Source organism: Cricetulus griseus, chromosome 2 (genome assembly GCF_003668045.3).
Source record: "Cricetulus griseus strain 17A/GY chromosome 2, alternate assembly CriGri-PICRH-1.0, whole genome shotgun sequence".
Lineage (NCBI taxonomy): Eukaryota > Metazoa > Chordata > Mammalia > Rodentia > Cricetidae > Cricetulus > Cricetulus griseus.
Window position 1 is genome coordinate 219,631,422 of NC_048595.1, and position 288,358 is coordinate 219,919,779.

The following is a 288,358-nucleotide window of genomic DNA, read 5'->3' on the forward strand; positions in this document are numbered from 1 at the left end:
AATGTCAGACCAAATGTCTAGATTGAGAAGTAAGTGACCCTGTGAGCCCTAGGTTGCTGTTACAACAGGGATTGTACCTTTACTCCAGAACCACTCCTCACCAAATTCATAGTTATTATTTGTCCAGTTTTCATCTTTTTTATTAAAATTCAACAATCATATTGAATAACCAGTGATACTTTCTTTATCCATTGAGGTTTTTATTCCCTTTTCCTTGACACTCTGAAAACATTTTTAATGGCATTTGTAGAATCAATGTTTTCTCTAGTTTTTGCAGTATAACTATTCTGATATGACTCAGGATGTGTTCCAGTTGTCAGAATTTCACAGGGCTGGAAGAATGAGCCCTTTTAAAGAATTTATTCCAACACCTTGGATTCAATTAAATAGTCATATCTAAACTTAGAGTAACTATTCATTCATACAGTTGTATAATGTAATATTTGTCTAAAAAGATTTTCATTAAATGTGATCTATGAGGCTGTGATGACAGTTCTTATTTTCATTTTAATCTTCTAGATTTCAGATTTCACTGCAACATGAAATTCTGTAATGAGGTGGAAAAGCAATAATAATGCTTAAAAATTCCAATTTTCTGACTTCCACGGGGCTGGGTGCACTTTCTGAGAAGAAATCATTTCCACCTGTTGCACAGGTGTCATTGCTGTGCTGTGCCACCCCTCAATACACTTCTGTTGGGGAATTGTACAGGACAGTGGTGTTTCATGCCTTCTTTGATGTTCCCTGAACTCCTGCTGAAACTCTCTTTTTCTTACTCCCTCTCCGTCCTGGCAGCCTTTCAGTTTGGAGAAAGATCCACTTGTTCAAAATTACCCATATAGCCATGCGTTGAATTAGTTATAGAGAAAGGATGACTGTTAAAAGCAAAGGACTCCATGATAACCATGCACGGGCCTCTCAGAGATACTCATGGGAAGGAAAGGCAAGAACTAGCTAACACTCTCTTACAATATAAGTGATGAAATGAGAGTCAACTACTCTCATGCTAATTTTGACAATGGTGGTTTAAAAAATCTGAAATAGGATTATTTGATTGTCTAAACTTTACACTGTTTTTACAACTCTGATGTAATGTCACAGTGTAACCGTTTTTGAGAGTACATGTAGCTTCTCATCTACATTCAGTAAGTATGAAAAAGAATAAAGTTATATTTAAGGTATGTAAAAGATATTCTCTAGGGAAAAGTCAACATGAGTCCATTTTTAATTGGTAATGACCTTTCCATCCAAATGATGGGCATTTGGGTAACAGAACTGTTACAGTTAGCTCAGTTGTCAATGAAGGTAAATCTTCTCAGGTGTGTGTCCACAGTGTGTAGGTCTAACTGTCCAAGATTTCTGTCATCATTGTGGCAACAATGGAAAAGAATACCTGCCTATACCTGAATCTTTATGCTAATCCTCTATTTAGGAAACTATGAATAATACCTTCTCTGATATATCTTAAGGCTATAACAGTATATAATCAGTATTGTGACAAGAACTATTGAAGTAATTTGTTCTTTTTGTTTGCAAAAACGAAACGCATAATTACAATTCTTTTATGTCACTAGAAACCATTTCGTTAGCTACAATTGCTGTCTGCAGTGAGAGTGGCCTTCTGACCCCAGAGCGTTGGTACTTATTTAATATTTCAGCTGCAAGGATAAAGCAAAGATGCTAATACAGAACTCGCTAAAATTGAAAAGTAGCAACCAACAGGCAGTAGATTCATCCATTCCAGAAAAATAATGTCTAATGATATTAATTATAATTCCATTTTATATACAAGTATACTTAGTAGATCCTAGACTATGGGCTGACTCTTGAATGATTTTCTCTATAATGTTAATGTTGTTCCCATTCCTTAAGAATAACGTTATTGCATGTAAGTTATTCACAGGCTTTAAAAATAGGGATGATATATTAACAGTAAATGGGAATAGAAAAGCACAAAAATAGACTTTGTGAAAGACTACAGCATTTTATATTAAAACTACTTGAACCTCTGAATTGTCAATAGAAGCAAACAGACAGCATACCTGGCTGAGGCAAAGCTCTCCTCATCCTCTGTGGCTAGAAAAAGCCAGAGTGTTTTTACCCTGATTTGCTTACATGGATATTGATTTAGCCTAGGGTAGGAATGAGAACTGCAGTAGGGGCATGTGCTGAAGGTATAATAAGGGTTTCAACATATAGCTTGTATCCCTGACACTCAAGACTCCCTCTGCACCACTGCCACCCTTCAACACTGGCCAGGGTTTCTGGGGGAGCAAGACTGGCTGACTCTTAAACCAGGCATGTCCTGTGAAGGATGAATTTACCAGGACACAGAAGAACAGGAGAGTGAGCCTTCCAGAGAAGGAAGATAAGGGGTGTTAATGTGGCAATTCCATGAGCTTTTAATTGGGACATTAGCATGCAATTCCGGCATCAAAAATAAATCCTTGCAGGCCCTCTAAAAGAGCAACTCCGTTAAGTATATGCAAGGATATCTCATTTCACCCCAAATGTTTAGCATCCTGTGAAAAGCTGTTGATCAAAGGTCTAGCATTATTTTTAAATCAGAAAAGAGCAAAGCATTTGAGTTCAGTGTGTTCCTGAAAAAAAAAAATGTGTGGCTAAAAATCATGTCACCTACTCCCATCCCTACATCTTTTCCCTTTCCAATGAGGCACACAAATATCAGACAAAACAATGGTGAAAATAATTAGTCTGGTGATCACTTCTGTTTCTATATTCTTAAAAGGCACATCAAATATGTTTATCATATTAGAGTCCAAAATTTATTATTCTTTTTCTAGCTAAATTCAAGGGTCACGGTTCCCTGTTTAATCTATTAAAGTCATGCTTATCACCATGAAGCTTCCTTTACTGCAAAGAGATTTTATGAGCAAAGACTGCATGGGGAGACTAATATTATTCCCTAAAGACCCCCAGCAGCTTTGCCATAGCGATTTCTGTTTCTTTATGAAGTATTTGTCCTCTGGGCAGCATAGCTACACAGCACAACATCCCAGATGTCAGACAGCAGAGTAAAATCCTTTGTGGAAAATTTTTACTCATTTGCAAACTGTTTATTTCTGGAAGGGACTTGAGCTGACATCAACTGGTACATATTTGTGGCTTTGACCACCAGGGACATGAAAAGCCAGGTGGTCAAGGAGTTTGGTGCAGAGTTGTCTCCTGGCTGTCCTAAAATTTCTTGGTACCTCATTCCACATGGATTATCTGATTTTTGTGCATTTTATCCAGTTTATCCGCCATTACTCATGGGTTCCCTTTGAGCTCGATACTGCCCAGGGCTGTAAGCAACCCATCAATGAGGGTGGGGTGGAGGCTGAAGAGGTTGTGCTGATGGAAGGTTAGTCAAACACTAACAGAATAGACAGCAGGTTGCTGGCCAGAGACCATAAGCACCAGAACATATTAGGTCTGATAGGCCTGGTGGCTATAATAAGAGAGAGGAGACAAAAGAGGTGGTAGGAAGACAAAGTCCATCTGAACCCATACGCTGCAGAAAGTCTGTAAGCAACCAGAAGAGGCAATATCCATTAACCAAGGTCTCTTTCTGGCTTTGAGCCCTAGTTCATACCTGAGAGTGCTACCAACTTAATGCCGGAACTCAAGACCCAGAACTGTGAGGAAAAGTGGTTTTGGTGCCAGGTCCAGTGGCACAGGGCTGTAATTCCGGCTAAGTAGAAGACTGAGGCACAGGGCTTGAGAGTTTACATTCTGACTAGGAAATTTAGAGTGATATGGTCTCAAGAGGAAAAGTAAAAGTGAAACTTGAGATCTTCAGGGTCTCGGTGCTTACCTAAGTGTGTGTAAAGCTTTGGACTGAAAAGTCCCTAGCACTAAATATAAACAAGGAAAAAAACTTGAATCTAAAAATAAAAAAAAAAAATCTGTCCTACCAAGCCTGTCACATGTTATTTGGGCAATCAGAGTATGTTTTGGTTATTTTAAAAATTGGTGGTTCTCGGGCTGGAGAGATGGCTCAGCAGTTAAGAGCACGGGCTGGTCTTCCAGAAGACCCAGGTTCAATTCCCAGCACCCACATGGCAGCTCACAACTGTCTGTAACTCCTGTTCCAGGAGATCTAATACCCTCACACAGACATACATTTGGGCAAAACACCAATGTAAATAAAATACAAATAAATAAATATTTTTTTAAAAAAATGGTGGTTCTCAACCTTCCTAATGCTGTGGCACTTTAATACAGTTCCTCAAGTTTTGGTGAGCCCCCACCATAAAATTATTTTCATTGCTACTTTATAACTGTAATTTTGCTACTGTTATGAATCATAATGTAAATAACTGTGTTTTCTGATGGTCTTAGATGACCCCTGTGAAAGTGTCATCTAACCGCCCCCTCAAAGTGGTCACAACCCACAAGTTAAGAATCATCATACTAGAATACATAGATTTTAGCCAATAGTGAGGGTGATTGGTATCAGAGATGTGAGCAAGGAAGAAAGGGTACAGAGGCGAGCAAGACGTCACCGCAGCAGGCGCTTCCAGTAGACGGTGAAGAGACGCTTATCTCCAGGGCTTCTGAACCACGTCATAAATGTCAGCATCAACAGAGGACACCATCACTTTTTGGAGTAGCAGTTTCTCATCAGCCGTCAGCCCATAAAGAATGACATGGAGACTTGCTATTAACTAAGAAAGCTCATCCTTAGCTTAGGCTTGCTCCTAACTAGTTCTTATAACTTAACCCACATTTTTAAATCTACATTCTTTTACATGGCTCAGTTACCTTTACTCTGTTACTGCCCACCCTCCTGTACACTGACTGGCTACTCTGCCTTTCTTTTTCCCAGCATTCTGTCTCTGTTTGGAAATCCCACCTCCCTCTCCTGCCTAGCTATTGGCCGTTCAACTTTTTATTACACCAATCAGAGCAGTACATCTTCACAGTGTACACATAGCCCACAGCAATCCTCCCTCCATCTTCCAGTATTCTGCTGACAGGCACAGAAGAGTCAATGCCATTCTCTTGAGCCAAGTGCGCAAATCCCGCACAAATCCAGTTCACTCCCATTTTAGTTTCAATGTACAAGAAAATGGAGCAACTTAGGAACATTTTTCTCCTCTTATGATTTTACCTGTGATAGCAGTATTCCACCATCCTTTGCAAAATATGACTATGAAGCCAGTAGTGGCAATGCATGCCTTCCATCCTGGTACCTGAGAGGCAAAGATAGGGGAGGTGTTGCCAAGTTCAACGCCATCCCAGTTACTTAGCAAGATGGTGACAAGTCTTGGCTACAAAGTGAGACCTGTAGTGATATTTAGGATTTATTAAAGCTTTCTCGAGGATTCAGAAAGCAAAATCAGCCAGAAGCCATACAAGCCAGGCACTCACCTTTAATTCCAGCAGCCAAAAGCTAGGAGGCAGAGGTACATACCTTTAATCGTAGGACTCAGAATTAAGAGATAGACAGATCTCTGTGAGTTCAAGATCACCCAGATCTACACAAGAGTGAATCAGTCTAAAAGAAAATTATAGCTCACACCTTTAATCCCAGTATTCATGAAAGGTATATAAGACAAGAGCAAGGAAGGTCTCAGTATAGAGCATTCATTACCCTGCCACACTGATGATGGGGCATTCATTCTCCAGCCACTTTGAGAACAGGAATACCCCAGTCCTGTTAGAGGTATGAGCTCTCTGGTAGCTTGGCTGCTTTGCTTCTCTGATCTTCAGGTTGAACCTCAATATCCATCTCTGGGTCTTTGTGTGTGTGTGTGTGTGTGTGTGTGTGTGTGTGTGTGTGTGTGTGTGTGTTACAGAGACCCTTTCTACACCACCATTAAATTAACCCAAGTACAAAAATCTTAAAAATACTAATTTCTTGAAAAAGTATGTCGAGATACACAAGTTTTAAGTGTATATAAATTATTAAAGATTGAGAAGGAGGAAGAGAGGGGAAGGGAAGCAAAATTAATACACAAGAGCCACTGTTGCTAATTTAATAACTGCGACTCTAAATAAATTGTTTTGAATGCATTTTTAAAATTGTGAGAAACTATTAACAAAAATTAAGCAGTATGCATACTTTCTAGAACAATAATAATACAATAGTAAATTAAACAGCTACAAAAGAGGCCAAAAGGAGAGTTAAGACAAGGAAAATACTCAAGTTCAAACACCTATGGATGGAAAGAAATATAATCCCATGATCTATTGTGTGTGTGTGTGTGTGTGTGTCTGTGTGTGGAGAGAAAGAGAGAGAGAGAGAGAGAGAGAGAGAGAGAGAGAGAGAGAGGTGTATAAATGTCTTTGATGGAATGTGAAGGCCCAAGAGTGAAGCCCAGTGTCTTCCTGGATCATTCTCCACCTTATTCATCTACACAAGAACTGTCTGCTGATCCCAGAGATCACTGATGTGTCCAGTGTAGCTTGCTCTGCTTGCTCTGGTGATCCCTTCTTGCCATTTCCGCAGTGATGGACCTGAAGCCAGGCCACACAGTGTTTAGCCAGCATTTGCATGGAATCTGTGGCCCTGAGCTTAGGTCTTCCTGCATATGAAGAAAACACCAGCCCATAGTATGTTTAAGAGAACTCTAAATAACGACAACAAGAGTTGTGGCAACTTATACAAATGAAAGGGGTTATTATATACTGACAAAAATCATAAATTGTAAAAGTATTAATGATACCAACTATATAATGAAAATTAAGTTCTTAAAACTTTTATTGAATCATAAAATAGCATTTAAAACAGCTTTTATGTTTTATATATCCACTCTCCATCTATTATCCACCTATTTTAAATGCACTGAAAGAAATATCTAATGAAATATCAATTATGAAATAAAATTTCAAGTGGCAAACACAGTATAATAATGCTTTTAGGCATATGCCAAGTAGAAAGTTTGTCAAGGATATCAATTAAAAGAAAATTTGTCAATATCCTCAAGTTAATATGAGTTTTTAATATAAGGTAACTATTTAGATATAGAATTTATCATTTCACAAGAAAGCATAGAATTGGTGTTATTTCAAAAATCCAGAAGGACACAGTATTATATAATTTATAAAGATACAAAATTATTAAGTCAATAAAATCATGATCATTGAAACTTTTGGAATGCAAATTGAATAAAATTCACACCACAGCTCTTGAAATCAGCACAGACTATGTTATCTCTTGAAATCAGCACAGACTATGTTATCAACATGATTAACAGTTACAAAAGAGAAAAAGAGAGGGGGAGAGGAGAGGTAACATAGAGAGAGAAGGGGAGAGAGGGAGAGGAGAAGGGAGAGAAGGGAAGAGAGCCAGGGGAGAAGGAAAGAGAGAAGGGGAGAGAAGGGGAGAGAAGGAGATTACTGAGAAACAGCATGTATACATAACGTGAGTGAATAGAGAAGGGCGGGAGGACATGACGTGGGGGAGGGACATGAACAGGACTAAGGTACTGAATGAAATTCTCAAAAATGAAAACGTTTCGTGAAAACTGTCATAGTTATATTCATCTAACCAAAATGAAAAACTTTATGGGAAACATATGACAATATTCTACTTATTACAAGTGCTAAAACATGAAAAACAATGGTATGCCTATACACAGATAGCCTCAAATGTGAAAACATAGTCATATAAATAATTCTTTCCATACAAACATCCCTGATGTATTTTGATTTACCAATGAAATCACCAATATGGTTGAGATATCCAAAGCAATTACAGGTCAAATAATATTTTATACATATACATTGTAATTTTTACCAAATTAAAATTTTTGTTTAATGGTTATCCAAGCAAGAACCCAGCGTAATATGAGTTGCCTAACAAAGTAATATTAAACAACTTTTTGGAAAAAGAATCAGGTGAGAATAACAGAGAACTATTGAATAATAAACATAATGTAGATGTTTCGCATCTAACAAGTGCATTGCAAAACTATAACAAACAAATGGCAAATTAAAAAACAAAACAGCAAAAAAAAAAACAAAACTCTTATTCAATGAACCAGAAAGACATCCTAAAATAGACCCTAAGATATGTGACACTCCAAATTGCTGGGTAAGATTAGACTTATTTGCACCACACTACTAATACATGATGGTGCTATATAATTGACATAATTTTCACTTTCTCATCTCTCCCTCTAGTATCTGCAACTAATAGTGGCCCTGCAAGAGTGCAATGTAGGGGAAGCTGTAGCCACGCCTTCTTAGGGGCTGGCTACAGCTTCCCCTACAGTGCAACCTTCCTTTCTTTAAGACACTCACAGAAATATGTTTAAAAATAACACACACTTCTGAACTGATGGGCTTGTGCCAAAACGATTTTTTCAGTAAGCTTCAATGATAACCTATTAGCATAGGTTTGAAATACCTTTATTTTAGATAAGTTATGGGAGTTTCAGTGCCTTATGGATCTAGGACTCGATTTCCCAGGTTACCAGTAGGTGTCACCCTCTCCACTATTCAGTACAGGTTTAATACCACATTTTGTCCAGGCCTAGGACTTCAGGTTTACTGTGAGTTGGGTGCGAAAGATGTCGAAGTCAGATAAATGTTTACATACTTTAGGAACGTACCTTGAGAAATAACAATTAAAAAATGTACCTCCCTATTTTTCTCAGTTGTGCAATATTAAAATGTTATGTATAAGTTTCTTTAAGTATAAAATAAAACTCATTTTTTACTGCCAGTCTTTGTCACATTGAACTTGACAGTTGACACAATGTTATTGAAGAGATCATTATGTCAGTTAACAAGTTAAAATGCAGTGGTTCATAATAGTAGCATTCATATGAAATCCATAACCTTTAATTTCTCATATACATAAGCAGCCTAAAATCCTCTATTTACCCCGAATGTGGCTTTAGGAACCAATAGACACCATCAAGGATAGGGTCTACTATCCTTCAGTTGCCTTTCTTCCCTATGTATTTACATGGAGGCAAACATCCATTTTTCGTTTGGGTCTTGTTATACAGATCAAAATATGGTGGGAACACACTGAATAATTACCAGTCTGAATATGTCTATAACACATAGTTGTGAACCCACAAGGTGAAAGATGACTATACCCTGTAGGCATATTCAAAACATAAATGAGTCCTTCTATTTAACAAGATTAGATGTGTCCCTGAGGCACTACTCTCTGAAGACCCCTGATTCACACCAGTTAATGGCAACTCTCTGTCTTTAGCGTAGAATATCCGAGAAGCTTTTCCTTCCTGAATACATGTTTTTCTCTTAACCTGATATGTTTTTCAGAGGGCCTTTTGGTATACTGTGATGATAGATACCACGGAAACATTTGGGTGTTTTTGGACTAATTGGATAGCTTGGCTTCCCAGAGCTGTCAGCTTCTCAATTTTTACAAGTGGTAAATTCAAGTGAAATGAAATTTCTAAAATTAAAAATAAACCCTCACAAGATATAAAAGCTAGACCACAAGGAGCCTTGACGGTTTGGAGAGTTTGTCCTAAACTGTGAGCACCTCCTGATGGCTGCTTCCAAGAGCAGCACTCCACCCTCCCACCACGAGGCTGACGGTGAGGTGATGCTTTCTCAGAGGAGTCAGCAGAACTATTTTTCTGTTCCTTGCTGCCACGCATCGCTTTGTACAGTTCTCTTGTTTGTTTTTTAAAATAGCGAAATGTGACTCAGCATGAATAGAAATTTTCTTTATTACTTCCAGCATGAATATTATCTTAGCTCTGCTTAAGAGACAGGAAAATATCTATTGGTGCAGAATGGTGCCAAATCCTGGTATTTCAAAATCAAAGACGAAAACTAGTAACTAGATATGACACGTCATTTTCATCAAGAATTTGGCAGGGCCTGGCAGTACTGGTCTGCAGTCTGGTGGAAGCAGGATCCTAATTTCAAAACCAGCCCATTCTGTGGTGGGAGCTCTAGGCCAGCCTGGTAAGTGAGACATTGTATCAATATAATAGGATGAACCAGGTCTGGAGATGTGACTCAGTGGTAGAGCGGCAGTCTAGCATGTGCACAACCTTAGGCAGAATCTCTCTAGCACCACAGAGTCCAGAATTCATGTGTGAAAAAATAATAACTATACTATCAGTTATTAAAACATTTAGGGTGACCAGCATTTTTTAAATTTACAATGAAGATTATTAAAATCTGATTTGTTTACATGTTTACCTTGAAAACCTATAAAACGGGAAAGATAGAACGTTTCCTGTGTTGATAATCCAGTTCAAGTGTATTGACTACAGCTAGGTCAGGAGAATGCACACCTCAGGGTACTGAGAGAGCTCCTACAGGCTTGCAATGCATAGGGGACCCGCATGATTTTGAAACAAATACACCGAGTTCCACAGAGGAGTTCCTTTAAGATTTTTGTCTAAGGCTTGGGTTAGTTATCTTAGGTTTGGCTAACCAGCCTGGGAGGTTTCTTCCTTAATCAATGTGAAGATGCTTTTTCTTCCAAGCAGAGGCCATCAGAACTCAATATCTTCACTACTTTCAGGCACATCAAGTTTATAAATCCTACTGAAGCCACCAGGTATCTCTGCTCTTGTTCTCTTGGAGCTTCCCTCCCCACAATCCCGACAGCTGTGCCAAAGCCTGCCTGTCCTCTAGCTAGCCAAGGGGGAAAAGAAACAAACGTGTGATATGGATCACACAGCTGGTTCTCAATCTCAGTTTAGGATTTCACTTTGGACATAAACATTGAAAAGCAAACATACAAACAAAATAAAACAAATAAAAGCCAGAAGAATCTCTTCTCAAGAAAAATTTTTTATAGAATTTAAAATTGCATTTTCTCTCCTATAAGCTGGATACTTACTAGTAGCTTATGTGTCCATGAGACATATCTTAAACTGTTTGGAATCCAGTGTCAAGTGAAATGTTGACTGATTTATCTTTGTTTATAAAATCGGTCTGAATAGCACAGTCGCAACATCTTAATTCCAAGTGTGGAATCATCATGTGATAGTAGCTGAAGTGACGCCATGAGGAAAACAAGATGACAAAATTCAACTTTGTAAGGCTTCGAATGAATAATAGAAGGTTACAGTTACAGTATTAAAATAAAGAACAAATAATTACTTATTCATGATTCTTAATATCAAGGGTGTTAACAGGGGTAAGGGATATTTGGGACAATGTATAGTAAAAACACCCACTGATCGATATTATCCATAAAGATCCCCGTGGTGTTGTAGTTTCTTCTCAACTGAAACATTCCCAGTGGAGGAGACAAACTTACTGGGATCATGGTCTCACAAGCTTTAGTAGAACCTTTCTTGCTCTCCCATTAATAAAAAGGTCAACACCTCCCCAGAAACAAGTTACCTGCAAGATGCACAAGCAATTGCAATGATGCTGCTTTTGGGAGACATCTTATAGGTAACCTGGGGCCATTTTTGAGATGCAGTTTCCCAAATCACCCTGTTCTTTAAGTTAGCGCTCACTCACGGTCCTCCTGTAAGCAATCCCAGTAAACTCACTGGACAGATGAATGCTGGGTTTTGCCTGCCATTGTCTTCGATGGCTTGAATAGCATCCTCTGAATAAGACACACAATAGGTCCCCCAGTAAATAATTCCTAGGACATATAAACATTCACAGTCTAACACAACAACAGAAATCTGAAGATCATCATGCCCAATATTTAGTCACTAAGTATTTCTTTCCCTTGTACCATGGACTTCAGGTTTGGACTACAAACATTCTAAGTTTTCATTTCTTGCTGTCTTCTGGAAACACAAATCTCTTTATGTTATGCAGACAAGTACTTTATTCAGGGCTGATTTAGTCAGAACAAGCTCAAGTGGAACTCATTAAGGTGAATGTACCTCCTTGGATTTCTTCAATATATCTAATATTTTGAAAATAGTTTCCATAAGTATTATGATAAAGAAAACACATTAAGAATCCTCTTTCAAAAGATGAAAACTGGAGGGACTAAAACGATGATCTGGGGAAAAGGTAATCTGTGGTGATGACACTATCCATTTTATATCAAGTGGGGCTTGAGCCTAACCTGAGAAGTTTCTTCCTGTACTTTGCAGTGCAGAACTAGCCCCACACAGAGAGAGCCAGGGAGCATGAAGTGCAGACCAATAGCTTTTCCACCATGAGAATGTGGTGAAAGGCCAAGAAAAGTTGGGGAGCAGGAAACTTGAGAAATCTCAAGTTGAAGCTCTGGATTCATTATTCCAATAAACCTAGGCAGATGGCATCTTACTGAAAGCTGAGGTACTAAGTGAAATCCTGCCAACCACTCACCAGAAATGTCTTTACTTTTAAAGACATACTTATTTTTATTTTATGTGTTTGGGTGTTTGCCTCTGTGGATGTCTGTTCACCATGTGATGCCTAGTACCCACCTAAGTCAGAAGTGGGCATCAGATGCCATGGAACTGAAATTACACATCGTTATGTGCTGCCGTGTGGGTGCTGGGAATTGAGCACAGGTCCTCTGGAAGAACACCCAGGGTGCTAAATTGCTGAGCCATCTTTCCAGCCCTACGAATAACTTGAACATAAAATACTACAGTGTGAGAAGAGTATCATAGAATGTGCTAAGGTAAAGCAGGAGGCAGACAAACGAAAAGAACAAAAACTCCTGTGAGTAATATAAAGACTCAAGACATTCTTGCATTAATAATGTAAGAGCAGTTACTATAAAGGAAATCATGAGTGAGCCATCAAAGATTCTTGGAAATGAAGACCATTCACATGTCTACAATAAAAAGCCTGGAAGACCGGGGAGGAAGGGATCTCCAGAAAAGTATCTTCAAAGAGAAGGCAAAATGTGGGAATGAGAGATAAGAAAATTAAACATCAATAATCTAGAAATATCTATAGAAGAATAGGGAACTCAAAAGAGAGAGAAGTATTAGGAATTCAACATATATCTGCTTTTATTAATGCATGTATTTGTGTTCACTTTTGAATGACAAAACAAGATGTAACCCCATCCTTATGGAAGGTCAGTGGTAGAGTGCTGGAAGCTTGAGTAGGTAGCTATGACTTGCTTAAGTCATAGTTTTGGATCAGAGAAGAGCACAGTGAATGCATAACAGCAGGAATCTGGTGAGAAACTTCTTTTCTGTTTGTGTCTTGCCCTTATCAAGCAACATGCAAATTCTGGGAAAGGACAGACCGAAATACCCTGGATTGCATATCAGCGGCCCTGTACTGTAGACCTTTTATCAGTTCTGAAAGGCAGCCCCATGCTGCTGTCCAAATCCCACGTCCTAGTTTCCTTTGTGACTCACTCTGAAAACTGGGCAAATATTTTTTGAGCAGTCTCTAAGATAAGGAGTTCATCAGCATTCTGGGGTTTGGCCTGGGAGTCCTGAGCCCCTTCTGCTTTGGAGAGCAAGCCTCAAGGACTTTTGTCCTTGTTGGGCAGTTGTACCTACATGCCCTTGACTCTGCCCCTCTCTTTCATTCACTGTCTGAATTGAATAGATGACCTGATACTTCAAAAGCCTCTTTCTATAAGCTGAGTCCTTACATGTTTTCAAGATTCTCTAAAAAGATTTATATTTATCAAGCATTAATAAATTAACTTTCAATGCAAACATATTTATTATTGGCTGTCAAAACAAGTTTAAAAATGAGAATATTCTCATTTCTTGCAAACATGTTTGTGAAGAAAAAAAAAAAACAATAACACAACTCCCAAAGATGCTGCTTCTCTGTGGTAATCACTCAACACTTTTGAGCTGCTAAATAAAGAATGGATCACGTGGCATACATTCTATTCTGTGATTAAGGGGAATGTTGCTGAGAGAGAGACAGAGACAAAGACAGACAGATCCTGAGAAAGACAGAGACAGAGAGAGACAGACAGACCCAGCGAGACAGAGACAAAGAGAGGCAGAGAGGCAGACAGACACCGAGAGACAGAGTCATATATAGACAGACAGACCCGGAGAGAGGTTGAGTCTTTTCTCCCTTGGTTCTCCCTCCACACCTATTCAGTCTCTTTCACGTCCTTTTGCACCATCTCCATGCACCTTATTTTTTTTTTTTTTTTAATACAGGGTGTCTCACTTAATCCGAAGCTCACTGATTTGGGCTAGACAGAGTGTCCACCCAGCCCTCTTTCCCCAGGATCTGCCTGTTTCTGTTTCCTAGTACTGGGGTTACAGCTGTGAGTCACCAAGACTGCCTTTTACCTGGTGCTGGATGGGAACACAGTCCTCTTGCTTAGTTAGTGAGTACTTTATGCCCGCTGAACCACTTCACCAGTCCCCCCTTTCCTTTTTCCTTTCTTACAGCTATCATTTTAAAGGAAAACTCAGGCTATCCCTACCAAGGTTGTGCTAGAATATAAGGAAGAAGAAACATAATCTGTGGATGAATGCAGTACAATTAATGATAGATTTGCTCAACTATCAGTGAATGCTGCTTTTAGAGTTGGAAAGGCAAATATGTTATTTTAAACATTTGTGGATAAGAGAATGATTTAACAAGCACTCCTTGGCTTGATGATACCCCATCATTAAAGTGTGACTTAAATTTAGATGTGAGAGAATTACTCCTCTTACAGTTAAATCCACAGCCTTAAAGAATACCACAGCCTTATCTAGTCCTAGCCCTTCCCTCTAAAGAACTAAATGGGTTTTACTGACATTTTTTTTTACTGCTTTCAGTGTTCCCTAAGGGAAGATAGCATTGTTTCCATGGGGTAGATAAGAAAAATGCAGAGAAATTAAATGGAATGCTTAAGATTATTCAACCAGCTATAGCTTTGGGAGGGCAATACTGGTCTCCAGAGCTCACACCAATACTTCAACCAACTATGTCACTCTTCACTGGAGGAAAGGGCATAATGAGTGTTAAGCCCAGAAACTAAATACGTTTTACTATCCTCTACCCAATGACAATTGTAGTTCAGAACTCCCCTGAAGGTCAGTCTTTGCCTTTAAAAGGATACAAGGGCAAAAGTTTGGTACAACTAACCCTTACCAAAAGGTTCCAAGTGATTCATTTCCTCCAGTTCTATTTGTCTTGAGAAATAGGCTCTCTGCCTGTCAAGTAACCTGCATGCTGGTGCCACCCCATAAATAAATACTCACCCTTGCAGTACAACAGGTAAGATTTGGTGATATCACAGGGATCCCATTTCCTTAAATGTAGCTCATCTTTAAGTGAACTCTAGGGATTATTTTTGCAATTTGTCCTTGAAGTACATAGGAAAGAAATGGTTCAGGAAAAAATAAGATAAAAATAAGGTTCACAAAAGAAAGGGTCTAAGCAAAACAAGCCTTGGTGCAGGCCTGATACTTATCAATTCTTGCAATAATTTTTAAATGAATTAATTTTTAAACAAATAAATCAATACATAGACAATAAATATGTTGTTTCAAATGAATATTTTGATATGGCCAGACTAGTGTTTCTGCATGTCTACATAAAGTCACCAAAGTTTCTATTTTCCCTTGGTCTATAGATTATTTACTCAGCATTGCCTTTTACAATACAAATTTTGTTGTTCACTAAAGCTTGGACAAACTAAATAAAACTATTGGGTGTGTGCACTAATGAGTGGAGTGTATGTGTGTGTGTTGGGGGACAAATGTCTGTAGAGGTCAGAAGATAATCTACTTTCCACCTTTTGAGACATGGTGTTGCTAAAATTCCTTCCCTGGAAGGAGACATTAAGAATGTCTACCTTTCCTCCTAAGGTGCCAGTGACAAAGTTCTCCCCAGAGAACCAGTGGGTTTGTTTAGGCTTGTTGACAGAACAATAGGTATGGGTTTATGGTCGAGAGCCTTAAAGCAGCCACATTGGAAAGACTACACCCTGATATGGATGAGAAGTGCCCCATGGATGCTCACATGTCTACATAGATGTCCATGTGAATGAAGCTCACTGCCTTTGCAAGCTTAGACACCTCTAGCCCTTCCCTGGCATCTCATGCAGTTAGATCGCCGATGCACACAACTGGTTGGGGCCTGTAGCAAGCTATCTGAGCACGATATCCTCTGACCCTCCTGCTCTTTCTTCAGTGCAGACAGTGAACAGGAAGTCCTGCTGTGGCAATCTTCTGCAAGTAGCCCAGATGAAGGCCAACACATCCGTATTTCTGTCTTCTGTCTCTCCACAGCTGGATGACCGTTTCCTCACAGCTTACATGGAACCTGGGGATGCAACTCTAGTCCCTATGATTTGGGGGAACACATTTTACCAGCTGAGCTCTCTCTTCGGTGCTAGTTTTCTGTATAAATCTTGAAAAGAAACAAATAGAGAAGCGCTGAAGACAGAACTGCGGACATGGGAAGAAAATGACCTGAGATCCTGAGTAACTGTCCTAGGGATCCCCATGGAAGTCGTCATATTTAATATACATATATTAAATGCTGAAGCCCAGCTGTGGTCCTCCGTCTTCATATACTTCTCAAGCAATACTGGAATTCTTCTCATGTTCGAAATAAGGAAATAAAAGAGCCTTTAGGCTGGTAGGAAAAATACTCAAAGTCAGGTGTGCTTGAATGTAAAGTCCCATCTGTGTGCTATGTCTCCTACTTTCCAGAAGGAAGCTCACTGTAATTCAGGGGCTGCTTATAAGTTACTCTGCTCTACCCAACTACTGCTCATCAAACTTTTGTAACTCACATGACCATGCATACTTCAAATTAGTTTGTTGTATTTTCCACGTGGATAATTGAGTTTCATTTGCAAATACTGAAAGGGGTAAATCATATACTTTAACAAGACTGTTTCATAGGTTTCAAATCACTTGTCTGGTCTGGTGTCAGAACAGATCACAACTTCTCTGTCTGAACCACTGTATGTTCTTGGGAGCCAGGCTCTATGGGAGAGTTGGATCCTCAAATGCTAAAATCACACTAAATAAGGCAAGGGTATCATGCCAGAGAGCTGATATGGGAGCAAGGGACAGGATGCAGAGTTCTAGTCCAAACTTCATACATATTTTGAAAAGCAAAAATGATTACAGTGGAACTTTCTAAAGGGGCTCCCTAGAATAATACAGAAGGGAGGTTAAAATGGTAGCAAGATAATATGCTGGCACTGAGTTCTCCACCTGCTCCTGGTAGTCTCCTACACCGTGGATACCCCTGTCTCTGAAATGAGGCGCAGTACAAACTGAGTCTGAAGTATCACATATAAAAACATTCAGTGACTCCATGAAAGGAATACTGCCCAAGGAAGGTCAGCTTTACTGCAGACTGAAGCTAACTGAGGAGAAAAGGATAATCTGAGGATACTCTGGAAGGAAGGAAGGTTAACCTAGTTTCCCTTGGGGCCTGGGAGGAGAGGAAAAGATTCTATTCAATGTTTGGGAAGAGCTGGGCTGGGCAGCACTGAGCCCTGTCCTAAAGGCATGTCTGCAGAGGATGTGTGGAGGACAGGAAGCTACAGACTAGACGACTACAGTTTGACATTTGTTTTCAAAGTGAGAACCCTTTACAAAAAAAAAAGGCATTTGTACATTTAGTGTCTCCTGTCTGAGAAAACACAAAGCAAGATTTATTGTGATTGTGCTTTGAAATGTGTTTGCAAATGAATCATGCGGATATCTACATCCTCTGAAGACCAAGTCCTCACTGATTCAGACAGCCAACAATGCTAAGCGTACATACACATTTGACATCCTCTTGTATTAAAAACGGTATAGGCCATTGCATAGAAGTTAAGATTGATTTGGTCTACAAGCCCACTCTTCATTTATATAATTCTTCTAATCTTCCTCCATCTCATCTAAACTAATATTGCTCAATCATTTCTCTGGGTTCCAAGAAAGCCCCTTGCATGCTTGAAGTTCAATAACATAAATGAAGGAAAGCCAGACTTTACAACTTTAGACAGGCAATATTCTGAGCAAGGAATAGCTGTCTGGGGGTGGTGCTGTCACTGGTTTAGAGAAAGAAACTCACCTGTTAGATGATGCTGAGTACAATGTTATGGAGGAAATGCTGTGTGAATATAACAGTCAATACTAGATTGACTTTATTAGCATCATAAGGATGTACTCAATTTTCAACAACATGATATTAGATCAGACTAGTCCTTCTTGCAATCAGAGACTGATTAAAATGGTTTAGTTTGTTAGGTGATCAAATTAAAGTCAGGCAAGAATCCAACCCAATTCACAACTACTGACAATTGACAATCATGCAAATTAGATTTTGGAGTGTTCACTTGAGTAATAAAAAAAATGAAATAAAACAAAACTGTTGTACCCAGAGAAAGAGACCAACAAGACAGTTAGTTACTCACAAGTAGATTTGGGGAATCTGAAAAAAAAAAAAAAAAAACTTATGGGGACTACAATGTTTAAAGCTTTACTCAAATGATACCACAAGCAAAAGTTATTCAAGTTAAAGTCTGTCGTAACTTTAATCGTGGCAATCGTGGCAATAAACATCAAGAGGCACTGACAAGGGAGAATGCGCCAAAGATCTCACAGCCAGTGTCCAGTTTAATCATGAGGGTGGAGATGGGAGCTATTCTCCCAGACTGATGTCTTCTGAAAATGGAATTTATAAACATGCTATTGTGAAGGTAACTCTACTGCTATTAGCAGTCCTATGGCAATAACATTTAGAAGGAAAAAAAGGGGGCGGGAGAACAAGCTGGCCTGATTACTATATTAGCCCAAGACCTTCATCTCATCTTTGAAAATTAATTAACATGACCTTTCTTATCTTTTGCGAAGAAAGCCACGAAAATTTTAGTGTAATAAAACGTGGATTGCAATATTATGTTTTAATTAAAATTGAATAAGCTTTCCAATTAATATTAAAAATTTAAAAGCCTAACTAGCAATCGTACATTATTAAAAGCTGCATCAGTTATGTCAAAGAAATTAGTATTTGATTTTTTCCAGGTTCATCATCAAATTCTTAAATGATCAGTGTCTTGAAACTCAGATTCAAATGTTAATATTTCAGTTGCCCAAAGCTGAAGAGACTGCAATAGAGACTGAATATATTCGTTTACTTCAAATAAGCTAATTGACCTCAAATGTGTTGAAATGCTTATATAAGAGACTGTTTAATTCACCTCTAAAGCAAACACCCCCCATTATCTCCACAAAATCAAGGTTCTAGGGGGGCAAAAAAGCTGTTTGATTACCTTGCAAGAATCAAGCGCTCCGCTCTGGCCCCCTACCATTCCACAAAATGCTTGTGACCATACTTGTAAAGTTTCACACTTTCTAGTTCCTGTCTCAAAGGAAACAAAAATCTTTAATCTGGTGTGAATTCTGCAGCAGTCATTTTATCTTTCCAATCCTATTTTCATTATGCTTCTCTGTTTATTTCATTTTTAATTGCTGCGCAGTGCTGCAGGAGGGAGTCCCTGTAAATGTTTGCCTAGAAACGTGACTACCGCCAGGAACCGGTAAAAATATGAAAGCAGAGATTTCAAATAAAATTGCACGCACTCTCAAATTCCCACCTTTGTGTGTGTGGGTTGGGAGGGAGATGGGGGAAGCCAAACAAGAACACAGAAACTTGAGTCATTCCAGTACATCCGCAATGACTGGGGGCTGGAGAGGTGCAAACACCAAAGAGGAGCCTGGCCTGGGCTCCCCTGCTGGCAGGATGCTCAAGACAACAATGGCTAGGATGGGCTCTGCTTGCGTTGCTACTTTGCTGTGTCTGGCAGTGCCAGGAAAAAAAATAACCTATCTGGAAAGAATGACAAAACAGAAAACCCATGCTTTAGGCTACCAAAGATATCATTCCCTTCCACCCTCGATTCACAGTCACCACGGATTCCTCTCAGCAGAACTAACCCAGGGCCACCGCTAAGCAAGTTCCTGCGCAAGTAGTTTTATTTCCCTCAGCCCTCCACCTGCTGGGCGGCGCTCCTCATACTCCAGCCACCCCTCCGGCGACCCCCGCGGGCTGCAGCAGAAGGAAAACCGAGCGCTGGGCAGGGCGGGGGCGGGCGGCTGCCGTGGATCCGGCCCGCTACCGCCGCAGCTCGGTGGCCTCCCATTGGCCGCGACGCGGGCGGGAGGCTCGGGAGGAGGGAGGCGGGAGGCGGGGGCGGGCGGCGGCGGCGGCGGCGGCGGCGGGAGGGGACCGGGAGGCCCGGGCGGCGCGTGCGGCCAGGCGGGAGAGCGGCTGCAGCTCGCCCGGGTCGCGCCGGCGGAGACCCTTCGCGGTGCGCGCGAGTGGCGAGGACCAGGCGGCCGGTGCCGACGCGCGCGAGCGGCAAGGGGCACGGCCAACGCCACAGCGGCCGCGCATCCCCCTCCCACCCCGTGACAACCCCCCCACCCCACCCCCCGCACGCGGCCGCAGCAGTAGAACAGTCTCCAAGTGGCCGCGGAGCAGGGAAGGGGACGCCGCGGAGGCCTGGCCAGTGGGACCGTCGCCCTTTGTGGGCGCAACGCGCACGGCCGCGAGCGCCCTTCCCCCGAAGCGCTCTACCCCCGGAAGCTTTGTCGCACCGCTCGGCCCCGGAGAGGACGCCCAGAGAAGGGAAAAGCAGGGGTTCTAAAGCTCGCGCGGAGGAGCTCCTGAGAGCGCCACCCGCCGGGCTTCCACCTCCGTCTCCTCCATCCGCCAAGGTCCCCGGGCCGCTGCATCTCGGGGGGCTGCTGCTGCACTCCGGCCGGAGCCCAAGCCGCCTGCGCTGCGGCCCGCACACACGCACACGCGTGCACACACACACACGCACACACACACACACAACGCACACACACACACTTCTCGGCGCGCACGCACGCCCGCTCGCCCGCCAGCCCGCCCTTCTCCCCGCCCCCTCCCCAGCTCCTTGATCTCCCGTCTGTTTTATTACTCCTGGTGCGAGTCCGGCTTGGACTCCGAGGCCCGCTATTTGTTACCAGCTCGCTCTCATTGGCGGGGAGCGCAGAGCAGCGGAGAAGGGGGTGGGGAGGGGAGGGGAAGGGAAGGGGTGGCCACTGCCCGGAGCCGTCTCCGCGCTGCTGTTGGTGCTCCGCTGCTGCTGCTGCTGCTGTTGCTGCTGCTGCTGCTGCTACCGCCGCCGCCGCCTCCGGCTCTTCGCTCGGCCCCTCTCCGCCTCCATGTGCCGGATAGCGGGAGCGCCGCGGACCCTGCTGCCGCTGCTGGCGGCCCTGCTTCAGGTACGCAGAGGTCCCGGGTGGGTCGGGATGCAAGCGGGGTGGGGCGTGCGGCGCCGGGTCCCTTTGTTCCCCGCGCCGCTGCGGGGCCCGGCTGAGCACCCGGGAAGGGAGGTGCCACACCGCTCGGCCAAGAAACTGCACAGGCATGAAGCTCCCGGGCCAGGTTCCCTGACTAGCTGGTCTACCGCAGCTTCTTCGGCGAGCCTTGGTCACAGGGTCTCCTTGGCTTCGCCTTTGGGCCAAGGCGAGCTCGAAATGTCCCCAGGCAGAAGAAGGGTGAGGTAGGATAACTCCTAGGTTTTGTAGTTTTCTGTGCCTTTCGTCCCCTCACACTGTACTTTAATCCGATTTTTTTTGTTTGTTTTGTTTATTTCTTCAGGGAGGGGTCGCGAGTTTGCACTAGGAATTCTCACTCCGGTGTCTTAGTTACGGGACTTGCCTCACCCCACCCCGCTCCAGCACCCGCGCGCCTCCTGGTGCGCAGGGGCTCCTATGTCCTATTGTCTTCATCCCAGCTCAGAGTTGCCTTCTGGCCTTTGGTTCTCTTGCCCTGGCAATATTCTATGTCGGCCCCACTTGGAACGCGAATCTGGTCCCTTGCCACAGAGAGTGTCTGCCGGCAGGCGCTTCAACACGCTTCTGGCCCGGCATCTTTGGTACAAGACCAGGAGAGAAGTCTCTATTACTTGGGCATTTTTTATATACGTTCCTTTCTCTGTACCGCTACCTCTGCCCTGAGTGGGTACTGGGGACATAGTTGCCTGGAGCCACCCTCACTTTTCCCACTCTCGGGAGAGCGCCAGAGAGCCTTTTCATTGACTGTACTTTGAGACTTGGCGGCAGCTGGAAGCACCTGCTCTAGGCAGGTCCAGAGTTCTCTCGCCACTCAGCGACACAGGCCCCCAGCCCAACTTTTCCGAGGCATCCTGGCTGAGGATGTCCCTACCCCAGTCCCGGTCTCCAGCAGGTCCTGTTGGCCATGCCATACAGCCTTGGATGCGACCCTCGCGCTGGGCGGGGTCTAGCTGGGGGTCCTAAGTCTGTACTCATGTGCTCTGGGGTCCCATAGAGGCAGGGGGAGAGGGGTGTGTCCACCCTCGCTTCATGGCAGCGAAACTCACTCGGAGCCCCATGCATACCCCCATCCGGAGGAGAGGATGGCCCACAGGATGGTAGCCCCAAGTGCGGGCGAGGCTCGGAAGTGCCACCCCGCGGGCGTTAGGATCGGGCACAGATGGTGTTGTTAGCTCCCCTCCCGGGTCAGGGCCTGGTGCACTGGGGCCGCAGGGCCGGAGAGTGCTGCGGTCACCTAAGCGGGACAGGACCAGCGCCCAGTGGCTCGCTCTTTCTCCCGCCGCCCTCTAGAGGGGTGTGGGCCGCGCCCGCCCGGAGCCTCAGAGCCCTGTCCATGGTGCGCTGCGCTGCATAGTGTGGCCCTGCCCTGCTTGCCCAGAGCCCACTCCTAGGCCTTCTTGGTCCTCTGGTTCCCTTCCCCTTTCTTGGATTTCTCCTTTTGTTCTTTCTTCTCCTGCTGGTCTTTCTCTCCCCCTTCCCCCATTCACTCATTCCCCACCCTCCCCCAATGCTTTCCCTGACTCTGGGATTTCAGAACTATTAGACTAGACATTTTTTGGCCTCTGCAGTTTTGGAGAGCGGATGGAATTCTTTGTAACTTGGAGGAGACCTGCCAGTCACTTGCTAACAAAATACCTCCTGTTATAAAACCGCCCTTTATTCTCCTTGCTTACATTCCTCATTCCTTAACCTCCTGTCACTTCATTTATTGTTTCTTCTTTTTAAAACGGTTTCTTTTTTTCTTTCTTTCTTTCTTTCTTTCTTTTTTTGAAAGAGGTTAGATAGCAGGGGAAGAAGGAAAAGAGTTTTGTGCTTCCAGCGTTTGAAGTTGAGGGGAAGACAAGACAAACTTAAGAAACCCTATGTGCATTTTATTTTCTTTCTCTTTATTAACAAAGGAGAAGCCCTAAAGCAAAAGAACTCACTTTTCAAAGCGGGATTTTTTTACATCACTGATTGCCCTTGCTTCCATACCAGCTATAGATGAATATTTTGTTAGTAACTTTTTAAGAAAACGTGATTTCTAATCAAATATTGATCAGTGAAGTTAGGGCATGTGTTGAGCATTAATGCGTGGAGAGTCTCCCTTTCTCCTTTACCCATTTATCTTGAAGTCCAGTGTGAATTTGAATTTTGGATGCCCTGTTTTACTTGGGCATTAAAATGCTTTTTATAAACATTCAGTATAGGTTTAATATTCCCTTCGCATGTCTTCCCATTGTCTCTTTCCTGACTTGGATGAACTGTTGTGAAAGGGGTGTTATAACTTTGCCGTGGAGTATGCAGCAGCCTTCCCCTTCATGACTGCAGACACACTGAGGGATTTTGAAAGGTCATAGGAGCAGACATTCCAGTTTTGCCTCATGGGTTTTAGGGTTAAGTGCACCATGTGGATTGTACAACTGAGATTAGCAGTGACTTTGAGCTAAAGGTCTGTTTTCCACTCCAGAACAACAAAGATCTATCTGCAAGGTGAGCGTGGCTGGCTTCTCTGCAGTCATCTGCTATTAAAAGTCTCTGGTTGCTTTTTATTTTTTTTTTCCTTTCCAGTGCAGACTAAGCAGCAAGGGATTTAGAGCAGAGAATGGACAGACTATTAGTGCAAATACAGAGCAACCTTATCTTTTCAGACCAGTTACATAGCAATGACTGTTGAGAGCATACTATACCTTTGATTCCTAAGAGAACAGTCCATGTGCCTTGCTTTGCATGCTTGGGTTTTACTTAGTTATGCTTCTACTTAGATTTATGTAATCCTGATTAATTTTACATAACAAGATAGTCACCTTCCAAGATTTTCTTTTCTCCTTTATTAAATTGAAGGTGTTAGCATTGTCTTTTACATGAAATGAAATAGAATTTGAACATGAAACTTGACTGGCTGAGGGTTAAAGCATTATGCCACAAAGTTATGATTAGCATCCTTTGTAAAGTATGTAAGTAGCTTTTAAGCCGTTACATAGACTTATTGTTAGGAAAAAAATCAATTTTACTGTTATTACCAACCCAGTAATTAATAGATTAGAAACCTGTTTTGCTTTTCTAGTTCACAATTTAATTGCACAGCCTGTTGTTCTAATTTAAATACACTTGATTACATTATATAGAATCAAGGCCAATACCTTAATGTTGGGGGAAAAAAATCTAGAATCTGTTTGGTCCCATGTGGTTTCAGCCCTGGATGAGGATTTTTAAAGAAATGCATACACTGTGGATATTTCTCATCTACCTATTAGCCATTGATTTGCAAAGGTTAATATTCAGTAGTTAAAGCACACAACACCTAAGCTTTGCTTCAGGAAGTGGGAAGTCTAGGATTCAGTGATCATTTTATGTATAGAAAGGATTTCTTCTCAGTGTTTGATTTTTATGTGCCCTTATAGGCCAAGTTCCTTTGAAAGCAAAACTGCTTAGTTGGTATTCACATTAGACTTTGTTCATTGAGCATAACTGTATCTTTCTTTGCCTTTTACTTGGGGGCATCAGATTCTTAACAAGAGATAGTCCATTCAAAATTTACTGGGTGTGATTTGAAGAATGGCAATGTCTTTCCCCTAAAGTACTTATGGCTGTAATTTTAAAAAGACACAATCACACATTTAGGCCCCCGTTACAATCTCAAATTTTGATTATAGAGTGCGAGGTTTGACTCTCATATCTTTATAGAAGTCTGCTCTGTGAAGCTCTTTCATTAGCTGTTTTTTTTTTTTTTTTTTTTTTTTTTTTTTTTTTTCCCAAGTAGAGACAAAACCTTCCTGGAGAAGATTATATTAGTGACAGCATATTGTACTAAACTTCTTTGATTTTTTTCATTAAAAATTGCAATTCACAAATCTGTTTTGCCTCATTAAGGATTGGGCTTTATTAATCGGGAAATGTTGAGACTTAAAGCAGCATTAAATCTTGTTTTAAAATACTGCTGTTGCTTTTTGCTAATCCCCAGTGCCTCAGACCCCACCCTCTTTTCAAGGGGAGCTTCTCAAGTTAGAAGAGTGATTTTTTAGGGGAAATCAGGGCTGTTATTTAAGAAGTGGAGTGTTTATGTATACACTTCACAATTTTGCCCAAGTTAACATTATTCAAATTTGTTCTTTTGGCTCAAATACAAAAAGTAATCAAGTTTAAGAACTTCTCAGACTTGGCAGTGAATTTTTTCAACCATTTAAAAATATGATAGATTTGGGATTTGGATTTGTTTGAATAAGTATTTTATATCTGCCATCAGAACATATAGAACCCAAGTACTTTCCAAGTTGAGTAAAGAATTATGAGTTGAAATATAATTTGTACCAAGTTATTATCTGTACCTTGTATCTCTCTGTTTTTTCTGCTAGAACTTTATTTTTGTTTTAAGTGTTTGCAAAATTATATCAGTTAATTTGAACAAAAGCTGGGCTTTATATTCAACTAAATGTTATCTTGCATTTTAACTAACACTGTTCATACTGGGGAAGAGGTATGCATAGATTAATATTCTGAAGAGAGTTCTATCTTATAACATAAAACGATGACTTTAAAGTAGGCAGAAAAGGGGGAATTTGAAAGCTAAATGAGATATTTTGAAAGATATGGGTTTAAAAATTATGATTTCTATTGTAATGGAGTTTTTTAAGGAGCAATTCAGGTTAGACATAAGTACTGTTCAGTTCCTTAGTCCTTGTTAGTCATTCTTTACTACTCAGTATATTTTCTTGTGTCAGCTTTCAAATGCAGTTACAACATTCTAAGTCCTTGGGTTGTGCATGTGCATATATACACAGAGAGATACAGATATGTAACACGTCTATCTCTACACGCATGAATACCACATGTAGAGATCTAATGTCTAGAAAGGTATTTCCTTCTGTATTCAATACAGTTTGACTTCAAGTGACTATTTGATTTATTGCTTCATATAGGTACTAACTTGTAGCATCATGAGAATAGTTCAGCATAGACACCAGCTGTTCTTGTGTAGTGTCACAGGCAGGAGCTCCTGCTGAGGTCAGGAAGCCTGGGGGCCTAATCTGCTCCAGATGGAGTCTATTCTCTGTAAGCTCAGTGATCCCATTTGCCTCAACACTACTGCCCTGCTTCTTGTTGGGTTAATTGGTTGCTAAGGACTTTTCCAGTTCTGTGATTCTTAGGATTGCTTAAAAATACTTCAAGCATGTTTCATTTTTAATTGTTTTGGAATAACTTGGATGTATACCTAAAATGTGAAACTTTTTAGATACTCAGAGAGACAGATATAATTTGGAGGACTAACCACCAACAGCAGCTTATCCTCCCCAGTAGCATAACAGGCATCCATATTTTATACTCCTGCCTTTTAAACTTGAATATCTTATACTGACTAAGCTACTTTAACCAGTAGAAGTGAACCATTTATGAGAGGAAATTAAATTTAAAGAAAAAATATAACTAATGTTACAAAGATTACTTTTATAGCCCCATTTCCTGGATAGAACACAGTGTCCATGAAAACCATTGGATTGGGTGATAACCCCAGCATTAAAAATGCGGCCTTTGACTAGAAAGTCCTTGTTATTTTCCTGCAGGTTATTCCTGTATCCATGACATATTCATCCTGTATATAATGTTTGAAGATAGTTATTATAGCATTGTTTGTTAGAAATCGTTCTATTATATAACTTAGTCTCTCAATAGCCCCCAGTGAGTAATGCTTTAATAATTTGTGGTATAATATGCAGATGGAAATGAGAATTCCTGCTGTATGGGGAAAATATTTTAGTTTTACATCTTTGGGCTTGTTAAAGTAGTCCATGGACCTAGAATAACTACAGAAGATATTACTGAAATAGTCAATGGGGTAACAGTTTTCTGGGGATAAGGGCATAATAAGGTGGAATGCAAGACTAAGCAGAGTAAATAAATTGAAGTTGAATTAAACTAATGCTGGGGAATTCAAACAGGATAAAACAACATCTAAGATGTCCAAAGGATGGTTGATGAGGATGATGAAGAGCTGGTGATGGTTAGTTTTTGTCAATTTGTCACAAATGAGTCACCTGGGAACAGAGCATCTCAGTCATACAGCTGCCTCCATCAGATTGGCCTGAAGTCATGCCTGTGGGGGCATTTCTTGGTTAGTGATTGACATGGAGAAGCCAGTCCACTGTGTGTAGTACTTTGTCTGGTCAGGTTGTCCTGAGAGTTGTCTTAAGAAAGCAAACTGAACAAGCTAGGAGGAGCAAGCTTTCTCCACAGCCTGCTTCCACGTTCCTGCATTGAAATTCTGCCCTGATTTCCTTTGTGACATGGAAGTATAAGCCAGATAAACCTTTTCTTCCCCAGGTTGGCTTTGCTCAGTATTTTATTGGAGCAGCAGGGAACAATTGACACAGAGCTAAATTGAAGTTAAACATCCATGTTGACCCCATTGTAGGACCATATTGTGCCAAGTTATCTGTGTCTGAGAGGTCATGCGTGTAGTGACCACTAGGATATTTCTCACATTCTCCTGACTACTTGAATATTGAAGTATTCATCCATTTTCTTGGTGGATGTGTAGTCTAAAATGAGTTGTAATTCTGGCAAACTGACTGCCTCAGTTAGATAAGTGATTCACCTTGGGTTTTTGCAAGTCCAGTTGGGAAAGTTTTTTATATGATTAAAAAAAAAAAAACATCTTGGCCTACTTAAAAGAAGGCACTACTGTAAATATGAAATGCTAGGACAGACAGTTCAGATTCCCAATGCTCTATCCCTAAAGGCTTTTTGTCTGCTTTTAATTATATGTGTGGATGCATGCTCTCACCTGCATGTATGTCTGTGTAGACTGTGTGTCTGGTGCTTGAGGAAGCCAGAAGAGGGCATCAGATCCTAGAGAACAGGGATTACAGACAATTGTAAGCCATGCTGTGGGTGCTGGGAGTCAAATCAAAGTACTCTGGAAGAGCAGCATGGGCCATGAAACACTGAGCCATCTCTCCAGCTCCAGCCCTGACATCCTCCCCTACCCCCCAACCAAATATGCCTATATGTACTATTAAATAAGAAAGAAAGGAAGGAAGTTTGAAGGAATGGAGTGGGAAAGGGGGCCACTTAATGTTACCTGCTACTGTATACTGCAATTAGAATTTTAACTTGGTCTTGTGTGAATTTTTATTTATTTGTTTTTACCTTTTGATTTTTCAAGAGAGGATTTCTCTGTGTAACTCATGCGGTCCTAGAAGTCAGTCTGTACACCACTCTGGCCTAGAACTCAGAGATTGACCTGCCTCTGCCTCCCAAGTCCTGGGATTAAGGGTGTGTGCCACCACTGCCAGGCTTCTTATGTGAATTTTTAAAATAATGGCCGGACTATTGTAATTTAAACAGTGCATTCCTTCATATTCCCCATTCTGATATTCCTCCTATTCCCATATGCTCTCCTGATAAATTCTTTAGTGTTTTGATGAATTAAGGAATTGTTTCTAAGAGATAGTAAATGGAAAGATTTATAGTTTGAAATATTTACTATTCCTGAAATTCTGGAACTGGAATTGTCAGCCAATGATTTTTTCATAATTAAAGCTAATTTTTTCCAGCTTCCTTCTGTTGCACGGAGTTTTATACATTCTTAATTTTTCTGCTTATGGTGGGAATCCATACAATTGCCGTTTAGTTTTCTCCCACACTCAGAGCTTTTGGTGTTTCTTAGTGTGTTTTAGGCTTTAGAATGTACAGTAAGTCATTCTAATAGGCCAGAAGAGCTCATATGCCATAGAAAATGAGTGACACGAAGATGTTGGCAGCCACTTTACAAATACTTTTATTTTTCTAACTTTCATATAATATCCAATAGTGTATTTAAAAGTCTTAAAACTTAGGGCTTTTTGTTTCAGCGGCTGAGTCAGCCGTGTGAAATATTTATGCAGTCCTGTGGGATAGGTGATATTGTTCTCATTTTAGAGGTAAACTCAGACAAGCTGAGTAGCTTTCAGAACCCAAATTAAAATCATGTCTGTCATAGAAAGTTGAACTTGACTCAGGCTGGACCTCTTTTTACATAGTAAAATCATATCACAGTATTTCAGTTCTAATATACAGGGTTCATTTTTTCCCCTATATTTAACCCGTGTCTCTGTCTCACTGTCTCTCTGTGTCTCTGTCTCTGTCTGTCTCTGTCTCTCTCTCTCTCTCCCTCTCTCTCTCTCTCTCTCTCTCTCTCTCTCTCTCTGTCTGTCTCTCTCTCCCATTCTCTCCCCCCCCCACACACACACAGAAGGCGGGAGAACATGCTTACAACCACTCGTGTGCATGTGTGCTGAAGCATGCATGGTATCTGAAGGACCCTATCAGCTATCTTCTTCAGTATTCTCCACCTTAGTTTCTGAGATAGGGACTTGCTGATTTGGCTTGTCTGCCGGTTCAGTAAGCCCCAATGTCACCTCGGCTCCCTCTACAACACTAGAACTACAGGGACACGTCACATGGATGTCTTCTGTGGGTTCTGGGAAGATCCGGCACAGCTCTGCATGTTTGAATGGCAAGCACTCTATTGACTGAGTCACCCTCCCATCTCTAGAGTTAACTCCCATATTACACCCTCTATTTAATCTTCGCCTTAAATATTTTGCTCTTCTTTGGCATTTGAAGCCAAAATGTGATGCTTAATTAAGATTTTCATTCTTTTTATATACAGTTTCCTGTAGTAAGAAGAAATCTTAGCCAAGTTTCTCATCATTTACAAAAAGTCTTTCAGATTGTTGCTCTTCAACAAATAAGATGTTAACAAATACACAAAGAATGTTTTTGAGTCAACCATGAAACTCAACATATATTCTAAATGCCTCTAAATATACATTTCTTGGGAGCTACTTTGCCCCCTACATTTCTTCATTGTGACTGTAAATCCAAAAGGTCCCATCTCCTAAATTTTGAGGGTGCTTAATTTCTTATGTCTCTCTTTCCATGTTTGAATATTTTTGACTACTTTCCCTCTCACAAATGAAGTGATTTGGATACTTGTAAAATATATAAGCACAAGTCTCAACAGTGTGACTCAAACAAGTTCCTGTGAACAGTTTGTATGGAATATGTTGTTTGCTATTGAGAATGCCTATAAATATTTTACTTGTAACATGACTCTTTGCGGGTGAGTGAATATACCTGACTTGTCTAATTTTGTTTTTGTTTTTGTTTTACAAAATTTGTGTTTCCTAGCTGGAAACTATTAACAGAGACCTGAGCTAAATGACACTAGGCCGTTAGCCTTATAAAGTACAAAAGGGAATTCAGCCACTCCTACTTAACATGGATCTTTAATAGTTAGAATATGGCCTATCTATCTATCTATCTATCTATCTATCTATCTATCTATCTATCTATCTAGTTAGTCAGTTTTGCCTTGTGTTGGCTTAAGTGGTTGACATAAAAGTCTTATGTTCATTCTTGGTTGTTTCTGGCCTAGGAGATAAGCAAATGTGCATTTCTTGCAGCAGAATCTGGCTTGTAGTTGTCCCTGTGGCTCTGCTCTAGGACAGGGCACATGATACCAACCCTTCCAAGATTAACTTTGATGCCTTGCTTCTTTATGTGAATTGGAATTTGAAATTCAGATCACTTTCTTACACACACTCTGTCTTGCCTGTGCTCACAGACTTTTAGTGTAGGGAAGCATTAAGTGCATGCACGTGATTGTTTATTTACGTGTACATTCTGTTAAGTCTTCCTACATGATGATGCTGGTTAGAGAGTACTGGATGCAGACACAGCTTGAGGCCCCAGTAGCAGCCCCTCCAAATCTGATCATCCCCCAGTGGTAGCCATTTTCTTGATGGGTAATGACATAGATGCCATCTACTTTTTTTCTGTATCTTTTTGGATCATGGTGTCATGGTCCCTTTTATGTCTGCCACCTTGGACTCAGTGTGTACAAGCTGTCTATGTATTTTTGTTATCTACATTTATAATCACAGAAATATGGACGACTCAGAGAAATAGCTGTTGAAATAGCTTAAGGATGATACAAATAGAGAATGAGCAACATTGTCTCATTGCAGCTAAAAGCCATCTGAACCACTGTGGTGTCAGTCCCCTGAACACCTTTTGTGGATTTTCCGGTTTGGATCCCTTGGTGCCTGTAGTCCTGGTCATCAGGCAGTGCTGCTGCAATGGAGTGGGAGAGATGTTTGCAATACTGTACTTCCCGTGTCACTCCTTTTCCTTCTTAAAGGGGGGTATAGAACCAAAGAATGATCTGCCTGGCCATAAAGTTTCCTGCAGAAACAGATTCTAATCTTTGTAGTGGTGATTCTTAATATCTTCTCTGAGCTTACCACTGAACCACTTCTCAACAAGGCCCTCTGCCCAGTTTTCATGTTCCTTTTGCATTTGAAAAGGCTTACATCGATTGCTTGCTCACGCCCTACACCATTCATTTTCAGCTGTCCAGTGTGTATTTGGGTGGACACTCCAATGTTTACACAACTTTCTTAAGGAGTTGAGTTGGATATTAGAATTGCAGTACTCACTTATACTCATCTTTCTGTTTCTTTCTCTCTCTGTGTCTGTCTGTCTCTCTCTCTCTCTCTCTCTCTCTCTCTCTCTCTCTCTCTCAGTTCATGATGGCTGTATAGTCTCTAGTTTGTCAGAGACCTCAAGTTCCATAGGTGACTTCACAATTTTTTTTTATTTATTTTTGTTAGGGAAACTCTTATTTTGATCTCACTGATGGAGACTTGAAGTAAGAGTGTGTGTGTGTGTGTGTGTGTGTGTGTGTGTGTGTGTGTGTGTGTGTTCAGGTGTGCCTATGTGTGGAGGTCAGAGAATGATGTTGGTGTCACTACTCAGGCACTGTGGTGTTTTTTGAGACAGGGTCTCTCTTAGGCCTTCAACTCACAAAGTGCTCAGAGGCTGCTCAGTGAGTTTGGGGATCTGCCTGTCTCATCTCCCTTGCACTGGAGTACAAGTGCTTTCTAGTTCCCAATATATATATATATATATATATATATATATATATATATATATATAAATTCTGGTAGCATATATATATATATATATATATATAATATATATATATATATATATATTCTGGGTAGCAAGCTTAGGCCCCTGAGCTTACTCAGCAAACACTTTACTGATTGAAATCTAACCAGCTCTGGAATTCATTTTAGTGCATTAAAAAGATTGTGCTCTTTGTGCTACCTGAGTTTATTGGTTTAATTTTTACTTAACTTTTTTGTTGTTGATATACAATTTTTAACCATAAAAGTGATTATTTATACATAGCATTTGTGTTTTTCATCTTAAATTTTATTTATAGTTCTGTCTTCTCTGATAGGTGAGTAAGAATTTTGGGAAAAGGATAGCATAACCATGGATTTAATTTACATGCCAGTTTAGAATTAATCTCCTGTACATGAAGCCATGAATGAGTTTATGAATTATTTTGTTTAGAAGCCTTCTTCATGAATCTGTATTTTAAAGGGAGACAGCGCCATATTTAAATGTGAAAACAATAGATCACTCAAGAGATTGCTTGTAACATTTTAGGGTGGGAAATGACATCATTTTGGAAATGGTGAGTTTGTCTTTAGTGGATTATTTGCATTCATCATGAATATTTTCAAGATTTTAATTCCTTAGCTTCTTAAATCTTGGCACTTCATAGTTAAAATATATACACAAACAAATGATGTCTATCTCTTTGGTTGTTGAGCCAAGATATACACCAACTTTCTCAAAATCACACAACACCAGAGTTTATGTTCATATGGAGTGTGAAGTAATGTGTCTTGTGTTATTTCCCCCAAATTATCTGTGTGTGTTTGTGTGTGTATAAAGCATACATGCACATACAAATTCATTTTTCTTCATTTGTTGAACCTTTTGGATTGAAATGCTTGCTTTGTTAAATATTTCCTTCCTACAGATTTTCGGCCTGTCTTTGTCTTTTACTAAGGCTACACTGAGTTAGTAGCCTTGAATGACATTGTGGAATAGTGGTTAAGAATGGTCAGTCTCCATAAGCAACTGGATCAGGGGCAATTTATGGCAAAACTGCTGAAGGGGGTGACACCACTTCCCCCAGGGACCTCTGTCTTTAGCTCATGGTGGGGTAGCTCATGAGCCCTTCCCACTTCCACAAAGGAGTGTTGAAAATGCAAGTAGCGTGCAGGTGACTACTGTTAGAGAGACTGTGCAAGTATATAGGCAGTGTCACATCCAGAAGACACATTCTCAGCATTCTCCCTCAGCCTCTGTCTTGTATACTCTTCCCTCACTTCTGCCCCTTTGGTAATGTCCCCTAAGCCTTGGTGGGGAGATACAGATGTCACCTTTTAGGTCTAGCACTCCAAAGTCACTTGTTTTCTGAAGTTTGGCCAGTTTTGAGTCTTCATTAAGTGTCATCCCTGACCAAAATAAGCTTCTCTGGTGGGGATTGAGTACTGAACTAATCTGTGGATATAGGTAAGTATTTAGAAGGAAGTTTGCTGTCATGCCCATTTAGCAGAACAATAGTAGTAGGTTATGTCCTAAGGAGGTCTCCCTTGCCATGGGTTTCTGGCCAGGTTTACAGTATTGGGCATGAGTTCCCTTCTAGAAAGCAGGCCTTAAGTCCAACAAGAAGGCTGGTGGTTTCCCCCACTACTGTTGTGCCAGTGGTTGTCACATCATGCCAGGCTGGTCATCATTTTAACTGGAGGACTCTGCAGTTGGATAAGACTGTTGGTGAGTTGTGGTCTTCTTCCTCCAGCAGCCTATGTAGTTCCTTGAAGTAGTATGAAAGCTAGTCAGCAAAGAAAAAGCCTTTGGGTCATATGTAGCTTGACTAATCCATGTTCTGCAACCACAGTATGCCATGTCCCCAGAATTAGGCTGGAACTTACCATTAAATTAAAGTGGACAATGAAGACCAGTTAATGGACCATATTAGGGGCACATTGTGGGGGAATTCTAGGACTTCCCTTACCAACAGCTTGTATGGCAGTATCTCTTGCCTGGTACTTTGATTACTATTTAGTAATCTCTGCCCTTCCTTTCCATTGCCTTCTCCAGCTATACTTTTCTCCCACCATTATTCTCTTTCTACCTTCCTATCTGTGTTCTACCATCTTCTCTCCCATAAAATCCTCTTCCCCTTTCCATGGCTCCTTTCTAGTTTCTTGGCTTCTACAGCTATTTCAGGTTAAACATACAAGTCTAAAGATTTGAGGCTGTAATCTACATATGAGAGGAGACATACAACCATAATTAAACTCAGTTACACACAGAGAGGGGGGGGGAGGGAGGGAGGGAGGGACAATATATATATACATATACATAATTATATATATATGTATATATATAATTCAGTCGATGCATTAGATGTATTATGTACATGTATACATAATGCATTTTTCTATGATTTGGTTTTCTGTTTATTATGTCAGCAAGATTCATTCAGTTGAGTTTTGTAGCTATAATTTGTTCATTTTCACTAATATAGATCATTACATGCTATGAATGTGGTACAATTTACGTATTTGGTTTGTGGTTGATGGATCAGAGAGTGTAGCTCCTGATTTTTTTCTTTTACCTTTGTCAACACTCTTATTCATGACACCTGGGCATGAATGCTATCGATACCCTAGGACTGTGTTTTTCAAACTTTGGCTTACGTTATGAGTCATTGGAAAGTTTGCTAAAAGAAACCCAAACCCAAGCTTCTGATTCTGCAAGTCCTCAGGGACCCTGAGAATTTGTATGCCTAGGAAGCTTGTGGGTGTTAGGTTGATGTTCTGCTCTGGGATTTGCATCTTGGAGTAGGATTACTGGATTCCAAATGGCATACATTCTCATTTCACCTACTACTTCAAGAGTGTTTTCCAGATGGGTTCACAACGCAATACATCTGCATTTCTCCCATCCTTTGTTTTAGCCCAACATTAACGTTTTAAGATCTGATGGCTTGGGTAATAGTAACTCCTTTTGGTTTAAATTTGAGTGTTCCTAGCTACAGTTGAGTTTGAGACTGTTCCACAGAGGGATGAAGTTCAAAATGTCCCTGTCATTTGTCTGGCCTTGCTACTTGTTACCTAGGGCTTGTAAGAAAATGTGCTTGAGACTTTACTGAAAATGGTGCCATGTGATTAAATATAATATTTGCACAGTACTTATTTGACCATGTGTCAGGTAAAGCACTTTACCTGTGCTGTTTCAAGTAATCCTTGCATCAATTCTCCTACAACCAGTAGGCATTACCATCCTTATCCATCTTACAAAGTTCATACAGAGCCTGGCTTAACCTATGTACCTGAAAGCTCACTGCTATGAGGTGGTGGGTAGGGCGTGAATGGAACTGTGGATCCTTGGTAGCCACTTCATGAATCCCAAGGACATAGGCAATGCAGTGGACACAGTGGGATCAAGGTAAGTCTCTTGTGGACTTTGAAGACTTACTGCCTGTAGAGGGATTTGAACTTCAGAATGAAGATTTAAGGGATTTTGTTTTCAAGGAGCAAATTTTGGCCTTTTAAATGATCTAAAAGACTGAGACAGAGATGGGGTAGGTGACTTTTGAAATAGATATTTGTCACTGGCCAAGCCTTTCTTGGTGATACCTTAAATAGAGGTTAGTATTGGATAAGGGGCTGGCTTTTCTTTCTGTAAATTGTTAGTTTTTCTTTTCTCCTGACATCATTCTAGCTCAGCCTCAAACTGAACTCACACAGTAACCTGGGGGCATTGCAGCTTTCTGTTCCTAGTACTTGATTCCCCCAATAAATTGGTCAGTTCTGACTGCCTGCACTCCAGTCTTCAGTATCACACCATCTAGTGAGCATGTGGCTCTGGTCTTCATGATGACATAGTGATTTTGTTTGGTCGGATTCTACCCATCCCCTCTTTACAGTGCTGCTCCCTCTACACTGAGTTACCTTTTCAGCCAAAAAAAACAAACAAACAAAAAAAACAAAAAAAACACACCTTTGGATGTTTACCTTTGGTCTTTGAGCATTTGGCAAGATTTATGGGTAATTCTGTTGTCCTTGGAGGACCTAAAAATGCTTCTCATCCACCTAAAGCCAAATAAGACAAAGGAATCAGTAGTTGAAGATAAGAGATGCAACTTTTAATACTAATAAACTCTAGGTTGGGGAATGTGGATTAAATATATTAGATTAGTTATCCACACCCTCCCATATGTGACAGTATAGAATGTGTTGACCTGCACATTGGGTGATTTGCCCTGTAAGTCCAGGAGGATAATGGTATTGGCTCTTGATGTGGAATAATGCTCTTGTACACTGTAAAGATTTATCACTCGTATAGGTTTAATAAAATGCCAAGTAGACAGGCAGAAAGTATAGGCAGGGCAACCAGACTATGAGAATTCTGGGAAGAGGAAAGGCAGAGATGCAGTGGCCAGCCAGACTCAGAGGAAGCAAGACGAGAATGCCTTGCTGAGAAAAGGTACCAAGATATGTGGCTAAATATAGATAAGAATTATGGGTTAATTTAAGTTATAAGAGTTTGTTACTAATAAGCTTGAGCAATAGGCCAGATAGTTTATAATTAATATAAGCTTCTGTGTGTTTATGTGGGACTGAATGGCTACAGGATGAGACGGAACAGAAACCTCTGTCTACATGCTTTGACTAACTATAGTCTGCCTCTCACAGAAAAGAGCTGACAAAGGGACTGGAAGCTGGGATTTGTGTGTTCAGCTGATTAGCCCACAGAGAACCCACAAATGTTATTACTGGCAACCCCCCCCCCATGCAAGTAGAGAGGACAGGTTCTACAAAAATGATTTGGGAGTGCATTTTGACCACTGAGCCCGTGTCCTTAACTATCGAGTGTGTGTTCATGCAGAAATATGGTGAGCCCCTGGACAAAGTGGGCATCAGTCAGTAGGCTCTTGCCCCAGCTCCATTATTTCTTAGCAGGTCTACAGTTTCACTTTTTAGAGTCCCAAGTGGGGCATGCAAGATGATTAATGCAATCATCTGAGCAGCCTACAGTGGTAGAAAGTAAACGAGGCCCCGATATTGGAAGAGTTATGCCAGGGAGAACTGTTCCCCAGAGCCCGTCTTTACAAAGGCCACAGCAGTGAAATTGTGCTATGTGGGGATGCCTGTGAGTGGGCTGAGGAGGCTCAGGTTAGGTTTTCTTTATGGATGTGAGGCTCTCTGAGCCTCTGATCTGCAACTCCACAACCCTTGAACTAAACAGTGCAGATGTGGAAAGGTGGACTCCCTGGCCTCGAACATAATAGAGGAGAAAGAAAAACTAGTGTAAAGTGGGGCCACTGGGCAATTCAGAACCTAAGGTGAAGACTGAAGCCTGCTGAATGTCAAATGCCAGTGTTCTTCAGTAAAAGCAGTATGCATAAGCAAGTACCCACCCCCATGGCCAGTTGCTAATCTTAACTCCCCAGGGGAACCTCTCCCAGTGAAGTTTCATTTTATAGCCAGTACAGCCAGCGGTCCATTCCCTTTGGGTTCCTGGATTTTGCCCACTAGGCCTGGCACCAGTCTGGGCTCAGTCTGGTGATGAACAAGCTACCCAGGGATCAGGTGTTCTCAGCTTCCTGCCACAAAGTGCCCCCGCCTCCCACACATACACTATGGCACTCATGGTGTTGCTTTGGCTAAAAATGGCCACCTGCATGGATAGATTTCCCTTTCATTTGTAAAGGTCATTCAGATCACATGGTTGGGGCTGACCCTTGAGCTCTTGGTCAGACCTTTAGAATCCAGGATGTGCCCTCTGTGCCCCTGACTGCAAAGAGGATTTGAGGCAAAGGTGGCCAATCCTTTGCAGCTTTCATTGGTCTGTCATGAATAATTTAAGGTGAGATACTTGCTAGGGCTCTCGAGGTCACCGTCATTTAAAATTAGCAAATATTGTACTGCTTGGTAGATTTCAGGCAGAAGATATTGAAATGATCCCAGTTTTGGTCCCTCTGTGGCTCCTACTTGCTCAGGCTGAGGCTCATGGGAACCTCTGGAAATCCCACACTGTCTCGTATCATTGCCAAAGCCAAACTGTAGCAGTTTTTCCCCTAAGTGTGCCACACTGGCTAAGGTCAGTGTGCATCCTGGTTTCTGTCTGCGTCCCTTGGCCTGCTGCCATCTCCTGAGGTCAACTGCTTCTTTTCTGTAGGCCTTCCATTCCTCAAAGCCACTTTGATAGACCAAGTTGTGGTCACATATCAAGATCAAAACATCGTGTGGTTTATGAATTAAAGCTTCCTATGTTGAAAGCCACCTACCCAAGTACAAAAACCAGTCACTGCATAATCAAACCTGCACATCACCAAGTTTAAATGAGTGCAGGGCTTAAAAAAAAATGAACCTTTTACAGAAAGCGATGTCCCTCATGGGGATTTTATTCCCTAAGAACATTTGACATTATTTATTTATTTTTGTTAATGTCCCAGTGTAGTTTATCAAATGCTGACGTCTTTGAAGTTGCCCAATAAATAGGACCTCTACTCTCTGCTGGAGTCTGAACCATGTGAAATGTAAGCCTGAGGAATCAGTTGGCAAGATTGGAAAACAGCAGCAAGGGTCCCCTCAGTGCAGAGTCAGAGGGCATGACCCTGACCGCTGGGCATGTCTTCCTTGCTAGAACTGCACCCACATTCCCTCAATTGCAGCATACTCCTCCCCTAAATCCTGCAGGGCATCTGTGAGCTCCCAGCATGGAAAATGAGATCACTGCACTTGTTTTCTGAGGGCTAGTGACTCCCAGGTGGGAGGGATAGAGGACAGGTTGGGCACCAGCTGCTCAGATTGCTCACGCATGTGCAGCCTTCAGGCAACTTCAGCTCATCCCTCTCTTCCCTGGAGCATCAGTATACATACTGCTTTAGTGCAGGACTCTGTGACACTTAGAGATCACTGTATAATGAGGGTCATGTATAGCAGTATTTACTTTTGAGAACTTAACCCCAGAAAATTGGATGCTATTTATTGATACATTAAAAATAGTCAACTCATTGTCTATGTGACATAAGCAATAATACATATGAAAAGATGCCTCTGTTTTTCAAATTAGAAAAAAGAAAAATACTTTAAACATCATGCCTCTATGTTTTTCTTTCATCACTTTAATGTATGGCTTGGTGACAAGATGGTGATGTTCTTTGTCTATTTGAATGCACCTGCATTTATGGTGATACACAGCCTCTGAGAAAAACCATCTGACTCTCATATGAAGTTGGGAGGGATAATGACAAGTGAGTTGTAACATGAAGATAGTACTTTGGCTTCTCTACATCCCTGGAAAGGATCTCAGAGAATCCTCAATGTCGCTACTGTCTTGTCCAGGACTGTCCTTTAATATGGTCACTCAGGTCAAACTGATTTGTGGAGTGGGCAGAGTTGGGGGCAATAGACAGCACTCCCCCTCTAGAACCCTCACACTGAAACTGCCCAAATGCCAGGCTCAGGTCCTTTGGAAGCTCACACTGGGCTATTGAGTTGAAACTAGAGTGGAGAATTTATCTAGGCAACATTTCCCCCTGCACACCCACGCATTCACCCCTTTCTAGCATTATAGGTTAGAACTCTGGGCAGCACTCTGCTTCCAGAGCAAGTCAGAAAGGGCTTTGTACTCTGTGGTTCCTCATGCTCCCCTTCTTTGGCTGCTACTTGTTTCTGGAACCTGTGCATGAATGCTATTTTCATGCAAGCATAATGTTATAAGTGGGTTGTGTTTATCTTATCAAGCCTATAGAATTAGGTAAATCACCACTATGGTCAGCTATTCAAATTCAGTCAGCATTATGGGGATTGTAAATCTCTGTAACCCATCTTCAAAAGTACAAGTGTGGTGCAGATTTTGTGAACTGTACCTGATGAGAAGGGGCTCTGGAAGGCAGAGAGAGCAGGGATTAGTGTAGTCTGTCATTCCTTCTCATCAGCATCACCACTGGAAATCACAGAAGCCGTGGGAGGACTATATTAATAACTTTCTGTGTGCACTTTTTTTCCAGAAATGTTTGGAAGTAAGTAGAGCTTTGATTTTGAAAGATAATTTATAAAAGTTTGGGATCCTCTTTTTCTCTGCATTTTTTCATAGTGAATAGATGCATGAAAGCAATTTACTATTGCGTATCTTGTATCATGTATCCCATGTGAGCATTGCATCTTTTATTTCACATATAGTATATGAATAACATACTTTATTATCACGTGCCCTATAATGTATCACATATCATAAGTGACTGTTGTATTTTGGGAACTGTTAATTATGGGAGTAGGCATATTTCGCAGTCTCAATTGATAAGGGTTTTAAATGGCTTTATTTAAATATTTATTTATTTTATGTGTATGGAGGTACAACACATGCCTGCCTGGTACTGCTGGATGTCAGAAGATGCCATAAGATCCCCTGGAACTACAGTTCAGATAGTTGTGAGCTGTCATGTGAGTTCTGGGAATTAAATCCAGGTCTTCTGGAAGAGCAGTAAAAACTTTTAACTGCTGAGCTATTTCTAGCCCCCAGTCAGTTCAATTTGTGTGTCACTATATATCACCACTGCCTAGTGGATGCTTTGAGGGCCTGGGAAATGGTGAAAAGTGGTCCCCAAATCGTTCAGTGTTGCTGTGATTAACATCCCTAAGCTAATGGAGTAAACTACAGAGGAAGCCTCTTCTCAGTTTTCTTGCCTGAAAAATGCCCTACTACCAATACCTACCCCATGGAATTGTTTTGTGGTCTTAGTTAAGGTCTCAGGCTTGTAAGACATATTAGCCCACTTCCTGCCCCTTGGTAAGCACAGAGTAGATACTGGCCTTCATTGATATTCAGTGTATTTAGTTGAATAAATTCCCAAGTTGATTATAAATTCAGTCTGATGCCAAGTACTATGCTGTTTGACATTTTAAATATTATATATAAGCATGTTGCTGTCTCTGGCAAGTGTAATGAGTTGATAGGGCAGAATCAATCTAAGCTGGAACTGACCATCTCTTCTAGAATTGCCTTGGGCACTTCTGAAACTCTTAACAGCAGCTTAATTCAACAGCAGTCTGATGATTGTGTTAAACTTTTACAGAAGCCAGCTAAATCTATAGGTGCATTGTTGTTGCCCGTTCTATTAACCATGCAGTACACTTAATGTTAAGCTCCAGCCTGGAGGCCTGTATAGCCTTTTTCTGGGATTGCACAGATCCACCCGAACAATACCTGAGGTATAATGTCTGTATCTTGTCCCAAGCCATGAAAATCTCTGCTCCTGGCATGGTGACATCGTAAAAGCACGTTTTGGTACCATGGACCCAAACTTCCCTGGATGCTATTGTGCTATTATAGGGTAATGCTGACTTTTGGTTGATAGTTCATTTTCTGTAGGGCTTGAAGCTTCCTGTGCCAATGCCAAAGTTACTGTTTCATTCTACACCATTCTTTTGTGATTAAAAGAAAGACATCAGAAGAAGAAAAGCCACAATACTAGAGGTTTTCAAAGATACGCCACTATAATACCACTATAATAATACCACTATAGCCATGTAGAAAGTCGGGAAATGGGCAAAGGAGGCCATGGAGGATGCTCCTTGCACCTGAGCTGCTCGGGAACTCGATGAAGGAAAAGAAAGAATAAACAATCATACGTTAAGATGGCCAGGGAGGTAACTCAGTCCCTAAGGTACTTGGTGTATAAACATGAGGCTTAAATTTGATCCTTGGAACACTCATAAAAGCCTCAGCGTGGTTGTGCACACTTGTATTCCCAGGGCTGGGAGGTAGAGACAGGAGGAGCCTTGAGCTTACTGGCCAGCCTGCCTAGCCTAATATGCAAGTCTCACAGAAGAGACTATCTGAAAAAGCAAGGTGGAATATTTGTTTACATTGTAAAGATCTGTCTTTGCTAAGGTGTCTTCTGATTGGTTTAATAAAGAGCTGACTGGTCAATAGCTAGGCAGGAGGAATAGGTGGGACTTCCAGGTGGGGAATTAAGGTGTGCAGGAGATGCCAGGAGACACAGAGAGGAAACAGAAGGTGCAAGATGTGGAACTGAGCTAATGCCCTTGATGGAGCATAGATTAATATAAATGGGTTAATTTAACTTATAAGAGCTAGTTAGGGACAAGCGTAAGCTACAGGCTGAGATTTCATAATTAACAAGACATCTTAGTGTCATTATTTGTGAGCTATGGTCCAGAGAAAAATCTGACTCTAGACAGTGTGCTGAGGAACATCACTTGAAGTTGACCTCTGATCTACACATGCATGCATACTCTTATACACACAAGTGCATCAGCACATACATGAACATGTGCACATACACAAAGGGAGCCTATGTAAAATACTGGATGTTTCCTTAAGAATACTACACCACAAAACAAAAGCATTGACATTGTTCAGGGTTCAGCTACACATTTTCAACATGGTTCTAGAGATAAGACATTCAAAGTGGCATCATCAGCATTGCTGACGCTCAGCATTGCTGAGTACAAAGAGCGGCAGGCACCCTTGCTTTCGAATAGTCTTCTTAACACAGCTCCCAACACCATGGATGAAATCCCATGAAATGTAAGGAATTTGGCAAATCATTTGTGTTCTTAAAAATTGGATTAGCAAATAACAAAAATTCACTCATCCAGAATTTGTCTTTTAACAATTCCATTATTCTATTATGCATCTATCTAACCACCTTAACACAGTCTTCATTAATTGCTTATATTTGTTTACATAATTTGAAAGTTGCATAAAAAATATTATCATAGTCATATCCCCACTCTCTGGTACCTGTCCGCACCTTTTAACCCACAGAGTACATACTACAAAAGGAATGCCACTCTGTACTTTTTGTGAATTAATTCTTTGTTTTAGTTCCCTTGATTTGTTTATAGTCTTTCTATTTAACTTTTTAAAATTTTTGTTTTGCTGCTGGGCATGGAACCCTCAGAATTGTTTATATTAAGCCTGTGCTGTATCTACTGAACCTACCCCAGACTCTGTAGTATTTGTTTTTAAAGTATTTGTCAAAGTCTCAATTGGCCATCTTTTATTGCCAGGTGACACTTCCAGTGGCAGGACTGACTTACTTTTAATTGAGTTGTTGTCCAAGGGGGTCCCATGGAAATTCCCCAAGCAAATCCCCAAGGCTGTTGCTAAGACAAGGATTGCTCTCCAAAAACTGACAGTGGAGCCCTGTTGGTGATGACTATACCACACAATACATTGAACATGAAGTCAAGTGGTGCCTACATGTATCCTTCACCACTATATTCTAATGTCTTCAGTGCAGAAATGTACTCTGCAGGCTACCAAAAGATAAACATGGACACCAACCCAGCCACAAAACCTTTGACCCATAATCTGTCCTGCCCGCAAGGTGTTCTAGTACAATGGTGGCACAGAACTTATAGGAGTAGAAAATCAATGTCTGATTTGACTTAAGGTTCACTCCACAAGAAGGAACCCATTCCCAATACTGCATAAGTAATCAAGAACCAGCGTCTAGATAGCTTAGAGACCTAGGCTAACTGGCTTAAATTGGTTCAAACACTACTGGTTTTAAAAAAAAATCAATGATATTCTGCCACACTCATAGATAGTGCCATATACAGTTGTGGTGGTTTGAATAGATGTGGCCTTCCATAGACTCATGTGTTTGATTGAATGCTCGTCCCATAAGGAGCCACACTATTTGGAAGTGTGGCCTTGTTACAATAGGTGTGGCCTTGTTGGAGGAAGTGTGTCACTGTGGGGTGGGCTTTGAGGTCTTATATACTCAAGCTATGCCCAGTGTGGTTCAGTTGCTTCTGCTGCCTGTAGATCAAGATGCAGAACAATCAGTCCTTCTTCAAGACTATGAAGATAATGGCCCGGATAATGGACTAAACCTCTGAAACTGTAAGCCAGCTTCCATTAAATGTTTTCCTTTATAAGAGTTGCCATGGTTATGATATATTTTAACAGTAATAAAAACCCCAACTAAGACACCAGTCATGATCAGAGAGGCTTCCTCAATAGCAGATGGGAACAGATGCAGAGATCCATAGACAGACATTATGGGGAGAGAGAGAGAGAGAGAGAGAGAGAGAGAGAGAGAGAGAGAGAGAGAGAGAGAGAGAGAGGTCTCCATCACCTCTCCTCAGAGCTCAGTGAATCCTGAGGAAGAGGAGGCAGAAAGATTGTGAAAGTCAGAGGGAATGGCGGATACAAGTAGAGCAAGGCACTATGAATCACCTAGGCAAGGAACATATGAACTCACTGAGACCAAAGCAGCAAGCACAGGGCCTATGTGACATCCTCTATGTATATATTACACCTATTACTTAATATTTTTATGAAACTCCTGATTGTGAGAATGAGTGGGTCTCTGACTCTTGTGCCTGCTCTTGGGACTCTTTTCCTCTGTGGCATTGCTGTATGACAACTTTGCTTTACTTATAATATTTTATTTGATCATGTTTGGTTGTTACCTCTTAGAAGCCCTTTGTCTTGTAATGAGACGGGAGGAGGGGAGGAAATGGGATGAGTAGAGGAAGGGAAACTATAATGAGGACATATTGTGTGAGAAAAGAATCTATTTTCAATAAAAGAAAAAGGCAAATATTTCTCAAGTTATAGACGTATCTTATAGGATATATTTCATAGAACAAAGAGATCAAGTCTTCATAACTTAAAAAATAGTAACATCAGTTAACCTTAACATTATAGTGAATATACAATTATTTGTTCGTTGCTTTTGACTACAATCTCATAAAGGCCAAAAGTTTAACTATTATTACTATTACTATTGGGGGGGGAGCTGAATCATAGATGACCCTAAGTAGCTGAACAACATCAGGAAATAGGAGGGTAGGGACCGAATTTGAGCTTTTGTAGGTTCCATACAGCCCTTTGGTCAACAAGTGACTGCTGCTCATTCCGTAAAGAATAGGGCAACACATGTATTTTAAGGAAGTGTCAACTCATCTGCATATGATAATCTCCACAGTTTTCCCAATGGATTATAATCACAGCAATCTGATGGGTTCCAAAGGAAAACTGAAAAAAGTATCCAGTTGATAACGACTTATGATAGCACGGACTAACTAGCTATCTTCTTAGTTAGAAAGAAAATGTAATGATTCTTCAAGGTATGGGCTTGCATTCAGATGTGAAACTTTTAGACAATCATGATAATTGATTGAGAAAAAGACAGAGAGACACGGTGACTGGAGAGTCGGTTCACTGTGCCTGCGAGGAATATTTAAAAGCTTAGATTCAAGAATGACGTGGAGAAAATTGGAAAGCAGATCCAGTGACCCAGTAGAGAGTAAAAACTGATCAGAAAAGAAACTTCGAGAAGTAGATTCGGGCTTTAAAGCTGGTGGTATGGAGACGGTGGAGAAATTTAACAAGGTCGAAAAGCCACGGTGCTGCGAGTGCAGAATCAGAAGGGAGAGACTAATGGTAATAGGCAAGCTGAACTCCTCAACTCTTATTACACTTCTGCCATTATAGACAAGGAGGTCGATCTTCGGCCCAGGAAGAGCGGAGCTAAGACTTGTAAGAGGAAATTGAAACTCCAGATAGGTGAGCTGATTGTGTGAGAGTGCAGCGCCACACTAAATGAGTTCAGATCCTCTGACCAGCATGAATGTTGCCCTGGTAGTTTGAGAGGACTGGCCAACTGCTTGTCATTTTTGAGCAGTGGTGCGGAAGAAAGTTATAAGGCAGAGGATGAGATGATGTCTCTATTAATATCAAAACAACAGAATCAAGAAGGTGTCATTTTCAGACCAATTAATAGAGATGCTCGCATTTGTGTCCCCCCTCAGAGGACACCTGAGGAGAATCAGGTGAAGCAATAGTGTTTTATAAAACTTAGTCTGCTCTTAGTAGGGCAACAGTAGCATCTATGGACACTGCCCTAGGAAAGACAATTGACTCTTAATTTGGTGTTGCAGTCAATCAAGGCTGTTTGTACCCCAAGGGGGAATTACTTATTCTATCCTGTTCTTGCAGAATGTTCTTCAGGCCAGGCATGGTGGTATATGCCTTTAATCCCAAATTTGGGAGGCAGTGTCAGGCAGATGTCTGTGAGCTCAAGGCCAGCCTGGTCTACATAGTGAGTTTGAGGTCAGTTGTGGCTATATAGTGAGAATCTGTCTCAAAACAAAACAAAGAATGCTTTTCACAATTATGTACTAAAGAATATAAATAGGAGTTGTGGTGGTTTGATTAAGACAGGTCCCCATAAACTCATATATTTGAATATTTGGTCACCATGGAACAGGAACTGTTTGAAAGGGTTATAAGGATTAGGAGGTGTGGCCCTGTTAGTGAAAATGTGTCACTAGGGTTGGGCTTTGAAGTTTCAAAAGCCCAAGTCAGACCCAGGTGTTTTCTCTCTCTCTCTCTCTCTCTCTCTCTCTCTCTCTCTCTCTCTCTCTCTGTCTCTGTCTCTCTGTCTCTCTGTCTCTCTGTCTCTCTCTCCCTCCCCCCCTCTCTCTCTGCCCTCTCTTTCTGCCTGTGGATCAGGATGTAGCTCTCAACCTCTCAACTACTTCTCCAACACCAAGTCTGCTGCCATGCTCCCCACTATGATGATAATGGACTAAACGTCTGGAACTGTAAGCAAGCCCTCAGCTAAATGCTTTCCTATATTAGAGTTGCAGTGGTCATGGTATTTCTTCACAGCAATAGAACAGTGCTGTGAATATTTTATGGTGAACAGAGAGCGTACAGGAGAGAGAGTTGTGCAGATAAAAATTTTTGCTTTTAAAACATGAGGACCTGAGTTCAAATTCCCAGCACCCATGTGAAAAGTCTGGTATGGCTGCATTCATGTCTATAACCCCATGACTGTTGGGGCCAGAGACAGGAGGATGAATGGGACTTGCTGGCTGCCAGCCTAGCTCTGGGTTCATTGAGAGACCATGTTTCAAAGAAATAAGGAGAGTGATAGAACAAGACAGTCCGCATCTTTCTGTGGCTTTCAGAAGCATTCATGTATTACACGCATATACATGTGTGTACACAATTTTAAAAGGAATATAAGTGAGAACACAAATAATTGTTTCGTCATTCCTCTTTCTTGTTGCTAAGCTATTAATCTTGAAACCATAATGAAGAGACAGCGGGTTGAGGGATGACTCTGGAAGCAGCCGCTTGTTAAATACCTACTCACATTCTTTGAGATTCTGTGGTACTGAGTCTTGGGTTACAAGAATCTGTACTTAAACACAGGTGCCAGATGGTGTGCCAAGCTGAACCAGCTTGGGAACTGCTGGGCTGTGTCAGAGATAAATCATGAGTCAGTGGCCTGGTGTCTTAGTAGTGTTAATACCGCTCTAACTGATAGCTAATCCTCACACCTGCCTTCTGAGTGGGTCCTATCTTTAGTACTCTCATTCTTCACAGGAGGGTTTCTGATGTTTTGGGAGGCTCATAGGCTGTAGCTATTGGTGGGGACACAAAGTCAGGCAGTCTGGTATATTGAAATTCCATGCTTCAAACATTCAGTGTTTAAACATGTTTACCCTTCTCTAGAGCTTAGCTCACAACCCTGAATCAACAAGGAAGAGCCATACCTGGACATCTGGCATGGGCTGTCTCCAACATCTAAGTAGCATCATTTATCAAGACATTGCAAAGTCTCCTGATCGTTTCTTGATGTGTAAACCTGGGGGTGTGTAGAAGCCAGCTGGAATGATTAATTCCTTGAGATCTAATTTTGGGATGTTAAATGTAAAAACAAACTGCTCCTCATGGTCGAAAATCAACCTCAGAGACACTAGGAAAGGAAGCCATGACTTATTTTGGTGTGATGGGCTACAAGCTCAGCACAAATTCCTGGGGACTTTGTTCTCCTGTCTTTTGTCTTGGCTGTTCTTTTCCACTTCCTCCTGGCAAATGTTTAATCATCTTTAAAGTCAAGGCCTAAATGTCACCTGAGCTGTGGAATCCTCTTTGACTTCCATGGGTAGATTTATCATCCTGTTCTTTCTGCTTCTTTATAGCACTTTCTTCTGGCATTATAATTTTGTGATTATACTTTCCAGTTTGTGGCAAAGTCACTCAGTTGGAAATAGGAGGAAAGTCATCCACCCTTCCCTCTGTGGGCCCTGTTCTCACTAAGCCTAGTTGATTTTAATTGACTGCATGTTGATAAGAATCGCCCATTCTGTATGCCCAGCCTGATTTAAGTCTGTGTGCTAAGGTATCTCCCAGCTGTCACTCCTCACCTACCCCCATTTCCCATGAAGCAATTTGGAAAATTCTTTATCAAATACAGTTCGCTGATGTACTCCTGGTCCCCAACACCCCTTCCTTGGCCCAGCCAGTGGAATAACCCCAGGCTCAAAGCCATCTATGATTTGACCCTGTGTAACTCTGCAACTTCAACTTTTGACTTCCTGCCTTGCTTCTTGGGCAGCACAACAGGGAGCTCATTGTCATTCCCTAGGCATGTGCTGTTTCTTGCTGTCTCATTTTAGCTCAGACAGTGAGCTCCTGCCACAGCTCCCTTGCCAGGCCCCTCTGCCATGCTACTACAAACCCTTTTGGGGGAGACCTCAGGACCCCAGGAGCCTTCATATGCCCTGGGGCTCAGCACTTCTACACTTCCTCCTTGAAGCTTTGAGCTCCTAAGCCTGAACCTCCTTCTGTTTCCAGTGGCAAATGAACACTCTGAACAAGCTTTTCCAAAGCTGTAATTGTTTTTGGTAATTGGAAGAGCAGCAGCATTAGAACTCTGCCTCTTATTCTGTGTGCAAGTGTGATCTTGGGTATTTCACTTCCTGTGAGAACTCATTTGCTCATCTGTAAAATGCTGGTATTCTTCCCTCTGCCCCAGAGAAGCTGAAGGAGAATCAAGTGAGATTCCAATACTGTCAAAAACTTAACAGTGTCCCCAGGGTCTTCAGCAGATAATTCTGTGTGTTTGCTTGGTCAAGAATGAGTCCTATATTTTTCAGTGTGTTTATGCTGAAAGTTAAGGTTTTGTGTCCACAGATAGGTTTCATTGGAATTAATGTAATGTCTGGCTGCTTTTGAGTTTCAACAGTAAAGTTGAGGTCTTGCAACAGAGCCTGCAGAGCCTAGAGTGCTTGCTGTTTGACCCATATGGAAAAGAAGCCTACTTACCCAAGCACCACCCACATATGGTCAGTTCACAGGAAAATGTGCACTTCCCAGTTCCTTTCAGGTGTGAAAGCAAGCTTGAGGGAGAATTCATTGCCCTGCATCTGATTTCCAGAGTTTCATCTCAGACCTAGTAGAGTGGTCAGTTAGGGATGGGGTGAGGAAGGTGTGTCCCAACAAGGTTTTATTTGGCTATTTGAGATGGCCTTCACACAGGGAAATATGAAGGGTAGGTAGATACTTCTTTTTTTGTGGGTTGACATGTAACATACAACTCTGGTGGCTTTTTGTTTGTTTGTTGGTGTTTGGGTTAAATACTTCATTATGCTTCCTGTCTTGGGTATGACACTGTTCTTGGCATCATCGTTAGTCTCCTTCCTTCTAGAAACTAGCATCCCCCTCCAAGCTGTGACAACCTAAAATATGATGAGACATTATTGAATGTCCATATGTCCAACGGAGTCAAAGCATTTCTGGTTGAGAAAACACTAATGTAGAATATTCCACCATTAAGTATGGGTTATACTAGGAAACCTTCCACATCCTAAAGTTTTTTTTCTGTTAATGCAAGAAACTTCAGAAGTAGAATCACCTTGCCTGGGTAGTTCCTGCTTGACAACAAGTTACTCCCCACAAGTTTCAGAGCCGATAACAGCCCAGCCCTAGCCTGGGAGAATGTTAGTTAAACGGGGGTGAGGGGTGTGTGTCTAGTACTTGAAACAAAGAAAGGCCAAATTTCTCTAGAAGATTATATTTACTTGAGTGCTGCCTGTTTGTTTAACAGATTGATTTTGATAGTTTGAACAGGAAAAGAATGATGTATCATACACACACACACACACACACACACACACACACACACACGGAGGGAGGAGAGAGAGAGAGAGAGAGAGAGAGAGAGAGAGAGAGAGAGAGAGAGAGAGAGAGAGAGAGAGGTATTATTTGGCCAGGCTGGCCTCAAACTTGTGATGTATTTGAAAATTATCTTTAACTCCTGATCCTTCTGCCTGTGCCCCCCCCCCAGTGCTAAAATTATGGTCATGTACCACCATGCCCAACTTGAAATAGATATATTAATAGAAATATTAACATGGATTAGTAGCATTCCTTGGATCCATTAAAACCTCAAGGTCATCCAGGGCTCCCACAGATGTTTATTATGAACAGTCAGGGATTGGGGAAGATGCACTTTATTACTGTTTTGTCATTCTCATGGTCAGTTTAGTCAGGCAGGTGTCCTTGCATAGCTGAAGAAGACGTACGCAGAGAGACTAGGTAAAGGGTAACAGAGTAGAATTCTTGTATTTGATGCAAAGGAGACTTAAACCACCAGAAGGAAACATCTGCTTTATTCCTGATGGCTTGAGGTAGCCTTGTGATCCTGTTCCTGTAAGTTTCAACCAGGGCATTACTGGTGCTGGTTCTTCTGCTTAGGCAAACACATTAATCTTGAAGTTGAAGCAAAACTGCCCCTTTGTCCACAATCTTTAGGCATCACGTATCATGGAGAGCTTCTGCACGCGGCTGCACACTGCCCCTCCCAGTGTCCACCTGAAATGGACTGCTCTTTCCTGCATGTCTTTGGTTTGTTTCTGTCTCATCATCCTCCCAGGTCTGCCCTGATCCACATGCTATGACAAGAATCTGCCTCAGCTGTACTATGATTTATCACAGGTTTATATCACATCTGTCCCCTTAATGTGTCAGATGGGGGAGTTCTCACTATCTGTTTTGGTGAGCTAACAGTTAAAGCTTTCCTTTTACCAAATGCCTTCCTTGTATCAGGGTGCATGTAACCGGGACCTACTGGCGGCTTGTATTGTAACTCATTCTTGTGTGATACTCCACAAGTATGGGCAGACTCTCTTCTTGCTTCTTATTGGTTTTGAGTTATGTATCCTTTATTATGAAATCAGTAGTGTGGACATACTGGAAATAATGCGATGTGTACCCACTTGTGTTTCCAGTCTTCCCATCTTACTCAGCTGCTTCACCTGCTTTGCAGAAGAAATGATTCATACATTCAAAGCCATCTGTAAAACACCAATCTTTCCTGTTGCATGCACTTCCTTCCCTTACTTCCCTGTCCATTTTAAAATTGTTCTTCTGTTCATTTGTATGTGTCCGTAGCATTGACTATCTTTGTGATTAAATTTGATGAAAATGGAATCATCACTCACATCTTTTATTTATTTATTTTTAAGAGTGACTCATACTGCCATGTGCTTAGTCTTCACTTTTAATCTGGAATACCACATAAATATATTTTTTGATTTACTAATGCTTACCCTGAGCTTGATTTATAATTATATTTCTCTTTCCACATAGTGTATAACTCTGAGTTCCTAACTTTTCTTTCATGTTGTGGTGTTGTCTGTTTGACAAATTGCCTGTGTGAATACATGTAGACCAGTTCTTCAGTTTTAATGTTGCTGGATGCTTCTCTTTTTGAGACTAGGTCCATTTTCCTCTTGGTGGACATGTAGGGGCTCCATAGTTCGTGGGAAAACAGCCACGCTTCAGTAAATATCTCTCAATACATCTACTAGGGCACCCAGGAGAGAGCTTCTCTAGGAATGTATTACAGTGTAGGAGCTAGCCATAGCCATCCTCATCAGACTTTTCCATATTGTAGCCCCTTTTGTAAGTTTGTATCCCCACTCTTGGTAAGGAGCTTGTCTCTCTGTGTCCCTGATTTTATATCATCTTTTCTCAGATATAATTGACTTGAAACCTGTCATGAATTTGGTGGGTCTTCTATTGGTTCACTTTTTGTCTGTATGATTAAAACATCTGACAGAAGCAGCTTGGTGAGGCAATGTTATTTAGGCTTCTGGTTTCCCAAGTGTCTGTCCATTTGGTCCCCATACACTCGGACAGAGTTTCATGTGGGTGTCATCTGTGGCTGAAGCTGGTCTTTACAGCCCAAAGGAAGCAGAGAGAAGGGAAGGCCTGTTCTTTGCTGTCTGTTTGCTCTTTCCCCTTTTACTTTTTAAGGGATGCTAACTCATGGAATGGTACCACCTACACTCAGCACGGTGCTTCCCACTCAGTTGATTCTCTTTGTAAATGCCTTCTCAGATTCATCCAAAAGTGTGCATCCCCTAGCCAATTCCAGTTTTGTCAGGATGACACTGAAAATCTATGTCCATAAGGCTAAACTACAATCTCTCTTGCGGTTCCTAATATTTTGATATTAAACATTGTGAAATATTTAATACACTATAATTTTATTTCCTTAGACATGAAAATCACAGATTAACCATTAGATGAGTGGCTTTTTGCAAAGTCATTATTTCTAAACTTCATTTGTGTAATTCAGGGATTCCTTTAATTAAGAAGTGTCATTGTATTGTTCATATAGACACCACCTTTTCTGAGTTCTATCACTTTGGGGGTGGGGATACAGGTGACAGTGATCATTTCTTTCTGGTTTGTTGTGTTATTGATTACTGTTCCTGACATTCTGTCTACTGAAATTCCCTTTGGTGAATTATGTATTCTTCCTCCCTCTGTGTTTGAACTTCCATCAGTGTAGGTAGAGATCCCTATAGTTAATAGAGAATACTCTAAGGTCTAACCATCTTGATATTGGACCAATGAAGCCAGAAGTATTGGTGTAAATATTGATGGTTAGTTCAGCAAACTTTGGTAAGACTGAGTTTTAAGCACCTGTGAGTAACTAAGTATGTAGACACAGAGGAAGATGCAGAGGACTCACAGCTACTTTTTAAGTATATAAAAAAAATCTTAATTCAATTGATCATTTTAAGATAGTTTTTAAAAAAACATATACTTTGGATTTAAAGACTATATATATCCTTTATTGTTTGGTTTGACTGGGCATGTATTCTTTATTCTGCAGTAAGTTTATCATAACTTTTTCCACCAACACAGCATGTTCAAGTAAACTTCATGAAGAGCTAGATGACACTGTAAAACTTATCTATACACCTGAATGTATACTTTTTTTTTCCATAGCCTTCTTGTTACTATGGGTGATATGTGGGCCTCTGGGACTATTTGGCTGACTCCTATCCATGCCTACTTGGTCCTCTTCATTCACAATGGCCATTTTAATGGAAATGGTTAGTCCTTAGAGAAACCTGGAATGTGTATTATGTAGATTTTTCAGGACTGGACAAGTGGGATTTGTTTCTTTAACTCCAATTATCAAAAAGATTAACCCTTTGCCCTCTACATTCTAATTGTAACCCTTCAGAAACAGAGGTTGTTTGTACAAGATAGTTGAAAAAAATGGGGCTGGATGCCAAGTGGACTGTGTCTCAGTAGAAAGAGGCAGCAATCATCGTCTGCATTTTTCTCTTGTGTTCCAGGCGTCTGTGGAGGCTTCTGGTGAAATTGCATTATGCAAGACTGGATTTCCTGAAGATGTTTACAGTGCAGTCTTACCGAAGGATGTGCACGAAGGACAGCCTCTTCTCAATGGTAGTATCTTAAAACAATTCTTGTCTATATATTGTCCATGCTCTTCAGGTCTCTGACTCCTCTCTCTGCCATAGCAAGTGTGGGTTTTTCATCGTCTCCATAATGAGATCATAGAGACTTTACCTACAGAGAAACTTATGCATTTCCTATGTACATTGTTGGATGGCTCTTAGCCTTGTGAAATTTTCAAGTTTTTTCCTTGTTCAATTTATATTAAGAAACTTCATACAACTGCATTTTCTGCACATATTTTACTTAGTAAGAAGAATGATTACTTACCAGACATCTGATTCTAAGGATCAAAAATTATTTCCTTGAATTTCAGAAAGGAACTCATAAATATTAACCCTGATTAAGACATGCTCAATTTTAATATTTGGCAAAATTATAGTAAACAGATTTAACAAACTGAGTCTCAGGTGAGAGCATGAAATCTGCTTTTTTGTTATGACCTAGTTTATGCAAATTACTAGAAAGCTTGTGTATGTGGAACATAAGTGAACCTGAAATATAGACTAATTTTCCACATAAATGTGATTAAGTTCATTATGCTTACTATGTGAGAACCTTGCCAACAAATCTAGTTCAAAATCAGAAATAAAGCATATCTAAAGCAAAATTTAAACCACCTTCCTTTAGTTCCAGCGAGAAACAAATAAAATTTTGGTTAGTAGCCTTGTAATATTGTCACGAGCACATTTATCATTACACAATATGTTATTGAAATATGAAAGCAAGAATTGATCAGTGAGTCATTTAAATTTTAATTCCTTACAAATCTTGCACATCTCTAAGGCTGTCTGAGAGAGCTGCATTTAGAAAATCTGTTAACCTCAGCTAATTAATTTGCACAGAGCTCTACCACATAGCCTTAATTGAAGTGTCTCCATAGCGCTGACAAACCCTACTGCTCTAATACCTAAGAATACTGGAGGCAGAGGACTTTGAAATGTAAATGGCCTCTTAGCTAGGGAAGCTCTTTGGTACAACTTAGGTTTTATTTTAATTTCTATTTAAATTGTGATTTGCTCCCACCTATGTGGTCTTTCTGAAGCTGATTTCCAATTTTCTCCCAAGCCCCCTCCTGCCCCTGCCTCATTACATGCTCTTTTAATGAGTGCATATCAGTTAGTCTTCCTCAGCACTAAATACTGGGTAATGGCTGACTTGATGGTTGTTTGATTCAAATCATAGTGCGTCAACTTTATCTCAGAGAGAACCTTAAAGACCTGCAAACTTTCCTTGTTCTTTGTATATGTAAATTATTGCATAGTATCCTAGAACATGGATAGTGGGGAAGCACTCCATAAGTGTGCAAAATATATTCACATGATTCTAAGGAATAGTTCTGCCAGGCCAAAAAAAAAAAAAAAATCTTAGGGTAATCGGTTGTGATTTTTTTAAATTGCATTTTTTGTGATTCATTGTTTTAAATGACTAATGCCTTTTTCTAAGAGCCTTTAATTTGTCTTTACAAATAAGCACATAGTCTGTCACCAGAAACCATTGATTAAAGATTAATTACTCGGACATTTTGAATAGTTTTAAAACTAATAGCTCATTTTCCAATTATTCAATAATGCTGTTAACACAAGAAATAGGGTTTAGCATTTCCCTCATATCTTTTTATTATTACCTAGATATTTATGATTTCTCCTGAAGTTGTCATTATGAAAGATTCAAAATACTTCAGGCTTTGTTCTCCAGCCATCCTTCTTGGGAGAAAAAATAACTGATAGTGTGTGGTTTTGCACATGACATACTATTACTGGCTTTCTTTATCCATCTTAGAAGATGTTAAAGGACAAAGCAACACATGAAAGTTCAAGATACCATGTTTAAAACACCCACTAGAGGAAATAAGTAACTTTGGGAAAAGAAGAAAATTCACTCAAATTTCCAGGAGCATTAGTCTTAATGTCACCAGTTAATGTTTCTGTCAGAGACCTGACTTAAATGATTGCAGCATTTATCTGTTATATATTTTTGGAATCTTTAGTAGGATAATGATCCAAAGCTAGCTATTCCATTCATGGAAATGAAATGCCATGCCATAATTATATGCATGAATTTGGATACTGCAGTAATTTATTTCACCTTATACATGCAACATTACTCAGCCACTGAGGGTGATTGCTTCTGGTATGTGCTATTGGCCTGTAGGGTTCAAGGACATAATTGTACATGAGAGGCTTTGACACTTTCCCAAGCCATTGGAGTGTTCTACCATATGGAGGTTAATGTGAAGAGTTCCCACCACTGAGGTTCATCATGTTTTCTCATTTGCTGTCTACCTCTGTTGCAAACCATTCCTTTCCCAATCCTGTAGCATTTATGTGTCTTTTATAGTTAGAATCAGTTTTCATATCCTAGCCAATCATTTTAATTCTGTATTTCACTCTATCTGAAAAGACAAAACATTATTCTTGCTATTTCCTTTAATTAATTTCCTATTGGTGACATTTTAAAAGAGGAAAGTGGCTCACCTGTTATATGCTGGTGTCACAGGATACATGTGGCATACCATGCCCTCACCTGTTGCAAGCTTTGGTGTCATGGGATACATGTGGCATACCAAGCATTGTGAAAGAGTTGAACGTTTTGGCATTTAGAACCAGGTCTGTAGATCATTTTTTAACAGTTCAGTGGTAATCTCCATGAAGGTGCTTGGAAAATATTAAGCTCTCATTAAAGATGTACGATGACATTAGAAAGCCACAGGGAAGCATCCTATGTGGCCTGTACAGTCATTAGAGAACAACAGCCTGTCCCCAACGTCCCTTTCATTTTCTGTATTTGTCATGAATTTCATGAGATAACAAACCTTAAGAACTAGGTAAGCCCTCCTGTGTCTCTTGTAGATTTCATCAGTCTTGTGTTTTTGTAAAAATCATAGAGTGATGTGCCTTATATTGAACTTTTGCCTCTCGTGTTGTATTATATGGATACTTTGACTGAACAGAATCCATTATTGTCTAAAATGGCTATAGAGCCCTCAGTTCTGTTTTTTAGCAAAACCAGATTTTTCTTAGCTGTATGTCTATTTTTGAACATTCAGGTTGTTCCCAATTTTCTTCTCTGATGTGTAGTGCTGCTATGAAGATTCTAGAGAAAGTTGATGTTTCTTTAGGGACAGCTTCTTCTGGAATTGGTTCAAAAGCAGAATTTTTAGGTCAAAGGAAAATATAGCTTGACAGGTGGATGTTTGGTGTGTGTGGGGAGGGGGGATGTATGCCTGCCACATTATGTGTGTGTAGGCCAGATGATAGCTCCATGTGTTGCTTTTACCTTGCTTGAGACTGTTTCTGTTGTAACTGCTAGGTAAGTTGGGCTAGCTGACCTTCTAGTGTCCAGGAATTCTGCTTCTTCTCCTCCTATCTCTCTGCAGAAACACTGAGTTTACAGATGCTACTTCTTTGTTTCTTCTCTGAAATCCAAACACAGGTCTTCACCTTGTGTGTCAAGCCCTCTGCCAACTGAACTATGTCTTTAGCCCTATAGCAGCCCTGTAGAAATGTTCTTTGTAAAATAGTCTTCTTCTTCTTCTTCTTCTTCTTCTTCTTCTTCTTCTTCTTCTTCTTCTTCTTCTTCTTCTTCTTCTTCTTCTTCTTCTTCTTCTTCTTCTTCTTCTTCTTCTTCTTCTTCTTCTTCTTCTTCTTCTTCTTCTTCTTCTTCTTCTTCTTCTTCTTCTTCTTCTTTCTTCTTCTCTCTCTCTCTCTCTCTCTCTCTCAGCTTAAATGTATGTTACTTCATTTTAGAATCCTTATCCCCATGTAATTTTTTAATGTTTTCTAGGTTTGTTCTTTCCTTTCTGAGGAAGAGCAGCTTTTAATCCTTTGAGATATATGTTTGCCTTTGTGAATTAGGATCAGATCTGTCATGTTTAGGCAGTCAATTTTACCTTACATTTTCCCATTCCAGTTTCAAAGCACTTATTACCAACTCTCTCATTTTCCAGACAAGCAAATTAGAGCTCTGAGAGATTATAGGCTTGCCCATGATTACATAGCTTCTTAGTCTGCTAACTGCAGACCTGGAATTAGAACTCAGTGTTGGTTTTTTTCCCTCCTAACCTAGTTCTGATGATGCTGATAACTAAAAAAAAAAAGCCCACCACAGAGATGGGGGAGGTTTTAGTCCACATATCCAGAGGTCTCGTGCAAAGCTTATAGAAGGTCCACTTTCTCTTTGCACATTGATTGACATGCTGCTGGGAAGATTTGGAAACCATCACATAAACAACACCTCTTCCAACAAAAAAATAGATACACCTTTTATTTATTTTCACTCTTCATCATTGTACATGCCTATTTACTGGCAGAAGAATGTCAGGTTTTAGAAGATAATATTTAACTTATACTCCACTAAGCTGGGAATAAAAAGAAAAAAAAAAAAAACCTCGTGGAAGTACATTTCTGGAAAATAAAATAATTACCACCTTACATTTCTGTCCTGTGTCCACAGTATCTGACACGACAACGGAAGCCACCCTGACACTGCAGTGTGGTTGCCAAGAGGGATGTTCTTGTGTGTTTTGAATTGGCTGTCTTCATGCTGTTTCACCAAGTCAACTCTTCAGATCTGGTTAACATAAATAGCAACTGGCAATTACCATGAATATTTTCAGTAATCCATTCTGATGCACAACCTCTGGGCAGCTCATGATGATTATGTTCAACTCCATGGGATTTAATTTAGATTAGTTTGCTTGCTGATTGAGCCTGTTCTGCATTAATGTGGGGCCTGAAGGATAGTAACTGTAGACAACATGACTGAAGTAGTTTTTATTAGTTTAGAAGTCATATAGGGCTCAAATGCTGTCCTGTTTGTGTATTTATGTGTGTTCTTGTCTGGGAGGGGCATGTATGTGTGAGTGTGTGTGTGTGTGTGTGTGTGTGTGTGTGTGTATAGAGACCATCCTTGGGTATTTTCCTCCATTGCTTTCTGATGGGGGAGGTCCTTCTCTATGATGTGAATATATGTTTCTCTTATTGGTTGATGAATAAAGCTGTTTCAGCCAATGGACAGAGAGGATGTAGCCAGGTAGGAAGTACAGGAGGGACTTCCAAATTAGGAGAATTGTGGAAAGATGAACTCAGGGAGTGAGCCTAGAGCGAGACACCATGTAGCTAATACACAAATTAATAGAAATGTTTAATAATTAAGAGAGAACTAGCCAATAAGGTGCCTAAGCCATCAGCCAAACCTTTTATAATTGATAGAGGCTTCTGTGTGTTTATTTGTAACTAAATGGCTGTAGGACCAGGCAGGACAGAAACCATTGGCTACAGCTTTCCACATTGGTCAATGTAGCATAGTGAACTGAGGCCAGAGGATTGAGCTAGACTAGCTGGCTAGTGCATCCTAGGAATCTACCTGTCTCCACCAGCTGTTATGTAATTGCTTTTTCCAGGATCCAACTTTGTTGTTGTTGCTGTTGTTTTGGTTTTGGTTTTTTGTTTTCCAGGCAAGGTTTCTCAGTGTAGCCCTGGCTTTCCTGGAACTCATGCTATAGACCAGGCTGACCTTGAACTCATAGTGATCCACCTGCCTCTGTCTCTCAAGTGCTTGGATTAAAGGCAAACACACCATTATTACCTTCACTATGCCCACCTTTTAAGAAGAGGTCTTGAAATTGAAAATTGGGTCCTAAACTTATGTGGCAAGCACTTTTACTGAATGGGCCACTTTCCCCAGCATTTACTCTATTGTTTTTTTAAAATAAGTGCCTTTGAATGATATGTCACACTGAATTTTAATAGACTTGTTCATGAAAAACTATTGTAATTGTTGTGGTAAATTTTGTTTGTATTTCATATATAAAATGTTTTAAAATATTTAAACTGTAGGTTTACAATGGTCTTGTTGATAAAGCCAGGCAGGCCATTACAGTTCACTGTCTTCTGATGGATTATGGGAAATGGCATACACACACACACAAAGAAAGAAAGAAACCAAAAACACAGGGGTTGTTCTCTGTATTGTTGATAAGCAGTGGGTGCATCTTATGGTGATCATTTTTCAAAATGTTCTCATGAGTAGTAGTTCTTTTGTTGTGTTTTTAAAGTTAGAATCTTTCTAAAAGATGTAGTTTTAACACCATTTATTTTCTATGTTCATAGTCCCTCGTGTGTGTGGTCACTTACACCATAGGCCATGCTTGGAGGTCAGAGGACAACTTGCTGTAGTTGGTTCTGTCTTTCCAACCTGTTGAAGTAGTGTCTGTCTCATCTCTGTCATACTGTGTACTCTAGGCTAACTGGCCCCTGAGCCTTTGGCTAATTCTCCTGTCTCTAGGCACATGCAGGCTGACATTGTTAATACTTTGACCTGCAGAGCCAGATTACAGGCCTGGAAAGTTTCTTTCTTTCTTTCTTTCTTTCTTTCTTTCTTTCTTTCTTTCTTTCTTTCTTTCTTTCTTTCTTTCACAATACAATTAGCTCTACAATAAATAAAAGAACTGAGGTCTTTTGTCTTGTTTATATTTGCTTAGGCATTATTTCCCACTTGTAAATTTTTCAAACCCCCGGATGTATTTTTCACCCTGTTTTCTTAGTAGAGAGTTACAAAGGAAGGCATACCTGTCCCAGTGTGCACTTCCTGTCTTAGCTTCTTTTACAGGTATTTCTAGCCTTGAGAAATTTGGAGGAGTTGAGGTTGGCTTCTTCACAAATGTGTAACGAGAAGACATTGTTAAAGACAGCCAGGCATGTTTTGCCTGTCACTTGCAAACACTAATGGCCAGCTTCTCAAATATTTTTACAGATCACCATCCCTCATAAGATCAAAGAAACCTTTTCTGTCTGTCCTTGTGGTCAACATCTGGCAGGGACTATGGGTTTTGGCAGAAATAAGTGCCATGAGACAAATGCAGCGGGTAAGGGAAATGGAGAATGTGTGCTTTGGCAGTTTAAAAAGGGTTGTCAGGACATAAGAGAAAAGTAAGTTAAAATTTGATATTGTATTGGTCCAACAGCAATAGATACTTGAGGGGAATAATGTGAAAAACAGTTAACAGTAGGTGTTAGGTCCCCAAGGGAGAGGGCCTGGCTGACCCGGGTGTAGACAGGAAGAGGCTGAGGTGAAATGAGGTCAGTGTAGTAAGTAAGGGGCCACTTTGTGTGAGGCTTTGTAGACTCCTGTAAGGACTCTGGCTTTGACTAAGAAGAGGTAGAGGGTTTTTGGAGGGCTTTCAGCACAGGGAGGACATGATCTGACTTCAAAACAGGATCCCACTGGCTGTGACACTGAGAAAAGACAGGAGGAGAGGCCAGATGGGAGGCTAGTGTGAGATGAGAGGGTGCGGGGACCACGGTGATGGCGAGGAGGGTAAGAGCAGCGCTTGAACTTAGAATTTTGGAGGAAACATAGGCGAAGTAAAAGTCGTGTAACATGGAATTAACCCTTTTAAAGTGATTGGCGTGATGGCATTTAGTCTATTCAGAGTGGAACAAACACCAGCTCTTTCCACTTGCAAACATTTCTACCACATCAAGGAAGGGGTTCTACCCAAGAAGTACCGCCCCCACTTTCATCTCCCATCCAGCCACTACTTTCACATAGAATAAAACTCGGGAAATTCTGTGAAGCTTTAGTTTGTGTCATCAGAACCACATTCCTTCTTATAGGTGAATGCCATGCATTGTATGGACTGGTCACACATACAGTGGCACATCAGTTAGTACACACACCCAAAATGTATTCATCCATTCTGTTAGTGATTGATCTGTTGATAGACAAAATAGATGTTTTCACTTACGGGTCATTAAGAAAGCTGCTGGTATGAATGTGCATAGACAACACAAACGTTCTTTTGGAGAACCTGTTTTTAATTCCCCAAATGTATACCTGATTGTGAAGAGTCTGTGTACTGTTTCTATGTTAGCATCATTGCAGACCCATGAAACGCATCCCACAGAAGCAGTATTCTCCCAGACCAGCACGTGTTATTTTACATTTGTTTTAATTGTGGCCGTCCTTGTGGGTATGAAGATACCCACTATGGTTTTGATTTGCATTTTCCTGATGACTAATGATGTTGGACATCCTTTTTGAATATTTCATTTGTATGTAATTTTGAAGAAATATCTATTCAAATCCTTGGCTCACTTTTAGAAACTTAGCTCTGTCTTTGTTTTAGAGTCATGGGAATAGACATACACAGTTAGCTAGATTAAGAGAGAGAGGGAGAGGGATAGGGAGAGAGAGAGAGAAGGAGAGGGAGAGTGATCTCCTAGAAAACAGGCTTTTATTTGTGGTTTGTAGGCATGTCTTGTTCTTTAGGCTGCTTGCTGCCTTAGTCTTTTTGGGTTGCTGTAACAAAATATTATAGATTGGGTGGTTTCTCCTTCCTTTGAAGCTTGAGACATCCAGGTTCAGAGTTTGTGCAGCTGTGTTTTCAGGTGGTGATCTGCCTTATCATATGAAGCCCTCTTTGTACTACTGTGGCCCCCATGAAAGAAGTTTAAGTGTATGGCAGTGTAAATCAGGGCTCTCTAGAACAGCAGAGCTCATAGAATGAAACTCTCTCTCTCTCTCTCTCTCTCTCTCTCTCTCTCTCTCTCTCTCTCTCTCTCTCGGAAAGAATTTATTAGAATGGCTTACAGGCTGTGGTTCGGCTAGTCTAACAATGGCTGTCTACCGACAGGAAGTTGCTTAGTCCAAGAGGCTGGATGTCTCAGTTGGTCTTCAGTATACATCTTTGAGAATCCAGGAGAGAAGGTTTTAATGCCTGTGAAGGAATAGACTTGCTATCAAGAGCAATAGCAAGTAAGCAAAGAAAGCAAGCTTCCTTCTTCCATGTCCTTTATGTAGGCTGCCAGCAGAAGGTGTGGCCCAGGTTAAAGGTGAATCTTCCCACTTCAAAGGTCTGGATAGGAAATGGGACTTCCCCTTTCAAATGATATAATTAAGAAAAAACTGGTATGCCTCGACTTTTGGTTTTTTTTATTTTTTTCTTTTCTTTTTTTTTTTGTTTTGTTTTGTTTTGTTTGTTTGTTTGGTTGGTTGGTTTTTCGAGACAGGGTTTCCCTGTATAGCTTTGGAGCCTGTCCTGGCACTCGCTCTGGAGACCAGGCTGGCCTCGAACTCACAGAGATCCTCCTGCCTCTGCCTCTTGAGTGCTGGGATTAAAGGCATGTGCCACCAACGCCCGGTGCCTTATTTAATTCCAGATATAGTCAAATTGATAACCAAGAAGAGTTATCACAGGGACCTTTTTTTTTTTTAATGAGTCTAACTTTTTTATTTGGATATCCTGTAAGATTATAAACAGACTGTTACTGTGATTCGATACAGAACTGAGAACACTACATTGTGATGGCAGAGTCTTCATACCAGGTTCAGTGGTGCCGGCTCCTTTATTACATGTTCTTAACTTGACAGTGTCTACCTGCATATATATGACCTACAATATCTTCCCACCACCGCTTGATCTCTCATCAGAAGACATGAAATTTTTTTTATCATTTTTTAATTTGAATTAGAAACAAGATTGATTTACATGACAATCCCAGTTCCCTTCTCCCTCCATTTCTCCCCTACTACCCCCCCAACTAAAACCCTACCTATCACATATCCTTTCTTCTAATCTACACCTGACTCAACCTTTCTCCCTCATGACCTCTGCATCCTTCCTCTTCTTCCCTTCTCATTCTTGTAGATCCCTCCCCCCTCTTCCCATGCTCTCAATTTGCTCAGGGGATGGTGACCCTTTCCCCTTCTCCAAGGGACAATGTTTGTCTCTTTTAGGGTCCTCCTTGTTTACTAGTTTCTCTGGCAGTGTGGATTGTAGGCTGGTAATCCTTTATGTCTAAAATCCACATAGGAGTGAGTACATATCATATTTGTCCTTTTTTGGCATTGGGTTACTTCACTCAGAATGGTTTCTTCTAGTTCCATCCATTTTCCTACAAATTTCAAGATTCCATTGTTTTTTTCTGCTGAGTAGTACTCCATTGTGTAAATGTACCACAATGTCTCTATCCATTCTTCAGTTGAGGGGCATCTAGGCTGCTTCCAGTTTCTGGCTATTACAAATAGTGCTGCTATGAACATCGTTGAACAGATGTCCTTGTTGTATGAATGTGCTTTTTGGGGGTATATGCCTAAGAGTGGAATTGCTGGATCTTGTGGTAGACTGATTCCCATTTTTTTGCAGAGTCGCCATACTGATTTGCAAAGTTGTTATACGAGCTGGCACTCCCACCAGCAATGGAGAAGTGTTCCCCTTTCTCCACATCTTCTCCAGCATAAACTATCATTGGTGTTTTTGATTTTGATCATTCTAACAGGAGTAAGATGGTATCTCAGAGTTGTTTTGATTTGCATTTCCCTGATGACTAAGGATGTTGGACACTTTCTTATGTGTCTTTCAGGCATTTTAGATTCCTCTATTGAGAATTGTCTATTTAGTTCTGTAATCCACTTTTTAATTGGGTTGTTTGGTGTTTGGGGGACTAGCTTCTTGAATTCTTTATATATTTTGGAAATCAGCCCTCTGTCAGATATGGGGTTGGTGAATATCTTTTCCCATTCTGTGGGCTGTGTCCTTTGCCTTACAGAAGCTTCTCAGTTTCATGAGGTCACAGGGACCTTTTTGTAAAAGCACTGACCAAAATCATAATGACAGAGTCCTTGTGATCACATCCCATTTCCAAAGCTTGCCTCCTGATACCATCATATTGGCTGTTAGCATTTCAACATGGGAATTTTGAGGTAGGTGGAGGGACACAGAAGTTGAGACCACAGTAGTGGTCTTCTCACTTTCTGGAATATGTCTTTTGTTCCATAGACATTTTGGTGTGTGTGTGTGTAAACTGGGAGCCTTCAATGTTAAGTATTTTACCACTGAGCTATGTCTCCAGCCGAGGGTCTTGTTATTAGGAACAACTATACTTGTTCTTTACATAAAAGCTAGCCTGGCCTGGAACTAATGATGCCTGTGCTCTTGATTATAGGTATGTCCACCCACCTGATCACATTTTTAGTTCTGATGTAAGTCAGCTTATCTACTTTTTCTGACCTTCTCTTACTTTTTGGTGCTCTAAGAATTCAGTGAAGAATCAAAGACTAGGAAGACTCGCCACTGTGTGTCTAAGAGTTTTGTGGTATAAACACCTTTAATATTCAACCAGACCTCGGCTTTATTTTTTTCTGTGTGGAATTTTCTAAGTGCATTTCCATAGAAAGCTAGTGGGATGTGATGGGTTGAGAGTATTATCATGAGAGAAAAAATAGTTGACAGAGGCTCTCCATGATGTCTGAGCACTGGGTAGGACATTCCTCACTGTGTTGGAGGATCAAGAGGTTGGCTTGATCTTTTGAGATGATCTGAGAAACCAGGAGACATTCACATGGAATTCTAGGGCTTGGTGGAGAGGCCAAGGCTGCAGAATGGAAAGTATTCCATGTTCTTGCAACATGGAAAGACATGCACAGAACAGGTCACTAAGGAGTTGATGGAAGGAGGAGAGGCCAAAGAAAAGAGAGAAACACTTGAAGAGTCGAGTGTTAAGGAGACCAGTGAGGAAGGAGAAGCACTAGGAGGATGTGATGACTTGTTGGTGATGAGTGTTTCACAGTGGTGGCATTCATATACACTGTCTGTTCACGGGAGGACTGAGAAGCCTCCACTGCGATCCACAATGTGGAGTTGCTCTTGTCTTTAATGAAAACTCAGATACAGTTCTCAAAAAATTGACTTGCCTGTATGTTCTGTAGTCAGGTAGAAGAGGGATGTTGCATAAGGATTAAATTTTCCATGAGAAGAAAGGAGAATTTGAATGGAAGTTGGGGGGCGGTGGCTACACATGAGGGACTGATTTTTAAATGGTTTCTTAGATGTTTTTATGGTTAGAAAACAAGTTAAGTGGGAAGTACAATACTGTAGACAGTAGTCAGTTAGTTGCTCAGACAACATAGACCTGGCTTGAGAAATGAGATGAGGTGGAAGTCAGAAACCTGTATTGCCACCAGCTCTGCATGTGTTTTAAACACCTGCATTTGAACCCACTGCAAGGCCTTTTATTACTGAGCCTCAGATGGTCACAAGTCCTCATTCCAGCCGTCTGATTTATCTCAGAAGGTTTCCTCTACAGAAATGGCAAAGAGGATAAAAATAAAACTTTTGTGGTGTTCCATGATGCAAACAGTATTTTCATGGCTTCAGTATTCTTAACAGATGGTTATCCAGTTTCTACCAGAGTACTGCCACCACTCTCTCCTCTGAAGTGGGAAGGAGATCATTCCAATGCAATGTCTGATCCATCTTTGGAGCATTCTGCTAAAAAAGTTATTTCTCAACAAGTTTGGCAGAATCATGTTTCTGAAGTTTTCACCCAGTGTGCCATTGATCCACACATTGTATTAGCATAGTCCCTTATCCTCTGAGGTCATTGCTTTTTATTACTTTTTTTTTTTCATTATGCAAGGTGTTCTTGAATATTTAGCACAAAATAGCTCCATTTTAAGAAACCAGAGGTTGTTGATCAACACAGAAACAAAATATTTGTTGGAGTTACTTCGATTCCAGATTCTCAGCATACATGGTCATGATTGCCTGGGCTCCCTCAATCTCCTCGGTCCCTGGCTGAACATCAAACAGTTTCTTCTGTAGTGTTTCAACACTTTAGATCACTTTCTTCTTTAAAAGAGAGGAAACTGAGGTTTTCCTCTCACCTGAGTTGAATACCATGTGCCCTGATGCATATGACAGGGGCATTTCTCTTGCCTTTGATGCAGGTTTGGCTCTTCTAGCCAGCTCTGGGTAGGAATAGGATTATTTACAGTGACATTATCGTTTTGGCTCCAGCTAGAGGTGAAATTAACTCAAGTCCCTCAGTGACTATCAAACAAGCTGCTTTCCAAGACTGGTAAAATTTATGTTTTATACGAGTGTTATGCTTGGTTTTTCAATAAAGATCCTAGTTTCACCAATATCTAGAGACTCATGTGACTTGCCAGATACTCAGGGGCTCTAGGAAAAGATGCCTGTATTTTCTCAAAGATCATTTGAATAGTGGAACAAACAATAACGTAAACAAGTTTTAGGTGATGTTAATCAACTTGAAGAAATGAACGCTTTCTTGTTCTCTCTTCATTTTCTCCCTCTTTCTCTAAGCCATGAAATGCTTACAGCAACCTCAAACTGATAGCTAAGACTATATTTTAATTCTTGGGCCATGATTTCCTTAAAATAGAACTTTGTAATGTCAGGCAATGGAGAAAGTATGTGACTACAGTATGCAGGCAGAAGCAGCAGAGTCAGGGTGTCTTAGTTTTTATCATTTCAGACCCTGTTTGAAATCCCTTGTTTTCTTTTCCTTTTTCTTTTTCTTTTGACACAGAAAATGGCCTGTTTTCAGGAATCACCCATGTTATCAAAACAAATGTGGCTTCAGGATTTTATGTAGATACATAAAGTCGTGTATGGATATGTGAAATGGAATTAGAATCAAAACCCAAACTGTAAAAAGGAGCAAAGGGGACCAACAGGAGCAGCGGCAAGGGGGTAATATGTTCAACACACAATAGGTACTTGGATGCAGACATAATACCAATGAATATTCATGATGCAACTGGTTTTTAAAAGTACATGCATTAGTATTATACAGACCACTGAGAGGACATTCATAACAACAGATATTTGCCCCCCAAAATGACAGACTATAAAACAAAGATGGATTCAAACACATTTCTTTTTCTTTGTAATCATCAGTACCTGATGATGACAGCAGTCTGAGCTTTCTTTTTTACTTTTTTTCTCCCTGGCCTTTTGGGCTTTGTCTTCTTGGGACAGCCAGTGGAAGGAACATCTCATTGTTTTTTGTTTGTTTGTTTACTTTTCATTAAAATTTTTGAAGCTTTTCAGCTTTTCTTGATTGTTTAATTTTATTTTTATGTATACATGAGTTTAGTTGTATGAGCTTATGGGTCCTACACACATTCAGGATCCTGTGTAGCAGCAAAGGGCATCAGATTCCCCAGATCTGGAATTACAGGCAGTGGGTTCTGAAAATTGAACCCTGGGCTTCTTGAAGAACAGTCAGTGATTTAATCTCTGAGCTATCTCTCCAACCCCTAAATTTTATTCATATAATATATTTTGATAATTTGTTCCTACCCCAGCTGTTCCCAGATTCTCCCCAACATCCAAACTTTAATGTGTGTGTTCACACTTGACCCTCTCATGCTGTCTCTAACTTATTTTGGGAGTGTAGCTTTTTAATGACTAAGCCTTCTCTCCAGCCCGGAAGCTTTTTTTCTTTTCAGTTGCTGGTTGTTAAGTCTTTGCAGGTAGGTCATCCTTCCTCACATGGAAGGGAAAAGTCATTCATGATGTCCTCTGTAGTGTTTCCTTCTTTAGGTCATAAGGTTCCTCTTATGGATACCAAACCATGTTGTTTTGTGTGTAGGGTGCTTTTCAGGTGCCTTCCCAAATTGTGTTACCATTAATGTATTGTCCACTCTCTGTGTTGGACTGAGAGTGAAGTTGTGACTTTTAAAAACTTGTGCTTTTAGTACCTGCTTGGCCCCTCCCCCTGCACTCTGGGGGAGTTCTGTGTGCCAATTTGTATTCCTCCTGAATGGAAGGTTTCCATCACAGTAAGGAGCCTCCCCTCAGGTGATCCACTCATCATGATTTGGTTGTGGTATCTTTCTATTGATTGCTCCTTCACTTTGCCTGTTCACTTGCTCATCTTTGGTTCAAGTTTTGTTTCCAAAATCTGTATTAAAAAGTACAGGAAGTAACTCTCCCAAAGTTCCATTCTTTTAGCTTCTTAAATTCCAGTACTGTTGATGTTCAGATTTTGGAGCATGTGAGTTACTGCTGGAGCATACTGAAGGGCTAGTTCTCATGGTACCACAGTAGACTTGAGGTTTGGGTGCTAGTGACATGTCCTCAGGTGAATTCCAAGGGTGATGCTGGCAAAGGTGGTGGCACTGACACTTGCACAGTTGGCCTCAGGGTGCATGCCAATAACAGGAAATAATCAGATCCTATTCAGTTATTTGTGTTTCCATGTTTAGGAGTCAAGCCATGTTCGCCCACATGTGTATGCTGAGGTGTTGGATGCAGTAGATGTAGCTCCTTGTATGTAGTAACCTCTATCTATCTTTAGATAAATGGGTTCTCCCAACATCTGGATCAAATGTTATCCTGTGTAACTTAATAAATTTTGTTGATTTTAGGCATCCAAGCCTTTTAAAATAAATTTTTTTAAATAACATTTTTAAATAAAAATAAAAAAGTCCTTAAAAAATCGTGGGCAGTACTAATGCAAACGCTAAGTAAATAAACACTGGTTCTTCACTTACCTGTGACAATAATAACAAAAGGATGAAAATGGCTGGTAAGTTTTATTTCTCAGTCTTTTTAAAAGGAATGTTTTCTTTTATTTATGTGTTGGTGTCTGAATGAATGTGGGTGCCCACAGAGGCTAGGAAGAGTGCATGGGATTAACTGGAGCTTGAGTTGAGTAATTGTGAGTCTCCTGATGTAGGTGCCGGGAACCAATGCAGGTCCTTCCAAAGGGCAAGTGCTCTTAACCATGGAGAAATCTCTGCAGCCCCAGTGTCAGTTAATTCCTGCCATTGAGCCTTGCTCTATCCTGGCTGCTTTGCTTACCTGCAGAAGTTGTAGTCTGAGCAAGGGCATGCTTGGCCGGGAGGCACCTGGATGGCCATCAGCTGGTCATGCTGAGGCTCTTTCTCCTCAGTACTTGCCCTTAATGATCACTTTGTCACATTATATTCTCAGATCCTACACACCAGGACCCATTGATTATCATTTCGTCTTTGATGTCAAAAGTAACCTCAAAATGAATTAGTCTCAAATTTAGCATGAATTATGTATTTAAGAAAGGGATGAAGATAAGGCATTCTCAGGGTCTAGGAAATATTTGTGTTAGGTAGATTCATTCCACAAATTTCTTGGCATGAAAAAAATTGCTTGGAAAATGCCATTGCCCAGACAAGGCTGATGCATTGCAGGAGCAAGGAAAACACTAATAATTTGTGATGGCCATTTACATTAAATGTTTTTCTATGTGATTTTAAAGGAAAAAAATAATGGAATACCTTAATGAAATATCAAAGAATCTCCACAGAACCTAATATTTGTCATCTTAATTCCTTTGTAAAATTAAATCCTCCAGATTTTCAAATTATGCATTTATATAATTATTCCATCAATTGAGTCACATTGATCTGCCCTGGCATCTTTTGTTGACTTGTCTTTCATTCACTGAAACAGATAAATTTATTGAAGCATCTTATTGCATGTACATTGTAGGGAAATGGTCTGTTATGAGATAATTGCTACTCAACTGAAAAAGCCCAGCATGGCAAACATAATCACTTACTAATTAGTAGATACCATGATTTCTCAACTCATTGTAGTACCCGATTCTCTCAGTTTTAGTAGTTTTAAATTTAAACATCTTGAATACTTTTTTATTTGAATAACATTATAGCAGTGTTTTCCAAACAACCGCATAAGAAAACAGCTTAAAAGGGGGTGCTTGTTGGTAGATGGCTTTTGTGGTCACATGTAGATATGTCAGCAATTCTGTGTAATAGTTTATAGGGAACGCTTTGCCTTTGACATTCAGAACAGTTCCTGTGAGTGTGTTCCAGCTTCACAGTGCCTCACACTTCCTGACAATTTCATGCATCGTATTTTAGTTCCAGATCTCTGCATGTTGGCCACATCAGGACGTGGGTGTTTCCAGACCATGCTGAGTCCACAGAGTTTGCTTCTGAGAACGCATTTTGGGGACCTTTACTTTGCTTGTTCCTCACACCCAGTCCACACAGTTATGTTTTCAAATCCACATAGACAGGCAAGGTGAAAAGTCACTTTCCCATGCCTTTTCCTGTGATCGCAGGGGCTCTCATAATTTCCTGGAGAAGCTGTTGAGGGTGCTCAAGTTCACGTATCGTTATCACTGCTGCATTTCCACCGTTTAGAACACTGGGGGGTTTTATTTTACATTACTTTTTAATCCTATTTCTTCTTAGGGTAAAGGTCATGGAAAAGGCCAAGTAGCTGACATCACGGACTGTCTCCCCACCTTTATTTAAGGAACATAAATTAACTTCTCTGCAGGGTCAAGAAAGACATTGCTCCATGGCCTTCATGGAGCAATAATGTGTTGTGCAGTACATGGGGGGCAGCAGGTAATTCGTCATAGATACAGATGAAAATCACTTGTTTGCCATAAAATACTGAAATTATAGCCTATGAGAGTAGTAGAAAGCAACAAAAATGCATTTCATAGATTAATAATGATAATATCTTATTCATCAGTAATTTATATTGTCCAAATTCCCACTATTGATCCATCCTTGACCTTTAAAATGCCCTTACAAAAGTGCTTATGTAGATAAGGGCATTCAGACACAGTGAATTTTATTTATTTAAAGGGGTAGCATTCAGGAATCAAGGTATCAGAATTTGAACTGAGAACTCTGGTGTCTATACTCCTATACTGTTACTGATATACTGTTCAATTTCCACAAGATGTGCCCGTGACAACTCTTTGCATAAGTGAAGGATCTCTATAAGAAAAGATGAACGTTAAAGAGATGACCATAGAAGTTGCCTCTGAAGAACAGTGATTTCAGAAGATATGAGTTCAGACTGTGTTTTTTATGTTTACTTTTTAAATTTGTGTATATGCATGTGTATGCCATGTGTGTGACGGTGTTCACAGAGGCCAGAAAGCAGTGTCAGGCCCTCTAGAGCTAGAATTACAGGAGGTTAGGAACTATCCTATGTGGGTGCTGGGAGCAGAACTTGAGTCCTCTTCTAGAGCAGCAAGGCAGAGCCATCACTACCAGCTCTCTCCCTCAAGTTGCATTTGGTTGTTATTGTTGGAAAAGACTTCCCCAAAACATAGACCAAGTCCTGAATATGCTTGAACGATCGAGAGTAAGGTATGCATTGCCTTGGGTGGGGAGATGAAGTTCTCTCTGGATTTGTGGAGAGGGCAGTTTGGGTGATGTTTATGTCTAAAGTTGTGAACCATTATGAGTATCTTTCTTGAAATTGCATGCATTGTGGGCATTGTGGTGGTTCCCCTGAGAGATTTTCCTCCAGTAAGTATTTGAGAAGCTGTGTTCTGTGGCTTGCTTGACTCAGCTCAGGAGAGGCTAAGTCCACCTCTGCTTCCAGAGATGAGGCACCAGAGTCTCCCTTTCACTTTGTCTTTATCTCCTCCTTTGGTTGGGGACAAGGAAGCAACCTCAGGAGTCCTCATCAGCTATACACTTCCTAGTAGAGTGGAAAGAAATCTTTCCCTAAGCGAAATTACTGAACTGCTGAATTAATATGATCCAGGAGCTCTTTCTACCCCTGGGCTTCTAGTCGTGTTAGCTGATAAGCTCCATCGATTGTGTAAGGCAGCGTGAGATGAGTTTTCTGTCACATGCAGTGAGTTGCATCCTAACTGATACTAGGTCCCCCAGAAGGTCTCAAGGAGGTTGTGAGCACAGACTCTGAGCCTTCAGGGGAATTAGAGGCTTACATGAGATGTAGTTGGAAAGGGAAAGTGTTATGATAGAAATACAGAAAGTACCCAGGCAGGAGATCAAATTGCTGTGATAGTCTGCTCAGCTGTCTAAGGTAGGGGCTATCCCAGTTTCTTGGTCACTACTTCAACTATCTATCATGATGGCCAGAAAAACCTTGGCTTCTTGGTATTGCTGAATGGAGGAAAAAATCAAGTATGAATAAAAATGGATTCATTCAGACACAGACAATTACATCAAAGAGTATTAGTTACTCCAGCACTAGTGTTAATTACTTTTTTAATGTGAAGAATAGAAATATAGAAAGATGGAAGACAGAAGCATGACACTAGTTTGCAAGTGGGCAGAAGGCATTTGTGTAAAAGGGATGTTAGTGGCGCTGTAAGCACTCTTTTTCAGGTCCTAAAAAGGCTTTGGGAACTTTTTTTTTTTTTTTTTTTTTTTTTTTTTTTTTTTTTTGTCTGCTGGGGTCTTTGTTTTGTCACCCTCTCCAAATGGATTTTTCTCCCCAAATGTCTTCCAAAATATTTTGGTTTTATTGTAAAATATATTATAAGATTGAGTATAAAGGCTAAAGATTCAGGCCTTTTTCTAGGTCATATTTAATATAAACTCCACACAGCAGTGAGTGAAGTGCCATGTTGAAGATGCTATCAAGGGTCCCTGGCACTGGTTCAGATAGAAGGCAGGCGATGTCCTTAAAGAGCAGCAGTGTGCCAATAAGGGATAGCACTCCTGAGGCCCAGGTTTTCATAAGTCACTATGAAGTCTTTTGGTGCGGTAGACTAACAGCCTAGCAGAAAACTCACTACTCAAGAAAAAATATTCCCTTTCCCAGCAGAAGATATTATTTCAGTAGTTTTTCTTAAGTCAAGACATTGGGTCACCTGAGTTTGGCTTAACAACAACAAGGAATGGCCAGAAAACTTGCCTGTGTTAAAGGCTTTACCTTAAAGATACTCATTTGAGCTTTGAGATGTAGGCCATTTGGCCAACAAGTTACAAGGCATTTTTCAGCCTTGAATAGCATCTGCTTTCTCAACGTATTCTTTGCATGTCTGGCCAGCTAAGGAAATGGTACGAAGAACTGTTTCTGAAAATTAAGACTCAGCTGAGCGGAGGAGTGTGTGAGAGCAGCTATCTATGTGTCTGATTATAAATTTTTAATTAACTCAATCTTTCAAAAGCAGCTAGCTCATCAGAACATGGGATTGATTGTGGCCTGGGATCTTTACGCATTTAATGCTTATGGCTCAATATCCTACACACGTTTAATGCTTATGGCTTGGGGTGCTTTTTTCTTCTAGACCATGTTAAAGAAGGGCAATGACTCCCTCAGTCTCACTCTGCTTTTGAAGTCTTGGCAGGATTATAGTTTTCTGTACCCCTGAGGAAGCAGCATATTTTTTGACTGGATATTGGGATGTTTTGTGTGGATTGGCTTCTGGCTGCCTTACAATTACCTGAAAGGCATACACGCTGTGATCATCTATTTTATTAAAGAAAACTAAAGCTATGGGACAAGAGCAGTTCATCACTATTCATGTGAAGTAACTGAGCTTAACTGCTCATTATTTTAGCAAATCTGTTTCATTGTTTAGAAAACTTTTTGGATGGCTCTGGATCCCCTAAAATGACCCAGTTATGATTACTAAGGTACATTTCACTCAGGTTGTACAATATTGATTTCTATTTTCCCACTCATGGACTAGAATGTAACTTAAGCTGGATTCTTCTTAAGTAAAACACAATTTTACTGTTAGCTTTGTTCTGTGTACTAACTACATGCCAAGACAGACCAGGAAAATTATCACAATAAAAATATAATTGTTTAAGGTGTACGTAGGTAGAGTTTTATATACAAGTGTTTGTGTTTTATTTGCAAGCTTGAAAATCTCACAGCTAAGAATACTAAACTCATGCTATTCAAATGTTGGAGAGAAAAGAAACTCAGCTTAGCAGAACATCAGCTTTTGTCTCAATGCTATTTTAGAATGCAAGTAATAATTTTCATTTGGGTGGCTACTCATCAGAAATGACATTCTATTTTCAGTTTTCAGGACAAGGGCTTACCTATTAAAATTTGCTTGATTCCTTTTGAGTAGTCCAGGATAGATATGAAACTACATATGAAGGGCTGCTGTCATTGGATATTAGGGGTGGAGCCTGCTATTGTTTGCATCGAAAATAATTTTTCAAGTTGGTTTTTGAATTTAAGCAAAACAGAAATTCAAATTAGTTTCTGAATTGTACCACAGTGAGAGTTCAATAAATCCTGTGGCCATTGTAGGTCCAGCTGAGTTTATGATGTGTTTCCTGTTGTGTTTAACTGATTCAGTGACTGACTTGAAATGTGGCAGTCACTGAGCTTTGTAATTTTTTTGAAGTTGAGTAAAACTTTCAGTTTTGTAGCCAAATAGCTAAGCCTCTTTGGAGGGTAGGCATTCAATGCCAACTGCAAGAAATAAACACTGGGAACTTCAGGTACATTATATGCTCCACACAGTTCTTTATGCATGCTAACAATTTATGTAAATTGTATGATTACATGACTTGGTTATAAGTTTTTCAGACCCCAATGACATCTCCTGGTGTGGTCTGTACTCACTTTTCTTCCTCATTTAAATGTAGGAAAATCAAATGAATGACTGGAATTCTACAACATCAAATTAATGGATAAAAGTTTAAAGATTATTAGAATATTACAATTTAAAATATATGAAATTGTCAGTATAAAGCTTCTATAGAGTAGTGGAAAATCCATAATCTATCAGGTGAGCTGCCATCAAGGACATTTAAAGTGTCCTGGTGTGCTGACCTTGTAGAGTAGTCCTGCTGCTGAGTCTTCTGGGCCTCTGGCCTGAGCACATTGGTGATATCCTAGGATGGCAGCCAGTCTGTCATTGATTATTCCTTTATCCTTTTATCTGTTACCTCAAATCTTTGTCCTCAGCATTCTTTGATGATTGTAAGAAGTATTTGATGGCTTAGCTTGGCACCAATATTTGTGAAGCTTTGACCTTGGCTGGTATCAGCTTGATGCCTATGTGTAAATGGCTTCACAATGGGCTAATCACGCAATTTGTAGATTGTAGTTATCTATAGACAACGGGAAGAGAAATGTGACACATTTCTGTTCCTTGATAAAGGAGTTTTCAAATTCTGTTGTGCTGAAGTAGTCTTGAGGGACTTATGTATATGTCAAGACACCTCTACTTCCACCATGATGAATCTATACTAGATCTAGCTGCTATTCATATATGTTTGCTTTCTTTTGTTTGTTTGTTTCTAATTTGGCTCAAGTCCTTGTTGTTTTGTAACTAGAGATATGTCTTTGTTATTTTAATATTGTTAAGCAAATTCTTCAGGATGGCTTTAAGCAAGTAAGTGGATTTGACCACTGCTCACTATAAAGAGAGGCTTTTCCCTTTGCCTCAGGACATCAAGATGCTGCTATTTCCTAAACCTCAGATGAGACAAGTATATATGGCTACCAGAGTTGGAGTTGGCTGTTATTAGTGGGAATCTTGTAAATTTGGAGTTGGCTATTATTATGAGGGAGCTTATAAATTTCTAAGGCACCTACAGGATGGCTCCATTGATGAAAACCACAGCTGTTCCTTTGGGAGTTTAGGAGGAAAGCTCTGTAGATCTTAGTATTATTTTTTTTCTTCTACATCACATTAGTAAGATGACACGACATATTTTTCCTGTGTTCTACAAAAAACTGATTTTATTACTGCTGTTATAATCCAGACAACCTGGCCCTGCCCCTTGGGGACTTGGCAGAGTGTGTAACCTGATTCTGTGTGCAGGTCCAAGGTCTCTTTAAGAGACAAACTGCCTACTCTCTCCCTCTCTCTCTCTCTCTCTCTCTCTCTCTCTCTCTCTCTTTCTCTCTCTCTTCTCTGAGGAGGCAGGTGTCTGCCTCTCTGTGACTCTGTCTCTTTTCTTTCTCTCTCCATCACCCCCTCTCCCTTCCCTTTCCCACTCCCTTCCCTTTCCCCAATAAAGCTTTCCAAATAACCTTTGTCTGCATGGTGTGCTTGTCCTGCCACCTGCCAAGATTCCACCCTGGGCCATATAACAACTGCTACATTGCTTACCTTAAGTGTGTGTGTGTGTGTGTGTGTGTGTGTGTGTGTGTGTGTGTGTGTACACTCCATCCTGTCTTCTGTCAAGCCTCCTCAACCAGACTACACAATTTGGATATTGTCATCCAAGGATAGTGTAGACTGATCACATAGGATCCTCACTGATGGGATCCTCAACCATGTGACCAGGTTGACTAGAAGGACTCCCACATACATTAGGGAACCTCCACTTTACATCATAATAAATCTCTCACACTGAACTGTCTCTCTAGAGTTTAGTTGCTATCTCTTCCCTCTGTCATTTCTAGGAAGCCACCTTTCCCCATCATTTTGCAAGTCTTTTTCAGGTGGCCTGAGTTTTATCTGTCTTCTGTGCCATGTACAGTTATCTCAACAAGTGTCTATAATAAATAATGTGTAATACTCAACTACACTGCACGTTTAAGACATTATAAAATGAGATTTACCCCAAATTGTGAAGTTTGAAAAGGATGTTGATAAGAAATTAGAGATCTGTTGACTATATAAGTCTGTCAAATAGCTAAGACACATACTGAGTTAAGATCTTTGTATACCTATTACAGTCACAGAACCCCAATATTTATGAAAACAACCAGTGTGTAACATCATGTCATTGTGGTATCTGTTTTAAAGGATTCACTAAGTAGAACAAGAAAATCCAGGGATTGTGCAAACACCCAGCTAGTCAATGGGAACTTCCATGTTTTCCAAGGTTGTGGTGCCATCCTTCTTAATCTAGGGTATATGTGATATGGTTAAAATAAATCATTTTAAAAGGTGTATTAACAATCCCCATTAGTCTACGTAAGTGTTATTTTATATACATGTTTTTCTCAGGGTTGCAGCAGTCTTCAAAATAAATATATTTGAAAAATTTTAAAGCATATATGACTTCTAATGGACCAATTGTTTAATTAAATATTTACCTGTTTTTCTTTAAATGTAAACCACTGTCCTGTCAGACAGAGCAGGTCAGAATACTAGACAATGCCCTCCACGATTGACTTTCTTTTTTCTATAAATATACTATCCTTGAGGTAAGCTCTTACGATTTTTAACTGTTGTACTATTTTCAATACAAAAATTTTGGAAAATGAAAAAATAAACCACATATTTTCTAGATTCCAAACTATTCCTTAGAAGGTAAACTTACCATATTTTTTGTAAGGCAGGAGCTGCAGTCACTGGGTTATGAGTAGAGTAATTGAGAGTTCATCCTTCCCACTGGTTTTAACACATGATAAATCAGCATGCCAGTTCAGGTGAGCACTGGAGTTAACATGTATAAAGCACTCAGAACAAACTTAGTCCATACTAAATCCTAAACCTATACCTTATTATGATGACTTTCATGTTTTCCTTCCATAATCATTGAACATGAAATATTCCCAAAAGTTTACATAGACTTTTTGCATGTTTACGTGTTTATATGAATAGATGGAAGACAAGGTAGATGAACCCGTTCCTGTAAAAGGAAATTTCAGATTTAGTGTGTCTCTACTCTTCTAATATATTTCCATTGACTTCTGGGCCCTGTTTTAAGACTGGCTTTTAAAGGTGTCTTTTGGAGGTCTTCCTCCTTTCCTCCCAACATCTTCTGGTCAGTACTGTCTGCTCTGTTTATCCTGGTCACTCTGTAAATATTGGCTAATTGATCAATGATGGGGTGGTAACATGCTAGATTTCTGGCTCTATGACCTTCAGGGAAGACACTCAAAGAGCTTTCCCAGACCTCAAAGGTTGCAAGATAAATTGTGAAGTGAAATCTTTTCTCTCCCACCTTATTTGAAAAGTCCTTAGCATATGAATGATATGTTATTCTAATAAAGTGGCTGTAAAAACAATTAGAATCGAAATCAGAAAATGTTAGAAATGGTTCATTGTATGTTTGCATTTGTGTGTGTTATACTTGTATATATGTGCACATGCATTGACACACACTTGTGTTTGTGTAGGTGTGCAAGTGTGTATGGCAGCCAGTATTATTTCTTCTCAGATTGCTCTCCCCTTTGTTAATTGAGGCAGGATCTCTTGCTCTCTTACTCTCCATTCAGTCAGGGCAGCTAGCCAGCTTGCCCTTGAGAATCCTGTCTCTGCATCTGAGTGCTGGGATTATAAAATAACCTCCATGTCCTCCCCAACTCTTGGCTTTTCTGTGGGTATTGAGGATCTCAACCCCTTATCCACTGAACCATCCCCCAGCCCTCAGACTTTTTGCTCAGTGTGAATTTTGAGTCCCATTTCATTATTCAAATGAGCTGACCCCTCGAATGAGAATCTTGTCCTTGTAGTTCTGAAGCTGAAACACATCCTGCTTGCTGAGGGTGCTGTGTTCTTCAGCTGTTAGCGGCCCAGCCAGTTTGCAGATTATACTCAAATTTGAGGACAATCCCTGCGCTCCAGATTTCCTCCTCTGAATTGGAAACAAATCCTTTATTTATTTATTTTTCAGATTGTAAAGAATTAAAAAATATTAGAGAGATTAATTGGTGATTTAATATGAAATAATTGCCTTCTCTTTTAAGTACCCAAATATTGTAAAGGCCAGAGTACTTAACCCCTGAGTGTGGAAGATGAGATGGAAGGCTTTTGGGAAATGTTCCTTTGACTGATGTTTACAGAGATATGTAATCTTTCCAGTTTGTTTTAGATTCAGAACTCTTTGATAGTGTAAGATGAACACTAACAAAATTTGGAAAACACGGTTGGCTTGCATTCTGAAAACTCAAGCAATGGGTGTGGCTCTTATTTTGTGTGGATGTAAGCCCCTGTGAGTTTTGGCAGCAATTTTTTTCTTTTCCTTTCTTCTTTCATTTTTTCTTTCTGTCTTTCTCTCTTTCTTTCTTTCTTTCTTTCTTTGTGTGTGTGAGAGACAGAGAGAGAGAGTGTGTGTGTGTTAATCAATTCACAGCATCATCAGATTTCTTTTGAATGAGAATTGAGTTTGACTGAAGAAAATCATGCCATTTCCAATGGAAATGAAAATGAGCAGATGTAGAAAATGAACCTTCAAATTAATCTCCTGTTTACCCCTCCCTGCCAGAATCAATGACAGGAGAGTAGGAAGAATCTGCTGCAGGGAATATTTTTAAATGACTTTAAAGATATATTTTGGGGTTCAAAGGGGCAACTTCAAGGAGATAAAATTGTCATTTTGTTTTGAAATATGCAGAGAAAATATCCTTCTTTTTTAAGTCACTTTACCTTGAACTTATTACTGTATCACTTTTAAAAGTGGGAGAGCTCTGAGTCTAACAAGGGTTTTGTTTCCCTCCCTGTGCTCTGACTGAATGCTGTCTATTATTTTAATCTTGTTAATGTACTGCTTGCTTTATCTGGGGCTGCCAGAGAACAAGCGCTTTCTGTTCTTCCTCCATGATTTGAGCTGCACACCAAGCACGGGTTTGCAAACAGTTCGAGCTTTACTCTGAGCTGATCAATAAATGCAAAACCTTTTATTTAGTGAGATCAATAAAGTATAATGAAGTCTGTGCTCCAGTCCCCCTTCAGGAATCACTGTTAGGGTAGGAAGGTGTCTGTATTTCTGTTGAAAAACAAAAACCAAAATTGTTTGTGGCTGTTTTTTTTTTTTTTCCTTCTGATTTCTTAAGACAGAGTAACACTTTTGAGCCCCCTCCACACAGCTTAACAAATATCACAAGAATAGCAAACAGAACTGTATAACCGAAAAAGGAAAGTAGGAAGGTTAGCAAAAGCTGTGGAAGACAACATAGCTGCTGAGTGGTTTTTAGTAAACTCTCACAGGTTAACAGCAACCTTAGGGAAAGCCCATGAATGAGGGTGGTATCTACATGTTGATCTGTCCAGTGTAATTTTAATATAGATACAGTTGTATTCAGAATGAGTAAAACAATGTACAGTATGTTTATACTTTGCTTCTGGTCCCAGTATTTTGTTCAGGATTTGCATTCAAGTAATTTTAAGTTTTCATTCTAACTTTAAAATATTTATGTATTTAAGAAGTAAGAGAGTATTTGGGATATAAATTTTCCACTCTTACATCCAGACAGGCTGAATAGAGGCCCAGAGATTGACCCTTATGTAAAAAAATATTAAAATAAGATGTCACCTTGCTAGCCCCTGTAATGTAATACATTCTTTTACATATTTTCATTTTTCCCTCAAGAAGACTCACATTTAGTCTTGGAAAAAATCTATCTTCATAATGGTTATAGTTATTAAAAATTATTTGGTTTACATATGAAACTATTGAATAATTCATAGGAGGTTCCCTTGAAGAATTTTATTTTCTCTACTCTCTGTTTCACCGAGAGAAGATGTTTATGTTTATATGAATTAAATGTTTATACTCTGGGGCATTAAGAATGAAGTGCATCTAGCCTTCTAAAAATGTGTTTAAGAAAGTTTGGAGGAATTGCCTTATAAGGTATTGGTCCAAGAGTTTACTTCAGTTTTATAATTAGAAATCTCAGTATTAACATTTTCTTTAATGTGTTTTATGGCATTGAAAGCTAGTGGAATTCTATATTTAGAAGGAATTTTTTTAGATTACATAGCCCTTCTACCATGGAATCCAGTAGTTAATAAATAAATAAATAAATAAAAAATAAAGGTTACATGATAGGATCACTGCACTCATGATCTAATGGGACCTTTGGTTATCTGCATAAGACATGTGCAAGATCAAGCCAGTCAACATTCTAGAATGGAGTGGGGAGAGACTCACAAGTGCCACCCCTAACTGATGAGCTATGGACAACTGATAACATCTGGAGAGAGAGAGAGAGTCAGTTTTCTTTAAAGGTGTGGCCCCTGTTAGATGGGCCATGTTTCTGTGGTGCTCAACTGGATTGGATGGGTTGTTAGAAAACAATAGGGTATGAATTGGGTGGATAATGAGGAATGGCAGATATGGGAGCTCTTGTGGGAGGAGCTGGATAAATAGGTTCAGAGTACAATCTATGCAAGTATCAAAAATAGTAATTAAAAGTTAGCTAACTTACATTGACTTTGTTAACTAAATAAAATTAGGTTGTTGAGACATCATCCAGTGTAAGCCAGTGACATTGGGTCATTGAAAGACAGTGTGAGTGGTAAGGAGAGGTACAGGCTGAGCCCTTAGGGACTTCAGATTCTCTTTCTGGTGAAGCTGGGACTGGGGGTGCTAGGAAGCACAGAATCTTTCTTAACCACCCCAGCCTTGTCTGGACCCTTATTGATTACAGCTGGCAGTGCAGCTCTCTTCTCATCATTTGTATTTAACACTTTGACATTTCTAGGCTCCTTTCTCTTTGTGGTACCCCCACCGAAGAAGCACAATGAAAAAAAAATCCAGTGGGTTTCATCTAATTTTTACCTCAATTTGAAGACTTTGTTCAAAAACTACATTTTCTGAAGGTCTTGTCCGTCACCACCACACAAACTGTAGTCATTGCTGAAGACCTCTTAGGATAACAGACTGTTTGTACTTATATCAAAAAGCTCCATTATTTGATAGAACTCAAGAAAAGAAAAAAACAACTTCTATTTACATACATGCCTTAGTGTTTACACACAGTCCATACTCACATATTCAGTCTTTTCCATAGTCACTTCTTTTTTTTATTAAGCACATTTAGTCTTAGTATGGTTTTATTTTATGTAACTAAGGTGATTTGCTCTTCTTTCCCTGCTACTTTATCAATACTCATGTTGTTGTTGAGTGAATGAGGGTAAAGATTAGTATCTGTCAGAGAGCTAAATAGGTCAGATATTGATGAACTGTTTCTGTCTCAGCCTGGTCCCTCAGCCACCTTGCCCCAAGTGAACACACAGAGACTTATATTAATTTTGAACTGTTGGCTGATGACTAGGGCTTCTTATTAGCTAGCTCTGTCTTAATTGCTAACCCGTTTCTATTAATGTAAGTATTTCCACATGGTCTTATCTTAAACGGAGAAGGGTCCAGACCTTTTACTGCTTTGGTGGCCTACATGGTTCCAGTTCTGGCAGACCGTCTCTGCCCACCTTTACCAGAATTCTCCTCATCCTCGTCCCACCTGTCTCCCTGCCTGATTGGCCAGACAGTGTTTCATTCATCAACCCAATAAGAGAAACATGTACACAGAAGGACTTCCGCCATCAGTCAGAACCATCCAACAGCTGGAATTTGGACGTAGAATTGAGGAAACAGTTTGAGAATTTAATGCTTGAAGTTGGTTAAGTTAAGGATTCCGGCTCTGGGGAAAAGAGAAGAATACTGAGGACTGGAGTGTGGGATCCAGAGTGGGGCTGAAGGAGGTCAGTGAAGAGGTCAGGAGTTATAAATTGGGTACAAAGAAAATTTCAAACATTAAGCCATTGCCAACAACTTGGGAAACTGGGAGAAGGCCAAGAAAAATGAGGCATAATGACAAGCTCACCAGTGTTGAGTGGGAGGGCTTTGAGGCCCTGTGAGGATAGTTTAGAGAGTGGTTAAGATGAAGATCTGTGCTTCTTCATGAAAACATTCCCATGTTTTCCCATGTCATTTGTAATGATACGTTTGACATTTTGGTTTATTTAGGTGCTCTCCATTGGCCCTTCACCCCTGGGTAACGGGAAGGCTGAGGGTTTCTTGTGGACATGTTAGTTTATTGAAAGCTACTTATAGTAAAACATATTTTAAGTGTTGGATAATTATATGAAAGAAACTATGAAACCACAGATAAACATTAGTGTTTCCCTGTGATTCCCATGGATTTTTCAGGCTGTCCTTGTGCTAGAATAAGCCTTTGAGCTATAAGCTGTCAACAGTTCCTGTGAATAAAGTCACATTCTATAAGGAAAATATGACACCTGCAACACAAGGGGCTCTGTCAGCAGAAGGAAGGAAACACTCACTGAGTTTTAAGTTACAAAATGAAAATTCAAGCCAGCATGTTCTTGATAATAGCTGTGCTTCTTTTTGTGTGTGTGTGTGTGTGTGTGTGTGTGTGTGTGTGTGTGTGTGTGTGTGAGAGAGAGAGAGAGAGAGAGAGAGAGAGAAAGAGAGAGAGAGAGAGAGAGAGAGAGAGAGAGAGAGAGAGAGAGAATACTATTTCTTTAGCATTATACATGCCCTCAGGTTCACAATTTATTACTGGATAACAGGATCAATGCAGTGTCATATATTTTCTGCCTGACTTAGGCATAAATATGTCTTCCATTTATATCTATCTCTTCTGTATTGTGGCTCATATGTCTTCTTTATTGTGGTCATGTTGTTTCTTCTAAATAAAAACAGGTTTTCAGTGCAGGTACTATTGGGTAAAATATCAATTTGTACCATAGATAGCCATTTTTGCTTCTATGACCAGTAGTAACAGTTTTATACAAAAATTAAGATATTTGTAACTATATCTATAACTTACATATTTATATGTTTTATTTCTTTTTGACACATAATATTTCTTGTTATTGACTATTTTGTAACTTCTTTATGCAAGATTTCAAATAACCGTATTTTCCAGCATCCATTCCAGGATGACAAAGAACGGAATGGGAATTTAAGAATTTTTTGGCCTGTATACATAGCCCATCATTTGTAAATGACTGAGACCTATATATGCATCATACATGTGACACACATATAGAATGCACACAACTTATGAATGTATACTTCCGATCAAGGTATTTGTATATATTTGTGACATAATTTGACCAAAGCACTTAGAAATAATTTAAAACACAGTAAGTATTGTTGAGTTTATAAATTAAGTAAGCTATAGATTTAGCTGTATAAAACACGAATTAGGAAAAAATAGTTGCGTAAACACTAAAATAGCCAATTTCTTTTTCCTGTAATAGTGAGGAGACCATCGTCACAAAGGAGATGGGATGGATTTACTACTCCATGCTGTTATCCAGCCATCAACAATTTCTCATTGTTTTGCCTTCCTAGAGTATCAGTCTCTTTTGCACAGTTTAAGAGAGCCAACAGTCAAGGTCATTGCTTCAGCAGTTGGCAGGCAGAAACAGTCCCTTCTTTTCAAAGCCAACATCTGAGAGTTAACAACCTACACTTGCATCCCATTGGCCAGCAGTTTCATACAAGGATATAACCTGGCAGAGGCAAGGAAATGCTCTTTCCATCTTCGACTATGGAAGACGATGAGAGTGGATATTGGATTGCAGTCGCTGGTCTGCTTGTAGTAGAGTTGGTGCAAACTAGAAGAAAACATCTCAGTATCCACATTATTACTGGTCACCAAGTCAATGACCACTTGATAGGATTCAATATTAAGACACTATGCTTTACAAAGTATTCCCACGATATCTTTAACTTTGAAAATCCACTACTCTCAAGTTCTGGAACTTACTATCCAGGGAATCTGTGTAGTTGGTGGCTTTTAATTACTGTTGAAGATTCATTTGTGTTCTACCAGGTTGGATTTAGGGTTAGCTAAGTTCTCAGACATTGTAGGTACTCATTATTTCAACCCTTTCCGGCACAGCATAGGACACATCTTGAAGGAGTGAGCATCAAGGCTCATAGGGCAGGCCTGATAGTGGTGGCAAACCTCCTCAAATTCAAAGGAAGCATTGGTTAGGACATTCTTCCTCCCTCAGGCAAAATCAGATTGGGTTCACATTACCTGAACACATGTGGCGTTGGTCCAGATGGCTATTTTGTAGACTTTTTTGCAAATTCAATTTTTGTAATGTTCTCTGCATTTTTTTCTGGTTTTTAAGGTTCTATTAGAGGAGAAAAATAACTTCACTTAGGTGCTTTTCAAGATTTACAAGAATTTTTAGTGTAACAAATAAAATAATTGGTGATTAAATATTTTCTCTTTAAGCAGCTCAAAGTTGGCTTTCCCATTGAATCAAACTATAACATCTGGTTTTTGTAGAATGAGCAATCTTACAGAGTAAAAGACTGGCTTTTATAGAAACCTTATGAAGTATATGTGTAAATATTCAGATATGCTGGCTCAGCCTTTCTTAAGTGCATTGTTGGATCTTTATTCTTAAAATCCCAAACACAACAAAAGCTGTTAATGACCATCAGGGTGTTCCTCCTAACATAAGTGCATGTTTGTGGGGTCACTCAGTCCCCATCTGTGCTCTGTCTCTCCTCTCTCCCTCTCCCCACCCCTCTGCTAAAGACAAAACAAAACACAAACTAATTAAACCTTATGTATAAATGGGTAAATTATGCACACACACTAACCAGGAGCTATTGGCTATCTCACCTTGACTTTGTAGTGTGTTGTTCTATTTAAGAATTTTGGAATTGGTCCTTAAATAGCATTTTTTGCAGAGCAGTAGATTGTTTTTTCTTTGATTATCCTATGGCTTTAGAACAATAAGATCAATATTGGATGTCACTAAGTTTCATACATAATAGATTGAGCACTTTGACTGGCTCTAAATAGTGTATATTTATGGCAAAATCAGCATTTGTTCGTAATTTAATTTTCCCTTTTGCTTATTCCCTTCATTTCTTCCTCTCAATCTTTAATATACAAATAAAATTAACATTCTAGAGGTCTAGAGTTAGGAAGCTTGTTTTTCATTTTGTTGTTGTTGTTTTGTTTTGTTTTTTTGCTTTTGAGACAGTTTCATGTCACCAAGCATGACCTTGAACTTCTGAGCCTCCTACCTCCACCTCAGAGTTCTCGGATCACAGGTGTGTGCCACCACTACTAGTTTATATAGCACTGGGGAAGAAATCCAGCCTTTGAGTATGCTAGAGGAGCGCTCTAAGCAAGCACTCCAGGGCAGAAGCTACAGGCCCAGCCCCATTCTTGGATTTTAGGCTGGGCTGAGCTTCTAACCTCAGTGTAACTTTAGCATGGCAAGGAGCATCTCTGGATGCCCTTTCCCCCTACTGTAAAGTGCCGAGTTTGCACTACGTGGCTGCCAAGATTCCTTTCAGGTCTGCCGTGGTCATTTTCTGGCCACTTTCATCTTAAAAGCAACATAAGATCAAACAAAAAAGATCAGCAGTTCTTAAAGCCATGTTCTCTGCGGGAGGGTTTGTATGCACATCTGTGTAATCCATGTTACCTGAAGCCTGCATACTTTCCCTGGTAGTTAAAACTCTGTGAGTAAATTTTTTAACCTAGGCATGTTTGGCTTAGGACCCTAAATTACAGCCTGGAGCCTTCTTCCTTTTGATACCAAGCACACGTAAATAAGATCTCTGAAGCTGAGGACAAACAGAGTTGTGGGTGAGCAGCCCGCCTGATTGACAAGTGTCTTTGAGGGGAGCAGGGCCAGGTGACCAACCTGAGAGGGAGAGCAGTGTCCTGCTGCCTGTGGATATTTGTCCCAGCCCCATGTTGTTTTCCCCTCAGACCCTAGGTCTGTCCATATGGATTAGTTTATTTAATCTGAGGCTGCTGACTCCAGTCTCATTTAGTAAGTACTGTTTGGAAGGTTGTGGTATTTGGAAATAGGCAAAAGGATCTTGCCCCACAGGTCATTGCATGCTTTCTTGGTAGTTGCAATCAAGTTTCACTTGAAGGACATATTAAATACTACCCTAAAAGTTGAGTATGAAAAGCAAGTCACTTCTCAGCTTTCAAAAGTTCACAGATTCATTTCAAATATATTGTGATTTGTGAAGGAGAGAGAGAGAGGATGAAACCAGACTGGAGGCACATTTGTGAAAGATTGGGCTTCTTGATGAACTCTAGCCCATCCTACGAAGCTTGGGTAATCTAGGTTTTGAAAAGATTTGGAATAGCAATTTTTCACTCTTCATTCAGACAGGAACTTATTACAGGAAACAAGCAGCTTGGGCTGTAGAATGTAGACCAGATAGGTGTTAACTGCTTCAGGTGGCTCCATCACTTTTAGAAGACTTGGTTCCATTCTCTCAGTAAAGAGTTCTTACTTAGAGGTACCCAGGCACTGGGTGTTCAAACATTGTCGCACACTAATTTTGTGCTTGGGATCAAAGAGAAGGCAGAGAATGGCAGGTATTGATTGGGTTCATGTAATACCCTTGAATGTCAACGACCTTTGGTGTCCTCTGGCTGACTCTAGCCTTTTGGGATTTGTCTGAAAAATAAGCACGTAGCTAGCTGTTCTTTATGCACTTAAAATTTCACACTGATAAACAATAGTCTCTTTATTGAGTTGTTTCATTTCAAAACTTTGCTTTGTGCTAAGCTAAATTTCTTAGAGCTCAAATCCAGTGTGCTCATCAAAAGTCCTTCAAATTAACATGTTCTGAGAAGATGAATATAAGAATTTTAGCAAAGATCAAAAAATGATTCCAGTGTTATTTGCTATTATTATAGATGCTTCAGCTAGCTCTTCCACAAACTTCTGGATGGCTAAACTCGTTATCACCTGTAGTTGCCCTCTCACCCCATAAACTATCCTTTTTAGCCTCATGCTAAATTTCAAGCCACCATTAAAAAAAAAGTAAAATTTCACACATACCCAAAATGTTCCTGATGAAGACATCATTTACCCAAAGTTTCTTAGCTTTGGCACTACTGGCATTTTGAACCAAGTAATTATTTACCTCATGGGGCTGTCCCTTGCAGGATATTTAAAAACATTCCTGGCCTATGTCCTTCAGATGGCCTATTTGTGACAGCCAAAGATAACTCCAGAGCCTGCCCTGTGCTGCCTGGAGGGCAGAGTCATCTCTGGGTGAGTGCAATTCACTAAACACAGAAAGAAGAACTTTTGATCACTGTTTAAAACCAATGTTATAGGTGGTATAATGATGCAAACTTAGACTGCCCTAATGAAATGCATTATTAAAATTTAATGAGACTTATTGACTCTACTTGTTTTCTTGATGTATGCTGACAGATCTAGACCAGATAATGCAAAGTCAAGTACAATTCCCTTGTCTCACTTAAAAAACAAACAAACAAACAAAAACTTATGAAAATTCTAATTTATCTTAAGCATGTTTGTATAAGTGGGGTTAGTCATTTTATCATCATTTCCTGGGCAGAAGAATGTTCTGGATGCATTTTAAACAGATCTATCTTTAATCGTCTGTGGTGGTTCTAGTGTTGGTCTTACGAAGGCTACAGGCATTTCTTGTTAACCTCAGTTCTGGGCTGCTAGACGGCTGCTATCAGGAATTTCTCTGAGAAGATGCCAGGCATCAGGGAAAGTTTCATCACCAGCCAGGAGAAAGCAGCTGCCTCCCTTGTGTCTGAAAATGTCTGCATTGACAAGATGGATTTCTTCTAAGTCACTAGTGGGCAGTGAAACAGCAAAGCCCCAGAAGAGCTTGTTGCTTTGTGCTGGGGACATTTCTACTTCTCTGTTCAGTGGCTCTCAAGACTATGGCAGGGATTAAAAGGATATGACTCATGTCTCCACCCGAATGGCATTTCTTTTGGAAGCCGTTGCTGTGGTACCTTGTGGGAAAGGGAGTCATTGTCAGTAATCTGTTTCAGAACATTCCTCAGCCATCACAGGGTCCATTCCAGGAGACAGGTTCTGACTAAGTCTTCACAGAACAGCACTTTGGTTCCCTGGACTCAAATGAAGCACCCTAAATAGTGCGTTCTCTCTCCCTCCCTCTCCCTCTCTCTCTCCCTCTCCCTCTCCCTCTCCCTCTCCCTCTCCCTCTCCCTCCCTCTCCCTCTCCTCTCTCCCTCCCTCTCCCTCTCTCCCTCCCCGTCCCCCCCCATCCCCCTCCCTCCCTCCCTCCCTCCCTCTCTCTCTCTCTCTCTCTCTCTCTCTCTCTCTCTCTCTCTCTCTCTCTCTCTCTCATTTGAAATGACCCGACGGTGTTACTCGTGCACAGGATAGATTCTTTACTGAACTATGTCTCAACAGTAAGGTTCCTTACACCAGGCTATGGTCTTGTCCCCCACAGAGGTCAGAGAACTCACCTTTAAGGCTCTCTATTTCTTAGGAATTTGTTTGACTCCCTCAGTAGATTGGCCAGGGAGGAGATTGATCATCATTACTCAGTGCCCACACAGTTTTGAAAGATGAATGATAAACTGTACTAATGTTTATGGTAGCCTTCAAATACTGGTTTTCCATTCTGTGGGGAACCTACCATTTAGATGAAGAGTGATAGTTTTTTAAATTTTATTTTCATAATTATGAGGTTTAGTGACACATAGTTTAATTTTTTAAATTCTATGTATGTGGGTGTTTTAGCTGTGTGTCTGTGTATACATCATCACACTGTGCCTAGTGCCTACAGAAGCCATAATAGAGCATCTGATCCCCAAGAACTGGTGTTGCAGACATTTGCTGGGAATTGAACCTGAGTCCTCTTGAAGAGCATCCAGTGTGCTCTTACTTGCTGAGCCACTTATCCAGCCCCTATTTTTATTATTATGTTTTGAGGGGATGAGCAGATTGAACTAGGGGTTTCAATGTGTATGTTAATAACAGCAACATCGTCAAAATCTGTAGGCATGACAACTGAAATCTCTGATGAAGCCATAACCTTAGTATTTTTACTGACACCAGATCTCTGTGACACTGGCATAGGTGAGTCATTATTTTAAAAACTGTATCTGACAGACTCATAACATATACTTGGAAGGATAAGCCCATAATTTAAATAAATACTGATTCAAATAAACAGCCTAAGTATCCCATGTGTAAAATATGTTAATCACACATTTTTCACACTTAATATTTGTTTCCATTGGTGTAGAGTGATTGACACCCAATTTGTACTTTGCATAGGAGCTTGAAATAAAAGGGAATATACCAGGGTGTGGTCTTCCTGAACATCACACTTATAAGATGCTAATGCTGAAACTGATGTTGACTTCTTTCTATATCACTTTTTCTTTTGTTTTCCTTTTTCTTTGGTGATGCTCTACTGAGTTTTAGATGTAAAGTATATGTCTTCATTATGTTTATGTAAAAGTCCCTCATCTCTGTGGGCTAGCATTGTATATATACATTGGGGGTTGTCATTAAAATTTTATGAGAGCATCTAACAGTCGTTTTGCATTTTCTCTTTTTTTTGAGGGGTGATTCTGCATGAATTGTTAGGTTGTAAGATTGTGTGTATAAAGCTTTCCAGAGGATTCTGCATGCTCTCCTAGAGTAGAAATGCTTTGATCTTATCGGTTATAAAATTCTACCTAATGCTTGAATCTCATCCACAGTTATTTCCTTCATGCCTAATCCTTCTCAAGCAACAGAGAATACTCACATTGAGTCTTTGGGGAATGTGTGTGTGTGTGTGTGTGTGTGTGTGTGTGTGTGTGTGTGTGTGTGTGTGTATGTCTTACTCCCCTGAATTCTTAAGGTTTAGCAAAAAGATTTGTTTTAGCTGTTATTGTTACTATTACTATTATTATTTTCAGATCACAAATTTGATCTCTGAGTCCCTGATTGTCTCTGGTTGACTTTCTTCTGTGAGAGAATTAGCACATGCCCTTCCAAAGGCTTATGTGTTCATCAGCCTGTGGAGTGAGGACCCTTTGAGTTGGTGCTTTGAACTATGGGCTTGGCTGTGTACATCTTCCATGGGTATCCTCAGGAAGTGTTTGTTTGTTTTCTTTTAAAATAAGCTTTGCCAATTCTGAGCTATCTATAAAAGTCTATATATACTGTACTCTTTGGAGCAAAGATTGTTGGCATGAGATTACCAATGGACACTTCAGGGTAATTTTAAGAAATTGCTTTTATAAAATTTTTCCTTTATTTTTAAGAGTTTGAACTCTTAAGTGAAATTTCTCTTAGACTTCACAGCCTTCTGCTGAATTCATCACCTCATTGCCTCCTTCAAAGGGATTCCTGCCTGGCCTCTTGACCAGCCATTTGGTCTCCTCTCTGCTGGGGCTGCCTAGGATCCCTTTCTGCTTATTAAGATTAGTGTGTGGAATTCCTCAGGCTGAGACATCCAAACCATTTTGGGATAGTGAATGTGGAGAATCAGAAGGTTTTATTTTGGTTCAGTGAAATTGTCTGTGGCCATGGAGCTGAAATGTGAAACAACACAGAGCTAGAGTCACAGGGTCCTTACAGTTATACTGAGAGTGATTAGATAAGCGGCCTGTGGTGACATGGGCATGATTCATTCTCTATCTGCTGAGAGCTAAACTTTCCAAATGCTTCAGTGTACTGATAGCTCAACATATCTAGCCTTTCACAGCTAATTGTCTGGTAGGCTCATTGTCTGCTGCCCTTAAAGGCTAAGGTCAAACTGCCCTTCTGGTTTTGAAGTTATGAAAAGTGTGGAGGAAGCAAGGGAGGAGTCTGTGAAAATGTAAGTTTGCACTTGTGAAAGCAGGTAAACATTACAGCTGCTCTTGCACATTTCTTTTCTGTTCAGTTTGGGGCAGTCATTGAATTTTCACTGGGAGAGAAGAGAAAGAGTCACTGAGAAATGATCCACCTCAAGTGCTGCTTCAAGCCAGGTTGTGGTCACCTACAGACTCTTGAGCTAGCTCGCTGATAGCATGGGTTAGCCCAATGCTTGACTCTCTAACTCCTGGCTTAATGCTATTTCTGTCACTATTTGAGTCTTCATTTTAAAAACGTCTCAAGATTCCCCAAAATTCTGCTTTTATTTTCAGGAAGGCAGACATCACCTGCCTCTCTGACCCCATTACTTCATTTATGAGATGACAAGCCTTCCTCTGTGTCTCACATTTTTTTCTGCTCACACAAAAACAGCATATAGCATAGAGTGTGTTCCTTTTCATTTTAAAAGTTGGGCAGCATTATTACTTCAAGTACATATGTTTTCAACTGTTTGAAAGGCTATTTCTATTTCTAGGTTATGTTAAGTGCTGTTTAAAATCCACATGAAATTCTGCTACTTGAGGGGGGGATTTGGGTGGGGAGACTCTCCCCTGTGTGCCACTGCCCTCAGGCTCCATGCTGTCTCCATGGAAGCCAGCAGAAGGGCCATAGGAGGTGAGACTAGGCCCCAGTTGTCAAGATTTGGGTTTTGATAATAAAAGTCTTGCTTTGCCCTTGTCCTGTCTGTAAGTAGGCCAGGGAGCCTCTGCAGGTCAGCCTTGGGAGTTGATAAGAGCCCTTCTCCCCTGGGCAGCTGAGCAGGGAGGGCCCACATTCTGGGACTTTGCATGCTCTAGTTTCTGGATGGGCCTGTGCTTTCTTTTTCATCTGCTTTCATTTCTCTTGTTTATTAACCTCGTTCAGCTTGATTTACCCTAACTCATGCTGGGTCTGTGAAGTATACCACAGAGAGAATGTGATTTGAGAACAACCTACGATGGAGAGAATAGTACTCTAGGCTCTCCTGAAGTACCCTGTGCTCTAGAGTCAGCTTCACTCCAGCAGGGAGCATGCTGTTGGACAAGAATTGCCTCCTTGTCTGGCCTCAGTTGTTGCATATGGTCACGAACATACCCTTGTCCTGGCAGTTTTTGTTGTAGTGGATAAGAAAGCCACTTCAGCCCCTATGTGACACATCGGGTTTAATGCTTACTACCAACACCTGCCTTCTTTGCATACCAGAAGAGTGTCCACATTCATGACCCATGTCCCAACTCTTGTGAAGGTGAATGGCCCCACTAACTTCCAGTACAAATTGGATATTTCAGGCTGCAGGGACAAAGGCCAAGGCTTTTGGAATGTAACAGTACCCTGTGACCTTTTTGGCTAAAAGCCTTTGGCTGAGGGCAGCTGCTCCTCTTGCTTCTGTTCCCATTATCCTTCCTTTCCCTGCATTCGATTCTGATTGACTTCCCCCTCAGGTGGCTGGCTACACAGGCCTCTCCCTCTTCAGGACCTCACTCTGCATCTCACACTGGGTCCAGGTTCATTCTCAGGAAATAATCTATGCAGTGGAAGAATGACGCTGACAGAAGGGTCCATGTTGGGAAACCCTGCTTTGTTGTGTCAGTCTCTGGCTGTAAATAAAACACAGCAGAATTAAGGCTAGGACAATGCCTAGCAGCAGAGATAACAGCAAAGCCCCTCCTGTGTAATTAGAACACTAAAAACATGTTTTCATTTCCTGTGTTAACGTGGATAACACCAAGTTCTTAATTCAGAAAGGGAATACACTCCTTAGTGTGTCAGGCTATTGCTTGCTATCTCATAAAAGGGCACCATATGGCACTGTGTTTTCATGCACTTGCCATGACAATTCTTCCTGTCATGAGTGATTTTTCGCAGAAATAGGCTATGTAAATTCTTGGTCATTCTTCCCAAAAAATGAAGGGGCTAGCATTTATTGACACTACAATGCATTTTGAAACTACAATTTGGGCATAGGGAATAAAAAGTAACAGCCCCTGTGTGTATTGACGTGCCTTTCATTTTAATAAGGATACATAATTTTGTAAGCTGCATGAAAAACATTCTTCTTGATCTTCAGATTATCTGGGCATGAAAGCTATGTATTTTTTAGCATTTCCTATCCTTAAGTGTCAAAGAGATTTTTGACACTAGTTATTTGTGAAATCACCTTGAAGCTATCTTGGTTGAGACTAACAATTGCAAAAATAATAATTCCTACTTCTTGATATTAACATTCTCAAAATTACTATGTGGATTATTTTACCAAATTGGGTTCCTTATATTGTCTGTTTATACTTATGGTTATCATAATTAAAAGGAAATGTGTGACCAGAAGATAGCTCAGGAGATAAAGGCACCATGTCTGAGGACCTGAGCTCCATCTTGGGATCTATGGCATCCAAATTGTCTTCTGATTACCATAACTGCATATATGCATATGGGTCTACTTACACATGAGTACCTCTACACATATATGACAAGTATGGGAAAGGTAAATACAGAAAGACCATGTAACCAAAATATTCAGTTTTAAGTTTTCAGTTTTCATTGTGTGTTATGAGTCTTCTCCTTCAAATCACTAGTGCAGGAGGCAACCATTATTCATTAATTCTAAATATGTCAGGGTACAGAGATTCACAGACCTTAAATTGGACATTTCTTTTTGTCAGAGTTTTATACATACATACATACATTCATACATTCATACATTCATACATACATACTTTCTGCTATCACAGTGCTTAAGTTTTTTTTAAATAGAAAAAAATGTTATTTAGTAAAACAGACTAGATTACCAAAGTACTTCTTTGAAAAGTATTGTGTTTTTAATTTGCATTGGACATACAAAGAATGAGTTTTCTATTTTGATTTTTATCAGCACCTTGCAGAGGACTTTGTAGATAAGTAGTAGTATGTTATTAGCAGTCTGAGTATTTTTCCATGTCATGGTGGCCATGGCTCACATGCTGGCTTAGTGAGATTAAGCATACTTTTTTAGTATTGAATAAAGTGCTGTGGTCAAAGTGGTATTCAAGGTTCAAGCCAAGCCCATTGAGAAACAACTAGAGATGGTTTCATTCTTCTGCTATTGTTGACTGGCCAGATAAGTAGAATTCTAAAGCATAGAAGGGGAGAGAATAAAGCTTTTTATTTGTTTAGACAATACTTCTGCTTCTTCTAGGTCAGGTTAAGAAGATTTGGGAAATGCAATTGTGTTCTAATGCAAGAACCTCTCTTTTAAAATGTGTTCTCCCTTTCTCTTTCTTTCTCTTCACCCCTCCCCCTCTCTCTTTTATCAGCTTATTGCTACAGTCCCTTTGAGCTAGAAGTTGTACATCTGTCATTGAAATGTGTATATATACACACATATATTGGAGACTTAGAACAATCTTTGTTTTCTGAAGTTCCTCATTGAGTGGGTACTTTGACAGTTCCTTGTTTTAGGTGCTGTTTGACCCTTCATGTGGATGGGTGCTGTGTTTGACTCATTGGATGGGTGCTGTGTTTGAGTGTCCAGGGACAATGCTGAATCCTAGCCTGCTAGATTCCATTTGGCCTCATTGCTATCTTAAGAGATAGATATGTTTCTCTAAGGGCTTGTAGTCTGTCCTGCAGGAATGCTGAAATCTACCAATGACTAAAGAATCCTCTGACCTGAAAGAGTTAATGATGCTTTTCGTTAGAATTTTATGTCTCTTGTCATAGGTTCTAAATTTATGGATCAAATAAGCAACCTGGAATTTTCAGCACCTTTTCAGCTCTTTGGAAGTTGTCTCCAAAGCCCTATCCAAAATAAATGAGGTCATTCATCTTTCCAGGGGTCTTCTTGCCCTCTCAACATCTATGTGTTAATGGGATAAATAAGAGTGGTTTTCACCTCTTGAAACCTGAAGGCTATCAAATGGGAGCTGGGGGGATCTAAAGGTGACTGCTTCTTCTGTCCACCAGGTTTTATTATGGAAGCTGCTTGGTCAGTTAATTGGGTTTAATTTGTAACAGAGGGAAAGGTTTACATTGTAAACAAGAAAGTCCTTTGAAGATAAATCTTGTCAATAGCTGTTGGAAAGATGGTGGAGGAAGCCTTGAATGGTTATTTATTTATTTTTAATGGCCTGGACTTGAGTGTGTGCTTGTCTTTCTTTCTTACCTTTTTAATTATTTCAGCCTTTTTTGCCCTAACACAAATTATTAGTGGGGGCTAGAAGGTGATAATTAGTCCTCTTTGCTGGCTTCACCTGATTCCTTCCCCCTTGTTGGCTAATTAAGATGCAGAAAAACCTTCTGCCTTTTTCCTCCTTGAAAGGAAATGGACTTCTTTGGACATCCGACTTGTTAGAACCTTATATCCTTCCCAGATTCCTTTGTTACTTGTTTTTTAACTTCGTCAACAGCTTCTTTATGTGGCAAAGAGAAACTCTAATAAACATTAAATTCTTAGAGGGTCAGGCCAAGTTTTAGTTGCAAATGCAAGACTCACAGGATTATTTACCACCTACCAAGTGCAGCTCTTGTGCATTCAGCATTGGTCTTTTTATTTTAGACTTGTGCCATCGTGAAGGTACCTTCTTTTGGTAAGGGTGTCTCTTGAGTCTTATATCCCAATGTGTTTCCAGTGGATAGTTTCCATTTTAGTATGCAGACCCTCTTTTGCCCCATATAGTAGTATTGTGGGGGAGAATCCACTTTTCAGACATTGTCAGTAGGTATTGGGCACGGATATTGCTGATCCAAACCTGCTTTTTAATTCATGACTTCAGATAACAAACGAATATTCTTCTGTAAAGAAAGGTAACACTTTTGGTTCAGGAAAAATAGACTTTGATTTGTAGTCTTAAATGGTGCTAGAGTTTTTTAAATGTTACTCCACAAATAACCTATAGTTCCACACATCAGCCTGTTGTGAATTGAATTGTCTATTTCGTACGGGTTTTTAGGTTTATTCTTTTCAAGGTTTTCATCTTCTCACAAAGTATCTGCTATGGAGTTGGCGATAAGTGCCTCATTGGTTTAACAAATGGCAAATTGAGTTGAGATTCTGTACATGATTTTCATTTTTGTTTGCATTCCAAGTAATTAAAATTTTATTTTATTATTTTACTTTACATATATGGGTGTTTGCCTTCATATATATCTGTGTACCACATGTGACTGGTGTTGGAAGAGGTCAGAAAAGGGTTTTGGATGTCCTAGAACTGGAGTTAACAGGCAGTTATGAGCTGACATATTGGTGCAGGAATCACACCCAGGTTCTTTGGAAGAGCAGCCAGTTCTCTTAGCCACTGAGCCATCTCCCCATCCCAGGTAACATTAACTAAACACTGCATAACTAGATCACTGTAAATATCTGGTGTTATTTGTGATATACATAAGAAAATTAAAGTTATTGATTCCAGCACTTTAATCACTTTAAAGACTCAGTTTTTAAGCTTTTAAAATGTTTGCATGCATTTGCTGTTATGTGGTAAGAGATTTCGATGTAGTTTTTAAGCATGGAACAAAGGTCTGTTAAATGAAACACATGATCCTAAACTCAGAAAAAAAAAATGTCACTTGTTTTGTGGGTTTCCTGGTGTTATGCAGTTGCATGCTGTGTGAGTTACTTAAATCACTTCTAGGATTTCATAACGGCCATTAGTATTCTGGCAATTGTTTTATTCTCTGATGAAAACGTGAGCTCAACTAGTTCATCTGGGAGGAAAAGAAAAACACCTGTTAATCGATGCCCATAGATGTAACACTTTCCGGTCCCACATTTGCTAATGGAGACTGACTGCTGGCAGGAAATTAAAATTTTCCAAGAATCTCACATTCACCATCGCAGAGCAGAGGAGCTGTGAATCATCTGGGTGAGTATATTACCGAAAGGAAGGCACTCTGCTCATTTCCTAACAATTACTTTATTACTTTACAGTGAATCTTCAGTTAACCAGCCCTCCCTGTAGTGGGGTTTCTGTTGAATCATACTAGGGGTTAACCAGGAATGCATTTTAGAGGCAGGATTTATTTTCAAGTGTCTTTATACTACTTATTGGGACATCACAACTATTGTGACAATCAATGAATGTGATTGTTTTTTAATTAAGGACCATTCATGGATACTGTCGAATAGTTTTCTGAATTTAAATTTTTATTTTGGAGTTTAATGGTACAGGACAAGACCTAGAAGTTAGAATAGAGTGAAAAGCAAGTTTACTGAGTGAATGAAAAGGTTACTTCTGTCATCATATTAAACTTGTCTTTAAAGGCTTTAGCAAAGATAATTTTTAAATTTTCATATAGGTAGTGGATTCCATTTAGTTGAGATTTTTTTTCCCACTGTAAGATTATTTTGAAATGACAGCGGGAACTTGGAAATGTTCCAGAATTTGCTAACATTCATTTTTAGTAATTTGCTTCATTCAGACTTATTTTGATTGGCATGCGATCCCTGTGTTGTGTTCTGAAATCCCTGAAATCACAACATCTTGATAGAGTCTGCTCTATTTTTGAATTGTTTTAAATAGTAACTTTAAAATTTGCATTAATTGAAAGGTACCTTGTCATAACATTTGCTTTGTGTCATGAAAGGTTATCTATATTTGGAAGTAACATTTTGGTAAAAGGGGGATTATGGAATATTTATGAACTTTCTCTCAGACTCTCAGGTTATTAGAACAGGATGGAACTTTAGGGCTTTGCAACCACAGGCTTCTCAATTTGCAGCTAAAGGAAATGAGTCCCAGAAAGATCAAATGACACATCCAAAGACACAGGCTAAATGCAGGAGCAACTGTCACGAGGCTCCCATCCTCCACAAGTGATTTTCCCTGGGGAGTGCACTTCAATGGGTACAGTATTTCTAGGAAACCCTTCCGTGAAGGCTAGAAGGAGGTGCATTTGCATATACTTATTAATGGTGATATATACACACATGTTCATAGACATGTGCACATTTTTTGATGTCTGTGTCTTCATAACCAAAAGTTTTATCCTTTTGCCCATTGAAGTGCATTTGTTTGTGAATTAATAATGGGCCTGAAGATACTATATTTTGGTATTTTGGAAAGGGATAATTTTCTTTATGCTCAGGACCCAACTCTAGGACTGTTCTCTGTGATAACACCTGTTAGATAAGAACTGGAATCAGAAACCACTGTAAAATTGTATGTTTACTTTACTACATTATTTATTTCATGTTTTATGCTACATTTAGTGTGTGTGTGTGTGTGTGTGTGTGTGAGAGAGAGAGAGAGAGAGAGAGAGAGAGAGAGAGAGAGAGAGAGACATGGTCATAAGCCACAGCACACATGTAGATGTCAGATCACTACATTCCCCACATTCAGGAGTTGGCTCTCTTCTCCTACCATGTGGCTTTTGGGGACTTGTGCCAAGTGCCTTTCCTCAATGAGTCATCTCACCAGCCCCTAATTCATGTTTACATTATAAAGATTTGAGGAAATGTAAAAATTAAATCTTGTTTATTCATGATCCTCCATTTCAAGAATACAGATTATATTTTAATATTCATGTAATTACATTTTCTAATAGAGGACAAACACCTGTGCATTTTAATCCTAACCCTAATCAACTTATTTAATTTTTCAGCAAAGGCTTCAGTGATCTTTCATGAGTAGAGATGGTCATTACTTTCATGGTCATCGTACTTCAAAGAAAACCAACAGTGTCTTTGGACATATGTTGTTCGTAGTACTTTAAGAACCCAATGTTACCAACTGGAATTAATACTATATTGTCTTGGAGAGGCGACCAGGAGTCAGACAGGGCCAGTCACTATGAGGAAGGGATGCAAGAGCCAGTGTTACTGGCCACAGTGATAGTTTGCCAGAAGTGCATGCAAATTTTCCGGGGTCATTAGTGATCTCAGTGTGAGCCTGTCTTCACAGGATTCAATCCCAGATTTCTGTGCAGCATTTTAAAATCCTGTTGGCATTGTTTTGTACATAGAAATGTGTGATAAATAAGAATTGATTGTTTCGGCTTACAATTCTTGCTTGATTTTATTTCTCCCCTGGCTTTCATCTGGATACGTGCCTATGAGGAGTAACTTCTATTAAGTAACTAATGCAAACACGGAGCTTCATTAGGGGATCATATGCTTTGATGCATATAATCAGCTCTGATGTACGTGGGCATGCAGAAAGTATTTTACCTTATTTTCAAGTGTATACTCTAAATTTATTTAAATAGGAAAACTCAATTGCAGTGTTAAGGATTCCCAATAATAAAGCATTGCTCACTCTACACTCTAACCCACTTTTAGTCTTGGAAACTACATTGTTATGTGTGGATAGGCTGCTTGCATGTGTAGAGGTCAGAGGACAGCTTTGTGTTGTTCTCTTAACACCTTCACATAGTTTATGAGGATCATACTCGGGTTATCAAGTTTGTTCAGCATACTCCTGGACCATCTCCCAGGCCCATGACCTATTTTTTACATTTCATATGCTTTTTTTAAATTTCCATTTCATTTTCTCTGATGAGCAAGTATAGTCTACCTCCCCATACCCTTTGATGCTTAGCTCACAAGTAAGACAGATGAGAAAGGTCTATGGGTGACAATAATTCTCCAAACTCCAAGAAGACCTTTTGGAGTTTCAATATTTAATTTCCAATAAGTAACTAAACTTGACTTTAAAAGGCAAATGGATAATTTGCATATTCCTCACAAAATAAGTAAACTGCCTTGCACTCTTAGGTTTTGAATGCTGTCACTCAGTTTGGAACTCACTGAGGAATCCCAGTCTCAGGTCCTGTATGCCCTACCGACAGCCGTAGCTGCATGGCTGTGTTCTTCAGGAAAAAAAATATATTAAGAAATGACTCTTACAGGATGGATCACGATATCCCAAATGTGTTTTAAATTTTCGTTTAAGTCTTTAGGCATTTGTCAGTCAGTCAGTTTTAAATACTGGGCATTTCATTTCTTCATTAAATAACAATTATGATTTATTTTTCCTACTGAAATTGACCTCTAAACCCATGGTTCATGGGAAACACAGGCAGAGAGAATTGGAGCAGCCAATTCTCTGGTTGGAAGATGACACGGCTAGGACGCAGGCCTGCTTCATAGCCAGCTCCTTTTCCACACTGTGGTGAGGAATCGTGATGGCAAAGAAGAATGTAGCCATTGCTTTATAGACGGTTACTAGGAGCAGAAGAGCATGTTTAGTTCCCTCATGAGTATTGAGAAATGGAAGACAGAGCCAGAGATGAAGGGGCAGAAGAAAACAGAACAGGGGCACAAGAGGTAGTTTTTGCTTTGATGGGGGTCCTGACTAAAGCAGGACACCCTGAAAGATGGAGTGCTTTTCCCTTTCTTATGTTTTAAATCTGTGAGTAATCATCTAAACTCCAAACCTTTCTCAGCCAGGACATGCTATTGGAATCCATAGGGTGCTCCGAGCTATGCGCTGTAGTTTACTGGGTTATGTGGCAAAGTTTATTTTTGTACTTCACTCAAATCATCCTTTTTTGAAAAGCTCAGGATCCCTAAGAGCTGTTATTTCAGGTAAATAGCATTTTGCTTAGAATAAATTGCAAATGGCTATTAAATAAGCTTGGTGAGATTAAATTCCCAAGTGTGTTAGGGTGTGTTTGTTTATAAATCACAGGTGTGGTTAGAGTCAAGTCCCCAGGTGGCTCTTAGAGAAAATAGGGTGCTGGTAAAGAAATGCACACAGGTGCAGATGGCCTTGAAAGACAGGGACATTTACCACTCACTTCATTATGGTGCAGGAAAATTGAGCTGTGCTCAGCCATGAGAGTCACATAAATAGTTACTGGGGTCTTTTGACGAGAAAAGGAGAGCCTGGTGTGTGTGTTCATCCCTGCAATCTCAGAATTTAGGAGGTGGATGCCTGGAGGATCAGAGGTTCAAGGCTAGCCTTTACTACATAATGAATGAGCCTAAGACCTTGCACACTCCACAAAAAGGTGTGGCAAGGAAGCACTCACTGACACAACCCTGGAAAATAGATTGGATGTGTAAAATATTAAGTAGGAAGCAAACAGCTTAAAGTATTTTAAATGCAAAGGATCTATGCAATAATTTAAGCCATTGACATTAATTTTCGTGATTCACAGTAGCTGTGTTAGAGGTTAAACTTCATGCCCAAATTTCAAGTCCCTACACTTGATATTACATTCTCTACTAGACGGTTCTAGAAAGGATGAGAGCAACTATGAATTGTTACAATGCAATGACACTCAAGTTATTTGGGAAAAAACATCATTATATGAAAGAATGCTTGAGTGCATTCTTGTTAATCCTGGTTAATCCTAAATTCAGGCCTACTTACTCTGTGGGTTACAAAGATTTAAGGTTTCAATTGCCAGGGTGGAACTGCTGTTTGGATATGGCTTGAGGGTATCTACAAGGACACATGTGCCACAGAAGTGGTCCTTGGTTTGGCAATCTGAATGGTGACAGGCTGCTTAAGAGGTGGGGCCTGGTAAGGGAAGTAAGGAAATTGCTGGCAATGTCCCTGGAAGGGACTAATGCTGCTGTCATAGAGTGAGTTGGCTCTTCCCAGGGCAGGTCTCTGTGCAGTGATGCCACTTCATGTGCTTGGCCCCTTCTACACACAGATGACAAGTCTGCTTGTCCATCACGTGACCCTGCAAAAGAAACTCTTCCTAGAGTCTGATAAGATGCAGCTGCCCAGCCTTGAACTTCCAGTTTCTAAATCTAAGAGATAAAAAAACCAACCCTCTTTTATAAAATCAAACATCCATCTGCAGAAAAGAAAATAGACGACTTCACATGTGTAGTCTACCTATGGTGGGCCACAATGCTGTAATCCAGATCTTCATCCATACAGCAGGAACTGCCAGGATGCCAATGGCTATAACTTAGTTTGTAATTATTTCTCTCTGTGTGTGATGTGTGTAAGGTGTAAGAGGACAACTTTTGAAAGTCATTCTGTCCTTCCACATGGTATCTGGGAATGGAGCTCAGGTCATCAGGTTTAGTGCCTTAACCCATTGAGCCATCTCACTAGGCCAATAGAGTTTGAAGTTTTATCTGAAGTTTCACAAAACTTTTGGGAATGATGAATGTCACACATCACCTTTTGTTTGAAAGCTTCAGCAGGCTAGATTGAAGATTGTGCACGTGTTTGCATCTATCAGGTATGTGACATTCCGGAACCTCTGACTTCTTCATGTATGTGCTAACTGTCTAACATGGTAACAATTTCAGTATCTCCAGCAAAACCTAATTGTAGACTTATGAATGTGTTTCTGTATCAGTCTGTCTACAAATGAAGAGGTACTTTGAGAGGAAGTGGTTCATGGAATCTGACAGGTTTCAAGACCTGTCGGGTGAGTCAGCAAACTGGATATGACAGAGTTCATGTGTACAACCCTAGTCTCAGAACTTGCATTTCAAACCCCAGGAAGATAAGTTCAAGGCTGAAGGCAGGAAAAAGCAGATGGTTCAGATCAAAGGCAGAGAGAAGTCTCTCTCACTCCAGGGAAGACTAAACTATGTCTTACTAAAGAATGCTTTAGCTGAATAAATGATATTCACCCACCCTGGGGAAGACAATCTCTCCTCCATCTCAGTTTTAAATGGAAATGGTGTACTCAAAGTCATACTCAAAATAACGTTTGTGTCAACATCTGGCAATTCTGGGTTTTTCTTCAGATCATATAAATCTTTCACCATTTACTAGTATATGGACAAGGCATGGACTGTTTAAAATGACACATTACATATTACATGTGGTATCTACCTGGCACTCAGAACAATAATTTACAAACATCAATGTGGAGTAAATATTCAAATGGACAGTAAGGGGATAAATGGAAGGGTAGGTAGGTGGTTTGATTACAGTGAGGGAAGGAAGAAATGAGAGTGGGATGAATGGATGAAGGAATGGATGTATGGGTGTATGGATGGACAGATAAACAGATGAACAAATTAACATATGTTTACCACAGAAGTTAAAGAATCAGGAGTTTCCATGTTGTATATCTAGAAATACCCTTGACTTTAAAAACCAACAATTTCACAAATGTTGGTTTAACATATAGTGTCATTTGATGCTTTTATACATGTGGATCATGCTAAAAGTTCTACATATTATTGAATGTACTCAAAGATATTCAAGAGAGCTATAAACATTTTTTTCTGAAATTACACATGCCATTTCCTTCAGTTAGATTCACACATGACTCATCTTAAACTTCTATGCTCTTTATTTCATATTGAGGCATATTTAGCATTTATATTAAATTTTTGTTTTTTATTTTCAGATTAATATTAATCTCACTAACAATTCTACTTTGGTTGTTTTTTACCTTATTAAATCTACTTTTCATTGGCTTATTGCCAATTATCTTATTTTTAATGTGGATAGATAACTTTCTAGGTTTTGGTAGATAGGAAAGTCTTCAATTAACTACTATAGTGGGTAAAATCATATTAATAAAACTGACTATTTTAAAACTGAAGCACATCCTATATGTTTTGAAGAGGAATTATGAATTGTATAATGCGAATTTATTTTCCTTTCTCTATGTTCATCATAAAGTCTTAACCACTGTCCACCTTGGCTCATAAAGAATAGATACTATCAATATTTAGTGGACATGGTTAATTCAAATACAATGAAAAACATTGTAAGATATTCTATACATTTATTATTATTGTGGTGGGTATTATTATTATTATTATTATTATTATTATTATTATTATCATTATCACCTTTTATATGGGTTCTAAGATTCAAATTGAAATTTTCAGGCTTGAGTACCAAGCACTTTGTCTGCTGGCCATTTCATTGACTCTATTTTTGATGATTTTCTAGGTAACAATTTTTTTTTTTACAATAATCAAGTTATCAGAAAAAAGGAAGTTACCTGATACTTTCTATAATTGTAATTATAAAATTATAATAATTGTATGCTTTTTAAAAAGAAGCTGGGTAGATTTACTTCCAAATAGAAGATCAGTGAAAAAATAAGTAAACAAAGCTTCTAAGAGACCTTTATAATGCCTAGAGTTTCTGGATGAATGGTGTCCATGCAGTTTGTTCCTTGGCTTATGAATATCCACTGTGAACCTTTCACATGCTGTGGATGCTGAATTTGTGAATCCACTTACTCTGTAAGATTTGTGACCCTAGACTACCATTCATGGCATTTTGCTGGTAGATGCTGGCTGAGAACATATTTGATATGCTTGACACACTTTCCAAGCTGTCCAAAAAGATGGCATTGTCCCATCTTGCTTCATTTCTTGGTGTGTAAAGAATTATACTGGCTAAGATGAATATAATACCATATCTTAGTCCTTTTGTTGAAATTTTGTGGTTTTGTTATTGTTATAAAATGGCCCTCAGATGTACTACTGAATAGTGTTCCCGAGTGCAAGAAGACATTAATTTTTCTTAGAAACACACTTAGAAAAGATGTGTTGTAGGATAATTCTGTGTGTTGTGGAGCTGATGGCATTTGTTCAGTGTTATGGACTAACAATAGACATTAAATCATGGCTTTCAAATAGAAATACATGTGAAACACTTGTTAAAAATTGACAACAGATATATTGACCAGAGGTTCACAGTACCTCTACTCTGCACTGTTTCTAAAGTGAGTTTCCTTGCATCTTTCAGATCATGCCAAGTCAGAATATCAAAAAACACTGTTGGTTTTGATTTTCTTCTAAAGCTGAGTTTCACTATGCTTACTTTACACTCTCTTATTAATGGTATATTCTGAATATTTTCCTATGTTATTAAATCTTTAATCTCATTTTAATGTCTAATTAACAATACAGTCTACAGATGTGCTATTAGTTTATCTAATAAAAGTATTTCTATAAATCATTTACTAGTCCCAGCTCTTCCATATCATAGGAAGTTCTGGAATAAACATCCTGTGACTTAATCTTTATCACGTTCCTGATTATTTATTTCCTTGGGACGCACTTTTGCCAATGAAATTTTATTGGAACATAGAGTTTACAATTCCAAACTTCAACTATTTGTAAATTTTTGTGAGTTTTTAATTAAGAACAAAGAAATAATCAAATAACTATTGTATCAACTTTTGAAAACTTTGGAGGAATATGAAATAATATAAAAAATATTTTTATCTCATATTTCAGTGGCCTCCAAAGTGAATTTGTTCTAATGTATTTAAGTCTTTTAAATGTGGAGATTGTTATTGGTTAGATTTGTCTGCTCCTTCTGACATTGTTGGGGGCATTTGTCCATCTCCCTCTTTTTGGAAAATATGGTTCAGCCTGGTTTGTTTAATCGCATGATCAGGTGATCATTGTCTTCTTGCCTACATACAAAGTTCAAGTCCAGCTTTAGCTGCACAGACCCTGCCCCCACTCCTCAAAAAAGGAACAAACCTATGTAGTCTTATTCACTTTGGAACATGTCAGCCATCAATGTATAAAAGAACTCAGACAGCTCATTGTAAGTCCATCGTACCTCCGTGGTCTTTTTTTAAGTTCTGTTTGAGATAACTAAGCTCAAGAAATGAAAATTCATGTAAATTTTTATGGGCACAGGGGGAGAAGTGAAGAATTAATATCCTTCTTCCCATCCAACTGGTCAGACCAGGCATGGCCTCACCTACTAATGTGGGGCCTCCTGACTAATGTCTCAGGGGCACTCTACACAGAACACACTGGCTGTGGAGAGGTTGGATAGTACTCTTCACTGAGAATGAGGTGACTGAGCAATGTTGTCTGCCTTAGACATTGAAAGATGTGTTTGAAAATTATCACCAGGAAGGTTATCTAATGCTTGCAGATTGGCATACTTCTACTCCATTGGCAGATTTGTAATTTATCATGAGCATTTTCTCAAGGAGAGAGTGTGCCTAGCATGCCATTATTTTAAGTGTGCCGCTAAAAGTAAATGTTGATCTTTGCTATTTAATTCTTATATACGAAGCATGTGTCATAATCCATAGCTTTTACATATGTTTTGGTTTGCTTTGCAGTGCCTTTGGAATCATCAAACAAGGCTATATGATTTTGGATTGTGCTGATACATTCTGATTAGTCATTCTTCTCTAATTTGATAATTTTCATCTGTTCTGAATTGATTGGCTGGGTTTTTGGTGTATTTGTGTGTCAGAGTTCATTGTGTGAGAATGTGTATGTGAAAGTCAGAAGTTTATGTTGATATCTTCCTCTATTGCTCTCCATCTTATTGAGACAGGAGCCTCCACTAAACGTGAAGCTCACTAATTGTCAAGAGAGTTCAGGGGATCCTCCTGTGTCAGCTGCCCCACCCTCGCACTAGATTACAGAACTCACTGTCACACCCAGTTTTCACATTCATACTGGGAATTTGAACTCAGGGCCATCTCCTTGGCCTCTCTGCTTTTTAATTACTAATACCAGGTGAATAAATTTAGTGCTTATGTCATTTTTATTTGTTGTGGAATGGCTCCCTCTTTTTGGGGGGGGAAGGGAAGTAATTCCTCAAGAGCAAAATCACATAAAACTACCTCAGAGCTTTTGCTGGATGTTTTGATATTCCTTTCCATATAGGTTTTGCTAATTAACAATATTCTGACATCATTGTATGTTATAAATATTATGTTTATTAAAGTCCTTTCAAAACAGACATAAAACTGTACCTTAACATTTATAAAGTTTAATTAACAAGGATCAGTATTTTTCCTAATATTTATTATTAGAAAAAATTATATTACAAAATTGTTCTATGCATTTTTATCAAAATATATATGCCCTCAGGTATATTTTTCCTGACTTTAGGTCATTCCACTCTTTATGAAGTTACTCAATGTAAATATTTGTATGCAAGTAAAATTTAAAGCCTGTGGTTTGTGCTTTATATGTCCAGTGATGTGGAGGGAATATCAGTTCATGTTACCGGGCTCTCACTTGGGGACAGACATTTCATGGAAGAAAAACATGGATGAACCACACTCACAATGACCTATTAAAGAAGTGAGGCTAATATAACATATGTAATTCTCACATAGTTTATTTTGTGTTTCTGAAACGCAACCATGACTTTCAGGAACGGCAACATTCCCTTGCTGATTCCTTCATCTGTCTTCATGTTGATGTTTCATATTCCCCACACATACTCTCATTGTGGACCTCTGTCACAGTGCCTTACCATTAATTCTCTTTTGTATGCATGTCCCTGTTTTGGACTTTTCCTGACAAGCAGACACTTAGAGTCAGAGTGTTTTTTTTTTTAATTCCTCATACTTAACACAGAGAGGTATATTGTGACCTTTGTTTTCCACTCATTGAACATAGCATTTAACAGATGTTTGAGTTCCCCCTAGCCTCACTGGCATGGAGTTTATAAAGATGAAAAGGCCCTGGTTTCTAAGGTTGGCCACTGAGGAAACCCTTGAGTCCCTAGATAATTGACAGAGTGTGAAATCTGATTTCAGAGTTTAGAGTGGATTTCAAGCACTACAAAATGTGAGTTGAGACTCTCTATACGGCAGAAATGATCAGAAGTTACTGGAAAATATGTTATATCATGTGTTTTAAAATTACCCAAAGTCTGTTTCTGCAAACTTTATAGATTTGTAACCAAATCAACCTGGCCTGCTCTGAGTCTCTCACTCACTTCAAATTTTAAGTCACAGTAATGTACTATTTAGAGTGGGCAGAAACCTGAGCAAGCAACTTACTTAAACCATCCTTTTACAATTTTTGTTTATGGTGTGTGTGTGTGTGTGTGTGTGTGTGTGTGTGTGTGTGTGTATGTGTGTATGTGTGTGTGTGTGTGTATTTATGAGGACATGTGTTCTGGTTTCCAGAGATGCCAAAAGAGGGCATCAGATCACCTGGCAGGAGTTGGTTTTGAGCCGTCTGAAGTGGGTGCTGGGTCCTGTAGAAGAGAAGCCAAGGGCTTCCAGTGAGGGAGCCATTTCCCCAGCCCACCAAACTTTCCCTTGTACAGTTTAGGAAAGTCAGCTCTAAAACTGTTACACCTTTCCTCAACCTGGCAGAGAGTATAGAATCACAGAGGCTGTACTCCCTTATAAGAGCAGGGAGTAGTCTCTGTATTACCTCACCCTCTGTCTGAGTTCTTAATCGGATCCAGGAACCACTGGGACTCCTGCATATGTGGGCCATCTCCAGGTGACTGCTGCCCACTAACTGCATGGCACTTGTCTTTCTTTTGTAAAACTCCTAAAATGCCTCAAGGAACTGGTGATGTGAGATTTCTGAGACTCTGCTTTTCAAAAAGTGAAATTGAAATCTGCTTTGGGGATTGAGTTGTGCTTCTTTTTGTGAAGAGAGCATGCACACGTTTGTAGTATGTTTTGCAGTTTAGATTATCAGTATGAATAAGGAAGGAATCAGCAAGGAAAAGATGGAGATGCAGTAAGCTGAGGAAGCCATGAAATGAACCTGGCAGGCAGTAACAGACATTTGCACAAAGTTGCATCTGAACCTTGCATCCAAGTTATTTTTACTATTGTTTTTGGAAACAACTCAAGAGTTTATATTTCTTTTTACTTTGCTTAGACTTGAGAAGATAAAGCCATATCTATCTTAATCTCCCCAAACAAAGCTGACACTGTAGCCACTATATGGAATTAAAGTGGTAAAAAGGACAGAAAGGACCTTTGAAACACTATATTCCAAGCTCAGTAAATTAGAAGATCTTGGATAAGGACCAACACTCAAACTTTTCATTATATGAGAACATTTCTTTAGGTATGGCTAAGGAGCCAGAGAACATTTAGCATCTCCTGACTTTGACTTAAAAGGGAAAAAATGAGTAAGAAGTTTTACTTTTACAATACCTTATAGGGCCATTTCCAAGCTCCCTGAAATGCCAACATTCAGGATGTGTGTTCATGTAAACACACACTCACATACCCACTCACACACAGATGGTGTATAGCATCAGTACTTGTTTCTCCAAACATACAGTTGAACAAAACATATGAAGTGACACTGCTTACACTTTGTGATTAGCCATTTGGTGGTGGTAACTTAGAGAATGACAATTCCTTTGGGTCATGATCCCTTTTTACAGGGCCTTCAGAGTGACAAAAATAATAGTTCAGTGTTACCCTCACCTGTGATTTCTCAAAGAGCATGAAAAATATCCCAATTCATTAGTTACTTTGGAATTACCTTAACTACTGATGTCTTAGGCTTGACTATCGTCTTATTCCATCTGACGTTAAGAAAATCATTTCCTCTTGGTTGAACCTTGCCCATCTATATTGGAAGTAAAGGATGGTGGTAGAGATTTCTGTTATTCCATTTTCATTTCATTCATTCTCTGCAAAGTAAGTAAAACACAGTAGAAACCCTGAAGGATCAATTGATACCACTCCTCAATTCTCAATTGCTGACTTCCTTTCTTGCTATGATTTCTTCTGAGATTTTGTCCTTTACAAAATAATACTATGCATTTATATTTTTTAACTTCTTAGCTTTTGTGAGTCTTTTAAATTTTGGATACTTTGCACACATTTATTTTGTTTTTCTGGTTTTTGTAAATGACAAATTTAATTTTCTAATTTGTGGAGAAAAGTTTGCTGAGGGAATTTTACCCATTAGATGGAGTACCATTTAATAACTTGAGCCTCTCTGGGTTTAACCCCAGACAACTAAAGTTTATGAGATGTACTGTTTCTCTGATTTGTTTCACTTTCTAAGAAAGAACCTCAGAGTTATTGAGGGAAATCACTCTTTCAGTGAAAATAGCTCAGGTTAGACCAGTGCTATTAGAGGCCTGTTGGTTTAGTGTCCCAAGTCAGCATTTTCTCCCACTGTACTCTTTCTTCCTTGGACTCAATTATTAGAAGAAGAAGAAAAAAAAAGATGCAGGTAAATGTTAGTCTGTGGAACTTGGACCCATAGCCATTCAACAGTGAGGGACTCGGGATTGCTGAAATACAAACCTACAAAAGCACAGAAGTGGACTGCATTTGAAGATAGGTTCTACACTGGGTTTAAGTGACAATATTAGGTTGGGCCCTGTGCCAGTGACTGGAACATTCATAGGAAAAAAGGTAAGGAAGGGGGGTTAAGGTAAAGCCATATGAAAAAGCGGGTCGACAGAGACCATCTTTTTTTTTTTTTTTTTTTTTTTTCCTATGCAAAAGCGAAGAGTCTTTTTAATTTCAAGTTAGAATTCTAGTCTCTCATTTGTCTGACATGGGGGTGGAGCAGAAGAGACCTCCAGCTGCAGTGGGGCAGGGCATTTATTGAGGGTAGAGCAAGGGGGGTCGGGGGTCTTCAAGTTGCTTAGTAACAGTCTCAGGATTGGCGCCCTCTGGATTGGGAGTACCTAGACAGAGACTATCTTGAAACTAAGGAAAGCAGCATCAAAGGAGATGGCAACCCTAACATCCCCACCTCAGACTTTTGGTCTCCATGAATGTAAGAGCATCCATTTCTTGTTGTTAAGCTCTCCAGTCTGTGACACTTTGTTATGAGAACATGAGTAAGATAATGTGGGGTGAGGGACAGGAGCTTGTTACAGTCATTGGATGGCTAGATTAATTGAAAAGGTGTGTCTATTCCTTGGACAGAGATAATTTGTAAATATTATTTTTAAATTTTAATATTAAATCACAGATCTCTTTCCTTAACATCATTTCCAGCATGACCCCTGGGAAGGTATCCTAAAGTCATTAGTATTCAATGATTTTTAGGACCAAGTATAATAGGAACTGAACTAAAGGGAATCAAGCTGAGTAAGATCCAGAGTAGGTGAAAAATTCTTTTGTTCCAGGGGTGGAGAAGGAGACTGTTACCTTTCCTTCTTTTTTTCCTTAAAGGAACTAGAGGACCAAGGGTGGGACTGGGGGTGTGTGTGGAATAACATAGAGAATGTAAGGTAAACCACTGCTCTCAATTTAGTTTACTATTCCCAGTGTTGATGTCAACCAGAAAAACAAAACAAAACAAAAAACACTATTTGTAGTCATGTAGGTATGGAAACCAGAACTCTGGAGTATACTGCTGTTGGCTTTCTATCAGAGTATATCTAGATTTTTTTTCACTTTGACAGTTTTTTCCTAGAAAATATGTGAACTTTACCCTATGCAGTTAAATGTAAACTCCACATAAACTTCCCAGAGGGCCAACATACTGAATATTAGCTCATAAACATCTTTTCAGTCCTCTTGTGTCACACCCACGTTTGGATAAAGAAATTAAAGGCTTAATCTCTACTATCAGAGTGAGAGGAACAAAAAAGAATTTCTATTCCTCTCCCAGACCAGAAAGATGCATGTTATATATTTGATATATTACTGTGGCTTCTGGATAATTTTTTAGGCCACAATGGATACAGGGCTCTACTGTATGGTATTAGAAACTGTGTCTCTTGTTCTGAAGTTGTGTCTTAGCATCTACTGCATTCTTGTCTATTATGAGTTTGGAAGGGAATGTGCATGTACAGCATGACCAAGAGTTTATTAGGATACAGCATAAAGCACCCTGGGAGAATGTGGATATCATTTGTGATTTTGTAGCTGAGGAATAGTGCTCTGTGGGAGGATTGTGGGGAGCACCAATGTAAACGTGTGTGGGCACCACATCAGTGAAAGCTCTGGTCCTCTGTGGTTCCCCAGACCAATGTTTCTCAACCTGTGTCCCACAATCCCCTTGGCAAACCTCTGTCTCCAGAAGTATTTACATTATGATTCATAACTCTTGCAAAATTACAGCTATGAAGTAGCAATAAAAATAATGTAATGGTTGGGGGTCACCACAACATGAGGAGCTGTATTAAATGGTTGTAGCATTAGAAGGTTGAGAATCACTGACATAGAAAATATTCAGCCTCTGGTTATAGTCAAGGATGAAATGATGGCGATGGGATTTTTTTTCTTCCTTTAGGAGGTCTCAGAATCACTGTTCAATGCACAGATCTTCTGCTTATTGGTACCCCATGTCTCAGTTTTTTTTTTTTTTTTAAATTAATGTAGTTGCTATTGAGGCACATGCATCCAAAAGCACATTACATTAAAAGCAATTATTTCTGTATGTACTGTCTTGGTCAGTAGATCTCAATAAATGTTAATAAAATGTGGGTCACTTTAATAATTCTGTACATTTTTTTTGTTTATAAAGTAAAAACTGGTGCTTGTATTGAGTGAAAGATACAGCCTAACGCATTGACTTACAAGGGCCTAGCAACCTAGGAAGCCAGTACTCTTTCATTTCTCACATTGTTACCCCAAAGTTTGGTTAGTGGGACACAAAGAGTTCCACAAAAGCTCAGCTTTTACAATTACTGAAGGTTATTAGTTGCTGACTTGGATCTGAAATGTAGAGAGTTTCACTTTATCAGGAATCTGGTCCTGTCTCACCCCAACTCTGTTCCTGGACCTATTGATGTAACTATTAAAGGTATTGAGCGCCTATAGTAAATGCTGAATTGGAAGAAGAAATGTATTAATCATGAATTTGGCTGGTTTTATTTTTAGTTGAGAAGCTCCAAGGAAACAAGTTAGATATGACTACTTAGGTGATCAACAATTAGATAATAACCCATTTTTGTATAGGATAATTAGACTTAAAGAAAATTACAAATTGTAATGCTTAATCTTGATTGTCAACTTGTTTGGGTTGAGAGATACCTAGATTAGTAAGGGACAACCCTGGGCATGCCTTTGAGGGTGCTTCTAAAAACAGTAACTAAGAGGACAGACACAGGTCTCCGATGGATTAAATGTTTGAATACACTACTGGCAAGCAGTATAGCAGGACAAGGTGGAGGCTTGTCATGGGAAGAACGTCTCTGAGAAAACAGTGTCCTTATAGGTCTGTGTTCTTGCCCTAGTCCCTTCTTAATCCTACATAACTAGCTCTGCTTCTTCTCTGATTGGCTAAGCCTTCCCTGCAATGATGGCCTGGAAGCATGAGTTTAAATTCTCTTGTGTTCAAGTCACGTGCCTATGCCATTTCCAAGTTGTGTGTGTTGGCAATATGGTTCTGGGTTCTCAGGTTACCCATCCTGACAGCTCTAGTAGGCACCATCTTAGTGGAGGTTAACTGGAATGACACTACTTCTGTGACACTCTCTTACAGGGGCCAGTATGCCTGCAATATCCTATGAAATCTAGGTAGCAAAAACCATGATTCCACAGCCCTTGAATTCTGCATATCTGTAGAATTCGAACTATGCATACATTGCCAGTGGCTGACGGCTTGTGCTTGGGAGTGGGTCAGGCTGTACTTTGATTGATGTCATGGCTGGGGTGTCTGAGCAGCACCATCCAGATTTCAGAAGAAGAGATGCAGAAGCTCTGTGTGCTGGCACAGTGTGTCTTAGCACTCTTTCCCATCCTCCAACTCTCAGCATGCCTTCTGTTCTCTCTTCTGCTATGTTCCCTGAGCCTTGGAAGATGTAAATTACACATTTATATGTGAAGAAATGTATGCACCTGACCTGATTGTCCTTTTTGAGCGGTGACAATATTACTGTACTCCCCGCAGTTATTATTTGAAGGACCTTGTTTGCGTCTGTGACTCTTATTTAGGGGTCCTAAAGTCTTTCCCCTAAAGTTGTCAGTTGATGGTCTCCTAATGTGTCCTCTAGTCAGAACAACTGGGGATGTGCTTTATGTTAATCCTCTTGTAGCATGGATGGTTGGAGGTATCAGGGAAGGGAGCTGCTGCACTTCTCTGGTGACCTCTGCCTTTCTCTTCTTTTTTTTTTTCTTCTGAGTGTTTAAGCCTTGGGTGGAGATGAGACAGGGTACCCTTGATTGGCGTGGTACTCAATATGCAGTCCAGGATATTCTAGAACTTACAATAATCCTCATGCTTTAGCCCTTTGAGGGTGGGGATCACCCATCTGTACTACTATGGCAGGCTCACTTCTATTCTTAATATTCAGTTATGAAGAGGAACAAATGAACAACCTTAGCTCTGTCAAGTATAGATTTATTTTCGTAGCTCTTTTACAGGGGTTGGTTATTTTGTAATTATACTTGAGGATGAACCTAGGTGTTAATCTTTTAAATCCTCTGACTTCTATGTCGTTTGCACAGTAGTTTTCACATGACAGCATCTGTTTCCCCTTACTTTGCACTCGAGCTGTTTCCTCTCATGGCTATCTTTTGCTGTGTACAGATGGGCCCCAGTTAGAAACACTTGACTTGCTCGGAATGTGGCAGCCACAGAGTGTCCCACCCCTGTAGGAGCCTTTTCACACCCTGTAGGAGCTGCGGAAGCTAAACAGCCTTAATCCTACCCACCTCTCTGGAAGAGACACAGTTCTCTAGGCCAGACTCACACAAACTTACAACCCAGGTCACCTTCCCCCATTATACCGAGAATCTGCCTGGCTTCAGGTACATGGGGCTGAAGGGCAGCATCGTGAGGACCAGAGGCTAACATTCTCCAGGTTCCAGTTTTGGAAGCTGTCAGAAGTATCATGGACAAGTCCTCATGACTTCCAGTTAAGCTTGAGTGTAAAGAATTGTTTTTGAATTAAATGGATTTGCATGCCTGGGGATTTTTATGCATATTTTCTTTCTTGCATTAGATTATCAGTCTCTAAAAGCAAAAACAGTTGCTTCAAAGTGCTCCTAATAACTTTAGTTAATGTACTCATAATGCAGTTGGCTGACTATGCATATTAATATATTCCTCCCTCAATCCCCCCACTAGGAAACAGGTTACCCTTCACTCTGATGTGAAACATCGGGTAATCACCTATTACTTTAACCTATTTTTGTCAATTTAATGTAATAAATGAGTTGCTTCTCATCCATTAAGTCTAATTAATCAAGGTAATATTTAATTTTCTCTGGCTTGCTGTCTGGTTTAATATGTCCATCAAGCAGCCTAGTTAGTGAAGGGTCATCTTTCCATCTGATACATCAAGTGCATCCGCAGAGGGATTTTCGGTTTATGTCCTATACTCTTAGAGGAGGAGGTTCAAACACAGCCTAAAAGACAAACAGAACTTTTGACTGCCTGGTCATGTCTGCTCATCCTTCTGTAGAGAATAGCTATAATTTTCCTGTCCCAGGACTCCCATGGTAGAAGTTTGGTCAGCCTTGCATTTGGGGTATTGTGTTTTGTTCTTGTTTTGAGTATCTGAGTCTATAGAGATTAGATTGGGGTAACTGCATGCTTTAGTAAGACATGAGGTTCATTTCCAGGTCTTTCCATGTTTTCTTTTTTCTTTATTATTACTTTTTTTTAATAGTTTTCTATCAAAGGAACCCATTTGGTTTTTAGAGGCATTTGACATGTAAAGAGGAAGATTTGTTTTTCCCTCTAAACCAACATAATGAAGAGCTTGGATGAAAACCATCCCAAGAGGAAACCCCATGTGGCTCACTAGTGTTTCCAGCAGGGCACAATGCCAGAGAGCCCAGACACGGTGGTCTGTTTGTGTTGGCATGTGATGTGTGTAGAGGTCATTTTAAAACACTGTGGCATGTGAGAGAGCCAGAAGATGCCCTTAGTCACTCAGTAATGGTGTGCACATGGGCCTTGGCTTTCTTTCTGCTGGCCTCCTGATTTGGCATTCTTACATGTCCATGCTGTGGTGCTAGGGGCAATCTTGCTCTTGTCTTTACCATTTTCTTCATGCAGATATACAGTTCTCGGCATGCCTTTGTGTCAAACTCTTTCTTCTGTCTTTTACAAGGAAATTGGTCTCAGACAAAAATGACATCAGTTTCATCAACACTTCAAGTCTAAGTTGGCGACATAGGAAGGGTTCAATGATAGGCTTGACTATTCTAGTACTTGTTCTTAGCTGAAAATATTAAACTGCCCACTTGCTGTTAAATCAGCATAACTGACCAAAGAATTTCACAATGTGGATAACCTCCAGCCCTCTGACTGTATGCAAAGCAGGGGGCATGAATGAGAGCATTGTGTTCTAAAACCTTAGGCTGGAGCAAGACTCAAAAGCCCAATCTCTCTGGTTATTTTGGACATTCAATTGCTGTCTAACAGAAAAGCTCTCATTATGACTCAGTTCCGTTAATTAGAAGTAAATTACCATCTTTTGTCAGATACAAAAGAAGGTGAAGGGAACTCTCAGAGACCAGAGGATCCAGAAATTCTAATGAGATGAGAACATAGGCTGGGAAAGGGAGCAAATACAAGAAGCCATTCAAGGAAGGAGGCCTCCCTAGCTTGGCCTGGCCATGAGCAAAAGGCAAAAACCATACATTAGCTGTCTAATGTCTTATGCTATTTAGAGCCATGATCAGTGTCTCCCAGATATCAGAGGCACCTGGTTTTGACATGATGTGAGAACATCCTGGAAAAAATCTTATTTTTCACCCTGATTACACTAAAGAATTTTGTTACATGTGCAGTCTTCCTTCATGAGAGCTGCAAGGCCTCTGATACAACTGAAGGATGAGCAAGTGGACTTTCTTCATAAAGTCAAGGAAGCTTTTATAATTTAAGGAAATTTGAAGATATATAATATATAATATATATAATCAGAATAGCAGAATATAGTATGTATAATATAATAAGATAATATAGTAGAACCAATTCGGTGTGAGAATTTTAACACTGGTGTGGGTGATATGGTGTCTCTGGAACTGAGAAACTGCCTCACAGGGACAAGAAACTAGTTAACCCTATTAACATCTCCTCTGGAATTGTATACATACATTTTCTTATGGTGTCAACTTCTCAGGCACAAACTAAGTTTTTCCAGAGTAAATAAATGTGTCACACCCTTTTTACCTGACAAAACTGTAGTTCTCCTTTGTAAAAGGAAGACATTAATGTGGTCTCTAAGGTCACATATTCTGGTCATAAATGTCATTGGTTTTTAAAACACACTTATAATTCAGTGGTGAGTATGAGTCCTAACAGGAGATATTTTAATTAATTTTTCAAGAAGCTGTATATCCTGGGAGTGTGTTACTTGCACCCTAAACTGTTAATCATCACTCTATGACTCTAAAGAATCTAAGGGTTCATTTCATGAGATGTTATAATTACCGTGTTACAGGTAATTAATCAGTTAATTCATTTATCATGTGATGTGCTTAGAAACCATATACATTACCTTATTTCCAGTATTCAAAGATTCCTATGACTTCTGTGGTAGAAAAATGGATTGGTGCTGTTTTTGACACAAGGTCACATGTATCCCAGACTAGCCTCAAACTCATTTCTGAGCTGAGGATGACTTGGAATTCTGATCCTACTACATCCACCTCCCAATAGAACTGGTATTTCAAACAGCACCACTATGTCCAGTTTATATGGTGCTAATAATTTAATTCAGGGCCTCAGCCATGTTAGGTGTGTTCTCTACCAACTGTGTGTAGTAATGTCATAAAATCTCACCTTCATGACTGTCTAAACATGTGCTGAATGACGACAACAACAATAGTGATGCTGAAATGGACAGAAGAAGCCCATGAGATTTTAGCCCTGCACAAAGAACTATAAGCAACTAAGGAATGCTGAGATCAAGAGAAAGAGGCTCCCCCGAGGGAACAGCACACCAATTGGTTATCCAAACCAAATGGTGAGCTCTGAAAACATATATACAAGTAATATTATACAGACTAAGCAGGCTGTATGCATGTATTTAGGAATATATATAATTTAACAGTAATTAATTAAAAATAAAGACCATGAATTTATGAAAGAGAAAAGATGAATACAATGGGAAGGTTTGGAGGGAGGAATGGAAAGGGAGAAGTGATGTATGTGTAATCTCAACAGAAAAGAAAATAAGTAATTAAAAAATATTTGAGGAGCATGTGGGAGATTAGAAGTCCCAGGTTTAAAAAGAGGGGGCATGGGGATGTCAGTTGAGATAAAGACAAAACGGAGAAACAGAAATACAGAGATTAGAGAGACAGACTGCCAAGTAGGACAGAGGAGCTGAGTACTATAGTGGTGAAGTTATGAAGAAGAAGAAGATAACAAGGAAGAAGAAACTGGGTAAACATCTGTAGTTGCAGCTGGAGTGAAGGGCCCTGCTCTAGAGACTGTCTGCCCTCAACAGTAAGACAGACTTCCTCAAGCATAGTGCTAGTGTTGGTGGTTACTGGATATGGATACCTTTCCTAGAAATTCTGGGCATTGAATCTGGACCTTGGTGGTTAGCCTTTGTCTTCCCAGGAGAACAAGAAATAAATTCACTTGTAGATGGGACCAGAATATGAGTAGCCCCATTGAGGAGACTAAAGAAAGGGACAAGGACAATTTTCTGAGCTCTGATGACATAGATAGAACTGATGGCCCTCAGGAGGAAGTACTGAGTGCCAAGATTTTTGTTTCCTGAAGCTTCAGCTTCCTGTGTCTCTCTCAGACATGGTCCTTGCTATGTTGACCTTAGCTTGGCTTTCATCTGAGTGGACCAAGTTAAAGGAACAGGCCAGAATGAAACAGGCCTTTAGGGGGCCAGTATGCTAATAAGGATGGATCACTGAATATAAATGTGTTACGTTGTTCAAACTCCAGTGTGTGTGTGTGTGTGTGTGTGTGTGTGTGTGTGTGTGTGTGTGTGTGGTGTATGTGTTTCCTTATTTTTCATGTCCATGCTGCTTCCTTCTTTACCCCTCTATGAAGTAAATGTTAGCATTGGTTTTCTCCTCATAGGGCCTGGAGAAAATATGGTGAAGAGACAAATTTCCTGTCCACTTCTCAGATGGTTGGCCAAAGATGCTGACACAAAGAGCTGGTCTGAAAATGTTGACAATTCTGACTACTTCTATTATCTTGCCATCCTGAGTCTTCTCATAAAAATAAAATATCAAAAGAATAATTGCAAAAAAAAAAAACCTAAAACATTCCATCCTCTCCCTCCTGCATTACACCCTCATTGTGTTAGACCTTGTGATTTCTACACTCAGCCATTCTTAATTCTGTCTCTAGTATGATTACTTGCTAGTTCTTAGACAACACACGAATGGTAGGTATTGCCTTTGAGTGCTATTTGCACAACCTCAGAAGCTAATAGATACACAGAGAACTAAATACATAGAACTCATGGGGTCTAGCTGCTAGTCCTGAGTCCTCTTTTGTTGGTATTCCATTATTCAAATTTGTCAGACAAAAGTCATCATGGCTAATTGGCTCACTAGTGACCCAGGCAGGCTTCAGAGTGAGTGAAGCCTAGTAAAACTGCTCTCTGCTGAACTCAGCCAGACAGAGGCAGAATTCATGGAGCCAACATGCATCCTATGCCATCAGTCTCATGAGTGTGAGGGACTGCTCAGAGCCATTGGACAGTGGTTTCTCATTAGTGACTTCAAGCACACTGCCTGTTTCTATTTTCCTTCTCAAATCTGCTTTATTTCATTTGACTACAGTGTGTGTTTATTAGCAAACAACTTTAGTATCTGTCATTCCTTCTGTAGTGATACACCATATTCACATCAACCCAGCAAAGAATGGGGACTTGGCATCACCTTCCAATAAGAAATATCTGGCCGGGCATTGGTGGCACATGCCTTTAATCCCAGCACTCGGGAGGCAGAGGCAGGCAGATCTCTGTGAGTTCCAGGCCAGCCTGGCTTCCAGAGAGAGTGCCAGAATAGGTTCCAAGGCTACACAGAGAAACCCTGTCTCGGAAAAACCAAGAAAAAAAAAAAAAAGAAAGAAAGAAATATCTGAGTGCTTTTCTTTCTTCCTTCAGCATTGTGACCTTGGGGATTGTCTTTCAAGGTCCCAGTTTCCCTGAGCTGTAAAAGGACCAAGAAGCCCCCTCCCAGCACTTACTAAGCCATGCCTTTTCAGGTTGTGCCTTGAGTAACTCTGGACTTTCTTGTTGTATTCTATCCAGCTGTGTGGCCTCCCTCTTTTCTTTTCCTGCTACCACAGTGCTGTGATCCAGCTGTAGATCTCCACACTGGCAGCATCAAAGGGCTTCTTGTTTTCCTGGCCTTTTATTTACCCAGTGACTTTATTTGTCTTTTCATTAGTACCTCCAGCATGGGGTAGACTGGGACAATAAAATGTGAAGTTCAGGAACAATACTGCAGCCACCTTGGCCCTGATGCTGGGAATGAGTTTCTTGGGGGGTGTTATCTTTAGTTACTTAATTATACTATCCAAGTCTCCAGTAGCTAATTGATGGACCAGCTCTGCAATGCTCTGCAAACAGTTCAACAGCAACACACACATTTCACCAGGTCTTCTCCCCTAGGAAGTCCCAGGCAGAAAATTTAATATCAGCATTCTTCTCTGCTCTATCGGCACGAATTCCTTTTTGCTTCTAGACTGCACATAGCTATTTTTAGTTGCCATTAGATTAGTTTACTGTGAGGATCAACTAATCCTTGCCCTGTGGTCATAAACTGGAGAGGGGGGGGAAACCTTTTAGTTGGTGCAGTCCAGACTTACAAGGTTTCTGAAATATTTGCCATAAGAGGTGAGATGAATGCTTAGCTCTGGATGTTAATACTAATTTATTGCCTTTCTTTTTTGGAGCTTAAGTAATCCTTTGTTTGTTACTGAGGATTGGGCCCAGGGCTTCAAGTAAGCTATGCATGGTCCAGCACTTCCATCCTCCAACCCCTCTACCACCACCCCTCAAAAAGAGAAAAAGGTATATGCAAGAAACTGAGGCTTTGAGTACAGTTAAAACAACAACCATTAAAAGAACAGCTGTGTGGTCATAAAGCAACACGCACAATGCACTGTTTTACCAGCTAATATAAAAGAGGATTAATGAGATAATGAGAATGGTTCTGTGAATCTCCCAGCAATTCCTGAAAAAAAAAAAAAAAAAAAAAAGCAGGAGGGGGGACACAAAGTAAGTTTCCAGTGGAGGTGCTCGGATGACATACTCTTTCAGCCCACAGCATAACTTTTACAGGTGTCTCCTGTGAAGAGCTAGCATAGTGTCTCTAATATCATGTTACCTTCTTAGGACCAGAATCCCCTCCTTGGTTCTGGTCCTCACACTATAGAGGATGTTTGCATTGGCCAAGTATTAACAGCACAGCACGGCTGTGAACCTCATCAGACTTGATGAGCTGATTTTGAGAAATAACAGAAGTGGGGGAAAAAAGAGGGAAATGACAGACCCTAGTTTCCTTATCTGCTTGTGCTATCCAGTGTGAGTGTGTGTGTGTGTGTGTGTGTGTGTGTGTGTGTGTGTGTGTGTGTGTACGTGCACATTAGTTCTGGCATCCATACATGTGTATAAGTGTGGACACCCATGCATGAATGTGGAGGTCAGAGCAGGACTCAGATGTTTTCCTTTCCTGCTGCCCATTTTATTGCCTTGAGCAGGGTTACTGTCTGAACTGACAACATGCCTGGTCATTTGACTCACTGGCCAGCAAGCTCTTTAGGGTCTCTGCCTCCTTCCTCATGCAGAGACTACAGGTGCTAACAGGCATACCCTACTTTGATTTTTATATATATTTTTACATGATTCTTGGTGGATTGAATTCAGGTCCTAATAGTTCACAAGCAAGTGTTTTTTTTTTTTGTTTTTTGTTTTTTTAACCCATCGAATCATCTCCCAAGCCCCTGTGATACGTATTTTAAGCACAGTATGGTGTTGACAACTATTTTACCTTTGGAAAGCATTATTTAGTCTTATATCATTACCTTCATGCCAAGTTATATATGAGGTTCAGCAGCCACGTGGCCATTATCAACCAATGATAACTTTTGTAGCATAGCAAATAGTACATCTTATGAATGTGGTGTAGTCCTTGTTCAGCAGCTTGAGAAGAGAGCTGTGTAAGACCACAAGTGTGTTTTCTATGAGGCATCCCTATATATCACGCGATATATAATGTAGTTAATATAATTCATATAATGGATGGAATCTACTTCTGTAGAAGATCTACAAACTCACACGCTTAGCTAAACAGCTAAACATTAGCTAGTCTGTGGAAAACAACAAATAACATATTTATATGGGGATTCCTTGTCCTTCCTTACAAAACATCTTTTTAAGGTTTTATTGATGCCAAGATTGTTTGTAAGCTGCTGGAGACTTTGGAGAGATGGCTCAGCAGATTAAATGCTTGCCCTATAGGCATTAGAATCTGAGTTTGGGTTCCCATTACCCATGTGAAACCCAGGCAAATGTGGTAGCTACCTGTAATCCCAGCACACAGAAGGTAGCAATGGGAACCCTGAAGTAAGACAGCTAGCAGGACTAGTCAAATTGAAGAGTCCTGGCTTGTCATAAGACCCTGCCTTGATAAGTAAAGTGTAAACTAATCATGGGAAAAAATCATGGTCTTTGGGCCTCCATATATACACGCACACACATGAACACACACTCACACATGCAAAGACTTTTTAAAGTTTACAAAAATAACAAGCCATTTTGCAGGCCTTCAGCAATCAATAAGTCAATGCATAATTGCTTTGACAAGTATTTTGCATGTATAAGAGGGAGTCTGTTATACAACCCAGAGATATGAAATTGTGCTAAGGAGAATTACTGTCATAAGCCAATAACTGAAAAGTAATTATTAAACTGTAGGAAGCCAGGGATGGAGAGCTTACCCCAACTGTGGTGCTTACCTCATATCCTTTAGTCATTGCTTCTTTTCCTTTTGGAAACAGGGTCTCACTGTGTAGCCCTGGCTGTCCTGGAACTCATGGTATACACCAGGATGGCTTAGAATTCATGGAAATGTGCCTGGACAATGATTAAAGGACAATGATTAAAGCCACCATGCCCAATTTGCCTAACATCTTGTGTTGGATTTTGAATGATGAATTCACCCTGTGTAACTGATCTCTATGGTGTTCCAGGACAGTGTTAGCCCCTCTGTGCATGCTGGAATTTACATCAAGTGTGTGTGTGTGTGTGTGTGTGTGTGTGTGTGTGTGTGTGTGTAGGACTTTACTCTTAAAAGCAGCATGGTTGTGGGGGTGGAGAGTACACTTGTTTCTCTATAAACTAAATTTTCAAAGCAGAGGCAGTACTTGAGAAGAAGGCTCAGACACAGGTCTAACTGCCCTCTTCAGTGGGCAGGAGAAGTGAGGACCAGAAGGAGCACAGCTGGTACTTTCTAAGATACCTGGTAAAGAAGAAGCATGACCCCTTCTTAAAAGACTCACTAAAACTTTTAAATTATGCATATGCACATTTTTTTCTGTGCTCATGAGTGTAGTTACCTGCAAACAGAAGAGTATGTTGGCTCCTTTGGAGCTGAAGTTACCTTCATTTGTGACCCGGATGCTAGCAACTGAGCTTGGATCCTCTGCAGTCTCAATCTTAACTGCAGGGCCACTTTAATAGCCCTGGAACTTTTGAGTATTGAGAAATACATTCCTTGTGTTAACTGAATTTGTGTTTACCTGAGTGGACCAATTAATGAGGCAGACTAGCATCTCAAGCCACAGCCAACTTTATTCAGAGCATTAGACAGTTTATACTCTGAGGGTTAAGAGGTGTCATGTAAGTGAAGTTTGCAATCACAGAGTAAGCCTCACATGGTGAAAACATGTTTTTTTTTTTTTATAAGCTAAAAAGCAACTAATGAATAATCTGAAGTAAGCTCATGCCTATCCACCACAACGGGGAGAGGCACAAAAATGTAACTGAGAAACAATTCTGTGCTTTTGAAGATACTGAGGTCACAAGACCCTTGTCTTGGTTTCTTGGAGTTTTCTTACAAGCACTCAAAATTCTCTGCACAGGACTACATTCTGTATTCTGAATACAGGTTCTGTATTCTGAATGTATTCTGACAGGTTCGAAATATCCTAGATACTTGGATATTTTGTTTGACTAAGTGAAGCTAACCACACTTTTCCAAGTTCCTGTGTGGTACTTAAATCAGGCTGGACCATTAATTAGATTTTAACATGATCAAGAATTTTCCAAATAAGCTATAAGCATGGAACAAAGTAGGTGTAAACTTTGAGACAACCATATGATCCTTTTTCAACATTCTTTTCATAACCAAAATTGTCACATTCTTTTTAAGTTTTGGGAGTTTCCCTTTTTGCCTCATGCTTCATTAATTTTTGAGATTTAGTTAAATGTTTACAGTTTAGCTTATATTAGTTTTATAATAATAATGGGTTTCATTATGATAGTTTCATATATATATATATATATATATATAATTTATTTTGATAATATTCACCCATTGAGCATAGATAAGGGGTTCTTTACAGAGTGTGAACACTTTACCACTGGAGACTATACGACAGGAGAAAATTGGAAAAGCCCAGCTATTAAATAGTGGTTACCATATGGTATCTTCAGAATTTAGATGGTAAGTCATGTTCACAGCAAATAACAGAGCTGAAAATATGTTTTAATCTAATTCTTGTGGAATTTTAATTTCTTGAGAAGGATAAGGAATATTTTGAGTTACCTAATTAAATAAGAAATTAAAACACAGATTTCCATGTTTGGATGTCTTTGTCTGCTTTTAGGGCTGTCCCTGTGAAGTCTCGGGACTTGTACTGGAGTTTTAGGTAGTGACCTACACGAGGCATTGCTAGTTTTCCTTTTCTCTAGGCATCAGTGTTTGGGACTGTACTGTCTCCTCAGGGTCTTGTCTCTCCTCCACCTTCAGGTAAATGGGTTGCTAGAAGGAGCTTTCTCTGTGTGTCAGCCTTGTCTTCTTGAGAAGTCACTGAAAGCTTCCAGGGCCCCAGATCATATCCCTCTAACACCATTCTAGGGAATTATAATGTTGGTGTTAGATACAAGATGATTGTTTTTTGGCCTCTTGTTTCCCTTCCTAAAATTTGGATTGGATGCTTTTTTTTTTTTTAATTGCTTATACAAGCATGGGCCATTTTTAAAAGAATCACTATGGCCACAGAGATAGAAAGTGTCCCCCACAGCCCCATTTTGCTTGCTTTGTCTCCAGATGGTAGTAGTATTTTGGGAGTTAGTAGAATCTTTAGGGGGAGGGCAGCAATTGGAAAAAGTAGGTCACTAGAGATGTGCCTCTCAGTGTACCTTGCCCCTGGTCCTTTCTCTTCTCTCTGCCTCCCAGTGCTACTGAGGTGAGATAGCTGTGCTCCCTTGAGCTCTGTTCACCATGTTGCTCTTCCTTGTCTCAGACATAGAGCAATGAAATCACCAGCTGTGGGCTGAAACACTGAACCCAGGAACCACACTACAACTTTTCTCCACTGAGTTGTCCTCTCCAGTGTTTGTCATGGCAACAACAGTCTGACTAACACAAAGTGCTAGAATAAAGTGGTTTGGCCACTCTGGGACAGTGAAGTTCTGTGAAGAACATAATGCCTGTTCTTTCCTTTTTCCTTGTTTTATTTAAAAGAAAATTTATCTCACAAGGGAAAAATACTTAATGGAATTATTAATTTAGCTATAATCTCTTTAAAAACTGAATAATTTGTATCAAGGAAAAATAAACTACAGAAAATTAATAGACATTTATATACATTCATATATGCATTATAATTGAAGACAGACAAGACTCAAGATGAAATCATGAAAAGCTCATTTAAATCCATTTTGTGAATTTCTACCTTTTTCTAATAGTGCTGTTCTTTTAAGGATTAGTGAAAAGATTAAAGTAAGGAGTAGGAAAAAGTGACCAGACAGAAAGGGTGTGTGTGTGTGTGTGTGTGTGTGTGTGTGTGTGTGTGTGTGTGTGTGTGTCTGTGTGTGTGTGTGTGTGTGTGTGTGTGTGTGTGTCTGTGTGTGTGTGTGTGTGTGTCTGTGTGTGTGTGTGTGTGTGTGTGTGTGTGTGTGTGTGTGTGTGTCTGTGTGTGTGTGTGTCTGTGTGTGTGTGTGTGTGTGTGTGTGTGTGTGTGTGTGTCTGTGTGTGTGTGTGTGTGTCTGTGTGTGTGTGTGTGTGTGTGTGTGTGTGTGTGTGTGTGTGTGTGTGTGTGTGTGTGTGTGTGTGTGTGTGTGTGTGTGTGTGTGTGTGTGTAACTCAGAGGAGGGTGAGAAATCCTGACCATCCATCCCCACCTATTGATGAAAATAGACAGCTTCATTTTGAATACTAAGACAAACATAGGAAGGAATTACAGACAATTCAGAGAGATAAATATTAGCCTACTTTACCTATATTCGTTGAGCATTTACTAATTTTTACTAGATGCAGAGATAAATTAAAAAAATTCTGAAGGCTTGTGGGACTGAATCCATTTCTAAGTAGCAGGGTAAGCATGTAATCATAATTTAAGGTAGGGTGTCCTGATTAGGAATGATGTCATTAACACCCAGAGAAAAAAACGCTTTCTACTTTATCAGGAATGCAATGGTTAACTCATTGTGAAATGAGCAGCTCACAGTGGAGAGTGAGGGGCGTGACTTGGATGCAGAAAAGGCCTGGGATTAAATGCTTTGGGGGAAGGGTAGAGCAAGTTTTCCATCTGTACACATGATTTCCTAGGGCCTTGACAGATAAAGTACGTCTCTCTCAGCCTGAAAGAGGCTTTCCAGGTAGAAAAATTGAATGTGTCAAAGCTCAGGTGCTTGAAAGAACAATGTATTGGATGGAAAAATGTAGGGTGGACAGAATATCCAGTGAGAGGAAGGGGAGGAGGCAGGTAGGCTGGGGAAGGGAGTCCCTGCTGTGCCACTGAGCTGACACTTGTCCTGAAGCCAGACTATGTCTTTCATTTCCAGAATCTTAGTTATTCTCTAAGATCTCTTCTTCTTCTTCTACCCCTGTCTTAGGAGCAGCCCCTCACTGTACCTCACCCAAGCTGAAGTTTAGATTTCCTCTTTGGTTCCCATTGTAGAGACTTTTTTTTTTTTTTTTTTTTTTTTTTTTTTTTTTTTAAGAACTCTCCTTGAGTGATTTCAGCGATTGTATTGTATAGTGCTTAAGTCAGACTAAGTCAGACTGACTGTTTAACTGGTCTGGGAAGTTCTTTTGGTTCTGGAGAATCTATTCAGTTAGTCTAGAAAGTTCTGGAGCACAGAATGTTCTTAAGCAAGCACACTGGTTTTTAACTTTTTTGCCTTCTGCAAAAGCAAAGGGAATGTTGAGGTGAGAGAATGTTGCATGCTCTCAGAATTTACACTAACGGTTGCCTGTCTCCTGCTACAGCCTATGAGCACTCTGATGCACCCCAGCAGGGGTTAATCAGTATTGAATTTGATCAAACACTGCCTTTCTTGAAGTAGCCCCCAATTTGTTTTGGCATCGAGAATTCTGCAAAGTTTTCACTTTACAGAAGGAAAATAGATGTTATTGGTACACATTGTTGTCTTTCATTTGGATCAGTATAAATTTTTCTGTTGAGTTTTGGAGGGCATCTAGAGTTTAAAAATGATGATATTTCCAGATTTTTCATATATCCCTGGTCTGATGAAAACAAGAATGTTAGGTTACTCTGCTGGTAGTGATTTCACTAGTAAAGGATTTCTTTTAGTATTGTTTTAGGTTCTGGTATGATAATCTTCCCACGTAAACTTTCAGCATTTCCATTTTGGAGAGTATAAATTTCTGATGCAGTCCACTCATTTATTACCCCAAAGATTATAAATAGTGTGTGTTCTTACTCACTGCTTGGTTCTTCCCAGCTTAAAGAGAAGCCAGCATACCCAACAAACCAGAAAGATAAAGTTAACATCTATGACCACTTTTCCATTTACTGCAAATTATGGCACTTGTGTATCTTATTCTTATATCCATGGTGATAACTGAGTATGAGGCTGATGATGAAGTGGTATGACAGACAGTCCATACAAAATTTGCTTTAATTGGGTGTCTTCTTTAATTTTCTCCATTTTTGCTTTTTCATCAGTCAGAGAAAGAGTGAGTTATTTGTGTGTAGCTTAATGAAAAAGTTATGATCCACTCATCAGCATATTTCCATAAGGAAATATTTCTTAAAGTTGGGCCATGAAAGGGCCTTTTCCAATTAGGATTTACATTAGGGACATTAGCATAAAACTAGTGAACCCCAATGTTTGCTTTATATAATTGTAAAAGCAAAGTCAAGTTAATCACACATTTAAAAAAGAAGACAGCATATCTGGAATTAGAGAATGAGTGTAATGCTATGAACGATTTGCTAAGACTTAACACCGTAGACTAAGCTAGTGTTGTAATGTTCTCATGTATGCGTCTACTTTGTACCTGTGAACTGTGTCCATTAAATATTCTTATTGCATTGAAGAATAGGCATATGAATAAACTCGACAAAGCAATTTTATAAATTCCAATAGAGAATTTAAAGTCTCCCAGAATCCCCTTCTTCATCCTGTGCCCAGCCCCACATGCTAATCAAGTTGACCCAATGGAAACAAGGAGATAATGAATGACTAGCCTGGGTGCAATGCTAACTTCCCATTATCTCATTGAATCTAGCTGCAACTCCAAAGCTCAGCAGTCCTATTTGTTAGGCCTCCTGTGCAGATAAGGGCACTGAGCCTAGGACATACTAAGTAAATGGCTCCCTGGGACAGTTGGCTGGCAGAAACCAAGCTGATTTTGATCCTAGGTCCTCTTGCTCCAGGGGCTGTGATGGGGCCCGATTTCCTCAAGTATCTCTTGTTACCATGTGTAACATGCCCTCCCATGTACCTGGCATAACAGACACAAAATATAGTGATTTTTACAACAGTCTTAGCAGAAGAGAGGCTCTTGCCTACTTTAGCGAAGAGAGCACAACCAAGGTCACCCTTAATCTCACAGTCTCCTCCCTATGTTAAAAAAAATAAATAAATAAAGGTAAAAGTGGGATTTAAAATGCTATCTTCATTTTCCTACAACTTGATTTCTATTTTTCAAAGAAAAACACTCTACTAAGAGATCTTGTATTTAAATTTATACCTTTTATAAATAGAAACTTCAAAGCATGCCTTTAGAAAAGGGGGCATCTTAAAGGCCTCCATGCTTCATGAACCCTGACAAAGGCTATGAAGTAAATGCCTGTGAAATGAGCATTTCTACATTAAAAACAGTTTTGGTCAGCAAATTCTGTGGCAATTTTATTGATGTAGTAAATATTTCATTTACTAATAGGGCTGTTTGGGGAAGACTTGTTTACACTAGAGATCTGAAGGAAATGTAATCCAAATTAGAGGCGTAATAAAGCTCGTTGATATTCTTATAGTGCCCTTGGCTCATAAGCATCTCGAAAATCATGAGGGTTTTTGGTTTTTTAATTACTCTGTCACCATCTAAATAATTTATATGACATTATTGACAGTGTATTTAGACCGCCAGAACATCAGTGAGGGATACTTGCTGACAAGGACTAACTAGCAAGAGTTTGTCAGTGTATACCTGTATGTCCTATAGGTTTCCTGTGGGCATCCTCTGTCCAAAGTAAACAGGAACCAAAAGGCTTAGCGTTCTTCCAGTGCTTCCAAGTGCTTGGCTAGTTAATGTGAAGAATCTAATCTAAAATATTTTTTACAAAAAGTCACAGCCTGGTGGTGGTGACACAAGACTTTAAACCAAGTACTCAGGAGGCAGAGTCAGGTGGATCTCTGAGTTAGAGACCAACCTGGTCTACATAGTGAGTTCCAGGACAGCCATTGCTGCACAGAGAAACCCTGTCTCAGAAAACAAACAAAGCAGCAAAACAAATAAATAAACAGAATTCACTAAGGATCTATTACATCTCTGCTCAAAAAGGTTTGGATTTTGGATCACATCAGAGTTTGTATTTTTGGATTAGGAAATTTCAACTTTACATGCATACACGGTCAATTTTGTATGCATACAAGTGGTCTCTGTGACTGCAGCTAGAGCTCATGTGCTTTTGGATAAGATAAATATTATTTTGGATACATGATATCACTCATCTTTAAATATTACATGGCATGAAACAGAAATTATTTCCTTGAATATAGGCAACTACTTAGGATAGTTTTTATTGATTGTTGCCATTGGAAGTACAGATCATACTTTTAAATAGAACATAGAGCTTGAAAAATCTTCCTGTTTCTCCTCTGTGAAAATTTCAGGGAATATTGTTATTTATGTTGTTTTGTTTTTAAATCTCTGTCATTTAGTAGTTTATACTCTAGGCTGTTTTATTATTTGGCCTCATTGTTGTTTGCTTGATAGATTTTAGTGTAAAACAGTAGTAAACAAGAAGGACAGAGCCTCTGACCTAATGGAACTCTGAGCCAAAGAACCTCTGAAGAAAATAAAACAAATAGAGGATGGAGAAGGACCATGCCAGTTGCAATTTCAAGATTAAGAAAGGAAAATAGGTTTTGAAGAGAACAAAGCAGTACATGCAGCCAGTGTAAGGCAGAAGCCACAACACCCCTTCACACTGAAGACATATGGTACCTTGGTTGATGTTGGGATTGGTGGGTGGTTATGCTGGACAGAAAATAGCTCTTTGTCTTAAATGGACAAGATTCAACCAGATAGCTTTAGAACACATCTGTACCCAAGAAAAAATAGAGAGGGGGTAAGGAGAGTGGCAAAAATGGACATGGAGCATGTTCTTAGCACCTTTAGCGTTAACAGTGTAATCCCCAGTATAAAAGAAGCTCCATTAAGTTAGAGGGAAGTGTGAAGGAGCAGAAACTGTTGCTCAGATAACTTCAAGGAAATGGCACAGTGGGCATGGACTAGTCTACAGTATTTAAGGGCCAAGGTTTATCTTCAGTGGCTTGAAAAATAAAATCACCCAGACTGCTGGTTAAGAATGCCTATCAACTTGTCAGAATTCCAGTGGTTTCTTAACTATTCACAATAAATTTGGTTTAAGTCTTTTCCTGCTTTCTGGCTAATGGGAAAACAAGACATGGTTAGGGGAGACGAGAGTCATGTGGCCCCAGGAAGGAGGATGTCTGCTGCCTGGCCTTAGCTATAAGGATGGTGACAGTGATAGACAGAATGTCCCTCCCACCTGCCTTCTCTGTTCTCTTTCCTCCTTGCATTCCCTCACACATTTCCTTCTTGACTTCCTGCTTCATCTCCAAGGAACATAGTGGCCTTCAGATGAATGTGCACCTGAACTTTTCCTTAGTAGCATTTTTATTCTTTTCTCTCTCTCTCTCTCTTTTTTTTTTTTTTTTTTTGCTTGTGTCTTTAGGAACAAGCACATATTTCCATCCCTTTTACTTACTTAGAGGAAGGCAGGGATGAGGGGAGAAAGTGGAGAAGGAACACAGTTTGGCAGAAATCCTGAGAGAGAATGAATTCCACAGATTTATTCAGTTCCAGATTCCTGTCCTCCTGCTTCCTAAATCTGTCAGAAAAATGAAGGCCCTGCCCCCATGGTGTGTAGAATCCCCAAGGCCTCTGTGGGAAAACGGGAGACACACATTATTTTCTCTGTAAATTATCAGAGGAAAATCCATGCAGGCAGAACTGAAACACAAATCATTATCTCCAAATTATTGGCGGGAAATCAAATTAATGCTTGGGGCTTTAAAAATGAGTGGGCTAATGTGGAGGAAAAAATAATTGAAAAACAGAATGTCTCCTGAATAATAAATCAAGAAAGTAGCATCATAATTTGATCCGAGTTTGCTCATTGCCAGGGTTGCTCAGGGTGGAACTGGTGAGGCGGCCAGTGTGCTTCGTCCTGTTCCCTGGTACATTCTCCTCTCCTACCTTCCCCCGTCACACAGCCAAGCTTCTGATTTGAGGTAAAGTCTCACACAGCCCAAGACAGACTTACTATGCAGTTAGGGGATCCTGTCTCCACCTCCCAAGGGTTAGCATTACATGTGTGTGTGTCATCAGACTTCATTTATTCAGAGCTGAGAGGGAAACCCAGGGATTCACAAATGCTAGGCAAGCATTCCACTAAAGGAGCTACACCACCAGCCCTTCTTCTTGTGATTTGCTGTGTCCAGTGAGGCCAGGACCTCAGTGGCTTAAACTAGGTCCCTTGGCTTCACAGTTCCCAACTTTTCCAGAGGCTTCTACTTGCAACTGGATGGTGTGCAAATCCTGCCTGATGCTTGGCAAATTCCTTGGCTTCTGTGAGCCTCCCTAGTTAACATAAGGATTGTCAAACTTACTTCATAAGACTGTAAGCTGGCTCAGATGAGTTTACTGAAAAGAAACATTTTATAAATTGTTAATAAATAGACACATTCTCTATAGCTTCTATTCTTGGCGAGGTGTCTTGTGTAGAAAGAGTGGGGTGTCAGTTTAGTGTAAATGTGCTTGGCCTACAGTTTCAATAGACTCTAGAGATATTGTCACACCATACCTCAGGTGCTACCCTATCCATGATTCTATGAAAATGCGTTAACCATCTGGTTTGTTACTGAGTTCCTTATTCTTTTGGTGCATGTCTGCCAGCTCCACGGGAGTCTGGTGGACACTGACATGGTAGATACCTTAAAGGGGACGTCTATAATTTTAGAGAACTTCTCGTGTCATATTGTGTCTGGAGTTCTCTGAGAGATGGTGCCCTTGACCATTCAAGGTTATTGCAGTTAAGCAACCAGTTCCTAAGATAAAACCAGACAGGTTGGAGTGCCTACTGTAAATCCAGCTCACAGTCATTCAGTGTGGCTACATCTGCCCCATGTAATATATCTTGTGTCTTCCTGATATCCTGTTGGTTCAGCTAATTATGTGTGCTAATCATATGAGTATATAAGTCTGAAGGAACCACAGGCCATGGCCAGGAAACCTACCAAGGATATATGGAATATTCTCTTCAGTTTTTTAGGATTCCAGAGCAGAAGAGTCCATGGTAATATACTCCAGGAAGCAATGTGGAGATGAGTTGGTTTTGACTATGTCTGTTACTTTGGGTTACTTGAAACTTGAAATTTTTAAAAATGTAGTTACTATTTTAAAATAATCAGAACAAGGAGAGTAGTTCATTTGGAAAAAAAAAAGAACTCTGGTTTCTTTAGGGATGATAATGGAGTTCAAATTAAACAACAAGCAATTCTTCTTAAAAAATAATGCTAGGATTTTGAAAGGATTGCCTCAGAGATATTTTTAAGAAGCATTCCAAGGTCTCCAAAAACAAGGCAAGGAAAGGCTAGCACTATAGTACAGTCAAATTTCAAAAATCGAAAACATTCCCTTATGAAGGAATGTATAAAATTCTGTACAGAAGCTTAAAATAATAAATCTCTTCAAATAAAAACTCTATCAGAATTAATACACTTAAAAGTAGATGAAATAAGTTAATTCTGACAATGTTTCTATTTTATGCATTAAATAGAAATATGTTTAATCCAATATCAGGACACTGGGCTTGAATTAGGGTAGAACTCCAGGATAGGCCTTCCTATTCTCTATAAATAATGAAAGAAAGAAAAGAATGAGGATGGTTTACTATAAGATAGGAAATGGTTTGTCCTTTATGTACTTAATATATGGTTTTCAAGTCACCAAGTAGATCTGAGATGAAATACATAAGCTTTGCTGGCCAGGTACCTATCAAGTTGTGCCAAATTAGTTACTAGCTAATGAAACAGCACAGAATCTAGTTCACCAAAATGTGTTAATAGCAGAGTCTCTAGCTCTATAGCTAGAAAGCATTCCTCCTCAGCCTTCTGAAGGAACAAGCTTCTTCTTAAATCTACTGGCATTAACTGACAGGAGCTAACATTATTATCTTCATATATGAACCTCAGTGTTGGGATCACACATGAGGCTCAATGAAACTATTTAGGTCATCTAAGCAGATGACCAAAACAGGTCCACTTCTTAAAATGGAGCAGATGCTTACCTACTGTGTAAGGAGACTTGACTGATTTTTACCTGTTATTAAGTTGTGTACCAGTTAGGACCCTAAATCTGCATTTCATCTCAATAGTCAAAGTTGTTCTGACAGTATATTTTGAATGGACATGTGTGTGTGTGGTATACGTTCATACAGGTGTGTATGTGCACATCTGTCTATGTTTCTGTGTTTGCTGATTTAGTCTTCATTGAGCCTCAGAAATGCAGACATACTGCCTGGCTGCTCAAGTGTGTGGAACATTCTTTGTATTTGTAATTAACCTTATGTATGCTGATAACATTGAGATGTGCAGCACTGATAGGTTTTGCGTTCTCTCTTTGACTCTCAGCTTTCCAAGTTTGAAATGCTGTTTGGTAGAGTCAAGGGTCATAGATTCGCCCTAGAAGGATGTTCTGTGTAGAATCATCACTTGAGTCCTCTGTCATCGAGTTCTGGATGGAATTTTTGGCAGAGATCCAAGTGGGGGCAGAGGAAAGATGTCCTTTTCTCTAAGTTTTCTTCCTTGTAGGGTGACTTGAATGTTACTATGCTACATCTGCTGTTGTACTCAGTGTTATTTCGGTAATTCTTCCCTCTTTTGAGCCTCAATTTCTAAATTTTTAAAACCATAAACTCAAATAATCTGATATCTTAGCATGAATAGCCGATCTGTCATTTTGTAAAGGAGAAAACTAAGTGTCACATAAAACGACAGATGTTTCTCATGAATGTTGAAATTTGACTTCCAGGGATATTTAGAACTTTTGACCATAGTCATGAAGCAGAGAGTGAGTTATTTTACCTTGGAGGCAGAGTGTTTTATATTGCTTAATAGAGTTTGAAATGTCTTTAGATATCAAAGAATGTAAGAAAGCATGTTTTTTTTTTAAAAAAATGATCAATTGGAAATAATCCAAATGGTCATCAAATAATGAATGGATATGCAAAGTGTGGTATATCCATTGAACAGAATATTATTTATCCATAAATGAAATTCATCACTGCTGTTCACAATCACCAATACCATAATAAAAATAAATAAAAACTCCCTTAAGTCTCAAATCCCAGAGATTTAGTCTAAAATCCTAACATCTATACTCTAAAGACTTGTGATCCCAAAAGACTGAATTCATAGATGTTGAAAGTCCAGTGCTAAAAATGAAAATTCCTAAGGGGTTGAGGCAGGATGGGAAAGGCCATATAAAATGGATAGACAAATTCTAGAATAAACAAAATCTGAATTTGAATATGTTTCACTTGTCTGCTTTGACATTCCTTCCATTCCTGATAAACTTCAGGAGCTTTAACGACTTAGTCTCATTTGTTTGAGGAAGTGGGTGTTGTGTCCAGAGGAGAGAAGGGTGCACACCAGTGCTGAGGTTCAGTCGGCACTGTTCTGTCCACATTTGTGGTCCAGATACAAGTGTGCACAGGTAGGTTTCCCCATACCCAACCCAACAGACAGGCTAAGTGCAGATGACTGGGAATCTAATGAGTTTTCGTATGGTTATACATCAAGACAGAAGGATTTCAAAAATAATATAAACAAAAAATGTAAACAAAAATCAACTCATAAGACTTTCAAAATATAGTTTATTATTCCAAATGTTTGCACCTCTTCGTAATAACTTCTAATATACTTATCATATGTCAAATTTTCCTTTTAATCTCTTTTCTGATTTTAAACTATCAACTTTTTTTTTTAAATTTACTCTATCATTTCATTTGGCATCATGTACAGTACTGGGAATATAAATTGTATAAAGACTCTTAGAGTCCTGTTTTTTTTATGATTTTTTTGCAGATATAAGTATTTGATTCCCAATGTGTACTGTCACAACACTGTGTAAACATCATACATATATTCAAAATGATCACCATTATTAACAAAATGTCCCATTTGAACTGCTGAATTTGCGTCGGATAGCAAAACCTGTGGTCTCAGCATGTGCAGTGGCAGCATCTTGGGCTTTCATTCTTGTTAAAAGGTTGAGCTAGTCCATTGAGGCATTTGGTGTGATGAAATTATAAATCTGGATGGAAATAATTACCAATCACAGTGATGTAGGTCCATACATCTTTGTCACCTGTTTCCTTTCCTGTATAGTGTCTATGCCCAGATGTCATTATCTCACCTGAGTTTATGCTTGTAGCAATACCTGTTATTCATTCACTTGTGGGCATTTTATGTTGTAAACAATGAAGCATTGTATTAGGCTTTTATGTTTCTCAAATAAGGCTACTTTAAGATTGTCATAAATTTCTTTTAAGTTAAGTAATCTAAAATTATTTTTCTAGGATTGTACTTTGGGATTTTTTTATAACCTGTTTATGATTTTAGACTTTTCAGATTTTGCTCATTTCTATGATATGTCCAGAATAGATAAACCTCCAGATACTTTTTCAGTGGGTTCCTAGGCCTAGTTGGTGTGTGTCAGGGGGTGGGGGTGGGGCATAGGGAGCAAGGGGAGAACAAACAAGTGTGTTTCTCCAGGTAAAAGAGATATTCTGAAATTATGTTTGGTAGTGGATGCGAATGTGCTAAAATTGACTGAATTGTACAATATAAACGAATGAATTTTATGATAAGTGAATTATATCTCCATAAAACTATTAAAATTTGGCAGTGGTGATAGAGACCTAACAAGACCAAGGAACCTCAAAAATACATATTCTATACTGATCCAGGGTGTGCAGACATTTGCTTTCAGTCCTTAAGGGTTTTTATGGCGAGCTGATTATCAGCACTCTCTGGGAGTACATGAATCCCTGCAATCTGTTTGTTAGTACATTTCTACAGTGTGTTTTCCTCCATTCTATGAAGTTTTATCTTTGAGACTCACTGTTTATGAGAGAAACAATCCAAGAAGAAAATTAAATTTTAGCATGTGCTTATTTTAAGGTTTTTATTTTGAGTTTTACTTAAAATTGAGCTGGGTTTGTATATTGTGTGAGTTTTGCATGCATTCTCAGTCCACATTGGAGAAGGAGATAGATACCTAAATGACATAAGGGCGTATTAAATGTGCTAAGATTGTGGATTTGAAATTCTGACAATAAAACATTGTTGTCCAATTCACTGGTAAAACTTACCCTCCTGTAATTTGGATTCAGCTTGACTAGAATAGAAATCACTATTCAAACAGGGAAGTACTCAGTGGCATCTAAACTCAGCAAAGAATTAGGAAAAAGGCTTTAATTACATGCTTGTCTGTTTGACAGGCAGTAAGAAAAGGAGAGTTTTGCCTTTGAAAAGTGAAAAGGGGTCTATTTAGAGGAGGGGACTGTCAATACAATTCCATGCATTCCTATCGAGAATTATTCACAAATTCTTGATGCATGAAACAGGAAAGTCTTTGTTAGATAGATACAGCTATTGCACTGAAGGTTGTCAACTTAAAAAAAAATCTTAAAATACTCTGATTAGAAACTGGTTTCTAGCATTTTAATAAGATTAAGTCAGTCTTCTCTTCATGAAATACCCATGTGTTACTGTTATCTGTAATTAATAAATCATTTTATATTGAGTACACTGCTATGCTTGGCTTGGCGCTGTCCCTTGTGTACAGGGAGTACACACCAGCTCAGATGGTTGAGTTATAATTATTCATAAAAACATCTAAATTTATTAAGAACAGTTTTTGTGTGGGACTATACACAATTATATTAAGCTAATTAAGTCAGTCATAATAAAAAATATGACTTTGTGGAGCATATACATATATATATATATAAATTAAGCACACACATTTAATTGTTTAGGACTAGATGAAATGTAGAGCACATACATATATACATACATTTACTAGACACATGCATATAATCATGTAGGAATAGATGATGTGTGGCACATATATATGTATATAAATATACATATACTAAACACACACATACAATTGTGTAGGAGTAGATGATATGAAAGTAGACAACTGCCTAGGGGAAGGGGGGCTTATGGGAGTGGAGGAGAAAAGGGCAGTGCAGCTGAAAATGGGGTAAATGTGTGCAAATTACATTGATTCCTTACATTACAATGACCTTACATAATTCTGCATAATAATTTTTTAAAAGATGAACAACTTTTTTTAAACCCAGTGCTTTTCAAATGGTGGCTATGGAAGACCACTGTATGTAAACTGACAAGCAATTCCTAAAACAAAGCAAGCTCTAGATGTGCCCTGAACAGAAAGAAGGCTGTCATGATCAGAAAGCCCCAGGATGCTTTCTTCACCAAAGCTGATGCTTATCGTTGGGATAATGATGAGTGTTATCTAATCTCGGATCTACTCTGAACCTCCAGTACTTAACTCTGATTTGCTTGTAAATAATGAAAGCTGGTGATTGTCCTGGGCCTCTGAGTCACTGCTCACTTGGCAACTGGAAATGGTTGGGGTTTCTGGACCTCCAAGACATCCTCAGTCATGATCTTCAGAAGAATTTAATGTGGGGAATTGGACAGTGAGAAGTAGACGATGTAATATGTCTGATAATGCCAGTACTATGGGCAAACAAGAAGCCCATTCTATCGCTGGTGACCCTGGATGTCCTTAGAGGTTGACAATGACCAGCACATCTGTGTAGCCTGAATTCTTGGTCTTTGAGATAGCATCTAGAAAATGTAGAACAGCAATTCCTCTTCCATATTAGGAGATATGTTGGAATTCCCACACATATATAGTTCAAGATAGCTGATCTTTTGGAAAGTTGTTTATTACATTGCCCTACAGTGTTCTTAACATGAGATAAGATAGTGCCTGTGGGGTTTCTTTCTTTTTTTTTTTTTGTAATTAAAATTCTGTTTTGAACACACATTCTTGTTACCCCACCTACCCCTGAGCCTTGATAGTTGGGTGTTATCAGCTGTGGAGCCTGATAGAGTTGGGACCCTGCCTTAGATCTTGTCTGCCTGCTGAACAATGAAGTGTCAGCAGCAGATAAAGTGCCTTGATGGCTGAACGCTGGCATAGCTCCTAAGAGATGTTCTTTTTGACTGGGACACAAGAGTGTTAAAGCAAGCAGCCTGCTGGATTGCTGGCACTGAGAATTTATAGTCTTTTAGTAGCCACCAAGCATGCCACCTGAATTTGAGACATACTTAGGTGTGAGAAATCTTACCATGGCAACATGGATACTGGAAGGTAGTTGGAAACTCTTAGTGATTGAGAAGAGGCCAAGATGGCATGGATGACAGGCAGGTTTATCATGAAGCAGGGAGTTCAACTTGAGGGTCCCTCACTTGCAGACCAGAATAGTGAGTTTGCTGGAGTTGTTTTAGTGGGTTCTCAGGGGCAGAAGGAGGAGAAACCAGGTGGTAACTAAAATTACCTGACACCTAAAACAAGGGGGACTTAAATATCTCAAGTCCCTATATCATGTGTGCTCATTTTAAGAGAAATACTTAGTTATTTTTTATTTTGTACTATTTTGAAATGCACTTTAGATTTCTGAATCCTTTTTGTTTTCCCCCAACCTTTTCTTAAACCATCTCAAAACTGATGCAGATGAGCATAGCCAGCTTCTTGCATAATTAATTATCTTTTATTCTGCTTTAGTTTCCCCTCTCCCTCTCTCTCCCTCTCCTTCTCCCTTCTCCATCCCTCTCCCCCACCCCACCCCCACCCCAGCTCTCTGTGTCTAAGATTTGAACCTAGGACCCACAGCTTTGCATATTCTAATCTAGGTCAGTACCACACCACTAAGCCTAGCATCCCCATCTTTAATTTGTGTCAAGGTCTCACTGTTGAACTTACCTGGTATCCCAGGTAGGACTTGAGCTTGCCATGCTCCTGTCTGAGCTTCTTCAGTAGCTGTGATTGAATGCCTATTGGTCAGGCATACCTTCTGCCTTAGCTCCAATTTCCTCTTCCTTCCTTCTTTCTTTCTTTCCTTCCTTCCTCCTTATTGTTCCATCCCACTCAGTGCATCTCCATATGCTCTGTTTGATTGCCTTTGGAAAATAAAACTTTCAGGGCCAGGGCAAAGAAAGAGAATAAGAAATCTGGCTAATTGACAGATTTTTTTCTATCGAAAAGCTGTATTCAGATATGGGGTTCCTTCTTGAGATAAGGAAAAATGAAACCTATCGTCACTGACTCAGTCTCCTTTGAAGAATTCATAGTTTTAAGAGATTTCCAGATGTTTTTCATCAGATGTGACTGGAGAAATAAATGAGAGACAGCATATGTTTTAACATGTTTTAGTTGTTAACTCCTTTCAAGCAAGTAATAAATGCTGTATTACCTTTTCCTGTGCCTGAGCAGGATAAAACTGTGTACAGTGCTCTGGGCTGCTGGTGGGTTTTCAAAACTGTACAATGTAGATAGCTAAGCACCCTTAAATCAAACTCTTTTAGGAATCACAAAGGAATAGAACAGCCATTGGTTCTTACTGAAGCATGACAGAGGGTGCTTTTGTAGGGCTGTGTAGCTTGGACATGTTAGTACACGTGTGAAGGCTCAGTGATGCCTTTAGGATCTGTCCCAGTCAAGAGGCCTCCTCTCTGTAGAAGACACCCTGCTGCTGTTCATTCCTAGATTGGAACTTTATGACTTCCTGAAGCTATAGGCCTCCTGCTGACATTTAGTTTTGCACATAGGTTACAAAGGGGTCCCAGTGGAGAGGTTTTATTAGGACTTGTCAGCACCCCTTTGGGCATTCTATGTGCTGGAAGAGAGAGAGCTGACGGAGTGGTGGCCTGGGGCACTGTGAGTCCATCAACAGAGTCTTCCATCCCACTTCACAAAAGTCCTGACAGGAGGCTTCTTCTGCTGTCCTCCAGTCAAAGTACTGTTGGGCTGTTTGCCCACTATCTCCTGTAAAACAACAACCACCAATGAATGGATTTTAGTCATAAGGATATACTCCTTAAAATAATTAACAGTCAAGATGTCAAAAAAGGACTACAAACATTGCTAGGCCTCCATATTAACTTTAGGTATGTTTATTTGCCTCTTAAAAGTTTTCCATGAAATAAATGGAATTTTGCAAGAGTATATATACATTTTTAAAAAGGAAATCAACATAGGAATGACTTGAGAGCATGTTCTGCTTCAAAAGCTCTCGTAACTTTTTATGTGGTTGTAATATAATTTTAAAAAATCTGGGAACCTATTAAGCTTTTGTGAAATGTGATTTTCCCAAATTGTATTGTTTTTATGGTTCCATTCCTCATAATGTTGTGTCTTTAGGAACTGGAAAGTTTTCACACCTGTAGAGCCCTCTCTACATGAATATGGTTAATATTCCGATCATAAGCACAGTTGCACAATATCGATTATGTGACTTATAATATTAGAGACTGCAAAAAAAAGGACTGGGAATAAGTTTTCTTCTGTAGTGTGCTATGAAAATAATGGAGATAGGCAAAACTGATCTTCTATTAATTGACTCAAGATGAATGTATTTGATTATAGATAATTAGTTAAATTAGTTAAACAAGTCATATTTTCAGTTGTAAAAGTTGAAAAAGCTTCTCATTTTGTGTACAAATAGCAAATACTATTGAATTATATCCTTTTCTTGTGAAATAACTCTAGCTACATTTTTTCTTTCATTATGAAAACTGTCCTATTTTACATATCAATTCCCCCATTCCATAGCCCTCCACCCACCCATGCCCCCCACTGATCCCTCCAACCCTCCCCCTACCCACTCCCCCAAGGATAGTGAGGCCTTCCACAGGGCATCATCAAAGTCTGTCACATCATTTGGGGGAGGGCCTAGTCCCTCTTTTGTGTATCTGGGCTGCAGTAGTATCCCTCCATAGGAATGGGCTCCCAAAGTCCATTTGTGCGCTATGGATAAACACTGGCTCCACTGTTAGAAGTCCTATAGATGCCCAGGCCTCCTAGCTGCCACCCACATTCAGAGAGCTTGCTTTAATCCAATGCTGGTTCCACATTTTTAACACTAGGGTCTCCATGCTCTCACTAGGGCAGGTCAACTATTTCTGTGGGTTTCTCCATCACCATCTTGGCTCCTTTGCTTATCCCTCCTCCCACTCTACAACTGGATTCCAGGAGTATGGCTCAGTGCTTAGCTGTGGGTGCCTGCTTCTGCTTCCATCAGCTACTGAGTGACAGCTCTAGGATGGCAACCAAGGTAGTCATCAATCTCACAGGGGAAGGACATCAAAGGCAGCCTTTCACCACTGCCTAGATTCTTAGTTGGAGTCATCCCTATGGATCCCTGAACATTTTCCTAGTGGCAGACCTCTCTTTAAACCTATACTGGCTCCCTTTATCAACTTATCCCCTTTCTAGCTTTCCTCGATTCCTCCCTTGTCTATCTTCCTGATCCCTCTGTTCTCCTCCCCCCATCTTCACCCCTTCTCTTTTTCCTGCCTCCCTGCTCTCCCTCGCCCCTGTGCTCCCAATTTGTTCAGGGGTTCTTGTCCCTTTTCCCTTCTTCAGGGGACCATGTATTTTTCTCTTGGAGTCCTCCTTATTTCCTAGTTTCTCTGGTGGTGTGGATTGTTCCAGCCAAGTTTTAATTTTTAATGAGAAGATATGAATGGATAGGAAAGTGTTAAATGTGCCACAAGATTATTGCAGAAATAAAAGGCTATTCATTGTGGCTGTTAGTAAAATGTAATGATCAAGACAAACCGAGTGACTGTACTAGGGGTTGGTTGAGTGACTTGTGTTACATTCACCTAAGGAGATACAATGCAGCTGTCAAAAAGGAAGGGAGATAGCCATATACTGCTGTGCTAAGGTAAAACACTCAATGAAAAATGGAGCAGCAGAAGTTTTTGTTTAATAAACTGCTACAGCGTTGTCGAGGGATGAGGCGTTAGTTAACTGTTGCTGTGATAGAACACCATGTCCAAGGCAGCAATAGAAACATTTTATTTTGGCTTTCAAGTCCTGAGGTTTGAATCCACAACGGTGAGGACAATATGGCAGCCAAGAGGCTACGTGATCACATCTTTAACTGCAGACAGTAAGCAGAGAGAGAAGACTGGAAGTACAATGGGGCTGTGAACTCTCAGTGTTCATCCAGTACCACAAACCGGAAACCAAGTGTTTGAATTCCTGAGTTTATGGGGGACATTTCTCCTGAACTCACCACAGTAGGTCTTCATTAGATTTAACTTTGGAATCGTGCATATGTTTACATCAGTTAAAAAGCAGTTCATGCAAATAATGTAATCCTGTTGAATATCTAGCTGCTATTACTCCCAACCACATAGAGAATATTAAATACTATTAATATACAGAATTTTGACTTTGTGTCCTTAGTGAGATGCACTCTAATGCGTTTTAAATAAAAGATGAAATGTTAGTGCTTCCAACAGGCATAGTTCCTGGTAATCCTAGCTTTGAAAGTGTGCATGTCTATCCATCTGTGTATTATGTGTCTGTCAGTCTGTGTGTTTGTCTCTGTGTATGTATGTGTGTGCATCTGTGTGTATATATTTGTGTGTGTATCTGTCTGTATGTGTGTGTGTCTGTATGTGTATCTGTGTGCATGTGTGTGTGTGTGTGTGTGTATCTGTGTGTGTGTGTGTGTGCCCACACATTCTGTTGTATAAATCAAGTGAATGTTTTTGGTTGGTAGAAAGAAGTGTCAGATTCGTGTGATAAAGTAAACTTACTGAAATTCATAATTCGTGTGGAAAATATCAAAATGAATTTATTTTCAAAACACCAATCACACAGAGTCATTCATCTTTATAAAAATGACTGAAAGCAATGTCCATGTAGGAATACTCTCACATTCTGTTCTGAGTTTCCCAGAAGGTGCTGGGACTCCAAGAAATGGCTGACGTTGTGCATAGGGTCAGAATTCTATGAGGTCATCTTGTCCTGACAGAAAAAGGGACTGTCAGCGATTGCCAGCTTAGTCAGGCGTTGGAAATCCCAGACAGGGTGTCCAGGGCCAGCAATTTCACATGGTCAGCAACTGCAGTGAAGGATAAAAGGTCAGTAGTTTGAGAATTATTTAAAAAGGGAAAGAGCTAAGTGCTTGTTTTATTTTTAATAGTGACAATATTTCTGGATAACGGATAGATAAAAACAAGCAGGAGATTATATATAATATAAGTTTCGCTAATGAGTGGAGAGTTGCAGAATTTCTCACTGTGTTCTATCTCTTGTTGCAGTAGTGGATCTAGACTGTGAGAGGAAGAAACCCTGAGATAAAACTAAACAGTATGAGTGTGAAGTGTCAGTCCCCTAGGTCCCCCAGGTAGGAAAGATGTTCAGTTAAGAGCACATCCAACTCTTTCAGAGGATTGGAATTCAGGTCTCAGCACCCAAGTCAGGTAGCTTATAACCACCTATAAGATGAGCTCCAGGGCACCTGTCACCCTCCTCTGCCTTTGTGGCACACACACACACACACACACACACACACACACACAGAGAGAGAGAGAGAGAGGAGAGAGAGAGAGAGAGAGAGAGAGAGAGAGAGAGAGAGAGAGAGAGAGAGAAAGAGAGAGAGAGAGATCAACCTTTCAGAAATGAATAGAAAATGAACAAGCTTTTAGGTCTCTTGATGCATAAGAAATACAAAAACCATGCTATATGACATTATGGAATTGCAATCAGCAAAACCCTGATATGAGCAAATGTTGTAGAACCAGTGGCCCACTTTCTCCAACAACAGAAATGAGGAGAAAACAGTGATGGGAATTTCTTGGGTCAGAGAAAGTCCTCAGTTGTTATCACCAGATTAACAGAGGTCTGAGATGATGACAACATAAAGAGGAACATCTTAGCTCACAGTTTGGGAGGTTTGCATTCTTTCATGGTCAATGACCATGTTTGGGGTCTGTGCTTCCAGTCTATCATAGTGGAGTAGCCTGCAGAAAAGAACTGCTCATTTTGTGGTCAGAAGACAAGCTAGAGGAAGGGGGGGGAGGGAGGGAGGGAGGGGAGAAAGGATGGATGGATGAGGGAGAGAGAAGGAGGGAGAGGAGGGAGGGAGGGAGAGAGGGAGGGAGGGAGGGAGGGATCTAGAATCCTTCACAAGGTTACAAGCTAAGATTCTCCCACTAGGTATCACCATTAAAAGTTTCCATGCCTATGATTCGGCCTGGTATCATTTACCATGGGTCACTGCAGTTGAGAGACAAAGGCAGGAGGATCTCTGAGTCCAAGGTCAGCTTGGTCTACATAGTGAGTTCCAGGCCAGCCAAGGCTATAGAGTGAGACCCCATCTCTAAAACACAAAATAAAAATAAAAAACTTTTACATTGCCTGCCAAAAGAACCCCATAGGAACAAGCATTTAACACATATGCCTTTGGAGGACAGTTTTGAGATCAAAATGCAAATAAAGACAGACTAGTCAACTAATCTCTCTGAAATTTGATCAAGTATTTGAATATAGTTTAAAACTTAGAACATACATATGCACAGATATAATTTTTGCATGAAACATACACACACACACACACACACACACACACACACACACACACGCGCGCGCGCGTGTGTAAGGGAAATTACCAGCTTCCTATTTGTTTTAATGAATTGTAATTACTTTTTCAGGAGAAGAGTCATAACTTTAAAAATATTTGATACAAAAGGACTTTGGGAGCCCACTCCACATAGAAGGTTACTCTCTCGGCCTAGACACATGTGGGAGGGTCTAGGTTCTGCTCCAAAAGATATTACAGCCTTTTAAGATCCCCATGGAAGTCCTCACCCCTCTCTTGGGAGCAGAAAGGGGATAGGAGAGGGGGTTGGTGGGGGGCAGGGGAGGAGAGGAGCGAGAGGGAACTGGGATTGACATGTAAAACAAGCTTGTTTCTAATTTAAATAAAAAAGGAAAAATATTCGATACTTAAAATTACTATGGTTATGCTGACTTGCCTAGCTATAAGTAAAGTCAGTAATGATTTTGTAGAAGTTGGGAAATTTTCAGCTTTTTATTTCCCCTGGTGAGCTTAGGTTGCCTCAACTGTATCTCAGGCTGGGTGCTTGGATGACAGAAATGTATCATAGTTCTAGAGGTGCAAAGTCACATCTAGGCTCAGCTAGGTTAGTTTCTTGTGAGGCTTCCTTCTGAAGCCTCCTTTCAGCTGTAGCATGACATGGTCCTCCTTCTGTGACCATGCATGTCCCTGTCCACATTTCCTTTCCATATTAAGGGCATCAGTGCACATTGGGTCATTTCTTCCTTGTACCTTAATTACCTCTTGAAAGCCATCAATTCCACATAACAGTTCCAATCTGAAGTACTCAAATGTGTAAATTTTAGGGGATCACAATTCACCCCATGATACATGGAACATAATTGGAGTAAAATAGGGCAGATTTATTTATCTTTTTGGTCACCGAAGAGAAGTGAATGAGTCTCCACAAAGGTCTTGCCTGATGCTGAGCAATTAGCTTGCAGCCAGAGACTGTCTGGCCTCTTTGTCAGGACATAAATGTTCATCTTCTACCCTGAAGGAATGTGATTCTCACCCGCCACCCCCATGGAATACTTTCCTTCCCTTTTCCAAAATATTGATAGTTTTGATGAATTTGCCACCCTAAGCTAGCATCGTAAAGTGACCTTGAAGCACTTCTGTGGTCTTTGACAGCTCTCTACCTTCCCAAATAGGGGGAAGACCCTGGAGACCAGCACCACACCTTGAGACTTTTGGTTTAGCAGAAGCTCTTCTGCACAAGTCTGTGGACTTTCTAAATGACTAAGCAGATGGAAAACTTCAAATTTAGTTCTCATTTGCACTTAACTCGAGTTCATAAACTAAAATCTAGTAATGATTTCTCTTCTTTCATATGCTTAATTTTAAATTTGATATAGTGCTGCTCCCAAACCTTCATTCAGCTACACCTCCCATACACAAATTACTTCCCATGTGCAATAAAATGAAAATGAAAATTATAACTCTTCTAATTATTTTTCATTTCTTTATTTTTCCTTTTGGAAAAGTACTGCAGAGCTGGGAAGTGTGAATAATTTTCTTTGTTCAATATATGACAAGAGAAACTTACTGTGCTTTCATAGACAGTTATCCCATGGCACCACATCATCCCCAGTGTGTTTGGTCTCTAATGATGATGCCTCTCAGAAAGTGTTGTATGGTTAGAGGCACATACTGATGGGACATTGGATTTGCCTTAAAAAATCTTAATCATAGGGTAGGGCCATGGCTTAACTGGTAAAGGCACTTGCTTCTAAGCCTAAATACCTGAATTAAGCCTCCAAAACTGACATGGGGAAAGGAGAAGAGAAAGGATTCCTGAAAGTGGGTGACTGGCCTCTACACACATGTGGTGGCATGTAAATGCATACATATACATATACATATACATATACATATACATATACACATAATAAATAAATAGCATGTAATATGTTAAAAATACTTAAGCAGATAAAGCCAAGGGTGTAAGTAAAAAATAAATGGCAACATTCTGGTAATTGTCCAGTGAATGACTGGTATTAGGTGCCTCTTCCTGTGTATTTTCCAGTCACTGTTAGTAGCATTAATGCAGACAATAATTAGTATTGCATAGAGTTATTTATTGGATGCAATGTAATATGAAATATTTAGTGACTTTAGGAAGTTGATTCCTGTGTAGTCTAACTTTCTAATTGAGATATCTCTAGCCATTCTCTAACCACCATCAATAAGGGAGAGCTAGGAAATTCATTCATAAGTAAATCTTGCTATCCAAGGCAGGCCAGCTCTGTACTTGGCAAGGGGCTACTTATTTATTTATTTTAGTTTGGTCCATTTGTGAAAACGGTTTTTATTTTTTTCTTATTTCAACTGATCATCTCTCAATACCTTAGTTTAAAGGTCAAATGCTCTTGACATGGAATTATGACCGTGAGTGACATGGAGCCCATCATGTTTCATAAGAACCTCTTATACTGTATACTGTATTTCTCAGGGTGAATGGGCATTTTGTTATTATTGTTTCGTGTCTCATAGAACTGACTACAATGATAATTTCATCTTATTAATTATGCAGCAGTTTCTCATGAGTGCCTTTGTTATTTTCCCAAGGTCATTGTTGCTTCTAATCATTATTTCTACTTTGTGATCCTGCCATATCTCAAAATCTTGATTTTTGCCTAGTATAATTTAAGTTCTGTTTTATATTCCTGCAGAGAAAACCCACAAAAAGAAAAAAAAAAAAACAGAGATACCACTCTTACCTTAGCTACCTGAAAATATTGGGAAATGCCTTTGATAACAGCTTGTGGGAGCTACAGAAACTTAAATGTCATTTAATGGCATGTTTGGAGAGAATTCCTGCGTCTGTGTCTTCCATAAGCTACATGACCTCAGAAGCGCTCAGAGGGCAGTTACCTTTTTTAATAATGTACATATGGGTTAGAACTGTCATAGGAAGTTATTTCAGACAATTAAGTCTGTCAGTTTTTAGTCTTGGATACTTTGGGAATGGATGGGCGGCTTTTCCCGTGTCAGCCTTGTTGGGACTGAATCAGGGTAGTGACCACGCATGGAAAGCGATAAACTTTAAAGTAACATCAAGAGAAGAATCTCCTGAGCTAAAACTTACAGCTGTCCTAGGAATTTTCTCGATGGTACTTCTCCTCTGCGAGGAGACAGCATTTAGGTTTCCCCAGAGGCCTCTCTTTATCAAGTGGACCATCTGGGGCTGAGAATGGAGAGCTATTTCAGTGTTGGATGAGTCCCTGCAGAACAACAAAAGTGAAGCAGACATGATATCGCTTCTGTGGAGCCTGCTTGTTCCCTCTTTAAACATTTTTAAATAGAAAAAAAAATGTCCTGAAATATTGGAAGTGTTAAGGAAGCCCCTTTCTGGAACCTGCGGCTGCTCTCTTAGCTCTGGGTTGCTGAGTTGCTAAGGAAAGGGAGTCTGGTGGTTTCAGTATGAGAACTGTTTTAAGAGCCAAGTGAACAGAGATTGCTTTCAGGACTGACACACCAGTTAATAAATAGAAGCAATGGATTATAATGTGGTAGAAAAGTTCGACGTGATAAAATTGACAAGGTCCAGTGATCGCAACAGGTATTTAGAAGAGAACCGTATTGCCATCAATACTCAAATGTCTATTTCAGTTTACTCTGCACTCCTTATTTGATACATAGGCATAAATTATGAAGATAACGGGACCATGTCATTATTACTGTTGTTATCTCATGTGTTACCATGGTGATGCTACCTATGGACCACTCCCAAGCTGTAAGCAGCAGTGGCTTGCCCTCGCTCTTGAGCATATGGGTGGGGTTGGTGTTGGGCTGACTCCAGCTGTGCCATCTGCAGACAGTGTAGACCCACTTCTCGGGACTTCCTCTTTCTTCACTCAGTGGAAAGGAAAGCATGTGCCTTTCCTTGTGATACCATCTTCCAAGAAGACAATTTCTGCAGTGAAGAGTGGAGCATTTACTCAGTCACACGCCCGCCTCTGTGTTTGGCTCCCACAAAAGCTTTCAAGCTCATGGGAGATCCTTTGGAGTTACTAAGAATCCAGTCTGCTCATGGGGTTTGTATCTGTTTTATCAAGGTGCTTCATTAGATCTCAGTATCTCCTGGGTACTATCACAGTGTATATTTGTGCTGGCGCTTCCATCTCTGTGTGAGACCTTCACCTCTTGCCTGAGGGTAAAGAGTTTCAGGCTTGTGCTTAGCATCTCCAGTAGGTGAACTAGAAGTAGCTGAGTAGCACCCTGTGGCAGCCGTTTGGGTGGGCACACTCCACCTCCACAGTGTGTTTTCTTTCCTGTTGATACTCTCTACTGGCTTTATATTCTCATTGTCCCCAAATTTCCCTTTTATTTCCTTGTGAGCCCAAACAAATCAGTCAGAGACCTTCAGGTTGAAGTTTTCCAACATGACCTCACACTGTAGCATCTTTTTTCTAAAAGCTCTCTGTGTATTTCTCTGGATGTAGAGCAACAGGTATGTTCTGAGAATGAATGAGAGTCCACACAGGAGTCTGGGTGCTGTGGTTTTCATGCTGGAGGGAGAAAAGCAGACCAATAAACCTTGTCTTCCTACTTGCAGATGGCATTGTCTGCTTCATGCTACATTTCTCCCCCAGTGAAGTGGGAGGCAAGGGCTGTTTGAGCTGCCATTGATGAAAATCAAACTCCCAATGTCTGATGGCAGGCTGCTATTTCACACTCTGCCGTTTTTGTTTCAACAGAAATTTAGTTGCTTGTTTTCGCTGGCAGAGTTTCCCTGTTGCACAGTAGAGAGGCGGATGCATGTAGTTAGGGGCTCAGCAGTGTTCCCTCCCATTCACGTTCATCTCGCGGTTAGAATGCTTCCAATTTCTTAAATGGAAACACCTTCACATAGGCTGGGAAGCAACACCATGAATAACATTGAGGTCCTGAAAAAAAAAGTCAACAAACTTGAATGCTGCTTTCCACACAACTGCTTTCTTTACTTTGGCAGCATTTGACCTATGTCACATAGTGATTCTGTATAAAAGCCAGCTAGGGTTTACCACTCATGAGAGTAACGTGTGTGTGTGTGTGTGTGTGTGTGTGTGTGTGTGTGTGTGTGTGTGTGTGTGTGTACACATTCAGTAGGTCAGATGACAACCTCTTGTATCCCTCCTCAGATGACATGAACAATGTTTTGTGATACAGCATCTCTTGTTGGCCAGGGGCTTGCCAAGTAGGCTGGGCTGGTTGGCCAGCCAGTGAGCCCCAAGCATCTCACTTCTCTGTTTCTCTAGAACCAGGGTCCTTAGTACGTACCACCATGTCTGGTTTTTCATGTTGGTTTTCCATGATCCAAATTCAGGTCCTTGTGCTGGAGTAGCAAGCACTTTATTAACTGAGTTCAGTCCCCAGGTATTAGGAAAACTCTTAATGCAGTAAAATCTCTGCCATAGTTTTCAGTATAATGCAGATAGGTGACAAACAAAAATGTCTGGGAAAAGTTTGCCTTGATATCTCTCCCATTTACTTATTTAGTTATTATTACTACAAGTGCTAAATAGAGAGGTTTTGTTTTTGTTTTTAATGTGTCAAAATCAAACTTTAGAAGTCTCTGTTCTCCCTAGGGAAATCATCTGTGTTAATGTCTTATTTCATAATACAATCCAAACTTGAAGACTAGGAAGGTGTCTTCATAAGTAAGGTGCTGAAGAATGTCTAGGAGCCTATGGGCCTGCTAGTCTGCCATATAGAGACACAGGAAGCAGGAACACAGGAGATCCTTCTCAACAAGGTGGAAGGCACAGTCAAACACTTGAGCTTGCCCATCTTTGGCCTCTATGTGTATTCTGTGGCATGCAAACCTGCGTGCGTGCGTGCGTGCGTGTGTGTGTGTGTGTGTGTGTGTGTGTGTGTGTGTGTGTGTGTGTGTGTGTATGTGTGTGTGTGCGCACACATGAACACAAAACCATAATTCAATGATTTAAAAAAAAAACAAAGCTTAATAATCAGTTGAGAATAGCATTTTCTGACAGCTAGTGAACCAAGTAAACTCTAGAATATCTTTAAAAGACAAATTGTTTCATTTATTTTAAGAAAGTAAAATTTTAAGCGTAGCAATATTTTAGGTAAGAAGATTTGAAATTATTGTAGACCAATATTACCCTCTGGTCTTAAAACATCTTAGGTTAGAAAATGAAGAGGTTTTTGATAAGTTGTCTTTCTCAGACATGAATATAGAGGGCCAGGGTTTTCGGTGATAGATATCAGACTTTTATCGCCATCTCATTTCTTCTTGGCTTCTAGCAAGCTTGAAGGTATTTAAATCTCTTTCCTCTCTTTGGTAATGTAGTAGCTTCTCCCACAGCTAAGAACGCAGTTCCTGTGGAAGTGATAGTAATTTGTTTATGAACTGCCTGGAGCCCAACAGAGTGCAAGGCCACAGATAATGTGAAGTATAAAAGTAGCCCCCTGGGAATCATGAAAATGCAATCATTTGGCTTCCAGCACCTTTCAGAAATGCTTGATTCTTGAAATTCATAGTCCGTTCTCCACTAGATTCCACAAAGGTAACGTGCATGTGTAATCATTCATGGCTCCTGTCACTTCTAACCAATTCTCCAGTTCAACAGCAGTGAAATTTCAAATGCAGAGTTACACTTTTTACTGAGTGGAGTTAGTTGGAATGTCTGCCATGTTTGTAAGAGCCAGGATGAAAGAACACAATTTGAAGAACACATATGTAAGTATCAGTATGTCCATCCCTTCCCCTCTGTAACTATTGGGGCTGAGGTCTTGATCAAGCTGCATCTGCTCTCCTCCGGGCACAATTTCATAGTTTTATTATTTAACACATGTCCTGTTGATGGGGGAAGTCCTTCTGTGTATATGTTTGTCTTATTGGTTGATAAATAAAGCACTGTTGGCCAATAGGAAAACAAGATAGGTGGGGCTATGAGTCGAGGAGGATTCTGGGAAATGTAAAGACAGGAGTCACCATGTGATCCCCGGGAAGAGAGGACCCATACTGCATCCTCGATAAGATAAGTCTTTATAAAATATATAGATTAATGGTTATGGTTGATACTAAGACAGAGCTAACATAAGAAATCCTAGTCATTGGCCAGCAGCATTGTAATTAATATAAGACTCTGTGTGTGTTAAATTGGGGCCCTAACGTGACGGTGGAAACCAGGTGGCTGGTGGGAAAAAGTTATCGTTACATCCTGTAAATGTGTAGAACACTTTATTAGCATAGTCTCCTATTCACACCATCTCTGCAATTGTCACTTAAGAGGCGACAGCCACTTCATGAAAAGGAAGGCTTGTCTAGGCTCCCTTGGGAGCACTGTGTCGGCTTCATCAAAATTTTGCTTGTCAAAATAAGACATCCCATGGAATTGTGTTTGCTTGATAGGTGGGAATGATAATGATGAATGTATAATATTTGCTATTATTGTAGGCCCTGTGATAAGCAAAAGGCTCTAAAACGTACTTTCATTTTTGCTTCTAATTATGGGATTTTCTTGATTACCTACCTACATGTATTTCTTAGTGGTGAGGGGACAAAGGCACAGCTCCACACTGTCACACTCAACAGCCTGCAGAACTCCCTTCATGGTTTAGGGACCTTGACCTACCAAAATGAAGCAGAGTTAGTGCTTTATTAAAAACTGAAAAGTACTCAAAAAGACAAAAGCAAATGTGAGAGTGTGCATGCTTCTCAAAGAAGTATCACAATTTATTGAAGGACATTTTTAACATAGAGTCTAAGCACAGGAAACCATAAGGCATCCCTGGATGTGGATATAGGGTTCCTAATGGGTGAGTCAACATTAAGCACCTTAGCATCACTATATATGACATTCTGGTTGCTCTCAAAAGGTTGCTGAGAACAAAAATATTTTCCATTTTCTCTCGTGATAAGTTAGACTGCAGGGTGGCTTCTGAGCAGCCTTGGATGGAACCCCAATCTGATGAGGTAAAAACCTGAAGCCCTGGAGTTGCACAGGGTGAGAGTCCTAGAGAACTGCAGGTTTTCAGCTAGGAAGGAGAAAGCTTTCAACAGTTAATTGTGCTGGATTTCTGGCTTCTCAGTTGGGAAGAGGCTTCCACCAGACTCCACTGTGAGGTGCTCCTCTCCTTCCCACATCCCTTACCTTATCCCCATCTTACTGTCTGACCCCAGACTCGGCAGATATTAAGGGCCATTTTGCACCATCCTTGTGCTAAATCCCAGCACAGCACAGTCATTTTAAGTTTGAGTCATTGACTCAGATGGATCAGCATGAATAGGCCCACCAAAACCTGAGACAATCACATGAGATAGCAATACCCTATGATCAGGATGGAGCTTACTAACAAGACATGATGAGAGGGCTCCTCTAGGCCAAGGCCATGGTGCTGAAGGGCATGCGTAACAGTCAGCAGAGCAGATTTCTCTCTCTGATCAATATAGTGCTATTCTTAGAAGCAAACTTGATCAGCTTTGGAGCTATAGCAAAAGCTTATGCAGAGGTTGTTAAGAGGGTGAAATTGGGAACTATAACACAGCTAAATTGTGTCAGTTAGAAGCCTGGTGAGAGTTTAGAGGATCCATGGATGAGGCAGTCGTGGGGGTAAAGGGAAATAGAGCCAAGAGATGGCCACAAGGCTATCCAAACCTGGACAAGAGATGGACACAGAGGGACTCTAAGATGAGCATATAATTGGAGTTGAGCGGGCTGGTGAATAGGGTAGTGTTATTATTCAAGATAAAGGAAAGAAACCTGGAGGTTGATTGCCTTGTTTCAGTTTGGAATCCGAGGTCTATCCACATGAAGAAGTAATGGAGGCATTTAGAGAAATAGATTCAGCCCTGTAGTGTTTTAGAATGTAGTTACAGTTTTATGTCATAATTAAATTATCATGATTCCTTTATCAAAAACTTTACCTGTGCCAGGCCTTACTGTTATATATTGCATTATCTATTATGTGTTATGAGACTATTTTTGTATGTCTGTAAACACACACACACACACACACACACACACACACGCGCGCGCGCGCAAGCACGCATGTACACACATGAAGATTTGGAGTAGTGTGTGGAATTTCACCCCTAGAAGAGAACTGTCTGTGGGTTCCCATTTGTCTCTGTTCAGAAGCCCAAGAGCCTGAGGAAGAAGGCTGAGATTAGTGGTCTAGCTCCTCCAAACTGCTCTCAGCTGTGCTGTGTTCCAGTTTAGCAGAACAATAGTACCTGGTTTTCCTCTATTCAGTGGCCTATGCAGTCTGTGGCCTATGCAGTCTGTTGGCCACCCTAGCATTGTGAGGCAAGTGTTCTATCTCATGGAGTGGTCCTTAAATCCAATCAGAGAGTGGCTGGTTACTCCTACATTTGTGCCACTATGAGACCAGTGTATCATGCAGATACTGCAAGTCACTGTTGCAGGTTGGAGAGTTTGATGATTATCTTTCTCCTGTGGTAAAGCATACAGAGTTCCCTCCAGTACCATAAACTCTAGTTGGTAGGGCTGAAGCCACTTTAGGCACCAGTTCAACCTCTCTGTGTTTGGTGAGATATGTAAGTGTTGTCTTCAGCAATAGGGCCTTATTGCCAGTTTATAGATAGCAAGTTTCTTATCTCAAGCTGATAGTTTGAGCTTTGCTTTAATGGCATGTGGTAAAATCCCTTCCTGTCGTAGACTTTGAAGGAAAGAAAGCTGACACTGCATTTGAAGCCTTGATTCTTGATAACTTACTCTGTCATTGCCAAATACTGCCCTAAATTTTCTTCAACATCTAATGTGTGTGCTTGAATTGTTGTTGTTGTGCACTGCTGTATCCCTGCAGTTTGTAATGCCAGGGAAATAGTGAGTTTATAAACATGTTAACATAATATATTTTCAGCATGAAAACGAAACAAAATTTATCAACATTTAAGATCTGTAAATATTCTCAGAGCAGAATGTCAGACTCCCCCCCCCCATATAGATGGACCAGTTGCAAAATCATCAACCAAGAATGGATATGAGCATCAAACAACATCTTAAATGTCATTTGATGCAGGTTAATCATGGAATTTCCAAGGCGCCTCTAACCTAGAATGCTTTTAAAGTAAAATAATGGAGCATTATTCCAGTAGTTCCTATTCTTGTTATTGGGTACTATAACAGCAGAAAGGCTTATCTGTGAATAAACAGAAAACAATAAATAAACAGAAAACAGAGTGACTTTGTCTTTGTCTTCTATTCATATTGTCAAAAGAACTTTAAAAATGAAATGTAATAAGATGCAAAATGCATACACTTAATGAAAAGTGCTTATTAGCAGTTTGATGTTTCAAATATTTCAATTACAGTGACACTATTTGCTGTTTTTATAGAGGCGACCGCCCTTCTAGATTTCATCAGTTACTCAATCGTAACTACAGATGACATAATAGCAATTAGGACAGCTATTTAGAGAGAAAATTATTCCCTGGTGTTAATTTATTTCTTGTATAAGGAAATTGTATTTAAGTGATATCAAAGTAAAATTCTTCAGGTAATTGGAAACATTCCACTGGCATGGCACTCTTCTACATGCTCATTTTTAGAAGATGAATAGGTTTCTTTATTTTTATATTTATGTACTTATAATAATTATTGGGAACTTGAGAATCTGTTTCTCAAGTTAAGGAGGGTAGCTTAAGGGTCAGATTGTTCCATCTGCTAGCACTTAGACACAAGTCCTCCGTCAGCTCAGGAGCAGAGCTGAAATACTATGTAGGGCAGATTCAAGCGTCCTGTGATGGTTCTCTCTTCCGCTCAGGATGATTCGTCTGGGAGAAAAATGGAAAAGGGGTAGATTGATGGCAAGGCTAATTCTGTCCCTAATCTGTGAGTCTTCTAACAGTGTTACTCACACTGCCGTGGTGTTTTCTGCTGTTGTCATGGACACTCGTCTGCTGAAAGCACACAGATGCTTGCTGATGATCCATCCTTGAGTGCTGCCTGGTGGGACTTGAGTCTGATCTCACTCTTTGATTAAAGTACAAAGTATTCAGGAGAAACCCATTCTCCTTATTGCATATAAAACTTGATGTGTGGGTCCAGTAAGGAATTAAATGATTAATATGTTTATAAAGTCCAGGTGCTTAAGGATGTATTATTTTAAATGAGCCTTTTTTTTTACTTCTGAAAATTAATTTTATAAGCTTGTTAATTAGGAGAGATTGTTTAAAGTTTATATCAACTAAATCTCATAATTTTATGAATTTGTAATCCAGTGCTATTCTAAGGAAAATATTTGGTGTGTATAGTATACACATGTGCGTATATGTACATGTGTAGAATACATATGAGTGTGTGGGTTTTTATGAGTGCCCATAAGTTTGGAGGCCATGGCTGTAATTAAGAGTATTTGGCACTCGTTCTCCACCTTATCTGTTGAGACAAGGTCTATCAATGAACTTAGAGTTCACTAATTGGCTAGACTGGCTCGCTAAAGAGCTCCAAAGGTCCACCTGTCTCTGCCCACCTTTTCCATATCTAGGTTTCCAGATGTGCATGACCACACTCTGCTTTTACATGGGAGCTGGGATCTGAATCCAGGTCCTCCTCATGTTTGTATGGCAGGCACCTTACCCACTAAGCCATCTCTCCAGCCCCAGGAAAAAAGACTTTTACTACTAGTTAACCACTCATGTCTTGTTTCTTTACTCACCTCTGTATTTCTCTCTCAGTAACTAAAAGGCAACATAGACATTTGAAAATCACACAGCATTATGCAAATATCAGTTCTTACTGCTGTGTTACCTTAGGCCAGACAGTCATCTCCCTGTGACTTAGGTATTTTTCATCTCTATCTTCAACTACCTTAGCTGTAGTTCTAGGCTCATGTACAGATTGTATCTGACATAATCATTGAGGCAGGGGCCAGTGATCTTTCTTGTGAGAATTAGAACTCAAATCCTTGAAGGTGCATTGAGACTGTCTAAAGGGCTAATCCTAGCACTCCTCATCTTTATATCCTGTATTCATTATGTGTTTCAGGCACTATGCCGATACTCAGTAGGGGATGGTGCTTCCTAGGGTTCTTCATCAATATTTGGCTAGACTCTGTTTGTTCAACTTCTACTTTGTGTTATTTTCTCGAATCTTTTCATCTGACACTTTTCAGGCAGCTGCCACTTTTACTACTGAAGATGGCTTTCTCAACTTTTCTGTTAACAGAAGGTGATGCTAAGGGGTTTCATGTTGAGTGCATATCGTAAGAACATGATTTTTACCAGGACACTGACCTGAGAAAATTAATGCTGTCTGTTCATAGTGGAGCTTTCTCTGTTTGGGAGTGAGTTAATTATTTTTCTGGTGCAGTGGACCTCGCTCTGGGGACTCCTAGTTTTTGGCATATTGCCATGGCAAGATTCGTAATTCTCCTTCTGCTTGGCTGAAGACAGTTTTTAACTGTTGAAGTGCTATGTAGCGTGAGATACGGGTACTGTTCCTTTCTTGCAGAGAGGAAAGCTGGGATAGCTTTCTTCTATTCTACTACAGAGTAGAATGGAAAGCAATGTAAGCAGTAAGGACCAGAAGCTGAGTCACAGTTGTTAGATAATTAACCTGAGGCCCTGTGAACAATTACTCTGTCTGCTTTCACTTATATGTTGGGTTCTAGATTTTTAAAAAATGTTTTTCACTAGCACCATAATAAGATAATATCATAATAACAAGTGCTTGAAATTATATTTGCATTCAGTTAGCCAGGAAGACATTTGTCTCTAGTTTGGGCATTTCTGGTCAGTTATTGCAAGTATTATCAGCTTTGTTTTGTTTGTTTCTTGTCAGTATGTGGTTCAGAATATACAGAACATTGAGTGTCCAGTGTGCTTGTTATGAGCCATGATTGTCGCATGAGCCTCATTTGCCATTTGTATTTAGAGTGCCCGTTAAAAGAGCAGGATGCGTTGCACAGCCAGGCAGAGCTCTCCTCTTGTGGCATCACCTACTGATTACTCTTTGCATCACTGTGACAAAAATTCCTGACAGAATCAACTTGAAGGAGGAAAGACTTTTCTCAGTTGACAGCTTTGTAGGATTCAGTCATGGTCACTTGGGTCAAGGTTTCTGGGTCTGATGTGACACAGAGCATCATCACCGTGGGGAACATGTGGGGAAAGCTAACTATATCACATGGTGAGCAGAAAGCAGGTAACCCAGTAGCAGGGCTTTTCCTCCAGTGACATACTGTATCCAGGTAAAACCCCCAAAGATAAAGAATCTTCTAAATAATGTCACTAGTTGGCAACACCTTTTAATACATGAGACTTTGAGATGGGTAAAGGACGTGGCACACTTCATTCCCAAACCATAATACCCTACAACAGATAAAACCGGAAAATAACTCTTCTTACTTGTTAGTGATGAGATAAAGTTGACAATAAAACATGTGATGCAGATCATGAATCCTGATTTGGGGTAGGGTAGAAAATGGGTGATGATAACAAGCCAGTAACTAATTATGAGAGAAAACAAAAATGATCATATATTCATTTGGTGCCTCATGGTGATGGCTTACTCTGTTTGGCAGTTGTGGGACCTAGGGAAAATTAGTCCATCTCCCCAAGCCATAATTAATTCCTTTGTAAAGTAGAAATAAGAGTTGCTGCCTGTTCTGACTAGAACTGCAAGGATCAGAAATGGTCATGGGAAATCCCTGCTGTATCCATCCAGCCCCTGCAGACTGCCACCAAGCATGTAGCTGTGGGAAGAATCCATGTGCCACAGCACTTTGACCCCAGGCATCCAACATCCCATGCATCATATAGCGCAAGCCTACCTCATGTGGATTCATACAAGATTCAAGGAAACATAAGCTCTGAGCTTATAGGAAAATGACTGAATGGCTGTGGAAAAGAAAGTAATGAAGAGCCCCTGCCAGTCTGTCTGTGAGACCCTGTAGAATAAAGACTAAGGAACCAGAATCTAAGTCACTCATGCAGAGGCTTCTGTCCTAAATTCAATCCCAGAGATAGTATGGATTGCAGTTATTGTCAACTACTTCCAAAGTGTTTAAGCTCTCACAAGAAATCACCAAGCCTTCACAGGAGTTATGAGCGCTGAAAATTATTCTCCAATCAGTGCTCAAATGTCGATTATATTACCTTATACCAACAACAATACTTACAAAGAAAAATATAGTATACTGTTAGAATATAATAAAGAAGAGAGAAACTAAGTATTCAAGAGGAAAAATAAATTCCATAAAGATAGAAGAGAATATGAAGGCCGACATCAATACATTTTTTAATATTTTGAAGAGAAAGCTGCATATGATGTGGCTATTGGTGGTTTTCTGCCAATAAGACGAATAACTAGATAGTCTCTGCAGGAAAATGTTAGACTAAACATGACTTTCTCCCTGAGAAATTTCGCCTTATTTCTGGGACTTCAACTACACAAATAATTTCTGTCTGTCTCTCTATCTGTGTTGCTAGAAGCTCCTGCAGGGCAAGGCATGTTTGATAATTTATGAGCCCTCTCTACCTAGCCTAATATCAAGCTCGGAGAATACACATTTCATATATATTTTAATTAAATCAACTCTCTGAAAAGCAATTCTTCATGGAATGGCCCCATCCTTCCAATTCTACCTAATTGCAGTCTCCTACCAATGGTCTGGTATCCTTTTAGACTCTTTACTTTCCTTCCATCTGCCCAGTTATCCAATTACTTACTAATTCCCACAGATTCTTCCTGTACCAGCCCTTTGTATAGGTTTCTTCTTTAGGGATTCTTGTTCCCATCATTCTGGCTCAGATCCTTCATTCATCTTCAAACAGTAACCTTTTTAGTGCTCTGCGAGTCTTGGGTTTTCATTCATAAGTCCAGCCTGCATATTTAAGCTGTCATTTGTCCTAAAACACTGCTTCCATTTGCACTAAGTACCCACCTCCCATATTTTTGCAAACTTCCCAATTTGTGGATGAGTCTTACACTGTTTGGCTATGTGAACTCTGTACCATAAGCAATGCTGGCTTTACATTTCCTTGGATATACCACTGCTCCCACTGTTATGCTCTATTATTTATGATATTAAAAGGAACTGCCTTTCTTCAGAATCACACCGTAAGGTTCAGCATTGCCCCAATGTATTTCTTTAAGCTTTCACACTGCTTCCCGAAGTCTTCTTGCATTATATAAAACAATTCAGTTATGGTTTGAACCAGATAGGAGACTGTTTGATAGGAGGAAATGATTAAAAACAAGAAATCCAATAAAGTGTTTTACCTTTAGGCTGGCAGCTAAATAAAACTTCACAGAGTTTTACTTTGTTTAACATCTGTAATTGCTTAGAAATTAAAAAAAAAAAGTACTCTTCACACATTTTGTGGTTAAGAACACTTGCTGCTCTTCCAGAGGACTGGAGTTTGGAGTTTGATTCTCAGTACCTACTTGAGGCATCCTGCAACTGTCTGTTAATTGCAGCTTTCAGGGCTCCATTGTCCTTCGTTGGCTCCTGCATGCTTACATGTGCAAGCACACACACACACACACACACACACACACACACACACACACACACACAGAGAGAGAGAGAGAGAGAGAGAGAGAGAGAGAGAGAGGGAGAGGAGAGGAGGGAGGGAGGGAGGGAGGGAGGGAGAGAGAGAGAGAGAGAGAGAGAGAGAGAGAGAGAGAGAGAGAGAGAGAGAGAGAAAGAGAAAGAGAAAGAGAAAGAGAGAGAGACAGTCTTTGTTTATATGAACCTTGCGCCTATCAGGTAACATGGTCATTGTATTAGCATGGTTTGCATGTTTCTTTGAATGTTTGGTGCACATCATTAGATATGAACTTTTGTGTTTAGTATACAAACTCCGACTCAGATCTATTTCTTTGACATTACCCTTGAATTTATACCTGAATGAATCCATACAAGAATTAAACAACAGGTTCTACTAAATCACAATTATTTCCTAAGTACTTTCAGTACTGACTGATACGCAAAGCACATTTTGTGCATTTTTTATTAACTTTGATCAAGTTGTTACAAAGCTAGGGTAACTGCAGATGCTTTTGCTGAGATTGCTAAATGACATTCAATGACTGTTCCTTGTGAAGAGAAGTAGAAAGAATATGTACCTAAGACAAATAGAAGGCAGAGCTCTGTCCTGGTGTAAACGTTATTTTTCCCCTCAGAAGTTTATTCTTTGGGTTGTGTTTTGTTTTGCAAATAGACAAAAGAGCCAGCTGGGCTCAGTAAGGTTTTGTATTGTGCCCAAGGTTGGGGGCAAGACTTTGAAAGGGATCAGTGAGTCAGATGTAATATGGGCTGTTTGAGCCACCAAATCTCTGATTTGCTGACGGTCAGTATTCCAATTAGAAAGAGCTGTGCAGGCATTTCCGTCTGCTCTGAAGAACTTTATCCCTGTTTTCATTGTGACATACCTATTGTGACTTTGTTCCCCAACCAGGAGGAAGTATGAGAAATGGAAATTCGATGGCATGTTTTCACTAAGGAGAGAGTAGATTCTCACAGAGACATTAAAGAATCAGGCAGAGTTGTGTTTTCCTTTCAAGTGTTTTTTTACTGCCTTGCTCATTCCCTTTAATGGAATGATTTGGGTTAACTTAGAAGACAAAGTAGCATGAAATGAGAAGGCTTATGCACAAAGTGTGCTTTATATTTTAACCATGAAATCCACCGGGCCAAGCAATTTCTGCTACTCTAAAAGGATAATCACGCACACAGAAAAAAAAAAAAAAATCTCCGGAAATGTGTTCTCTGAAGGCAGCACCTGGGGGGTAGGAGGGAGCTTAGGGAAGGAACGTTCAGAGACTGTATTTCTCTTCTGCATTCTGCACATCTATAGGTTTCAACTAAGTGTCCTTTGTATTCCCAATCAAGGTACAACCTTTGCAAATCTAGCTGGTAAAATTTTGTGACAAGCTAATTACTTTTGTTGCTTTTTCTGTGAAAGACATTGTCCTGCAATCTGAAGCCCCACTAATATTTCAGAAACTAAATATTTTGGGGGAAAATTTCAAACTTTGGCAGTGAAACTTTTATGTTGGAAAATGTCAATGTTGGCTTTTAAATTTCTTAGACTAATATCCTTCCACTGCCATGAAGTAGATCTTGACTCTGATTGAAAAAATATACATCGAAGACCAAGATATTTAAATGGGGTCACATTCCTGTTACTGTGCCACACATGAAAACAAGAAGATTGTCTGCTGTCATGCACGTAGCAAAAGAAAATTTATCAAAAGGAGAGGCAACCTCCAATCTCTCCAAATTCTAGTTCAGAGGTCTTTAATTTTCTAAATCTGATTTATTTGGAGTGGAATGACCCTCTATTTACCTGCCCTGTAAATGTGCTTAAAGGTAAGGAAGTGTTACATCCTTTTTTGCCTTTTAAAATTTCTACTTTGAGCTTGGCCATACTTTGGATGTCAAACATAAAAGCCTTAGGATATGAGCAAGTGATCTTTAAACGAGAGGCCTATGACAACATAAAGAACTTTGAAAGACCAAAAATGAAGGTTAGCCTCATTAATTTTGTAACAATTTGCTAAATATCAAGGGGTTTGAAACTGCCCAGAAAAAACAGTAATATATTCAGCAAAGTTGCTTGCTGTAGAGTCTCAACTGTAAACCAGGACAGAATTATCAAAAGGTAATGTGGGCATTTAAAAGAGACAATTAAAGCAAATGGCTTTGAACCTGAGGGAAAGAAATGCTACTTATTAGAAATAATTTATAGTAGAATGTATATAGATAGATGAATATATGATTGGTAGGTAAGTAGGTAGATAGGTGATAGATAGATAGATAGATAGATAGATAGATAGATAGATAGATAGAGTCAATATGATAAGAAAACAACATAGAAAGAACAGTTCCACTATAGCAAGTACTGAATTCATATAGTGTTAGAATCTCATTCATTTCCTCCCTCTCTCCCTCCTTCCCTTCCTTCCTCCCTCCAGTTTGCTGAGACAAGCCTCCCCCTATGTAACCCAGGCTATTTTCAAACTCAAAGCACTCCATTGCTCTGCCCTTTGAGCATAAGCCAGGTCACGGAGCTAATTAGAAAGAAAGACAATACTGTGTAACAGTGACTTTACCCCCTAATGGTGGCTTAGACCCAACATACTGTCTAAATGGTGTTTTATTCAGTGCCTTTAAAAACTTCCATGTTCTTTAGTTTATCCTGCCTGAATAGCATGTATCTATCATGTGAACTTCCCAGACACTCTAAGTTGTGTACCAAACTGTCTCCAGCATGGCTTCATTTCCCACCTGCTTCGTATTCCTTACTAAGTAGGTCTAAGGCACCCTTTTAGAGAAGTATATTCCAAAAAGTTTGATTTTTCTCCTTTTCCTTTTAACATCCCCTGCTTTTAAAAGACATGAGACACAGAATTTGGAACACAAGGTAGGTGTGGCATCATTTGATCTTCAACGATGTAAACTCATTGTGACACTCTGATGTTGAAATGACTGATGTGTATCTCACTCACAAAAGGTGACTGATCTGATCTATTCTAGGAGCGTTTGAGTTTCAACCAGCACTTGAATTTCTTTTTCTTCTGTGATGACATGTGAATTTTAGCAAAAGAAAAGCACCTACATTATAAATTACAACTCATTAATATGTGCATAATTGCAAATCAGACTGACAATTGAATAACTGCCATTTTTTCTCTGTAGCTATTGTAGCCCCCTTTTTTCTATAATTTTCTGGAATGTTATATTTGGATTTAACTTTAGGCATTTATTGTCTTTTAAAATCAAGAAACAGATTTAAAATAATTTTACTTCCTAAGTTTTCTTAAATGCTTGTGGGTGAGTGTGTATGTGTGAGGTGGTGTGCTCCTGTGTGTGTGTGTGTGGGGGGTGTACATGCTCTGGCTTGGGCATTCATGTGGAGGCAAGATGTCATCCTCAAGTGTCATGCCCCAGGTAACTTGGCTTTGAGACAGTTTCTCTCACTGGGACCCCGGACTCATCCAAAAGGCTGTGCTGGCTAGCCAGTTTGTTCCTTGAAATCCTTCTGTCTCCCCTCCCTGAAGCACTGGCATTATGGGCATTAGACTTGTGCCCAGCTTTTTACATGGGTTCTAGTGATCAAAGCCAGGGCCTCATGTGTGCATAGCATATCGAGCTCTCTACTGAATGAGTTCTCTCTTTAGCCATATTGCTTTTTCTCCCAGAGAAGCTGCTGTGTACTTTATAGGGTCTGATCAACTGTAATAAAGCAAGCAGAATTTGAGTTGAACCTGCAGTGGCTCTATTTGCTTACGAACTCCTGAAAACATAGACTTCCAGTAGGTATATAGATGCTTAGTGTTGTGCAGGGTATCAGCAGAATCATGGTCCACCGAGACTCACTCCAATTGCATGTCAAGTGATGAATACCCAAAGGGATGGCTTATTTTCTCTTTATTATTGATATTATTATTATTATTATTATTATTATTATTATTATTATGTTTATGTGTGTGTGTGTGTGTGTGTGTGTGAGAGAGAGAGAGAGAGAGAGAGAGAGAGAGTATGAAGGTTTCTGTATGAGGTAAGAAGACAACTTCTAAGAGTTAGTTCTCTCCTTCTTCTGTGTGGGTCCTACAGATCGAGCTCAGGTCATCTGTCTTGGTGGCAAGCACCCTGACCTGCTGAACATCTTGCAGGCTCTAATCACTTTCTTAAAGCATACTGCTTTTTACGCTTTTTCCACACAACCAGAATAAAATGGCAAAAATTTCATTACTGATCCAAGCTGTTTCTTTTGTTTCTTCTGTGGTCCTAGGGTCGGAATTCAGGGCCTTCTGGATATACATAAGCACTGCTAAATTATGACCCCAACTTTCTTTGTACCTCTTCACTTTTGACATACCACCTCACTAAGTTGCCCAGGCTGGCCTTGAACTTGCTCTGTATCCCAGGGAAACATGGAACTTGCAATCCTTGTGCCTCAGTCTCTCAAATAGCTGAGATTCCAGGCCTGTACCACCAGCCTTGATACAACTTCTAACTTACAAAAAGTGTCCTACTTGAGGGTGTGGTTTAATTGAGAATAAAATGATAATGGCTTATTGAAGATTACTTGTAAAATACATGAGATTAGAGTTGGCCTTTATTCAAGCAGGGCTTTTAAAAAGTATCTTTTAGCATTGATTAATAATTCATCTAATTAGATAGTGAAGTTACTTTTGTACTGTAATCCAAATTAAAGTGCATATTTAGTGTCCCTGTTGGCTGAACTATAATTTATACATGGTATGATTGTTATATAATGAATCTTATTTTTCTCTGTGACTGAAGAAATCAATCTCATGTCTTCATAATCACATCTTGCATATTATATTGTGTATTTTTGAATAATTCTTGGGTTTAAAAGGTATCACTAATGATGTTCCTCATATTAATAGTTCAAACCCATAGGACATAGGAGAGGCACATTGCTAAGCCTTTTGGACAAATTGCAGTAGCATTTGAGCATTATCTCTTAATCCTCCTGTCAGATGAGTGTACTGTAGGCTTACATGCTCATGTACACACACACACACACACACACACACACACACACACACACACACACCCAGTGCTGTAGTTTTCACCTCTGTTGACATTTTTCCTTTTAGTCTAATGGGTTTCAGCCCACCTGGAAGTGAGGTTGCTTTTCTCAGTAAGAGACTTTAGTCTATAAAACCCCATCCCCATAAAGATAATGTATCTTTAAAACACCATTCTAAACAAATTTCCCCAAGGGGGAAAAATACGTTCCCAGTTCCCATCTTTCACAAAAGCAATAAATGAAGAACAGGGGTGAAAGTCCAGCACTGCCATTTCTATCAAGACATTATGGATGGACTGGCCCTGCCTCCTTACCAAGCCCTTCTTGCAGAAGTAGTCCCCTAACTTGTCCCCTTCTGCGATCACATCCAAAGCCACCTCAAGATCTTTCCATCCTCAGTGGTCTCTCTTTTAAATATGTTTCAAGTACTTTGGTTAAACTTTATTAAAGATCTTCCAACCTTAAATTGAAACTCCTGATGACTGGGGACCATGGCAGATAAATATTTATTTGGTTCTTTTTACCTTGTTTATCATCATACCTAGATGCAGTAGGTGTTTCCCAGGATGCCCCCAAAATCTTGAGCACATGCGAGTTTCAATATTGTATCTGCCACACGCTTGCCTATGTGAAATGGTTGGAAAATTGTGTGAATACACAAGTACACACATACCTGAAACAATGGGAAGAACTTGTCTAGAGGAGATGCTGTATTACAAACATCCTAACTCCCAACTCCTACTCAGAGGCATAACTGATGGGAGTGACATTCGATGACTTCATTTGTTAAATGCTTTAGATTTGCACAGAGATGGATAAGTGAAGTTCTGTATATGAAAAAATGAATTATCATACTACATTCATAACCACTGTTTAACCTGAGACAGTAAGGACAATCTCTACTCTTGCCCTCTGTCTCCTTTTGTTGGGTCTCACACATGTTCCATGGAGACATGGTGACTAATGACAGATAAAACAAGGGGTTCACCTGGGCTTATCCAAAACAGCTTGTCACTTGTATCCATGAACATCAGTCCAGCGCCAGACCATTGTTGTTGACTTTGTAAGGTACCATAGAAGGGCAACTTCAGAGTGCTCAGAAACCAGTGTAGCCTGAGAAGGGATGTGACAACAATCAGCCTCAGTGGACTGCAGCATCAGAGCTAATTGCAGCAGTATTCATTCCATTCTGCTGAAAGCAGCTGGTAAGTCTGTTTGTCCTCTGCTTGGACCAGAAACTCAACTCTAATCCTCTAGTAAATAGCCATGTTGCTAAACAAAAGAAACAATTCCTTAAATGTCTTTCAGCCATTTGAGATTCTTCTCTTAAGAATTCTCTGTTTAGATCTGTTCCCCATTTTTAATTGGATTGTTTGGTATTTTGATGTCTAGTTTCTTGAGTTCTTTATGCATTTTGGAGATCAGCCCTCTGTGGAGATCAGATGTGGGGTTGGTGAAGATCTTTCCCCATTCTGTAGGCTGTCATTTTGTCTTATTTACCATATCCTCTGTCTTACAGTAGCTTCTCAGTTTCAGGAGGTTCCATTTATTGATTATTGCTTTCAGCATCTTTTCTATTGGTACTAAATTTGGGAAGTGGTATCCTGTGCCAATGCTACTACTTCCCTCTGATCCTCTATCAGGTTCAGTGTAACTGTATTTATGTTGAGGTCCTTCATCCGCTTGAACTTTGAGTTTTACACATGGGGATAGATATGGATCTATTTGCAATCTTCTATGTGTTGACATTCAGTTATGCTAGCACCATTGAAAATGCTTTTGCTTTTCCGTTGTATAGTTTTGGCTTCTTTGTCAGTTGTGTAGCTTGGTCTATCTGAGGGACCCCAGGCGGAGGGACCAGGATCTTTCCCTAGTGCTTGTGCTAGCTTTTTGGAGCCCATTCCCTATGGTGGGATGCTATGCTCAGCCTTAATGCAGGGGGGAGGGGCTTGATTCTGCTTTAATTTAATGTGCTAGGCTTTGTTGACGCCCCAAGGGAGGCCTTATCCTATGGGCGGGGGTGGGGAAGAGGGGGGAGAACTTCGGTTGGAATGCAAAATGAAATGAAAAGAAGACAAAGGAAAGGAATGGAAAAGAAAAGAAGGTAGAGGGAAGTTAATTTTAGCCATCCAGCTTTGGAGAATGAACTGAGGATTCTTCTTATCCACACAGTTTATTACACCCCCTGCTTGGTTTCTCCAGTTTCCTTGCCTTCTGTTCTTTCCTCTCCACTCTTACTGTTACGCATATTTGAAATATGCATAAAATGTCCAAGGCAGGAACCCGCTTGGTTTGGAACATATCCTTGAATTTTTTACTGACCAGTGAGAGACCTAGTGAGCTAGAAGGAGTCAGGATGAGGTGACTGGTAGGACCAGAGGCTTTGTCAAGGATTTTGCTCTAGGTGAAATGGGAACCATTGGAACAGCTAACAGGTTTTAAAAGGCAACTGTGGGCATTTTGATGAGTGAAATGGGCTTGGATGAAAGTAGCTTGGAGGGCATAACAAGTGGCCATATAGGGAATATATTTTGAAAGTGGAGCTCATGTGACTTGGAAAGAGAACAAGCTCAGAATGTGGCCCAAACATTTGAGTGAAAGGGTGTGAGGCTACATTTGTTTTTTGCTTTTGTTCAATTTCAGTTGCCTGTTACACACCTATGAGGAGATTTTTAGGACAAAGTTGGGTGTATAGTAGATCCAACAAAAGTTGGATCATAAAGTTTCAAGATTCATCTTGTTACTTGAAATGGTGGCTTTTCAACCCCAAGGACTGATTAAATTCATCTAGGATGAGTATGTGTGGAAGGAAGGTCTTTGGATAAATTCCAAGGCCCAGAAGGAGATGGACAAACACCAGAGTGCTCCCCAGAGTCAGGCTTACCTGGAGAGTTTTAGAGGCTGTGTTGATTTGCCAGCTGTCCTCTGTGCCTAGTGATGGGAGAGTTGGGGCTCAGTGCACTGAGAGTTTTGTACTCTTATATTTTTGGTTGTGAGCCTAGCCTTTGACAGCTGAGCCATCTCTCCAGCCCAAGAGTTTTGTTCTCATCACTTACTCTGTCCTTGCACCAAGCCAAGCTCAGCCTCTGCCCCATTCATTGTATTCAGATATCATGCTAGCTTCCCTACCCTGCCTCTACCTCTACTCTCTTCACCTGACATGTCTCTTTACAAAGCCCATTGAGGCTGAACCTTCAGTTGCCCTTGCTGGCTTTCTACCCAGGTGACAATTCATACTGCTCCATTATTTCTGGTCCACAAAGATTCGTATACACACACACACACACACACACACACACACACACACACACACACACACATATATATATTCTTCTCATCTGATTAGCCATTGCAGCTGCCTCCTCCCCACCCCTCTTCTCCATTTCTTCTTTTGTTTTTTAAAATATCTTCTGCACTGTTGTTTTTCATTGTGTTTTTGGACTCCATATTCACATCACTTATTTACTTCCCTTTATTACATGCTTCTAGAAATTAACATCACAGTGCTGATTTGAAAAAAAGATTTGGAGTCAAAAAGGTAGCTTAGCAGATAAAAGCAGCTAATGCATACAGAGTGGGAAATGGTACATTAGAAGCACGTTAGCTGTGTGTGGGATGCCTTGACATCATTTTAGGTAACAGAATGTATGCTTGTGTATTTAAGTGCAGTTATTAAATATAGAAAATTCTTATCACCTTCTTATCACTGTAGTACTTAAAAATGTTTAGATCCTTGATTCATACACCTAAAAGCCAGGCTCACTGCCACAACAACATGTGGGGTTGAGTGGGAATACTCTAGCAGCGGAGTACCTCTAAGACAGCCACATTCAACACAGGGTACAGAGTGGGAGGATGTGGAGATGGCCATAATGCTATAGGGTATGACACATAATCCCATTCACATTGATGTAATTAATGAGAATGGTACAGTCATAGCTCCAAGAGGAAATGTCACATTAGCAATGAAGAGAGGACTTGTCATCGCCAATAGAAACACCAGACTTTTGAAGTAACAGCTTTTGAAATCGCTGAGTTAGTGTGTTGGAAGGTGTATGTGTCTACTTTGAGAAGCATCGAGACCAGCCTGGTTTGCAAGAGCTAGTTTCAGGACAGCCTCTAAAGCCACAGAGAAACCCTGTCTCGAAAAACCAAAAAAAAAAAAAAAAAAAAAAAAAAAAAAAAAAAAAAAAAAAAAAAAAAAGTAGGAGACATACTAGTTCTTTTGTGCTCTCTTTCTCTCTTTTTCTCTCAACAATGACATAAATAGTATTACAGGATACAATATTAAAAAGTAGTAAACATCTAATAATTTCTAAATGTTCCTAACTGGCATTAAATAGAACACAACTTATGCATTTGTGCATGTATATAAAATCACTTAATTTAAAATAAGCTTTTATGATGATGATAGTAATATATTAAACATTTATGCCTGTTCTTAGTATGTACTATAGATGACAAGCCCTTATTTTCTTTGTGTTTATGTTATGCTGGAATGACTCAAGCTAGCTATGAGCAATATTTTTCCATTAGGTGTCAGGAACAACAATGCATTCTGTTGTCACAGACACTTCCTAGAAATTATGCAATAATTCTAAAGAAAACTAGAATGAGGCAAACACAGTTGTAAAAATGTACCACAAGACTATATTTTCCAAGTTATTTGATATTTTTACTTAATAATTATTATTAATGCACTAATAAATTTATATTCAGCTTTTGATGTTTCATTTATGCTTGTACATTTCTTTTACTACTTGTTCTGTTAGCAGTTTAAGAGTTTAACCTCATTGCCTTAAAGAAGTAAAGAGTAGTATTTCTGACTGGGTTGTGGAATTTATTTACTAAATGCTTAATACACACACACACACACACATCATCATCATCATCTTGATAATGTTCAGAAAGCAGAGGCAACTTTAAGTACACTGACTGTGGTGTTACTTTGTTAAATGTTTATAACTGCCTTCCTATGACTAGTCCAACTTCTAGCACCTACTGAGTCTCTATGGCTTTTTGGTAGATTAGCAGTAGACATTGGGAATTTGGCTTTTAAAATAAATTTTATATCATGACAAATTTTCAAGAGCTCTAAATTGGTATTTCTCTATGCATGATCATAAATACCCATCCCCCCCCACACACACACCCCGCTTATGAGCAAGTAAAGGAACAGACATTTGTTTTCTAACTTTACTGTCTGGGATGTAATGACATTTTTCAGTGTTTTTTGCTGTCAGTTGGTACAATGTTCTTTTTCAAAGTTTCCTAATGAGCAATTTGTTCTTTGTGTCTCCTCCTTTTATCTAAGTTTCATGGAAAACTTAACAGTTTTTTTACCCTTGCTGTACCTGTGAGTGCTGTGCTCTGGGGATACATTTACTCTTAACTGTTCCCAGGCCATGTGGAGGCCACATTGTTGAAACTGATTGAGATTTAGGTTTTGTCTCTGTGCTATCTTCTTGTGGTGCACTTAAAGACAATGAATTTAATGCTGGACATTCTTTCTTTCTCTTTTGATAAAAACCTATTATAAAAATTAACATTCTTTGTCAACCTAAATAGGCTGAAATATGGAGTGAGCTGAACTGCATCAAGTTTCAGAGGCTAAGAACCACATTTTTTGCACATGACTTAATTAGAGGAAGTGATATTTTGATGTTCTTTCTTAATGTGCATGTTGAGGAAAAGTGACGATAAAGGAAGAAAACAGAGAAGAAACTGGAGAGACCCAGTTGAGCGCTGAAGCGTTCACATTTTTGGAGCTTGAGTTGTCAGAAAACAGGCTTCATACAATTTCATGGCAAGAAGAAAAAACGTCAATGAAGCCAAGAGTTGTGCTTAGCATCTTTTGAGTCCTTAAGATGCATAGAAGGGAGAGGGCAGGAATCCTGTTGCCTTTCCAGTTGCTTAACCCATGAAGATGTATGCATAACATCATTAAACCATCAGAAACCTAAATTTCATATTTTAATTGCATAATTATTTCTGTAGCATCCATGCTGCAGTTTAGTTTTTTTTTTTTTCAGTTTCCTTTCCCAGAATGCCATAGAGCTTCACTTTCTTCTTTTATACTGTTGACTTACATATAGACATTATTTAGTATTACATGACTCGCCTTAGCTGAGAAAAGAAAAACTTTTGCTAACAGATTTTGTGACATTATAGGACACCACCATAAAACTTTCTTTTGGTGGGGAAATATCAAGATGTTTAGAAACTTTCAAATATCTTAATTCTTTGAGCTCTACCTCCCAGGGGGTTGATTCTGGTTTATTTCATTCTTGTGGCATGGTGGGTAGCCTGGATTACAACAACATTCATACAGGTTTGCTGAGCTCCCTCACCCATGCAGACTTCTCATCCCTGCCCAGTTGATTGTGTGTGGTCTGACTCCCAGCCTGGACCCTGGCTCCCTCATTCCTGCTTTCATTCTGTCTTATCTCTTTCTGACATGTTCTTTCATAATTGTACCAGCCAGGGATTAGGGCAGCATTTTCCAGACAAGCCCACTGGAAAAAGATATGTGTCACTCCAACTCTGAGATTGTATGATATCAAAGGAGGCATGTGTTAGCATTCTGGATGTCTTCAAGGGTGAATGCATGGAAATCACTGAGCATCGTGTCACCGTACCCTATGCGGAATGCCATCTGTGGACACTGAGGCTACCGCTTATTGTTTCACTCTTTTAAACTTCCCCCCTCCTAAGATACATTTCGTTTTTTAACTGTGTATATGTGTGTAGCTCTGTACACATGAGTGCAGTTCCTGAAGAGGCCAGAGAGGGGGATTTAGTCTCTGGAAGCTGGTGTTAAACAGCAGTCCTGAGTAACCCAATATGGATGCTTAGAATGAAAAGCAGGTCCTCTTCGAGAGCAGTCATACTCTTGACCACTTGAACTGTTGTCTCCAGGCCCTTAGAGTGTGTTTATGACATATCTGTAGGCAGACAACAGAAATGGCTCATGTTGTATCTCTACTGAACATCATTGCCTCTTCCCCCACTGTGTCCAGCATGGAACACTATGTGCTGAGAGGGCAACTCTCATGTGCCTGAAGGATGATCATTTTTAAACTTTTAATTGTATTTTTTATGTAGTGATTGTGTGCATGTGTATGTGAGTGTAGCTACTGAGGCAGATGTGTGGAGATTGGTGATAAGGCCTGATGCCAAGAGACTGTATCCATTGAATCAGGATGATCTCTAGGTGGGAAGGAGTGTCTCTCAGGCTGTGGATGTCCTAAGGAGGACACTGTACACTTGTCCTTGTCACCTCTGCCATCCATTTCTTAGAAGGCTCTCTGTAATAGCACTCGCTGCCATTTTCCAAATATGGTACCACAATTTCTCAGTTGGTTCAGTCCACAGTTGCTTTTTGATCCAAATCACCTCTGCCCTCAATGGACTAGAGAGAAGTAAATGAACAGTAGAAGACAAAAATATATTTCACTAGTGTTGCTTTCTGAGCACATTAGAGCCTTGGGTTTCTTCCTTGGCTTCCCAGGGGAGGTAGATGAGTTAGAGCATGGATTGACTTTGTTGCATGTGCAGCTTGACTCAAATGCAACATGTCTGAACCCTAGATTGGGTTATCAGCCTATGACTGAGCCTCTACAATTTAAATTTTCACTCAAGCCAGGTTTCTAGCTTTTTGATAAAGCTGTTTATTGTCCAACAGTATTATACGATAAGTGAAGTTTAATGACTTTAATCATTAGAATCCTATCCCCCAGTGAATATAAGACTGGCTAGGCAATAGAATAATGATCTCAAATTGGTTTTCAGCTGCCCTTAGACATTCTGGAAACATTAACCATTTTATGATAAAAGCTGAATTTCTATTTGAATGTTCCTTTAGGGCTGTCTTCTAAACCTTCATGAAGTTTAAAAGTTATACTTTTATTATGTGAGCACATATGTACATTTATCTAGATCTTGCTTGGGGGTCAGAGGTTCATGTCAAATGTCTTCCTACATTTCTCCCCACCCTATTTTTAAAGTCAGGCTTCTCACTGGAATTCAGGATTTGACTAGACACACTGGTCACTGAACTATGGAATTTTGTTGCTGTCTCATTAGCAGTAGAGTTACAGGCTCCTGCTGTCACATCTGACTTTTAGGTGGTTTTTAGGGACTCAAATTCAGGCCTTCATGATTGCAGAGCAAGCCTTTACTGACGGTGCTCTCTATCCAGCCCACTCAGCTGTGTTTTAAAGAAGATCTGTATGGGCCAATTTCAGGGCATGTCTCTCATATAACATCTACTACGCTCCCACTACAAAATGTCCCACTTAATTCTTTAAGTTAACCTGATTATTACTTTAGAATTGATGTCTTTCTGTTAATATTTCAGCTTAATTTACTTTGAGTTTAAGTATGCTCATATAGTCCACTCTAGCTCTAAAGCAAGATGTGAATGAGTTTCATTGTCTGGTGATTGTTTGGGTTTTCAGAAGCATTCATTTGCTTCATTTCAATTCCTTATCCCTCCCACTCCCCTCTCTATCCATTTGGTTTTGTTCCTTCTTATTGTATTCTAAGATTAACAATTAGTCCCATTAAAATCTCTTGTGCATGAAGTTTGATCATTGATTTTATTTCCTCATAAATTTATAAGAAAATGGGAAACTAAGTGGTTGCACTTTATGCAAAGCTAAGGGCTTGGGGGTACCCTGAAACTGGTAATACATTTCTGGAGGTGTGTTGAAGGAGAGTCATTCACTTGAAAATGTAGCTAAGTTTCCTGGCGTTCAGAGCACCTAAATGAACTTAATTGAAAATGGCTAAGGCCTATAAAAAACATTACACAGAGAGAGCACATAGTTTTGAGCAAAGATCCAGCTTTCAGAAGGGGATCAAGTTGACTTGTGGTTCTTAGGAGGTGTTATGCCTTAAATCCCGGGGAGAAATTATTAAACCCAGGAGAACGATCGCTGTGAGTGCCCAAGGTAATGCTTCACTCGGTGTTTAGAAGTCCTCGGGGAAAGTCTTCAAAAATCATAAGCAATACTGGTGTTGCATTTGCCAGGCAGGGTGAGGAAAAAGAAGAAATGTGAAGTTGAGTAAACTCATCCCTGGTGGCCTATGGCAAGACAGGGCTGTGCGACATTTGGAGAAAAAAAATAAAACACTGTACTGTCCTTTGTCAATAGCAGCTTTTGTAGATGAGGTTTTCCTTGGCGTCAAGGAATATACTTGTTATTTCAGTCACAAAACTTGTTATAAAATAGGGTATTTCATGAACACAAGCTCCAAGTATCATTTTGTTTTGTTTTGCTTGTTTTGAGCTTTTTTGTTTTGTTTTGTTTTTTTAATTCTGGCTGGGTGGTAGTGACACACACCTTTAATCACAACACTTAGGAGTCAGAGGCAGGCAGATCTCTGTGAGTTTGAGGTCAGCTTGGTCTACAAAACAAGTTCCAGGACAGCCAAGGGCTAGTACACAGAGAAACCTATCTTCAGAAAAAAAAAAAATCCATTGGATGATTCATGTGTATTAAATGAATCTTAAAGTATTGCTGAATTCCATGTTTTATTTTTCTTTACATAGTTTTATTTATAAAGAAAATACAATGGGCTTTTCCCAGCAAACTATCCATGGTCTTCCTAAAACATATCCCTGTTTATCCCACCATGAATGTATCCATGCAGAGGACTGATAGATTCTGGAAGTGCTGCTGTACTGTTAAGGAAAAAAAAATCTCAAATTAACCTCTAGAAGTGACCTAGAGTGGCAAGAAGTTGTTGAAACAAAGTCTTCAGATTTACAAGGAGACCTGTATCTTGGGAAGCTTTCTGCCTTGCAAGCTATGTATACAAATGCTGCAAAATGGAGACAGATGTGCCTCTTACACCCACTCTTCCTCGTTCTCAGGTCTCCATTCACAGATGCGTAGTTCATTAATAGATTGTATTCTCCACCCATGCATGGGAACTTCAGTACATTTCTGACTTTGTCTGAGCACTTCATTGAAATTAACACTTTAAGACATAGGTGGTGGAGATGTCAGGAAAAGTCTTCAAGTCAGATTCTTGACTATTCATAAAATAATGGGGTTTGAATTTTATTGCATTTGTTTGTGGAAATATTATAGCTTTCACTGAGAATCAATGTCTTGTTTTCCTAACAAGCCTTCAAAAGTGACAATTAAAGTAGAAAAAAACTAACAAAAATTCAAGAAGCATATTTAAACATGAAAATATTTTAGAATATTTTCTTATAATTGCTTCTAAATATGATGTGATATTTTTCTTGAACAGAAACTGTAAACGGCATGTGAATATTCATACATTTGTATTTGCATTTATGTGGGACGATTAACTGCTAATACATTTAATAGGTACAATCTGTGGTTTCCTTTACACACTTCATAAGGATATTATGGCTTTATGGTTACCATTAAAGTGAAGTATGGCTTGAAGGGAAAAAAGAACATACTTTAAAATAATTATTTCCCCAGTGTTTAATTTTATATTAATCATGCTTACAAAGTTTTATGTAGGCTAGAATGCAGTGACTCGCTTTTATGTATGAAAAGAATACAGTGGTCTAATCACATATTCCTACTTAGTGTTATGATGTATATAGCTACACACATGCAACAGTGTGCAGACTTTTTAAGTTTGATGAATCCTGGCTGCCAAACTTATACTTTCATTTACCTGCATTAACTTTCCTCTCATGCTTCAATGCCACAGTTTCTAGTTTTGTCTGAGCAATTAAGTAACATTCATATTTTAATATATGGGGACAGAGTGATCAGAAAAAGTTTTTACGTTAAATCTTTGATTATTAATATGTCTAACGAATTGTTATGACTTACATCAAACAGCATCTTGGTATTATTTAAATTACTGATGAGTTACATTTTCCAGCTTTTAGTGATGCCAGTCCAACACACCTCACTGGAATGCTGGGAAGGTTCTGGGGACTCTCACAACTGTCCCTGCCTGGCCTGTATCTTATAATGTGGCAGGTTAGGCCATCATCTATAAGGAAGCTTTTGTTAAAATTTAAAAAGCTGGGGGTACAAGCAAGGTGGCTCAGCAGTGATGAGCACTTCCTGCTGTTGCAGAAGACCTCATTGAGTTCACAGAAGCCATAGTGTTTAGCTTACAACCACCTGTAACTACAGTTCTGGGGCGTCTTGATGCCTCTGACCTCCATGGGCACTTCCACTCCAGTGCACATATACCCCTACCCCATAGAAATGCATGCATATAATTTTAAAAATAATACAAATAAAACTTTTGGAAGTAAAAATGACTCTAGCAACTTCATGCTGACAGAAAAGCAGGGACTACAGAGGTACATACTTATGCCTACTAGCATCCCCTACTAGTAATATCCCACGTCAGTGTCATGCTTTCTTTATCATTGATAAATGAATAGTGACATACTAGTATTAACTGGACTCTGTAGCTCACAATAAGGTTCATTGTATGTTGTGAACTTCAGTAGATTTTGACAAAATCATAATGTTTTCCATTCACCCCAACATGTATGAATGTTTCACTACTAAAGATTAAGATAAATTTTGTGCCAATTTTTCTGAAAGTTGCATAGTGAAATATGGTAAAACTAGTTCATGTTTTGGAAAGATCAGTTAAAATTCTCATGCATTATTTTATCTACCTACTGTTCATAAGAAAAAAATGTTTTACAACAAGAGCAAGGAAGCTCCAGAGGAATGGATACACACACACACACACACACGCACACATACACACACACACGTTTTGACCAAGTCAAGGTTTGATGATGGGGTCCTTATTCCTTTCATCCTCAAAGGTAAATTTTAATAATCAAACCATATCTCTAGACAATTTATATTCTTTGAAATGATTTTGTGGCTCCTATTTCTGTCTTAATCTCCCCCAAATAGTTGATTATCTATAATTACAATTATAAACAACAAAGTTGTGGTTTCCTACTTTTCTACTTTTTTGTTTCTTTTATCTTTTGACAAGTTGTCTGTGTATGGCTGACTTTCTAGGAACTTCCTATATCGACCAAGCTGGCCTCTAACTCACAGGAATTAGAGATCTGCTTGCCTCTGCCTCCTGAGTGCTGAGATTAAAAGCATATGTCACCAAGCCTGGCACTTTTCTATCTTTGATGATACAATTTCTGCACAAATTTAGCCATCTTGTGTAAATGTCACTTCTTGGTCATAGCACGTTGTCAAGCTGAAGAAAATCTCCCTAGCTGCATCTAGGCCCAAGGCAAAGATAACAACAACAGGCAGTGAATACTGATTAGGTGACAACAAATGAAAATCACACATTTCTCCTAGAAATGAGGAGGCACTTTAATGTGTATGACTTAAAAAAAAAATACAAGGTGGCTAACAGTGCTGAACATGGAGAGTCAGAGGTTGAACTGATGTTTATTGGACAGAATCTTTGTCCATTGAAACCCTTGTTCATGATTTTTTATTAAAGTGTTAAATTTTGTTACTGATTGATGCACAAAATCAGTGGCACAACGCATGTTTTAAACAAATTGTGCTTGAACCATCATATATGTGGTATATAGATTTGTTGGTATGGGTGTATTCATGTATTTATATGTATGTACTTGGCAAACTCATCCGTGTAAGTATGCCAGAATTCAACATGAGATATTTCTCTGTCTCTCTGTCTCTCTGTCTCTCTCTCGCGCGCTCTCTCGCTCTCTCTCTCTCCCCTCCATTGTACTAGGATTGCAGACATGAAACTCTGTTCCCAGCACTTTATGTTGGCACCCAGAATCCAAACTCAGGCCTTTCTGCTGACCTAATATGCTCTTGAGCCATCTTCCCCTTTAGCCTAAGTTTAACTCTACTTTGCAGTTCTTCACCATCAGCAAATAATTAGTTCAAACTATTCCTGCCGGCAATTTACATATGAATACTTACTGCAGCTTCTGTGAAGGACTTGGGTTTATGCATAGACCATTGATTGACTTTGTGGTGGATGTTTGATATAACCAGCTGGGAATACTTTAGAGATTCTCTACATCTCCAGTCTATTTTCTTCCTTCCTTCCTTCCTTCCTTCCCTCCTTCCTTCCTTCCTTTCTTTCTTTCTTTCTTTCTTTCTTCTCTTCAATTTTTTTTAAATTGGTGGGCTATTGGTAGATATTTGTCATTACTTATTTGTACTATCCGTAGCACTGTTAGGTGTCACAGAAAATAAAAAATCCAAGGGCCTTTATCCAGAAAGTAAAAAATTGCTGTCTTCTTAAAGAGAGAAGACACAGTCACAGGACATGATTAAGAAATAAAGAGTATGGGCTGGAGAGATAGTTCAGAGGTTAAAAGCACTGGCTGCTCTTCCAGAGGTCCCGAGTTCAATTCCCAGCACCCACATGGTGACTCTCACCTATCTGTAATGAGACCTGGTTCCCTCTTCTGGCCTGCAAGCATATGTGCAGACAGAATACTGTATACACAATTTTAAAAAGTCTTTAAAAAAATAAGAAAGAGTACTTATTAAAATGATTGTTATAATTGGCACAGTGCTCATGCATCTTTGTCTAAAATTTGTATTAAAAATTCAGAGTGAACACATAGATATATACATACAACTTAAAAATTAAAGGCAAATATTAAAGTGGAAGTTAGAAGAGTGTTATAAACCGGCATGATAAATGCATATATGACTAAAAACCCAGGTTACCTGTGTAGGTATGATAAACACTGTATTACTAGTGACACAGGTTAGCTATAAAAGCATGATATGTATATGACTAGGCCCCAGATTATTTATGAAGGCATAATAAACTCTGTATGATTAGTGTCACAGGTTATGTGTGAAGGCATGATAAAGTCAGCCTGCACTAGTGTTGGGTGAGCTGCATCTTGGAGAAAACCACACAGGGCACAGGTGCAACAATCCAGATGTGGCCTGGCAGGGTGCATGCTGCAGTGCTGACAAAATGCAGAGGAGACTAGATAGGAACTCTGAGCAGCTGAAGCATCATGATTCCTTTCTGTAATATCAAAAAAGTTAATTCTGTTAGTAAAAATGGTATAAGCCTGCCATTCTGACTTTTCAGCAAGGTTCCAAAAACAATTTTAGATTTTCTTTGGTTGTTTTTAACTTACAAAGAAAGTAAATGTCATTGTTATTTAGAAAAATATTTTTAAGTCAAATGGGAGAGTGTGGCAACGAAGAATCTTTGGGGATATTTATAGTCCAAAAACCAGTGTTGTATTTTTGACATAATATGGCTGCAGATACAACTTTTATTTTCACTTTTAATGACTGAAATTTGAAGAACGATTTACATGGCATTATGTGAAACATTATATGTCCAGTAGTTAAAGTATTTTATTACTTCTATCACATATTTTGTGGTTAGTAAGGAGAATGAGCAAGTGCAAACTTGGCTGTAGTCTTTGCGTGTCTCGGTGATTGATATGAATGGAACTTCTTAAACTGGAGTCCCAGCATTCAGGAAGGAAAGGCTAGATGTCACCTAATGTGACACCTAGATGTTGTGTATAGCCTGAGCTATAGGAGACCCTGTGTCTACAAACCAAATATGAATAAAACAACAACAAAGCTTTTACTTGAGTCCTTGCATGGAAGTTGCCTTTGCATGCACTTTGTACTATGGAAATATTTACCAATTGCTAAACTGTGTCTTTTATAATCATGACAAGACTGCAGCATCAATTATATGGGAAATGAAAACTGTTTTGTATGTGGTGACTTCACTTGCCATTCTTATGGAATATTTCTTCAGGGAGATGGAAGGTGGACTGCAAAGGGAATGATCTTCCTTAGAGGCTGTTTCACTTTGTCTGGAACATGCATAGTTCTCTTTGTAAATGTGGACTCTAACTTTCCTTTTCGGTTGAAATGCAGGCTGATTGGTGCTGTGTGTATGAAATGCTGATTTTACCCCTCACTTTTAGGCCAACACAATTATGACTGGCATGAATAACACATTGAAATCGTTTTGATCCCCATCCTAAGACATTGATATTTTTATTTAAAAATACATTTCATTTAAAAGATACATGTTTATTTTCATTTGAAAGATACATGTTTATTTTCATTTGGTAAGAATTTATAATAAGAAAACAAGTACATAAGCATCCTGAGGAATAGAAATTATTAGTTTTCACCTTTCACTAACTATGACTTCCTAGGATTCTAGGACATATTATGAGTATTGATGAAGATGCACAGAATTTCCTTCCTTTGAGTATTTGTTCAAAAGTAATAACACACTAAGGTACCATACAGGAAGTAAGCAGCGTATCAGACAGCTATGAAGCCTAGGCTTGGGATGTCTCTCTAGTTGAGTGTGAGACTCAGCTGGGAAACTGGTGATAGAATTCTGGTCGGCATGTGAACATAAAGACCAGAAACAACTGGGAATGAGGTATGATGGGTAGGAAGCAGCATCGACACAAAGCAGGTGTACCTCATGGCTCAGTGTCTAAGAGATGGTGATGGGGAGGGGAAGCTGAAACAAGGAGATGCTGGGCAACAACTTAACCATACATGGTTCAGCCATGCCTTCTTATCTCCAAGGATACCCACATTTCTGACATATAAGTTGCCTAGAATTTTCTTTGCATGAAGCCTAAGGCATACACTCCTGAATACTTTATATTATCTCTAGATTATGAAATACTTGCCAGAACATGCATGCTCTCTGTCCATGGATGCACTGATGTGTTTACAAAAGACAAGGAAAATCATCTGTAGACATTCAGGACTTCAATATAAATGAACTGTTTTTCTTTTGGACTATATTCACCCTGCTGTTGCTTGTGGTTGATGTAGTCCTCATTTGCATATCCTGAAGTTAGAGAGAACTAACCTTGGTCTGTGGTATGAAGAGAAACTTCCTAATGTTTTGGAGATGGCTCAGCTAGTGAAGTGCATACCGTGAAAGCATGATCACCCAACTGTGACCTCCAGAACACATGTAGAAATGCTGGGGGTGATAATGTCTGTTAATCATCCCATGCCCAAGGAGACAGAGGCAGGCAGATCCCTGGGGCGCACTGGCCTTCCAGCCTAGACAAATTGGCAAATAAGTGATGATATCTCAGAAACCAAGCTGGCTCCTGAAGAACGGCGCTGGAGCTTGAACTCAGATCTTCATTTCTTATGCACATTTGTGCGAGTCCCATGCACATGCCTGGGAACTCCTGTGCACACACAGTGTGTAAACAGCCTCTGTGTTTTCACCTGCTGCATTGTATCATTTAGGCAAACCCCTACATGTAATGGCATTAGCTGTGCTTGCCTTGGTGGAGTAACTAAGCGTGTGTACTCTTTTACAGTGAAATTCAGCAACTGCAATCGGAAAAGGAAAGTTCAGTATGAAAGCAGTGAACCAGCAGATTTCAAGGTGGATGAGGATGGCACAGTGTATGCTGTGAGAAGCATCCCTCTCACTGCAGAGCAGGCGAAGTTCCTGATATATGCCCAAGACAAAGAGACCCAGGAAAAGTGGCAGGTAGCCGTAAACCTGAGCCTGGAGCCAGCCCTAACTGAAGAGCCTGCAAAGGTATGGTACCAGACACAGCTTTGCAGCTGATGCTTAGCAACTAGATTTATGATTCTGACTGAATATAGGTTTCATTCTTACCATATAAATGGATGACCAGTATTTCAATTCTTATCAATTTCAGTCTCTTTAGCAGTGCTTTGTTGTGTTTCTAATGTGATAGCCTAAGTATCTTCCAAGCAACCAGAAATTGCCTTGGAGAGGCTTGTTTATATTTTGAGATTTATAATTGAATCCAAATTAGAAGTAGCTTCTGCTACATTTCTGAAATGCTTTACAAGCTGTAAATATAACCACAAAATAAACACGTCTTTGGGAGATGTCATCAGTCAGATCTATGAGGTGGGAGGTGCAGATGTACGGTGGGGACAGGAAAGTGTTTCTGGCGACGAGAGTTGAGTTTTGTCCTGCTTCATGAGCAAATTGGGGAGCATGAAATATTCATCCTGCCACGGTGCTTCTGAGGAGTGATACACTCCCCCTCATGGAATCGGCTGTGAGCCAAGGTGAAATAAATGAAGTGTGTTTCCAACAGAGACCTGTTCAGCTCCGTAAAAGTTATTGAGCACTTACTCTGTGAAAATACCTACGTAAGAATTTTAAATGAGATGGAGTAATGACTTCAAAAATCCTATGTATTTTATAAATACCAGGTTCTTTGAGTATATTCAAACAGAGATTCAGGGACACACCCGTGTACTTTGAAGGCCAGGACTTTGAATTCTAACCATTATGTTTTGTTCACTACAGTCACAAATAAGAACACAAGCCATCCTGTTATTTATTTGTAAAGGCAGAGTGCTTACACATTCTTTCAAATGTGAATACACTTAGCAAAAATACTTTGCTTTTCTCTGATACTAGAGTTCAGGTTTCAAATCATGTAAAATACAATGTATTAAGCCATTAACTGTTGAAAGGACTCAAGCCACTTTAGTGATCTATAAAGTGGGAGGCTGGTACCTAATGGGGTGAAAAGATGCATCTGTTGTTGGTTCTCTGTGTCCCAGCAACCCGTCTTGGATGTTTGCACAGAGACAGCAAGGGCTAATGGCTAAAATGTCCACAGACATCTAGAGAAATAGAAGAAAATGTTGACACATAGCAGAGATTAATGTCTAGTGTGCAAAGTGGGTCATTTACTGCATCCATCACAGCTGACATAGGTTTAGAATAATTACAGCATTAATTCTGTGGGATTTAATAGGGTCATAAATATTTGAGACATTCTTTAGCGGTATGTATTAAACTTCTCTTGGAATTCAAATTATATCTCAGCACATCAAGATCCGAATTTAACGTACAGTAGGCACATTACCTGAACTGTGGTCAAAACTAATGAGAAGTATATAAAAGAGTGCTATTAAACTTTGTTTAATATTAACTACTCTCTAAGATGGTTTATAGAAGTGGCAAGTAGTTTACTCAACTGGACCATATAATAAATTGTTTCTAATTCAATTTTCAGTGAAGAGTGAAACCCAAATACTTCATGGCATTTTTCTATTATTGAACAGGAGCAAGGAAAGGGCCTCCTTTTATTCTTTTTGTTCATAATACACTGTGGTTCCTCCACAGATAGGTATCCATTAATATTGATATGATTGTAGAGAATGCTCTTGCTAGTTCTCAGGAATGCCCTCTTGTATTTTAATGCAAAGGACCCACATGCAATTGAAGAAATAGTATTCCCCAGACAACTCGCCAAGCACAGTGGTTCCCTGCAAAGACAGAAGAGAGACTGGGTCATCCCGCCAATCAACTTGCCAGAAAACTCCAGAGGACCCTTTCCTCAAGAGCTTGTCAGGGTAAGGTGCTGTCATTTGAATAATTTCTGTGGCTGAGAGACATTAGGAATGGTTTTGCCTTTTTTTGTTGTTTGTTTAAACAAAGTCTCTAGCAAGTATACATGCAGTTGAATCTGTGTGGGAGGGGAATTCTTAGAAGCTGCCTTTGCTTTCCTTGTTATGTCTTGGATTATTTATACACTCTGCTCTCCTAGGTCCTGGGCACTGAATGACAGGGTTTCTGAGAATTCATAAATCCAAACGCCGTCCCATCCCTCCCCTACCAACTCTCACTGTTCAAACTGTAGTCTTATCCAGGACTTTCCGTGTTGATCTCTGCCCTCTAAAGATAGTTTGGGACAGAGGGGGAAAAATAAAGGGCAATCATTGCTAAAACTGCCAGCACCAAGTGCACTTGAGAGTTTTTTTTAAGGGAAAAAATGATCTCTGATACCATTAACAGAATCCCTGGGGTGGTGCAAAACCAGAGCCTTTCAAATATGAGAAGGAAAGTTCAGCAGCTACATCACATACCATCAGACATGGGAAAAAAATAAGTGAAATCAACAGGGTATTATTTATTTAAAAGTACAATAATATGGAATCATCATATTCCCATTTATTAAAATGCAAATGTTTCTATGATTATTTTAGCACTGCAACTCATACATATAAAGCTGTGAGCTTTCTAAATAAGTCACTTATTTGTATTGTATATTCTATCCTAATGTGTATTGTAATTCAATTTGACAATGAAGGTAACTCCAAATAGAGGTGCTTTTTATCAACACTCATATAATATGGCTGAGAAACAGAATTTTGCCCTAAGTTAAGAAGTATCTCTAAATCAGATGGATGGATTAGTTTCACTACCTAATACATAAAGGTATTGCTGCCCAGCCTGCCCTTTCTCTGTCGCTGCCTCTCTTCCATTTTCCATTGCTCTAACCTGCTCTGCTCTGACAGGATTTCCTCTTGTTAGGAGTATCACATATACCTAAAGAGCCTCTCTGAGATGCTTTGTTAGAAAAGACAATTGCAGCATTCATTACCACCTGAAAACAATGTAGGAAGCTTTGGTTGCACTGAGTGGAACCAAAGAAATCTGATGTGCAGGCTGTCCCCAATAACAGTCCCATATAAGGTTATTTCAAGCTGTGGCTAGATAATTATTATTTCTTACCATTTCTGATGTGTAAAGACACTATGAGTTTTATTAGACACTTATTACTATGTTGTAAATATTTTGCCCTGGCAGTTTTGTCTGCAAGTGGGCACTGCTAAGTTATGACATTTTTTCATAACTCCTAGCTAGTATTCTTTTAGATGTAAAGGTTACCCCAAGTCTTTCTGGGGATAAGCAATGCCTTTCGTAAGCCCATTGTCAAGAATCAAAGAATGGAGTTGGAAGATGGCACAGTCACAGAGTGCTTCCCATATAGAGTGAGGACCTGAGTTCAGATCCCCATCTGTACCTTCAGTGCTGGGGAGTCAGAAACAAGAACCACTGGGGCTTACTGCCTCGACCATCTACATGAATCATGAACTCCAGATTCACAGAGAGACCATGCCTCAAAAAACAATGTGGAGTTCAATAAGAAGACACACACACAAGTGTGTGCTTGCATGACACACATACAACAGATAGGGGATGGGGAAGGGTGGGGGGAAGGAAAGAAGAAAAGAAAGAAGAAGAGATGATCTGGGAGAGGTTAGCTATCCCATAAGGGGGTGGGGGGAATGAAGCAAGGATCAGAAATGTGGTCTGCCCCTTAACAAATGTGTTCATGTCTTCTGCTTATGTGATTGTTTTCTTGATCCCCAGATCAGGTCTGATAGAGATAAAAACCTGTCCCTAAGGTACAGTGTCACTGGGCCAGGAGCTGACCAGCCTCCAACCGGTATCTTCATTATCAACCCCATCTCAGGGCAGCTGTCAGTCACCAAGCCACTGGATCGAGAACTGATAGCCCGGTTTCATGTAAGCTGCTGAGTCTGTGTTCCCACTCGTGAGAATGTGTGTATGCATAGTTTTCCACTGCCTTGTGTCACTCGCATGGCTATAACACTGAGGTTTACCACCAGAAATGTATCTGTAGGCTTTCTGCACACTTATGGGATTGATGCATGCTATAAAACAAATAATTCCAAAATAAGAATGAAGACAGGGAAACAGCCTGACAAATCATCACTTTTGACATGCCAGTACTTGTCTTCAGATACACAGCTGAGAGAACCCACTAAGATAGGAAAAGAGTAGCAGTATGTAAACATCCAGACCACAGCATTTTTAGGTGTCTAGTGATATAATCACAGTAGCCCATTTGTTTTCAAGGGGGATTGCCTTTTTTTTTTCCTCTTTCTGTTATGAAGAACCTTTTCAGTTGGGTATCTATGACTAGTCTTCCTATATTCTCCCTTTTATTGTTTGCTCATGGGCGTCAGTTACTTCATTTTTGCATCATACAGCTAGCTCATTTAAGTACATGTATGATGTAAATTGCAGCTTTCCTGGGATATTGATCAGGGTCCTTCCTAGCCTAACCTGCTCAACTTCTCAGGTTTCATCTATCACATTTGCCTTTTGTATTTAAAAGGTCTAACTTCCAGGGAATGATTTTAATAGAGGGAAGGAGGTTCTAGACTCAGTTTGCCTTTGGCCTGTTACCCCAACACCATTTTTACATTGCCTTCTCCTGTGGTTCATCATCACTGAGTCATTAAACCTTCCCCTATGCATGACGTTACTGGATTCTTACTTTACTCACCAGTGATGTTTAACTTCCTGCACCTGCAGAAACCTTTAAAAAATCACTGCTGTTTTACAGTTATACTAGATTCCCTTAGAACTGAACAGAAAAGCATATGAAAAATTGAATGTGTTTTAGTTCTGTGACTCAACTCAGTTCATTACCTTGATTATTTACAGGACCATTGTTTTAAAATTCATGAGGGAACAGCATATTCTATTTTTTTTATATTGTCCTAAGTACAAAAATGGAAGTAATACTTCCAAGTCTTTGACAAAGACTACATAGCCTTAATTGGGGAGCTAGATTGAGATAGTACATAATACTCTAGTTAGAGTAATTTCTGTTGATGATCTTACACACAGGAGCAAACACACCAGTGGTTTTTGGTTTTGTTTTTATACTTCTCTCCATCTCTGATCCTATGGTTAAAATTCAGGAAATAAATATATTCAGCCCAGACTGGAATAAAGTTTTCTTCAAATGCTTGCTTTGTATGCATTCAAAGCAACACCAGAAAAATAGAATTAATTACAGAATTGCAAGATTTTAGAGTCATTAAGATTCATTATTTTACATAACTGTAATTAAATTTCAGTATTAAGAATCTGTTAATGGAATATATTGTGTTAAATAAATCAAGAAGAAAATATATCTAAAAGGATTGAAAAGCAATAATAAAATTTACATTGTGTTGTATGTTTCATAATGTAGAAATCAGAAGGATATGCTGATGCTTCTATAATGGGATAAGAACATACCCTAAAGTGGCCCGCAGCATCCGAGATTAAGGGAAAATATGAAAGCTTTCCAGTTAGAAGGAAACAATACAGTGGAATAGGTATAACCTTTGAAAAAGATGCAATGGCTGTTTTCTAGAAGGAAACTTTAGGGAAGATATTCAAGCCAGAATAGCTAAGTGATTATATTTGTTTGTGGTGAAAACAACATGAAATTTCTCAAAGAGAACCAGTGATACTAATTTCTAGGGCTATGGTGAGGAATGTCTTATACATACATGCCTTTTCCATTTCTCTGAATAACCACGATTTTTTTAAAGTGTCATTTATTGACACTACTGTATTTAAGATACGGATATTTTAAGATCTGGACACAGCTGTCTTTGGACCTGGGCTCTGTCCACAAAGAGTGATGTGGCTGTCACAAAGCTCTGTTTCATGGTCCTCCGGTGCTCTCTCTGGCTATCAAATGAGTTCAAAGCTGTGTACTAGCACAAGGCCTTGCCTAGAGGATGGGTGACTTTCTGCTACTGTATCTCTGCTCATCTCAGAGTTGGGCTAGCTACATCCTGGGAGGGGAGCCATGGCAGCTTTTGCATGTCTGTCCTCCGGATGCTCTTACTATTGTGGAAGCATGGTGACCACATGTGCCTTCTCCCAGACAGATCTTTGAGTGCCTTTGTCCTCTGGTTGCTTTTGCAGTTGAGGGCACATGCAGTGGACATCAATGGCAATCAAGTGGAGAACCCCATTGACATTGTTATCAATGTCATTGACATGAATGATAACAGACCTGAATTTCTGCACCAGGTTTGGAATGGGTCTGTTCCAGAGGGATCAAAGCCTGGTAAGTTACAACAGTAATATGGCCATGACTTAAAGAAATGTTGTGTGACGTAGCCCAATTTGTAGAATGCTGCTGAGCAAGCCCAAAGACCTGGGTTGGATCTCTAACACTCACTGAATAAGAAGTGTGCCTTGGCATGGTGGCCACACTTACATTCCGTGCAGCTTGGAGGTAGAAACAGTAGAATCAGAAATTTGGTGTTATCCTCAGCTGTATAGTGAGCACAGTGCCAACCAGGTCTACCAGATAGCCTTCCTCCAAAAGAAAAATATTTATAACTGACACTGCCATGGCAACTTGGAGAAAAAAAGAAGTTATTGAAGAGGGAAAAAAGCAAAATATCTTTGTATACCACCTGATTTTTGCCTTATTTGAAAACAAGAGCCTATAGCAGCCTTTCTTTGCTTTGTGATTGACATAGTGAGAGCTGCTTGAGAGAGACTTCCAATGTGCAGTGTGTGGATTCCCTCATTGTGGACAGAGCATCAGCAAAAGCTACTTGGTGCCTGTTACCAGGCAGTGAAGCCACAAGCAAGGCAGGGCTGGTAACAGCTGTGACACACTGGGTATTTACTTCCAGAGTGCCCCCACCACATGTCCTCCACAACCCTCCTTCAACTAGCACAAGGAAAGTGGCCTGGCCTTGAGGCAGCACTTGCAGAAAGCCTCTTGCCATTGTGAAGTGCTATTTGACTGACATTTCAGAGTCTTGTACTGAAAACTAAGGACTTCAGTCACAGAATAGCCAGGCCCAAGAGGCCTATTTATTCTGAAAGCCTAGCAGACCCAAGCACTCAGTCAGTAAAGGAATGAAAAGGTGAATGTTTAGCCAGCCGTCATGGGCAGATTTGCTGTTTTGAGAGATTTTATTATTCTGTTTAATAAAATATCAGCATTTAAAACTGTACTTCATAGTACCTTGGCCGTCCAACCAATGTCTGAAGCTCCCTAAGGCATCAACTGATTTGTGGGAAGAAACAACTATGCCTTAAACTCTAGGTTCAAGTGTTCTCTCTGTCCTCAGAGAAAAAGAGAGGTGGGTGTGGGGAGCAGCTGGAGGGAGCAGAGAGGCATAGAGGGGGCTCTGTCTCTGTGTCACTTTCACACTCATTTTCAGACAGGTTGTTCTCCAGTCTTACACATTTTATAAATAGTAAAAGCTTATGAAATTGGTCCTTTCTAAAATGGATCTTGTGCAGCTGATTAGAAGGCTCAGCAGTTGAAGGCACTTGCTACTAAGCCTGAGGACTTGAGTTCAACCCTTAGGACTCACTTGGTGCAAAGAGAGAACTGACTCATACAAGTTGCCCTCTGATCTCCACATGCATGCTGTGATGCACATACACACACACACAAACACACACACACACACACACACACACACACACACACACACACACACCAGTGAACATTAAGTAAGTAAATAAAATGTATCTAATACAAATAAAAAAAAACTTTGGACATTTTGACTACAGAAGTTTTGTTGTTAAGTATCATTTTCCTATCTGCTTGGTTATTTCAAACTTTATATAATGCATTGCTTTACAAACCTTGTTATAGGAAATAAGCCATTTAAGATATATTTACTACAAATCTGACCATGAGTTTCCAGTTAAGCATCCCATGAACGAAAAAGCCTCTGAGTGACCACTTCAGGGAAAGCCCTCTCCAGGGTGTGCTTCCTGTGGCTGGCAATACCCTTGCAGGCACAGTTGAGTCCGTTTCTGAAACTGGAAGTTGTGTTTGAACAATCTATGCATGCATGCATGCATTGTCAGCTTAACAGGAGTTGGGTGCTCCACTCTGCCGCGGTACTGGCCACAGGAGTGACAGGAGAGTCCCTGCTGAGCAGCAGCTTCAGTCTAGAAAGGGAGAAAAGGGAAGGCCAATGAACTCACACCTACAAAATAACGTTTCTAAAGTAAGTAAGGTGTGGAAATGCTGCTTAATTAGACCATGTATGTTGTTGAAAGGAACAAGTTCTAAAAAGACATTTGAATAATAAAGCTAAGCCATGGCCAATTCTGGGTTGAATTTCCAACATTTCTGAAGTAAACCCAAATTCTGGGTATCATAGAAAACAGAGACAGAACATTTTCTCATTCTGTTCTAAATAGATCTCACAAAACAAACTAGTCTGAAAGTGACTGAGCTTCTCTTAGTGTCTTCTTGAACATTCTGCTTTCCAAATTTAGTTTTAAAATACTCAGTGAGTTACAGTTCCCAGGACAGTGACAGTGTTCTTCTGATCTTTAAGGAAATAATAATGCACAATGCCAAGTTTCTGCCCAGAGTAGCACAGCAATACTGCCTAGCCTGCTTCCTCCTGACCACAGGCAGTGGAATGGGCCCTGCCCTTCACTTAGCTCACTGTCAGAAACTTGGGCACTACACCCAGCAAGCCCATGAAATGCTGTTGTGGAACCAGGGAGGAATGTGTGGTCATAAAATATGTTTGCAATAGCATCTGTTTTTCTTATCCTTTGCATTTTATGTAAATTAATGTTGGCCATGAGCCCTTTGGGGAATCATAGAGTAAATTTGTTTTCTAGGTGTGGGAAGAATTAAGTCTATAAATATGTATATTTTATCATTTCTTTTTACATTTAGATAATGCTTATTATGATGATGTTTGTGGGCTTGCAAATGCACATATATGCAAGGCCAGTGGGTATCACTCTTGAAGAACAGCCCATATTATCTTTTTCAGTTGGTCTTTCATTGGTGCCAGTTAGACCAGATTGACTTGGCTGTGCAGTTAGCCCCAGCAATCCACCTGTGTCTATCTCCATAGCACTGGAATTGCAAGCACACATGTTCTAGAACTGGCTTTGTTTTTACATGGTTCTGGGCACTGAACTCTGACCCTATGCTTACATGGCAAGCATGACTGACTTCTGCAATGCCATGTCTGGTTATTTTAAAAACTATTTTTGTGTGAAAGTCTTGAAATATTTTTGTTGTATGTGAACAGTGAATATGAGACTTGCCAACATACTGAGGATGCCTGATTTTAGGGTCCCTAAAATGAAGGATGATGTTCCACCTTCTCTGTTCACCTCTTTAGGAACATATGTGATGACGGTCACTGCTATTGATGCAGATGACCCAAATGCCCTAAATGGGATGCTGAGATACAGGATCCTGTCCCAGGCTCCGAGCACGCCTTCACCTAACATGTTTACAATCAACAATGAGACTGGGGATATCATCACGGTGGCAGCTGGTCTGGATCGAGAGGTAAGCAGACCCAGAACTGTCCTGAATGTATGCATAGTCTTAGAGGCAGCCAGGGCTCGTTGGCATTCATTGGTCGGCAGTGGGAGTTTTCACAGAACTTCACATCATAAATGATGTGTGTATATGGTATGTTAATGTAAGCATCAGCGATATTTGACTGAGTAAAGCCAATACTCTCTCCTTTCCACTTTTAAAGTGGATTCCTCCTATTTTTCATCATAGTCAAAGGTTTTCGTGGGGAACTAAGACATCATGGTTATATGAGTAATATGAGCATGAACTCATTTTAAGAGACTACAAATAATGCATATCTGTATGCATTATCAGGTGTCTGGGCTTCTGTGAATCACCTGGTGGGTGTTATACAAGGAAATTATCATCTTTATTAGAACTTGCTCTGGACTCTAAGGGAATTTAGTTTCCAAATCTGAACACTGGTAACACTGTTAATTCTGATATTGAGCATCTAAAGCTGGTGATAGAGAATCACACTTCTGGAATATATTTTCTTGAAACACCAACATTGATGGCATAAAATACCACCACGTAGTCTGACAGTGTGAGAGACTATGCATGTTTAGATAAAGTGCCAGGCGGATGTGTAGTCCCAAGCATTGCTATACTTTACTCACAAGGTCCTATCTGAAGGAGTCTCTTGAGCCTCTTTTTCTAGACATTGAACCCCCTCATTCTCCAACCTTTTTGTGCCTTCTCGTGAAACTCTATCTTCACGAAACTTAAATATCCTTTCTCTATTCTGTGCCCCAGCAGTGGTCTGGCAGCTTCTCGAGGTTACTGGCCATCCAAAGTCATTGTTCAAATGAATTCTCTGAGCACCAAATCCAAGAGAGCTGGGGTTTTCAGTTTTCAGGCTGAGACAGCTTTTGCTGTAATGGAACCTCAGATGATGTCAAATAGAAACATTATGTCTACTATGATACATACTATTGACAAGGATTTGAGAAGTTGGGTTTTGATACTTTCTCTGCTATAGTAATGGTCACATGAATTGAAAACTAGACAATACCACTATTAGTTACATAAAACCAAATTGTTCTGGAAACACTATAATCAAGTAACAGAACCAGTCAGGATGAATTCATTTGTGTCAGTGAAGTCTACTTAGAAATTAGGTATGACCTATGACATTTTACCCATTGACTTCCACTGTTGGTGGTTGTTTCTCTAAAAGTGATTTGCATCTGAAAATGTTCAGAAATGCAAAGATGGATTTAGTTTTTGTAGTACTTTCAGAATTCAGGGGATTGGAGAATGGCCCAGTGAATAAATGTGCTTGTTGTGCTAGCATGAGGATATGAGTTCAGATCCCCCAGCCTACGTAAATAACTGCTCATTGCGAGGCTCCTAAAAACTCAGTACCGTGTGGGGGCAGAGACTAGAGAATTACTGTGGCTTGCTGGCTGCCCACCTAGCTCCAGGTTCTATGAGAGACCCTGTTTCGAAAAGATAAGGTGGGTTGTGATAGAGCAGGCACTTGACATCCTATGATCTATGCAGAGATGCATCTCCACAGACACGCGTGTACACCACACATACACATAGGAGAACACTAGAAAGAAGAGATAGTCCAGTCATAGTCTGAGCCTTTCCACTTCTTCCACGGCAGTATGAAACACTATTCTGACACACCCTTAAACTCAGTATGGATCCCAACCATTCTTTGTATGAGACTATAGAGCATGTTTCAGTATTTTCTCTTTGGGGTAAGACTGGCCATACCAAGAAGACTTTGTGCATGTTGCAGCTGTAATATTTCCCCTTCCACTCACACAGCCCTTGAGTGAAGCCAGGGCTTCACTCAGCATCTCCCTGAGATTCCTCTCCTGTTTACCCTGGCTGTTTCATGTCGAGAAAGAGCCATAAAGAATTAAAGACAGTTTTCCTTACACAGGGCAGCCATGTTTAAAAATCAGAGAGACTATATTTAGCCTACAGGATAAAAGCTTGAAGTGGGGTGTCATTGTAGTTAAGTATATCCTGCAGGTCACGGGGAGCCATCCACCACCCTTGATAACACTAATGCAGGAAAGGATGGAAGCTATGGGACCATGGGTTAGATACGATATGAGGAATCACTTCTTGACAGCGGAATTATTAAAAATCAACAATGAGTTACCAGAGGAAATTATGGAAAGCCTTCCATTTTCTGAAAGTCATTTCTCTAAGAAAAAAGAATACATCTATCTTGGATGGTTTATGGTAATTCTGCCTGGGGCCAGCATAAATTACTTTGACTTTTTATGCAGACTTGAATTCCTATATTTCTATTAAAATTCACAGTTTCCTTTTTGTAGAAAGTAATTTTCACTATCATTCTCTCAGGATGTATGACACCTTTCAGAGACGGAGCCTCTAACCGTTGACATGCTTACCAGAGTCACCTTTTAATTTTTCCTTAATCTGCACTTTAAAATCATCTATTCTTTAAGGTCTCGAAATGTAAAGCCGTTGCCCATTCCCCATTGTCATTTTTGGCTTTTTTTTTTTTTTTTTTTTTTGGACTCCTGATGCCTCATTGCATTACCTTCTCTAGTCTTTTCTCTCCACGCCTAGCCTCTACCTTCTCTGAATTACCTGTAGCAGTTTTTTGCCTCATTTCTATGGCAAAATAGCCTACAAGAAGCAACTTAAGGCAGGAAGGATTTGTTTGGACTCATAGTTCAAGGCGATGTTCCAGCCCATCATGGTGAAGGAAGCACGGTGGCAAGAGGCTGCTGGTCACTTCACATCGACAGCCAGGGAGCAGAGAAGAAACAGGAAGTGGGTCTCGGCTCTAAAGCCTTAGGTCTCACCTCCAGTGACCTACTGTCTCCAACAAGGCTGTACACACTAGATGTCCCACAGTCTTCCCAAACTGTGCCACCAGCTGGGAACCAGTTGTTGGAAAACATGAGCTCACAGGAAGCACTTCACATTAAAACCACAACACCTCCCACAGATTCTCTACCAGGTTTGAATTTGGGGTTCTGCTTGGTGTGAACTGTTGGGTATTCATACACCTATAAACCCGGTCTCCACAGCTGAAACAGGAATCTCACGAAAGAGTTGGAAGGATAATGCAGGACGGTGCGTGAAGCATTCAGGGAGCATGGTGCCCAGTAAATCCTAGCAGCTATTTTTCCCATTGGCATAATCGGCAGCCCCTTTTACTGATTGAGCATTGTTCATTACTTTTATTCCACAGCATTACATTTTCCTGGCAGAGAAAGACCGATGCTTGATATTTCTTAGGCCAAATACATATTATACTTGTGTCCTGGACTCTGTGTTGGTTGTGATGTGTGGTCTCCAGTTGCTATTGAGTTCAGTTCTTTGCAGCCCCCTTTATAATCTACAAACATGCTGAGTCTCCTCAATGATAAAATGGCTCATCACACCACCTGGAAGGAAGGCAAAGCTCTTTATTTTGGCACCTCAGACCCTTCAATGCTTTGGCCACAATGCCTCCTTAGCCTAAACCTTGCTTCCCACTTTGGAACGATGATGTCCATCACTCATGCTACCACATGAAACCTTATAAAAATGGTTTTAGATGCTTTTCCTGTGTGTTGGGGAGGCATACACAAGTTGAAGTATGAATACATTAAGGTTAGAAGCAATGCTAGAAATGTGCTGGGGAGGGCACTTTGCTGAAGACCCAAAATAGTTGTACCTCAAGAAATATCAGAAGGCCTTGGCTAATTGACTTTCAAGCCATTCAAATTTCAGACCCAGAACAAAGAAGGCTGTTGTTCAAGGACAAGGTTTCTCAACTACGTACCACCAGCACTTCAAACTAGTTCTTGATGTAGGGTCTGTCTGGCACATGTTCCACAGACTCCCTAGCCAGTATCCATGATATGCCATTGATACTTCCCAATTTGTTACACTAAAGATCTTTTCATTGGGCACAGTCACCCTGGTGGAGAATTGCTATAGGCAGAAGAATTGACATATCAATGGAGCAGGCCATGGTGGCATTGACTATAAATGCAAAAAGTGTGGGATAAATGAATGACCACAGGTAGCTTTGCTAAAATGGACATGTCGCCAAGCAGAGGGTGAGGGTGGAAATAAGCAAAGGAGAAACGGGCTTATATCATCTGGAACAGGAAGTGAGAGAAAGGTTTGGAGCAGGATTCCCGCATCCAGTGTATCACTTCGAGGGTGGGAAGCTATAGTCCTTGTAGGGATCTGAAATGTCACTCATCTGTGTCAGACAAACAGGCATAAATCAGGCAGGGCACTCTGGACTGTTAAATTGCTGAAATCAAAAGCTAGCACAACACCCTTACCAAATGCAAGATCACTGTACCACCATGGCATTTGAGCATGGAGACTATGTTATTTATCAAGTGGGTGGTTTGATTTTAATAGATACAGTATTTAAAAAATAACAATATCCTTTTTTAAAGTTTTGCCTGCTTGTAGTTTTAGAGACAGGCTCTCCCACTGTAGCCCAGGTTGGCCTTGAATTCATTTTATAGTCCAGATTTGTCTGGAAACTGAAAACAATCCTCCTGGCTCCAGCTTCTAAGTCCTGGGATGACAGGTGTATACCACTACACTCACACAACGTTCTTGTAAAGAGTCAGGGCTTCAGTGCTAGCTTGAAACAATTGAAATTTTCAAAGATTAGCAATCGATCCAAACATCTCAGCTGCATCTAAAATTGTATATACTGTGTTCTTTTTAGAATAGACGATAGAAACACTGTATGCCTGTGTGTGTTTGTGTGTGTGTGTGTTATAATATTATTAAAAAGAAAATGACTTTTCATTGTTAATAGAACTGTAATAGCTACACAAATGGCATCTCATAAGCCATCTTACATTTTTAGTATGTTACTTAATTTTCTGTGTATGAGTGTTTTGCCTGCATGCATGTCTGTGCACTGCATGCATGTCTGATAACTCCCGAGCCCGGAAGAGTGTGTCAGATACCTGGGGACTAGAATTACAGACAGTTGTGAGCTGCCATGTGGGTTTGGGGATTTGAGCCCAGGTCCTTGACTGCTGAACTGTCGCTCAGCACTAGTCACAGTACATTTTTATTTCATAGTTTTCCATTGAGAATCTGATCGAATGTCCCGAGTTTTCACAGTACCTATGAAAGGGCAAAACAATGAGCATCTATTAAGATTTATCTTTTGATTAAAGCATAATTTTATCATATTCCCTTTCCTTTTCCTCCCTCCAGTCCCTCGCTTCTCCCCACCTCACTCCTCAAATGGATGGCCAATTTCTTTAATTGTTATTCATACCTGTACAACCTGCTGAGTCCGTTAGTGCTACCTGTGTGTATATGATTCAGGGTTGACCACTTTGTATTGATTGGGTAGCTAGTTTGGGGGCTTATCCCTGGGAGATACCTATTCTCTCTCTCTTTCTCTGGCAGTCATTAATTGTATGTAATTCATTCTCATGGGTCAGACCCCATGAGATTTCCCCCCAAAGGTATAGTCTTGAGAAGAAAGCCATTGAGGAAATGTACAGCCCACTCTGGATTGCAATGCAATGTTGTAAGCTATAAAATCTTAAAATGGTGCATCCTGCACTACATATTTGAAGTGTTTTCTAGTTAAAAAGTATGGCATATTCCCTTTTAGGAAGAAATAAGGGAACTAAAGTAAAAATCTGCTAGAGATTAGCATTCAATCAACTGGACAGTGTTTAAAGTCTCCCGGGTGAGGTTGGCTTTCCATTCCACTTCTCTGTGGTGCTTGCTCTTCCCTGTAATGACTGCATCAAAAGCCACAATTTGTGCTTTTTTCTCCAAGCTGCAGGAATCCCTTAAGAATGGCATTTATAATGTCAGCTATATTTAGAACCAGAGGACTGCACTTTGCAGTGACACTTGTTTTGTTTAGTATGAAGAAGAGTGTTTTGTTGTTCAGAATGGCTTAGCATTTAGGAATATGATCCTTTTTATTCTATGCCAATTTTCTCAGAGATTCCACATGACTATAGATAGTGCTTTTGGTTAGGTTTTCCACAAACATAAAATGCTGTCATCCGGCAATATAGATTTCTAGGATAGTCGCAAGACTTCCAGTGAACATGCATTACAGCTTCATTTGGCTCCCTGTTAAAATAGCTGATCTGTACTTTTCAAGTAATGGGTGCTTGCCTGATAAAAATCACCTAAATGTAAATGTAAATGTGTCTCTATCCCCATGGGGTGATGCTCAAAACAGTAGACACTGTGTTTTGTATCTTAGTGCTGACCCTTTCATATGTACCTATTCAATTAAACACTATTGTGTTCCAGGGCTAACCATTTACATGTATACCCTTCAGTTAAATTTGAATTTAAAACACTTTTGTATTTATTTATTTTATGTGCATGTAAGTTTTGTCTGTGTGACAATATGTGTACTGCATGCATGCCTGATGCCCACAAAAGCCAGAAGAGGACATCACATCCCCTTCAACTAGAATTAGAGATGTTTGTAGATCAACCTGTGGACACTGGGAACCAAACCCCAGTCCTCTGCAAGGGCAGAATGCACTCTTAACCATTAAGCCATGTCTTCAGCTCCAAATTTTGATCTTTTTTAAGGACCATATATCTCTTACTTAATTTTGAACAGTTAATACTAATGAGGAGTGGGGAAAATGTTCTCCAGTAATTATATCCAGAAAGAATATCTATAACAGTATAACAGAAAATATGTATATGTATAATATTAAGGGAAGGCAGACATACTTTGTGAATTACATATCCTTCCTCCTTTCTCTGCTTCCTTGTTGTCTTTGCTGCCCTATACTTGGAGAGTAACATACGAGACCCCAAAAGTGTGGAATACTCCCTAGAAATCTTGTAGCAAAAGGGAAAACGTTGAAACCAGATGGCAGCTTCAGCTCAGCCCAGAATTTCACACATCTGCAATGTGTTCAATGCATTCCTTCTTGGGAGTCAGAGTGAATATACACAGTTAAATCTCCTCAGACAAGAACCAGACCTGTGTTTCCCAAGTTAAGGTAAACTTCACATGGGAAATTGCAAGTCATGGTAATCAGAATGAAGGGCACCATGCTCGCCATGGCTAATAAAGAGCCCTGTGCAGAACAACTGTTATGTCTTCTTGAGGAATTAGCGTCATTTAACTTGTTATCTTTATGTCTTTTTAGAAAGTGCAACAGTACACATTAATAATTCAGGCCACAGACATGGAAGGCAATCCCACTTACGGCCTTTCAAACACAGCCACGGCGGTCATCACGGTGACAGACGTCAATGACAATCCTCCAGAGTTTACTGCCATGACGGTAAGCACAACCTGTCTCTCAAACAACTTCAGCACCATGGGCCATTTGGAAGAAGTTTTGTTATGAATAATAAATGCATCGATAGACATGGAAATTGCTCTGTTGGTGGAATGGCCACTGACTCTGATGTTTCTGTCACGTGAGCATTAAAACAGGCACCTGAGTGCTTTACTTCCTCATCACCATCCACTTATTGATAAAGAAGTTAAAACACACTGCCTGCAACAAAGAGCTTGGTGCAGTGGTAACAAAATTCTTACAGTATTTCAGATGCCTGAAATACATGCCTGATTTGTGCTACTTTTCCAGCGTGTAATTACCTCCATCCCAAGTTAAATTATTTCCTATGTATTAGTCCTTTCTATGGACCGCACATTAATCACACTGATACTCACAAGTGGATGCTAATTTTAATACTAATGAAACTGAAGCATAATGTTAAAAAAAAAAAAAACCAAATCACTGGTGGCTGAAAAATGTTCCAGCACCTTTTTTTTTTTTTCCAGTGAGACATAAACTGGGTGATTACCAGCATGTACCTAGCTCCTTGTTTAGTGTAGTCGTAAAGATTTAATGGGGCAGTAAAATTAGGGTGATGAGGTCATCAGGCAACTTGTCCTTCAGTGGGCCACATCTCACCTCGGACTGAGGTTTGTGTTTCTTACAGTTCTACGGCGAAGTCCCTGAGAACAGAGTGGAAGTCATCGTAGCCAACCTAACTGTCACTGACAAAGATCAGCCCCACACCCCGGCTTGGAATGCAGTGTACAGAATCAGCGGTGGAGACCCTACAGGGAGATTTGCCATCCAGACAGACCCCAACAGCAACGATGGGCTCGTCACTGTGGTAAAAGTAAGTGTCCCTTGGATCACAGACCTCAAGCAGCTACTCAGCAGGCACCAGCCTGTGCCCTCTCCCATTACTTTGCTGGAGAATCTTGGGACCATTTTATTTTAAATGCCTACAAGTTTGGAATTCCTAACTACTTAGTAGATTATGTGTTACTGTTCAGTTTATGTTGAAATTGAGGATAACATAAATATTCTTCTGTTACCACTACAATTAAAATCAATTTGGGCAGATTTACCAGTCAGAAGACTTGGGGGGGCCTCAGCAACATGAACTGAATGCAGCTGATATATTAGTGGCCTGTCACATACTGAGGGTGAAACCATTGGTGGATAGCTGGAGTGCTTGCCTAACACACCTCCGGGTCTCAGTTCAGTCCCTTTCAGGGAATGGGGAGGAGTAGGAGAGAGGACAAGAGGGGTGCAATACTTATTATTGTCATGGAGTTTGGACAGATAGCAAGGGGGTGGGAGAAGAAGGGATGCAAGAAGGGCTTCAATGGCTACTAATCTCATGGAGTTTGGGCAGCTAGTGAATGAATCAAAAGACACAAGAAAAATCACAGAAAATGGGACAAGTAGACAGAAGAGCCTACATTTTGTAAATATTTTCCATTTACATGGCTATTTTAAAATTCTATTTTCATGACTTTAAAAAACTGGTTTTCTAACCAGACATGGTGACACACCTTTAATCCCAACACCCAGGAGGCAGAGGCAGGAGGATCTCTGAGAGTTCGAGGCCAGCCTGGTCTACAGCGCGAGTTCCAGGATAGCCAGGGCTACAAAAAGAAAACTGTTCTCAAAAAAAAAAAAAAAAACAAAAAAAAAACAAAAACAAGCAAACGAAACACAAAACTAGCTTTCTGATATCTAATTGTCTAAAGGACAAAACAGAAACATATGGTGGCAGGCACAAAGCAAAATCTCTTCAGTGGTAACAAACACATCTCGTAAAAGCCTATCAAGTAAACGTCCCATCATTTTAAGTGAACTTGTGTGTCTGCCTGACAGAGAAATGGTCAGTCAAAGCACTTCTTGCAGGATTTATGATCCGTGTCCACATGAGTGAAAAGAGTTGGGCCTGGAAGTCTCCTACATACATAGGGAATAGGCCACATTGGTGCCTGGCCCAGAACGAGATTTCTGTTTTGCATCTCAGCCCTGCCCAGGAATGCTGTGCGGCCATCACCACTTATTTAGCCTTGGAGAACCTTGGGTTCCTCCTGCTGAATGTGGGGTTAGAGTACAGCCTCCAAGTGCTTGCATATTTGTGAAGGACAAAAGAGATTGAAACACATGAAAGGACTCAAACTGTACATACATCACTAACATAAGTGCATAAGGGAAACCACTCATCCGACATATTACAACATCACTGCTTCTTTCCTGTCTTGTTTAAAACACTCTAGGTGGGCATGCTGAATTAAAGGTTCTAGAACAAGAGAATACTGCAGTGGACTTGATCATTTGAAAATGTCTAGGGTAGGATGCTCTTGTGTTCTGTACTAATCACATAGCTTACTTGTGAGCTTCAGCTCTTGGTCATTCTTAGACTACCAGTGGCAGTATAAGATACTGTCTGACCTTCCCCGTTAAGTACCAAACACTGTTTCCATTTCTAAGTTACCCAGGGAAATTCAGACCAAAATCCCTACAGCATTCTAGTGATATCAGGATGCAGTGAGACTCTCTCTCTCTTGAAGTTAATGTGTACATAAAGGGTTATTTGTGCTTTGCATTAATCATCTAGAGTGTTCTCATGTGGGAGTTTTAAAAACCTGCAAAATATTCAGCATCATTATGGAAGACAGCCAGATTTTTGGTTTGCTCAGTAAAGAGAAAAAAAGCATAAGTCTACCTATAGAACATTTATTTTAAGATGACTGCGTGTCATTCACTCCACAGTCTGTATTTTAATTTATGAAGGATACTTTTTGTTTACATTGAATGATTGATTGCTTGTGTTGGGGGATGGGAAGGACAGTTCCAGTGCCAAGGCACATGTGTGGGGACATCAGAGGATAACTTGTGAGAATTAGCTCTTTCCATCATAGTTTCATTGTATCAAATGTAGGTTATCAGGCTTGGTGGCAAGTACCCTTACCTACTGAACCATCTTACCAGCCCTGAAAGACATTTTTAAACTGAATAAGGTTTTGGCCTCATTTTTTAAAATTATGTAGTATTTTCCAATTATATTGTATTGTTCTTGGATTTTGTTTTTAATTCATCATTAACTAGTAAAGGTTTTCCTGCATAAGAGGTGTCTTTCCCCAGCATTTGAGAGTATAAATCTTTTGTGTTCTTACCTATTCTCAGATTATTTCGTAGCTTTTGTTTTCAGTGCTGATTTCTTAAAAAAAAATAATCAAGTTTCCACAGCCATCTAAATAAATTAATCCATGCAGCAATCCCATACATGAAGAAACATAAATCTCTCTGTTGGGATGTGTTTCAATGAGACATTCCTGCATGTTTTTCAGATATTGGGGAAGAGTGTTATGCTACACTGAAGGGTAAAAGCTAATGTTTTGGAAACAGGATTCATAGACAGATGAATGGCAGAATGCAAATATTCTTACTTCTGCAAAAATATGGTTTCCATTTTTTTTTTCTTTTCCAGCCAATTGACTTTGAAACAAATAGGATGTTTGTACTTACTGTTGCTGCAGAAAATCAAGTGCCATTAGCCAAGGGAATTCAGCACCCACCCCAGTCAACAGCAACTGTGTCAGTAACAGTTATTGATGTCAATGAAAACCCTTACTTTGCTCCAAATCCTAAAATCATTCGCCAAGAAGAAGGCCTCCATGCAGGCACCATGCTGACCACGTTCACAGCTCAGGACCCCGATCGATATATGCAACAGAGTATCAGGTATGAAACCACCACAGTGGTATCAGGATTAGATTCCCTTCTGTGCCCTGTCTGCAAGTTAGTAAATTCACCCTGTAACATCCATTACAACCAAAAGTAATGATCAGAAGATAATATGACTTTATTTCTCCTTTCTTAATTTTGAATATAATGTTTACTTACTCTTTAGGAATTTAACGCATATGTTCAAATCCACCACTAGTCTCTCCCCTCCACCTCCTTCCAGTTTCTTCCACTACATTTCCCTCCCACCTTCATGTGCTCTATGACCACTGAGATGGGCTGGCTCTATTTATCTATATGTGCATGGGTGTAGGCTCATCTACTAGAACTAGAGTAACTTACCTGGGGCTGAATTCCTAAGAAAACTGATGATTTAATTCTAACATTGCCATGCTTTGCAGATAACATTCTGTATTTTCTGCCATTAAAAAAATTCTTCTACAATAATAGGCTTCTTCAGTTTCTCAGCACCCATAGAAAGGTCACATGTTGACATGCATGTTTTTCAAAACAATTTAAAACTCTTTGGTGTATCTTTTTCTCAGGATATCCATGACTTTATTAGCCTAAAAGTGAAACTATTCATGTGTTAGTAGAAGATAAAAAACTATCTATCTCTCTGTGTCTTTTGAATTAAAAGTACTCATTATTTAGCCTATGCTTTTATATCAAACATATCAAAAAGCAACAAAGCAAGTAAACAGGGAACCCCCAGGAAATTATAAACTCCTGTTTCTCCAAGTGTCCAGGAAAGTGAGAACTTATGCCAAACCAAAATGGGACAGCAAATGATGTATCCCATACCTATACAATGAACCCATAAGATGTACTTGTAAAAATTTCCAGCAAAAATTAAAAACTTCCTCAGCAAAATTTAACTCATCCTGATGCAGGAGTGGGTGACTGGCAGGGTGTACCCCATGCAACTATTTTCTGTAGCAGCTGAAGATAATTTTTAAAATTAATTCCTAATTTATTTAACCTCTTTTGGAAAGGCTGCTAACAGATAACTGCTCTGATTCCACAGTTCTCCATATATGGAAGTCACAATACTTAAATGGCTAATTAATATGTGCATTAAAATCCTGTAGATTTTGCCTCTCAAAATATACATAGTGTCTCCAATCTGTGTTAGTTATCTGAGTTTAAAAACTTTAGCCCAACTCACATTTTAAAAGGAGTTTAAACACGTGAATCTGCTAATACAGGTGAAAAGCCCATGGGGCTCTTTGGAGAACACAGATCTGAGGCTTGGCCCCAAACGGGGAATCCTGGTAGGAATGAGATTTTGTGGAAGCTCTCTGGTGAGGCTTTGTGTCCACCATGAAAAGGTGGTGAGGCATTTTAGGAATCTTTTGGCATATGAAATTTAGCTTCTGATTCCCCCATGTTCTGTATGACAGGGCTCTGAAAGTATATTGGAGCCATATTGTCAGCACCTTGATTATGTATTGAAGTAGGCAAGAGCTGAAATTGAGATTGGTTAAATCTGCCTCAGCTCACCCCAGGGAGACTGTGTACTTGGTCTTACCCCTAAACCTTTGCAGAGTTTTCTAGAGTAAAATGGAACATGGCCTTTACATACCTCCCAAAAGCACTGCCACAGAAATACTTCCCCTCCTGAAAATTCTATTTCTGGCCATCATCTACAGCCATGCAGAATAATGGAGATTTTGCCTTTTTGTAACTAAACCTGTAAAAATTGACATGTGTTTTATTTGTTAAGTTTCTTATCAAAAATGCTTAAGTGACTGCACTTTGATTTTGTAGATACACAAAACTATCTGATCCTGCCAATTGGCTGAAAATAGACCCTGTGAATGGGCAGATCACTACTATTGCTGTTTTGGATAGAGAATCGCCAAATGTAAAAAACAACATATATAATGCTACCTTCCTTGCTTCTGACAATGGTATGTAATTAAGTGTATGTGTCGGATCTTCCTTGTGAGTTAAAGAGAGTAGAACCTCTTGGGCTTATGTAGAAATTGAAGCTTCTGCAGTGCTGAATTATATAGTGTGTGGTCCTGGCTGTCTTGGACCTCCATCTGTAGACCAGGCTGGGCTTGAACTCACAGAGATCCGCCTGCCTATGCCTCCAAGTGCTGGAATTAGAGTAAGCCACCACCACCTGGTATGATCTTTATTCTTTTAAAGCTCCGAAGATTTGGAGTCCTGACTTCCCTTCCCATTTTCCACCAGTTTTCTATAAAGCACTTTTCTGCCATCTCTAAGAAATACTGTCTGCATACACGTCATGGCTGGCATTGTGATCATGGCTCTCTGTGTTTGTTCTCCTGCCCTGACATACATGGATGTCCTATGTGCTATAGGCAAAGTCTATCATCATTCTTCCCAGAATGTGCTATTTATTTATTCTCATTCTGTTTCTTTTAGTCACCCCTTTCTCTAGTGTTATTCACTGTCTTTTTCCTGTAATGTGCTAGGAAACTTGTTTTTGTCCCTATACAGAAAGTGATTATAGGAGATTTATGAAGGTGTTGGTTTTAAAACATATATTTTGACATTTTCCCCATGTGGATCTCTGCTGAGTCACAGTTGGTTAGTGGTAGCTTTGCTAGCTTCACATATGCCCAGCCTCCATCTCTTCTTTCTGTGGAGTTAATAATACTGTTTCAACCCTATTTCTTTTTTGTTGCTGTGAAATAAAGCTATAATGGTATTAATAGCTAATTTGTACTGTTTTGAGTTAGATATAATTGTTCAAATGAAGCTTTTAAAGTAGTACTTGGCACAAACTAATATTCACAGAAATATTTCTGTCATGGTGAATAGTTTCAAAATGGAATCCTTATCATATTTTTTAAATAGTTTAATGTTAAGCTATGGATGTGTTAATATAAGAAATATAAACTCCAAATTGGTGGTCAAGATGTGCAGTTTTACAACGTTGTGGTGATAAGACCCAATGAATGAATATCAAAAATGTGCTTGGCAACAGACCAAGGCAGTATTTTGTATCCTTTCTAATATAGGAACTCTGATCAGTCATTTAGAGTTGGACATCTGCAGGACCAGCCTCTGCCATAGGGGTGGTAAATGCACTAGGCAATGCCTGTGGAAGGATTCCTGAACATATGCAAACAACCCTTTCCTTTCCACTGGAACTTAAAGTTCCATCATGTAGAGACTTGAAAGATTCATAAAGTAACATGATGCTTGTTGGTTTTGAGGCACAACCAGGCTTCTCACTTAACGAGGTGTATAGCTTCTAATTGGAAGAGTATTTGCAATGAGAGAACTGAGCTGTCTGGCACTGTGAAGCCACACAGGTGAACCTTACTAATCACAAGGCAGAAGAGAGAACTTGGCTGGGCCTTAGTTTCCTTATTATAAATGGCTTCACTGTCACCTGCTTTGTTAAGTTATCTTAAAGCAATAGTACATGTAAACATTACTCAAGCGATCAAGCAACTAGTGTTGATGATAGCATAAGGAGAGTAAAACACTATTCCCATCAGTGCTTCTCTCCTCTGATCTGTTGTGTTTCTTATATTCTTTGTCCACTGCCTTCTCAGGACTGTGGATATGTACACCTTCCTAAGTTCCATGACCTTCAGCCATATTTCTGGGAGTCAGTGTATGAAACTTTATAAAACACATATAAATAAAAATAATAGGTATATAAATGCACACATATAAAACTTCTTAGATATATGTGGATATTATAATACTGCAGAAGCCAGACTAAGAAATCACATGTGCTAGGAGAGATAGCATTACAGGGTCAATAAGAACAGGTTTGCAGTCAGGCAGAGCTGGTGTACACAGTTTTGTATACTCTAAAGTATGCCATGAGCAGTTTGCAGAGACTGAGGTCTCTCCCCTGTTTAAAACTCCTGCATAGTAATACCATGCATTAGTGTATAACGAGCAGCCCCAGTCCTTTCTTGTGTGTGGTTGACTGAGTATATGTTCCCAAGACCAAGTCTTCTCTCAGCTGCCTGTAAATAGTTGTCATTATTACAGCTGTTCTGAGCTTTTGGAACTCTCCTCCAATCATACATGTCCTGGATCTCCACCAAGAGGCTGGGGTCCATAATCTCAGGAGCCCCCCTGCTCCTCTGGCATTCCTCAGTGTTCTGGAGGAGTCCAGTGTTCATGAGCCCAGAGTGATGGACAGCTAGAGAAGGGAAGGCTTGAGCTCCATGCTCAGCTTGAATAGCTGCACCAACAGTTCAGCGTAATCCTAGCAGAGAAATAAGAATCGAGCTTGTTCCAAAGCCTACCCATTCAGCTCCTGTGACAGTGAGCATTTTCCCATATGATACAGTGATAGGGACAAGAGACTTCAAAAACATAAGAATTGAGCCTCGGCTGAGACATTGTTGCCCTAAACTATGACTTTTCTCTCCTTTTAGGAATTCCTCCTATGAGTGGAACGGGAACACTGCAAATCTATTTACTTGATATCAATGACAACGCCCCTCAGGTGTTACCTCAAGAGGCTGAGACTTGTGAAACTCCAGAACCCAATTCAATTAACATCACAGCACTTGATTATGACATTGATCCAAATGCTGGGCCATTTGCTTTTGATCTTCCTTTATCTCCAGTGACTATTAAAAGAAACTGGACCATCACCCGACTTAATGGTAAGAACAGGTTCATTACTTGAACGGATGTGTAGTTAAGTAGTTTGGAACCCTGGTATAGGAAATTAATTTTACATACTTCATAATCTTCTCATTAAATATATTTTAAGTGCTATTTAAGGGTTTAGATCAGATATTAAAAGACCTTGAAACACAAAACAATTTTCACAATACAGCAAAATTGTGAATTGTTTAATGGGGTACAGTTATGAAATACATTCTCAAAAGTAGTGGATGTTTTTTCTTTAAATCTTACTAGGTACTGACTGTCAAATTTGTTTTCTTTTTCTCTCTTTTCTGTATAGGTGATTTTGCTCAACTCAATTTAAAAATAAAATTTTTGGAAGCTGGTATCTATGAAGTTCCCATCATTATTACAGATTCAGGGAATCCTCCCAAGTCCAATATTTCCATCCTGCGTGTGAAGGTTTGCCAGTGTGACTCCAATGGAGACTGTACAGATGTGGACAGGATTGTAGGTGCCGGGCTGGGCACTGGTGCCATCATTGCTATTCTGCTTTGTATCATCATCCTGCTAAGTGAGTACTTTGTCCTGGAGGCTGTGATGCCATCTACTTCTAGGATGCTCAGGAAGGGACCACATCAAAATAACTGAGCAAGTCTATTGGACTCCTGAGCACCATGCCGTCAATATAATGCAAGCAGACAAAGTCCCGTTAGCCTAAAAGCAACAAGCATCATTTAGAGTGCTGACTTGTTTTCAGCAAGCTGCTAGGATTGTGTTCCCACACCTTCTCAATCACTTTTTGGTGCTGATTGCTGGAGGCCACAGGAAGCCCTTTCCTCAGAGAAATGTTAAGCAGTCCTAGCTTGGAGAACTTATCTTGACTTGAGTATGAATTATGGCACATAATTGATGATTTAGCAAAATAGGTGTATTGCTTTCCTTCACTTCCCTGCATATAAAGTACAGTCAGAAACCTGCTCCAGTCATGGGAAGATCAAGGTATTTGTTTCTGAAGGGCTGCACAAAATAGTGAGATTATACGTCACACACAGGGCATTTGATAGTAGAAATGATTACATAGCTCCGTAAATCGTCTGTCTTTAGCATAAGTGTAGATTAAGGAATTTCTTCTTTTTAAGACACTTTGCATTCTTTGGTTCAGTGGAATGCAAGAAATTAACCACCGGAAAGTACTTTAAGAATCACTTCTAAGCATTCAGGTTAAAAGAATAAATTGCCTGGGCCCAGTATTTTATTGTAGAATAGCAGCAGGACTCAGTTTATTGTGTGATCACGCTATGCACCAATCACTTTCTTGAAAATGTTGGCCATTTCCTTTATGTTTTCTCCATTTACAAGTGTTCTGGTAATTTAGAATTCCATCCCTTTTTTTTCTAAGCAATTACTATAGAAGCCTGAGCATTTTTTACTTCCTGTGTGGAGACTGCTTTGGCTATAATTTGAAACCTGCATGCTATACTAATAATCCACTTGCTAGATTTAGCCCTGAACAATGGCAAATGAGATCATGTATCTGGCTTTAAAGGGAGGATATTTACTTTTATGGCCAATAATAAAAATGTGCTCAAATAGGAGTCATTAAATCTTTTTGTTTCAGGATGAAAACTGATATGCTCAGATTTTAGACAGAATTTATTCCTAGATCTGTGTTCAGGAAGGGGGAGGGGGTGTTCACTCTCAACCACGCCAGCCTTATCGAGACAAACATAGGGATGATAGATTCAGCCATGACAAAGTGACACTAGCATTTTGAAGGAAAATGAATTGGCACTGATTTTAACATCAACTTGGGAGAATTTATGGTTTCAGACCTGGCATTGAGTGTGAAGGATGAAAGCCTAATATTATTTCAGTGCTCAAACCAATCCCCATGCCTTCATAGCTGCAGTGGGGTGGGGATGAAAATGCAGAATAGCATGACAGAGAAACACCAGCCCCTACAAGTCAAAAAACAACCCAGAATCCAATTACATACCCAACCCTCATTTCCTGCCCTAGCCATCTAAACAAACACTTGTTCCCAGGAGAAGTGCCTTTCTCTGGGAATTTGGGAGTATAATGATGAATGACCAATGTCACAGTTAACTCACTGCTGCCTTGTGTCTTTGGAGTTTATGAGGCATTCTATTAGGATATTGATCCTCTAACAAGCCAAGATGAAGACAGAAACCATATAGTCCCTTCAGTAGATCATGACTACAGGACAAAGAGGTTTACCCAGCATGTTCATGTGACACTGGAGAATAGAGTTCAGTCTGTGCTCTGGCAAAGGACTGCTCTTTGTGTCCAGAGGAAGGTCCATGATCAGTACCAGTGTGAACTATGTGTCATGGTCCTTCGATCATTAATGTGGAAGATTGAAATTCTATATATCTGGCTTTCAGAATGACAGCATTGTGTATGTTTACTCTCTTCCTATCCAGTCCTTGTTCTCATGTTTGTGGTATGGATGAAACGCCGGGATAAAGAGCGCCAAGCCAAGCAGCTTTTAATTGACCCAGAAGATGATGTAAGAGATAATATTTTGAAATATGATGAAGAAGGTGGAGGAGAAGAAGACCAGGTGAGCAGTATTTTAAATCTTTAGGATTTATGTATTTTAAAAAAATCAATAACAATTAGTTGGTGTATTCTAACCATAAATCCACACATTTCTTGACTATTTACAAAGTACCAGTATTTTATGTGAATATTGAATATTGTTGACCCAGGAAGCATACAACTTGAACCCAATTCCACTTACATTTGTATTGTTTACTTTTTTTGGCCCAGTGGATATTTAAAATATAAATGAAATTAATTTCTATATCGGGCTCTAGGGTTGGTATAAAAAGCACTGCTGGTTTATTTTATAAATGCTTCCCAGGCAAATTCAATATTCCAGGAATGACTTAAATTCCTGGTGACATAAAAAGGGGCAGAGCCAGCAAATATTTGCCTTTGAAAGTCTTAACATTATTGAGAAAATCTTGCATCTAGAGACCACATCTACTTCATTTATTTATCTATAGTATCTGTCTTGGTGCCTGGCTTATAGTGGTTGCTAGATTGATGACAAAATTCTCTTCTTGCTATTAAACAATGTTTGCTTCTGTATGCCATATACACACAGAGCTGTACATACCAAACCAAGAGTGAAAACGAGTAAGTAATACATGAAAAGCATGGGTCCTGCTTTGCTCCAAATCAACCTTCCAGACATTGTAAGAGCAATTTAGGAGTTCCATTCTGCATGCTAGGCCACATGCGTTGCGTATCCTTCTCAAATCTATAACTGGCAATTCTACTGAGAATATCTCTGCTTTGGATGACTGCAAAATGAGCTTCAGTTGGATACTAGGTAGCTATGTGTAAGAGGTAGGTCACAGAGGCAGGATTTGAACTGAGGTCTGTCTGGCATCACAGCCTACATCAGCCATCCATACATGCATTTCATCTTGAAATGATTGGGAATGTAAGGAAGTATTTCCCGAGAAATCACAACAGGCATTTATGAATACATTTGTTATTATAGTCACACCATTTCTACTTTCTAAAACAAATGTCAGAGATATTAATCTGAAATGACCTGGTATTCCTGGGATTTTTACCATCAATAAATTATTTTCCACCTTGAGTACATTTGGTGATGGACTAACCTGTGTAAGAACAGCTTTGCTTTCCAGGACCTGAGTTGAATCTGTCACTTTCCAGAACCTCTTAAGAACCTGGTACATGCACTAGGAATAGATCCTGGTCCCACTTCCAGTGCCCTCACAAACTGCCCAGTCCACCCACTGTCACCTGCATTCAGGGGGTCTAGCTCAGTCCTATGCAGGTTCCCCTGTTGTCAGTCCAGGGTCAGTGAGCTCCCACTAGCTCAGGTTAGCTGTCTCTGTAGATTTTCCCATCATGGTTTTGACCCCTTTGCTTATATTATCACTTCTCCCTTTCTTGGACTGGACTCTAAGAGCTTGGCCTAGTGGTAAGTTATAGATCTCTACATATACCTCAGTCAGGTACTGCTTGATGGTTTGACAGTTACTGTAGACCTCAATCTGGCTATAGGGGAAAGCTAGTTCAGTCCCCCTCTCTACCATTAGCCTTTTATCTGGGGGTCACCCTTGTGTATTCATGGGAATTTCCTTAGTGCCCGGTTTCTTGAAAATCCCGTAATGGTTCCCTCTATCAAGATATTTCTTTCCTTGACATCTCTCTCTGCCTTACCCCAACTTGATTTTCCTGTTCCCTCATGTTCTCCTCCCCACTTCCCTCCTCCCCTGTTCCCTTCCACTCTCCCTGCTCCCTCCCACACTCCCAATTTACTCAGGAGATCTTGCCAAGTTCCCCTTCCTAGATGGATCCATGTGTGTCCCTCTCAGTTTCCTCTTTGTTACCTGGCTTCTCTGGAGTTGTGGACCATAGTCTGGTTATCCTTTGCTTTGTGCCTAATATCCACTTATAAATAAGTATATACCACATTTGTCTTTCTGGGTCTGGGTTATCTCACTCAGAATGGTTGTATCTAGTTCTTTCCATCCATTTCCTATGGAGAGATACCTTGCTCAACCCAGTTACAAGAAGGAGCGCATTGGTCAGGCCTCAATTTGGTGATGAGATAGACTTCATTGATTCCCCATGGGAGACCATACCCTCTCTGAGGAGCAGATAGTGGGTGGGGTGAGAGGAAGGTGGAGGCAGTGGGTTGAAGAGAGGAAGGGAGAACTAGGGTTGATACGTAAAATCAAAAATAAGAGAAAATAAAATAAAAAAAAATGAAAATCCACAAACTAGAAAAAAAAAAAGAAGAACTAGTACATGCCTTTTGTTTAGCAGAGCACATTCATACCTGGACTACATCTCTGACTTTCCCCTTGTACATTTGTGAAGACTTGTGAATTGCTCTAAACCAGTAACTGCAGGTTCTGTTTGTGATATACAAAGTCTGAACTCTCATTTAGGAGAGAGGCATGTTTCAAATATCTTGAAAACTTGACTCAAGTGTGCAAAGCTGTTTTGAATACTGACTAATTAAAGAGATTCTGTAAATATACCCCAGGGTTTCTCACTTATATAAATGTATTTATGTTTGAAAATTTCACATGTGACTTAATTCTTAATTAATTTACCTTACTGATAACATCCTCTCATAGCCCTCTTTCGTTATTAGGCTTTCCATAGTAAGGCTTTCTCTCTCTCTCTCTCTCTCTCTCTCTCTCTCTCACACACACACACACACACACACTGGTGTTCTCTATCGTGTGTGTGTGTGTGTGTGTGTTGCATGCATGTATGCATGTGAGTCACAGGTATTTGTACCCTTATGCACACAAGAAAGAGGCCAGAGAAGAGGTTGTGAAGTTGAGTATCTAACTCTACAGTTCTCTGCCATTCTGATTTGAGATAGGGTCTCATAGTGAGCCAGACACCTAGTTTCAAATAGTCAGTCCAGTCAGTGAGCGTCCAGGATTGACCTGTCTCTGGCCCCCATGCTGAAGTTATATGCCTGGCTTTTTTATGATAAGTGCCAGAGATTTGAACTCAGGTGCTCATACTTTCATGGCAAGTTCTCTTGCCAACCAAGCCATCCCTCCAGGCCCAGACACTCTTTATCACTTTGGAAGTATAACCCTAAAACCACCTCAGCAAAGCTTCAGTAGAAAGATAATAGTAACTGAAAATAATTTCATAAAATGGCAGGAACAGCGCAGGATCTCAGCATTGTCCTGGGGCTGCTGCCTTTGCACTGCAAGAGCTTCATAACAAGCATCTTGTCCTTTTAACACCTCCACCCATGCTTTGGCAGTTGTTAAAACTTCTCCCTTGCTCCCAGATCAACACTACTACACACCTTGTTTGATGAACCCCCTGTGTATTCTAAGTAGAGGCCCAGGGAAGGAGTTGGTGGTAAGAGCAAGCTCCCTCGGCTTACAGATGTTCTCATGGCCACTGCTGTCTCCCTCAGAGATCAGGTGTTCTGTCCTTTTAATGGCTGTTTCTTTTTAGTGTCTTCTTACTTGGGGAGTGAGGAGATAAAGGTCTTCTGTTAAAAAAGGGGGTGCTTACCTATTCCTGCTATCATGGAACTAGGCTTCACTTTGTTCTCAGCATATGGTTACTGAAGCTGTGACTGGTTCACTAATCTAACTTATTCTTGACATTAGGACATGAATAATATTCTCAACCGTGTGTATTGCCCGTCAAGAAAAGATGGTTCCCTGCAGTTTTAGAGTAAACATGCCCTCCTTTCTGATCCCGCCAAGCCAGATGATGAACACACCAAAAAAACAGCAGATTATTTTTGTTTCTGTCATGATAGATTAACAATACTTATTTTTGTCTTTATTGTAAACAAACAACATACATTAGATACTTTCTGTGTGTATCATCTGCTACTCACTGTTACACCTGTAAGCTCTATCCATGTAGTGTAGAAGTGATTCATTTTGCCATTGATTTCAGTGTTCAGTTGTAAGAAACATCACATGTTATTTATCCATTCTGTTGGACTTGAAAATTTAAATGTTTCCAGTTTTATTTATTTAGACACACGATCTCACTAAGTAGCACTTGCTGATCGGAAATTCTCTATGTAGACCAAGCTGGCCTCAAATTCACAGTTATGAGTGCTATGATTAATATTATCTAATTATCCCTTATCAACAATAATTAGGAGTCACAGGGGTAAAAATCTGAAAGATCAGAGAAGCAGGGAAGTGGGCACAGTTGCTTCCTACCTCTATGATTCCTTAGTCCACAAGGGCTGAGCTCCTCTCTCCGCCCTGCCCTACTACTTCCTGTCTCCTCTCTGTCTCTAGTGGTCCAAACCTCTATGGTTAACTTTGGTCAGCTAGTGGCTGACCCTACCCTCTGACAGCAAGCTTTATTTGTCAGAACATAATCAAAATATCACACAACATAGTTATGTGTCTGGTGTGTGTGTGTGTGTGTGTGTGTGTGTGTGTGTGTGTGTGTGTCTGCTGTGTGTGTGGCTTGAGCCCAGTCCACTCATTTTCAAGAAGTACCTATGCAGTTTACACCTTCTGTACCCACAGTATGGATAAGAGTTGCCTAGCACCCTCAATCTCATTGTCACTTTGACTTCTCTAGTCTTAAACTTCAGCCCCTCTAATGCCATGGGTCTCATTATATCTCTGCTGGCTTACTGACTAGTTGTATCTTCTTTCATGAAACTTTAATTCAACTTGCTGTTCTTCTTTCTATGGTATTGTCTTTTTCTTGTTGGTCTGACAGAACCATATGTGATAGACATAGCTCTTTGTCAGATAAGTTCATTGCAGATCTCATCTCATTCTGTAGCATGTTCTTCAGATTCTCCTAATGATGTCTTAAGATGAGCAGAATTTTAGTTTTCAAGGTAGCCAGTCTGTCATTGCTCCTGGCATGTAAGGTTTTTGTATTCTATTTAGAAAACCTTACTTTTCACTAGAATGAACCCTATACCTACAAACACAACTTGGTATACCTTTATAGACGCTCTCTCATTTTGCCTGTCATCATGAGAGGTACGTATGACTTTGTCAGTCACATGTATGATCTGTCTGTGCTTGAGTTTCTATTGGGTAGAAGATGTGGATGTTTTCATCCTCTATTAACTTAAATGAAAGATAATCATGGTTCATAGCAGATGATTATGTATGTGTAATTTTGTGGTTTGGTGCCCCACTATTTTACACTACTTATTCTGTTTGTCTTTGTTCCTTTACCAAGTTTCTTAAATTACTGCTGCTTCCTACTGTCTTGCTATCTGATAAAATAAATACAACTGTTTTCTTCCAAAACATTGTTTGCATGCATTTATTAGGGATAAGAGAGTCATTCGAATGCCATGGCCTTCATGCCATGGGAGGATCTTAGGACAACATGCAAGAGTCAGTTCTCCCCACTGTGTGGAACTCTGCAATCAAACTCAGGGCATCAGGTTTGGTGGCAATCAACTTTACCCAGGGAGCAGTTTTGCTAGCCCTCATTCAAAATATGTTTGATGGATTCTTTGACTCTTTGTCCTTAAGAAAAACAGAAGTACTTAATGACCTTCCTATGACCGTGGATTTAATGAGAATCCTCACTTTTCTATCCAGATGTTCTTCCTTCCTATGAAAACTGTACTCAGTTCATAAGAAGTCAGGCTTTGTTGAAATAAAGCGTTTTCTCTTTTCTGTGTTTCTCCTGGAGTCCTTGTTAGCAAGTCTTCTCTTTAGAGAGTAGAATGGGCAATGGAGTAGGACTCATGATCTTTATTAGTTGCTTGAAGATAGATCTTGGCAAAGACAGACCTCAGAAATGGAGCAGGGGCCTTGATGAGTCTGAGACAAGTGTTAGTTTTGTTTGTTTTTTGTCACATGGTAAGTGCATTTTAAGGAGCATGTATACTACTGAAGGTGTGAATGGGAACTATGCCTCCAGAAGTGAACACAGCTTGTCTTAGACATGAAGTCTCTGTGGTATCTTAGCAAAATGACCACATTTTCCCTGTCCACCTTTAGAGGTCTGAAATGTCCTTTCCACTAGTGGGTAGAAGCCAAGAGACAACAGACTGGCTTCTACATGGTAGGTATGTCTCAAATTTAGCCTGTGGCTACATTACCCAGGCTTTAACTCTTCTGTCCAAAACAAAGCAGCCTTCTTCCTGGCAGCTAGCTGATTAGGAAGAAATCAAAGCAAAGTAGCCCTTCACAAGGGCAGGTCTTATCTCCCCAGATTACCATCTCTATCTGTTGAAGTTCCCTGCCAGGGTTGCTGAGTTCTTTAACAAATAAGAGAGGCCTAAGAGAAGAAAGGGGGACAAGGAACTCTGTGCCTTTTTCCTTATCTGAGAAATAGGAGACATTGAAGGGAGCTTGTAGATATTCTGTCCCAGTATGGGTGGTCATGGTCAAGGCCAGAGTGGGCCATATTTGAAACTGCATTTGCAAGAGGCCTTCCCTTGTGTTTTGACAGGCCTGTTATCTCTTTGCCTGGAGCTGTTGGCTGGTGGACAGACCCTTTTAGTGTACTGTCTGGTCTCTTTTCCTAGGGTAAGACTCCTTCTTTATCTGGCTGACTGCTATCACCAGCCAGGCTTTGCTGGTTATCAAGGCATGTTTAATTACCCTCATTAGTAAATGTCCTTCAGTGCCCTTTCGGCCAGCCAAGCTGGCCACAGATCCTGTATCACTTTCAATGATCTCTATGCCTAGTACTTCTGTGTCGGCATCTCTAACAAAATCAGGAAGAATGTACAGTATGGGGCGTTTCTCCCATCCCCTGGGTCCTTCCCCTTTGAACACCCAGGTGGGAAGCAGATGCTTGCTCCTCTTTAAGGCTTAGACTCTTCTAATAATTCCTCCAACATTTATTGAATGTAGTTAATGTTTACAGCATCCTTGATGCTCTCTTCAAAGCACCCTTTCTTACCCACATCACTGTTATCAGGTAGCTTCATTCTTTACCACAGTGAAAGCTGTCGTGTGTGTATCAATATAGTGTTTAAGCTGCTGTTATGATAGGTGTTAGACATGAACCTGGGAAGTTTGTGACTATGTTCGTATTGGTCTCTCACTCAGAACAGTAAGGCAGAGTAAACAAAATATTCAGTCTTGGAAAGTAATGAAGTAGGATTAAATGTCCATTTGAGGACGAGGAAGATGAAGTGTTTACATACCTTGTGACATCCTCCACAAAGCTTATGTTTATCCAGGCCACTGACACTGTAAGACCCTCGGAAAGCTGAGCCTTCCAGAATCTTAGCCCAGGACCGCGGCCACCCCAATCACAGAATGGAGGCAAAAGCTTGATGCAAATTGCATGAGGCTTTATTGCAGTTTAACGAACTAACCCCATGTTAGCTCGGGTCTTTGATCCACCCGCCATGTCGGATGGCTAGCAAAGACAGTTCGAAGCTGCTGCGTACAGATCTTTCTAGGGCAGCGTAAGGGGAGTGTCTAGGGGTATGCACAGGCTCAGGATGGGTGTGCCTCCAGGCTTGGAGGGCTTGCCCTGTGTTGATTGGTCAACTGGTTGTTATGGCCCATAGTCCCTCCCAAGGTGGTTGCTATGCTCTCTGCGTCATTGCTGTGTGCTTGTCAGTAAAGCACACCCAGAGCCATAAAGCATAGCACTACCAGCTAACTTCTGATTGGTTCCTTGTCACGAGGCAGGCACCTAACCTCTAGTGACTAAGACAAGGTCATAGAGCACATGTTAATGTCATGGCTGCCGAAATGGGGAGCTGGTCCCTTCAACACACTCATGTTGTGGACTTCATCTGTGAGGTGTCCTATCCTTGCCTTGGGCCACAGAAATCTTAAGTGTCCTCTTCAATTTTGATTGGAAAAAGTTGCTGTTCTCACTCGGGGCCACAGTTGCTGCTGTTTTTCTTAGTCTGGGCCTAGAGGTGATGCCGTTAATGGTGGAGACCACTAATGACCACTGGTTAGCAGAACCCACCAGAACCTAAGGGATAGCCTTGGTGAGCATGGCAGAGTTAGCTAACACAGGTCAGAGCAGGGTGTGACAAGGCCCTGGTAAGAACTGAGGATTCCACATTGATCTCTCTTGACTACTAGGTTCTTGGCTCTCTTTGCTCACTGTATTCCAGGTCTGTCTTAAGCTCCCACCAGCTGCTCTGTTCCTTCTGTATCTGTGTTGAACACGATAAGCACCAGTACTGCTTGGGTTTGTCACACACTGAGTTTCACTTTCCATGACTGAGAACTCTCTGAGTTCCTAGATTTTAAAGACAGCTGGGGCACTTAGCTAGGTTTTGTCTTGCTTTGTTGGTATCTGTTAGATGGGTCTTTTTTGTTTGTTTCAATGTGATAATTTTTATGGACTTTTGAGAATTTCTTTCAATGCAGTTTTATTGCATTTGCTTCCATTCTTCCTCCACCTCCTCCCAGATCTACCCCCTTCCTCCCTATTAATTCCACTGTTGAAGAATAAGACTACTAACAGAATTTAAAGCTGAATTTGAAGCAATATTTATTCAGATAGTGGCCAGGAGGATGGACTCTGGCCAGGTCCATCTCTGGTTCCTAGAAAATGGTTTCTAGTCACATTTTGTATGGGCTTAAAAAGGCAAACCCATAATTCACTGCATTTCCCATTACATCCAATCAGGGGCAGGCATACATCCTGATGAATTTCCTGCCTAGCCGTGTACCTCCTGTCCACATGTGATCAAGTACATCTGATACAGATGGGTCAAACAAACTTGTTTAGGGGATAAAAACAATAGCCTCAGCATTACAGGAACTCTCTGTCTTTGGGCAAGGAGCTTACAGGTTAGAGGCATTTTTGTCTTATGGATCTCTTAGGCACAGTAATTAAAACTTAAAATATAACTTTGACTCTCACACTGTCCCCTCCCAACTCTATACCCTCCAGAGTTTCATTTATTTGTTTTTTAAATTACCTGATTGCTATTGTGGAAGCTTTGTTTGCCCCAGCCCCTGGCATCTATATACCCAAAGAGTCTGGGATGTTATGGGGGAAGTTCCACCTAAGCCCCCTCCCCCTATCTCTCTCCAGACCCTGCTGCATCTCACAAAGCCTGCCAAATGATGACTCCCTCCCCCAGAGGGAGTCTCACAGGGTATTTAAACTGCCCCCCAGAAAATAGACTAGTGGTTTTCCAGTCTCTCTTTCCTGTCTCCTCTCTGGAGGGCTGGAAGGCCATCTGGGAGTGTTGTATCCATTAAATGTGGGCTTTTTCTAATTCAGCTTGACTTTGTCTGATTTGGATTGCTGCTTCGGCAGAGAGGCTTATCAGGTGCAGAAGCTTTTCACTAATGAGTTGGTCAGCCTATCAAGGACTATATCCTTGAATAAAAATGACCGGTCCTCCCCAAGAACCCTTAGCGAGTCCATCGCTCCCATGGTGCCTTCTTGTCCAGAAGACACTCTTTTGCTCTGTTCTTTCTGCCCTCTGTCTCTTAACAATTTTCCACCTCCTCTGTAGTGGTTCCCGTGTGTGTGTGTGTGTGTGTGTGTGTGTGTGTGTGTGTGTGTGTGTGTGTGTGTGTGTGTGTGTATGTGTTTGAGGGACGTATATGAAAGGTGGATTCTTTACCAAGTAAAGCATTAATGTATGCCCTGCACTCATGGCTGTGATTGAAGAATTCAAAACCATGGAGGAGGGAATCCAGTGAAATTCTTGTTTCCTGATCCTTTTTGAAAATGGGGCAACCTAGAAATGTCCACACTTTAACAGGATCCATCACTAGAAACCAGATGCTTTTCTCTAAGAAAGATGAGCACGTTCTAGGAAGTCTTCCCTTTTCTCCTTTGTACTGGAGTAGCCTTATTGCTTTATATCATTAGCCTGTACTTAGTGGTTGGTTGTTTCTGCAGACCCTGATTATATTATATGTTAATTGCTGGGCTTTGGAGGATCAAAAACAGATTCCTGTGAGAAGGCTCTAGAATGTTCTGAATGCATAGGATAGTTTTCTATGCTGTTGATTTTAGAAGAAAGAAAGCCCAACAATATATTTCCACCAATTTATTACTGAAAATAAGTTTGCTTTTGTCATACATGATGACTTTGCTGACTAGGGAAGCTTCCATAAAATGCATTTCTTATTTCTTTAACAGTAACTGAGTGTCAGGCTATGAGCATGCCAAGAGGGTTAGGGAAGCGTGTCTCACTCCTGAGAGACCCAGTGTGCTCACAGTACCACCATTTTCTATGTCTGCCTTCCATCACTAGCCTAACCACATGTATTGCAGTCATTGAAGGATGATTTGTATGGATTGAAGGTATAGGCCTACAAGTGGCAACTCATCACTTATGCTCCCAAATCCCTGGGAATATCCCGTCGGCCACATACCTGGGAAGAATAATAAATGGGTTTAGAGAAATCTGGTGGCATTTTGTCAAAACGGGTTAGGTATTTATGTGTGGAAAATCTTTGACGTGTTCTGTCTGGAGTTGGCACACATCTGGCCTATCAGACATGGCATGGGGATATTCATCTCCAGACGCAGATGAGATAAAGCAGATACTACAGCTCATGCAGATGAGATATGCCAAGTGCACCAGGAACCTGGAGGCCAGCTTTCCTTATGGAAGAAAACATTGGTCTTCTCTGCGAGACTAGAATTCTCTTCGTATGACCCAATCTTGGTAAGAATCACAAATACATGCAGAGTTAGAATGAGCTTCCTTTAGTAGCTCATGTCTCAAGAACCAGAGCGATCCAGAAGTAATTATTAGATCTGCTGAGGCAGCACTGGAGTAGCTTCCCAGCATCTTGACAACAGCAAAAGTGCATTCATCAGAGTTCATGGTCATGACCTGGGATCTGACTTTTAGGAATGGACATTTTAGTGGTTGATCCTGTGATGACTTTTAACTTGATGTCATCTAGAGTTACCATGGAAACCAATTTACAGATTTCTGGCATATCCATAAGGTTGTTTCTAGATTGGATTGAGGAGGGTAGGCCTACCACCACATGGGCCAGGGGTCTCAAACTGAATGAAAAGAAGAAAGTGAGCTAGGTACCAGTCTTCTTTTCTATCTGCTTCCTGACTGTGGATACAGTGTGAACAATTGTTGTGTGTACCTGCCCCATGGTGGACTATACGCTCAAACTTTGAGCTAAACTTTTCTTAATGTTGCTTTTGTTAGATATTTTGTCATATTAACAAGGGAATTGGCAAATACCATAGCCTAATTTCTCCTCTCATTGCTCCACCGTATTGCATGTTGAACTGCAGGGGAGCTGACAGCCAGTGCTTTTGCAGCTCCCCTACAATGTACTTCTTGGAGTGCTATTTAACCAACCTGTTTAACTTTACCCCTCAAGAAGGACCTCATGGCCCTTTATCTTGGAAATCCAGGCTGAATCTACTGTGTGCTGTGCCCTGCCAGCTTCTAGGTCTTCCTCTATGCAGAGCTTGTGTGCCTGGCCCTAGCAATGAAGTTGCAGAGACTTCTCATAGTTATTGTTTATTCCCATCATCTAGGACATTTGGCATTTGGCAGCACTCACAGAAAGTCAATTCAGGAATTTCATTGGGCCTCCTTCCTTGATTGCTAACCAATAACCTCCTTCCTCAGTACCAATAAGACCTGTTGAACACAACTAATAACTTTTCTTTCATCATGAGATCCTGACATGTGGTTTTATAAATGCTAGCCATTACTGCATAAGTGTTCTGTGTCAGTCACTATGTGTCGCTGGCTTGCCTATGAAGTAGGCAGTGCAGCATCCTCCAGTTTCAGACCTGGGCCTGTGACACTTGCTCTTATTCACTGTGCTGGAGTTCAGACACACAAATATTTTTGTGAGTGTGCCTGTGTATGATCAGCAAATCTAAAGACTTAAGCTGTCACATACTAGGTAGCCACTGGTAGTTAGTCTTTAGAGCAGACCAAGGGTAAGATCCAATTAAATGTTTAAATATGACTTGCAAAATCGAGTGCACACACAAAGCTAAAAACCAGGGACTCAATATGACAACCAAATTACTAAAAACACAAAGTCTGAATATACAATTTGGAAAAGAACTAGAATTTGGAATCTAGGCATGTTGCCTAGACAGGAGAATGGAGCACAGATACAAGAAAACCCCTTGAAGCCAATCCAGGCTCTTTATCTGCTTGTGCCAGGGGGTCTCTGTGGGCAACCAGGCCTGACCATCTGACTGAAGTAGAGTATTATTTAACCATGGTGTATTTGGTCCCTTGAAATCATTATTTTTTACAAAATCTTTCTGCTTCATAAGCAAACTAGCAGATGGCAGGATCTGGACATGACTGTGAGGACCACTTTCTGCATCTTTATTGTTGGCTAAGCTCCCTCCTAACAAGGCTCCAAGTCATCCATCCGTGGATACCCACCTGCAAATGCTAGCACATGTTAGTTATTTTAAGAGCAAAACTAAATTCACAGGAGGAGAGTTTCATCAGAGATGGGATCAGCACATTGTTAGTCCCTTTTGCCAGGTTGTTCTCAACATGCTGATGGCCAGGTATACAGTTCTGTGCTAGCGAAAGTGTGGGATATGACAGGTCAGTGACCATCCATCTACTTCTGTCTTTAATGTACATGTAATTTGCGTGTTTCTTCCCTTTCTGTTCTTGTCATTTCATGTGAATGAACAGAACATTTTATGTAATTAGTTTTAATAATCATTTTTTGCTGGCTGATCATAAGTGTACTATTACAGATTTAGGATGAAGGAAATGTGTCAATATCTCAGTAATATAAAATAATAATTTGAATGCCAGCCAAGTGTCAGCACTGGTCTAAAAAGAAAGGAGGAAAGGATGGAAGATGGAGGAGGAGGTGGAAAAAGGTCTAATACCATGATGCTAAAATGTTCTAGACCAGTGTGTGGCCAGCATCCAACTCCACCTTCTGCCTGTTCAGCTGATGCATACAGACTTTCGGGGCACAGCCGATAGTTAAGCCCCTCTGGTCTTGTACCCATTATATGGCAACATAGCGGAGGTGTCATAGAAGATTATGTGCCCAGCCATCCTGCAATATTTACTGTCTGGCCTTTTATGGCTATTTCAATGTTCAGTGACACATAAAACTTACTGTAGACTTGTTAGTTTTCTGTGTCTGTCTCTCTTTCTCTTTCTACAAATTTGAATTCTGAGTATTAACTTCTAGCCAGTAATTATATGCTTGTCATCTATTCTAGCCACATATTTAAGCTGTAATGGAGCCAACGTCTAAACAAAAGCACCTGACTACAGAATCCAGTGTTGGAAGTCAAGTAGTAGGGTTCCTTCATTGAAATGCTGTTGTGTATAAATCCATCTTGAAACAGAATAGTCTTAAGATATTCTAAGATCAGGCATAGAAGGGAGGGAGGGATTTCAAGTCTGTCTCACCATATCCTCCTCCAGATACTGCTCTTTCTTTAACTGTTTTTATGTTTCTCCAAGATCCAACAGTAGGTTACTATGACCTTTATCTGAGTGGTGACTTTTTTTTTTGTTTGTTTTTGGAAGGAGTTGTAGGTTGGAGTGAAAATATGGAAGAGAAGACAGTTTTAGTGGCAACACTTACCTCTAAGACAGACAACACTTAGAGCATAAGATGTGATTTATGTCTATAGGCCTATGACAAATTTCATAGGAAAAAAGGAAAATTCTGTACATTTTTAGAAAATTCACTTTTGAAAGTTCAGAAATATCTTCATAGAAAGCATTAGACTAGATGGTAGATGAGGGCCAGGTAGCAAGCCTGTCATGCTAGCACTTAAGAGGTGTAGTGAGAAGACCATGAGCTCAAAGCCAGTATCTTAAACAAGTTAAATTAATTTAAGACTAGTATGGGACTCCCTGAGACCCAGCCTCAAACATGTGTGCATGCATACATACATGCATACATACATACATGGTCTATGGAGTCAATAACTACACTTGTGATTCAAGAGCAAGTGTTTATTGATTGAGTCCAGTTGAAATAAATTGTACATTTGCTTCACATTCCCAGAAAATATGCCAAATTTTACTGGAAACAGTTTTTGACAAAATTTCACCAAAGCCAGTTTCTGCAACAAAACCATGATTGGTACTTTAAAGAATGAAGCGTCAGCTCACTCATAATTCTGGAAACACAACATCCTACAAGCTGCCAGGATAGTGTGTGCAACAAGTCAAGGAAAAGGGAGTGGTGAATGTATTCCCTTAAAGTGTGTCCTTAACTCCTGCCTTATGAGAATTGCCAAACTGGCTACCCAGTGTGATTGGAGTGAATATGTCAAGAGAAACTGTCTTTTAAATATGCCAAGTTAGGTTAGGCTTACAATTCAACTAAGAAAAGCTTTAGCAAACCTTTCATGTGGGGAGACCTGATGACCAATGGGCTCTCCTTAATTGTTGGCACAGTCATACCCTGCAGATGATCACCACACTAACTGTTTTGCTGGGGAAGGTCAGCTGTTGTGTCATCTACAACATGATTGCACGAGAGTCAGACATTGCATGGTGATGCATTAGCACCTTATGCCTGTTTTGGTTATTTTAGTAAAGGGTGCTGCAGGCAGTGGAAAGATGCACATTTATTCCCTCTCTCTTCCTTTTCCACGTTGCTCTGAAGATTTCTTCACCAGCTTCTTTTCAGTTTTGCCCTTCGACGTTTGTTTTATTTTTCATAGTCACTTGATCCTGAAACAAACTGTTTGATTTGATTGTCATCATGAAGGCACCTTGTCTGTCTGCCCCACCATCCTAAAGTCACTATGTCTGTCTGGCCACCCTGAATCTACTTTGTCTGTCTGTCCTGCCATCCTGAAGCTACTTTGCAACAATAAAGAGACATGTTTTCTCTGGTAACAGCCCTGGCCTCAGATGGGGCAAAATTCTTCACTGACCAAATGGCCTGCTCATTGGTCATAGACTTAAAAATGTCAAACTTCTCTATATCCAGCCACTTGTGGGACCTAAGAGCCTTATTTGTGTGTAAGGGATGGGGTATGTACACTAACATTCATATGTGCAGGGCATGTACATGTATGTTCCAGTGCATGTGGAGGCCAGACATCAGCATCCAATCTCTTCCCATATCATTCTCCATGAATTTTGAGATGAGGATGCTCAGTAAATCAAGAATTCACTAATTCAGCTATACTCATTGGCCAGTAAGTCTTAGGCAGCCTCCTGTCTTCACTTTCCAGCACTAGGGTTATAGGCAGCATCGCTTTGCCCAACAGTTTATGCAGTTCTGGGGAGCAAAACTCAGGTTCTCTTGCTTGCATGGCAACACTTTACCAACTGCTTCAGAACCTTATTCTTACCGTGTTTCCCCTGCCTAAGGGCCTTATTCTTACAGTTAGTCAGATTGGCCTGTGACCTTGGTCAAACATGAACCTTGCTAAACTTCAGTAATCAATGGAATCCTAGCAAAAGCACCACTCACAAGTTTCTGTTAGGTTATATGAGATGCCATATGGGAACAACCTAATGTGATTTTTCACAGACCACAGGATGAAGGGTGACTTCCTTCTTTCATCTTCTTAGAGCTAAAAACAGCACTTGGCAGTCAGTAGATGCTCCCTGATTCTCTGTGGGATATGCCAGAAGAATGTTTCCATCACTCCCCCAAAGAGGCTGAAATTCTATACATTCTTTTGGGATTTACTTCCCTAAAATATTCTCCTGAAAGCCTAGACTTTTATATATTCTGATGTTGTGCTTTGTTTTATTTCATTTTATTAGCACAACCAAATGCCCTAAGGTAGATTTGTGCTATTATCATATGAATCAACTATAAATCATTAACAAGTCAGTGGAATTTTAACAACAAAAGCCAGAACCAGAGCCTCAGCTGTTATTAACCTCCCACTAGGCCTCCCAAAATTAAATCACCCTTAAAGTGTTCTAAGTCTTAGGAAAGAAAGAAAAAAAAAAAGATTTAGTTGTTTACTGCAAGTATTAGTAGTACACAAGACCTGACTCCACATCCACTTTTAATGATTCTTGCCAATTTACACACATCCCAAAGATGAGTTGAAACATGATTTTGTTTGATTTCCATTTGAGAAAAAGTTCTTTGAGAAGTTCACATTGTAAAAGTTGATGGTCATAAGACAAGTGGCACAGCCATTCAGCCTCTCAGGGTTCAGGGATCTAAATAAAGACCTCTTGCTGTTTACAGTCTTCAAGGCTAAGACCATGGACCCCAAAGACCTGCAAAGAATTTGGGGGTCTCTGTAACTCTCCTATTAATCCTTGTCCTACATATTGTAATTTTTGTTTTTAAGGAAACTTGATGGGTTTGTAAAGATGTATAATTTAGGGAATTCATATAGAGTGAGCTTTTATCAAAATGTCTAAATTGAACCCTCAGGGCGGGACCTTTGCCATATAACACAGGATGACATCAATAGCAAAGCCTGTTTCTTGACCCCCAGGCCCTTCCACGTGCTCCCTGCCACCAAATGCTTAAAGTGTGCTTTTGCCATAGACCAGAGGATGCCATCACAAAGAAACTCTTAAGTCTCCCCTTTAACCCAACTTCTAGCTTGCTGTAAATCAATGGCTTTCTGATTCTTTTTGATCCCATTATAACTTGAGCAACTTGCCAGGTTTCTATCATCCTGGAGAGATAAATCACCCTGGCACTGTTCTCTGTGAAGAGACTGGGGTCCTGTCTCTCCTTCCCCATTGTGAATTACTGCCAATGACTGTAATGTGATCCAAGTCACATCCCTTGAATCAGCTGTTCTTTTGATAGCTGGCCTGAACATCATCCCTGCAATTATATTCAACACTTGCTTCCGACCAAGACTTTCTATAGGCCTGGCCAAAAAGGACTCTGTGTGTGTGTGCATGTGCATATGCGCACGTGTATATGTGTATGTTTGCAAGTGTGTGTGTGTGTGTGTGTGTGTGTGTGCGTGCATGTTGTGTGTGTTGTGTGTGTGAGAATTATGTAGTATATGCACAAGTGACATGGGGATATGCAGAGGTAAGTGGACATTGCATGTCCTGTTTTATCACTCTGTTTTATCCCTTTGAGAGAGTTTTGTTTCTCACTGAACTTGAAGCTGGACAGAAAGCCAACCAGTTTGAGCAATCCTCTTGTCTCTGCCTGCACCCACACCAGCACTTAGGTGACAGCTTCATACAGCCATTTATATGGGTGTTGGGGACCTGAACTCAGGTCCTCAGGCTTGCACAGCAAATGTTCTCACACACTGAGCCATCTTCTCTCATTCTTATGGAAGTAGGCCAGAGCTTTGCCAAGTCATACCTGCAGATTAGTAACCTGCTGTATGAGTATGTATCTATGCTTTGATAATTGATGCTGGCCAGGGGACAGTGCTATTGAGGGTGTATCTGCTGTCACCTGCAATGTATCACCCTGTAAGAATGGGCGCTTTCCCCCTCTTTTATAGAGCTTTCTGTTTTCTTATCAGAAATGTGTCTAAATGTTGGCAAGTTATCTGAATATTTTTAAAGTGATGTTAACCATGTGAAATGTGCTTGTATTTGCAACCTGAAGATACAGTAGACATTGCTGAGAAGTCAGGGTAGAGGGGTCTGTCCAATGGTAGAATATCATAAATCATCAGGCTTATTTCATTTGGTACAGAAAAGAAACCTCCCAGGCTCTTCAGTGTTCTCTTGCTGTGAAGAGACACCATGACCGCTCTTTTAAAAGAAAGCTTATGAATGGGGTTTACTTACAGTTTTAGAGGCTTAGTCCATTATCATCATGGTGGGGAGCATGGTGGGCTCATGGTGGCTATGCAGGCAGACATGGTACAGGAGAAAGAGCCTAGAGTTCTAAATCCAGACCCACAGGCACCAGAAAGAATAAGAGAGACACTGGGACTGGCTTGAGCATTTGAAACCCCAAAGTCCACCCCCAGTGACACAAACCTCCCACAAGGCCACACCTACTCCATCCAACATGGCCATATACCTCCTAATGCCTGTCAGGTAATGCCACTCCCTAATGACTAAACATTCAAATGGGGGGGCATTCTTAATCAAACTACCATGCCCTCTATATTCTCATTACTGTCACATTAAAGGACCACATCATTTGATAAAAGACAGTCTTTAAACATAAAATTAGCCTATTTTCCTGTAATTAAGACTTCCTAAGAAAGTGATTTCACACTGACGTTGGAAGCTTTTGTTACCACTTTGCTTCCCTTTTCTGGGACAAGTTTTGTTGGAGGATAACCTTGCTTCACTGGTCTCTCCTGTGTTCACTAGTTAAACAATTAAACATGACCTAGATAACCTCATTTCTTACTATGAAAGCATTTGAAGATTTTTATAATAAATCTCTCTTTACACTGTGTTCAAGATTTTCTCAAGTTTTGTCACTCCACAGCTCATAAATTCTCTGTTTGAATACTGGAGCACATTAGAGCTAAAACCACTCTCCCTGGTTGTTTCTCGATGACTTCAAGCACTCCTCCCCATGCATCTCTGTTGATTCTCCTTTCATGGTCTGTCTTGCCCACATGTAGATCAAGGTTCAAACTTAAAACCAGTTGTCCAACTGGGTCTTTTAAACATTAGTGCAGTTCAAAGTTTGCGCACTTTCTGGCTTGCCCTTTGTGCCCTTCTCTGACTTACCCTTCTCGAAACACCATATGGCACATTCCTGATCAAGGTGACTTTTCCATCCACCTACCCCAGGGCTGTTATCCACCGGGCTGCATCACACTGTAGGTAAATAATTACTCGGAGGGAGTACAGTTATGACAAGTACATCTCCACTAGCCTAGTGTTACATGTAAAATTAGGCAAATTAAAGATTAGGCACCATAGTTTTCATTCACATTCTGACCTACTAAGCATGTGACTTTGAGCAAGCTACTCCAGCCCCTGCCCCCCTAGGAGTACGTCAACCATGATCTAGAAAAGCAACAATGAAGCATTCTTCATAGGTTGGTTAAGAATTAGACAGGCAGAAAGAAATTCTTCGTGAAGAGACTAGCAGAGTGACTGGCACATTGTGGGTATGATGCTTTCTGAACTTCGCTTTGTGTCCCTGGATACTTTAGTTGTTCCTTGGCTTTCCTTTCTTCTTCCAGACCATCTATGCAGCTCATCTCTCTTTAAATCCATTCTTGTAGCTTGGACTTGACTCACTGCCGTAGGCTGTGAAAGGAGCCAGGCTGTGGAGTCTAACACATCCACAGTCCAAGTCTGTTTTGTGTGTTAATATCTCCAGGACCATGGGTGGCTGACTTGGGTTCATTGCAACTCTATTCTTTATATCTTAAAGGGAGATGATAAAATGTGTTAAAAAAGATTAAATGAGCAGGCATATGTACAGCACCTAACATACTGCCAGACATAGTAACTGTTTGAGTCCTGAATAAATCAAACCCACTGCGAAGATACTTAGAAAGTATTTAAGCTGGGTTTAGACAGAGCAATGCAGGCTGAACCAAGATGAATACTAGAAAGTTGGTGTTTTCTTTGGATGTTAGTGGTGAATGGATAAGCACTTTGAGCAAGCTGGGGACTTGTCATTTTGTAGCACCAGAATGTAGACCAATGTTTTCTCAACCTTCCTAATGCTGTGACCCTTTAATATAGCTCCTCATGTTGTGGTGACCCCCCACCATAAAATTATCTTGTTACTACTTCATAACTGTACTTTCACTGCTGATATGACTTGTAATGTAAATATTTGATATGCAAGATATCTGATGTGATTTCCAGGGGATCGTGACCCACAGGTTGAGAACCACTGTTTAAAAATACAGTTTTTGCCCAAACTGGAATTGTGTTCCCTTTCAATGCATAGCTGATTTGCTTATGCACTCCTGTCCAGGAGGCTGGTACATTAACTGAAAATAGTTGGGAGAGCCCAGCCTATGCCTAGAGGACACTTTTCATAGCATCACCCTGCCTCTCTGCAAATAGACAGGCTGTTTTTCCAGAACACTCTACAGGGCTATGTGGAGAGGAATCTAGACTATGTAGAAAGGCCCAGCACACCTAGATCAAACTGTTTCTCTACAAGGAAGACAGGAAAGTATTTTGGTTCTTTGGGCAACAGAACCAAAGTTCTGCAAGAGAATCCCTGGGGCTTATTTTTCTTGTTTGATATTTTAAGTAACTCTTTGAAAACATGAAGGCCATTCTTAAGGAAAACTAGGGCACAAGTCAGACTGGCCCACAGACTATAATTTATGGATAAGAAATTCAAGACTCTAGAAGGAAGGGAGGGATGGAAGGTTGAGTTTCAACCTTGATGCACCAGTGCCTTCCTCAGAGAGCAGAGAAATACACCCATTATGTGTTTTTGATGTTGGAGACATTAATGCTTTGGTGACACAGGGCCTGCTGTAGTTGGATTCTTCGTCATGTTGTAATGAGACCTCGTCACACTGCTGTTTCCCATTGGGAGCTGATGAGGAGTGCTTTAAAACAGATGGAGCACAGACTGCAGAAATGGAAAACACAGAAGAAAGAGCTGTGTGAAAGAAATATTTAATCATAACATGAAAAACTCCTAGTGGCAACTTTTCCATTATGTTAAATTGCACTCATTTCCATGCATCCCGAGGATGTGTTTAAAAACAAAGGTTGTAATCTTCCTTCTTCATGCTCATCTCCCATAGATTTCTGATTCCTTCCCTTGCAGGACTATGACTTGAGCCAGCTCCAGCAACCAGATACTGTGGAGCCTGATGCCATCAAGCCAGTGGGAATCAGACGGTTGGATGAGAGGCCCATCCATGCCGAGCCACAGTATCCAGTCCGATCTGCAGCCCCACACCCTGGGGACATTGGGGACTTCATTAATGAGGTATAGAGACTTGCTTTCCTTTTAAAAATGTTATCTCATTAACACATTAACTTTACAGAATCAGTTTCATTATATTTTATGCACATGTATAATGTGCTTTGTTTATTCACCCCATTATATCTCTTGCCCCCCAACTATCACTGATCTGCCTCCTCCCAACTAGTCCCCCTTCTGTTTTCATGTCTTCTTTATGGTAACCCCAAGTGTTTGATTAGGGTAAATTACAAGTGTGAGTTGGGGGTTAAATATGGGAGCATTGGCAACTAACCAGTGGCTACACTATTGATGAAAATGACTCCCTTTCTTGTAGAGCATTTTAATGTATGCTTCAGGCTAGGTCTCTGTGAGCTACACTTTAGGCATACAGCTATTGAATACAACTCATTAAAAGCATCGTTATTTTTGAGTTTATGTTTATAGTAAAACCGATATGGCTTCAGTGACAGAGAAGAAACTGTTATTTTTTATATATATGCAGATGAACAAGTATGTGCAGGTGTATGTGCGAACCTGAACTCCCGTGTGTTTGGAAACTAGAGGACAACCTTGGGTAACGTTCCTTAGGCACTGTCTAACTTGATTTTTCGAGACAGGATCTCTCACTGAACCCAGAACTTACTATGTAGACTAGACTGGCTGGCAATGAAGCTTCAAGGACCACCCACCTGCCTCCACCTCCCCGGTGCTGTGGTTATAAGCATGTGCCACCCAGACTGCCTTTTTTCACATGGTTACTGAGGATCAAACTCAGGTCCTGAAGCTTGCAGAGGAGGCACGGTATATACGGTATATACTAGACTGTCTTCCTAGCAGCCTGAATCGTTTCTATCAACCTAAAAGGGAGCCATCACTGAGCATCATATCCTGCATTGTAAAATGACATTCATCATACATTAGCAGTAGCAGCCTTTCTCTCCAAGAAGGATATTTTCCTTGAGACTATAAGCAGCAGACTTGCACTGCCCTGCATTCTAACTTCATGTGTTAGTATTAATAACCTAACGGGTTCTCTTTGCCTTTTACTGCACTGTACCCTTTGGGCCTACAGCTGGTGAGAGTTATCCCATCAGCTCTTATAACTTAAATTAACCTGTTTCTCTTCATCTATGTTTTGCCTTGGGTCTTTTTTTCTTTCCTTTCTTTCATTCTGTGTATCCTACTCAGAGTCTGGTTGGCTAGCAGATGCCTGACTGGCTAGCTAGCAGATGCCCTGCTTGACTAGCTAGCTAGCAGACTCTGGCTGGCTAGCAGATGCCCTGGGTGACTCCTTCTCTTTTTCACCCCTGTTTTCTCTTCTTTCTCTTTTTGAGCCTAGATTCATCCTCCTACTTATTCTCTCTACCCACCAGTCCACCTATCCCTCCTCTGCCTAGCTATTGGCTACTCAGTTTTTATTTGACCAGTCAGGTGCCTGAGGAAGGCAAGGTGAAACAGCAACACATTTTGAATTAAACAAATGCAGCATAAACATATGTAACACATCTTTGCCTAGTTAAAGTAATATTCCACAACATGAGCCTCTAGTTTTGTGGGCTTTTCTGACATCACTATACAATGTATCAATGTCACCAGTCATATGTACACACAATGTCATATGTTGTAAGTTTGGAAATAAAGGCTGACAAGATGCCTCCTTGGCTAAAGGCACATTCCACCATCTGATGATCTGAGTTTGATCCCTGGGACCCATATGGTAAAAGGGGAGACCTGATCCTCAGAAATTGTCCTCTCACCATCACATGGACACAATGGCATTTGTACACACACACACACACACACACACACACACACACACCCATGCACGCGGGTCCCCCATGCACACAATATAAATAAAGTGTAAAAGTAGTAATGTATTTAACAAAGTTTTAAAGTAGAGTTGGTGTATTTCTCAGCAGCTGTGACTTCCCATTGCTATGTGTTCCTGAATGACAAGAGGCTGCTTTCCAAACATGTCTGCTTCTGCCAAGAAAGCAACTGGCTAATTTGTGGCAGATACAGATTAAGACCATATAGGATATTTAAAAAAAGAAGAAGAAAAAGAAAAAAATGCCAGTATCTCCCTTTTTCTATAATCTGTGTTCTGCCTTGCCCCTTTCTTGCACAAAGACCTGCTTAGAGACAGTGGTAGGAACTTAGGAACAGCATTGGAGATTTTTCTTTATCTAAGAGTACCCGATAGGCTTGTGTCTGGATTTGCTGCATATTTTTTTCTGAGAAAATGTTGTTGCATTATCCTCTTGATGACTGGGTTTTAAGATATAATGAATTTTAGAACTATGGGTGTGAGAACTGGATTTTCTTGCAATCAAGAGTTTTGATGAGTAGAATTCAAAATCTTAGGTGCTTCTGCATGGCCCTCTGGTGTCAGGCACTGTGGGATTCTATCCCAGCCCTGATATTCTTCTCTTGGAAATAAAAATCAAGCACCAGGTGCAGTTATAAGGCTAATCACATCCTGATTCCCATTTCCCTGGTTCTCTGAGTTCTTTTCTTATACCACAGCCCTGAGGTATTTGCAATCCCCCTAAGCATGGCCCTTTTGAACCGGAAAAACTCACACTTTCTTGATCTGCAAGTCTTCTGTGGCCATGAGGATCCAATGCAAACATCTTGTCTATGAAACTGCTCTTGATATGTCTGGAAAGACCAAAGATGCTTCTCCTACATAATCCTCCCCAGCTGCCTAGAGTGTGACTGTAAATATTCTATCTGCCATTGGAGAGTGTAAATGTCGATATTCTCTCTTCCATTTGAGGGTGCAACTGTCAATATTTTCGTCTCTCACCTGAGTATATGAGTTCCCTAGAGCAAGGGCTATTACTTGTTCTGTGTGGCTGAGCTGTGGAGTTCAGTGCGCTAGGTGTATTAAATGTGTTTTCACTTACATTCTTGTCAATGTGTTGGTGAGGGCATGACTCCATCCATCCTCAGATGAGGAGCCTCTGGTCAATATTTAAGTTATGCTCCCCAAACACAGACATCCTCTCATTGCCAGGGTTACACTTGACCCAGCTTCATCTCCAGTCCATCACCAGCCTGCATATTGCAGAACATTGAAAAGTGGCTCTATTTGTGCTTTGCACCCTTGGCTTGTAATTGGATTCTGTTCTTCCAGACCTACTTGCTTTTACTTTTGAAGCCTTAACAAACCAGAAAGGGTCAGTACACCATAAACCATCCATAACAACTTCCTTCAGCCTCCCTCTGAGGTCTTCTATGGCCCAGGAAATGGGCCCATATTCCTGGTGGTGGGTAGATAGGGTAGTGCAAGATACTTTGGTTAATGAATGGATAAAAGGATGATAGGGTCCCACTTGTAGTCATTTTCAAAATAGCAGCAAATCCATGAAACTGGGTATTATCTCAAAATACAGAAATAAGAAGAAAGGGAACCACAAACAAGCCTTGAAATGTCTAAGGACCAGGGAAGTGAATGGAATTGTTGCTTGCACAAAACCCTGGGTTCAATCCCAAGCATCTCATAAAATGTCTGTGGTGGCCCATATCTACAGTTCCAGCACTCAGCAGAGGCAGGAGCATCACTTCAAGGTCATTCTCGGCTACGTAATGGTTTCCATGTCACCCTTAATTAACAGACACCTTCTTTCAAAAAACCAAAATAACGACAGCAAAATTGTCCTACAATTAGAGGCATGAGGCAACTCCATGCAGGTTAAAGCGCCTCAAAAACAATAAAAGAGAGTACCAGGATATGATAGTTGGTTCTGTGGGCAAAGAATGGAGATTAATATTCCCTAGAAGTTACAGAATTCTCAGAAGCCCCATGCAAATCCTTCCATCCCAGGAACCATTAAGACTCACTTAGTATCGTTCACTAACTTGGCAAACAAAATTAAATACATATATATATTTTGAAACATTTGAAGGCACCTGGAAAGAACTCCAGCACACTTTGTGAAAACATTGCAAATACATACAAATTTATTTATCTCCAGGTCTTATTTGATTTAGCAGAGGACCAAATGTTCCAAAGGAAGAATAATATAGCAGTGATTATAATTGGAGTGCTTTTATGGATATAAGTAATAGGGAAGCTCATGAGAACATTCTCTAGCTTGTTTATTTAAATAATGAATAAACGTTGCCTTCAATCTCACAAGTGAACTCATTTCGAGTGAGGCAGATAGAGTAGAGCAAGACACCTGTTTGCAGATTTTTGTTAGAGTTTCTTTCTGTTTGCATTTTAAATATGACCTTCAGAAGGTGAGAAAATTGAAATAAATTCATTTAATCTCAGCTCCTTAGTAGATATTAGCATATCTCTAATAACTGTATTAATCTCACATGCCCTTATCTTAGAGGAATTAAAACCACGTGTGTCCTTCCGTCTGTGAAAAGATTGAACACTGCTTAAAACATCCAAAAGGCCTTGTAGAAGAATTTGTTATAACTACCAAAGCTTAAACTGTCTCCTTCACTTGTTAATTACATTCAGTTTGTCTACCTTAAAGCATATCATTTCGCTCCTAGAGGACTGAGGGGCTGGTCTGAGTTCAAATCTAGCTCATCTCCCAGCACTGGGATTTTGTGCAAGGTCGAGATCCTTGAGCTTAGTCTCTGGGTTTCCAGTTGTCTTCTTTGTAAGCAGGGAATAAAATAGAACCTTCTTTCAAAGATGTAGTGAGAGCTTAATAAGATAGCACGTGTGGATGAGTGTCATGGAACGCCTTTATTCCCAGCACTCAAGAGGCAGAGTCAGGCAGATCTCTGTGAGTTCAAGGCCAGCCTAATTGACAGAGCAAGTTTCAGGACAGCCAGGACCACGCAGAGAAACCCTGTCTCGAAAACCAAAACAACAACAAATAGATGGCATGTATAAAATGCTTGGCACGGCACATGTCACACAGTAGAGTCTGAATTGTTAGAATTCAATAATGATTAAAATGAAATAATTATATTATCTCTTTATAAAAATAATCACATCTTAAATTAAAGTTTCTATAACAAAAGAGCATAGTAATGTTAGCTTTGATATATAATGTAAAATGGTATAATAAATGTCAACCTACATTTCATATATTTGTTTATTTATTTATTTGCTTATGTTTCATTTTTGAGACAGGGTCTCTCTATGTAGTCCCGGTTGTACTGGAGCTATCCAGACCAGGCTGGCTTTGGACTCAGAGATCCACCTGCCCCTTCCTCCTGAGTGCTAGAATTAAAAGTGAGGGCTACCACCCCTGGCTCCAACTATATTTTAACCTTAGATTCTCTTTACAGAGTAAATATCATGTCAGACATAATCTAGGTGCTCAGATTTAAAAAAAGAACACAACAATAACAAAAAAAAATAATAAAACACCACATCTGAAGCATTAGGGAAATGATCTCTTGTAGAAGAGAGGCCAGAACTCAGACACTGTCCTGAAAAGCAGGATGTGAGTGCAAAACAGCTTCAGCAAGAAGGGTCCTCACATGCTGAGGTAATTCAAGCAAGGAGATGCAAAAAGTGACTGGAGGAATTACAGGAGTGACTTCCATGGCTAGAGAAGAAAAACACAATAGCAAAAACAGCATTTCCAGTGGGCTAATGCATGAAAGAGTGGATGGATGGATGGATGGATGGATGGATGGATGGATGGATGGATGGATGGATGTGTGGATGGGTGGATGGGTGGATGCTGGATGAGTGGAGGATGGCTGAACAGATCAGTAGGTAGATAGGTGGACAGATGAACAGATAAATGATTTGCTAAATAGGTGGATTAGGCATATTAATCATACAAAATATGTTGAGAAGCATTACAACCACATTGCAGTTAAAAGGAAATGAATGTGTAAATCGAAGCTGTGCACAGGGGACCACCTTCAGGTTTGAGAAACTGGTGCTTAGTTCAGTTGTAGGTGTTCAGGTTCAGGTCAGGGGAAACAGTAGAGTCACTGAGTGTTTCTCTACATAGTTTTGATTTTTTGTCTTGTAGATTAGCCAGACATCAGTCAGGCCTTGGACAAACACCACATCTAATTCTTCTATCTCAGCTTCTCTCTTCTATTTTTTTTTACTTAAACTGTTAATTTTAAGTTTAATTTTCTTAAATAAAGGCAATTTCTTTTATTTCCAAGAGATGGCTGCGCACTATTGAAAACTGTCCTTCAAACCCTGGGTGAACCTGTCCCTTATGTATGCAGGCCTTAAAAGGCACGTTGAAGGTTTTGCCTACAGGGAATGATAGCACACTAGTGAGAGACCAACAGTCATCTGAGGAAAGGAGCTGGAGTTCTGAGATGAGAAGAACAGCGAGACGTCCCTGTGGCTCATCTGCAGGCAGGACATGGGGAGCTGAGGCAAAACCATGGCACAAAGACTACAGAAGACATGTCAGGAGATCAGTGGCTCTTTCTCCTTCCGTCCCTCTTGTGTTCCTCTCTGCAGAGTGTCTTTGTAGTCCCCATCAAAGTAAGTCTCCACCCCAAAAGCATAGGGTCCAAAGTCTATAAATACAAGCTCAGCTAGAAGTAGCCACAGCTTGCACTCTGCAGAGGACCTGAGACTGCACAAAACTGATAAGGCACCCAGATAAATTTATCTAGAGTTCAAGATCTGCTGTCCCATGAAAGATGATCCAAGGAACCAAGCATACCTTTCTAAATTGAGTCACACCTGGAGAAATACGCAGTTGGTTTGTAAATTTAGGAACGGCCCTTTATATATCAAGTGACACAGTGTCCATGTCCAAGAATAAGGGAATCCATAGGGATCCAGAGGACTCTGCTCCCAGGTTTATTCTGCAGTCTCTAGCCACATGGCTATAATTGCCAGTTTCAATGCTTGACTGTGACCTTAGTAAGAACCTCATTCAGAAAATCCCATTCCATTCTGAAGTACAAACAAAGGCTATGCATGTGAAAGGGACCTAAAGTTCTTGACCCCTAACTGGAAAGATAGCTTCACCAAGAATTCTTCCAGGTCAGTTTGATTTGACCCTTTCATCATTACAAACCTAGAGACAACACATCATGCCCTACATTGTAGTGGTCTCCCTTAACTCCTTTGTAAAAGCAAAGAAAACAAATTCAAAACTACCATGGTGGCCAGGAGAGCAACGCAGGAGCTGAAGTGTACATTTCTCAAGATAAAAGAATATTTTTAAAATTCTCAGCAGTAGGCATGGCATAGATTAATTCAAGCAGTACACTGATCTTAAAGAGTGCTGAATTAAAAGTGTTAGACATTTGCTGAAGATTCTCAGAGTCTCTGACATATCAGTGAGGACCAAAGAGTTGCATCATGAATCACCTGGACACAGAAATCTATGCCATCACTTTCCAGCCTCTGAATCTCAATATACTTGAAGCTCTGCCATCCTGCCACAGACTCTTTCAAGATAGGGTGTTAGATATCACAGACTGGCCTTGAAGCCCTTGAACTGGCTTTGCAGCCATTCCAAGAGAAACCTTAAGCATCCCAGCTTACAGCCTGTGTCCATGGGATGCTATGATTACAAGTGGGCACCACAACACCTAGTTAAGGAACCAAACCCAGGGCTGCTTGCTTCTTACATGCTGGACAAGCTCTCTACCAGCCACACAGCACCCCCAACCCATCTCCTCATAGCAAAATCTTAGTACTTGTTTTTAGGAAGTCTTTGTGCTAGGAATTTTCATGAAGCTTTTTGAGTTTTCCTCCAGGGGTCTATTTCATATGTAGGCCAAAGCTAAACAGTACTGAACTAAAAGAATCATTTACTAACCTATACTTGTAGTTGGTGGATTTTGTAGGAAGGGGGACAGTTTTAAGGTAATAATGCTAAATGACTGTATACCCCAAGAGGGCAGTCATTGACTCTAGTTTGTTAATGCCCAGGTCTCCAATGCATTAGAGTCACAGAAACCCAACTCATGTGTCTTGCATTGATGATGCAAAATGAATGAAGGTGAATTCTTTGGCTTTTCAAGAGCTGGGGCTGTAGTGACTAATTGCCATCACTGGCTTGTGCTGGTGTTGGCTGTATTCTTGCTCAAGTTCCAAGTTCATCAGTGGCTCTCTGTCCTTATTCACATGGAGTTTTCCTTGCAAGGTCTCAGGGAAAGTAAAACCTGCATGTGTGACAGCCCCTCCTCCTGACTAATCAGAGAAAGGACTAACTATCAGCAGCATTACAAGTAAACTGTGACTCTAGAGGCTCTCGTGGCATCTTGGGCATGTGCTTCCCCGGAGATCACTAAGGACAGCAACCCAATCTGCCACAAAAAGAGACAGGGATCCTGAGAAAGTGTAGGTTGTGGTTCTCTTAGCAGAACTGCACTGTAGCTTATTCTAAAAATATGATAAGGAAAGTCTCGTCCAGAATTATTTTTGTTTTACATATTGAAGTGGTTTGCTGAAGACTTTTAAATTTTTATTTAACAGCCCTTTCTGGGGTGGAACTAGTATAACATGATATGAGGGAAAGTTGTGCCTAATTATAAATGGTTAGGATTGTTGGTAAGAAATTCTTAGCTGTGGGAGGGTTGGTAGGCTTTGGCTCTGGTTTTGGATGGGAGTCTAGCAGCTGCCGTTTCATTTCTTAAAATAACATGTCTTAACTGTTATTTCAAATGTCAATGCAGGGTTTTTTTTTCTATAAAAGTAACCATTAAAAATATTAACTGGTGCTCATTGAGGTTTTCTCTTGGGGGACTGCTGAACACATGAACCCCGTGTCTCTTAATCTTCCGATGCCCAACCTACAATATCACATGAGTCCGGTGAAAATTTAGGTGTTGACTCAGATCCCATCTCAGAAACAACACAGCATACTAACTGATATTAACTTTGCTTATCTGTAACTAAGAACTGAACATACTCATTTGAAAAAAAAAAAGTGTTTTTTGTTTGTTTGTTTGTTTGTTTTGTTTTGTTTTGCTTTGTTTTTCTGGTTGCTGTGGTAAAATACCCTGACAGAAGCAATTCAGGGAAGAAAGGACTTAACCAGACTCCAAGTTGGAGCCCATCACTGTGGGATGACAGAGAGCACAGGCTTCAAGTAGCCAGTCCACCACATTCAGTCAGCAGAGAGAGGATCAAGTGCACATCATTCAGTTCCCTCCCTCTCTGTTCATACAATCCAGGATTCCTGTTAGGGAATGGTTTCACCCACAGCAGGCATGCCTTCCCACCCCACTTAATGTAGTCAAGATAATTTTGCCTCAGACTTGCCCAGAGGGTCATCTTCCAGTTCAGCCTGTCTCTGTAGCTTGACAATTAAGTAAATATGTACTCAAAATCATAGGGATGCTAAAGATAGACCTCTCAAGGAAGAAAGGTTATGACAAGTCTCCACCTCTTAGATAAAGGGACCCCCCACCCCATCCATCAGCTTCTCCTGACCCAGAGCTGTAAGAAGACAGTAATTGCTGGAAAACTGCTGTTGCCGAGTTGTGGAGAATCAGAATGGAACTGAGAAAATTCCCAAAGGAATCAAGGCTGGCTTTCTTTTTTTTTTAATGTTTTGTCATGCATAATTAACAATTAGCTGTAGATACTTCCATTGCATATTTAAAAGCACCTGTTTGGAAGAGATAAGAATGTGGCTGCTAATTGCCTCCTTATTTCTGTGTTCTTTATCCTCAAGACTCATACGTATATATTTTGTTTTTAAATTAATAAAATTCTTCCCCTTCCCCAGTATTAATATTATGTACAAGTATTGGGTCATGGCTTTTCTATGACCTATGAATGCTAGAAGTCACCCTGTTTTTGTTGAAAATACATTTTTAAATTGTCATTATATACAATAATTATATGTGGTAGTATTTTATATGTTCTGTTTTGGGCATATTACTTCCATACCCCTTAGCCACACCTTTTTCACTCTCTCCTTTCCCACTGGTCTTTGTTCCTCTATACCAATTCACTTCCACCTTCAAACCGTGGCTCCACTGTGCTATAACAGCATACTCCAAAGTTGCCCTACCTTTGCACACTTTAACTCCCTATTTTACGTTCCAATAATAAGGTGATTTAATGTGACTCTCCATATAGTATCATATCTGACTTCTCATCACTCATCCTTTGATAGCTTCCCAAAATTAGGTCAATGTCACTTCTTCTGTGACTTCAGAGTCATTGTGGTCACCTTGTTTTTCTTTGTTTCAATTTCCTGTTGCTTGCCTAGATTCCATAGTTCTGATGTTTGTCATGAGCTTTCTGGTACAAGCATGCTGTCTAAAATACATTATAAACAAATAGAGGACCAAGGACCAATTGGTTCTGTTACATATGTCCTCTTTGATACATAATTTATTCAACTTTCTAATTGCCAAAAATCCCTATCTGGGTCCATGTATCACAAGGACCTTTGTGTTTGTTTCATATTCCCTGATCTACTAGTAAATTAAGTTACTCTTTCAAAACTGCTCTTATTCCATGGACTTTTGGCCATATTTATTACATGTTTTGTCCAGTAAAGTATTGTTCCTGTTCAGTGATTGAATGGTTTTGTTTTTTTCACAGTAATTACCATGTTAAAATTTAAGTTGCATTTTGGTAAATATTTTGTTTTCACCTAGCAATCTGTGTCATATATCATGTCATTTAAGATCCTCTCTTATCAGCTGCAAACAAGTGACCCTTTTGTTCCATTTGTCAAATGTATTCCCCAAGCAGTCACCACACCCTTCTTATGTTATGGCCACCCTTAGGATTGTCCTTGCAAAAGGTAATTATCTGACTTGGAAGCCCTAGTCACCACCCCCAGCACCCCCTTATTTTTCACGTGTGCTGGAAGTGTTGTGATCTTGCCAATGGGAACCTATGAGTAAGTTGTGATCCCTCAAGATCTCCGGATGTGACCTTGTGCCCTATCATCCGGAACCCTCTTGTAATTCCTTTCATTCCCTCCTAACCTAGGGCCTTAAAGCTGCTGACAACGATCCCACAGCGCCGCCATATGACTCACTCTTAGTCTTCGACTACGAGGGCAGTGGTTCCACGGCTGGCTCCTTGAGCTCCCTCAATTCCTCTAGTAGCGGTGGGGACCAGGACTATGACTACCTGAATGACTGGGGACCCCGTTTCAAGAAGCTGGCCGACATGTACGGCGGTGGCGACGACTGAACGGCAGGACGGACTTGGCTTTTGGACAAGTACGAACAGTTTCACCTGATATTCCCAAAAAGCATACAGAAGCTAGGCTTTAACTCTGTAGTCCACTAGCACCGTGCTTGCTGGAGGCTTGGGCGTAGGCTGCGAACCAGTTTGGGCTCCCAGGGAATATCAGTGATCCGATACTGTCTGGAAAACACCGAGCTCAGCTACACTTGAATTTTACAGTACAGAAGCACTGGGATTTTATGTGCCTTTTTGTACCTTTTTCAGATTGGAATTAGTTTTCTGTTTAAGGCTTTAATGGTACTGATTTCTGAAACAATAAGGAAAAATATTTTGTGGCGGGAGCAGAAAGTTAAACGTGATATGCTTCAACACACTTTTGTTACAATGCATTTGCTTTTGTTAAGATACAGAATGAAACAAACATTAAAAAAAATTAACTCATTGAGTGATTTTGTTACCTTGGGGTGGGGGGTGAGACCATGAGATAGGAAAAATGTACATTACTTCTAGTTTTAGACTTTAGATTTTTTTTTTTCACTAAAATCTTAAAACTTACGCAGCTGGTTGCAGATAAAGGGAGTTTTCATATCACCAATTTGTAGCAAAATTGAATTTTTTCATAAACTAGAATGTTAGACACATTTTGGTCTTAATCCATGTACACTTTTTTATTTCCTGTATTTTTTCCACCTCGATGTAAAAATGGTGTGTGTACATAATGTTTTATCAGCATAGACTATGGAGGAGTGCAGAGAAATCGGAACATGTGTATGTATTATTTGGACTTTGGATTCAGGTTTTTTGCATGTTAATATCTTTCGTTATAGATAAAGTATTTACAAAACAGTGACATTTGATTCAACTGTTGAGCTGTAGTTAGAATACTCAATTTTTAATTTTTAATTTTTTTTAAATTTTTTTTATTTTCTTTTTTGTTTTGTTTGGGGGAGGGATAAAAGTTCTTAGCACAAATGTTTTACATAATTTGTACCAAAAAAATTACACACAAAAAAGGAAAGAAAAGTAAAAAGGGGTGGCCTGGTACTGGCAGCACTAGCAAGTGTGTGTTTTTAAAAAAATAAAACAAACAGACAAAAAAATGAATAAAAAGAGAAAAAAGAAAAAAAATGCTTTTAAACTGGAAAGACCCTGACAACGGCTTTGCGTCTGTGTTGTGTACCAGATTATAAACAGTACACCTCTGACCCCAGCGTTCTGAATAAAATGCTAATTTTGGATCTGGTGACTGGTTTGAACCTTTTCTTTCTCCTATGGAGCTGCTGCTCTGAGTGTCACAGAAACCCCAAGAGCTAAGTGATCACTGGGAGCATCAGTGTAAAAGTCTGTGCTTGTCCTCAAATCCCTTTGTACTGAAAAGCCTGGTGTGGCTACTGTCGCTTGAGACCTTACCATCTGCATAGAAGAAAGACACCAGTACACTAAAAGGAACCTAGTGGCCGTGGTATAAAAATGATGTCATGAATGTCAATGAACACTGTGAAATTGCTAGCTCTCCTTTTGTTGCCACCCAAGCTGTGAGTTATACTGAAGTGGGTGGTGGGCGTGGCCTTGGGAACAACAATGGATACCTGCTGGGTCTTGAATACCCCACTGGAGTCATTGTTCTATGTTCCTAGTAAAGGATGCTCAGGCTTGGCTTCTAACACTAATTTGATCACTTTTTAGTCGTGTGTGTGTGTTTACCATGAGGAACAGAGAGGGAAATTGTCAGATGCTAAGTTTTATAAAAACTGCTCATATCTTTTACTGTGATTCATAAATGAATTGTCTGAGAATTGAAGGAACTCTCACTGCTTTTCTATCTGTGTTCATAGTCATAGCACCACATGTTCTGACACTGTAGACTTTAGAAAACACATACAACACACCTCCTCTAAGTAACTCCTCTATTTTTCTTCTCAACATAAAGGTGAAATTTGCTTTTCTGTTGACTCAGCGGGCAGTTCTTCCTTGTCACTTCTGACCTTCAGATGCTAGTACTCTGGGAAATTCCATAAAGAAAACGTAATCAGTTTGGTCAACTTAACCTAAAATGGATTCATAGACAATGCCCCATAGTTTTTGTACATTTAAATGAAAAACTGAACTGACTTCCAAATTCAAACATGTAAAATTTCTATCAAGTAGATACTTTTTAAAAATGATCTGGCTGTACTGGTGCACATCTGCCATTCCAGCATCTGGAGGCAGAGACAAGGATCACCACAAATTGGACGCCACTCTGATCAATGTAGCAAGTTCAAAGCCAGTCAGAGCTGCATAGCAAGCAAGACTATGCCTCAAAGATAGATTGATGATAGATAGATAGATAGATAGATAGATAGATAGCCTTAGATATACATAAGTTAATTAATAGTTTTTACAACATCCTTTTCATAGATGCTCTCCGCAGCTGTGGTCCTCTATAAAAGCATTTCTAAAACAAGTTCCTGAAAAACAGTGAAGAGTAGTAGATGGTCTCATTTTGCTACAAATGGATTTTTCTACTCAACTAGTTGTATTCATGTTATCCAAGCTATTTTATACACATGTTTGCATATAGATCTTATTTTAATTTATATTCATGAAAATGGGGCTGCATACTATATATTTTTCTGTGGTTTTCCTATTTTGCTAACACTTTATCTTAGACTTTTTTCCATATTACTATATATGTATTTCCACTTCATCCTTTTTAACTGCTACATAGAATTCCATAATATGAACTTAATAGTTTTATTGAATCGTTTCTTAATTTGTTTCCTTTTTTCATGATTAAAAATGATTCCACAGTAAACACTCTTGTTCAAGCCTCTGCATGTGGGAGTATTTTTCCAAATTAGAAGCTTGGAGATGGAATTACATGATTCAAGAAACCAGAGGGAAGTTAATTAAACATGGCTAAAATTATAAATGTTTAGTGTTACTTCAATGAGCCTTTTAGCTAAAAGAAGCAGCTTTTTAAAAGCCAGCAGCAGAATGCAAGATGATCTAACCAAGGCCTTACTCTCTTTTCTGTGGAAATTATCCATGGAGTCAAGTCCTGGTAGTAGCTTCAAGTAGTGTTCTAGTCCTGGTAGTGTTCTATAAAATGGCTTACACATAAAATGTAATAAAGCCTTGAAAATTCTGTTTGAGTGTGATGTCCGGACCCCATCCAGAAGCACACTTACCATGGCTTTCCTTGGGAACTTGGGTCTGGCTGCATTATGACAGCAAGCACATGCATGAAAAGGGAGTCCCCATGGTAAAGGTCACTTTCTGAGATAAAAGAATGTGTGGCATAAATTACAACAAGACCAATGGAGTGCCTAGATAAAGACTACACCACTTTATACAACTGATCACCAGAATCTACTTCCCCTCACTTGCGGCAGTCCAGCAGTCTGGCTGTTATAGACATTAAATGTTTGTCACTAGGTAACTAGTGAGATGGCTCAACAGCAAACAACCTTTGCTGTCAAACCACCAGGAATCAAATCTCCAGGACCCTTACATGGAAGAAGAGAACTAGCTCCACAGAGTCATCCTCTGACCAAAACATGTACAATATGCACTCGTGCATACACACACATGTACACACACAGGTCATCTTGTGGCCTCTACATGTACAGTATGCAAGTGCTCATGCACACACACACATGCACAAACACATACATGCACACTCACACACATCATCCTTGACCTCTATATGTATAGTGCATACACACAGTGAGACACAGGCATGTACACACACAGAGGCACACAATAACAATTAATAAAAACAATTCAAAAGTTTGTCATTCAGATGGGCATCAGGAGATCCTCCTGAATCCTGGCAAGGGGCTGTCTATTCTATCTCTGAATGCAAAGCCATCTCTGTTCATTCAAGTCTGTTTCCCTATGAACATTCCTGCTTTTTTTTCCCCCAATTAATGATCAAGAGCTCTTCATGTGCTTGCTTTCCTAGTATTTTGCTAATCTTTTGAGGTCACCACAGTGTTTCTGTAGCACAGAAAATTTTCATAATTTCTTTTTGATTTTGTTATAAAACAATAAATCTTTCCGCCACGCCGCCTGAGCCCCACTGCCTCGTGGGCGTCCAAAATAACACACAGAGACATATTAGGTACAGTGCTGCTGGCCAATGACTGGGATTTCTTACTTGCTATCTCTGTCTTAAGTATCAACCATAATTATTAATCTATATATTTTATAAAGACTTATCGAGGATGCCAGCAGCATGGGTCCCTTCCCAAGATCACATGGTGGCTCCAGAGAAGAGAGGAAGAGGAGGAAGAGAAAGAGAGCGATTTCCTGCTTGTTCCTGCTTATATTCTGAGTCTGCCTGCTATGTCACTTCCTGCCTGATCACAAGACTTTTCTTTACTACATTTCCCAGAATCCTCCTCGACTCCTAGTTCCACCTATCTTGCTTCCCTATTGGCCAAACAGTGCTTTATTTGTCAACCAATAAGACAAGCATATACACAGAAGAACTTATCCCATCGTTGTTATATTCCAAAGGTAGAGTTCTGAGATTTGCCCCCCCAAGTGACATTTAGCACTTTCATGATGTCAGAAGTCAACTTTTGAACAAAATGTCTAAATGTCTGATATTCAGACATCATTTGTTAAAAATTTCAGCCTCAACCTAGTGACATGGAACCTTTATCTTACACATTTCTCATATATGTATCTTAGTCTCTTCCATGGGTTCACTGATTTTTCTGCCCAGTGCTGGATGGTGCCAACACGTCATTTTGATAAGCCACTCCCATACTGTTCTTATCAATAATGCTTTTCTATATTGTTTTCTGAATTTTTCTTTCACAAGAATTTCAGAAATATTTTGTCAAGTACTACAACCAATTATATTTCAGGTTTTCGTGAGTTGTAGAAACATTAACAATATCACTTATTCCCATCCAGTTGTACACTTTCACATTATAGAGTTTTTCTGAGCATTTCATTTTTGTGTTCTGTTTTGTTCTTTTCATTATTCTTAGGAAGAGACTTTCCTTCACATTCCAGCGTCTCTACTGATTCTCTTACTGGCCTCTTGCAAATAGAATGAATTTGATCTCTCCTATTTCTGCCTTAGTTTACCTCTCCACTAGTTCCTAGTCATTTTCTTATGATTCTCCTCAGTATTCCTAACATGATAATGACAATTTTTCCTGTTTCCAAGACTAATAATTGAACTTTCCCCTACACTGTTATGGTAATAATTATTTTTACTGTTCTTGTCTGTAGTTGGAAAACTATGTTTCTCACATTATACATAACATTTATAATAAATAGTAACAGATTTGAAGTGTACATATTGAATTTTTTAAACTATCTCCTTTTCTACATAGATGATTATTAATACATTAATTTAGTGAATTATGTTATTACTATTAGATGGTCTAGTACTGAATCTAACTAATTCTCCTGGCATGAATTCAGCTGGTCATAATTTCTTTTCTTTAATGGACTAATATGTTTGCTGTTATTTTACTTGGGAACCTTAATATATACACTTTTCTATGCCTTTCCAAGTCTGTTTATCTGTTCATTAAAAATTTTGCTAATAATCTATAATTTTACCCTTGTTGGGTCAGGTTGACTCAGTAAGTACGTGGATTATTTCTCAATAATTAAGTTGCTCTATTTCTTTTTTACCATTTTTAACAGTTACATTTTTTTCTGAACATAGCTATTTTACCTACCTTTAAAAAAATTGAGATACAGAAAATTTCATTGTTATCTTTAATAGTCTGCCTCATTCTTTGAGGATTTTCTTTCTCATTCCTCTCCATAGAACCCCTTTACTTTTGTTTTCAGTTGCCTAGTCCAAAATTTATTTTTACTAAGCTGGTCATGATCCCAGCACTTGGGAGGTTATAACAGCAGAGCTGCCATGAGTTTGTTGCCAGTCTGGTTACAGAGTGTGATCCCAGCCAGCATGGATTACAGAGTGAAACCCTGTCTCTAAAACAACTGCCACCATCAACAAAAAAAAAAAATATTGTAATGGAAGGTTTTTGATTAAGCAGTGTGGTGATTTGCTCATTTGAATATTTTTGTGCATGGCTTGTCTCAGCCTAGTAATTTGTTTTACAATAACTTGTATTTTACTTAATTTTGTTTTATTAGTTCCTAGGGGTTTTTTAGTGGCTCTCACACTGCTTTAGGTCTGTGTATTTCCAGGACAGTGGAAAATATACTTAAAACCATTGCATTATCATTTTTATCAATGGAAGGTGCCTTTCTGGGTGACATTCAGGGCTTTTAACTCTGAATTTCATTTCATTTGATATCAGCATAAGCACATCTGTTTTCTTTCTCTGATTGTTCCGTTTGTTGTTAATGCTTTTTTTTTTAAGGCATATTTGATTTTAGTCTGATTAAACTCAGCATATCTCTTCAGTAAAAGTTTAAAGTCACTGTGGTCTGCATGAGTCCTAGGGCTACATAACAAGATCCTGTATCAGCAACAACAAAAATGAAGTTCTGATAATTTTGTTCTTTTCCATCTTTGGAAACAAGGCAAAACTATTTAAATGCCATTTTCTAACAGGCAATATCATAGCAGACTGGCACCAGCACCTGCCTTGACAGTTTGGGAAATCAGGGGTCACCAATCTTGTGTTTGAATGTGTCCTTACCTTGCCCAGGGTGTCTCCAGGCCATCAGCAGGTGAGCTAAGCACAATAAGGCAAAACTCAGAAGCATTTGCGGGTACCAGGCTCAGTCCTCTCTGCCTCTCAGAAACTTCACCACTCATGCTTCATGTGGAATTTGCTGCTGTCTCTGCAAGGGAGCCAAAGTGTTATATTCAAACATAAAGGAAACATTGGAAGGAAAGCTGCAATCCTTAAGAGATTCATATGGAGTCCTGAGCTGTGACTTTTTGACTGATAGGAGACAGGTTTGACAAAATGCAAATATAGAATACCAGATAGAAGGTTTCTGCTACAAACTCTCCACAAGAAAATTAAAAATAAATAGGTCTTTTTCTTAATCCAGAGAGTAGAGAACAACATGAAGAAATATCTATGAAATGTTTCTGACAAATATTATGCATAGATTAAAAATAATTCTAATTCCTTTAATTGCTGTTACAACAAATGCCTGTGGTGAGTTTATGTAAACATAAGTTTAAGAATACATTTCCTTTTTATAGCTTATTTTAATAAAAAATAGGTCCACTTGAGAGCTGTAATTCTGTACCTAATCTCAGATAATGGAGCAGGGTTGGTGTAAAAATTCTCTGAACTGGAAATACTGGTATCAACCAGAAGTATGATGAACACATGTCTAAGTTATTCTGCCATTCTATATCATATATATTTAATACAGAAGACTCGTTTATTCCTCTTTTGAAAGTCTGAACATGTTGATCTTAAGATTAATACTTCAAAGCATTTCTAGGTTGAGAAACACATGTTAAATTGAATTACTAAATGATGCCAGCTTCAACCATCAGTTGTTTTGCTTTTAATCTTCCTCACAGCTAACTGGTTTTGCATACAATTTTTTACGTCTGAAAGTGCCAGCCTTCATCTCGTGAATTGTTGAAGTCATTAGTGAGCCCATTCTTTCAGAATGGACTTCATAGTAACAGTTTGTATAGAGCAAACTTGAAGTTTATAGAGTTTCTTGTGGGTTTTTGATTCTGTGTGCTCTAGGTATTTATAATGTTAACTGGTATCAGGGCCAGGGAGGAAACAATATCCCCAAGTGTAGCTTATTTTCATGTTAAATGGTTTCTATATTTTGTGCTAGTTGAAACTCATAGTATTTTCTTGTTTCATAAGTTATTATAATTTTTACTTATTTATTTTGGTTTACTGAGACAGATAGCCCTGTCTGGCCTGGAACAGGCTGGCCTCAAACTCAGAGGTTCACTTGCCCCTGCCTCCTGAATTCTGGGATTAAAGGCATGTGCCACCATGTCTTACCCTCCTGAAAGACCCCTGGAGGCTCAGGCCCCCAGGATCGATGACCCCAATCACCAGGTGGAGTCGAAAGCTTGATGCAAACAGCACAAGGTTTTTTGTTTTTGTTTGTTTGTTTGTTTTTTGTTTTTCGAGACAGGGTTTCTCTGTGTTGCTTTGGAGCCTATCCTGGCACTCGCTCTGGAGACCAGGCTGGCCTCGAACTCACAGAGTTCCGCCTGCCTCTGCCTCCCAATTGCTGGGATTAAATGTGTGCGCCACCAAAGCCCAGCAACAAAGAGGTTTTATTGCAGCTGTTTAATGAGCTAACCCCATATTAGATTGGGCCTTTCATCCATCCACTCTGGCGGATGGCTGGGAAAGACGCCAAGAAACCACTGCATAGAGATCTTATAGGACAGCGTAAGGGGAGTGTCTAGGGGTATGCACAGGCTCAGGACTGGTGTGCCTCCAGGCTGGGAAGGCTTGACCTGTGCTGATTGGTCAACTGGTTGTTATGGCCCATAGGCCCTCCCAGGGTGGTTACTATGCTCTGCACAAGTCACTGCTGTGCACTTGTCCATAAAGCACATCCAGAGTCATAAAGCATAGCGCTACCAGCTAACCTCTGATTGGTTCCTTGCCACGAGGCAGGCATCTGACATCTTAGTGACCAAGGCAAGGTCAGGCAAGCACATGCTAGGTTGTTATGGCTGCTGAAATGGTGAGCTGGTCCCTTCATCTCCCAGGTGTCTCATTGTGTAGCTCAGGTTCCCTAGACCCAGAAGATCTTGCCTCAGCCATTCAAGGAACAAAGCCTCTCAAATGTTAAGTTAGAGGCATGGCTACAACTGACTACTTCTTACTCCTTTTCTTAAAATTATTTTTTAAGTTAGTGTAAGATCCCCTGGAGGCTCAGGCCCCCAGGATCTCAGGCCAGGCAAGCAGCCACCCCAATCACCAGGTGGAGCCAAAAGCTTGATGCAAACAGCATCAGGGAGTCCTGGGGGCCAGTTGCCCCTCGGAGAATTGATGCTTCATATCCTTCCCTTCCCCAGACACTTCGGACTTTCTTCCAGGGCAGGATCAAGGGTCCCAGGACATGTCTGCCTCTGGGGCACATCTGCTTTTCCTATGGTCCAAATCAGATGACCCTCAGACTTTCGTCCAGGGCGGAACCCAGAGTCTCAGGACAGTCTGTCTCCCCCTGTGGTAAAAATTAACAAATACAAGTCCAGAGCAGGCACAGATCAAATCCAAGTCATGGCACCAAACCAACAAAAAAGCAAGAGACATCAAACATGGACATAACAAGACACAAAGCTCTACCTTACCTGCAAGATCAACTCTACTCAGGTGAGGGGTGGTCCCAAATCCCGGCCGACCCCCCAAATGTAAGACCCCCAGGAAGCTCAGGCCTCCAGGATCTCAGGCCAGGACCTCGGTCACCCCAATCACCAGGCAGAGTCGAAAGCTTGATGCAAACAGCATGAGGCTTTATTATAGTTAAGGAGCTAACCCCATGTTAGCTTGAGTCTTTCACCCACCTGCCATGGCGGATGGCTAGGAAAGACAGCTCGAAGCGTCTGCATAGAGATCTTATAGGGCAGCATAAGGGGAGTGTCTAGGGGTACGCACTGGTCATTGCTGTGTGCTTGTCCATAAAGCACACCCAGAGCATAGCACCACCAGCTAACTTCTGATTGGTTCCTTACCACGAGGCAGGCATCTGACCTCTTAGTGACCAAGGCAAGGTGATGGCAAGCACATGTTCGGCTGTTATGGCTGCAGAAATGGGGAGCTGGTCCCTTCATTAGCAAATTAGTGGTTTCATTATTCAGTTAGCACCCATTAAATTCTATAACACAGATTCCTGAGTCTGGGGCTTGTGGCACATTCTTGTGATACTAATACTAGGAAGCAGAAAAAAGAAAATAAGGAATAAAGTAGCCTTAAGTGCAGAACAAGTTTGAAGCCAGCCCATGCTACATGAGATACTCCTCAACATGAAGAAACCTCTGAATGATGTCCCAGTGGGTAAAAGTGCTTCCAACATAATCATTAGGATTGTGTGTCTAAATCCTAGAAACCACATAACAAGTCAGGGGGCAAAGGTTTGTTACGTAACCCTCTAGGGGTACACAGGCAGAACTGTCACTGCAGCTTGCTAGCTTGCAGCTTAGTTGAGAAAATGTGTGCCCCAGGTTCAAGATAAGACCATGCCTCAGAGGAAAAGACAGAGAGTGATGGAGGACTCTAGGTATGCACACACAGATGTGTGCACTAAGGTCCATATACATTCACACACAGACACATACAGACACATATATGTGCACACTAATGACCTACATTCACACAGACACAAATACTCATGCATACACAGATTTGCACACTAACATGCATGTACATTCACGCAGACACATACATCAGGGCTCATAGAAATGGCTCCACTTCATTTTGACTTAAGGTCAGAGAGTTCAAACCCACTATTGTTTTCTCAAGGTTAAACAACAGGATATTTAGCCTAAGGTGTGGTGATTGTCTCTCTTGCCTTGACAACAGGATGCTTGGTTTTGGGTGTGGTTACTTGATGTTTTGGGTATTCGGAAGTTAATTACACTTGGTTGTTCTTTGTATCTTGGCAAGGAAGTTTCTTTGCTTTCCCCCACTTTTGATTGGAGTATATAAAGACTGTATTAATAAATTTGGGTTTTTTACCCCCCAGTGTTCACTGAAGAGGCCCTCCCGAGTCTATCCCATGTCTTTGTCTTTTCTTTAGAATCTATAGTTTTTTTGACCAACCACTTCTTAATCCACACTCCCCCGCTCAGACACAAACATGGGCAACAATACACACAGATGTGCAGACTCATGATATATTCACACACAGACACAATCACAAGCAGATGTGCACACTAAAGTGCATATACATTCACACACAGACACACACAGAAAGAGAAACAAGTCTTTAAAATCAAAAATTGCAAGGAAAGGGAAACTTTCAAGCATATGCCATTATTAAAAACAGCATTAGAATGTTCTAAATGATCTGGCCCTCAGAGTGAGGTTAATTAGAGAAAAGCTATGCATGATTCCAGGCACTAGTGGCCAGAAAGCTTCCACACTTATCATCCTCACTTCCTTAATTGCCAGTTTTGGAAGAAAATCCAAGTATATACAGGAAACCTGGAAGCATAAAAATGCTAAAAATTTATTAAATTGCCTGGAAATGATAGATCCCAAAGAAATCGAACTTTATTACTTGGAAGATTTTCCATATGGACTTGCATGTTCAAAATGCAGATTTAATAACTTGGCTATGTTCACAGAATCATCCATTTTATCTGGGTTCACCTAATTCTATGTACACTTTCTAATATTTCCATTTTTAATAGCACCATTCCTCTTAAGCCCTTTGACTATGTGTATAGGAATCTTTTAAAAGTTAGGTCATCGTGTAGTAGTATTAAACTTCAATGACTTGATGTACTGACCATAGAACAAATACATCAAATTGTCTCTGTTAACCATATTTTCATAAGAACTTAACACCAGTACCTCCCACTTTAGTGAACCATTCAGCACAAGTAAAGACAGGGAAATAAAATAATAGATATAAAGATACTCTGTAAACTCAGAAGTGCTACATAGAAGACAGGATTTAAGTATTAATGATTCAGAAAAATTTAGTATGTGTTTACTTAAATTGGTACACTACACACTGATGCCTCCACTGTGTGTGTCTCATACATTATGAGCGCTCCTATTCAGGCATATCAGAGTATAGACTTGCCACAGCCTAGAGAGAGGGCAGGGATGGAGGTGTTTTTCTGTCTATTTGTTTTTGTTTCTTCACTTTGTTTCCTCAAATAATTTATTTTAAGTCTGTCAAGTTGGTACAGGGGATAAAAGTTCCCATTGTATAATTCTGATACCTAGGACCCATAGTAGAAGGAAAAAGTCCACATCCAAGGTTGTGTTCTGACCTCCACAGGTGTGCCATGACATGTACATGCTACCCTACCCCCTATACATAGCACAATGATAATAAATAAGATGAAAATAAATTAATGATTTTTGTAATTGTGACTTATTAATCAAGTGATAGAATTATTAAGCACTGTGGCCAGCTTATTTTTGTGTCCTTTGCAGGATATCATGCTTTGCTCTTTCTGCTTGTTGATTCTTCTATCGCCATGCCACATTCTAATTTAACTAATCCTCAGGAAACATGAAATTTGTGAAAATTCCAAATCACAGCAGCTTCAATGATGGATGAATGGTAATCACACTCAGGAAACTCTCTGAAGTCAGTTAATACACTCAAAGTGGAAAAGCTTGGCTTCCAATATAAGCAGTAAAGGACAAGAACGAACTCGAAGGACAAAAATGAACTCCAAAGAAGGAGCAAAAGTACTTTTATAGACAAAGACACCCAGGTCAGTAGAAGGACATAATGAAGCATGGCCAAGTTGATTGACCATTAGTTTCCCAAACTTACTGTGAAATCAGAGCTTCTGCAGATATTTTGAAAACCCTGACACCTGGCTTCCGTGCTAGGACCACTGTCTGAGCAGCTGACCCTGCAAAGCAGAATTTCTCAAGAGAAGAAGTAATTGGGATTTGTCTTAAAGTGTTCTTGTATGAATCATATGGTCACTGTCAGGAAGGATATTAATTGAGATCCAACCCAGGGTGGCTTTCAAAGAAAACAGGTGCAGAAAGTTTATCAAAATCTAGGTTGGCCAGGACTAGATGAAATCTTGCCATTGACTGTTATCAAGTGCCCTCAAGTTTACACATCAGGTAGCTATAAAGCTACAGTGGTCATTTGGCTTTATATCAAATGGAATCCAAGAGGGCAATTCCTGATAGCTTCATGTTCACCAACTACTGGATACATATAGTCTCTAAGATTGTTTTTGACCCTCAGCGGCAAGCCTGGTAGAGAGTTGGCAACTGGTGGCTGTCTTCCAGCAGCAGTCTCAAATAGAGAAGTAATTTTTTTTCAGTTCTCCAGAAGGTTCTGAGACTCACTGCATAATAAATGCCTTTAGGTTGTTTTTAATATTAGTACCTTAGCCTTTGTATCAAGAGGAACAGTAGGATCAGTAACACAAACTTAAACTACCAATCAGAATTTCTCATTTAGAAAGGAAATGTTTCTTTCAGAGGACAACTCCTTGGGAATAAGTCATTGCAGAAAGGGATGGCATCATAGGGCAACATTTGAGACATTGAAGAAGAGAGTGAAGTATACAAGAGAGAAGACTCACACTTAAATAGCATAAGGAAAATGTCATATTGGGACACATGGAGCACTCAACTCTAATATTCTGTAGTGTTACAAATAAACTACCTGTCCATTTCCACCAGAAAGACAAAATGGAGGAGTCTGGGGACGGAGCAGATTTTCTTTTTCCTTTTTATCATTTCACATGTTGTGGGTGATTTATAGAAATCAGGTATGGAGTCATTGTAAACATTACAGTGAGGGGGTGCAGAGTGACACAGGAGTAAGACATTTCTGAAGAATATCAGGAAGCCATTCGCAGTGGCAGTTATTGATATCACTTAGCCCTAGCAGCGATAAATCCGTACTTGGAAGGACGGTCCTTGCTCTACTGGCTGCAAGAACTAACAGGGAAACTCTCGAGGTTTTCACATAGAGAAAGCCTGGGAATTGAAGAAGTTCAAGAAATAAAAGATGTGAGAAATACAACATTTGAGATGGGAAACTCATGTGATTCATGAAAAATGCACATCTCTGTGTCCAAAGAAGATCCAATATTTATTAATGTCTTCAAAATTAAATGCAAGCCTCAGCTCACCATTTACAGCCTGTTTTCTCTCCATTTCCTGAGTGTTTGGATATACATAAAATCTTCCTGGAGCAAATAAAAAGAATTTCCTTCATTTACTGATGTGATGGTCTCTAGTTCAATTCATATTAAAAAAAAAACCTTAAAATTTGATTCCTGCTTCTTTATCTATCCCTCCACTGTATTGTGAACCTAGTAGGTCATGGCCATAAGCAGAGAAGAGAATTCTGAGAGCATGTTAGTTGAGAAGGCTTAGCATGTTCATTATCTTCATGTTATTAGAGGTACAGATCAGTGATGACTAAAATTCTTAAAGGCTATATTAAAAATAATATTACATGTGGTGGTTTATGCCTGCAATCTTAGCATTTGTGAGGCTGAGGCAGGAAGATCACAAGTTTGAAGCCAGCCTGGACTTCATAGGAGATCCTATTAAAGAAAGAGAGACACACATGTGTGCGTGCACATACACACACACACACACACACACACACACACACACAGAGAGAGAGAGAGAGAGAGAGAGAGAGAGAGAGAGAGAGAGAGAGAGAGAGAGACTTAAATTGCAAGGTCTGGGACAATGAGATGATGGTTCAGTGGGTAAGTCATTTCCCTAAGTTGGTCTTGATCAGAGTGTTGTATCACAGCAACAGATGAAAACTAGTACAGATGAATGAGAAACACATTGTTCTGCATATTTAAATGGGATTGGAGTTAGTCAGAAAGAGTTGTATGGTGGCTTGGAAAGCAAGCAAAGCATTGGGAACCAGAACCCGTTAGTTCAAATCCCAGTAATGCTGGTTGGTAAATGAAGCGGCCACATGTGGGGAACAAGTCACGGTGAACACTCACTCTCATCCTCACCATGGCCTGGTAAAGACCTGCTGCATCGCTAGCTTAAAAATAGTCTAAGGTATTTTTTAACATATGGGAAATACCTTTGTAAAATGTAAAATATAGAAATATTATATATAAATTTTAATTTGGTTTCCTAACCTTGGCTGTGATCATCACAGCAGTTGTTCATTATGTACAAGCTGACAAAGCAAATTAATAACTTCAATTTCATTTTTTCATAGTCACAAGAAATAAAACTAAAAGTATAAAATTGAAAATTATCTAGGTTACTCTGAATGATTAATTATCTGCCAAATACCATTGGTGTGCTTATAGTACTACAGAATAATAGAGTCAGTCACATAAATTCAATTCAGGTTTTAGTAAGCCTTCTTAAAAGGATTTTGATTCTTAGTATTTTAAATGTGAATTGGGGGAAAAATCTTTTACTCCTTTAGAGACATTTTTTGTGTGTGTGTGAACAGAGAAATGCTGTTCATTTTTTTTGTGTGTGTCAGCCTGGAAAGACAGGTAGTCATTGACAATAGACACTGATTGAACCTTTCTTCTATGCCAAGCACCATGCCAACCTTGATGCCATGAAGATAAAAAAAGATTTGTGGTTGGTCTTCAAGGACTTTCTGGCCCAATATGGAGATGAATCACATGGCTAGCTACTGCATGAAGTGGTGAGTACCCTGACATAAGCGGACCCAGATCCACTGACACTTCTACAATATGAATATGTAATTTCTTTCCCCCTTTGTCCTTGTCATAGCAATACTTCATACGATTACATGAATGATGAAGGGTCCATTTTCCAAATTATGGGCCAGGAAAGGGCTGTTCCAAGATTTAAAACAAAAACAACCAAGTTGTGAATTCCAAGTTCATTTTACTTAAGATTTATTTTTATTCCTTTTAATTATGTGCATATGTATATGTCTATGTGTGGATCTCTGCACAGGAATGCAGGTGCCTTCAGAGTTCAGAAAATGACATTGGATGCCCTGGAACTAGCGTCATAGGTGCGTGTGAGTTGCCATGTGGGTGCTGGGAACTGAACTCCAGTCCTCTACAGGAGCAGTTTTAGCTCTTACTCACTGATCCAGACACATTTTAGAAACGGTCATATTATTAGCCGTGAAGCTAGGGCAGAGTAGCAAGGAATGAGGGCCACTGCAGCTCGTGAAAGGTTAAAATCATGCCCTTTGACACAGAGAGACGAGGAAGAATCTAGAATGAAGTAAAGATATCAGATTAAATTTCTTTGCTACTCACACTTAACTCTTAGGCATTGTTAGGGGCCTGGAGAAGTTTCACAAAAGACGACCATACACATATGCAATCAACAAGAGTATTTAATTCTTGAGAATAAGAAGAAATACAACATGCTGTGGCCACACATCCGACACAAGGCAAATGGTGACCCTGAGAAGAGCTCGCAGGCTCCTTTCAAGAACAGCCAGGGGTAGTTTCAGGGACAGTTAGGGCATCTCAAACATAATTGGTTAGGCAAATATCAGTCATATTAGTACATTTCTGATTGACTATGGCTAGCAGAGGCTGGCTAGGGTTACAATTTCTCCATCCTTGGGCATGTTTGGACAATCCCCAAGCTTTGTCCCTATTTGGTCAGTGCCTTGAGGTACTATGGTGGCTGGCTCAGACCTGGTACATCTCCCTTGTCTCTCTGTGTTAGGAGTATTGAAGATTGAGCGTCCATTGTTGTGGTTCTTTCAGAAACTGCTTGTTCCATCTCAGGAAACTGAAACTGAGGCCTGATCTCTGACAGAAGACTGAGCAGCCTGTTATGGCGTCTGGCATCTGCCCTGCTCTCTCAGCATCTACAATGCTTAGTTAAAATCTGCAGAAGCTTAAGACTGAGAAAATTATGCCATTGAAGCACCGTGTTCCAGTGTTTCCCATACTATTTCTATGCTGTAGTGAAATGTTGCCTACAAAATCAGTCAGGTATCCCCCTAACTTCATATGTGCCCACACCTGGGGAGTCTAGAAATAATGAGTTGGCAATGAGTTGAGATGCTAACCAGATCCCTACACTTCAGTTCACTGTAGGAGGAAGAATGAAATGATATTACTATGGACTTCTGGATTATGGGGTTACTCCTGGGGTTAAAAGAGAGATTCGGCAGATTCTCAGATAAATTTTGAATAAATGAATCCATGAGAAAAATTAGGATAAATAGAACCAGTAGAGTCATTCCAAAATGAGGGTTAGTGGTAGTTGACAGAGAACAGTTGGCCCTGGATTTATTACATTTGCCGGGTTTGCAGATTGGCAACTGAAGAAATGGTGGTTGCCATGAAGCTAAGTAATAGAGCCAACATATATATGTATTTCAGGGTAGCATAAGGTCAAGAGACTAGACAGAAAACCCAGCACATAGTCAAACGAACAGGTGGCTGTTGAGTAACAATTTCCTAGGGTATTGAAACATTCCATTCTTTAGAACCACTTTCTTAAGCAGGAAGGTAAACATCTCAAAACAGTTTCATGAGGTTCCTGAAACTGACAAGATTCTCTAGACCACTTATTCCCCAAAGTAAAGGAGCCAAGATGTAGAGGAGCCATGCTTCAAAGAGGACTCTGGGATCAGACTAGCCACCTGAAGGAAGCATAAACCAGCCAAGTGGCTTGGAAGAGGTCTAGACAACCAGTCATTTAGAAGGGGCGCTATCCACCCTGTTGAGCTGACTAGAGTCTGTTCAGTGAGCTTTATGTTCCTAGCTTTTGTGAGCTGTCATCCATGCTGGAGTAGACTTTGGCGATGCAGCTATCATCCTCTGGGTCCCTATGCTCTGGTAAGTAACCCCTCACTTATATTGCTATAACTGCAATAACACTCATTGGTTCACCAAGTTGGACTTTGGTGGTTTCCCTACTTTGGTCTTAGTGAACATCTCATCTGGGATAAGTAGATGTTTGTGTTACATCTCCCCAGCAAAATTGTCACACAACAGTTGAGAGAGAGAGAGAGAGAGAGGGGGGGGAGAAAACAAAAAACTAGAAGAATGTTAGAATCTTTATTATTAGTTAGAAAATAATAAAATCCTACAGCATTTATCAATATTGTAATGAACCTATGTGTAGAGACTGCAAGGCAGCAATCAAGTTGACAGTGAGGAGTCCCAGGACCAGAATGCAGCCCACAAACAAGAGCCTGCTTCCAGTTCAATTCCAGACTCTTGCATTAGATAAAACACATGCTTTAAATAAACTGGAGGGTGTGACTTGACAATGAAAGCACAGTTATATGACTGGCCATTGTATTCTGATATTAATAGTATGCTTCAACACTTAATGTAATTGTGTTTCATTTCATGTGTTAGATTTGTAACACGTCTTTTTAAGGAAGATACTGGCTTAGAAAATAGCAGGAAAGGAACATGGTGCTAAAATCAGAAAGGTCCCTGAAAGAAAACTCCAACAGTATCAAAAGGACAATAGGCCATTCTGATTCCTGTAGAAAAAGAAATCTCTTCTTTCTAGTTGCAGTAATGGAACAGACCTTCACTGGCTTGAAAGGAAACCCGCACATCAAAGCACAAATGGCACTCAGCCTGCTCTCAGAATCGTGTCAGGAGGCAATGTGGAGTTAACTGAAAACCTACTGGCTTGGCTGATAGACATCTGTGCAGACAGCAGTACAAACCAGACCTAAATGGAAGTACATCGAACTGGGAAGGGAAAAACATGTGACATGGGAATGAAACTCTCTTCTGTGTGTGTGTGTGTGTGTGTGTGTGTGTGTGTGTGTGTGTGTGTGTGTGTGTGTTGTGAGTGCATGTATTTCAGCATGTGTGTCTCTGTGCGTGTTGTCTCTCTCTCTGTGTGTGTGTGTGTGTGTGTGTGTGTACTCACACGCGCATGCGTGCATACCCAGCACTGTTGATCCCTCTTCTCTGTTGTACACTGTTTGATCTACTTATTTATAGACAACTCAGGCTTTCACAGTTGTATGGGAATTATAGTGTTTATTCACTTATAACTTTTCTTTTTATAGTTTACATTATCACATGGAGACTGTTCTGTGGATCCCAAAAAGGGTACGGACGTCAAGCAAATTAACCCCAAATTATGTCCACTTGCTACTATACCATTACATCAAACTCAGAAATTATAGTCTCTTCTCACTGGGTTTGGAAAGCCTCATGCTACCAGGTGGGTGTGAGTTAAACCTTGACCCTTGCTTGCACTAAGGGAGGGAGTATCGACTTTAAGATTTGGTGCCTAGTGAGAAGTCTTCAGGTCACTGGGGTTGTGCCCTTGCGGGGGATAATGGTGCCCAAGCCCCTTCCGAATAGGCTTCTTCTACTTCTAAGTCCTCTATGCTCCCTGCCATGATGTGCTATCAAAGGGGCCGATGGATGGTAAACTGAAGACTAAAACTGTGAGTGAGCAGAAACCTTTTCTCTTTGCAAGTTATCTTGGGTGTTTGTTACAATATCAGGAGCTGACTAACCTTAATTGAGAGTGGTCTGTTGGAAGGCCAATAGGTTCCAATCTTCCAGAAAATTTACCTTGAGCCGTTCTGCCATCCAACCTCTAGCACATCAAGCTTGATTTTCCTGAAGTATTCATTGATTCATCCATTAGTATAAAGTATCCCAGTTTACCGTGTTGAGTTGGCATTGTACAAAAATTAACAGCCATATTGGTCTAGAAATGTTCAACTTAATTTTTTTCCATTTGCACAGGGGTAACGTACTGTATTAAATATGTAAGGTCTTAAAAAAGAAAGAAGGGATTTTGAGAGCCCATTCCTTGTGAAGGGATGCTCTCTTGACCTGGACACATGGGGAAGGGCCTAGGCCTGGCCCAGGATGATGTGGTAGACTTTGGGGAGCCCCTTTTGAGGATCTTACCCTGCCTGGGGAGTAGAGGGGGGATGGCTAGGGGCAAGTGGGATGTTAGGGGGGAGGGGAAGGAGAGGGAGAAGGGATTGACATCTGAAGCAACCTTGTTCCTAATTTGAAATAATAAAATAAAATAAAATAAAAAACTTCGTGACTTCAGTTGTAACATGGATGGAGTTCATTAATTGTCCATTTGTTTGTTTTGTTGTTTTGAAAGTCTCACCATGTTTTCTAAGCTCGAGCAACCCCCTCAACCCAGGTTATGAGTAACTACCATCACTAGCATGAAATACCATGGCCATTAAGTTACAGGATGTCTAATACCTCAAATTAAAAGACACTGTGTTAAGCCCTGTGTCACTCAGCCTTTTCTCATTGTAATGAAAATGAGAACAAGAGAAAACTGAAGGCAAGGTTTAATTTTGGCTCGTGGTTTAAGGGCACAGTCTGCCATGGTGGAGAAGGCATGAAGGAGTTAATGGTGGCTGGAGCATATGACTGGGATGTCTTACATCTATCTGTATGACTAGATAAAAGAGGTGGCAGGGGCTTGGGGGAGCAGATGCACTTGCATGCAGACTGCAAGTAGGTCCCCATTCTCTGAGACCCAACCCTCACACTGCCATTTCTTCTAGCAAGAACCCAGCATCTGAAGATTCCCAACCTCTCATAGCAACTATCTTGTTCTAGCATAAATCATAATGCTGACCAGCTGCCAGGGCCCAGGAATGACATATGCTGTAATTTATTTCACAAACATTCAGCACAGAGCTGCTCATTTTATAAAGGAAGGGTAAGAGTAGCAAGAATCTACCTGTATTAAAGCCAGAGTGAGTGGGCTTTCTGAGTTATTTTATTTAAATCATTTATTATTTTCATAACAGGGTCTAACTATATAGGCAGTTGCTATAAAATTCATTATGTTGCTCATCCTACTCCCAAACTCATAATCCTCCTGTCTCAGCTTCTTGTAAACCAAGACATTCTTTTGATTTAATAATTACTATTAAAGTTTATAAACTTACAAATTTTTGATTGTAGTTTTCTAGACAGGGTTTCTCTGTGTAGTCCTAGTTGTCCTGGCACTCATTCTGTAGACCAGGCTGGCCTCAAACTCACAGAGATCAACATGTCCCTGCCTCCTAAGTGCTAGGATTAAAGGCGTGTGCCATCACCACCTGGCACATTTATAAGTTTTTATATAAAATATCTTAAGAAAATATTTATAAATATATATTTGTCATTTTATAAATTTAAATATGTAATTTTCAGGCAAAGGATTAGTTTATATAACATAACGTGATTATCAGAACATTTCTCCATGTTTTCTGGTATGCACTAATAAGAAGAGACAAAGTTTAGAATTCTGGCTTCCTTGACTCCTGGTCCACACAGAGCTTCCCCATGACCTTGCCTTCATCAGTATCATGATCTCAGCAATGCATCTGTCAGCCCTGCCTTTTGACCTAGTGAGTAGGAACCACATTACATCAGTGCCCAAGTCAGCTATTAATATTCTGTAAGTCTAATGACATATGAATCTATGGCCTTATATTTTCAGTAATATTACAGTATAGTATTATTTATTTCTAAAATATGGAAAGAAGGTTTGTTGCCAGATATGATTCCAAATGGGAAAACTTGCTAGTGTCTCTACAGAAAAAGAAGGGCTCCACAAGCCTTCCACACCAGAGCCCATTTTAATTTCCCTTGATGCTTTTCATGATTTGTGATTGCACACTGACAAATGATCACAACAGGTCCCTGGAATGGACCAACCTTGCCCATCTTCCACTTGTGCGTCTCTTTGCAAGTTGAGCTTCATCTGAGTAATTTGAGAGTAAATGAAGCCTTCTGTAATGGGTCCTTGAGGGCTTCCTTTCACTCTGCACACATTTCACATGGTAGAGCTCTTGCCAAGCATGGGAAAGGCCTCAGTTCCCATGCTTTTCACTGGGGTGACTCATATTACACATTTTATAAAAAGAGCAGCTTGTTATGTGCTCAGATTCAACCATCTTTCTAGAGATAGGGCTAATCTTAGTTTGTCTCTGGAAATCTGTATGGCAGAAAGAGACCTGAGATTGACCCTTCTCACTTCTCAGTGAGACAGGTGTAAATATAGAATTATTTTTTTCAAATTTTTTATTTAAATTTTTTTTCATTCTACATGCCAACCCCAGTTCTTCCTCCCTCCCCTTCTCCTGCCCTCCCTCTTTTTACCCCCATCCACTCCTCAGAGAGGGTAAGGCCTTCCTTGGGGAGTCAACAAAGTCTGGCATACCAAGTTGAGACAGGACCAAGCTCCTCTCCTGTCAGCTCTTAAGGATGAGCAAGGTATCCCACCATAGGGAATGGGCTCCAAAAAGCCAGTTCATGTACCCAGAATAGGTCCTGGTCCCACTGCCAGCCCTGCCCACACATAACAGATCAAGCCATATAACTGTCACCCACATTCAGAGTGCTTAGTTCTGACCCATGAAGTTTCCTCAGTTGTTAGTCCATAATCTGTGAGCTAGTTGTGATCTCCTGGGTAAAATGGGAGGGGGTAGAATATAGAATTACTAAACAGCCAAGGATGGGTTGAACACAGACTGTTCTGATGCTAGGGACCAGCTCATTTGTAACTCAGAGACAAAGAAACAAGAGCAGATAACAGGATAGTACAAGTAAGCAGCGCAGTGCCCCTTTCTCAAAATTGTCTAGTGCCAACTGTCACTTCATGTAGGTTAGTTACAAAGGCACCCCAGGACACGTGCACTAAATTTGACAAATAAAATAATTCTGGCAAGATTCAATTTTAACAAAGGCAGTCCTAAGAATTAGAACTGAGAATCAGGTAGTCTCAAAGAGCAAGGCTAATTTCTTTATCATCCCAGGAGTCCAGCTTAAGAATGTCTTGCAGAAGCTGTGATGAGTTTGGGCTCTCAAGGATTTGCATTGTGTCCAGTTCTGACCTTTGATTAGGGCAGTTAACTATACTTATTTGTGGGTATAAGGATAAGATTGGAATGTAGTTATGCTATGGAATGTAGTTATATAGGTAGTTATGCTGACCTGGCAAAATGACTTCAGTATTTCTTTTTTTCTAAAATGCATCACCTCAATAGCCACATCAGTATCACAGCTCCTGCAGCTATGGCATGGGAAACATTGGCAGAAGAGGGGTGGAAAGACATTAAGAGCCAGAACACCAGGGAGTCTGCTGTGAAACAGTGTCTCCTAGAAAAATCTGCATAAGCAAAACTGGAACAGTGGCAGTATCAATGGGCATGCTAACATAGAAGGGGAAAACACGGGGTCTCGTTCCCAGGCAAAGAACTACAGCAACTGTTAGGTGAGGCAGTCTCTCCCAGAGGCTTACTGGTTGTCCAATGCAGACTGGGCAGTCCTGAAACCATATGTACAAACAACAAAAATGGACTCAGTATTGATATATATTGATATATATTTGTATATACTCATACATATGTATGTAGCAAATATAATAAAAGAAAAAGAAGCTATCAACTTGAGAGTGGGAGACATGGGAGGGTTTCAAGAAAGGGTAGCTGGAGGGCCTGGCAGAATGAAATGGAGAAAGAAAGCAGTGTGATTCTCTTTCATATATATATATATCCTTTAATTTTGGGGTGTGTGACTGTGAATGTGTGGAGGTCAAAGGGAGAAAGTTGATTCCACCAGCTATCATGTGGGTCCCCAGAATTGAACTCAGGTCATCAGGTTTGAGTGGCAAGTGTGCTCATCTGGTGAGCCATCTCATGTCCCTAAAAAAAAAAAAACCATTGAAAAACAAAAACAAAACAAAAAAAGGTTTTCTTACCAAAGGAAAATAAATTTCATCAAAATATTTTTGTTATGTTCATAACATTATTTATCATAAAAAGCTGGTAGCAAATTTTTCCACAAACTTGCTTTCTCTTAGACAATAAGGCCAAATAGTATGTATGTCATTTGAAGAGAAAAGGCCAGACACCATGTTCACAAATTTACTCAAACAAAGGCACATCATGGTCTTTGTAGGGCAGGTGGCATCCATTTCTTAGGAAAAAGAGATTAAAATGAAATATGAATTTGATTCAGGTTCATTTGATTCCTTCATTTGAGGAAGACAAAATAGTGTCCAGCCTGAGACAGAGGCACCATATGGAGACAAACACAGGCAGGAAGAGGGGATTCAGACAAGGCGTCTTGCCAAATATATGAGTTTTAATCTGCTTACTAGTAACGTCCCAGCTAGCTCTAAAGGTCTTTCTTTTACCTCTGAGTTTCCAGGCTACAGTAAAAATATGAATATGTATGAGTGAGGATAAATGATTTAGCTAAGATTTATTCTGTTAGCTAAGAGAAGCTAGAGGCAATTTCAGATTTGCATTTTTATCATTACCTCCTTAAATAAGATTACATAAATTCTTACTTATTTAGTTGTTTTCCCAAACTTTTCTTCATAGAATTTTGAATAAAAAATTATATTCAAAACCATAAGAACAACTATTTTCCTAAGATAATACTGTCTTGTACCTACAGGATTTGGTAGAACCTTTTCAAATTTTCTTTCTATGAGAAATTTTCAGAATATTGACCACGAAAGGACTACTTGACTTTTGATATGAAGACCAGAGATGGATTTATAATGTCTGTATTAAAGTAACTCCAAGAAATTTGTTAAGTAAGCACAAATGAATCAAATGCTACTGTTAGCTAAAAGATGCAAAGAAATGCAATGTCCTATTCCATAGCTAAATTTTGATCCTCTGTGCTTGGTTTTGACAATGATAGATGGAGACTTAACATATCATACTTAGGTCTTGGAATCTTTGTTTCACAAAACTACACGTCTATGTACAATTCATTGACTTTTTTTTTTTTGGTAAACAACATGTGATGGTTACTGCTGTGATAATCGTGGAATGTAGCAAAGGGAATGATGTCACAGGGCAAATAAGGTACATGTAAATGAGAACTTAGGAACAGGCAAGTTAGAAATGTTCCTTTGAGAGCATCTGTGGGCATGCTGCCCTCTCAATTTGAACAAATGACTCCCATTATGTTCCAAGGTGTTTTCTCATGCAGGCATCTCATAGATGGGTGACTCTGAGTGTGCAGGAGTTCTGACAAATGAAAATTCAAGCATTGGATTAAATATAACTGAAATGCTACTAATTTAAATGTATAACCAGGCAAAACAGTGATCCACTTAAGATTAACTATTACTAACTACAATAGAATAGGACGATGGCAGAAGAGACATGTTTGTGTACTTATTGGGATTTAGTTCTTTTGCATGACCTTGGCAATGGTAAAGAATATCCTGGAAGGTTAAGAAGAGGTTACACTATGTTTCATAAAAAGTTAACTTCAAATTTTGTCACCTGATGACATGCAAATCAAAATAGAAGGAAATATCACCCACCCCTGAAAGGTCTTAAGATGTCAAGGCCTAGAAGACCTGAGACTGGTTGTGTTTAAGCAGTTCTCCTAGTCCCCAACTTGTATCAATACACCAGAATTCAATATCAAGCTAAAATATTCATCATAATTGGAAGCTTCTATATAAGATTAATAAAATGGCAATACTCTTTATTATCAGACCTCAACTACAGAATATAAGCCCCTCAAGTCACATGAGACCCCTCCCCTGAGGACCTCCAACTGCAAGGTTCCATATGCAGAACATTCTAACTCTCCTAAATGCTGAACCCAGCTAGCCCCTGCCCTACAGAGTAAAAAGCCCAAGGTCTGGACTTGAAATCCCACCAATCTCCACCCTGAAAAGACCCCCACCCCTACTCCTTTCAAATAAAGAAAAGAAACCCTACCTTCTGTTCAGTTCCCTGCTGTTTCTCACCAGAACAGAGACAGCCACCCTCATGTTTTTTTCCCCTTCCAATAAGTTCCCCTTCACCCAGTAGTACCCAATCCCTATACTTTTCTCTCCACCATGCCCTCAGAGCCCTCCCAATTCTCTGTTCTTGACCTCAAAACTGCCTTCTTTTCCTTCCCTCTTGATCCAAAGTCACAAAATATGTTTGCCTTGGATTGACCTTCCTACTCCACGAGTTCTGGAATATCCCACATCTATTTGGCCAGGCTCTAACTTCTGATTTATTTTATCTGTCTCTTCCTAAATCCAAGCTTATACAATACATAGCTGATCTTCTGCTTTGTAGTCTACCCCTGCAAATTAGCCAAGCTGATCCCTCTACCTCATTAAACTTTCTGTCCAGCCAGGGACATAGGGTTTCACCCTCTAAGATCCAGCTGTCCACCTCTCAGGTTACTATCTGAGATTAGCTAGCACTCCAACTTACAAGGCCATTACCCTAGATAGAAAACACTTAATTCAATCACTCATAGTTCCAACCACCAAGGATGAAATTCTATCCTTCCTGGGAGATGGCCAGCTTCTTATGCTCTTGGATTTCTTCTTTTTCTCTTTTCATCTGCCCCCTGTCTGAGGCAGCCCTTGACAACTCACAGGAACCTTTTCTTGCACACATTACCAAGCCATTTTGTAAACTTCATCAGATCCTCCTCCAGGCCCTAGCCCTACTTTTGGACTTAACTGGCCCCTTCTCTCTCCATGTTACAGAGAAGGAGGGCTATGCTCTGGGGGTTCTGGATCACCAACTGGGACCTTCCATTGTGCTCATTGCATATTTATCCAAACACAGACTACACAGTTCAACGATGGGCACCTTGCTTGTATTATCTGACCTCATCTGAACTCCATATACATGAATAAAATTGACTAATCTTTTGGTCACACCACTGTCTTCTCTTTTCACCACCTATCCTATCTCCTAATATACCAGGGTCTCCAAACTCTACCCCCTTCCGGAATTCCCACTCTTCAGGTAGCATTGGTGGAGGACCCAGCACTTACATTTCAGACATGCCCACACCTCAACATCTCCCTTCTACATCCTTTGGGCCACCCACCATGTGGGCATACTCCCTGCCATGCCCTTTGGGCCCCATCGTGTAGGGAATTCTAACTTACTAAGTCACTCGCACTTCTCCAGCTATTTTCTAATCTATTTTCTCCAACTATTTGGTTTTTTTTCCCCTCTTCTACGGGGTAAGTGCCACTATGGAGCTCCCTGCTTTGTTTACTTGTACTATGAAAGCCACACCAGTGTGCCAGGAAGTTTCCTGTCACCCTACCAGGCCCCAGCCATGTGGAAAAGAGTACATCTCCTCTGTGATTTGGGTTCTGACAAGTTTTTTAGTCTACTTGGGGATGCCCTGGGTTGAAATTCTTGTTGCAATGATACTTTCCCCCTCTGCTCTCTTGTGGCTTCTCTCAGCTCCTTCTAGAACTTCCTCACCTGGGAGCTGCCTTGTGTTCCAGGTTCTGCACATTTCCTTTACCTACTTTTCCTCCTAGCTACCTGTTCTATCTCTCCCAGTGCTCTACTGAGCCTGTATGTTGCCATTTTCCTTGCCTCCCCTAAGGAGCTGCCTGCTAAATCCCTCAGGTTCCTTAAGCCATTCTGGCACTCTTTGATCTCCTCCCTCCTGTCTCTCAGCTCCAAGCTAGAAGTCTCACAGTTTCTCCATGGCCCCCATCCCCACCCCCACCCTGGGCTTCTCTCTTGCCTCTCAGCTCCCACTCATAGCTATAGAAACTCCCTCCACCAGAGATCGTTTTATGGCCCTTCCTCTTTTCCTCCATGGATGTGGATTTTATTAAAGCCTCGCTCTGTTAATACAAACAGATTAGCCTCAGCACAGTTCAATGACCTAAATTGGCATGCTCGATTTTCAATGGTAGCAACTTCTGCCACTGCACAAACAAATGATCTGAAAATCTTTTATATCTAAACTTTTTCTCCCCCTTCTATTTCTTCCCATCTATACCTGACTGGGTAGACTCTACACATGGAGACCCCCACCTCTAACCAATAAGCCCATCCTAAATAGTATTGGCAAACTGCTACCTATCAGGTTGTCAAAGGCCAATTCAGTTCCCTATAACTCCCTTATTCATATCTCCTTCACCGGAGCTTACCCCCATGCCTGTTTTTGTATGACAAAGACCTATCCTGAAAACAAAAATCATAAAATGGGGTTTATGATAAGATTTAAGAAGCAATGCTTGTTTAATAAGGTATTAAATCACATCTCCTTGTACTCATACAAGAATGTACCTCATACCGATAGCAGAACTTCATAATATAAGAGTCACCTAGGTGGTATTAGTTTAAAAAAAAACATTAGGGAGGTGGTTCATCGAGAGCAACTGAGGCTTGGCCCTGTGTGGCAGGACTGAAGTTCCTGGAGAGAGCCTGGGAGAGACTATGGGTGAAAACGCAGCCCATTTACAATGAGGGTCTGAGAGAGTGTTCTGAATGTCTAAGAATGCAAAAGTTTCAGCAAGTTCTGAAGGCCTAGGAAAGGGTATGAAGGTCTGAGCATATAAAAGTTTGGTAAAGTTCTAGAGGTATAAGAAAAGTGTTTTTAAGGCATGTAAAAGAAAGCTCTGAAGGCATAAGAAAGTGACTTAAGGTAATGAAAGATGTTGCAGATTTCTTCCCCCCTCTATGCTATTGTTATATTAAGATTACAAAGGTTCAGGAAACCGAGGCTCCAAGTTTCAACCAGACCACTCTCTTGGTGGGGTCTGAAGACTGCCTACCAGCAGATTGCCAAAAGGAGATACTTGTCCCTCTAACACCTAAATCGACTTCCGAAGCACCTGTCCCCTATGTTTGCTTTCTCTATGATCAAACTACAGATTACTGTCCATATTGGCCAGATACTAATGGAGGCTGCCCTTATTGGTCCTGTAGGAGTCATGATGCTAATTCAGGAAGGTATTCTAGTTTTTATGCAATACGACCAATCTTGTATATTCTATTAATTACCCATGACACCCCCAGATGGAAGATGGGAGTTGATGGTAAACTTTACTATAGCACTTATAACAGCTGCCAATTAAGCACAATCAAAATGCCGAGGGGTCTCAAACTCTAAGTATAGGCACAGTAGAAGAAGTGGCCCAAAGCTCTTCAGAGGTCCATACATCCCTAATATCACCACTTTCAGTTGATATTGATCTGACCTTCCTGTTGTACCATCATTTATTTCAGACTGTAACTTCTTCATATCTGCTGCTGAATAATGCTTTACTGAACAGCTTTGGAAAGTGCTAGTTGTGTGTCCCTCCTGGGTCAAATGTGTGACCTACAATTTGTGACCTTAATCATTGTCTTATTATATCTCTTACCTTAATTGTCATGAACCAAATATCATTACCATCCCTTATCTCTACCTGTCTTTCTCTCTGTCCTATCACAGACTGCTTTAACTCCTCAGAACATGCTTTTATGGACACATTGGATTCCACAGACTGCAATAATAAATTAATAGTTAGTATTACCACCCAACCCCTATGCCCAAACAGTCACAATGCCTGGATTCTCTGTAGCATTCAAGATTATTGCTGCCATAAGAAAAGAAGAAAAAGCACAAGCTCTGGACCTGAAATCCCACCACTCCCGACCTGGAAACCATCATCCTGAAAAGTTCTGCCCACCCACCACTAAGAAACTCTATATAAGCCCTGTCTTCTGCTCAGTTCCCTGATGTCTCTCACCTGAGCAGAGCAGCCACCCTCATGGTTTTTTTCCCTTCTCAACAAATCCCTTTGTGTGAGGTTTGTTGTACAATGTGGCTTTGTGGTATTCCTTGGCTCCTGATGGCCAAGATATCTTTCCATCCAAGATGTAACACTTTCACAGAATGGGCTAAAGGGAGTTCTTCAGGCTGAAGGAAGCATAGGGCAACTCAGACTCAATGGACAATAGGAACTGGTAATGAGATTGTACGTAAAACAACACAAAATATATTTTTTTCTTCATTTGTGTCTTCTAAACCTAAATTAGAGCTGGCAACACAGCTTAGTGACTCAGAACCCTTGCTGATCTCCCAAGGGACTAGACTCTGAATCACATCACTAGCATAGGCATCTGGAACTCCATATCCAAGATCAAATGCCCTTTCTGATCTCCTTGGGTAATTAAATGCACGTCGAAAACACACAGACACATATGCAAATAAATCAAAATAAGTCTTAAATATATAATTATTGAAAATACTACAAGTCTATAGATAATGAAACAGACACACATGAACTTGCTGAAATGAAACCTATAACTGTATGGCCAACTTAAATTATTAATTAAAAATTAATTATTAATTAATTAATAAACAAGTGAAAGATCTGTATAGCAAGAACTTTGAGTCTTTAAAGAAAGAAATTAAGCAAAATACCAGAATATGGAAAGATCATACATGCTCTTAGATAGGTAGGATCAACATAGTAAATATAGCAATCTTTCCAAAAGCAATCTACAGATTCAATGCAATCCCCATCAAAATACTGGCACAATTCTTCACAGACCTTGAAAGAACAACAATCAACTTTATATGGAAAAATGAAAGACCAAGGATAGCCAAAACAACCCTGTACAATAAAGAAACTTCTGGAGACATCACCGTCCCTGACTTTAAGCTCTATTATAGACCTATAGTCCTGAAAACAGTTTGGTACTGGCACAAAAATAGACAGGTAGACTAATGGAATTGAATTGAAATCACTGAAATTAACCCACACACATATGAACACCTGACTTTTGACAAAGAAGCTAAAATTATACAATGGAAAAAAGAAAGCATCTTCAACAAATGGTGCTGGCACAACTGGATGCTGGCATGTAGAAGATTGCAGATAGATCCATATCTATATCCCCATGCATAGAACTTAAGTCCAAATGGATAAAAGACCTCAACATAAATCAAGCCACACTGAACTTCTTAGAAGAGAAAGTGGGAAGTACCCTTGAAAAATTGGTACAGGAGACAGCTTCCTGAACGTTACACCCGTAGCACAGTCATTGAAATAGACAATTAATAAAAGGGACCACTTGAAACTGAGAAGCTTTGGTAAGGCAAAGGACACTCATCAAGACAAAAGGTAGCCCATAGAATGGGAAAAGATCTTCACCAACCCCACATCTGACAGAAGGTTGATCTCCAAAATTTACAAAGAATTCAAGAAACTAGTCTCCAAAACACCAAATAATCCAATTAAAAAGTGAGTTACAGAACTAAATAGAGAATTCTCAGCATAGGAGTTTAAAATGCCTGATAGACACTTAAGAAAGTGCTCAATATCCTTAGCCATCAGGGAAATGAAAATCAAAACAACTCTGAGATACCATTTTACTCCTGTCAGAATGGCTAATATAAAAAAAAAAAATGACAGTTTATGCTGGAGAGGATGTAGAGAAAGGGGATCACTCCTCCACTGCTGGTGGGAGTGCCAACTCATACAGCCACATTGGAAATCAAAATGGAGATTCCTCAGGAAAATGGGAATCAAGATCCAGCAATTCCAGTCTTAGGCATATACCCCAAAGAAGCACATTCATACAACAAAGACATCTGTTCAATGATGTTCATAGCAGCATTATTTGTAATAGCCAGAACCTGGAAGCAACCTAGATGCCCCTCAACTGAAGAATGGATAGAGAAAATGGGATACATTTACACAATGGAGTACTACTCAGTGAGGGGTGGGGAGGACCAATGGAATTTTGAAATTCCCAGACAAATGGATGGAACTAGAAGAAACCATATTGAGTGAGGTAACCCAGCCACAAAAAGATAAACATGTTATGTACTCACTCATATATGGATTTTAGACATAGAGCAAAGGATTACCAGCCTACAATTCACATTGCCAGAGAAGCTAGGAAACAAGGAGGATCCTAAGAGAGACATACACAGTGCCCCGGAGAAGGGGAAAGGGACAAGATCTCCTGAACAAATTGGCAACATGGGGAGGGGAGAGGGAACTAGGAGAAAGAGAAGGGGAGAAGAGGAGGGGAGAGGAGGACATGAGAACGCAGAAAGATCAAGTCAGGGAAAGAGTAGAGGAGAATAAGAAAAGAGATAACAAAATAGAGGGAACCATTATAGGTTTGAAGAGAAATCTGGCACTAGGGAAATGTCCAGAGACCTACAAAGATGACCCCAACTAACAATCTAAGCAATAGTTGAGAGGCTACCTTAAATTCCCTTCCCCAATAATAAGATTGATGACTACCATTGATGATATGCCATCCTAGAGCATTCATCCAGTGGCTGATGGAAGCAGAAGCAGACACCCACAGCTAAATACTGAAATGAATTCCTGGAATTCAGTTGCAGAGAGGGAAGAGTGATGAGCAAAGGGGTCAAGACCAGGCTGGGGAAACACAAAGAACCAGCTGACCTGAACAAGGGGGAGCTCATGGACCCCATACTTATAGCTGGGAACCAGCATGGGACTAATCCAGAACTGGCTGGCAGACCAACTTGACAGGCCCAGATCTAGGGTTGTGACTTGACCTGACCTAACATCCACCCCATCTATGATCTGCTGGATCACATGAAGGGAACTGACTCACAGATTCAAAGCTTCAGCATCTCCACAACACAGGGCAACAACAAAATATCCAGGAGGAATCCTAGTGAAGGCTCAGCATCAATAGTGTAGTAGAATCCAGAGACCGCAAACCAGACCAATGACTCTTTGCAATGAACACTTGCAAGTAAAGATATATGGACAAAAGGGTTTATGACATGACTCTCACTGTGTCACACTGCAGCTTCCATGATGAAATTTGCAATTTTTCACCTTATACTTTTTCCTCTAATATTGTTTTATATCAGGGAGTGCAAGGGTGGAGGGCAGACACAAAGAGAGAGAAATAAATAGAATCAAGATACATGATATAATAGACACATACAATAAATAAAAAAGATGTCCCAATTAAATCCACTTCTTTGTATGCTAATTAAAGAAATCCAAAAAGAAAAAAAAAAGAGTTGGTGTGGTCATGATGTCTCTTCACAGCAATGTAAACACTGAGACACTTACAAAAGGAAAATTATTTGATTGACTTGAAAGGGATGCAAGAGAAAGATGAGTCAAAATTAAAATAGATGAAGAATAGATAGATGTCACAATGGTGGGCAATGAAACTTCTGTCAATGTTAACATTAGTGTAGGTGGACAAAATACTTTCTTCATATGTCAGATAGTATTCAAAGAATAAAACAGAAAGGCCTAACTTTTGTCATGCTGTTGACACACTTTAAATGTCTGAGAGAAGCTATTTATCCAAGAATCAGACTGAGAAAGCCAGTGGGGCAATTTAGTATCAGCAAACATGAGGTTCAAGGGTCAGGTATGGTGGCCTTTAAACCTTTAATACCAGCACTTGGGAAGCAATGACTAAACAACCTTTGTGTTCAAGGTGAGCTTGGTCTACATAGATAGTTTCAGGCCAGCTAGGGCTATGTAGTGAGATCCTGTCTCAAAAATAATAAATAATTAAACAAACAAATATATGATTATGTTCAAAACAAGCAGATTTTTCAGGAAGAAGAAAGGTTTCATTGTGATGAATGATTAAATAACTCACCAAAAGAACAAACTCTTAAATACCTACCCTTCACCAAATGAATCAAACATTGATGAAAATAAAAAAAAATACTAATTAGATAAGTTGATTTTAGCATCCTTATTTTTTTTTAGGGACAGAGCAAGTAAAGGTAACATTAATAACTGTGTAGAAGAATTGTTTACTACTTAATAAACACATCTGAAATGACATTTGTAGAACATCCAAACTTTCCAGAACATATTCCTTATAACTGTACAGGGATTATTTAGCTTGGCAAAGCATATGATACATCATAGAACAACTCTTAACAAATTTCAAAAGATGAACATATTCTAGGTTCATTTGATTATCATACTATGATAATCAAATCTTACTGAAATAAACAGCAATGACATACTTTAAAATTCAAAATGTTTCGGAAGTATCTAACTTCTAAGTAACCCATTGTCAAAGAAATCACAAGATCAAGACACCACACAAGTTCAAAACAACATCAAATTAAAAGTAATGGAATATCAAAATTTAGGGGATTCATACGAAACAGCTTCTAAAAACCTGTACAGATTTAAATATTTCTAAATCAGAAGGCTATAAATCCATTATTTAAGTTCCAGTCCCAAATAAAGATAACTTGAATTTCAACTCTCATCAGATAAGCTTCTCTTTTTAGTAGATTAATGCAGAGACCCACCACTGGTCACCAGGCATAGTGCTCAGACAAAGCAGGGCAGATAGGAGTGCACAGCAATTGGAATGGTATGTGCAAGACCTGCCTGAGCAAATCCTAGCCAGAAAAAAACTCATCCAGGGGTGTAGAGTTGGGCATTTGCCCTGCCCCTAGCAAAGACACCAATGGCATTTGGTAGCTCCTGAGAGTGGAAGAGTCAGGTTTCTTGAGGGTGTGACCCTGGAAACCAAGCATCATCCAAGGCAGGCCTCATACCCTGGAGTGTTTGGGCATATGTGAGAATCCACAGGATGGGTCAAAGGAGAACATGAAGTTGGGTAGGCCAGGAGGTTAGGGTAGATATGGGAAGAGTCTGTGTGGGGCAAATGTGATAAAGATACATTGTATGAAATTCTCAAAGAATTTAAAATGTATTAAAAAGTAAAGTCAATTGAATGAATCAAGCACAGGTTCAGTTTAGAAATTAATAATATATATGGACAGCCGATAAAGTTAAAACTTGATTCTTTAAAATCGTTAACTGATTGACAAACATCAATCAAGACAATCAGAAAGGTAATAACTATCAATAAGTAGAACCACGTGTTTTTGTGTGATGCTTTTTAATGTAGAATTTTTTTTTACTAAGAACTTTATTTCCTGAATAGATATAGGGCATTTAGATTTAATATTTTAACATGTGCTGATTTTGATAAACAATACCTTCAGATGGTTTATCTTTTAAGCCCACTCCAATCTATAATGTATCTAGCTATCTTGCCTTTAAAACTGTATTTACCTAACTCTGTTAAATTATATAAATAAATGCCTGTGTGTGTTTAGTCTCCTGTCAATCACAAAGGGAAAAATGGGGCCTTTAGTGGAAAAACCTTGTAGAGATAATCTTAACAAAGCAATCAAAGTGAGCCTCCCCAACACGACAACAAACTGAAGAAATATGAGATGTATCAGCATTTCTGTAAGATTCCTGGCTAGAAGAATCCAGCTAAACCCAGATATAATCAGGAAGAGGCCTCACAGTCACGACAAAGAACTTTCCTGAACTCCTAAGAGTGCCATGATGGAGGAGGACAAACATGGGTTGGGGAACAGTTTTAGAAAAAAAGACATGATAAGTACATGCACCCTGTGATGCCTGATTGGATCTCAGCTTAGGCAAATGACTGTGGACAACAGCATTGCTATAACTGATGAAGTTTAAACATCACTGCTGCTTTTACATCAATTTGTATCAATATTGTGTTTATTTTTTATTATGTTGTAATTAGAGCAAAACTATATCCTTTTGGATGAGAAATCCAATATAAATATTTAGCAGTGAAAGAACATGATGCTTACAACTTACAAGTAGTTCACAAAAAGATTTGTGTATGTTCATTCCATGCATTCACAAGGGCCATGTGCCACCTGTCCTCTGTGGGTTCTTGGTGTCTGTGGACTCAACTGTATTACCACACCTCAATTACCTCAATCAAGATAATGCCCCACAGGCATACCCAGATACCTATCTTCTAGGTAATTCTGTTTTTCCAACATTGGAGTTAGCACTAACCATCATAGTATCCATGATGGTCCCCAAACCAATTCTCCATGGTAAAGAGGGATGACTGTATGTATGTAGAGAAAGGTACGGTAAGAGAAAGATAAGCTGAGCTGGAGAGATAGCTCAGTGGTTAAGAGCACTGGCCACTTTGGCTTTCTTCCAAAGGACCTGAGTACAATCCCCAGTAGCCATACGGCAGTTCACAACTAATTGTAACTCCAGTTTCAGGGGATATGGCATCCTCACACAGATACACATGCAAGTAAAACTCCAATGTACATTTAAAAACTGATAAGCAATTGTGATAAAACATAAATTAAAAGACTGATTCAGTACTTTTTGAAATCTTCTAAAATCATATAACTTTTCTGCAAGTTTGCAAATAGGTAAAAATTCAAAGGTATTAACCAAAAGGAGTAAATTGGAATTTTTATCTCCTCTCTACTTTAGTAAGAAAACACTCTATAGTATACAGTCTTTTCACTGTTGGGCAGGTGCAATACACTATGTCCCCTTTGGTTCACTGAGATATCTGTTTAATAGGCATTAAGGGAAAGCCTTGGGGCTACAAAATCGAATAATACCCATTGCTTTCTAGTGAAAGAAGTGACTAAATGAGTCAAGGCAAAAAAAAAATGGCAATAAGGAAGATAGCACAGAACAAATAGGTACACCAGACTACTTTCTGGAGGTCATCAAAGGTTAGCCCACTGAAGCATCAAGAACAAGGCCTAGTTATTGAATGGAAGCTTGCCTGCAGGTGAATGAGAACTGAGGAACTGAGTAAGAGGAAGGAAACAGACCAGAGAACATTAGAAGGCAAGCATCTCTATCAGAGGGACCTCCGTCCCACATAGGAATGCCAGTCCTAGGACCCAGTGGGCTGTTGGGCTATCCAAAGCTGACTAGCAGGATTACAGAGCTCTTGTTCTGGGAAATGCTACACAGTGCTCTCTACAGGGTCTAAGAAAGTAGCCCCTCCCCGATTCCCCAGCATATCATCTGGTCATCCTTCCTCTCCTGTGTTCTTTTTCTTCTGCTAGTCTCTAAGGCAGTAGTTCTCAACCTGTAGGGAAAGACCCCATTATGGGGGAAACCTTTACAGAGGTCAAATATCAGATATCCTGAATATCAGATCTCCACATTTTGATTTATAACAGTAGAAAATTACAGTTACGAAGTAGCAATGAAAATAATTTTATGGTTGGGGGTCACCATAACATGAAGAATTGTATTAAAGGGTCACAGTATTAGGAAGGCTGGGAACTGCCTTAGAGTCTAAGGAGATGTATCACATTGAATTGCAATTATTTTCTTCCTTACCTAATGAAAGTACCAAAGATAGGAGGGAAGGCCCATTCATCTGGTTTGGTAACTCATAGTAAGGAATGTGGCACATAGTAGGCATTCATTATTCCAAACCAGTTGCCTTTTTGCTACACATACAGTGCATGAGGGATGCACACATACACTAACCACATTCCTCTGATCATTAACAGGACCAGTTCCCAATTTTCTGTCTTGTTCCCTCTCAAGAAACTCTCAAGAATTCATGGAAACTCTAAATGGCATTGTTCACAGTGCTTTTAGCAGTGTGAGTGAATACAACAAATCTTTGTCCAACCATGAGCACCCATTTTTTCATTCACAGAACAAGTTCACTGAAGTGTATGCCACGTTGCCTTCAGGCATGAGCGTCTTGGAAGCAGAAATTAATTGTGAGAATGTTCTGCTCAATTGATGGCGTGCTGTGGCTGCTCAATACTTATTGAAAATACCAACAAAACTTGCTTCTTTGCTTTGACATTTGAACCAGCTATATAATGTCAGGCAAGTATTTTGACTCCCATACATCTACATGCCAAAGTTGAAAAATAAAGGACCTATTTTTCTCTGAGAATTGTTTCCATGCCTGTATCAAAATACCAAGTTGCCATGGTGACAGCAACTCTTGTAAATAGGGCAACTCTACCCACCCTATAGAAGCAAAAGCAACACAAAAGGGAGGCAAAATAAGCTAGGCAATAGGGAACAAAAGAGCCTGGGGGAAAATTCCCACAATGAAAGAGATAAAGCCTGTTCCAGATTGAAATTGGAAGTTGTGGAAGGTGGCAGCATTCCCTCCCCCCTCTCCTCACCCAGAATAAGCATATTCGGGAAGCAGGAAACCTTGAAGGATGTATACGAGCAGCTATGTAAGGGTGGCACAGACGTTGCGTTTTCTGAGTGTAGGGGAAATGCAGCATTAACAATGGCAGTGGAGTTCACTGACAGCCTGTTTTGAGACAAGCATCCTGCTTGATGCTTTATGTTTGAGTATTCTTTCAATCCTTATCACACTCATCACACTTCTGGGAAATGGATCACTGGCCTATTAAGGAGAGAGGCTGGAATTCCAATTTGTGCCCTAACTTTGCTGCAATGGCTGATGGAACATGCACAGCTAGAGGAGATGAACTGGCCTTATCTGTGTTCTTGGAATCAGAATGGGCAGAGCGGCAGAACGTAAGAAGAAGCATGGCCAGTCAGAGCTATCCAAGGCCTCATGACCCAGCATGTCAGCTAAGCTGCAGAGGGAAGGATGAGGGTGGAGTATGCTGTGGGGAAAAGTTGGCTTTGCTGTCAGGCAAAGGACAGTCCCTCTGCACAACAGCCCCCTGTGACAGCTGACTACTTTGGAAAGTGCCCTGACTAGTCAGAGAGCAGAGAGTTCCAGACTTACCTAAGGCCTGCTGGACAGCAAACACACGTAAGAAGAGAAAGCGCTATTGCTTAAATGTCAAGAACATCAACAAATGAATACTGTCCTTCAAAATAGGTCCCTTGGAAGCTTAAATGCTTGTTTTTAACAAAGGTGCCATTTGAGTAAAGTCCACTGGAGGAGGGCTGTGGAGCCACGGAAATTATTTGAAATCATGACTCATTGGAGCCCAGATTGTATTAACCAGATCCATCATCTGCTTCATTCACTGGACTGCACTCACATAACTGTCTTTTCAGAAATCATATCCATTATAAATGGATTAAGATTCTCTATCAGAGTATGCTTCGGAATGTGTGAATAGCTGCAAGAACAATTCCAGAAGAGAAACGTCAATGTTTTTTCCATCAAGGGTCAATTTTGGTGGAAAATGCAGGTTCCAACCATGGTTGCTTTGATGTGGTCTACATCCACCCAAATGCAAGATTTGGTAGACTTGACAGGGGTTAACTGCCCTGTCAGGGACACAGCTTAGTTTATAACTCCTTGAAACAGTGACCTAAGCAATGAAGACAGCATCAAGCAAGTTGTTGACTAATGGCGTCTTTCCTGTGGATGAAATTTTTATCACTTATTAAATGTAAATCTTTTCATAAAGAAGTTTGTTTCTTAAAATTCTGTCCCTAAAGGGGAAAAAGTCTTACTAAGAGGATTCAGATCATGTTCCTGTAAGATTAAATGGGAACACATTTTTCTATATCAGTTAGGATATAGTTACCCTCTTGAACTTTCTATCAGTGATGAAAGTGTCAACTCAGACCCAGGAAATCACAAACAATCATTTTCTAGGAAATTCCAGAAGCCACATGATACTGTGGTACTCATGAGCATTCTGCGGTCTGGTTTACACATCAAGTTCTGTGCAAATTAAAACCACGTGAGTCTTATTTATACAAAATATTTACTCCTTGAGGGTGAAACATTATCCATGACAGTGTTAGACACCTGGAAAGGAGTCTTATATTTTAGTTTCATAAATCACAATAATAAAAATTGCAAATTAATGACTAATGTAAGCAATAAGGGGGAAACAGAATGTGCTTTCTATATTATTACTTACTATCCTTCTGATTTAAAAATCTAGTTTTTGTCTCTCCTGCAATTCTTTTTTATTTAACACCAAAATACTCCGACTGATAATAAAATCCACCCCTGACAAATTTAAATCAATAATATCTGCATGGTTTAATTTTATCTTGATTGCGTATCTTGAGAGACAGTCAGGATTTTCTGTCTTTGCTGCTCCTCCTAGTATGTGCCAATAAGGACTCTTTTCAGTTTGTTATTCTTCAGATTATATCCACAGGCAAACACTCCTTTACTCTCCTTTCTCCATAGACTTCTTACTCAGAACTAGGCTGCACTGTTGCCAAGATTGTTCTGTCTTCAAAGAGAAGCCTGTTCATATGAGGGACCCCTCATAGAGTAACATCCAAAGCCTTTTAGGCATGTTCTCATTGAGTGGCAGGTGCTCCAATTGCTGCAAAGGTGTGTGTTCCTCGCGGAAACCTTTTCCATTTTGGCTAGAATCTCATTTATTTGTATTTGTTAATATATTGCAGGATTCAGGTTTTCCTTTATTGAGGTTCAAAGCAATCACATTACAATGAATGTTCATGTTTTCACTCTCATTTTAAAAACATTAAAGTTACATTTGCACAAATCCAGTGTCCCTCCCCAGTCCATTTCTCATGCTGTCACTCAAATGTCCCTTCTAGAAAACCTTTCTACTTACCATTCTCTTAGGGTTTCTTAATAGTGTAGCTGAAAAAGCTCTGGCTTGAAGTATATCTTTTCTTCAAACATTTTTATTAAGAAATGATTTTGGATGCACTGAAATGCTATAGAATGACTACAGAGTGCTTTTGCACAGAATATACTTAACCCAACTCCTGCAAAAGTCAACATTGTACATAATTCAATTATCAAAGCCAGGAAGCTAACACTGGAAGTGTTCAGTAAAGTATAACATATATCAGATTTTACTTTTTTTCTGCTAATACTTTATTTTTTTCTAGTCTAAGTTCCAATGCTAGACATGAATGGATTATTACTATTAGTTTTGCATGCCGTTCAACCCTACAGTCTGTGATGGTTCCTTGGGGTTCTTGGTTGATCTTTTTGGATAGTACCTAGGAGTTCTTTCCACCTCTTCTCTGTATGATAAATAGTGTGAGCATTGAGCCTAAGTATTTACTGCATTGCAAGGATTCCTATGCCATGTTCATCTTATTCCATCATGTTGTCATTACAATTTTCATGGGGATGGCTTCTGTATTCTTTAATATCCTAGGGCATTCTAAGCAATTCTTTACACTCTGGCACTGAAAACTACTGCAGGTTCTTTTGTTACTTGTTTCTATCAATTCCTGGAAACAACTAGATTTTTTTTCAAGGAGGTAGGGTCCCATGTTATTAAAGAATGACATTTAGAAGCTTAAATTTAGATATTGGTTATTTTCAATGCATTAACAGATGCTCTTCTATTTTTTTAAGGGTTTATCATTGTATAGTAAAACAGAATTTTCTAACCATTATGTGTACTATAGTTAAAAAGTATTCCTTTGGTTCATTGAGGCCAGAGATCTCTTATCAATTATTGAATTGTCAGATTGTTCATGCTTTGGAAGTAACTAATAATTGACTTATGGTCTATCATACGTTTAATTTTTTTAAAAATATTTCACATTATCTTTAAAGTGGCACATGTTTTCTGTTGTTGGGTGCAGTGCTGGCTATAAAAACATAAGTTATACTTTCTAAAACTTCTATACCTCTGCTGACATTCGGCCTGTTTACTGTTTCTAAGGATTCAGAAAGACAACTATATTAAGGGTCTGGTGAAGGGGTTGTGAAGGTGGCAAGAGAAAAAGGGAGGGGGCTGGAGAGATGGCTTAGCAGTTAGAAGTACTGGCTGCTTTTCCAGAGGACCTGGATTCCGTTCCCAGCACCCACATGGTAACTCACTACTCTCTGGAACTGCAGTTCCATTCACATAGACACACTAAAGGCAAAATACCACTGCACATTAAATAAATACATCTTTTTCTTAAAGGAGGAAGAGGCCAAGGAGATGGGTGAGGACGCCTCCAAGAAGAAATGAAAAGAGGAGCATAATGAATTAGACAGAGGTCACAGGGAAAGAGATCATAGCCATAGTTAGAATAATACATTTGGTAAAAAGCAAGTTCATATGTCTGACACCACAGTGACTCTTGATTCTACTTTTTATTTCTTTATTTTTTTAATGCTGGTAGTCCTTGATATCATAGCTTTAATTTATGCCTATCACTAGAACCAGTTTGATGTACACTATACCACAAGTTTGTTTAAAAATTTAGATTCTTTCTGAAAGTTTTGCTTTGTGACTCTGTGTGTAGTGCTGTGATTTTAATATATGTGCATGCATACATGCCATATTTCTTGGCATTTATAAGTTTCTAGTTACTTAGAATTGAATCTTTGTAGTGCTTTTCTTCATCGACTTTACTCCCTCAGCTTTCAGAACCCGAACTAGGAAGTTAACACCACTGCAGAGCTACTGGGGCAAAAGCCTTTCTAGCGCTGGATCTAAGGAACAGAAAGTGACTGCAATCCTGTCAGATTTGTTCCCCTTTTTCTCAGTCCTCAGACCCCAATAGTCCTCCAAAGGCAGCAGTGAAAACCTCCAGTAAGTGGAGATCAGAAGGGCCCACACCAAATGAGCAGCAGCCTCCACTGCTGGAGCTGCAGGCTCAAAGGGTCTGAAAGCAATGGCTTTCTCTCTCTCTCTCCCTCTCTCTCTCTCTCCCTCTCTCTCTCTCTCTCTCTCTCTCTCTCTCTCTCTCTCTCTCTCTCTCTCTCTCTCATCCCACTGCAACAGGAAAGGTATGAACATGATGCTTGGGATTGAGAAGTCAGATAAAGGAAGTCTATTTATGAAGATCTGGATTTGTTTCAACATTCAACTGCTTTCAATTTCATGCTAGTGGCATCTCATGACTTTGAGAATAATCTAGAGAAGCCTGAAGAAGACTGCCAACCATGACCTAATGTGACACGCCAGTAGGATGGATTTGAATACTACTGACAATGTTTTGAAAAGCAAAGATAATGCATAAGAGTGGTTTATAACCTGCAGACTGAACCCTATGAAATCAAGCACTAATTAAAGCAAAACTTCAAAAATTTCTGTTGGATTGAAATTAGACCTGACTTTTATACCATCATATTGAGATTGTCCAAGATGCAGTCCAAAATAAGAATTCTAAAATTGTGACTTTTATCAGAAAAGACCATCATGTGACTACAAATTATGAGTTAATACAAATGTTGCCATCACCTGGCAAGATTTTAAAGTAGCTACTTAAAATCACTACAAGGAATAGTGTCAACAATGCTTAAAATAAAGGACATTAGAAAAACCTTAATGAAACTAAAAATATGAAACAGAACCAATTGAAAATTCTAAAACAAAAAAATTTTAATTTCTGAAGTGGAAAATAAAGAATTATCCGATTTCTAAAAATAGAACTGATAAGAGAAAGACTCAGCCATCTTGAGGACAGAGCAGTAGAAATGATCTAATTGGCAAAGTAGAGAAAATATGGTGGTGTTTTAAGGACTAACAAGAAGTCTTTGTTATCAGAAGTAGAGACCAAAAGAAGAATTATTGTGGAGTCAGAAGGAACTGTTTGAAGCAGTAGTAGTCCTTTTCTGAAACTTGGCAAAAGGCATAACACAAATTTAAAATGCTGAATGAACACCAACATAATAAAACAATCAAACCTCAATAGGCTACCCACAGAGAAATGTATCCATGATATTGGGAACAGCAACTGGGGTTTCTGTAAAAATGATTATTTTACACCAGTTGCACATAATCCAGAGAAGGTACCACAGCAATTTGTAAATTCTAAAGAACACAGAATGTTCATCTTAGAATTTTTGCAGCCCAAATATTTCTTGGCAATTGTTGCTAAATAAAGACATTTTTAAAGAAATAAAAATTAAGATAATTATTATTTTGCCTGTCTGAATTTTAATGAAGAAAGTAGAACATCAGGAACAAAGAACTTTAAATATAGTAAGTAGCTGGGTAGATTCAACAGGCTTGTCTCTTGGGTGCTCCCAGTTGTATCTGAGGTTTGAAATCAATGTGTAATAGGTGGTAGGTCTTTTTTAGAAGCATGTAGTTGATCTCATCAAAGTCATCAGTAGAATGGAAAGTTATCAGAATCAAGGGGAAATAGATAGGCGATGGGAGGTTGAAAATGTCACTCATCAATACTTAGGGTTACTAAATGACAGACAGGGCTCGAAAATTCTGGAGTGCTTTTGTACAGCAGGATTACTGTAGACCTCAATTACATAGTGTAGACTTCAAAAAGCTAGAAGGGACTGTGAATGCTTTTACTAGACAAAACAAAAATGGTAAATGTTAAAGAGATAGACATTTTACTCAACTTATATACCACACAAAGTATACACATATCAAAATTTCATGATGTTATTAATATACATATTTTGTGTTTTCTTTTGCCAGTTAAGACAAATTTAATTTAAAGTAGAATTTTTCTGAAAACAAATGATCTTCATACATTTCAAATTAACAGTGAAAATAACATTTTGCCTCAAAATCGCAAAAATTAAAAATAAACGCATGTGTATATGATTCTCATAGGTATGACTTTTATAATACAAAGGGAAGAGAGAAAAGAAGCCTGCCATTTAAGTTACACATATTCATTCTAAATAGAGTGTGAAGATGTATCTTTTATAGCATAGAGAATAATCACAAAAATTTATGCAGGGAAATATTCAAACTCACAAGCTAAGTTAAAGAAGAATAATATGAAATTCAAAAACGGTCAGGAAAACATGAACTTCAAGGAGAACCATCAAGAATAAGGTAAAAAACAAAAGATAATAAGCAGCAAACATAAATAAAACACACAAATAATTATATTACATGCAAATACTTAAAAAACTCCAACTAAAGACACTGAAGTGATAATTTTGAGGAAATGCTAGTGGCTGTGTTTCTCAGGGTTCTCCAGAGAAAGGGAATGCATACTCGTGTACACACAGCACAGGACCGGTACTCCCTGGAGGAAAAGGGTCTTAACTCAGTTGAGCTGCAGTCACTGCTCTTCTTCCAGATCCCTTTAGCATCCTTGTCATCCCTCAGGACAAAACACAGACACAACAGAACACAGACACAACAGGGATCAGGTCTTCAAAAATTACATTGGGGATGACATAGCCAAAAAAGGAAGGAGAGGATGAAGAAAGAAAGCTATATTACTGAAGAAGCTCTCAGGAAGGGCATAGTCCCAAAGACACAGACCTGTTAAAAACCTGACATGCAATCACACGATCCCAGAACACTTTCCTCCCCCCACACCTTGTCTGCATAGCAGAGCTCTGGTCTAGTAGCAGCAGGTGACAGCTGACTGAGCAGCTAGACATACTCTTCTAAGGAGAAGCACTTTAGGGACACCCAGAGTCAGGAGGTGAACTAAAATGAGGTCAGCAAGAGAATTCAAGACGTCTGGAATGTACAAGTATAGTAAATATTAAACACAGCCTGCATCATAGCCAGGTTGCCATGAACCTTCACACAATGAGCTACTCACCTAAATTCTTGTTATGCAACACAAATGAGCTGCTTTTAACAGAAAAATTACAAAGCATGCCTCAGGTTAAAAATGAAGACTGAAAGCAGTAATCAGAATCCCAAATCACACTGTACAGGACATAGATACTAGAATCACAAAGCAATTTACAATAACCATAACTAATATGTTTAAATTCTTTAATGGAAAAAATAAAATTTTTGCAAGAAACATTGATAATATGACATAAATGTCTAGGAAGAAACTCAAAAAGCATTACAGATAACAGAAGCAAGAATGAGTGTGTAGTTCAGTTGGTAGCATGTTTGCCTAGCATTGAAAAATGGTTTTGGTCCCTATTATAGCATAACTGTAATGCTAGCACTTGTGAGATGGAGGCATGAGGATGCAAAGTTCAAGGTCATCCTTAACAATGCATAGAATCTGAGGACACATAAGTATTGCTGAGAGAGAGAAAGAGAGAAAGGGAGAGAGAAAGGAGGAGGGAGTGTGAGACAGAAGTGGGAAGGAGAATAGTACAAGCAGAGGAAGGGAAGGAGTTGGAGAAGTGAAAGATTGGAGAATATTTTGAATGGACTCAACAGTTCAAGTCAAGGAAAATCTCTGTAGACTTAGACTTTCCAGGGCGAACTCTCTGAACTTACACTTGAAGAAGAAGAATTAAAGAAGGAAAATGCCAGAGCAGGCAGCTCAAAACTATGGAACATTTGTAAGAGGAGTGCTGTTAATACATAAACAACTGGAGTGTCAGGAGAAGAAATATAGAGAATAATAATGGAAGAGCGATTTGCAAAATTAACGGCAGACAGGCAATGGCAATTACAGGCACCTCGAAGACATCAAGCAGGATTAATACCAAGTAAGACACATGGAGACACATGTATATTGGAGCTGCTGAGAGTCAAGGATGAAAGGAAATATGGTGATGGTTGTAAGACTCTATTATCTTTGAATTGTCCAATTGAATTGGGTGAATCTCATATGTAAATTATACCTCAGTAAAGCTGTTTAAAAAATGACTCAGTGACTCTGAGAATTATTAAAAGCAAGTGCTGGTGTCAAGGTAGAAAAATAACATTTATCTACATCAGGGAATCATTTCATATTTTTCCTAAGCGATCAAGGCTCTCATGAGGTGAAGTCAAAACGAAGCTTGAGCCCTGAGGGGCTATGTCCGGAAGCATTCTGAGCAGAAAGCTGGCATGGCTTTCCTTTCTGTGGGAGGCATGCTACCCTCTTTGACCTAGAGGAAGCAACATGCAATAAATAATCAGTGTCTTAGCTGTTGCTGTCTGACAGCCCAACTTTGAAATTGAGTGCATTTCAACCTTTGTTTCCCCCGAATTTTGAATTTGCTCATGTGTTTAGCATTTACTTTTCTACCTGACAGACATATTTTGGGGGCCTAACTTAAAGAAAGACAGGTTGTTTTGTGATGGTGCAGGAATACACACCAAGGAAGCCCCACACAGCCCAGTCAGATAACCCTGGGGTGAAGCTGACCAGTCAGCTTAAAATGCACACACATATTTTCTCTTTCTACCCATTGCTTGTGCTTCCTTCCAAGAGAAAAATAACAATAAAAGCCCATCACCCCCAGAGTGAAATAGCTTCCCTGACATTTTAACTTAGCCACGTTGCTTATCTGCCTCCCTCCAAAGGCTGCTCATTGGGTTTATCTGCCTTATGCTTTTAACAGTTTCTGATCTGATTATTGTTATTTGTACAGCCCTGGAGCTTTTTAATCTCCAAGGATGGAGATCTATTATAAGGGCATATTGCTTGGAAAGAACATGATTTTCCACAGACTTTTGTCCTCCTCTAGTTATCTGCCTACAAAATGTACCCTCCCTCTCAAGGTTTTAACCTCTGCTGCCATTAGGGAGGCTTCATGTGGTCTCATGGTCTCACAGCCAATAATTAGCTATAATTTAGTTATTAATGAAAGAAAAGCAGCAGTGTGAAAGCATAGAATATTGCTTTAGGAATGAAAACAATCTGCTCCAAGTTTATGCATATACTGACTGTGTGTAACTCTGATATGGAGAAACACCACCAACAGTTTGCTATGAAGCACTGAAAGCCCCTGAACACAAGCTATGCAGAAATGATATCACAGAAACCGACTTACCCAAATCAGGTAAGAGCAAAGGGCAAAGCGATGCCTAGGAAGTCAGTGAACTCCTTGGAGGCTATTATCAATATGGTTGATCCAAACACCTGCTAGTAGGCTTGTATCTGAGGCTCTGCACAGAGTAATCCCAGTTCAG

The 288,358-nt window shown here is 39.9% G+C and overlaps 1 protein-coding gene across 1 annotated transcript; it reads left to right on the top strand.

Moving 5' to 3' along the window:
- Nucleotides 1–20,842: 20,842 nt before the first annotated feature.
- Cdh2 (cadherin 2) lies at nt 20,843–242,818 on the top strand. Its single transcript, XM_027404378.2, has 16 exons — nt 20,843–21,056; nt 53,474–53,585; nt 182,084–182,310; nt 183,972–184,118; nt 185,923–186,078; nt 188,290–188,434; nt 191,502–191,674; nt 198,808–198,945; nt 199,613–199,798; nt 202,421–202,674; nt 204,448–204,590; nt 207,060–207,293; nt 207,599–207,832; nt 209,706–209,845; nt 230,355–230,519; nt 241,372–242,818. Exons 1-16 carry the CDS (start codon nt 20,997–20,999, stop codon nt 241,576–241,578), a joined length of 2,721 nt encoding a protein of 906 aa, XP_027260179.1. The 5' UTR covers nt 20,843–20,996; the 3' UTR covers nt 241,579–242,818.
- Nucleotides 242,819–288,358: the final 45,540 nt, after the last annotated feature.

What these genes read in the sequence shown, in the direction of transcription:
- Cdh2 (XM_027404378.2), top strand. Translation starts at nt 20,997, where the DNA reads ATGTGCCGGATAGCGGGAGCGCCGCGGACCCTGCTGCCGCTGCTGGCG. An exon ending in GGCTCGTCACTGTGGTAAAA is followed by an intron (nt 199,799 to 202,420) that starts GTAAGTGTCCCT and finishes TTTCTTTTCCAG; the next exon opens with CCAATTGACTTTGAAACAAA. An exon ending in TTGGGGACTTCATTAATGAG is followed by an intron (nt 230,520 to 241,371) that starts GTATAGAGACTT and finishes CTCCTAACCTAG; the next exon opens with GGCCTTAAAGCTGCTGACAA.